Below are 243,793 nucleotides of genomic sequence, written 5' to 3' on the forward strand. Positions count from 1 at the left end.
TAAGCATAAAATCTGCAAGAATGTATGGAATATATGACTAAGAATCCAACTAGAACCTGTCAGCAAGGTGACCTAGCGTTGCCATGACAGTGGGGACTTGAAAGTCTGACGTCACCCTGCTGTCAGTCAGAAGTCAAGAGGTGGACCTGGGTGGAACTCTCCGGAAACCTCTCTGAGATCCCCAATAGAACTGGAGTACAGGAGAGGCACGCTATCCCTCTGCTCTCCGAGAAAACCCACTCTCTCCCTTGAGAGTGTCCCCTCTCCTTTTTCCTATCCCTTCTAGAAACTCCTGCCTATGACTCTGAGCAACATATCCGAGATCTTTCTGACTCTATCACAGGTATCAAGGCTTAGAGAGGGGGTCTTCACGCTGCCTCCAACTCTATAACAAAGGGACGGAGGCAAGTTGAGCTTTAAACTAAGAACTTCCAGTTTTCACAATGGCCTGAGGAATACATGCCCCTTACTATCCCCATTTCAGAGATAAGAAAACCAAGATTTAGAAACTGCAGATGTTAGTAAGTGGCATGGTGGGGATGAAAATCCAGGTATGTCTTGATTTTAAATTACACACTACTCAGACCTCCACTGAAGAGAAATGTCAAGAGGAGAGAAGGAAATCTCAGTACCCCCAGTCCTGCTGTGCAGCCCAGGCACAGATCTCTAAAGCACCTTTGGAGAACCAAGCTTTGTCCTGGATGTTAAGTGATAAGACTGAAAACAACGACTACCAACTCCTTTACCAAGCAAAATTTTAGTAAAGAGTAAGGGAGAGAGTCCAAGAGCCAGGGTGGGAGAGAGGGCCAGGTCCCCTGCCTCCCAGGAGGTCATCACACAGTCCTTGGCCTCAGGAAACTCTGGGACACCATTTTTAAAATTCAATTTTTAATTGACAAATAGAAATTTTATACACACACACACGCACACAGTACCACAGGCATATATTTAACATGAACAGTGATGCATATGTGTGTGTATAAAATGGAATGGCTGAATCAAGTTCACTAATATATATTACCCCACACACTTATCATTTTTTGTAATAGATTTCTTAAACTTCTCCCTCCTCTCTCATGAAAATGCTGTGTCTTTTGATCAACATCTCTCTGATTTCCCCTCCCCATTACTCCCTGGTAAATACCATTCTACTCTTTGCTTTTGTAAGTGCTACTTCTTTAGAATCCATATATGAGTGAGATGGCATCAGATTTCTTTCTGTGACTGGACTATTTCATGTAACATAATGTCCTCCAGGTTCATTTATGTTGTTATAAATTCATAAATGACATAATCTCCTTTTTAAAAGCCAAAAGGTATTCATATATGAATACTATTTGATATAGATGTATGTATATGAGTTATACACACACACACACACACACACACACACTATATTTTCTTCATAGTTTCATCCATTGGTAGACACTAGGTTGATTCTGTATCTTGGCCATTGTGTGGAAATGTAGATAGCTCTTTGACATGTTGATTTCCTTTCTTTTGGATACACACACTCAGTGGTGGGATTGCTGGATTTGGGGTGGTTCTATATTCAATCTTTTGAGGAACAACTCTATTTTTCATGATTTACATTCCCACCAATGTCACACAATGGTTCCCTTTTCTCCACATCCTCACCAGCTTCTGTCATTATACATCTTTTTTTATATTCTAATAGTATAGGTATATCTTGTGGTTTTGATTTGTATTTCCTTGATGATTAGTGGTATTAAGCACCTTTCCATTTATCTGTTTACCATTTGTAACTTTTTCTTTTTTTTAAAGAGATTTTTTTAAAAAAATCAGGTTATGTGTTTTCTAACCACTGAGTTATTCAAATGCTTCAGGTATTATGAATGTTTACCCTTTATGAGATATATGACTTGCAAATATCTTCTCTTATATCATAGGTCATCCCTGAATTATATGGATTGTTTCCTTCATTGTGCATCATTTTGATCTTAGGAGCAGGACATACCTCCTTTTAGAGAGTCTACCGAACTCACAATGACCCTTTTCCAAATGCCAAGCGCCTCCTTCCTCCCACCTAGCGAGAAAGGACCCTGGTTACTTTGCCTGCACAATACAACCTTGTTCTCTTAAGGCCAAATGACTGCATTAGGACTGGACACGTAATCCAGGCTGGATTAATTACTGCTTGGGTAGATCTGGCTGGTTCTCTAAAAAGAAGAGATAGAAACTCATAAGCTGTGAAATGACCACCTTCCAACCACCGTCTGCACAGTGCAATTCTGAGGATGGGTTGATAAAGAGAAACACAGGCAAGAATATACGTGGCTTTTGCAAGAGACAGAAAGGGAGTGGCTTCCAGCATTTCTGGCACTTTCTAGGTCTGGTTCTTACCTCTTTTGATATTCTGTTGTTCAATTCCATGTTAGTTTTAAAAGAACACACAATCCCCCCCTCCAATAAATTTCATCAGCTTCTGTCACTTTTGACCAAAAGGATCCCAAAAAATCCAGATGATGAAGATGTGTCCTTTGAAAATAGTAGATTTTTTCTCCTTGTGTGTCCTCTCCAAGAATCCCAGAGGGACTTCAAGAAAAGGGAACAGCCCTCTTACATGCCGATGAGGTTGAGATTCTCATTCTGACACAAGGTGTCTGCGATGGTTAACTTTGTGTGTCAACTCCCCTAGGTTAAGGAATGCCCAGATAGTTGGCAAAACATTATTTATGGGCAGTGTGCCTGTGAAGGTGTTTCTGGAAGAGATTCACTTTGGAATCAGTAGACTGAGTAAAGAAGATCCATCCTCCCCAATGTGGAGGGTATCATCCAAACTGTTAAGGGCCCAGATGAAACAAAAAGGGGGTATAAAGGTAGATTTTATTTCTATCCATAGGCTGGGACATCCATTCTCTCTTGTTCTGAGCATGAGACTTTCAGTTCTTAGGCATGCAGACTGTAGGACTTAAACCAAACTGTAGGACTTAAAAATCTACCTTTATACCCCCTTTTTGTTTCATCTGGACCCTTACAGTTTGGATGATACCCTCCACATTGGGGAGGATGGGTCTTCTTTACTCAGTCTACTGATTCCAAAGTGAATCTCTTCCAGAAACACCTTCACAGGCACACTGCCCATAAATAATGTTTTGCCTTTCCTCAGCCCTTGATTGTCAGAACCATAACCTCTGTGTGGGACTTCTTCCATCAGTTTCCATGGTCCTCAGACTGAATTCTACCACCAGCTTTCCTGGGTTTCCAGTTTGCAGATGGCAAATTGTGGAATTTTCGGACTTCCATAATAACCATGTAAAATACCTTCTTTCATATATCCCTATATGCCCTATTGATTCTGTTTTTCTGAAGAAACTTACTATACTGTTTCAGTCAGTTGAAGATCTTATACAAGATACCCCAGACGGTGTGCCTTAAACAACAAACATATCTCAGAGTTCTGGAGACGAAGATGCCCGAGATCCAGTGTTGGGGAAGAAGCAGCTTCCTGGTTTGCAGATGGCCATTTCTCACTGTATCCTCATGGGGTGGAGAAAGTTTGTCTCATTTTCTCTTCTTGTAAGGCACTTACCTTTTCATGGGGGCTCTGCCATCATGACTTCACCTAAACCTGATCATGTCCCAAAGGCTGTACCTCCTAATACCATTCCACTGACGGTTACAGATCAAACATATGGATTTGGGGAGCAGGGGTACAAACATGCAGCCTGGAACACTAGGTGCAATGAAAGAGTTAAACTCCAAGGACATTTATCACAATAATTAAGCCCTATCAAAATTAAGCAGGCATCACTCTCCCTATGATAACTGAACCTTTCAATGTCAACCCCAAGGACTCCTACACGGCTCTGGGTGTAATTCATCTGTCGAGACAGTTCTGTATTAACCTACTAATCTATGTATGGCTAATGACTCAGGACGGCACATTGACCTTGACTCCTCTTGAAGGTTTTCATCACGGCTGCCCTCCCAAATACAAGCAGAGATTGCAGGTGGGTGGCTTGTCATAACATTTATTTCCCTCCACAACTTGAGTATATAAAGCACTCCTGATTGTCTTTTGGTAGGTAATTTTACAACCCTTCTTTGGGTCTTTTCCATAAGTCAAGGAACCCACTCTGGCGCTAGCTATGTAGCTGTGGCCAGCCTTCGACTGCAACAACCACACAGCTCACCTTCCATTGCCTCCACCTGCCCCCACCTGCCGCCACCTATCGCCGTGGCTGAAGCACTCTCAGCACCATGTGCCCAGCACTGGGGCCAGACATAGCATCAGGGTGGGGGAGAGCCTTCTAACATCCCTGACTGCCTAATGTTGTCAGACCCTTGCTTGGCAAAGAAGGAAGACCTGAGGAAATCCATGATGACAAGAGGAGACAGTCACACACACCCCTCTTTTCTAGAGGGACAATCACGGGGGTACAACCATTGCCAGCTGCAGCAGGGAGCGGGGAGCTTGGCTCTTCCTGTTTTCTGCTAAAAGTCCCAGTCGTGGCTCTGGGATGGATGGTCCCTGGCAGCTGTGTGCACCCGGATTGCAAATCAAGGCACCAGGTCTGCTCATGCAGGGACCAAGCCAGAGGACCACCCTGGGTTCCATGCGCACAATCTCAAAGCAAAGACTTTGCCTTTTATTGGAAGCCCCAGGCAAATCACAAGCCTCCGGAGGCATTTATTAAGTGCCCGGTTTCTTCTTTGTCTACTTAGATGCTAGACCAAAGAGTTACATTTTTTAAATTCCACTGACTGATTTATACCCTGCCCGTTTCCAAAAAGGATGACAATAAAACCACAGGTACAGTGTGGCCAGGAACATTTAACCAAGACAAAGGAGGGGAACAAAGGCAGAGAATTATGCCCAGCCTCAGCCTTTCAGGAAAGCAAAATCTAAGATTTCATTTTCTGGATGACTTTAAACTTCCCCAAGATGTAAGGGCTACTTCCTTTATTTTTGTAGAGCTCCTCCAGCCCCGTCTGAAAGGCAGCCCCCCACCCCACCCCCACTCCCGCCGCCAACTCCCCTGGTGACTGAGCTGGGAGGGCTGGTTCCCCACTTACAGGACTTAACTGTGGCAAGCTGCCTGCTATGGCAGCTGGGCTGAGGCTTGCTTTTCAGCCTGTCACTTGACAGCCTTCTGCAAGCTGCCTCTGCCCGCAGAAAGCCGGGATAGGATTGTGTTTCTCAGCTGAGTCTGCACACTGGTGACACATCGTTCAAGCTGTGCTCTGGCCCTTGCTTGTGGAGCTTTCTCATCTCCCTTTTGGGAATAAAGGTGAAAACTCAGAGTCAGCCCCTTAGCAAAGGCCACTGTGCCTGGCACGGTGGGATGCCCACCCAGAGGAGGAAAGGCACTGGTCCTTAGAAGAGGCAGACAAGGCCCCAAATAGTGTCCTGAAGTGAAAGGGGAAGGGAAGGGGGTGAAAAGTGCTGAGTACGGGCTTTGCAGGAAGCCCTCTGTCTGCAAAATTTCCCCAGGGACGACTTCAGACAGGGCCCCAGTTCTGGCATATTGTACACAAGGGTGAAAGATCGGCGGCGGGGGGGGGGTGTTCTTGTTTAAACCCCATCCCATTCTATTCACTCTCATTCAACCTGAACAACAGAAGACACACACACACAAAAAACTCTCTTTCTTTTCTACCAATGGAGCATAAGGAAATCTGCAATCAGAAGATCCCTCGGCTGTGTCCTCTTCTTCCCCGGCCACTGCCTAAAGGCACAGAACACAGAGTTGGAACTGTGGCCTGCTTCTTGGTTTGGTTTCTCTGGATCTCTCTGAATTTAATTGTCCTTACTTATGACATGGGAACAAACATTATCCTCTGCGAGGATCCTGAGAAATAGAAAAAAAAATGTTAATATATAAATAAATCACGTAGGTATGAGCGTACACATGCATGTACACACACACACACACACACACACACACACACACACACACACACTGCACCCTGTGGGTCCCCTCCCTTGAGAAACTGGAGTGCCCCTGACCAAGGTTCTCTGGCCTTCCCGCAAGGACAGCTGCCCTGGGCCTGTCTCTCCACCCTCATCTGCCCCACCCCTGCCTGGCAGCAGCTGAGACCTCAGGAGGGGCCAGAGCTCCCTTGGGCTGCTGGTCTTAGACGGGAACTGGGAAGCCTGAAGGCAGGTCCCATGCTCCCTGTGCCAGCCCCACACTTGGAATGCCAGCTTATAAAACCCCAGTCCGCTGACCTTTGGGACAAGGTGTGAAGTGAAACCTGCCTTCCTTGGAGGCCGGGAATGAAGGGTGCTTGGAGTGGCGAGAAATGACAGGACAGGCCCTGGCTATGCCGTTTTGCCTGGTTTTTAAGCCATCTTCCTTCCAGTTGTTCTTCTCCCTTCTCTCCACACTCTCACCCCTAAGCATATTGCTATATAATCGTGGCCAGCCGTGAAATGACTGCAGCGGTGACATTCACTGAGCCCCCACTGTGTGCTGTATGCTCATTCTCCTGCTGCATCATCACTTTGCAGGTCCCTTCTGCCTTGCTGGCTGCACCTTCTCAGTCACCTGAGATGGACACCCTCTTCTTTCCAGCCTCATCTTAGCTCACTGGTGGCCCCATGGCTCTCTGGCTGTCACTCGGCTGGCACTCTATGGGCTTAGTATTGATTCACCTCTTTCTGGCATGCTGCAGAGGCGTGGGGGTTGTGTTCATCATGTGGTGCCTAGAATGTAAGAGTCACAGAGCAGCCTAGGCCTGAGGGAGTGCTCAGGAAGTGGATGTTGAAACAAACAAATGGAAGAGAAAAACAGAAGCTCAGAGAGGACAAGGAATGTGTCTGAAGACACAGAGATAGAAAGTGGTAGCAGGAGAGTTTAGACCCCGTGGCTTCTGACTCATGGAGATCCTAGAATCTGAACTGCCACCCTCGCACACTATCACCCACTGTTCAAAGGACCCCCCTTGCCTTGCCCTCACAGCTCCACAAGGAGTGCCTTACTTTTGCTTTATTCCCCCACCCAGGTAGCATCACCTAGCAGCGCCAGGGGGACTCAGAACCACCATCCGCCCATCATGTGGCCCTTCTTAAGCTCTCAGACTGGTGAGGGAGAAAACAACCATGCCACCCTTAAACAGAAACATCCAAGCAGGGGCACAAGGAAGCCTCCTCCTGCTGGTTCCTAGGAGCCCCATGCCTGGGCAGCCTTTTGAAGACAGGAGAGCCGGCTCTACCTGTCTTTTAGATTTGGAATCTAGGTCATTCCCTGCCTCTCCTCCTTCCTCCCTTAGAAGATAAGCAGGATTTCTCCTAGGGGCACAGAACAAGAAAGGGGGACGACAGGGGGAAAGTGCTTCACCAGAGCCCACACCCTGCCTGCTGCTGTCAGGAGCACTTGATTTTGGAGCCAATATAATTTATGAGATGCAAATGGATTTAGCATTAAAAAAGAAGAAAAAAAAACTTGGAAAAGGAACAAAGTGCACTTCACACTCTATGCTGAGGCGTGTTTGGGACTTCATTAATCATTTCAGACTAAAGAGATTTAATCTCAGGCTAGCCAGTCTGGATAGCGCCCGCATCTCTCACCAAGCCCAGGAGGCAGGCCCTGGAGCAGTGGGTGCTGGCTTCAGGCCTGGCCTCTGTGCAGCCTTTGGGCTTTGGGTGCACAGCACTTGTGCTTAGCTCTTGTCTGAGTCACGCAGTAGATGAAATTGCAGAGGTTCCTGCACATGATGAATCAGAAAGCAGGATCAAGCCAAATATTTGGACAAGCCTTACCCCGAGTGGAGAGGGATGAAGAATTAGCAGCCAGCAAGCAACCTGCCAGCAGCAAGCCCGGAGATCATTCCTGACAAAGCTGCTGTGGGGCAGGCTGCTGCTTAGGAGGTAATAAGCTCAGATCCATAAAGGCACCCAGATCTCCAGGCCAGCACCTGGAAGAAATAAACACATGAGCTCTGAGGGCTTGGAGCTGTGATTCAGTTTTGCTCTTGGAAGAGGGGGTGCTTGTTAGGGTGCAGTATGCAGAGTTAGGAGTGTGGATGGGAGAGGAGATGGTTCACTTTGAGTCACCTCATCTGATTTTTCTTTTTGGAAATCATCAAGGCAGACAACATTTCCTGCAGAGATGAAGAGACCAGGTGCCTTCCTACCACTCCCTCCTAGGCCTCTCCTGGGAAATACAGGCAGACAGGGTGGCCACAAAACAGGGAAGGAAGTGAAGCTCAGTCTCTTGGTAAGATTTTACTGCTTCAGTGACTTTCACTGGAGACCTAATAGCTACCCTTTGGAACTTCAAAGTTAGGAGTTTTCCAAAGCTGTTCAGAACAATAAAATCAGTAATCACAATGCTACCTTGGTTCGTCTGGAATCTTTTATTATTATTATTATTATTAACTGTTGAAAGAGCCCAACTGCTTGGGTTTATTTTAAGCAACTTTTCCTCTTTGCAGGGAAGCTTCCAGGCACTACAATTGTCTACATCCAAGAAAATGAATAAATCCTTACAAAGCAAACTGTTGATGCTGATGAATAGCAGTAGGAGCAAATAGGCTTTGTGGACTGACTGTGTGCTTGGATTAGTCCCTGCTTAATGCTTCACCTGAAAATGTTTTGACTGAACCTCATGAGAAGCTCTGGTGCTATTATTTTCTCATTTTGCAGATAAAAAAGCAGTTTCAGGGTTGACAGAGCGGGGAGGCGGGAGGTAGTTATATAACTTTTCATGGCCATGCAGCTAGCTAGGTGCACAGGCAGAATTTAAACCCAAATAATCAGACCCCAGTTTATAATCTGCCTCCCAGCAGCTCTAATATTATATGAACTCATTAGGAAAAGAACTACAGGCACAGGTTCAAGCAAAGCCTACCATTTCCAGTCCTTAACAGGTACTCAGCCCTGGATGATGCCAGGCTTGATGGCTGCCTTTGGGAGCCCTGTCTGTTCTCCAAACTTGAACAAGACTGCATGGAGCTGGCTTCCTCAGAAGGAAAGCAGTGCTTCTTATTCCCCGAGGTAAGACTCAGCAGAGATCATCCTACCCAGGCACCCTCTGAGACAACAATGGTGTGGAATTTGCACCGGGAGGTAAAGGACTACTACATTTCAGAGTTCTACAGCCTTGGCTCAGAACTGGGCTTTGGCCTTTGTCAGCTGTGAAACTCTTCTAGTTCTTGTTACTGCCTAAAGCCCCCAAACCTCATGGCCAAAGACACCTATTTATAATGTTCACAGATTTCGTGAGTCAGGAATTCAGATGGGGCACAGCAGGATCCACTTGCTTCATGATGTCTGGGAACATTTGAGGTGAGCAGGGGAAGGATTGGATAACTGGGCTGGAATAATACAGAGACATCTTGGCTCACATGTCTGGTGGTTGGTGCTTGCTGTCATCTGGGATCAAAGCCAGGGATGTTACACACACACAGCCTCCCAGTGTGGCCTGGGTTTCCTCCCATCATAGAGGCCACTAGGTAGTCAGATTTCTTACTTAACAACTGTATCTGTTTGCTAGAGCTGCTGTAACAAAGACTTGCAAAATAGGTGACTTGGAACAACAGAAATTTAGTGTTTCAGAGTTCTGGAAGCAAGAAATCCAAGATCAAGGTTTCAGCGGAGTTGGCTCTTTCTGAAGGCTGTGAGGGAAGGATCTTTTCTAGGTCTGTCTCCTTGACTTATAGATAGCAGTTTTTTCCCTGTGCTTTCTATGTCCAATTTTCCTCCTATGGAGTGGGCCTTTGCTGGACACTTATCCAAATCATATCAGGCAGTTCCTCTCCTCTTCCTTCTCTTCCCCTCTTCTTCTTCCTCCTCTTTCTCCTCAATATGTCACCAATCATATTGGATTAGGGCCCACCCTAATGATATCATTTTAACTGAATTACTTTTTTTTAAAATCTTTACACTTAAAGACTATGTTCAAGTAATGTCACATTCTGAGGTCCTGAGGATTAACATTCCAACACATGAATTTTAGATAGCGACATAATTCAATCCATAACAAAAACTCAGGGCTCTAAAAGCAACTGTCCCAAGAGGAACAAGCAGAATCACATGGCCTTTTCTGAGTAGCCTTTGAAGTTGAGTTTCATTCTGTTTGGTTACAAGCAAGTCACTAAGGTCAAGCCAGATTTAAGGGAAGAGTACAGAGATCCTGTCTATTAGTTGGAGGAAGATCAAAGGATCTATGAACTTTTTTTCTTTCTTTCTTTTTTTTTTTTTTAGATAGGTACTATTTTTATTCTCCTTTTATGGGCAGAAAAATCAAATCTTAAAGTGGTCAGTTAACTTGCCTAAGGTCTGACAGGTAATGAATGACAGGGCCAGTGTTGGATCTCAATTTGGATATGTTTTAAAATTTCCCCAAAGACCTTGTGCAAGTTACTTACCTCTGTAAGGCTTGACTGCTTCATGTATGAAGTAGTGATAATAATGATGTTCAATTCATAGCATTCTTTTAAGGATTGAATGGGTTCAGTTATGTAAAACATTAGGCACATTGTAGGAGCTCAGGTAATGGTAGTATGTTATTAGTCTTGGCTTTCTGTTACTGTAACAAATACCTGAGATAATCAACCTAAAAAGAGGAGAGGTTTATTTTAGCTCATGGGTTTGGAGGCTTTAGCCTGTGAGGAGGCAGCATATCAGAGATGGAGCATGTAGTGGGGCAAGCTGCTTACCTCAGGGTGATCAAGAAGCCAAAAGAAAGAAAGAGGAGAGGCCAGAGTCCCAATATTGCCTTTGAGGATATATCCCCGTGTGTCCAGGAGACTACTAAGTAGGTCCAGCTTCTTAGAGGTTCCACTGCCTCCCACTAGTACCAGGGGCTGGGGAACAAAATCTTTAATACATGGGCCTCTGGGGGACACTTATCCAAATCATGGCAGGTACTTCCTGTCCTCCTCCTCATCTTCTTCTTTCTTTTCTCATGACTATTAATAAATCATTATTAATTTGAGCAATGACAACATGATAACAAGGGACTTTGGGTGTAGAAGTGGTGGAAAAAGACCAGATCGGAAATTTAAATTCCTAGATCATAATTTGAGCTGTGGATGTTTACAGCTGCATTTCTTAGCCTCCCTGGTTTGCATTTATGTCCTTAATTGTGGCCAAATAGCTGGAGGGAGAGATCATGTATGTCATTTTCTTGTTTAGGCAGTGAGAAGCCCTCTGAGTAACCTTTTATTCCTCTTTTATTCTGCTGAGGCCACTGTAGAAGTTAAAACTAAAATGGAATAGATTGGATCCCTGAGTCATTGATTGGATTGAAGCTGGCAGGAGAAGTCTACAATTCTCCCTGTCCTGCCAATATAATACAGGCTGAGTCATTGCTTGGAAGAAGCATAGTCAGAAGACCCTGTGGACATGCAGAGTATTGGACCACAATGAAAAAGAAAAAATATTTTTCACATATGAAGAGACTATATTTGGGGGTTTGTTTGTTACTACAGCAGAGCCAATCCTGTCCTGACTATAACAAGAGCCATCCTATGCTGGCTCCCACTGTGATTCACAATGTTCCGCACTACCAACATTGATTTCCACTGGTATTTGTTGAAGCTCCCAGCACTTCCTTTCATCAGTGTCTATATGACTGGCCCAAATCCCCACATGTTCCCTGACTTGACAGCCACAAGGCCACTGACAACTGAATCTTCCTGTTACATGAGAATTAGCCACCAGTTCAGGCCACCACTTTCCATTCTCTGCTTACCACCATATCCATCCATAGATGGTTTTGATTCCTCTCCCAGGTTCCCTAGGACTGCAGGAAACTCCATCCAGGCTTTCTCACTCTGATTCCTCACACCCATGACTTCTCAACTGCTCCCCCATCACACACACCAAGAACCCCGGTCAAAGTCCCCTACATTTAGATTTCCCCAAATTCATCTAGAGATTTCTTTGTTTTCTCCTGAGCCTGAAGCCTGTGGGCCAGAGAAGAAGAACCGCTGACTTCTCCCTGCCAGTTTACTCTCCCTTGGCCTTGGCAACCTGGATCTTATCTGCATCACACTCTGGTTATTTGGCCTCGTTTGGCCTCTTCCCATTCTATTATTTGGGAAATAAACTTTAGGGGTCCAATTTATTTAGAGTTCCTCAGTGTCTCTTTGAGATGCAGAAAATCTTTTCTCTCTCAGGAAGCCTTGCTCTTGCATAACAAAAAGTTTTGGTTCACAAGATTAGTCTCTCTTCTATATGTTTTAAAAGTCAAATTTTGAAACTCATTTTTGAAACAAATTTTGAAAACTAATTTTTTAGGATTGGATTCTTTGGATTATGTATATTCTCTGCATTTTTATTTTTCCCAAGGAGGAGAGACCTCTGTAAGAATCAGGGCAAAATAAGGAAAAAAAACCAGGAGGGTAGACAGAGGAGCCTGGCCATTTGTCTCTGAATGTGACCGTGAGCAATGTGAAGGAACGTTTGCATCATGTTCAGGTGATTTTACCCACTTACAACTCACAACAGCCCTGACATGTAGAAAATTACCTGACAAGCCAGGAAGTTCACTTGTCTTACCCAGGATCAAGTGGCAGTGCCTAGGCCTGAAGAGGGTGGTCTTTCTCCAAGGTCATGTGTCAACACAGCTAGAAAAAGAAGATTTCACAAAGAAGAAACCAAAGCCAACTGCTGGAGCCAGGACAAGCTGGGGCAAGTTCCAGGAGTGTGATGATGCCCAGTGAAAACTCAAGAATGGTCAAGACCAGAATGTTTATAGACTTCTACTGCTACATGAGTCAAAGAGAAGCTCTCCGAGAGTACAAACTGTTCTGCTCAGGGCTGCATCCCTGGGATCTAGGATAGTGTCTGGCCCACGACAAGGGCTCAAATGATATTCATCAAATGAGTGAATAAAGTAAGAGAAACAGGATCCGCTCTCAGGAACCTCATCATTTAGCTGAGAAAAACAATTTCACAAAGAGGGAGAATAGGGGAGGGGATCAAGTGCTAAAAGTAACTAAGCAAATGTGGATTCAAGAGAGAGGGAACACTCAGACTTGTGCAAGTTACAGAACACTCAGCCCACCTTGATATCATTAGTGTTACATCGCGTTTCACATGTCCAAGGTAACTCGGGGGTCGCTTCTGAATGGCTCTGGAGAAGTCATGATGTCCTAGATGCTCGGTTTTCTGTTAGGGACTGATAGAGAACTGCTGCGGAAGGGAGACTGACTTTGTTGGGCGAATATGCCTTCAAGCAGATGAGGAAAATGAGGGGGACCAAAGGTGTGGTCAAGCCACGGAAGACAGCTGCCTCGGAAAGGGGGTTGGAAATTTCCACAAAAGAAACCCTCAGGTGGGGGAACCAGACCCTGAAGGAGACAGGAGGGGTGTGTCAGAGGTACTCTGGAGAATAGGCTTTTTCCAAGTGAAAATAATTGCAGTGTGTGTTGTCCCTTCACCAGACACCACTGGATCTTCCATGAGATGGCAACATGCTGGAGAAGGTGATTTCTTGCAACAAGAATGAAGGATGCAGGTCTGTCAGCTCCTGGTTAAAGTGAATTTGATATTGTTAAATGTTCATGACCTCAGTCTCTCCCTCTTTCTCTTTGTCTAGATTGACCTGACGGTTAACAATAAAGTTCTTAGTACCTGAAACTTATCGAGCTCTGAACACTTATGGCATCTGAACGTGTACTGGTTGGAATGGAGTGGGGTGGGGGCACTTGGTCAGATCCTGGAGGAATTGGAAGTGAACACTAGTTTATTCTGTTTAGCATCTGACCCAATCAGAGCAAGCTCCTGGAATGGACGTTTCCATTTTTCTAAAGTGGTAGCAAACATGGCAGCTGTCTGTATCACTGAGGCCTGACTCACACTCAGAATCCTTCCCAATATTTCTCTTGAGGTCACCACTACCAATGGAATGGAGTTGACCTTAAACCAATCTATCTTCTTAGGCCTGAGCCAGAAGGCCAAGGACAACCCATGAGCCGGACGTGGCCTGAGTTATGGTGTTTTGTTTCTTGTTTTCCTTACATAAGGTTTTTATTAGTGAGTGACATGTTTAAAGTGAGGATTTTACATAAAATATCCAGATTCCTGGCTTCTCTTGGAAAAAAAATAAATTGAAGTGCCTAACACACTGAGCTTGCTTTCCCACATGGCAAGACCTGCCTGCAGTTGAGTTGCTGCTGCTCAGTGAAGGATTTGGGGCTGTCCATAGGTCCTGCCTGGCCCCTGTGGGCATCTTGGATTAGCTCTCACCTGCCGCTCACTGCAGCCAGCTGAGCAAGGGCAAGAGAATGCTGTGAAGGCAGCCTGAGCTCACTGGTGTCCCCACCTCTGCTACTTATGTGCCATGTGACTTTGGCAAGTACCTGATCTTTCCTGGGCCTTGATTTTCTCTTCTGTGAACGGGAGGTACAGTGATTACTTACCTCACGAGGGGATGTGAAGATTAAATTAATTAGAACAGTGCTCAGACACAGGAATCATTAAAGGAAGTTGAGCTACCATTGTTTGAAGTTTCCATGTACCCTCAAGAGCCTATCCGGAATAGTACTACGATTCTTAACTCACAGGTGAAGAATGAGGCATGGGAGGGCTGGACAGTCTGCAAGGCTATAGATGGGCCCACTGCCTTGGTATCCTTGATAGTAAGGGTCTCTGTGGATTATCTTAGAATTGGACTTCTGTGAGTATCAACAGCCCTTAGGCACATATATACAGTGAGAGTGTAGATTTGATCTCAAGAAAAGGAAAGAAAATGCTTATACTTTGTGTTCACTCTTGCAAGGAGTTTAAAGATGAAGCTAATTAGATTAGAAATGTTGGTTGAAACACATACTCAAAGCAGGTAGCCTGGGTGGACATGATGGTCATAGAAAGAAATGGATATTTGGAGGGAAGTTGAAAATCTCCTCCCCCTATAGAGATTGAGCCCAGCCTTCATCTGAATTGCACCTGTTGTTCCCTCTCTCCTTTATATATAATATAAAAAAAAGGGCCATCAGTGGTCGTCAAGATTCAGCTAACCAGGTTCTCCAAACGCTCATTGAGTCTCTCCTTTCTCCAACTTTGCCAGTCTCTTCATAGTTTTGCCAGGATGAGTGGGTGTGGGTGTAGATATGCCAGTGCCTCAACAACCTCACGAGAGACAAGACTTCTGGTCTCTTGTCTGGAGCAAGTTCTGCAGCCTCTGAGGCCACTTCTAGCCTTGAGGATATGGGAGAGGCTGGAACTCCAGAGGTGAGAGGTCTAGCCATAAAGTCAATCTACAAGATGAAAAGCGCGGAGAGAGGGGCAGAAAAGAAAGCAAGGAGTCCTGGAAGGAAGGACTGGGGGAAGGAGAGGCGCCATTTTGTCCTCACCATTTCAAGGGCGGGAAGGGTAAGAAAGAGGAGAGAACACAAGTGTCACGGAGGCTGCGAAAGTTGTCATTGTCTAGGATCTCTGAGGGAAATGTGAGTGAAGAGTGGAACTTATTTCTTGACAATTTCAGAGGGTTGGGTTGTGCCTTTTTGAATTCAGCTCTGCTCCAGGCCTGAACCATGTGGACCTACAACTTCGACAGGACCTGTTGAGGGTGGGAGAGGTGTGGGAGAGACACTCGTGAAGAAGGAGTTGTCTGTCTACCAAGGACGGACAATATGGAAGCATCTGAATGACCATGCCCTGGCTGCAAGGAGCTGGGAGAGGTGAGAGAAATGCTGGGAAAACAGGTGTGAATTCTATAGATTCTCTGAGCTCTCAAGTCCTTGGCACCATCCCTGGAGGCCAGTTTATCCAGCCTGGCAACAGGCACGCAGCCCACGTCCCCAGGACTGGCTACGTGCAGACGAACTGCTCTGAGGTCACTTGGGCTCTCACAGACTCCGCCTTCGCCCTCTGTCCTCTGTATTTTGTGACAGGAGGGACCTGCAATGTCCAAATATTTTTCCTGGAGCAGGAGAGAGAGGTGCACTGGAGGGAGAAGTTGGGAGAGGGAGCAGGAGTTTGTAAGCGGCCTGAGCCGACTGGGAGGCCCAGTGGCTTGCCAGGGCACTGGGCAGGGCCATCGGCATAACTACAACATGTGCGTGTGGCACCCTGCCCAGGGGAGAAATCCGGAACAGTTTTCTACACGGAGCTGCTGCTCCTGCGTGCAGGCCCCACCCAGCTCTGAGCCAAACAGCTTAGGGAGCCAAGGAACTCTTGCTGGCCTTGAACCCCACAGGAGACAAGAAGGAATTTCGTAGGCCAGGGTATTTGTAGCTGTTATAAAATTTACAATTAAGACTCAAATGTGCAGAAATGTAACTTTTCTTCATTTCTACTCTAGAACTCGAGTTGCTAAAGAGTCAGTCCTCTTTCTATTCAGTAATAGAAAAAAGATCAACCTCATCCAACCAGGAGGAGGGGGCCACATCAAAGTTGCAAATGTGTTTGTTCTGGGTAAACTGGGACTTTTTGGAGGAATGATGTCTTTTCCATGTCACATGGCAGTATGGGGATCTTCAGGTATCATCCTGAGATAGGAGCATGCCAGCCCCTTCTGCTGCTGGGATGCACAGCAAGCGCCCTGCATTCTAGGATTCCCTAACTTGCTGGGGTCCTTAGGCTTCTTCCCTTTAGTGACAGGGGTACAGACACCACACACTCAAAACTTTTATTTTTTCCTCTGCTGCTTTCTTCACACTTTTCCTGAAGTCCATCAAAACAGTATTTATGCTCTCCAGTGTGGCAGGAAATTGCCCATGTTATACTTTCTGACTCTACCTTTGAAAAGCAAAACTCTGCACTCTTTTAGGGTCCCAGAGTCATCAAATTTATAGAGACAGAAAGGGGAATGATAGTTGCCAGGGAGTGGGGTCGGGGGAGGACAGGGAGTTAATGTTTAATGGGCCCAGGGTTTCAGTTTGGAAAAAAGTTCTGGAGATGGATGATGGCAATGGTTGCACAACAATGTGTACACACTTAATGCCACCAAATTGTACACTAAAAACAAATACTTAAATGGTAATTTATGGCAAATGGTAAATATGATGTTATGTGTATTTTAGCACAGTGAAACAAAACAAAACTCCATCTAAGTCTCTCTGACTTGGTTCTTGGTGGTGAAGGGATGCTTCTAGAATTTAATAGGCTTTTCTCTCTCAAGTCCTTGGTTCTTACAGTTGAAAGACACACTTTTGTTTCAGAAGTGAATTGCGGGAGCTTATCCTGGATTTCAAGAAACAAACATTATCACTTTCTCTTTTTAATCCAGCTGTGGTAATCTTAATCCTCCCCTAGTGATACTGAGAGAAGATCGCTAATAAGGAAGTGTAAAAAACGAAAAACTCATTAATTTGTTTTAGATGTTATCTTTTATTTCCAATAATTATGAGCTAGAAATGGTGGAGTTTGTCAAGAGATTTGAGTTTCATCTAAGATTGGCTGAAGTATCAAGGTTTGAATCAGATGATTGGCCGATGGGATTCCCAACTTTTAAGAAGGCAGAGAGAGCTGAGTGACCTGGTAATTATTCATTTAGGTGTGAGATAATAAATCATTTATGTACTTATAGTACCTTGCTCTTTATTTCATTTAGCACTGAAAGACAGCAATCCAGTCTGCTAACACCTACAGTGTATTAGTTTCTTTCTGCTGCTATAACAAATTACCACAAATTTAGTGGCTTAAAAGAACACAAACTTATCATACAGTTCTGGAGGTCAGAAATCTGAAGTAGGTCTTATTGGGTTATAATCAATGTATCTGCAGAACTGTATTCCTTTTGGGAGTTTTAGGGGACAATCTATTTCCTTGCCTTTTCAAATTTCTGGAGGCCACCCACATTCTTGGCCCATGGTCCCTTTCCAGAAAGTGCATTGCTCTGACCTCTTCTTCCATCATCCTATTTTTCTGACTGACTGTCCTGTATTCCCTTATAAGGACTCTTGTGATGACACTGAGCCACCTAGATAGTCCAGGAGAATTTATCTCAAGATTCTTAACTTAATCATATCTTCCAAGTCCCTTTTGTCATGGAGGATAATATATTCACAGGGGTGAATTACAGCCTAGACTTCATTGAAGGATCATTATCCTCCCCGCTGTGTATAGCTTCTGTTGAAATGTCAGTTATGTATCTTATGATTGCTTTTTTTGCAGGTAATGTGCCTTTTTCTAATATGTTGTTATAAGATTTTTTATTTTTGTTGTGGGTTTTTAGCAGTTTTACTAGTATGTGCATAAGTGTAGGGTTTTTTTTAATTTTTTTAAAAAATTTATCTTGGTTGGCATTTGCTGAGTTTTTCAAATAAGTGGGTTGATGATATTTTTTAAAAAATTGGTTTTAGAAAATTCAGTCACTATCTCTTTAGATATTGCACCTTGGCTGGGGTTGTGAGGCTCAGTAGTAGAATGCTTACCTAGCATGTGGGAAGCTCTGAGTTCAATTCCCAGCACCCCTAAATGTACGGCTTCTGTCCATTCTATTTCCTCTCCTTCTGGGTCTCCAATTATATTAGACATTTGATGGTGTAGACTTTTTCCACGTAACTTCCACATATAAGAAAAAAACCATATAAACCTTAAATTTCTGACTTTGGCTTATTTCACTTAACATAATATTCTCAAGTTCTATTCATTTTTTCCTGCAAATGACATAATTTTTCTTTATGACTGAACAAAACTCCATTTTATATATATCACATTTTCTTTACCTAGGCTTGTTCCGTAGTTTGGCTATTGTGAATTGTGCTGCTATAAACATGAGTATGCATGCTATAGTATGATGGCTTTGATTCTTTTGGATAAATACCATACACTGGTATAGCTGAGTCATATGGTGGTTCCATGCTTAGTATTTTCCTGCATCTTATTTAACATATTTCCCATAGTTAAACCCCTTAACTGCTAATTCTAAAGTCCACTTCTATAGTTTACTTTTAAGATTTTTAGGCACATTTTCCTACCTCTTAATGTCTCAAAAAATTTAATGTATGTTGGACATTGTGTATAAAATAATGCTAAAGGATGTAGAAGAAGGTTCATCCTTTCCTTCGCCCAGGCAGTGGGGTGAGGGCTGAGGTGAGGGCTGAGCACCTCAATCCATGAGGAATGGAGCTGGGTTGGAGGCAGGGCTGCAGGTTCAGTTAGACTCATTCCTGGTTTATTTCTGTTCTTTGAATAGTGTTCACCAAGATGTTTCACTGAATGTCTTGTAAAATTTATCTTACTCACATCTGCAAGGTCCCTTTTGTCATGGGAGATAATATATTCACAGGTTCTAGGAATTAGAGCCTGGACTTCATTGAAGGATCATTATCCTCCCCGCTGTGTATAGCTTCTGTTAAAATGTCAGTTATGTATCTCATGGTTGCTTTTTTGCAGTTAATGTGCCTTTTTCTAATATGTTGTCATAAGATTTTTATTCTTGTTTTGGGTTTTTAGCCCCCTGGAAGGGGTCTACCTCGTCTCATAGTTGAGCTTCCCCAGTCTTCATTGCATCCACAGCTCCTCAGGGTCTTTGCAATATGATTTTCCTAATGTATTTGTTTTTCTCTCCTTGTTGAAGCAGCAGTAGTGCATGATGCTCCCTCTCCTACTCCTTGGAAGTGAAGGTCCTTCCCCTCAGGGTTCCAAAACGACAGATGAAAATGCCAATAGACTGACTAGGTCACAAAGAAGACAACAAGGAAGTGAGGAAATGGGTGGTGGTCTCTCCAGGTAAGTGGAGAACCTCTATTTGGGGGGTATTTCCAAGGGTTTAACAAATAGCCCTCTCTTTTCCCACCCAGCTTCTGAATCAGGTAAGAAATAAGTAGCAAGACAAATGGAATCCCAAATTCCACCTTGACAATGGACAAGATGACTCAGTTTGAGCTATTGTAACTAAGGACCATAGATTGGGTATCATAGCATTACGACATTTATTTTTCACATTTCTGGAAGCTGAAAGTTCAAGGTAACAGCATGGCCAGGCTCTCGTAAGCACCTTCTGCTACACTGCAGACTGCTAACTTTTCATTGTATCCTCACATGGTAGAAAGAGATAAAGTAGCTCTGTGGCCACTTTTACAAGGACACTGACCTAATTGCCTTCCAAAGTTCCCACCTCCTAACACCATCACCTTGGAAGTTAGAATCTTAACATAGGAATTTTGGTGGGGGGTGGAAACTAAAATTCGTCCACAACAAAAAGCTGGAAGGGAGGATAAGGCTTTTAATTGTGGGCAATGGCCTTTATAATACTAGAGCTAAATTTTATACTTACAACTCAATTCCAGAGTTAGCAAACTGAGGATATGAGTAGGATCATCCAATAAGGGCAGCCCCTGGACAGCGCCATCAAGACAATGTACTTTTCTACAGGCAGCCACCCCTAGAGAGACCAGGAAGAGAGGGTGTGGTGTGTATTCAGTTTCCACTTCCAAAGCAGCCAATCAAAGGAGTTCTCGTGGGGGAAAGGATCCCCCAGGGGATTGGTAGGGGTTAGAGAGACCTAAAATATAAAGCCAGGAGAGTGGCCCCACTGAGGTGACTCTGGAGGGATTTTGGGAGAGACTATACAGAAGTGAGGCAGCAAGACCAGACATAAAGGAAAAGAGAAAAGGACAAGAAACCCAAAAGGGAAAGAAAACATGGAGCCTATAAGAATCTGAGAGCTAAGGCAAGGGCTGCAGTGACTATCAGCCTTCAGCCAGGCAGGAGGAGAGCTGGGAAGCAGACATGGCGCTGGGTAATAGGTCCTGAGTTTTCAATCCCGACCACCCCCGCACCATGGGGCCATGGTGTTAAGGATCTTTTAGAAACTCAGATCTGACCCACTCTCCAGTTGGGAACCTGGAGCATCTTTTCACCATCTTTAAGGAAGAGATAACATCTTTGGCATGACTTTCTGATCCCTCTGTATCATCCTGCCTGCTTTTCCAGCTTCATGTCCCATCAGTCCCCCTTGTCCCCATCCTGCCTTTGGCTTCATCACAGGCTCTCCTCTAACACCTGATGTTCCAGGGCCAAGGAGAGAGGGTCAGGCCAGGACCAGAAGTTCCTAGGAAGGCCAGGCTTGCCAAGGGAACTGACCGACAGAAGGTGGACTTGAGGCTGAGCCAGGCCACATTCCGAGCAATATTTAGAAGGGAAGACACAAACTTTAAGCCTAGTGATAAATTTCGGGGAGATGGCCAGACAGACAGAAGGAGCCAGGGAGGGACAGGTTGGGCAGTCATCAGCCCAGGACTGAGATCCACCATCGCATCCCACCCACTCTACACTGGACCACCTTGAGACTCCCTGCCTTGGAGGTCGCCATGTGTGGTATTCTGCTTGTGTGATATTCTGGAGCACCCTTCATTCACTCAGTGGGCCAGTGCATCCTCAGGAACCACCGTGATCACCATCACCTCAGCTCTTGTCATGTGCCTCCCCGATGCTGGCAGCTGAGGCTGTGTTCCCCACTGACTCAGAGAGCACAAGGTAGAATCCATCCCACACCCTGGAGGCTGCACCAGGGGCACAAGAGAACAGGGAAATGTATGATTGTTTCAGTTTGACTTTGGAAAGTACCCAAAGGCATGTTTGCTACTTTGCATCATAGTTGGCCTTTCATTCTGCTTCCACAGACTCAACCAACGGTGGAATAAAAATATTCAGACAAGAAGCACAGTGGATACATCAGACATTGTTTTCTGGTCACAATCCCTAAACAATACAGTGTAACTATTTACATAGCATTTACAGTGTATTAGGTATTATAAGCAATTTAGAGATGTTTTAAGTATACAGGAGAATTGTGTTAGTTATATGCAAAGATTACACCATTTTATATAAGAGATTAAAGCATCTGTGGATTTCGGTATCCTTAGAGGTTGAGAACAATCCTCATGGATACAGAGAATTAGCCTCCCCAGAGCAATTGCAATCATCTGGGCTCATGGCTGGACCTAGGGAGACAGAACCACCAGCCCCCTTGTACCCTACAGCTTCCAGAAGGAAATGCCCACCTCTTCTCCCCAGGAGACCCTCATCTGCCACTTAGAATCTGCTTTGGTGGCCCCCCTTACAGTTGCCACCAGTCCTACAAAAACCTATTGGTGTCACTCCTTTGCAGACACTGGCCCACCACCTCTTGACAAGGGGACAGGACATGAAGCACCATAGCAGGGCCCTTACAGGGGGTCACTTCATAGGGCTGATGTCTCAGGAGTTCATCCACTGGTCAACAGCTTCACCTGTGACCTCGCTAACAGGGGTTTCTCCCACTGGCTTCCTACAAGCTAACTCCTTCTCAGAGGTGGGGCCTCAATACAGCTGTCAGTAAAGTAGGACAAGCCTAGGGGGAGGCCACCTCACCAATAACCTGAGAAACCTTGGGGTGAATAGCACAAGGGTTGGGAATTTCAAGGACATGGGCTGAACTCTGACCCTCTCCTACTCCTTGGAAGTGAAGGTCCTTCCCCTCAGGCTTCTGTCACCAGCAGGAGAGAGCCTGAACACAGTGCTCTGCAGATGAATCAAAGATGCTATTTACTTCCCAAATAGGACCCAGAGGAGTCTCTGCAGGAAGGATGGGGAAAGCCTGACCTGCAGCCCAGGCAGACCCAGCCTCACTGAGGCTGTCGCAGAGTCAGCAATGGGGACAGAGCTGCAGAGGCCAGGGCCAGGCTTTATGGACTCTCAGCTTTGCCAACTGGGGAGCAACCTTTGGTTCTGACCAGTGTTGGATTGGTAAATATTTGAAGAGTATAAGCCTCAGAATTCCTGCAGTAAAGTAGGCAGTTATCTAAGTCAGAATGATTGAGACTTAGATACTGATGTTGGAATGCGTTTGCCCCCTTGAGCCTGGTGACACGTTGCATGCACAGACCCTGTGAAAAGAACTGCTCCTCAGGGAACCGTGTGCACAAAGAGACCTCCACACAGACACACAGGCTGGAGGGGGAGACCTGAGCAGCCACCCCCCCAAACCCCAGGGAACGGACATCATTTAAACAAAGTGCCAGAGTGCCAAGGAAGGCCACTGAGAAGCAGGGTGACCCCTTCGTCCCAGTAGCAAGGCAAGGATGGCTGCTAGCCAGATTTAAGAAACAAGGGAGGCACTCAAAGAGGGTAGGCTGATCCCTCAAAACAGAGAGAGAGAGAAGGAGGGGGAGGGAGAGAGAGATCCACATTTGTAATTGAGACAAGGGAGGGAGCTGCATAATTTATGAAAGGGCTCAGCCTGGAGTTAGCAAGGAAGGAGGAGGCCTTTAGAGGGGAAAGTGGTTTCAAAAGCATCCGTATTTCACTGAAAAAAAAAATACACACCAACTATGATTTAGAGTGTGCTGAGGTTTAGAACCGGAGATGACTGTAGCGCAGTTAGAGGCCACAGGAGGGAGGACGAGTGTGTGGGCCGGGTGGGCAGAGGGCAGGGTAGGGGGACACAGGTGTTCCTGCAGGCTGCATGAGGGCACACACAGGAGCGGGTGTGGGGGAGGAAATGTGTGTAAGAGTGCAGTGTGTGTGTTGAAGAGGGTGTGTGCACACTTGGAAAGGATCAAGGAGCAGAGGGAGGGTGTCCCTAAAGATGCCAGGGCCTTCTGGGGCTTGTGTGTCGATTCTGTTTGCCAGGCTGATTCTGCTGTGAGAACTTGAGCCCAAACTCTAAGAAGTTTTTATATAAAATGTTTGCTTTTTAAAATTGTCTTCAGTGTTCCGTTTGATGAGGTTTGACAATCTTTTGTGCTTATGTAACAACCATGAAAACAAGGTGGAGAACACAGTCATCACCCCGGAAAGTCTCCTCCTGCCACTGATCACATTTTTGAACTGTGTGGATAGAGATTGATTTTGTTTGTTCTGGAACTTCATAGAAATGGAGTCATATGGTCTATACTTTTCTGTGTCTAGCTTCTTTCACTCAGCATGATTTTTTGAGATGCATCCATGTTATGCATGTGATAGGAGATTTTTTTTTTTTGTATTGCTGAGGACTATTCCACTGAATGGGTGCACTGCAGCTTATCTATTTCTGTTGATGAGCATCTGGGTTGTTTTCGGAATGTGGTTCTTATGGGTATGACTACTACCAACCCTCTTGTACGAGTCTCCACGTATACACATTTTCATTTCTTTTGAGTTGATGACTGGAAGCAAATCAAAGAGAATACAGAAAGAAAAAGAAATGGAGACAGACCTCAACAGATCAGGGATGCCTTATTAAGCAGCAGAGGGGCACGTTTCTCAAGACAGAAAATAAGAGTGTTATGGGGTTTAGAGGGGCTAAGTCCTAGCAGGAAATGTGTCTGAGGAAAGCTGTTGATTACAGCTGAAGGGAGACCTTGGGCAGTCAGGGGAATGGTCATAGGTAAGGAAAATTGCCAACAAGTTCAGAGCCCACTATTCTCCCTTGCTCTGTGGGGGTTGTTATTTTCCATGTCCTTCAATAACAGTGCAGAATTGCTGGGTCATAGGGTAGCATTTACTACTCTAAGAAACTGCAGAAGAGTTCTTCATCCACAATGAGTCCACGTGTCATTTTCTCCATTCAACACTCCAGTTCCTCCGTAATACTTGCCAACATTCTTTGTATTTTATTTTATCCATTCTAGAGGATGTGCAAGGTATTTCATTATAGTTTTAATTTGCATTTCCCTGATAACTGAAATGTTGGGTACCTTTTCATATGCTTATTGACCATTTATATATCTTCCTGTTTTTAAAGTTAAGCTGTTCATCTTGTTGTTGATTTGTAGACATTCTTTATATTTTCTAGACCCAGAAAAGGAAGGTTTTTTTTTAGGGTAAAATGGTAATCCCTGGTCATACTGCCCCTTGTCCCCTAGGCCAAATAACTGCCACCTCTCCCATCCCACTTCCTATCATATCTGAGTGCTGTCTGGGTTTAAAATGCACCATGACCCAAATGGCTGAAATGTTAAATTCTACTTAATTGAACTGATGAGGTTCTATTTCCACTGAAAGCAGAAAATGGAACAAATGAACAAATAAAAACAACCAATCTTACTGCTTCAAGGTAAATTCTCTCTCATTTAAACACTTAATCTCCTCTGTGTAATTATGCAGGCAATCAAGGATTTAATTTAGTTGATCAAAGTGTTAAATCCCTTTCAGAGTTCTACCCTCTCAAAAGTCCTCTTATCCCCCCAAACTCTGGTCAGGAAGTTGTTTGTATTCTCCGTGGTGGCAAAGCAGACACTTGTGGTCTGTTCTCTGTTCTTCAGTTTCAAGTCAGACTGTGTGGGAGGCACTTGGGTCAACCTACTGGTATCTGAAGGTCAGCTTCATCAGTCAACTGTAATCTTCTCTTGGCCTGCAGTGTGGAGTCTTATCTCCTTCCAGGCTCCACCTCCTCCTCTCCCCCAACCCTATTAACACTCCACCTCTACAAAAAGTTCTAGAACTTACCCAAGCTACACAAGATCCAAGGGAACTGGACTGTGGTACCTCAGAATCCTGTTCTGTCTAGAGGTGCCATGCCTCTATCTCTGCTCTATACAGGGGTGTAGGTCACACTGCAAGGTGGACTCTGCCTGGAATAATCAGAAAGCAGAGATGAGCTTCCCTGAGCATCTAAAACTTCCATCATCTTCCCAGCACCTTAAGAATAATGTCTTAATCTTGTAATCTCCTTCACTGAAATTGCCCCTGCCCCCCCTATCCCAGCCCAAGAAGTGCGGCTCCCCTTCTTGAGGAGGAACACCCCGAGGTCATGTTGTGCCTCCTTCCCTATTCTGTGGTGTGGAGTTAACAAACCAATGCTCATCCTCCAGGACTTTTATGTTTTAAAGAATTCTCTCTGGATTTAGGTGAATCTTCTTCTCCCCAGGACCTGGATCCTGTGGTTGAAAGCTTGGCTTTCAATCCTGCTGCTCCGGTGCTGGTTTGGATGTCTGCCACTGAACATACTCAGCCTTCCCACCTCCCCTCCTCCTTCATTCCAGCTATTCCTCATGATGGTAATGGAAACGACGGCCAAGTGAGGGGAAATCACAAATAAAGACGAGTGAAAAAAGAAGGCACGTTAACATACTTTGAGATAGTAATCTGAACACGCATTCTTCAGAGTTACTAAGAAGAACTTATTCCCTCTTGAAAAATATCATATATTCTTGCATTCAGCTCCAGCTTTAAATTCCACTGGGCCCTCCTACAGTGGATGTCCCAGGCTTTAGACCCTTAGCTCCTCCTCTTGGCTCTGGCTCATCTACAAACTGGGCACCCAGCAAAGATTTCCTCTAGTTAGCTAGCTCCATAGAACCCATCATCCCTATCCAACAAAGGGACAGGGTATAGACTCTGAGTGCAGAACAAAAAAAGAAAACCCCTAATTTCTTGATAATATAGGTTAAGGTAACTCAATTTAGATTGGGAACTCTGTGACAGTCCACCTCTGAGATGACCATCATTGTGAGGACGCTCGGGCAGCCCCATGGTGAGCCAATGTGGCAAAGAACTGAAGTCTCCTTTCCAAAGCCGTGTGTGTGACCCAGTTTCAAGTCAGACTGTGTGAGAGGCACTTGGGTCAATCTACTGGTATCTGAAGGAGGGAAGGAGGCACAACATGACCTCAGGGGTGTTCCTCCTCAAGAAGGGGAGCAGCACTTCTTGGGCTGGGATATGGGGACAGGAGCATTTTCAGTGAAGCTTAGAATATGCCTAGAATCACAGAGGCCAGTTAGCATGGTGGACATGATTCATCCATACAACCTCATCAGCTCAAGGCTGAGAAAGCAGAGGCCCAGAGAGTTTGGACAATCTGTCATTGTCACACATCTGGTCAGTCCCAAACCATGTTGTGACTCACAGACCCATTTTAGATAATACTTACTGATCTTCACTTCACTGTGGTCTCTCAGGCTATGAAGATTATGAATGCTTCTTGTGCCTTAGCTTCTCCACTCTATGAAGACCTGGTCATCAGGAAAGGAAAGCCAAAGACATTCTATTGTGGCAAGCAGGGGAGCAGGGTGGGTAGTATGTCAGTCAGTTTTCCATTACGACAGCAAACACCTGAGCTAACCAACTTATGAAGAGAAAAGGTTTGTTTTGGCTCACAGTTTTGGAGGTTTCAGTCTCAGATCAGTTGGTCCCTTTGGGTCTGTGGTAAGGCAGTACATCAGGGCAACCCAAGTCCCTCCCACACTGTCCAAATAGACTTTTTAAAAATGTAAAAACATTAGTGGGGCCTGGTGGTGCAACCTGTAATCCTAGTAGCTCGGGAGGCTGAGGCATGTTCAAAGCCAGCCTCAGCAAGAGCAAGATGCTAATATGCCTAGAATCACAGAGTGATTCAGTGAGAACCTGTGAGAGCTCAGTGAGACCCTGTCTCTAAATAAAATACAAAATAGGGCTGGGGATGTGGCTCAGTGGTCGAGTGTCCCTGATTGCAATCCCTGGTACCCACCTCCCTCCAAAAAACTACATATCTATATATTGGAGGCAGCATAATAGAGAAAAGTCTATGGCCAGGGAGCAGAAAGTAAGGAAGAGAAAAAGGTTAGGGTTCCTTCTTCTCTTTAAAGGCATATTCCCCAATGACCTGAAGCACTAAAATTCACCTCTTAAAGGTCACACTATCTCCCAATAGCACCAAGCTGGAGATCAAGCCTTTAACATACAGGCCATTCCATATCCAAAGTATAGCATTTCATCCCTGGTCCCTAAAGGCTAATGTCCTTCTCACAATGCATAGTCCATCTCCAGGAGTTCCCCAAATTAACTGTTCCATCATTGCTCAAAGTCTCATCTGAGACTCGAGGCAAACTCAACTGTGAACCCCTGAAAGAATCAGAAACTAAGTTATATACTTCTAAAATGCAGTGTTGGGACCTGCTCAGGGTAAACATTCCTATTCTAAAAGAAAGGAATATGGAGATAATAAGAATGCATTTGACCAAAGAAAGATTAAAATCCAGCAGAACAAACAATAAATCCCATAGCTCTAGGTCTGGCATTCAGAGCACACTGTGGCAGGATGTGGACTCCCAAAGGTTTGGGCAGCCCTTCCCATAGAGCTTTGCTGGTTGTGGCCCAGATAGCCTCTCTCAGGAAGGTTTTGCATGCTGCCTGCAGCTTCCCTTGGCAGGTGGTCCATGTTGCTGGCACCTATTTCCTCCTGGGAGCTTTGGCTTTACTCTCACAGCTCCACATATTGCCCTGTCATAGGAGATATTTGCAGGGACTCCAACCCTGCAATACACTTCTTGGCCTCCCAGGCTTTCTGTAGAAATCTTGATTTAAGTCTACATGATCCCTTAACTCAGGTAGCAGTGGGGTAGGGGAAAGGCAGGCTGACAGTTTCGGAGTTGAGGAGACAATGTTGCTAAAGGCACAATGCTGTGAAAGTGTGTGTGTGTCATATTCTTGGAGAGAAGCAAGTTGCCCACTGCAAAGGAAGGCTGGGGCTGCCTGTGAAGAGTGACTTGAATGTGGTATAAATTGAGGTTTCCAGGAACATACTGAGAGTGCCCAGGGCAGGGGCAAAACCCCTGCCTCAAGTATGCAATAGGCAGGGTGTCTATCCTCAAGCAAGAAATGTGCACGAGAGGTCATGATATTTTTTAAGCAAGCGGCAAAACAAGGTCAATACATTCATTCATACTTGCTCAAAGAAGATGCTTCTAGAATAACATGAGGCTGAAAGGCACAGAGGAGGGGCCCTGCAATGGTGGGACTGGCACTCTGGGGCTAGCCCTGCTGACCCAGGAATGCTAATCTTTTTGGAAATGTCTTCTACAGGTTCTCCGCAACCTCTGAATCTGAACTTCCAAAAACAGGGGCTGAAGCAGCACAGGCTGTTGAAATATATTGATTCCTTTGGTTTTGTTTCACTTTGTTTACATCCACTGCAACATTTTTTTTTCTTCCCAGGAAAATGGAGAATTTTCCAGAACATTTCTTGTTTCTTTTGTATAACCTGCCAGTAGGCATCACTTTTCAAGACCAGTCTTCAGACATATGTTTCTTGTCAATAAGTTCATAGATGAAACCACAAGAAGTGGAATTTTGTGTGTGGAAGGGTGGTGTGAGGAAGTGTGTGTGTGTGTGTGTGTGTGTGTGTGTGTGTGTGTGTGTGTGTGTCTATGTTTTGTTGGCGATGGAACCCAAGGCCATATGCATGCTAAGCAAACCCTGTACTATGGAGCTATGCTCCCAGTCCCAAGCCAGGGATTTTTAAAAAGAAGAAAGCTGAGTTGGAAGATGATGGATTTTATTCCCAATCTCTTCCCTGTCCATGACCTAGTATATATTCAACTAGGGTAATCCCAGGAGGGAAGGAGAATGTAAATTTTATGCAAACAACTTCTTTAATTTTCCCATTGAATTATCTAGGTTCCCCCAAATCCTCATTTACATTCATTTTCCACTAGATTCTTTTCAATACCTTTGGGTAAAAATGGAATCAGATAAGATTTTTTTTCCATTCCTTTTTCCTCCTCTTGTCATCAGTATTATGTTTGAGTATGATGCATTACGTAGAGCCTTGTTTAAGGGCTCTAAGTAACTGTGACCAAGATTTTCAGTGCTCATTGGCCCCAGGACATTGGCTCCTACTCAATGGCACCCTTACCTATCTATGGCCTCTCCAGTAGCCAGATCTAATCAGGTTCTTCCGTGTCCTCTTTATCCTTTTATGAAAGTTCCTCAGTGTGTTCCCAGGCACATCTATGCTTCTTCAGTGGCATAGAAACATTGACTGTGTGACCCTAGGATGCTGGGGACTCTGAGATACCACCTGGAACCCATCTGCTGAGGTTCCCCCCATGGTCTGGTTGCTTCCAGTCTGGCACCATGGTATACATGGTTTCTCCAAGAGGCTTGTTTTGTCCTCTGTTTCTTCTGCTCCCCTTCAATTTACTTATTGAAGAAGCCAAAGCTTTGGCTTTTAAAAGAGGACTATTATTGCTACCTATTTTTACAAATCCATTCAGAAATTCAAATGACTTGCCTTTTCTGTGTGTAAAGGCTGCATATAGGTCCTCAAGAAAAACAAAGCAAAGAAACCTTATCTGTTAGGAATTGTGATACACTTTAAAGTTGGGGCAGATAGATACATTTTACAAACAAAGTTTTGAGTATCAAGCAACAGAAAACAATTTAGTCTAAATTAGGAGAAAGGGAGTCTCTTAAAAGAATAGCAGGTAGCTAACAGAGTTGTGAAGTCTAAAAGATAGTTCAAAGCTGATCTTTTGGAAACAATGAATCAAGCCACAGCTCAGACTCAGTGATGGAATAACCCCCACCACTTCCACTGGTCACCTTTGCATCTTCTGCCTCAGAAGTTGTCTGTGGCTGCCATTGTCATTGTGACCACCACCATCCCTTTCTTCCTGAGTTGCTTTCCACGAGTCCAGCACAGATGCATGGCAGGAAGGAGGACCCCACTCTGAGCTCCAGCTGGAAGAGAGTCTGGGAAAAGGAAGTCTCTGACCATCATAGGACTTTTTGGACTGGTGGTTTCCTCTTCACCCAGGATCCAAAAAAATGAGAATTCTCCAAATAAAGAACAAATTTCTCTTTTCACATAACATGCAAGAGGAGGTTGGATGAAAATATACTCTGATAATCTCAAAGATGCTCCACCCAAGAACCCAAATCAAGAAGCAAGTGGGAGGCCAAGGAGCCACAGAGATTTGGTCACAAGGAGAAACAACTGAGGTGTAACTAGGATCAAGGGGCTGTGAGGGGAGTTTACAGGATAGATGAGAACCACAGTGGAAGACTCTCACTGTTGAGGAGCCAAGGGTGAGGTACAGAGGAGAGAAGGTCCTCCCTGAGGACTGTTGGAAGAGGTGGCTACGCTGATGGGAAGGGCCACTATGACCAGCAGTGTTTGGCCAACAATATGGTTGTTCAATAACAGGCCACACCTGCCTCCCTCCTGTTCCCAGGAGTGCAACACTGAGATGAAAACAGATTCTCCTAGGTCATGGCAAGGAGGAGAGGGGAAGAACCTAATTTTTGTATGAGGACATTAGAATCCACATGTCATCCATCTGTGTTGGAGGTAGAGGGTAGGAAATCGAATGACTTCAAGTGGACAAGGAATTCAGCTTCCTGTTCTTCCACAGGGTGACCTTCTGCCTTTGGCCTCTTATCCACATGGATAGTATTTCTCCTTGAAGGTCACCTCCTCTGGGCAGCAGTTATTCCTACTCTGCAGTCTCTTGGGAAGGTCAGATGCAAGGCACCATATGACAAAGAAGAAACATGACAAGAAGAGAAACAAATATTTCAGGATGCTGTTGTTGCCATTTCTCACCCCGGGAATGCACTGATCAGCCTGGTTGGTGGAGTCTCCTCCTCCCCTTTGTTTAACTTATAAAGTCACCATGTTCTGGATTTGCCCTCCTAACTGATGCCACCAACTTCCTTTGCTGGAAACAAATCCATCACGTCCGTCCAGGCTATCCTAGGAGCTTTTCAAAGAGTCGTTGGTTGCACTTAACACACAGTTGGGACCAAGTGAGGGTTGGGTAAGTGCCCGGGCTATTCAGTTGGAAATTACATCCTGCACAGGAACATAAATGTCACACTCCCCAGACCCCAACACAGGCAAACTGCCTCACTATGTTCATTCCCCAGGACTCCAACATTTCCAACCAATGGCTCTGTCCTCGCCTTCAGACACAACCTGTCTGGGTCGGAAAGGCCAAGATGTTCAGGGACTATCGTATCAGCAAGCAAATAGGAAATTCAGGCGCGATTTCATCAACCAAATTTTTTTTTTTTTTGCCAAAACAATGCTAATTAAAATGCATCACTTCAGAAACCCTATGAAGGACTCACCCTGAATTATTTCAAAGGTCATCTTAATAATCCAAACCAGTTGCACAACCAGGAAAGAATTCCACTCTCATGTGGTTGAAATCACCCACAGGCAGGTGCTTATTGCTTTGGAAAATTAAGACTCACACATCAGTCCCAGAGACAGTGAGATGGGTAAGGGTTTGTCCCTTCATGGCATAGGACCCTTCTGTCTTCTATTGGCAAATTGAATCGATTATACAAACAAATCAAGAGAAATTTACAGATGAATTAGAAAGGTGTTTCATTGTGCTAGTGAATCAAAGCCAGAAATGCAGCAATCTGAGACAGGACAAATGGGCAGGAGGAAGGAAGATGAGTGTGGCCATTTATTTATTTATTTATTTATTTATTTATTTTAATACGAGGAATTGAACCCAGTGGTGCTTCCACTGAGCCACATCCCCAACCCTTTTTCATCTTTTATTCTGAGACAGCATCTTGCTACGTTGCTCAGGATCTCCCTAAGCTGCTGAGGCTGGCTTTGTACTTGTGATCCTCCTGCCTGAGCCCCCCAAGCCATTGGGATTACTTGGCCATTTCTTCCAAGGATAAAAGAATACTATTAAGTTTCTCCTGGCATTCTAAGCCTCTCCTTTACGATGATTTTCAATTTTGGGGTGTGTGGGGGGGTTTCCCTTGGCTTCCTCACTCCCACTACCACAGAGCAGAGGGTCCCAAGTCACTTTTCAGAATCACATTCAAGTGTGAGAAATCAGTACCAGCCAAATTGGGAACCAGAATTAAATTTAAAATTCAAAGGAAGAAGAAGAAACCTCAGAGATGCTTCCTGGGAGATTTGAGGGACTTCTCTAGATCTGGTCGTCATACTTCATGGTCACCATTTCCATGAAAGGAAATGGTTTCCACTCAGTCTGGGTAGAAATTCCAGCTGTGAACCTTCCTTCTTATATGGTGACCACCTGGAGGTGATTCTGAGCTTACGTATTACATGCATAAAAATTAGAGACCCGCCAGATGTGATGACACACACCTGTAATCCCAGCAGCGTGGGAGTCTAAGGCAGGAGGATCCCAAGTTCAAAGTCAGCCTCAGCAATTTAGCAAGGCCTGGTCTCAAAAAAATAAAATAAAACAGGCTGGGGATGTGGCTCAATGGTTAAGTGCTCCTGGGTTCAATACCTAGTACCAAAAAAAAAAAAAAAAAAAAAGACCCATGTAGACCTCTCAGACTGTGGAAAAATTGGGGTCTTACTTAGGAAGGGATCTGGCACAGGTGTTTATAGCAATAAGAACCTATGCAGAAACACCTGTGGCCAGGATACTCATTGCTCCTGTGGTCAGAGTAGATCAGATTCTAGTGGAAAACCTTGCCCCAGTCCAAGGCTATGCAGGAGTTGGTGCTCTGAGCAGAAATTCAGTCTTTCTGTGAGGGACCCTTACACAGCCTATAATGCTCCCAAAAGCCATCTCACAGGTGTCTCTGGCCTCCAGGGGTCCTGATCATTAGCTCTCTTAATGTAGTATTTATTTATTAACCTCCTGGAGTTCATCCCTGGAGGACTGGCTTCGGGATGAGTCACACTGCACGACACCAGGCTCTTTTGTTCAGAAGCAATACAGGACATGGAGTTCCCATGGAATTAGCCCAAAATTAATTTAGCCACAATAGCGTATTATTAGATTTAATTATAAACGAAACGATTCACCAGGGACATTTTACTTCGTAAACAAGCACCTCAGAGTCGACAGAGAATTCAGATTTTTTTCCCCTTATTATCTAGGTGCTATACAGGTTTTCATGAAATTGTGGCCAAGCAAAATAGCAATTTCCATAACACTTTGGAGGAGCATCTGTAGCTGCCTGCCACCCTTTCAGGTGTTCTGGCTTTCCATGGAAGAAAACATCGACTGCTAAAATTAAAGAGTCCAAAAAATAAAATCTAAGCAATCTAGGCTATGATTTCTCCCAGAATCCCTGAAAACAACATTTCTTAGGACATAATGATGCCACATCATTGGTAGAACATAAAATTACCATTGATATATATTTCCTATTTTAGTTCATTTTAAGGTGTGTTCAAACAAGAATCACTCATCAAAACTGTGATTCCATGGCAATATTCATATATTTAAGGTAAAAATTAGGTCAGTTTGAAGGAAAAGAATATAATTTTTTTTTTTAAAAAAAAAAGTAGCCCAGGCCTGGTGGTACACACCTGTAATTCCTGCAATTCAGATGTTTGAGGCCAGCCTCCGCAACTTAGCAAGACCCTGTCTCAAATCTAAAAAATTTTAAAAAGTGTTGGATGTGTAGCTCAGTGGTAGCGTAGCCCTGGGTTCAACCCTCAGTATTAAATAAATAAATAAATAAATAAATAAACGAACAAGAAGAAAATTTTAAAGTAAATAAAAACAAAATGACAATGTGGGGCAAAGACCATGACAAGAGTTTGCTTGTGTCTCAGATCCTGGCTCTTGAAAAGGTCGTCAGACTAATCAGGAGCATCCCCCACAAGCTTGTGAGAACTTTGGAATCTCTGTCCCACTCCAGACTTCCTCCATCAGAATCTACATTTTAACCAGTTTCCGAGGGGATTCTGAAGCACTTTTGAGTTTGAGAAACCCAGTCTAAGAAAACCCCGGCATAGAGTCCCACATCACGGCTAAGATTGCTAAATGGGTCAAAAACATCTAGCTGAGTTCATTCTGACAAAATTGGGTGGAATTGGACTATTTGTGGCCCCTCCTTCCCTCTCATCAGCAAGATGTTTTGTGTTCCTACTGTGTGCAGGGCTCACAGCCACCCCACTGACCTCCCTGTGCCTATATAAAATCGTGAGCTTGGCTAGCCCTAGAAATAGAACCCAGGGGTAGGGGTTGAAGTCTCCCTTGCAAGTGGGTGAAAGAGCCCAGGGTAGAGGACAGACTGGATGGCCCAGGATGGCTTCCCTGCGCATTCAGCTGAGCCTAAAGAAAATGTTGCAAGGACCTACAGGAAAGCTGCCAGCTGCAGGGGCCAGAAGATAAAGAGTGTTAATTTAGCTTGGCCGGCATCCAGAAAGCTGAGCAAAGCTAGGCCTCCGAGCTCAGAGTAAAAATAAATAAATAAATAAATAAAATAAAAATAAGTTGGCAGATGTTTACGCTCCCTTTGTAACACTAGCTGCATGTATCCGGCACATCCTGCGTGCCTGTTTGGCCCTGCCCCAGAAACTGCTTCGTTGTTCTCTGTTTCTTTCTAAAACCCCCTCAGGTCAGCACTGTCACCTCCATTTGCACTGAAGGTGATGTGGCTCCAGCAGTGTCTGGTCTGTGGTCACCCAACCCTCCGCTCACCCCTATTGCTTTCTGCTAAGAGCTGGCTCTAGACAGGAAATGGAAACATGATGGTCATTTTCAAGGCTGCAGCAGAACCAAAGCCTAGTGGACACAAGATTGAAATGACTCTCTGGTATCCTAATAAGGTTTCAAAAAGAGAAAAGTGTCTTCATCACTCTCAGCTTTGCCAACACCATCTCATCAACCCCCTCTGCACTTTGATGCAGACAAGATGCACTGTTAGCCACGTGGCAAACTTGAAAGCATCTTGGGAGTCTAAGCAACTTGCCAAGTTACTCGTCTGAAGGCTGGTGCATCTATGACAAATAGCCAGAGTGGCTGCCCTTCACTGAGGTGCCAGAGGATGGAACAGGGTCACTCTGAGAAAAGGCAAATGATGTCTTTGATACAGGAGTTCAGCACATGGGCACTTCCTTCCCTTTCCTCCATTCATTCTGAATATGGCTGACCATTTTGAACCATTTACTCCATTTAACCCATAGGAAACTAAAAAGACGAAATCAGTCTCTGTATAAATAGGAATGGATTTTACTATTGGCAAGACAGAGAAGGTCCCCTCTTCCAATACTGTTTCTCAAACATTTTTAATCTATGCCTCGTTTTAATAAATGTAAACACTGTGCACCCTTCTTCAATATTATTTGAAATTTCAAATGAAATTAAATATTGCAGTTCAAAGCAAAGCCAATGAATTATATAATTTAATATTTTTTATGCAACTGTGCCCACCCGCTGTGATCTTGATATGACCCTCCAACAAGGATAGCCTGGCTGCTCTCAGTTGAATCCTGATGAGCCACTGCCAGAACATGATGGAATGATGAAAACATGTGGATAGATCTTAACGGGTTTCATCTGCACAGAACCCCTGACTGCTCTGTACCTAGCAAGACTTTGCCTTTCCTCCCCAACATGGGAGTGGTCACATGGCCAAAGTTAGATTAAACTTAGTACCTCACTTGCCCCTGGATGCAGTAATTGGCCCAGGAGTTGGGCATACAACCACATCTGAGCTAATCATAGTATTTGTCTAGCTGCAGGGATTGATTCAGAGGGCTTATCACATGACATAACCACACCAGGACTTTCCAAATTGCATGGGTGGGAAGTGGTTAAGGAGGGTAGGGGTCTTCCATCTCTGGTCTGGAAGCTTGCGTGGGGCAGATCACTGATTCTCCTGCTTTGTGGAGGAGTGGTCTGAGACAATAAAATACACTCACAAAGAAAAGCCTAGATGAGAGGTAGAGAGCTGCAGAGAACAGGTCAGGGAAATGGTCTTCTCCAGATGTCAGGGTTTATCTGCCCCCATTGTGTGTGCTCACTAAGCTGCCTTCCTCATAGTTTGGCTACAGGAAGCAGTACACATCTCTTATTTTAGGTAAAAATTGTTCAGTTAAATATTCTCCCAACACACCCCTTACCAAGAATGGCCTGACTAAATTATGAGCATGAAAGAGGGTTCCAGAATACCCCGGTTATGGAGGCAGTTAACCCTCAATATCAATTAATTGGCAATGACCATTCCTTGCACAGATGTGATTTTCTTCCTCTGCCTTTTCATACCTTTCTCTCCCTTCCTCTTTCTGCATTTCCCTCTTGGTTTTTCCAACCCCCTATCACCCCTAGCTCTCTTCTTTCTCACTGCCTCCTTTTGTCCACACAGGTCTCAGAATCTATGTTCTTTTGGGTGCTGGTTCACACCCCATAACATTATTCCTCTGGGTAACCAAGGTTCCCACATACCCTGGCTATCTGAGGTCTGTGTTCTTGGGTTGTTGGTCTGGCTGGACCTGGTCTATCTGTTTGAGGCACACACTCTGGCCAGATGTGTCTGGGTGGGTGGATGAACTAAAGCCACAGCCAACTTGACAAATGCACACAGGAAGCAGCCCCATTTCCTTAGAAGCTGCCCATACTTCTGTGATATAATTTTAGCATCTGGCCAACCAAACAAGCAGGCCTGATACATTTATAAAATCATTTGATAGAGAAATCATATTCCAGAATCCCATCTGGGATATTTTTTTTTCTGTTTGGTGTTGCACATGTTTGAGGGAAGAAGAAGTCAATAAAAATCATCATATTTCATTTTAATCCACACAAAGACTCAACACATGCTGTAAATTCAAAAGGTTCAGGTAACAAATGCAAACTCATGTGATTGGCTATAATGTCAACTTTGGAGTCAATGAGCCAGGAATTCAAGTCCCATTGAGTTACATCAACTCAATAAGTCCCTTCACTTCTCTTAGCATCACTTTCTTCATCCATAACACAGGGGACAGTAGGTTTGTGGTGAGAATTCAAGATGAAGTTAGTCATTAATATCGTCACTGCTCTGGCCTTAGTCCAGCTTACAACTTGTGTATTTGTGGTGAGGGATAGGCCAGTGGGGAAGAACCACAGCCATATCTCAATTCCCAAATTTAAGCAGAGGTTAGGTTCAGTAAAATCATAACGTGTTAAAATCCCTATTAACCACATCGTGTTATATTATGTAATGCTTTTTAAAGCTTGGGGGAACAGTAATCTTGCTGCTATAACTGCAAAAACAACTACCGCATTTGAATTGGAGTCTTTCTAAACCACTTACCATCCAAGAAGAGTACAAGCTTCCCATTTGTGTGGGCACTTCAAAATTATGAATTCATCTTGACTTTCCATTTCATTTTTTTATTTTATTACTTTGCATTTTAATGAGAATGAGTTTTAAAAGGTTTCCAGTTGTCCAAGTAGCTAGAAATTTTAATTATTTTTCAATTTAATTATATTTCTATTTAAAATTTTTACTGTAATAAATGTACTTAGTAAGACAACATTTTTCACTATAGAGGAAATTTTAATTTTTTACTTTTCTACACCTTTTGTCTTAGAGATGTAAAAGGCTATTTTCAAATACCAAGTTTGAGAGTTAGTAAAAATACCCTTTTGGACACAATAAAGTTTTGTGGTAAAACAACCAAATAGTTTAGAAGGAGAAAAATATGACCTTATGAAGAAAATACTAGCCTTCTACTAACTTTTCTCTAAGCTACATTCAGATAACTGACCTTTTTATAAGATGTCAAATTCTAACCCACCCATGTACACCCAGACTATAAATTTACACACACCCAACATACTTTTAAAAGGAGTAGTAAATGTGTGCTAGGGAAAAATTGGAACAATGATGTTCTGAGAGAAACTTGTTTTTTCAAGTTACTAAAGGAAGATGGCAAGCATTCATGAGGATATGAAACTTAAATGTTGTCTGAAGGAAACTCTTGAATATGGTTAACACTACTGCCAAAAATCTCAGCTATGTTACGTCAGAATGTTCAATTGCAAGCTATGCTTTAATGAATGGCAAGATAGGTTAACAGCAGGAAGTTTCTGCAGCAACACACAGCAACCTTGAAAACCAAGTTCCCAAAGATGGCTGAGATCATTCGTTCAGGGACTACAGTATCTGGTTGCCTGATCTACCCATCAACAACCAAGCAGACCAGATGCCTATGCAAGGAGAAGGGGAAGGGCAAGAGCAGTGTGACCCTCTCCCACTCTCCCATTTAACCCTTAGATGAAACAGAATCTTACTTTGCTCTTTCTGAAAAGGTGGATGTTCTGAAAATGCAGTTCTGGACTCAGAAAAAAGAAATTGGTGCCACCCTGAATCAAATACTTGACTCCCCTTCTTTGCCATGCAACTCATTGCAGGGTGATGTTGCTATTTTTATCAGCTCTCTTCAACCCAGCTGTTGCTTCATGTTAACATGGCGAATGGTGTGAAAATCCCAGCAGAGGCGCGTGAATCCCAGAGGGACCTGTCTTCTGTCATTTCCAGAACAGATGAAATGTCACGAGTCTCAGCGGGGGATGGGACAAGAACATTTCTCCCATGGAGGCAATAAGAACACATCTGACATTTAAGGGACATGGAACCAGGGGCCAGACTTCCTCCTCATTGACCCCAGCCAAAAGCACACACATATCTAATGCCCAATAAAGTACCACACAAATCTTTGTAGAAATATTGGAAGCAGGAGTCTTCATATTTCAGGATTAGGCCAGGGCTGTCCCAGGTGCTGGACTTTGTGGAATCAGGTTGGGACAACTGTGCGGAATCCAGCCCAGAAGTTACCCCCAGAAAACCCACTTCCTTTTCCTGACTTAGAATATGACTTATAATTTTAAGCCCACTCTTTGTATTTCCTCTGTGAAAATAACAGCATTTTGGCAAGACTGTGTATAGGGGAAAGAAGTGCCACATAAAAATTTAGACGATTTAAAAATACAACTCTAATTGCAGGCTTGTTGTCCCATGGTTTAGCAAATTAGGGGGGCAAATTGGAGGAGTGCTTGGGACTTGCCCCAGGCATAAAAAGACTGCTCAGTTACACAGCTGACTCTGTAGTCTATGAACTCTTTCAAAACCTATGAAAATAGGATTCTAGAAGCTTCCTCCTAGAATAGTAACTATTTTCTGTGAGGTGGGTTATTTTGTGTCTGAGTGCTCAATTCAGAGCATGAACTTCCAGAGCTTGAACTTCTCTTTCTCCATTTGTTCATATGAGGACAAAAGATTTCCTGTCTCACTCCAAAATTCTCAGATTCTCTTAGGTCCAACTGAAATTCAGTAAAAAATCAATATCATACCGTACCCCTTCACTTTGGATTTTCAGGTTGTAGGATACTGAGGACAAGAGTTGAAGCTTCTATATTCCAATTCAAACTTTGATCCACTCTCACTTTATGATACTTTTAAGATTAAGGAAAGTCTAATGGGAAGTTAAAGTGAGAGCGATGCTGGGTATGGATCCCTAGTCCATTTTACCTAGCAGGTGGGCCTTTGTGTACTGCAAGACTGTAACGATAACAACTGCTTTTTCTGGGATCCCTTGCAGCTCAACTTTTGGATACAGTTCTTTTTGGCCCAACAAACGCTGTTGTACAAAGTTTGGAAGGCAGAGAAGTAAGGGTAGAGCATGGTTTTGTAATTTCTGTTGATGAATGCCACCAACGCTGTGTTGGATTGTGTTGCAATCTTAACTATGCCTTTTTTCATCTTTTCCTCCAGAGGTAGGACACAGAGCATTCAGTTTTTGCTAGTGTGGATCAAAAATCACTGGTTGGCTTGAAAGTCAATGTTTCCAGTCCCTGTGGTGCAACTCAGGAATGTGTCCTACAAGCAGCAGGTTCAGTGCAACTTCTGGGTTCCCCTTCCTCCTGCTAGTTGCAGCTCTTACACCCCAGTCATGTTCCTCATCCCTCAGTGGCCATCCTGAGGCCTGTGCCTGGAACTTTCCATATATGTATTTTTTAAAGTAAAGTGTTCCTTGTATTAAATTCCTTTCTGCTCAAAATAGCTAGGACCATTTTTGATGTCTATAGTGTATTCTGACCTAGAAAATAGGGATGAGCTTGGATCCTATCCTCAGCTCTATCTTCAACAATTGGGAGTGTTGCACTCTTTTAAATCCCTCCCTTGGCCCCTTTCCCTCTTTTTCCAATAACATCACAGCTTCTACCCCCACAGGGAAAACTGGAGATATTAACTCTTTCATCTTTTAATTTTTACCTCTCTACACCTTTATATGTTCTTTTACATTCTAAAAGAAAACACCAGAAAAATCCAACACTGCGAATCTTTATTAAGAATAGAGAGCTTTATTTTACGTATTGCTATACCGTGGGTCATTGGGGTCTTACCCAGCATTTGAACCTCCTCCCAGTGCCATTCAGACCTTTCTTCCCCAGCCAGCCCCAGGGAGCAATGTCTCCATGCCCTTCCATTTTGTTCACATGGTTCTTTCCCTCCATGAAGCTCTCCTTCCTCCTTCTCTCTATGGTACTCTGTCCCCCTAAGAGGTACCCCCAAGATGTCTGCTTTGTGTGCCCTTAAGGGCTGCGATGGGACCCCAAAGCACCAGACTCCCTACCCAGCCCTGGCCTCCTAGTCAGGAATGCTCAGAAAGGCCCTGGGCTTGAGAAGTGGAACTTCACCATCAGTCTGACTGCTTTTCTCATGAGAAAACATCAGACCAGTAACATGTTCTGCCCGGCCACGCACCTTTACACTAGAAGAAATATATAAACACATCAGGTCTTTTCCAAAGCAGATGAATGTAAACCTAAAAAGGCAAGAGGATGTATTTATCCATTTTTTTTAAAAAAAATTGTGAGGTACGATTGTTGAGTATAAAATCAACCATTTTAAAGTGAACAATGTGGTGGCATCTCACACACTAACAACATTGTGAGCTTCCACCTAGCTCCAAAACATTTCCATCATCCCAAGGTAAAGACCCCCCCTCACACACTAAACAGTTACCCTACCTCCTCAGTCCCTGGCACCTGATATCAAACTGTTTTTCCTTTCTGTGAATTTACCTGTTAGATATACATTTCATAAAAAAGAAAATCTCACAATATGTGATCTTTTGTGTGTGGCTTCTTTCACTTAGCATAATGTTCTTAAGCTGTACCTACCTGGTAATACACGGTAGCTCAAGACTATGATCCCAGCAGATCCAGAGGCTGAGGCAGGAGTCTCATGAGTTTGAGGCCAACCTGGGCAACTTAGCAAGATCGTGTCTCAAAATTTAAAAAACAAATGAAAAGATCTGGGATATAGCTCAGTGTTGGAGATTTCCTGGGTTCAATCCCCAGTATGGCAAAAAAAAAAAAAAATCCTGTAGCATATATCAAAACTTCATTCCTTTTTAAGGCCAGCAATATTCCATTGCTGTATTATACCACAACATGTTCATCCATTCCTCTGTTGCTGTATATTTGGGGCTTTTATACTTTTGACTATATTGAGAAAGGTGGCTGTGAACATTAATGAATAATGATTTGTTTGAGTGGCTGTCTTCAATTTCTTGCAGCATATGCCTAGAAGTGGAATTTCTGGGCCATATGTAATCCTATGTTTAACTTTTTGAGGAACTATCATACTGTATTCTACCATGGTTAAACCATTTTACAGTCCTACCAGCAATGGATAAGGGCCCCTATTTCTCCACATCTTTGCCCACACTTATTACTTTCCAAATTTTAAATTGTAGCCATTCTTATATGCAATTATATCTTTTTGTTACTTTGGTTTGCATTTCCTTAATGACTAATGATGTCGAACACCTTTTATTTTCGTTTTGGTATTTGTTTATCATCTTTGGGAAATTATCCATCCTTTTTTTTTTTTTCCTTTTTGGTACCAGGGGTTGAATCCAGGGGCACTTAATCACCAAGCCACAACTCCAGCCTTTTTTTGTATTTTATTTAGAGGCAAGGTCTTGCTGAGTTGCTTAGGGCCTTGCTAAATTTCTGAGGCTGGGTTTGAGCTCACCAACCTCCTGCCTCAGGCTCCCAAAACACTGGGATTACAGGCATGTACCACCACACCCGGTTTATCCATCCATTTTGTTTGCTTGTTTGTTTGTTTGTTTGGGGATTGAACTCAGTGACACCCGACCACTGAGCCACATCCCCAGCCCTATTTTGTATTTTATTTAGAGACAGGGTCTCATGAGTTGTTTAGCGCCTTGCTAAATTCCTGAGGCTGGCTTTGAACTGGTGATCCTCCTGCCTCAGCATCCCAAGCCACTGGGGGTTACAGGCATGCGCCACACGCCAGGCCTTCATCCATTTTTTATCTGAAAATTGATGGCCTCAGGAACTACAGAGACTTGAGCTGAAATAGGTCACTTGGTTAGCAGTGGTGTACCTGAACTCATCACTTCTTCTTTTGGGAAAAACAAAGAACTTCACCCAGCTTCCTCCTTGACATCCATCAGGTCTGAATTTAGACAGATTGACTCAGAGAGACTTTCTAATAGTCTTCTTTAGAATAGATTCAAGTGTTAGTAGCCAATTCTTTTATTTCTTTTATTTATTTCTTACCTATTTTTTTGTCTCTCTCCTCCATTAGATCATTTGATCTTTGTTAGTCAAGAACCATTGATGATCTTGTTCATAGCTGTGTATCCAGAGCATGGCCCCATGTCTGGTACTCTGTAGACTGAAAGTGTATAATAATATTTGTCAAATACAAAACGTTAGTACATTATGAAATGACATTTGTAGATAACTTAGTGCAGAGCCTGCCATAGATTAGTGGTTCACAGTGGGAGATTTTGGAAATCAGTGTGTAGGGAGAGGGTGTACGTGTGGATCTTCCCCAGTGGCAGAGAGTACTGGCAAGGAATCCTGAGGGTGTCTGTGAAGCAACCCTGCAATGCAAAGAGTGGTCCCACATCCACTCAACTTCAGAATGTCCTACCAGACTCTGATATGGGGTAGGGGATCTGTTTCCCATTATCTGCATTCATAACACTACTTATAAACAGAACAGAACATTTGCACAGTTATGCTGTGCACTGAATTTTCCAGGAATGCAACTTTCACATAAATTTAGAGAAGATTGTGTTGCAATTTTGTTTGAAACTCCACTGAGATTTGTTCACCTTTTCAGAAAAAATTACATCTTCATTAGCAACACTGCTTGTGGTATTTGAATCCTTAATATAACACTCCTGGATTGGGCTGTATTTGTAAGTGTGATTCTACATATTGGTGCAAAAAACTGATTAGCTCATTATATCTTCTAGTCCAGACATGCCTGAATATGTACATATCAAAATACTTATTATTTTACTGTAAATTAATTTCCTCTTGTTTTTTCTTCATATTATATTCAATGCATTATGTTAATTATTTCAAGATTTTATATATATGAATATGTTATCTATGTTTTGTTACTGGATCTTAGACAAAGTTTTTATTTTAAATGAAGATACTCACAGGGATTAAAAATTAAGTCTAATATGGATTAAAATGTCTCCCTTAATTATAATAAAAATAATAATGGCCTTTTACAATGAAATATACAGCAAAATATCTAATATAATAGTGAAATTTTACAGCTTATTTCCCAAGGAAATAACATCTTATTTGTATTCGAAGATCTTACTTTCTTATTCTTATTGCCAAAATATTTCTTTTCATACCTAAGGACACTTTTGATACTTTGTGAACTCAAGATATTAGTGGTTCAAAGTAAAAGGTATGTTACAGGACTAGTGAGTCAAACTTTTACAGAGTAACCTAAAGTGAGGTTTGTGCAGCAGTAATTATGCCCCAAGCCCGGCTAGTGTTTGAGAGATACAACAGTGTGTGTGTGCTGGACAGGCCTGGGTTGGGTCCTGGCTCCACTCCTTAGGAACTACATTATCTCAGTCTACTTGTTCAGCCCTCTGAGTCTCAGTTTCCTCAACTGGAAGATGAAGTCAAGGTCAACAGTCTACAGGGTGGCTTTGCCATGAAATGTGATCATGTGTATACAGGATCCAGAACAAAGTAGCTACTAGTGTTAATTTCCTTTTCCAAAATGATTCTCTTACTCTCCCAGATTATTCATATAATCCCCATCATGGGCAGATTCTAAATAGCAAATCACAAATACAAAATCATAAAATATCACATCACAGACATCACTGACTTGGGTTAAACAAAATATAGTTTTACACTACATTCAACACATTCTGCTCAATATAAGCCTTAGTCCAAGATTACTGAACCTACAACCTGTGGATATGCCTTTTCCAAAAGTTTTTTTTGCTTTCTCATTCTAAAAACTTAGTCTTCAAAAGATGAGAAGACACTACCTTAGATAAATCCAGTTTGTTTGTTTTGGTGCAATTATTAGATGGTTGAATTCTTTTTACTTTTCAAGCACTTTAGTGGCTGATCGCCACTAAGACTGATCCACTGTCTGTTGTACTAAATGTATAGTGGGAATTTGAAGAAACAAAAAACATTCTCTGTTCTCTAGGAGCTGTTGACTGAGTCTAGAAGAAAGAAACTTAAGGCAGCTTCAGAACCTTTAGAGCAAATGTAACTAGATGCAGTTTAGAGTAAAGACACCCAACAAAAAAGAGAAGTCATATAGAAAAGGTGAACTTGGAGAAGTTGGAGTGCTGGTGGCATCCACTTAGCACTGTCACTGCATATGGGTCTGAAACTAGCACATATTTTAAGATAAATATTACAAAGACCTCTTACTTGGGGCCAAATATCTTGTTGCATCACAGTCAACTCAATCTTACTAGTAGAAACCTTGGTTTAAAGTTCACACATTGTTTTAGATTAAAAATTTATGCATCCATTCAACAAATAGGCATTAATTTTTGGCATGTGCCAAACACTGAATAAGAAAGGATGCCCAGGTGAGCAGTCAGAGCCTCTGCCTTACTGGAACACACATTCCGGAAGGATAAATAGATACTATCAAGTTATAAATATGCAGCTGCTTCCTTTAACACTGCGAGGAACCTGATCTATAGAAACATAACTGGGCCAAATCCAGTCTTGGAAATCCAGAAAGACTTCCCTGAGGTAGTGAAGGTTCAGCTGAATTTTGAAGGATGGAAAGAAGTTATCCAAGTGAAGGGAAAAGAATATTCTTAGCAGGAAATATGTATATATGTAATATGTATAAAGATTAAGTTGCTTTTACCTTATTTTTTTAATCTTTAAAGATAACTCTCAAGATGTCTTGTTTAGATAATTCTGTGTATAGTACTGTTCACATCATAACTTTGCAGAATATTTTGTATTTTTTGGTTTTCAGTCAATTAAAAAAGATCACCAAAATATTTTAAAATACCATCCATCCCAGGACTCAAAATAAGACAACATATAAACTTTATAAACTTTTTATAAACTTTATAAAGTTTATAAAATTGCAGGGAAGGGACACTTACTGAAATGTCCCAGTAATAGACTGGCTCTTTATCCAAGAAAAAGACCGGGATCAGAGAGAGACAGGGTGAGGGCGCTTGGGGCAAGGAATGCAGGGCCATCAGGATTCACTGAGGTACGTGCCCTGCACTTCATTTTCTCTGAGTTGTAACTAACCACAGGGAATTATGCCACCTTAGATCAGAAAGGATCTTAGAAATAATTTTTTTCCTACTCTTTTTTACTCTCAAATCACCAGATTTTTGCTATACCATGCCATCTGTCTGAGAACTTTCTGTCACAACTTTTAAAAGAATAATAGAAATAATGTATTCTTTTTGGAAAAAAAATGAAAATTATGAAAAGGAATTAAGAATCAAAAAAAGCACACCTAATCCTATACCTACTTTAAATCCGTACTCCCAGACGGGAAATAGTTGTTCACCACAAACTTCATTGTTTGCACATTCCCTAAAGCCTCCAGGGAGTCATCTTATCAGTTCCAGAAGTAGTGATAACTCCCCAAATCCGGGTTCAACACACCAGCTGATGGCCAACCTTATAACAGAAGGCCTGTTTCAGGACAGTCGCTGGGTCATCTGTGTTAGCTCTTTTCTGCACACAGAGCACACTGTTTTCTACTCTTTTAATTTTAATATACATGTGACTTTGTATTTAAAGTGGGTTTTTTTGTAGGTAGCATATATTTGAATCTTGCTTTTTTACATAGCAATCTCTTTTTTTGACAGAATGTTTAAATAATTCATATTTAAGGTAATTACCAATATGGTTGAGTTGAAATCTATTCTTACTATTGATTTCTTCTCATTTTTTTTCTCCCTATTTCTCAATTAAAAGATATTTGAATACTTAGGGCAAAAATAAAAACACACTATATTGTGGGGTTTATAGCATATATAGAAGCTAAATGTATAACAACTGTAACACAAAGGTTCAGAGGTTAGGAATGTAATCATAGGGTTATAGGTTTTTACACTATACAAGTTATATAATATTATTTAAAATAAGATGAAGATATGTATATGCTTTTATATATACTTTTATAAAACACAAATTTATCTATATAGTGGGAATATACAAAATTCTACAGCAACCCCCCAGAAAATAAGAACAAGAGGTATAGCTGATAGGCCAATAGTAGAGATGTAATGGGATTATTTTTTTAAATGCTAAGTCAATCCGAAAGAAAGCAGGAAATGAAACGTTCCTAATTTGCTCTAATCATTAACAACATTCAAAATTCTGGAAAATAAGATATCTATGCCTGACCATAGCAATGCCAAACTTCAAAAACTCCTAGTCACTGTGATTGATCTATAAGCAAACTGCCAATCATTTAATCGAGCAATGTCCATGGTGAACAGTTAGTATTGGTAAACTATTTGTTACTCACCTCAGTCCTCTTTGTGTTCATTTTCCAAATATTTGTAGAAATTGTGGCAAGTATAGTCATATAAACATGTGTTTCCCACATAAAGGGATTTTTTCCAATTGCTTTTATCCTCCAATCTAGTACCATCTTTTCCCTCAGATTTTTTTACACCAAATTATAACCCACATACTACAAATACCCAACACTGAAAATTGGACCCTCATATTTTAATGGTTTCTCTGAAAATTCTCTAGTCTTTGTATATGCAATTAGAAAATTAAAACCTCTGAAATTATTTCTTACTAACCACAGCAGGAGCTATGTTGGGATTTTCTCCAAATGGTGCCAATCAGTTCTTTAAATTAATTAAATTATCTTTTTTATATTTCCATTGGCACCATGTTATTACACTTTTCTCTCTTTATGGATTGGTCATCAAAATGACACCTCATATTTCTTTTTACTATTAAGTTTTTGGCTTATGCAGGAAATTGAGAGTTATAAAGGAAGCTCTTTGCAAAGTAACAAAACAGAATAGGATTTCTGTTCAGGAGCTTTTCTATTACACTAATTATTATAAAATTATGCTATAATTTTGATGCTTTCCTTCTTTTTACAACACCCATCTTACTTATATAAACTGTTAACTCACCTCTAAGAATGTAGTCAGAGTGCTAAGTTACATGAATTAATTATTTTCCCTGTATGGATTATCAGTGATACGGTATTCATTAGTTTGTGTCCAGCATTCATTTTTTTCCTTTTTCTTTAAGTTAAATGTTCATTTTGAGCATATAAACATTTATATAGATCAAAGCCCAAAGCTATTAAAAAGGGGAGGGAATCTTGCCACTCATGTTCTCTCAAACATACTTCCATTCACCCCTCTTAGGCAACCATTTCATAACTTCTTTATTTCTATCTGCAAGGATCAGCAAATATATATGTGTGTAAATATATATATGTGTGTGTATATATATATATAATTTCCTTTTATCTTTTTACACTAAACATAGTATACATACTGTTCTGCATCTTGCTTTTTCCTATAGTTATTGAATTGTTGAGTTTCTTTGTCGGTAATATGGAGAGAACATTATATATGAAGATTAAACAGAAGGAGGGGTAGATGCATCTGATAAGAATCCAGCGCAATGGAACCCACTTTCACACTGTGCCAACAGTCTATTCTTGCTACCTCATGCAGAATCATGGTGGCCACAAATCCTCCCATTACTTCCTTTAGAAGTGGATTGAAATGTCCTTGGGGAAGTTGAGAGCATACAGCCGATCATACTACATGAATGGTTGAGAGTTTTCTACTTGCATCTACAACTAAGCCCACTGTAGTCTTTGAGGCAAATACTCAGAACCCAAGGTTGGCTCCTGACTGGTCTCTTATGGTGCCCAGTACTTGCTCTTCCACAAGTAGCCATGAATCCATCCAACCTACCTCATAGAGAGGATCAGAGTCATGACCGGTCTGCAGGCCACTTTTAAAGTATTTTCTATTTGTCCATGTGCTTATCATTTCCAATACTTTGCTTTACTTTGTGTAGACACATATTTCCATCTGGTATTATATTTTGCTTTTCCATGAAGAACTTGCTCTAACCTTTCTTATGGTGCAGGTTTATTGGAAATATATTCTCTTACCTTTTTGTCATTTTTCACTTTTACATTTTGAAAAATCTTTTTGTTGGGTATAAAATTCTACATGGACAGGATTTTTATTCAATACTGTTGCCCCATTTTCTTTTTCAATACCAACAACTCAACTCAGGGGCTTAACCACTGAGCCACATCCTCAGCTCTTATTTATATTTTATTTAGAGACAGGGTCTCATTAAGTTAGTGAGATCTTGCTAAGTTGAACTTGTGATCCTCCTGCCTCAGACTCCTGAGGTGCTAGGATTACACACATGCATCAACAGGCATTTTTTTAATAACTTGCAAAGTTTGTGACTGAAATTTTTCTTCCACTTTTCTTCCTGTTTTTCTTTTTGTATAAATTGTATCATTTTTTTTCCTAGGGGCTTTTGATATTTTTCTCTTTATCACTGATATTGAGTAATTGGATTATGATGTGTCATGGTGTGGTCATCTTTATGTTTATTTTGCTTGAGATTTGTTGAACTTCTTATATCATGGGTTTTTAGTCTTTATCAAATGTGGAAAATATTTGACCACTATTTTTGTTCATGTTTTTCTGTCTCCCTACTTTTTCTGGGACCCAACTATATGTTGATTAGACTACCAGTTTTATCCCACAGATCACTGATGATGTGCTCATTTTTACTCACATTTTTTCTCTCTGAGCCTCAGTTTGGATAATTTCTGTTGCTATGCCTCCAAGTCTACTGATCTCTTTTCTTGCAGCATCTAATTTGTTCTTAATCCCATCCCATGTTTGGGGAGGCTTTGTTTGTTTGTTTGTTTATTTCAAATATACCTTTTAACTTCTAGAAGTTCCATTGGGGTAATTTTAAGTTTTCTATTTCTTTCTCCTATGTTTTCTTCAATCTTCTTGAACATATGGAATGTATTTGCAGTAGCTGTTTTAATGCCCTTTTATAATAAATTCATCATCTCTATCATATCTAGGGGTTCTTTTATTAAATTTTCTTCAGGCTATGGAACATACTTTCCTTGCTCTTTTCATAATTCATATTTTTTTATTTTGATGATGAACATTGCAAATTTCATGTTGCTTGGTGCTGGATTTTGTTGTATTTTAAAAAGAGTGTTAACCTTTGTTTTGACAATGCAGTTAAATTCCTTGAGACCAGGTCTGCACTTACAGATTGTTATAGTAAGTGCAGCCTTTATAGTCTTGGAGGTAATTTAGCCCCACTACTATCCAATGCCATGTATTAACTGTATTTTCTATATGGTTGGTAAAAATATGATCTAGTCCCATCACTGTTATCTCCAGGAATCTGTTGCTGCCATGACAAAATACCTCTGACTGGATGGTTTCAACAATAGAAATGTATTTCTCAGAGTTCTGGAGGCTGAAAGTCCCAGATCAAGATCTGATAGGGTTCTGTTTCTGGTGAGGGCTCTCTTCCTGGCGTGCAGATGGCTTCCTACTTGCTATCTCCATACATGGCCTTTCCTTGATACGTACATAGAGATAGGTGGGGGGTGGGGAGGGCCCTCTTGTGGATCTTTTCACTGGTCTAATGACATCAGGGCTTCACCCTTATGACCTAATTTAATCTGAATTACTTACTCCAAATACAGCCATATTAGGAGTTAGGGTTTCATCATAAAAATTTTGGATGAACACTAATATTAAGTTCATAATAACTACCTTCTAATGATTCTTTTTCTGATTTTGAATGGTTTCTCTTCATATTTGTGCAGATGAATAGTCTGTCCAAAACTTGAAGGCACTCTCTATATCTCCAGTAACTTTTCTCTGTACATTTCCCTTCTCTCCAGTGTTTGTTTCCAGAAATTCTAACTGCATTGACCTTCCCAGCTCAGACGTCAGTCTCTTTTTATGGTTGTTGTTCTAATTAGTTATACATGAGAGTAGAATGCATTTTGACACATCATATGTAAATGGAGTATAACTTCTCATTCATCTGGTTGTACATGATATAGAGTTACACAGGTCATGTAATCATATTTGCACCTGGGTGATAATGTCCAATTCATTCTACTAGCATTCCTATCCCCATGCTCCCTACCCACCCTTCACTCACCTCTGTCTAGTCCAAAATACCTCTATTCTCCACCCACTCCACCCCCACCATTGTGAATTAACATCTGCATATCAGAGAAAACATTCAGCCTTTGGTTCTTTGTGTTTGGCATATTTCGCTTAGCATAATATTCTCTAGTTCCATCCACTTACCAGCCAATACCATTATTTCCTTCTTTATGGCTTAGTAATATTCCACTGTGTATATATACCACATTTTCTTTATCCATTTATCTGTTGAAGAGCTTCTAGGTTGGTTCCATAGTTAAGCTACTGTGAATTGAGCTGGTATAAACATTAATATGTCTTCATCACTGTAGCATGCTGATTTTAAGTTCTTTGGGTATAAACTATGGAGTGGGATAGCTGGGTCAAATGGTGATTCCATTCCAAGTTTTTTTAGGAGTTTCCATACTGCTTTCCATAGTGGTTACATGAATGTGCAGTCCCACCAGCAACATATGAGTATACTTTTTCACCCCACATTCTCATCAGCATTTATTGTTGCTTGTATTCTTGATGATTGTCATTCAAACTGGAGTAAGATGGAATCTCAGTGCAGTTTTGATTTGCATTTCTCTAATTACTAGAGATGTTGAACACTTCATATAGTTGTTGATTATTGTTGACCTCTGTCTCTAACTCACTAAATTAAGACTGATGGGCTCTACATGCACTGCAACCTTACAGTTAACATCTAGACTGCAAACTGGGGCAATCTTGGGGCTCATCTGATTGGTTTTCTTTCTCTTAAGAATCCCAGTCCTGTGCTGTTTGTGCCATTGTTTCAAGTATTTTGTCTGATTTGCTAGTTGTTTAGGTGCAAAGATAAAGACACTACCTGCACATCATCATGGCCAGATGTAGAACTATATGTTCAATAGAGATTCATTTAATTATTGACAATAAATGATTATTCAGTGAATGGAAAATTGGGCTCTTCAGCTTCCCTATCTTCTGTATAACTGAAAATAATTGAAGGTACTTTAAATTTTTTCAAAGAAAGTTAAAGAAGCCATGTCTTTCTCTGGACAGCGTAGAAAGCAAAACATAGAAAAGCCAGTGAGCTTTAGGGCCCTGAAGCTTCTGGTTCCTCACATTTTCACCCAACTAAAAATTATTTTTCTTTAGCAACATGCATTCCCTAATCACCACAAAACTACTACCCTTCAGAGTCAAGCTGTTTTATGTTGTTACTACAAAACTGTTTTAAAACCCTGTTAATATGCTATCACAGACAGTTGCACTACACAGATACTCCTTGACTTATGGAGGAGTTACGTCCTAATAAACTCATTGCAAAATAAAAACATCTTAAGTCAAAATGTATTTAATATGCCAAACCCACCAAATACCATCACTTAGCCCAGCATATCTTAACCAAGCCTAGAGCACTTATATTACCTACGATTGAGCAAAATCATCTAACACAAAGTCTATTTTATACTAAAGTATAATTTACTGAACCCCCTCAACACCCTCCCCCCACCAAAAGAACTGCTGGTAACTCAGCACACTGCAAAGCATTGGTTGTCTCCCTTGTGATTGCCTGGCTGACAGGGAGCTGCAGCTCCCCTCTGCTGCCCAGCATTGAGAGAGGATCCAACCAAGCTCATATGGCTAGTTCAGGAAAAGATCAAGAGTCAAAGTCAAAATGTGATTTCTACCAAAACTACACTTTCACACCATCACAAGCCAAAAAGTTATAAATTGAGCCATCACAAGTAGGGACCATCTTTTTTTTTTGTGATGTGGTCTATACCTTCCTCACTCAACCAGACTGGATAGGAAACTATCTGGAAAAGCAAGTTGGTATAATTGAAATAAAATGTGAATGTCAATTTTTATCTGAAACACACGTTCTCTCTCCTCTTGGGTTTCACTCCTCAGAAATTTGACTCTAGAGCAAAACAATATTCATGGATCAATACACCATGAAAAATTCTGTCCCCCTACTATTTCCAACTTCAGATGAGAATCTTTTTTATATTCTCAGCACTATAACAGTTAGGGTCTTTCAGGTCCTCCTTATTTTACTTGTAACTATGTAAGATTGGCTTTTCTCGCTTTTTTTCTGAAGTCTTTACCATTTACTCTGAGCTGTTCCTTATTTTCATTGTAGTCCACTTTGAATGAGTAGGCCAAGCATCTACTGTATATAAAAACCCTCAGGTTGGTGTTGAGGACGTTTGTAAATAAACAACTCAAGCCTATTCTCAGTCCACAGTAAGGAAGGTTGACATGCAAGCAGCTAGTGTGCAAAGCTGGAAGAAATGTTAGAGAAAATCCAGGTAAATGGAACGATGGTGGCCAAAGACCTCTTATGGCCATCTCCCTTTATCTTATCTGAAGTTTTGTCTTCTCAGTTTCCAGTTACTTACTGTCAACAAGAAGGAACACAGTACAGTAAGATATTTTCAGAGGGAAAGCAAGAGAACACATTCACATAACTTTTATTAGAGTATGTCATCATAATTGTCTAAACTTTATTCATAGTTATTATTGTGACTCTCTTACTGCACCTAATTTATAAATTAAACTTTTTCATAGGTATGTACAGACAGGAAAAACACACAGTTAATGTAGGAGATGCTCTGCTCTGTGGTTTTAGGCATCCAGTGGTTAAAGAGAGGAATACTGTTTCCCAGGGGAGATAGACAGAGGGAATGGCTGGAGCAGTCTCATAGAACAAGGGTTTTATATACAGAAACCAATGTCTAGTGTTTTGATGGGAGCTGAAAAATGGGGTCAACATTTGATGCTACAGGCACAGTTGGACCATTCATTAAGGGAACATCCTTGAATTCCTTAGAAGTAAAAGGAATATTAGAGAAGACTGGAATCAAACCCACTCAGCAGAAACGTGACCTTGAGGACTTAATTTCTCTGATTTTTATTTCCCTCCTCTATAAATGGGATTAATAACATCTACCTTCACGAGTTTTCATGAGGTTTAGTGACAGTACATTTAGAGCAGTTCCTGTTATGGGCTGATCTTGTTGAGAGGGTCCATTAAGCAGGAACACAAATGAAGAAACTGTTCTTATTAATAGAAACATGGATCTGACTATTTAGGAAAATTTGGACCTCTTTGGAGGAATTGCTTTGATTTGCTAACATTTTGTGAATCTTTCTGTTTATAAGGGATTTGTGTTTATAGATTCTTTCTAGTTAATGGTCTGTGTTGGTATGAGGGTATTGCTACCTCAAAGGGTTGGAATACATTCCTTTTCCTTCTTCCATTTTCTGCAATAATTTATAAAATTGGTGTAATATTTTTCTTAAATGGCTAGTAGAATATACCAGTGAAGCCATGTGGATCCTTAGGTATTTTTGTATGTGTAAAAATATATTTAATTTAATTTCTTTGACAATATAAAGCTCTTCAGGCTATCCATTTTTTTTTTCATGAGTGACTGGAGATAGTTTATGTCTTGCAAAACATTAGTCAAATGTCAAATTTATTGGCATAAACTTATTCTAATATTCTTGTTATCTCTTTAACATCTTTGGGATCTATCATGATATCAAATGTTGTTTGTAATTTGTGATATAGATCATTTATGTCTTCTCTCTTTTTCTCCTGATCAGTCCATTGAGAAATTTATTAACTTACTGGTTTTCTCAAAGAACTAGGTTTTTGTTTCAGCGATTGTCTTAATTGCCACATGTCTTCTAATGTTCATTATTTCTGTCCTTTCACTTACTTTGGGTTTTGTTTGTTCCTATTTTTCTGGTTTCTTAATGTGGAAGCTGAGGTGATTGCTCTTAGACATTTCATGTCTTTTAATATAAGTATTTTGCACAGTGAATTTTTCTTTAAACACTGGTTTAGCTTCACAAGTTTTAACATGGTGCGTTTTTAAAAATTCAGTCTAAAATACTTCCTAGTATCCCTTTTGGTTTCTCCTTTGGTTATACTAGAAGTGTGATGTTTAGTTTTTGTGTACTTGGGGGTTTTCCATATGTCTTCCAATTATTGGTTTCTAACTTAATTCCATATGGTTTATGCTCTATTTTATATGATTTGAATTCTCTTAAATCTATTGATATTCATTATGGCCCATGATACAGTCTGCTTTGGTAAATATTCTGCATGATTTTGAAAAGAGTTTATATCTTTACGTTTTCAGATAAAGTTCTATAAATGTTAATCAACTCAAAACGGTTGGTGATTGTATTAGTCAGCTGTCACTGTAACAGGATACCTGAAGTATATAATATAACTTGCAAGTAAAATGTGATAAACCTAAAACACATGTTGTAAATGAGGTAATTAACCTATAAAGAAAAAAAAAAGGCTTATTTCGGATTGTGGTTTTGGAGGAGCAGTGCAAGATTGGGCAGTTCCATTGCCGTGGACCTCTTGTGGGTGGGTGTGCTAATAGCAATGGTGGGGAGGGCACTGTGGAACACAAACTGCTCACCTCAAGGCCAGGAAACAAACACAAGAGAAAGAGAAAGGGGTCAGAGTCCCTTGGTCACTTTCAAGGGAATACCCACAGTGATCTAAAGACCTGCTGCAAGGCCCTACCTCCTCAGGGTCCCCAACAACTCCCAACATCTCCACCCTCTGACACATGGACCTGTGGGGGCATTCAGTGTTCAAACTACAGTAGTAGTGTTGTTCAGGTCTTCTATGGTTTTATTGATTTTTTATGTCTTATATCAATTATTGAGAAAGGATTGCTGAAATCTCAGGTGGTAATTTTTCATTTTCTCCCTTTGCTTCTCTCCAGTCTGCATGTTGAAGTTTATTAGATGATGTATGTTTGGCATTGCTATATCCTCTTGATGAATTGTCCTCTGCGTCATTATGAAACAAATCTTTTCCATTGTCATATTCTTAGCTTTGAAGTATACTTGGTATGAAATTAATATAATCATTCCATTTTTCTTTTAATTAGTGACAGTATAATATATTTCTTTCCGTCCTTTTACTTTTGTCGTATTTGGTTTTCACACTTAAAGTGTGTTTCTTATAGACAGTCTATACTTGCTTTTTTATCCAGGTCTGACAATCTCTATCTTGTATCTATGGCATTTAAGCCACTTACATTTAAGGTGAATTTTAATATTTTTAGGTTTAAATTTACATAGTACTATTTGCTTTCTTTGTCTCATTTGTTTTATATTCCTGTTTTCCTTTGTCATATTCTTGTGGACTGTTCTTGAATTTCTTGTTATTCCTGTTTATTTCCTTTATTGATTTTTTAATGCAAGCTCTTCTTGGATTATTTTGGGAGTGGCTGTGGAGTTTACAACATGGGTTTTAGGTTCATCACATTTTACTTGCAAGTTATATTATATACTTCAGGTGTCATGTAAGAACCTTACAACAGTACCCTTCATTGTTCCTTCCCTGCTTTGTCCTATTTTTGTGATACATTTTACTTCTATATATGATATAAGCCCCACAATACACTGTTTCGAATTTTGCTTTAAATAGTCACATCTTTTTTAAGAAAGAGATATGTAAGATAAAGATTTTGTATTTACACATGTAGTTACCATTTCCAGTGTTCTTAATTTTTTTTGTGTAGATCTTGGTTTTCACCTACTATGATTTTTCATATTTCTGAAGGACTTCCTACAATTTTTTGTTGTTGTTGTTAGTACAGGTCTTTCAGCATTTATATGTTTGAAAAAACAATTTCTATTTTGTCTTTAGTTTGGAACAACATTTTTTCTAAATAAAGAATTCTGGGCCTGGAATTGTAGCTCAGTGGTAGAGCGCTTGCTTGCCGGGTAGGTATAAGGCACTGGGTTGGATCCTCAGCACCACATAAAAATAAATAAATAAAAATATTCAAAAAAAAGATACAGTAAAGATTTTTAAAAAGGAATTCACACTAGAGTATAGCTTAGTTTTGAATCATATGCTTACCATGCATAAAGCTCTAGGTTCAGTTCTGAGCACAAAAAAGGAAAGAAAGGAAGGAAAAAATAAAGAAAAAATTATTTGTTTATTTACTTAAATCTTCTCTTTTTTCCAGTTAGTCTAGCTAAAAACTGTTAATTTTGTTTTACCTTCAAAAAAAAAAAGAAAGAAAAGAAGAAAGAAAGAAAGAAAACCACCAAGTCTAACTTTCATCAGTCTTTTGAATTCACAAATTATTTGCCTAGTCTGCTCTCATATTTATTATTTCTTTTCTTTTTCTATATTTGGTTTAGTTTTTTCTTCTTTTTCTAGTTCCCTGTAGTGTGAAGTTAGGTTGTTTATTTGAGATCTTTCTTTTTTTTCCTTCATCAGGTAGATGTTTATAAACTAACTACTGTTGCTGCATTTCATAATTTTTGATACAGTGTGTTTCCATTTTCATTGGTCTGATATTATTTGATTTTCCTTTTGATTTCTTCTTTGATCCATTGGTTGTCAGGAGTGTGCCATTTTATTTCTGCATATTTGTCAATGTTCCAATCTTCCTCCTCTTACTGGTTTCTAGTTTCATATCACTGTGGTCAGAAAAGATACTTGATGTGATTTCAATCTTCTTAATTTGTTACCATTTGTTTCATGGCCTAACAATTGATCCTGGAGACTGTTCCATGTGCACTTGAAAAGAATATGTATCTTTCTGGTCTTAGATGGAATGTTCTGTTTAAATCTGTTAGGTTCATTTGGCCTAAAGTGCTATTCCGGTCTGATGTTTCCTATCTGGTTGATCTCTTCATTGTTGAAAGTGAAGTACTGACGTTCCTTACTATTGTCATACTACTATTTCTCTCCTCAGTGCTCTTACTATTCGCTTTATATATTTAGGTGCATATATATTTACAATTATTATATTCTCTGGATGAAGTGACCCCATCATTATTATGTAATAACTTTCTTTGTCTCTCATGACCCTTTTTGCCTTAGAGTCTGTTTTGTCTGATATAAGTATAGCTCCTGCTTCTCTTGGCTTTAAAGAGGAGACATTACAACTGAGACCATAGAACTACAAAGGACCATAAGAGACTATTATGAACAATTTAATATGTCCACAAATTGGATAACTTAGAAGAAATGATAAGGCAATAAAGAATTCTGCATTGACAGGCTTTTTGCTTTGTGTTCTTTTGTGTTTTAGTACTTGAAGATATTGCTCTGTCTTCTTCCTTGCCCTGTTTCAGATAAGAAATTATTTATATCTTCATCTTTGTTTCTGGTACATAAGGTGTCTTTTTTTCTTTTTTTCTCTTCTTCCTTGAGTTTCTCTCTACAACTCAAATTAAGCAATTTATTTTTAATATGCCTTGGTTTTCTTCTTATTTCTTGTGCTTGGGTTTCACCATGTATTTTGAATTCATAAGCGGTATTATAGTTTTCATCAACTTGGAAGAATTAGGAGTACAATTTCATCAAATTTTCTCCTTCAAAGATTCTAATTCCATATAGATCAGACCACTTTAAGTTGTTCCACAGTTCACTGATTCTCTGTTCATTGATATCATCTCCTCCTCCTCCTCCTCCTCCTCCTCCTCCTCCTCCTCTTCTTCTTCTTCTGTCTCTCTGCATATATTTCTTTTGGATGTCTTCACGTTCACTAAAGCTTTCTTCTGCAGCTTTTAATCCACCTCATCTTCTTCAGTATTAACCCTATCCAGGGTAGTTTTAATCTCAAACATGGTAGTATTCATCTCTTCAATTTTAGATACATATTTATTTAATATCTACCACATATTTACATGACATGCTTAATATTTATCTTCTTGAACACATGAAATACTGTTATAATGGCCAACTTTATACGTGTGACTACTATTTATATCACCTGTGTCATTTTGGGGGTTGGTTTCTTTTGGATAATTTTTTTCTCAAGATGAGTCCTATTTTTCCTGTTTCTTTGCATGCCTAATAATTTTTCACAAGAAAGCAGCATTGTACATTTTAACCTTTTGGGGCGCTAGACATTTACTGTGTTTCTATTCCTAGTGTATTCTTGGTTTTGTTTTGAAGTTCACTTAAGGGACTTGGGACCACTTGGATTCAGATTTTACATTTAATTTGCTTTTTCTTTTGGGTACCAGAGATTGAACTCAGGGGCATTCGAACACTGAGCCGCATCCTCAGCCCAATTTTGCATTTCATTGAGAGGCAGGGTCTCCTAGCACCTTACTTTTGCTGAGGCTGGCTTTGAACTTGCAATGCCTCTGCCTCAGCCTCCTGAGCAGCTAGGATTACAGACATGTGCCACCACGCCCAGCACATTTAGATTTTAATGGGGGAGAATCAACACAGCATTTAGCTTACAACTAATTTGTTGTCCTACTGCTGAGGCAAAGCTGATGCCCAGTAGAACATGAGCTCTTTCCTGATAAAGGAGAGGTCCAGAGATTGTTCTCTCCAATCCTTTCAGGTACTTCTTTCCTTGGCTTTGGGTAGTTTCCTCTTACACATGTGCTGAACCGTCTTAGATGAAGACATATAGGAGATCCCTTGAAGATTTCCAGGGTTTGTTTTCTTTGGAACTCTTTCTTCTTTGATACTCTGCTCTGCGTACTCCAGCCAGAGTTTCTCAGGCTTCCAGCCTTATTTCCTCAATGCAGAAAGACCAACAGGCTCCTCCTGGGCCCCCTTCCTTCCACTGATACCAGAAAATTCCCTCTGGCAGTATGCTTAGGCAATTGCAGGGTTCACCTTGTTTATTACTCGTCTTGCAGGGATCCTTTGTTGTCTTGTGTGAAATGTCTTGAAAATGGTGGCTTCGTGGGCTGGGGATGTGGCTCAAGCGGTAGCGCGCTCGCCTGGCATGTGTGCGGCCTGGGTTCGATCCTCAGCACCACATACCAACAAAGATGTTGTGTCCGCCGAGAACTAAAAAAATAAATAAATAAATAAATCTCTCTCTCCTCTCTCACTCTCTCTTAAAAAAAAAAAAAAAAAGAAAATGGTGGCTTCATATGTTCTATGCAGGCTTTAAGTTACATTGGCCGAGAGACCCAGTCCCTTTTATTGCATTTTGCTTAGAAGCAGGAGTCTTCAACGATAAGAAATGTCTAATATTTAACCTCATGTTGAATGTGGTTGAAAAAGATCATACCATATTGTTTATTTTAATAGAGCATTCTTAAATGTTTTTATACTACAGACCCTCTGGCCATCTTATAAACCATACACATGGCATCTCAGAATACTTTGAAATGCACAAATTAAAATACAGAGGAAAACCTTATAATAAATATAGTTATCAGAATATTTTTCTAAGTAAATTTGAATTATAGTAATAAATGTGTTTCTTATTAGATGTAATAAATAAGAACTAGCTGAGACTCTGATAAATTGTATAGTTTTTCAAGTAGTAATGAGCAGGAACAACATACAGAAATATGTGTGTCAATGCTACTGTAATTTTAATATTTTTATTCATGACAATGTCAAGGTGCTGTTAATATTACTGTGATTTTTTTAGCCAATATATTTTATAGGAGAAAATGGTAAATTTCATTCAGAGGTTAATGAAAATAAATATGAAATTGCTCTTTCATCCAAGAATAGGATTCTTAATTAGGTCCATGGACACCTTGGCATGGATTCAGGATAAAAATCCCAATTTTACTAATGGAATGTGGGGGGGTACCTGGGAGTTGTGAATTTTACACAATTGGCTTGTGAACTGGCCATGATTAGATTTGAATCTACCAGAATAGTGATAAAGAGCTATGGGGATAGCTTTGGTGCACTGGAAGGAAAAGAGTGGAGACAGAATTGGGAATGTCCTTCATGCCAAGATGGGTCTCCTCTCTATCATTCCCAGGCCAAGGAAGTGTGCCCCCGATGCTGAGGAGGCCACCTGTCAGGTGGCTTCTTGCCCAACTCCCAATCTGAATCTCAAGACATCACTGAAAACTGACAAATCAGGATGTCTGCTGTTTATTTTTGCCCTCTGGTCCTTTGGCCAGGCCACACACTCTTGGATTTGTGAATACACAGTTCTGTTCCTATTTAGTGTATCACCACCAGAAAGTCACTGTAATTTTTGGTTTTGTTCCCATATTCCCTCCAAATGTCATTAGTCATATCCTCCTTCCCCTTGCTGCCTTGAATAGGCAGTCATTATGATGAAGCCAGGCTTGTTTCAGAATTCCATGAGAACCACAGTGTCAGGCCATCACAACTCTGGGGCTAGAAATGGAAAAGGCTGTGATCCGGGCCTGGCTGGCACCATCTCTGTGAGTCATTATGGAAACACTGTCCCCGGATGCTGCTGAGCAGGCCGGGTTGCTGGTGAGTCCATCTGTCAGATGAGATCCTGACCCCCTGACATCTTAAAACATTCCATAATATGTGGGACGTTGGCCCTTCCGTCTGGTATCCTGGTTACGTTAAAATTTGGGTGGTTTTATTCTATTTTGGGTTCTCTTGCAGTTTCCAATGTGTTAAAAAATACATTCTTTTCAGATTACAGAAATAATACATATTCATTGTACAGAAATTGGAAAAAGGCAGAAAAAAAATTCTACCACCCAGAGATACAGATTTTTTTTTAAAAAATGTGTTGCATTTCCCTACAGATGATATAGTGTATACAATACTTCTGTAAGGTGTGTTCTTTCTAAATGGTAACAGTATAACTAACACAGTTTGTATTGTCAAACACATAAATTCTATCATTTTTGCCCTAGAAGAGATTTTTATATAAGACCAGCTAGTCTAACACACTCTTTCTATAAATGAGGAAACTGAAATCCCAGGGGGTAAGTCCAAGACTCCCCTGCTCCAGAGCCAGAGTCAGGACTGGAAGCCTGGATTCGTGCCTCAGCATCCTGCTGCCTCGTGACCTACCCATGCTCCATCCGGGTTCATCTGCAGACAAGAGCTGAAAGGGCTCGGGCCTCTCTGCCTCCTGACCCCGAGGAAATGGAGATGCGTTCCCAGGCTTACTGGGCAGGAAATGTGCCCCTGCCTTACATCTTAAGTTATTTAACATCTTTGAAATGATTGTTCCCTACGGGGAGATTTAAAATGTGAGGAACAACAAAAGGCTCTTTCCCATGCAAGAATTACCTCTGATCGTCATTTGGAAATTTAAAAGAAAAATAGGCATTTCTTGAAACTGAACTCCATTAAGGCACCTGCCTTTAAACTTCATAATAGTTTATTCAGTAAAGTTGATGAAACTTTACAGTATGTAGGTTCTCAAGAAATGCGAATTCCCCCCAGACAATAAGGAAGCTGCACAGTATAGAACAGAATGGTGTAGTAGTATGGTATTATGCATGGTGTGATCTATACTATAATATGCTGCATAGGATAGTGCATACCATCGTGCGGTTAATAGTATAGTATCAGGGTACATAGTATTGATAGTATGGAGTATAGTATAGTAAAGTAAGTGTGGACTTCAAGGTTAAATTGTCTTGGTTTAAATCCTATCTCTGTACTTTCCTGGCTCTATAATCTGGCAACTGAATTGCTTCTAGCCAAGAATGTGAACATGCCAATCACAGAAGAAATACAAATGGCCAATAAACCTGCAAGAAACATGCAACTGCCTTTTTATTAATAAGGGAAATACAAAATTAAATGCAATAAGTTACCCGTCTTTGTGGCAGAGATTTCAGAGTGTGTTACTATTTGAGGTTGGTGATGGTGAAGGGAAATGATTACTCTTTTTCATCATTGGCAGAATTGTGTATTTTTGACACAACCTTTTCCACAAGCTTTTTAAAAAAAAACTTTAATTTTTTTCTAGTTAGACATAGAATAGAATGCATTTGAACATATCATATATGCATGGAGTATAACTTTCCATCTTTGTGTTTGTATCTGATGTGGAGTTACACTGATCGTGTATTCATATGTGAACATAGGAAAGTTATGTCCAATTCATTCTAATGTCTTTTCCATTCCCAACCCTGCCCCTTATCCCCACTCTGCCCTGTCCAACCAGTGAACCTACTCTGCCTTTTATGAGTCTGCATGCTCATATCAGAGAAAACATTCAACCTTTGGGTCTTTGGGATTGGCTTATTTCACTTAGCATAATATTCTTCTGTTCCATCCATTTACCAGCCAATGTCATCATTTCATCCTTCTTTAAGGCTGAGTAATATTCCATTGGGTATACATACCACATTTTATTTATTTTTATTTAAATTTATTTATTTTTAATTTGTTATATATGACAACAGAATGCATTATAATTCATATTATACATATAGAGCATGATTCTTCATATCTCTGGTTGTACACAAAGTAGAATCACATTCTTTGTGTCTTCTTACATGTACTTAGAGTAATGATGATCATTGCATTCCACCATCTTTTCTATCCCTATGGCTCCTGTCTTTCTCTCCTTCCCCTTTTCCCCTTTGCCCTATCTAGAGTTCATTTAATCCTCCCATCTGCCCCCCCAGCATATTATGAATCAGCATCCTTAAGTCAGAGAAATCATTTGGCATTTGGTTTTTGGGATTGGCTAATTTCACTTAGCATTATTTTCTTTAGCTTCATCCATTTACTTGCAAATGCCATGATTTTATTCTCTTTTAATGGTGAATAATATTCTATTGTGTATATATACCACATTTAATTTATCCATACATCTACTTAAGGGCATCTAGGTTAGTTCCACAGTTTAGCTATTGTGAATTATGCTGCTATAAACATTGATGTGGCTGTGTCTCTGTAGTATGCTGCTCTTAGTCCTTTGGGTATAGACCGAGGAGTGGTATAGCTGGGTCAAATAGTGGTTCCATTCCCAGTTTTCCAATTGGCTGCACCAGTTTACAGTCCACATTTTCTTTATCCATTCATCTGTTGAAGGGCTCCTAGGTTGGTTCCAGAGTTTAGCTATTGTGAATTGAGCTGCTAAAAACATTGACATTACCATCAATGCTGCATCACTGTAGTATGCTTATTTTAGTCCTTGGGTATAAATTTAGTAGTGGGTTGTCTGGGTCAAATGGTGGTTTCATTCAGAATTTTCTGAGGAATCTCCATACAGCTTTCCACAGTGATTGCATCAATTTGCAGTCCCACCAGCAATGTATGAGTTTACTTTCCCCCCACATCCTTGCCAACATTTATTGTTACTTGTATTCTTGATAAGTGTCATTCTGTCTGGAGTGAGATGAAATATCAGTGTGATTTTAATTTGCATTTCTCCAATTGCTAGAGATGTTATGTTCAACATTTTTTCATATATGTGTTGATTGATTGCATTTCTTCTGTGAAGTGTCTGTTCACTTCCTTAGCCCATTTATTGATTATTTGTTTTTTTAGTGTTAAGCCTTTTGAATTCTTTATATGTCCTGGAGATCAATGCTCTGAGGTGCATGTGGTAAAGATTTTCTCCATTCTGTAGGCTCTCTCTTCACATTATTGATTGTTTCCTTTGCTGAGAAGTTTTTAGTCTGATACCATCCCGTTTATTGATTCTTTATTTTACTTCTTGCACTTTAGGAATCTTGTTGAGGAATTTGGTTCCTAAGCCAACATGATGGAGAGTTGGGCCTATTTTTGATTCTATTAGGTGCAGGGTCTCTGGTCTAATGCCTAGGTCCTTGATCCATTTTGAGTTTAGTTTTGTGCAGGGGGAGAGATAGGGGGCCTAATTTCATTTTGTTATATATGGATTTCCAGTTTCCCTTGCACCATTTGTTGAAGAAGTTATCTTTTCTCCAATGTATGTTTATGACACCTTTGTCCAGTATGAGATAACTGCATTTATGTGTGTTTGTTTCTGTGTCTTCTATTCTTCATGTTTGTTTTGGTGCCAATATCATGCTGTTTTCTACAATATATTTTTTTTTTAAAGAGAGAGTGGGGGGGGGAGAGAGAGAGAGAGAGAGAGAGAGAGAGAGAGAGAGAGAGAATTTTTTAATACTTATTTTTTTTTAATTCTTGGTGGAAACAACATCTTTGTTTGTATGTGGTGCTGAGGATCGAACCTGGGCCGCACGCATGCCAGGCGAGCGCGCTACTGCTTGAGCCACATCCCCAGCCCCTGTTTTCTACAATATAATTTAAGTCTATTGATGCCTCCTGCTTCACTTTTCTCACTGAGGATTGCTTTGGCTATTCTGGGCCTCTTATTTTTCCAAATGAGTTTCATGACTACCTTTTTTTTTATTTTTATGAAGAACAACATTGGAATTTTAATAGGAATTGCATTAAATCTGTAGAGTACTTTTGGTAGTATGGTCATTTTGACAATATTAATTCTGCCTGTCCAAGAACATGGGAGATCTTTCCATCTTCTAAAGTCTTCTTCAATTTCTTTCTTTGGTGTTCTGAAGCTTTCAGTTGTAGAGGGCTTTCACCTCTTTGACGTAAACTTTTTGATATGCAATTTAGCAGTGTATATTAAAACTTTAGGGGCTGGGTTTGTGGCTCAGCGGTAGAGTGCTTGCTTAGCATGCATAAGGCCCTGGGTTCGATCCTCAGCATCACATAAAAATAAATAAGTAAAATAAAGGTATTGTGCCAAACTACAACTAAACAATAAATAAATATATTGCCTTGGGGAAAAAAAGAGAACTATTTTGATTTAACCAAAGAACATGAATTATAGAAAGTAAAAAAAAAACTTTAAATGCATATATGTAACTTTGATCTAACGATTACCATATTTTATGGAATTTAATAATTTCATTTTAAAACTCACCTAGAATACAAAATATGAGAAAAAGACAAAAAACTTTTTGAAAAACACTATATGAGGAGAAGGCTCTTGATCCCCAGCCCAGATTATTTTCCTTAAGGACCATACTAAAAATGAACATAGATGAATAGATTAAATAGTCATTAAAAGCCACACAAGACAAGTCCAAGTTTTGATAATGTTACTGTAAAATGTGGTCTCTCACTCACCACTCAGGGAAAGGGACTTTAGTACAACTTCTTTGGAAAATTGTTTTGCAGTATCTACCAAACCTAAACATATGTGTACCATAAGGATATATTAAACAGAACAACTTAGACATTTGTACCAAAAGAAATACACAAGATGCACGAGTCGCTGCGTTCAATCCCCAGCAGCAGTAAAAACAAAACCAAAAACCAATGACAAAATATACAAGAACATTCTTAGCAACAACATTCATAATAGCTTCAATTGGAAACTTCCCAAATGGCCATAAAGATTAAAAAATTATAATCTATTCATATAATGGAAAACTCTACAGTAATGAAAATGAGTGAACTATTAATAAATGCAATCACATAACCTCACAATATGTTAAATACAATGAGCAATACACAAGAATACATTTTTTTCTGATTATAATTTTTATTCTAAATTGTTATATATGACAGAAGAATGCATTACAATTCATATTACACATATAGAGCACATTTTTTCATATCTCTGGTAGTATACAAAGTATATTCATACCATTCGTGTCTTCATACATGTACTGAGGAAAATGATGTCCATCTCATTCCACCATCTTTTTTACATCCCTTGCCCCATCCTTTCCCCTCCCTTTTCTTTGCCCTATCTAGAGTTCATCTAATCCTCCCATGCTCCCCCTCCCAACCCCACTATGAATCAGCCTCCTTATATCAGAGAAAACATTTGGCATTTGTTTTTTTGGGGGGGAATTGGCTAACTTCATTTAGCATATATTCTCCAACTTCATCCATTTACCTGCAAATGCCATGATTTTATTCTCTTTTAATGCTGAGTAATGTTCCATTGTGTATATATACCAAAGTTTCCTTTTCCATTCATCTATTGACAGGCATCTAGGTTGGTTCCACAGTTTAGCTATTGTGAATTGTGCTGCAATAAATATACAATGGAGAAAAGACAGCCTCTTCAAGAAATGGTGCTGGGAGAACTGGAAATCCATATGCAACAAAATGAAATTAAACCCCTATCTCTCACCATGCACAAAACACAAGTCAAAGTGGATCAAGGACCTAGGAATTAAACCAGAGATTCTGCGTCTAATAGAAGAAAAAATAGGCCCCAACTCCATCATATCAGATTAGGTCCCTACTTCCTTAATAAGACTCCTATAGCGTAAGAATTAAAATCAAGAATTAATAAATGGCAAACTAAAAAGCTTCTTCTCAGCAAAAGAAACAATCAATGAGGTGAATAGAGAGCCTACATCTTGGGAGCAAATTTTATCTACTTGCACATCAGATAGAGCACTAATCTCTAGGGTATATGAAGAATTCAAAAAGCTAAACTCCAAAATAACAAATAAACCAATCAATAAATAGGCCAAGGAACTGAACAGACACTTCTCAGAAAGTGATATACAATTAATCAACAAATATATGAAAAATGTTCAACATCTCAGAAATGCAAATCAAAACTACTCTAAGATTTCATCTCACTCCAGTCAGAATGGTAGCTATTAAGAATACAAACAATAATAAGTGTTGGTGAGGATGTAGGGGAAAAGGCACACTCATATATTGCTGGTGGGACTGCAAAATGGTGCACCAATATGGAAAGCAGTATGGAGATTCCTTGGAAGACTTGGAATGGAACCACCATTTGACCCAGCTATCCCATTCCTTGGTCAATACCCCAAAGACTTAAAAACAGCATACTACAGGGACACAGCCATATCAAAGAATACATTCTTAATGATTCCATTTACATGAAGTTAATCTATAGTGTTAGGAGTCAGGATAATGGTTACCTTTAAGGGCAGGGAGAATGACTCTGATTGGCAGCTGTTCCAGCAGGGCTCATTCTCCAATGGTGTCGGGTCCTTGGACCCTTCCTGTAAGTTTGGTCTGTTTTGCACAGGTCCGTTTCACACTGAATGCTACATAGAAGTTGAGATTTAATTCTCCCTGACCCACCTACTCCTGAGACCCATGCATTAAGAAATGGGAGCTTAATCTTTTCTGGCTTGAGGCTTCCCTGCTTAATTTTACTTAGCAAGCCCAAGTTGGAAACACAAGCAACTGAAACCATTTTGTTGTCAGGTATATAAGTCTCCAAGTAGAGATTTGTTTTTGTGCCTGCCTAAGTGGGTTAATGAATAAAGTGTTTATAAATGTGAACATACTGAGCACATATGTGTTTTCTTTGTAACTTTTTATTATGTCTTACATATTTAAACTTGACATTCATGTTCCCTTTCTCATCTTCAGAGCAAAATGATCATAAGCAGAACTTTTTAAGAAATGCCAATATATACTGAAAAAGTTCCATAAAGTTTATTTCCTTTCTGTATCCCATCATTTTAGAAATGTTTATTTTTATTGTAATAGTTTCTAGGATTCAAAAGTACAGAAAATAAAATTACACGTTTATAGTGTTCATTTTCTACTATATTTTCTTTGATTGTTTTTTCTTTTTTTTTCTTTTTTTTTTTTTTTTGCAGTACTAGGGATTGAATTCAGGGACATGCCACATTCTAGACAAGTGGTCTACCATGAGCTGTACCCCCATCCCTCTTCAGATCTCTTTGTGTGTTTTTAAAAATAGAAACCACAGTGTACTTCCTCTCAGGTTGTCTTTTCTCCTCTTTTCTTATCACCCTGAGACATTTCACTGTCTTGAAGTTAATATGTGCCACCCTCACTTTTACTCTAAATGTATCTATTAAACAATATAATTTTTTTAAAAGAGAGAATGAGAGAGAGAGGGGGAGAGAGAGAGAGAGAATTTTTAATATTTATTTTTTAGTTTTCAGCAGACACAACATCTTTGTTTGTATCTGGTGCTGAGGATTGAACCCAGGCCGCACGCATGCCAGGTGAGCATGCTACCGCTTGAGCCACATCCCCAGCCCTTAAACAATATAATTTAATGTTTAAACTATTAATTTAAAATTGAAATAACATTCAAGCCTGATGATTGCCTTTTAAAAATGTCTTTAATAAGCCAAGAATAAAGACCATTTGAACCAAGGAAATGTCCATTCCATCGAGATTTGGTGGGAGCAAGGAGCATTATCCACATGTACAATAGTTTCTGCCTTGCACAGAAACCTACTTTCTGTATAAACAAATACCGGTGCCATAGCCCATCTATAAACTGACCTCAGATTTTTAAGCCCTATCATCATCCACCACTGCAACCCATGACATGTGTTTCACAGAATATCTAGCAGCTGAATGACTAAGGTATCAACTTCTGGGATACAGCACTTATGTATGGCACCTGCTAGGGACAACTGTGAACTGCAGGTGAGGCCCCTTTGGTTACCCAAACCATATGGCTGACCCTGGGCTATTATTGTGACATTCCCAGGAGTTCGTAGTAGCTGTGCTGGCAGGGGTTCCAGCACCCATTGGACCAACAATGGGCCATTTTATGTTACCTGATATTAGACATTATGAGTTGCCCTGGTCCTAAGCCTACTCTATATTGTGAATTCTGCTCCCACCTGGAGTGATTCAGCCTTTATCTCTGTCCCCTACAAAGAATGCTCAAGCATTTCTTGGGAGTTCCATTTGCAAACTTTGCCTAGTTGCTATGGGGGTTACATGAACCTTGCTATATAGAGGGAAAGAAACAGTGAAAACAGGTGCCTCTAGCACAATGGAATGGGGATATACTGAAGGAATTCAGACAAAAGAAACTTATTGATACTAGTCTAACAATGGCAACTTTAGAAATAACCCTTGGTGAGCTTCTTCTATTGTCCCCCATCTCCTATCAGCCATGTTCCCAAGATGACAAGATTTGGTGTCTACTCCATTGTCTCTGGAGTTCCCTTGGAGAACTCACATCAATGGCTTTGCTGGTGGTCTCTCCCTTCCAGTTGGCATACCATACCATGCATCAGGTAGTCCAGGGAGTTTTTCTGGCCTGGAACCTGACTCTAAGGTGCTCACTCAGGCTTCTCTGGATTGTCTTAGAAGCTGATCCCTTCCAAAGTGTTTCTTGTATACTCAGGGATCCCATTTGGGTGTGTCTTTCTCTACCCGTTACCTAAAATTTCCTGGATTATTATGTGAACAAGAAATTAATTTTTCTTATGTAAAGCCATTTACACATTTCGTTGTATCTGTTCCCCAAATCATGCTTGCTCTAAAAAGTACATTGACAACTTATGTCAGAGGGTGAAGAAAGAGTGGGAACTAATGGATCAGAGGGCCAAAGGGAGGTCTGTCTATAAACTGATCTCAGATTTTTAAGCCCTATCATCATCCCCCACTGCAAGAGACTCCTTTAGTTTAGCTCCCTGTTAGTTATGAAATGCTTGTCAACTCCCACTGGACAGAGATCTATATATCAGATTCTCTAGGTTTCCCTCCTGGTTTTGTGGTTCTCAACTTTGGTTGCACATTAGAATCAACTGGAGAGTTTGGGTTTGTTTTTATTTTTTTTCTTCTAACATGTCTGGATGTTACCTCATTTTTCATCCATATCTTTGGCTTCAGCCTGGGCATCATTTTTAAGAGTTCTCAGATGATTTTAATGTGCATCCAGGGGTGAGAAACCTGCCCAAGTTTCCTCTAGCCAAACTACTGGACTCTGCAGGGTGAGGCAACACTGCATCCTCATATGGGCAGACACCAACCAGGGGAAGTGAGTGAGCTTGACAATCAGAGTGAGCTGGGTGGGCATGATGGTGCATGCCTGTAATCCCAGCAGCTTGGGAGGCTGAGGCAGGAGGATCACAAGTTCAAAGCCAGCCTCAGTAAAAGTGAGGCGCTAAGCAACTCAGTGAGACCCTGTCTCTAAATAAAACACAAAATAGGGCTGGGGATGTGGCTCAGTGGTTGAGTGCCCCTGAGTTCAATCCCTGATACCCCCCACCCGCCACACACACATACAGACACAAAAGAATCAGGGTGAACTGTTGGGGAATGCCAATGGATATGGAGAATAACTCTGAACCAGTGTCCCTCTTGCTTCACTCTAATATAGGTCATCCTTAGAGAAAAAAGGGAGAGATTCCTTAACTGGATGAGATTCCAGTAGAAATAGCTCACTTTGTCCCCCACCCTCTGTTGATTTTTACATTATCTGCTGTCAGGAGGAATTAGAAAATGTTTTATTTTCTAAAAATCATTTTATTTTCTAATAAACTATTTTCTGGAATTGTGTACCTGCTAGAATGCATTTTCACAGTGAGCTTTTTATCTTAAAACAACCTGTTATCAACTCTAGGATTCACTGTAATGGAGACTTCAGGCCTGAGTCCATTTTTAAAAAATATTTTTTAGTTGTCAATGGACTTTTTTTGTGTGTGTGTAATTTATATGCGGTGCTAAGGATCAAACCTAGTGCCACATACAAGGCAAGCACTCTGCCGCTAAGCCACAACCCCAGCCCTTGAGTCCATTTATAAAGGAGAGACTTTGTAGCAATTGGATTTAAACCAGACTGGCCCACTTCATGTACCTGATTCTTATTAGAGAATTGCCCAAGTTCTTAACTCTAGTCAGCTAGCTTGCAGGAAGAACTCAGTGCCAAGCCATCACCTCAACTGGCAGGTAACTCAAGGGGTATCTGAGCATATCCATGTCTGAATCACTTTTACTTACTTCATAGAATTAACTACAATGCTTTTTGCTTATTATAGACACTAAAAATTAATATTAAAGGGTAATAATAAACATAATTATAATAATAAAAAGTCATGTTCTACTTATACTCTACATACATACAAAGTTGTTCTATAGAATAGTCTGCTACTGTTAAAAATGAGATGGGTCCATATCATTCATATAAGTTTTCTCCTGGGCTCTTTTCTTTCTTATTTTTTTAAAATATTTTTTTAGATATTGATGGATCTTCATCTTATTCATTTATTTATATGTGGTGCTGAGATCAAACTGAGTGCCTCACACACGCTAGGCAAGCATTCTGCCACTGAGCCACAAATCCAGCCCCTGCTCTTTTCTTTTTTAAATTTTTTCTCAGTTTTAGATGGACATAATAACTTTTTTTTTTTGTGTGTGGTGCTGAGGATCAAACTCACTGCTTCACACATGCTAGGCAAGCATTCTACCTCTGAGCTACAATCTTTCCTGGGCTCTTTTCTTATTTTCATATTCATGTCATTATAAACAATGCAGCAATGAACATCTTGTAGACTTTTTACCTCAGCCAACTTTGGGGAGTAAATTATTATATATAAACTCAAATTGGTGTTTAAAATATTTCAACAATTTTTTATTTGAATTACAAAAATTATACACTCAGAGAGTTATAGCCCTGAAATTATCTGTCTTATTAATAGTTACATGCAGGAAAGAACATTTTGCTATTCTAAATCTCCAGGTTCTAGAATCAACATGAACAGAAACAAGTGAAGAAAACTGCTCAATTTTCTTTTATAGTGAACATATCAATAATGTTTCTGGCCCCAGGTGACAAAAATGGTCCAGAAACTTGTGAATTCCAAGTAATTTTCTCAACCTTAAGCTCACTCATTATGTTTACTATTTGCTCTAAGCAAGGAGGGAATCTGAGGCAAAACAAAAACAAAAACAAAAACAAAACCACACAAACAAAAGTCTGCTATAGAACCTGCATGAGAGAGCCTGAGAATGCATGTTTAAAAACTGTCTGACACTGATGCTTTAAAAATAAATGTAGAAAATACACAATTTTCATCAGGAAAAGGGTTATACCCAGTCTTCCTGTTTTCCTTCTCAGAGGCAGCTACTGTTGCTACTTATGAAAACTTGCAGATTTATCTGGGAAAAGGATTTTTCAACCTCTGCACTATTGACAGTTTGCACTGGATAATTCTTTTCTGTCATTTGGGTGGGATACGTTAGGAAGTTTAACAACATCCCTGACCTCTACCCACTTGGGAGTGAGATGCCAGTAATACTCACTCCCAAGTTGTGTGTAGATGTTAACAGATGTCTCTCCTATTGAAAACCATTGGTTTAGGGAAAAACACATCCACACAACTGTCATATATAGCAGTCTCCCATCATCCAAGGTTTGGGTTTCTGTGGTTTTAGTTACCTGTGGTTCACAATGGCCTGAAAATATAAATGGAAAATTGGAGAACTAAGCAATCCATGAGTTTTAAATTGAGTGCCATTCTGAATGGCATGATAAAGTCTCTTGTAGTTCCACTCTGTCCTGCCCAGGATGTGAATCATTCCTTTGTCCAGCATATCCACACTGTATATGCTACACATCTGTTAGTCACTTAGTGGACTTCATGATTATCAGATTGACTGTTGTGGTATCTTGGTGCTTGGGTTCAGGTAATCCTTACTTTACGTAAATAATTCTCCCAAAGTGTGAGAGTAGTGAAACAAAGAAAGCACTATGGCATAAGACATAAGGACAAATTGACTCTGAAACTATGGCAATACTGCAGGGCATATGAAAAAAAAAACAGTATATAAAGGGTTCAATGCTATTCATGGTTTCCGACATCCACTGGGGTCTTAAATGTATACCTCTAGGATAAAAGTGAATCACTGTCTGTCTAATGGCTGAATGGTGTCACTTTTCTTGTATTAAAAGTTGTTTATCCAATCTTATTTTGATAAATACTGATTTATTTCTTGAATTATTTTGCTGCTATGAATAATTCTGCAATGACTATAAGTATCTCTATAGAGTTAATTCTTAGGTGCAGAATGACTGGGTCAAGGGCATTTTAAAATTATGATATATAAATTAAACAATTTGCCTTCCATCAAGCCTTTATTCTCTTTAACAATGTACAAGAATGCCTGTTTCTATATGTCTTTGCCAACTTGATGTGTTTTAAAAAATCTGTTTTGTCTGAAAGGTGAAAAATGGAGCCTTTCTATAAACCCTGCTCTACCACTGTGTTCAATTCTAGAACAGGTATTCTGAGAAGTTGCTCAAAAATGCAACCTGTTATAGTTCCAAAGACCAGGACCAAGGACTCTGGTGAAGAATTTTAATGAAGTTCTTGAGTTTTTAATTTTTTTCTTTCTGTAGGCTGAATCCAACCTATCCAAGTTGCTAGAAATTGCAAATGATTTGCAAAGAGAAGACCCAGCCCCTTGAAAGTGTGTGCTTATTCACACAACATGCCAGAACATGATTTCTGGAAAGACTTTTTACATTCCTGTAGATCTGTGTATGATAAATACTTTGTTATCATTTGCTGTGGTGTTCACCCCTTTTGGTGCTGAGAGGTGCTTTCTGTATTCATCTATGTGCTGAATTACAGATATACATGATCAAATAAAGTCAAGACAAGGATCAAGCCTCATAAAAATCTTGCCTACAGCATGTACCATAAAAAGTAAATCATGCCAAGTCTATGCAGGCCAAGCAAAGTCAAGAGTTGTGCAATTACCCAGCAAAGGTTCAAATTTTTGACAAAAACAGGGACCTCATTGAAAATCTAGGTATAAAATGAAGCCTCTTTTTAAAAGGGGGCATTTTGATACTTTGGTAATACCAACATTGAAAACCATGGTCTCTGATCTCCAACATTTACTTCCTCCTTAAAGTCCAGGATAGAAATAGATTTTCCATGTCTGGATTTTCTGGTCATTTCAGCTGTAATTTAAACCAAGTTTTTAACCAGACTAGAGTGTTACATAGTTTGCCTGTGCCTGAGTGAAGACAATGTTCTGTTCTTTCACCCAGGGGACATTCATTGGAAGTCTACTATGTGTCAGGTCCCCAGCTAAACTTTAGGAAAGGAATTGATGAGTGAAAAATACCAGGACTGCTGGCCAGACCTCACATTAGAGAAAATAATCTGTGAAGAGGGACTGGAGCCAATGTGTGCATCGGCCCCAGGCCCACCAGCAGAAGCCGCTGGTATTCAGCAGTGGTTTCCCTTTATCTGCAAAGGATACATCCCAAGATTCCCAGTGAATGCCTAAGACATGCAATAGCACCCAATCCTAAATAAACTATCCATACATAACTATGATAAGGCTTAATTTGCAAACTAGGTAAAGTAAGAAGATCAACAATCACTATATAATAAAACAATTATAACAATATATTCTAATAAAAGTTAAGAATGGGACTCTCATTCTCAATGTATCTTATTGTACTGTATTCATCCTTCTACTTATTGATTACTGATCATTGAAGTTACAAAAAACAAAGCTGTGGATAAAGGAAGGCAACTGTACTCTTGTATCTTTCAGGTAAATTAGACTTTTAATTCTCCCTCTTTTAATTTTTGGCTTAGGTTGGTTTGGCTTAGATTCATGTCATTTGCAACCAAAAAAGAAAATAGACTAATGGATTAATAGATGAATACACCAATCACTTGCCACTTTGTATAGGAAGGGATCAGTTCCAACCAATCTGCTGGTGATTTAATCTATTGCTTTATTCTAGTTATCCTACGTAGGTAATGGCAACTTACCAACCCACCAATGGCATAAAAAAAGTGCCCCATCCCTCCCCACTTTGCTTCAGCCAGGCTTACACTTGTTCTGTTCTTTAAGTAGACCACCTTGGTCCCAAATCAAGAACTTCATTTTTTCCTCTGCTTGAAACACTCCCAGCTCTTCATCTTGCCAGTTCCTGCAGCCACTCAGCTTCAATGTCATTATCTCAGAGAAGCCTCCTCTATACCCAAAGCCAAGGTAGCTGCTTGATTAATCTATCTCATGATCTTATGTTATCTTATCACCATTTGATGTTTTCTTGTTAATGTATATTTTTATTGCTTGTCTACTCCAATGACTAGAAGCTCCATGAGAACACAGATCTTTTATTTATTCCCAGTGCTCAGAATAAAGTCTGGCACATAGTAGGGGCTAAGTAGAAGTTTATGAAATGCATCAATGAACAATCACATGTGCAATTTTTACTTATGTAGATATGTGTTGCTGATGTAAGCACTTTATGTGAATGACTTAATCCTCAAAATATCCTCAAGTAAGGATTCCTGTTATCTAACATGTGAGAAATTGAGGTTTACAGAAGTCGAGCAACTTGCCCGATGTTACACACCTGGAAATGGTAGAGGTGTGATTTAAACAAAGGACTATTTGACTCCAAAGTTTGTGATCTCACTTTTTCAGTAACTCCCCCCCAATTTTTTTTTTCAAATCTCAATATTCTAAAACTCTAAGAGATAAAAATCCTAGCCATTCTCTTGGGGACAATAAGGCCCAGAATGGGTCTAAGTGGACATCCCAATAAACATGGCAGAGACTGGTCGTGCTTGGAATTCACTTTGAAAGAAATTGAGAGAGGAGTAAAGGGTGCTTGGTAGGATAGCTTTAGCCTTCAGGAGAAATGCTTGTGACAAAAATACACAGGCAAAGATCATATGCAAGGGGTTGATGTGGGTGGGCCATTGGGGGATGTGTGAAGTACAGTCCTTCTTTGAATGGATACAGAATCTGAAAAGAAAATAATCTCAAGGTTTGGAATTACTGTAATTGAAATGTGAATATATTGTTGGTTGTTGGAGAGAATCACAAAGTCTGAATAAACTCTGTACAGAAGAAAAAATACAATATAACAAAATGACAACATATAATAGAAATTGAAAGACTTATTTGAAGTTCAATTGAGTAAAACATCCAGCTGTCAAAGATTCAATTTCTTATATATTTAAAGTGTAGTTAATCTTTATGTAGACTTTTACATTTAAGAATATAAACTGAGCCAAGGAAAGCTCTTTTATTTCCTTCTATGAGGACCTGAATTCATCTTTTTCATCATTATGCACCCAAGAATAAAAGCCAAAGTGATATTAAAATAAGAAAAGTGAAAACTTTTCATGTCTGAAAAGGATGTTATATATTCTTTTATATGTTAGAAGTAATACATGTATACGTGTCAGTTTCTGATGTTTAGGGATAGCCATATGGCAGACATGAAATCTTACTGCTTTGTGTAGTAACTGAAAATAGTTTGTTATTTTCCATGTTTTTTCCTCCCTCAATTCAGAACATGGATCACCTTAAAATATTCATACTTTTAAACATTTTTACCAATGTTTTAATATTGCTCAAATTGAAGTTAAACTTACTGTTGTAAATTATTATAAAAATGCTTTAGATAACTGGTATACCAGTTATATTTACTCCACATAGAGGTTATAACTAAGGAGTCAGGTAAATTATAAAATACTTATTGCTAAAAATGGTTTTATCTTGAAATAATTTTAGGCTTGCTAAAAGTTTAAAAAATGGTACAGAGAGTGCATTGCATTCTTACTTGAATGTTATCATTTTACATAAGGATAACATGATTGATTATCAAAAAAGGGAAATTAATAATGTTATATAATTATGAACTATAGACCTATTCCAATTTTCCACTTATCTCTCCCTTTTATACTAGAATCCAATCCAGAATCACATTTTGCACTTGTTGTCATGTCTCCTTGGTTTCTTCCAATCTGTTGTGACTATTCCTTTGTCTTGCTCTATGAGGAATCTTTCTAAAATGCCAAATAGATCAATCTATTCACCTGCTTAATGTGTTGATGGCTCTTCATTACTTTCATAATAAAAGACAAACAGCCTTGCCTGCAAATGGCCAACATGTTAGGCTCTGTTTCATCTCCTAAACACTCTTCTAACCTTACTTCACTCCACTTTATCGCACACCATCCACATTCGGGGTATGCTCTGCTAGTGATGGGTTCTCTCTTGAGCCACACCCAGAGGCCCCTGTATGTAGCACTCCCTCTGCCAAAAGCCTGTTTCTAAATGTTTAGCAAACACTTATTTGATTGTACTCCATGCCAGGCTCCATTCTAGACACTGTAAATATAATATGAAGCACATCACAATTCTTGTTAAGGATCTGTCTCTGCAAGGGAGGAGACAGACATACATAAAGACATGCTTACACCAAAGCACTCTCTTAGAGAATGCCTTTTGAGAAATGTGCCTGTAAGTGGAGGCTTGATGGATACAAAGGAGTTTGGCCTGGAAACAAGAGGAAACATCTGATGTGCACAAAGAAGCTTCTCAGCATTCTGAATGAAGACAGTGAAGTGATGGACAGGAAGAGGTGAAGAAGAGGGTGACTGTGTAGTCAGGGATGTCTGCTTCCTAGGGAGCTTGGGTTTTATTCTTCACATCAAAACCTAATGAGAATAATCCTTTTGCATCCTACTAGGAGGTTTTCTAGACCAACTGTGAACATTGTTTCCTTTAGAAAGCCTTCCAAAATTCCCTTCCTTCTTTAGATATTCATAACCTGTGCTCTCTGGTACCTGAGGAAGACCCTCTGAAGTTGACTGTCAAGCTGGATTATATTTTAAGCTCTGTCTTCCTCCGTATCTGCACTTTTGAAGGAAAAATGGCTGTTCTTCCTCTTCTGTATCCTAGCATCTAGTGCAACATGGAGCTCTTGAGGTTCAGATACCAGTACCAGAGCACCTTTAAGGAGGCCAGACAGAGTGTAGGGAACTAACATGTGCTGCTCCTCAGAATTTCCTTCCAAGTCAATGGCACACAGAAGTGCTTAGCATATGGTCTGTGCCAAGCTGAGCACTGGAATTAGCTGGATACAATGGACTTCTGGAACAGGTTTTTGAATCTGAAAAGAGGATGTGATGACTTCCTAAAATTAGTTACTTTAACTATAAATAACTGTTGATTGGGTTCTGCTAATATATTTTATACTACAATGTATTTTACAATGTGCTCCAGAACTGTTAAACTTATTCCTCTTTCCTTTTTTTTCGTCTTCTTCCCTTTCTTCTTCTTTCCCACTTTTCCTAGCAATTCTTAGACAAGGGCTTTTTTATGAAGGAAGTGATGGGAAGAGAGCTTCTCCTTAAGGCATGCAATGCCTGGGCTGGACTCATGGCCAAGTTCCCTGTCTGGATTCTAGGATGACCAATAGCATTGGCATAGGTGGTGGGTGGGCAATCTGCGCTGAGTCTTTGGTGTCCCAGGAGGCTCAGTTTCTGGAAGGGCAGGACCTGGGTGGAGCAATGAGAGAGTGAAATCTCTTTTAGAACAGTCTGTCCTCATTGCCCTTCTTTCTCTACCAGGGTGAAGGGCAGGAGGGAAAGGAGGGAATTATTTCCCATTGTCTTTCATCTTAGACCCTTGGCTTTGAAGGCAAAGTATAACTCTTCCTATTTTCTTGGAGCAAAGGTGTTAAATGCAGTTGGCTTTGCAGCTTCTGGCAAGTTAAAAACAATGCCTATCCACATGACTTGTTGATTTACACCAAATTCTAATGTTTTTAAAAATCCTCCCTGCAATCCCTGTTACTGGCTCAAGTGAACACCCTTGTAGGGTTCCCATGTTGTGGGCCCTAGTGACCATCCTTGTGGGGTTCCCAAGAGAGCGTCAGGCTTATTTTCCAGTATCTGGTTTGTATGTGCTGCTTTTGTGTTGGGCTCTCCCCAGCACATTGCCTTGTAGTCCTTGAGGGAGGAAGCCAGCAGCCTCCAGCTTCCTTTGGAACTTCCCAGTTCCTCAACCCACAGCCTCTGCACATCTGTTCACTCACCTCAATCACTGTTTTCAAGTGCTGTATGCAGGATTGAATATCTCATCTTCAAATGAAAATAAGCACCTTGCTTTGTGTCTATTCCACCAGCACCTTTGGGTGCAGATGCAGAGGTGAGCAGCTTTCAGGGTGAGAGGACCAACGATGGCTTCTCTCCTAATTATCTCTCTCGACAAAAATCAACAATCTCACAAAATGAACAGCTCCCAAGCACATCTCCTTTGCCCCTCTCAGAAAAATCAGTACAGATTGGTTAGGTGCTCAAGTCCTCAGTGCCCTTCCCCTAAGTTCAGTGACCCTGCAGTTCACCTTGCCTTTTCAACTTCCCTTTCTTGATCTGTAAAGTGGGAACAGAAACTGAAATCTACTTCATGGGGGTGTTGTAAGGATTACATGAGATACATATGCAAAAATGTTCATCACTAAAGACGTAGTAGCTATTCTTAATAATCAAGACAAACAGTTTGCTTCTCTCCTTGGAAGACCTGAGCTTGGCTAGCCAGACTCAATGTGCCTTTAAGGCCCCTATAAGTTCTATTACTTTGGGGCCCAGGTTCGGCTCGAGGTGCCGCGTGCCAGGGGCCCTGATCCAATTGTACTTGCCCAGTAAGACTGACCACCCGCTGCTCCTGCAACAGCACAGGTGCGACCTTGACCACACTAAAGGCGTGCGTGGCGAGCACTCGTAAGAGAAGGCCAAGTGCGCCCCAAGGACTGGGAGTAGGCCTTGACCCCAGGTTTGTCACCGATGGGGGTGCTCTGAGCGGGTGGGGGTGCTCTGAGCGGTTCGGAAGAAAGCCGCGGGGCAGCAGGGTCTAAGGATGCAGACCTGCGCTCCGGGCCCCGCCCCGCCCTCAGGAACCCCGCCCCGCCCCCGACACCCCGGGTTGGCTGGAGCCGCGGGCCACGCGCGGCGATTCGCCACGCGTCGCGTCATTAGAACCGCTGCGGGTTAAGGCTCTTGCTGGCTGGTCAGGGAGGCTGCGGCGGGGGAGGCGGGGGTGGCCGGGCGCGACGCTGCCGGGCCGCCCCGCCCTGGGAGGCGCCCAGGCCCTCATCAAGTGACCAGTATCCCTTCCAGGAGAACACGGTCCTTCTGAGGGAAGCGAGCTCCAGCCTGTATCCCCGGCGCCAAACCGCCGTCATCTCCTTCCTGTGTCGGGTGATCTTTCTCCTCACCCACCCGGAAAAACATAGTCCGCCCCTCACGTCCTTGTGGAATAGTGATCATTCCTAAATAGTGGGACTCTTTTGCCCGCACCTCCGTATTCCCCATTCTATGTACTCTGGACGCACCAAGAGGAGAAATTACCACAGAAATATTAAGGGAGAAACGAGAGGGAGCCGAGGGGCAGTAAGGAAAAGGCCAGGCTGGCGGAGGGACACCGAGCTGGAAGGCGGAGTGCGCACGCGCGCAGCAAGGAACAAGTTCCGGTCTGGCCGAGGCCTGTCTCCTAAAAATAGCCCCGGTGTGGGGATCCGTGCGCCGATGTCCCGGCGAGTCCCGGGCTGAAGGAGGCGGCTCTGGGCGGCGCGGAGTGCAGTGGCGGGCCGGGGCTGCGGCGTGTGCACGCTCGCCAGCTGTGCCGGAGATACGGTGAGGGCCGCGGACTGCGGAGCCGGCAGTGCTGGAGGGGGCGGTGTCTTGGTGAGGGGGCCAGGTAGGGCTGGGGTGAGGGTTCTGGGGCGTGGGGCAGCGCGGACGAGGAGGGGCGCCCGCAGGGCTCCGGGGACCCCCAGACGAGCCTCTGTGCTACTGGGAGGGGATCGGGGTTGCGGGTGCGCGGCGGCTGGGTAGGTAAGGTACTGAGGGGAGGCGAGTGGTGTTTGGGTTGGGGGTCCTTGAGGAGTGGCTTGGCGCCCGGGGGCGAGGTGGGGGCGGGGTGTCCAGAGGGCGGGCCGGGGGGGGGTGTCTGAAGGAGCGCTGCGGGGCGGGCGCGGGTTCGACGCTTGCAGCCTCCCGGAGCGCGCACTGCCTCTGGGTCCGGGGAGCTGTGGTGGACGTAGCCTTCTTGAAAGTTGAAGGAGTTCCTTGGGAGCCTCGGAGCCTCTCGGTTTCTTTCTCTTATTCTTGGAGGCCGAGGATTTCTTCGAAGGGATTGACCCCCTTCGTGCGGGGCGCGTCCTACCCTGTTGTTGGACTTGGAAGAAGTTCCCCCGCTTCTGCTTTGGGAGGACATTGGTCTAACAGGGAGAAACATTTAGGTCTGAACTGTGCGTGCGTGCGTGTGTGTGTGTGTGTGTGTGCGCCACTGTCGGGGTCCTTATTTGGGGCGGGCCTGGGTTGAGGGCACCTGCGGGTGCGGAATTCGACAGCTTAGGGAGTCGCGTCGCGGAAACCGAGGGGGCATTCAAATATGTCCCAGCACGGGATCATGGTGTGTGGTAGAAACTTTGCCTTTTGATTCGGTATCATCTGTCTTTGAACATTGAGGGTTAAAAATAGAGGATAGTTCAAATAAGTTTGGGGAAGGTGAGCATTTCTGAATTAGGAAAAAATGCTTTTCCCCACCCAATAAATATAACTGTAAAATTGTTGCTCAGACCTGAAATAGATTTCGGAGCTGTGAAAGGAGCCTCCTGTCATGATTTAGTGGGAAACTGTGTGTAGATTGAGTACATCATAGTGTGAACCTGTATTTTAGGGAGATTGGGATTCAGTTTCTGCTTTTAGAAAGACCTGCTGTGATGTGTTAACAATGGTATACGTATTTTAAAACAAATGTTGTCTAACATTTTCCAAGTTTTTAGCACAGCATGTTTCCCTTGTGTCTTGTATCATCTGTTAGTATATAAAGCAGAGGTTCTCTAAAGCTGTAATTAGGTATATATTACACAAGAGTACTTTCCCTTTAAGAATCCAGCTGTGTTGTTTTGACAACTGCTAAGTATCTAGTTGTCAGTTTAAAAATCTTTGTTACCTTGGCAGTACTGAACAGTCTGTGGAAAAGGTAAACAAAATAGTTTTTTAAAAAACATACAAAAATGACATTTAGAAAAATAATGTGAACTTAGGAAGTGAGGATAAAAATAACTATTGTACTATTATGGCTTTTGTATGTATTTTTTTTTGTTTTGTTGTCTATCTTCATTCATTACTTCTGTAAACGGCAATTTTTAGAGAGTCAAGTGTTTTACTAATGCTTTATAGAATTTATAGTTTATATTAAATATTATGTTTATACAAATGTCATGTTTATAAACATGTCTGTATGTCACATGAAACAGATGAATATTTGTTGTATATGGTAGCGCATTCATAGACACTGGAATCACCTTTATTTTAATTTTATTAAACATAGTTGCAAAGTGGAGATAATAATGTTATAATATTGAAAGTCTTCTGAAAAGGTACAACTAGCAATTTGGAGGTAGATTCTTAATTCTAAGAGTGCTTCCAAGTGATATTTATTTACTAAAGCAGTCAATGCTTATGAAGTAATAGTGAACCTCTCTGAACACAATTTTTTTGCTTACCTATTTAATTCACACTATAGTTACATATAAAATTATGGCCCTTTTCATGTTAGGAAAAAGGTGTTAAAGTTAAACTTAACTTGTCGTGTTTTTTAAAATTACATTATTAGTGGGTGTTTAGAGGAAAGGAAATAGCTTATTGAGTCTCAAAGATAATAATTGTAATGTCACCATGTTAAATTAGTTCCAGAATAGTTTTCATCTGTGTAAAAGGTTTTTTGTTTGTGTTTTTACCCCCAGTAGGGGAATTAAACTTAGGGGCACTTAACCACTGAGCCACATCCCTAGCCCTTTTTTAATATTTTGAGACAGGGTCTTGCCAAGTTGTTTAGGGCCTTGCTAACTGTGTAGAATATTTTATGTGTCCATGTGGCTATGTGTGACAAAAATTATTTGGGGGCATGGGTAAGTGTAATTGGAAATGTCCTTTAAAAATTTGAGTTGTCTCAAATGGCAGTGCTATATTTTTCAGAGCAATTTCATTATAGCTTTGTATTTTCCATTTATAGTGCAATGCAGTTTATTGATATTCAGTTAATAGTAGTGTCGTTAATTATGACTACCAAAGAGAAATATTTAACTAATATTCTGAGGATGGTTAAGTAATTATAAAAATGTTTATTAGAACATAATTTTGAAGTTTGATGTAGTCTAGTCAAATCTTCTCACTAGATTTTATGTTTTGATTTAGGAAGAGGGAACCTATGTTTTTGATTTAGGAAATTTGTTAGTGGAAAGTAACATGCTTGTCAATTTTGGAAAGCCATTTTTTTCTTCTCCTTTTACTGCTTTTAGTTTGGCAAGAGGAATTTAATGTATACAGTGATGATGGCCATGGATCCTGGAGGCCTTTCAATTTCAAGTAGTCTGTCTTATATTCAGATCATATATCCCTTTTATTGGTTTGAAAGATATATTCATGGAACATGTGGATGTTTCAAAGTCTAGTGTAAGTTTTATCAGTGAAGGGGCAAGGAGAATACTGCTTTGTGGTTTGAAAATAATCACCATTACTTTTTTCCTAGATTAAAAAGAAAATCTGAGTGGTCTTGGTAAATTGAGAATTGAGTGCCTTCTCTTTTGCATTGTTGAAATAATAAGAGAAGTTTAAATATGGAAATCGAATCAGTTTTTCAGTTAGATAACCTCATGTTAGAGGTTCTTTAATATGTCATGCTGATTTGCAAGCCCTCATAATGGAAGACTATTCGATTTTGTAGTCAGATCTTGAATCAGATACTAGCTTCACTACTGACAGAGTTATGAAATACCTCTGTAAAATGGGAAGACAATACACTACTTGCTTTAGAATTTAAATGAGTTAATGGGTGTAAAAGTTTCTAGTTCCTAGCTCTGCCTAAGTCTTACTATACAAAAATGCATATTGCCTTATCTCCCTCCATCCTTCTTTGCTTTCATCTCTTCCTTCCTATGAAGATGGTCCCTGAATTCTTTGCCAAGTGTCCAGTATAGATGTTTAGTGTTTTATATATTAATACAGGAGAATGCTTATATATTTCTTTTGGATAAAATATCTCAATGTCTTAAATTTCTTGTTAGATAATACATAAAATGTTTAGATTTTGGATCTACAATCACAGTTTGTTTCTAATTTCCATAAGCTCCCCCTATTTTTTTTTTTTTTTTAGTTAGAGGTAAGAGGCTAGAAGAAGCACTGGGTTCGATCCTTAGCACCGCATTAAAATAAACAAACAAAATAAAGGCACACTGTCCATCTATACCCCCCCGCCCAACAAAACATGACTTGCAATATTGTTTGCCAGTCTGTGGCATGTCTTAAAAAAAATTAAAAAATTAAAAAAATTAGAGTTAAATATAAATAGTTGGCCTACTCTTTAGTAAATTATGTCGCTTAGAAGTTTTCTGAGAGCTGTCTTCAGATGTGGTATTTAAAGTTTGAAATTAGAAAAATGTTTTGATTAAGTATATTTAAAAATAATTTATTTTGTAGGTGATTTAGAATTTTTTTATACTTCATTTCATCTGGTCTATGAAACTAAATTGTTTGATTTATGTATAACTTCATCTGTGTATCCTTTAATAAATGGAGCCTTTGTCCATTTTTTTATAATTAAGACTATACACCCATTTTTTAATTAGTACTGTGCATAGTATAGGATATATGTTGGCTAGAGATGTTTTATTATAAATTTTGATGATTACTAATTTAATTGATATTTACTGAATTTAATATTATTTAATATTGTCTTAGTTGTTACTGAAGATGAAATCATAAGCACAGGCTAAAAAAGTTAACCTGGATGTGAGGTAGATTACCCCATTTGGACATTGATATATGATGATGGGTAATTTACTTCATCACTTTAATAACTGATGATGCAGAAAGCCAGAGGAATTGTTACTTTGGGTGAGAAACACTCATTAATTAATCAGACTTCTAATAAGACACCTTTCTATGGTTGTCTTGAGTTAATATTTTATTTTCTTACAAAAATAAAACTAGGAATTTAAAAAAATGCAATATGAACAAAGGTACACACAATGTTTTTAATAGTGGGTGGTGAATTTATTGGGCATGAGCTAGATCTTTTTACCTGGTCACTTTTGTTAACAGCAGCATGCAGGTTGACTTGGATTCATTTGAGGTATGATTTGTTTTCCTTGAAATAAAGAGCTGCTTCTTTTTTTGACCTGGTAGGATAACTTGTAACTTTGGGGCCTTATTAAAACAAGGTGCTCTTGCATTGAGTAATACTGAGTTTGCCTCTCTCACCTTTTACCATCACCCACCAGCAGTCCATCTATATAAGAGATTGAAATTGTTATTTCTAAAATTGATGTCTACATGTCATTTCTTCTTAAAACAAAACAACACAAAACAAAAAAAACTTTGAAGGCATGAGAGATCAACAGGCCCTAATGGAAGGGATAAGAGATTGGCCTCTAAAAATCAAACTGTTAAGTGAAAATAATCACTCTATTTATTCTCAGTTTTTTTGTCAGGTTCTTTGAGAATCAGTGTATAAAATAGTGATAACATTACCTAGTTCATAGAGTTCTTGAGAGGATTAAATGAGATGTATATTGCAAAGCACAGTGACCGTATAGCATGCAGTGATTTCCCTGCTATTGTAACTGTCACCATTACAGCCTTTGTAAATATTAGTCCATAGCTCATGTCATAATGTGAATCCAACCTGTCTTTCCATGTATTTTCATGCTGATGCCTTCAACTTTTATTTCCCTAGCCCTGAATTCTCTTGAGCTTAATATCCACTTGTACATATAGTTGGAATCTTAAACATATTAATCATATGGCTAAGATAGAGCTAATTTTTCCTCTTCTGCAGCCTTCCCATGCCAAACCCTTCTGCCTTTGCTGGCCTTCCCTATCTCAGTAAATGACAATATTCAAAACTAAAAACTCATGTTATTACTTATTCTTTCCTTTTTTCTCAAACTCAATCCCTCCTCAAGTCCTGTTATATCTTCCCAATTTATCCTGCTGCTCTTGGTCTTTACTGCCACTTCTTTGTTTTAAGCTATCATTATCTCTTGGGTGAATTACTGCAATAGCCTCCTAAGTGGGCTTCTTGGTTCTTATTTCACCCAAATTCTTTCTCACACAGTAGCTCTAGGGATTATTTTAAGAGCTTAAATTAGGTATTATTTCTCTCTTTAAAATCTTTCAGTGACTTGATATTCCTCTAAAAATAAAGCCTATACCCCTTTTTGTGGCTTAAGGCCTGAAAGATTTTTCTTCTTGTCATTCTTCCTGTCATTCATTGAATACCAACCACAAGCGCCTTTCTGTGCTCCTTCAGTTCTCTATGTCCTTTCCTCTTGTAGGACCTTTTGTACTTTTTTTTGTAATACCTGCTTGGGACAGCTTTCATATGATTGGTTCGGTCATACACATTGGATCTTGGCCCAAACTTGACTTCCTAGAAGCCTACTGTGACCCCATCCAGTCTGTTGTTATACTCCATTAGTTTACTTTCTTACACATTATTTCTTATATACTTTGTTTTTAAACTTACATAATTTGTACTTAACTGGTTTGTTTAGTTATTGCTTATTTATGATTTTTCTCATAATGTGAATGTAAACTCCATGAAGGCAGAAGCCTTGTCTGTCTTGTTCACAGCTGTATCCCTAGGCATTAACAGCACACTGTGGAAGACAGTAAATATTTGAATCTTTGCTCATGTCCTCCCCCCCCCCCCCCACTGATTGGAATGCTTCCTTGCTCATATACTTCCTGAACTACTTAACTTTAAGTCCTAGCTCAAATGGCATCCCATATGAGATTCTAGTTTTATCCTCTTCAAAGTTTTTCCTCTCTTGGGTGTTTCAAGAGCCCTAGATGTGTACATTATTTGGAGAATAAATCCCATTTTAGAGTATTTAGGGTATTAGAATTGATGTTGCTAGGTTAAGCTCCTATGTCAGGAACCAGCTTGCTGTTCTGATACACTAAGTACACACCAGCCAATCATAGTGCATGACACTAAGTGAATTCTCAGTAAATGTTAAAGTAAGTGAAAGTTATCAAATCAGTTGAAATAACTAGCAATTGACTAGTTTTCCCAGATCAGACTTTAAAAATCATATTTTTCTTGATTATAAGTCTTGCCTTCTACATTGTATATGAATTTTAATACCTTATCATCAGCATTATAAAGGAAGAAATCTGAGAGGATTGAGGATTTGAGGATCAATGGCAGTTCCTGAGATTTCATTTTGCCTTTTTGCTAGGCAGTGAGTAGCCATCCTGTCTGAGAGCTATATTTCCACTTTGAAATATATATTCCTATTGTACCTCACTGACCAAAACTCCCCACCCCCAGTCTTTATTTCCTCCTTATATTTATCCACCCAACTTATTATTAGTTATTTCAGAAAGATTACAAGTCAGGGGAAACTTGGTATGACTTAACACAGTGTGCACGAAATATGCTACTTATTCAGCTGTATTGCTAATGATGGTTTATTGAAGAGCTTCTGTGGCCGAATTAGGAACCTAACTATCATTTGTAATAGTAGAAAATCATTCTACATTCAAATAGTTAATTTACAAATGGACTTTTGGAGCATATCTCATTTGCGAGTTTGGGATTACTTTAGCAAAATATTCTGATACTGAAAACCTTTCTGTTTGCTGTTAAACCTAATTTGATGACATGGATTGTGATGGGAAGGGGAGAGAAGCTAGGAATTAAGATTGGTTTGTGTATTCTTTTCCTTTCAGAAATGGCTTAATTTTCCCATAGTAAAGTTTTAATATTGACAGAACACTTTTTTTTTAAGAAATTGAAATTTAGGGAAAATTACAGGAGTAGTATAATGAACTCCTGTATACTTGTTACCTAGACTCAATAACATTTGTTTTATTATTTTTTATATTTCAGAGTGACCTCAGAGTCTCGAGACAGATAATTTTATTTTATTTACTGTTTGAAGCTCCTTGATTACATCTTCTGGAGTATTCTAAAGATGTACATTTATTCAGTAAAAGTCAGATGCACATCATCTAAGGAGCAACATTACAGATGGCTGGAAATGCTGCATTAATGTACTGTGTATGTTGCTAACAAGGCAACAACATATTAAACATATAGGATCATTGAGTGTATCATTAAAATGTGGTATCAGGAGTCTACTATTTAGATCTCCTTTTTTCCCCTCCCTTTTTTCTTTTTCCTGTTGTAATCATCTTTATTACATTTTAGTTTCTTATTTTCTTTATAGTCATAATAGTATCTCATAAGAACAATGCCATATTCTTATATATTCCCAGTATGTGTATTCAAGAAACTCAATATTATTATTTTGTACAGTTTATATTGAAATTTATCCAGTTGTGCCAATAATAGTCTTTAGTATTTTTTTCCATTCTAATAGTATATGTTGCATTTTCATAGTCATAGTTCTTATATTCTTTAAATCTGAAACAGTTCTTCCAAACTTTTTTGTTTTTTTCCTGACATTAATAGTTTTGAAGAGTACAGGCCTTTTAAAAGTTTTGTAGAATGTCAGTTTGGATTTGTTCCTTTGCTGATTTATAATTACATTCAGGTTATGCCTTTTTGGCAGGAATCCCATGTAAATGATGATATATCTTTAGTTCATCACATCAGCAGGCAGTATGATGTCACTTTAACCATGTTGGTAGTATTTATTTGGATCACTCAAAGTTTTCCTTTCAGTTTTCTCCCTTATAATGGGTGTTATCATCTTGTTTGTTGTTATTGAATAATCTTTGGGAGACACTTTGAGACTGTGTAAATATTTATCCACCCTAAAATATTCACATAATGGGTTTAGCCTTCAATGGTGATTCTTACTTGAATCAGTTATTATTACAGTGGTTGCAGAATGGTGTTTTTCTGTCATTTCTTCTGTGTTATTTAGTTGGCATTCTCTTCTAATGGCATTCTCGTTTGCTTATTTTGTTACCAATATGAATTCATAGATTCTTTTTTTTAATAAGTAGGTTTTTCTCTACTACCTATCAATATTTTGATGTTCCACATTAATGTATGCTGTTGATACTGGAATTTCCTGGAATTGCATTGTTTCAAGGTCCTTTCAGTCTCTCACTTTAAGAAATTTTATGTTGATTCCTCAAATGGTAATTTGTAATTTCTCTTTAAGCTCCCAAAACTTGTTAGGAGAAAGTGTTTTTCTTTGAAAGTGTTAATAAACTTAATTAACTACTTTTACTTGATTCTGCACTCCTTGTGTCTTGTTTTCCAAAACATTTTAAGTTTCTAAGGAGTAGGAATCTTATTTTATAGTTCTTTACATACTTAGTTCCATAGTGCCTTGAATATGGTTGATAGTCATATCTTATTTATAATGTATAATAATAATAATAATAATGACTTTATGTTATCTTTATTGCTCTTATACCATAGTTAAGTATTGTTATGTTTGTTACAACATTTTAACTAATTTTGTGGAAACTTTTATGTTTAAATTGGCAGTTCCTGTACTCCATTTTTAGATGAAATAAAAAAGTTTTGCAGCTTTAAAATTTAAATAGCCTCATTCTTGAGATTAAAGTATGTAATTAAAGAACATCAAAATGTCTAATCTTGGCATTGCTGTTTTATAGTGTTTTGTTCTTTTGCAAATAATAAGCTTCTTGGGCATCACTTTAATTATAAAATGAGGTAATATCTAGATCCTTTTAAACTCTTTGTTACATTTGCTATACCTAATTTTCATTAAGTTTTTCAAATGAAAGTAAAGTGTTACAGTGTATAATAGAAAGAATATTTGTTTCTCAACTAGAAATCACTGGATTTGAATTGTTTGTAACCATTGTGTTAATTTGGTTATTTTGTTTTGGTCTTTATTACCTTATTAATTGGGTCCATTGGGCTGGGAAGTATACGTGAGCAAGGCTTGGCTTTCAATCAGATTGAGAGTATTGGACATATATATTTGTAATCCATTTTCATTTGGTTACTTGATTTTGATGTGTGCTTAACGTACAGAGTGCCATAAGGAGAACACAGAGGGGGCAATTAACCCAGTTTCAAAGAGCCTGGGAAAATTGATCCCAGAGGATATGATACCAAAATGGAAGCCTGCAGAGTGGATAGGACTTAACCTGGTGAAGAGAGAGAAGAGAGTTTACCAGACCTGTGTAAAGGTCAAGAACTTAGGTTGCTTTGGAGAAACTCAGAAATACAGTTTGACTGAATCAGGATGTGTAAGAGATGACAAACACCCCAAAGTAGTGAAAGATGAGGCTGAAGTGGTAAGTGGGGGCTAAATTATGAAGAACGCTTCAGCTGTGTTAAAAATTTGCACTTTATCCTAAGGAAAATTGAAGCATCTTTAGCCTGGGAGAAAATTAGTTGAAAAGATAATGTTAGCTGGGTTGAGGTTGTAGCTCAGTAGTAGAGTGCTTACCTATTGTGTGTGAGACCCTGGATTCAGTCCTCAGCACCACAAAAAGGGAAAAAAAATGCTGTTGGCATTGTGGAGAGAATTATTTGGAGAGAGTTTAGATTAGTTATCAGGGAGAATGATTAGGAGAGTGTTAAATTGTTTGAAAAGGGTTAATTAGGAGCTTTGAACTATGGTATTAAGAGGAGGACTGAAGAGATAGATGGATTTGAGAGAACGATAGGAAATAGAGCTAAAGAACTTAATGATGGAGGACATGTTGAAGGTGAAAGAGAAAGAGGAGTAATGGTTAGAGGATCATGGATTATGCATTTGGGGAATCAACAAGTTGTTTACTGAAATAAGAAGTATGGAAGGAAAATCAGATTTGAGAGATGACAGAAAGTTTACCTGGGAGAGTGCCCTGGAATGATGGAGTTAGAGTAGGATGTATGAATTTACTAGTAAAAGTGCAACAGATCCTGATAATGAAATGGTTTAGGGATTTGGCTATGGAAATGACATTTGAAGAAAGATGGAAGTGAAGTTATGAGGTGGTCAGGGAACTGAGAGAACTTAATCTTAAGGACTTGTCTGTGGTAAGGCAGGGGACCCTGTTTTAGATGACCTCAAGGTATTCAGTGTTTGGCCTTAGAAAATAGAAATTAAAAATTTCAAATATTTTATTCTCAATTAGATAGTCTTAAGCTAAAATGTTAATTTTTAAAGAAGAGAAAAAAATCTGAATTTGTTTTTCTTTTTCCCTAAGAGGAGACTGTTGCCCCCAGTATTAAAAATGTTCTTCAGTAGTGGCTAAATTGATGAAATATATCAGGCATACAAAATGATAAGAGTGAATAATGTTCGTGAAAACTATCAGGAAGAATGCAGTGGGAATCTTAGTCTCACTGTCCCTTTTCCTTCTTCAAAGTTAATCATTTTAAGTTAGGATTTATCCTTTCTCATTCATTTATTTTTAAATAACATATTAGTGAACAGTGTAGTGTTTCACTTATTTTGAAACTATGAAATGGTACTGAACTCTGTAGTATCTTCTGTAATTTATGGCTCAACAATCAAACTATAAATATTTACTCTGTTCTTTTCATTATAATAAGTTGGATATTACTATTGGAACAAAACAATGGGATACTATGTCTTTGATGAAATATCTTGAATTGTCATTATTTACTTAGTTTTTGTATAAACTAGACTAATACCATGAGTATTCCTTTTTAAAATATTCCCCTCAGTAAAAGATGTTAAAATTTTTTATTATGGAATAATGTTAGACTTAGAAAAAGATTGTAAAAATAGTGTACTGTTGGGGCTGGGGCTGGGGCTCAGCAGTAGAGTGCTTGCCTAGCATGTGCAAGGTCCTGGGTTCGATCCTCAGCACCACATAAAAATAAGTAAAATAAAGGTGTGTCAAATAAACTAAAAAATAAATATTAAAAAGTGTATTGTGTATATTCTTCACCCAACTTCTTCTAATGTTAGACAGCTTACATAACCATACTGTAATTATCAAAACCAGGAAAGTAATATTGGTATAGTGCCATTAACAAAACTTAAGTCTTTGTTTGAATTTCATAAATTTTTCTCTTAGCAGCACTTTCTTGTTTTAGAACCTAATCCATGATTAGATTTATTATGATTTATTTATTGTGATTAATTAATCCATAATTAGATTTATTCATTGTGTCTTTTATTCTCAAATATATGATCTTACCTTGTTTTTTCCTTGTCTTTTATGACCTTTGCTTTTGAGGAGTACTGGTCATTATTTTGTAGATTGTCTCTTTGGATTTCTCTGATTATTATGCTTTTTTACAGTAATACCACTGAAGGAATTTTATTTTGTCAGAAGATGTTTCATATTAGGGGTACATGATGTCAGTGTCTTATTCATGGTACTCTTAATCTTGTTCACTTAATTAAGGTGATGTCTACTGGTTTCTCCCCTGTAAAGTCAGTTTCTTTTGTAATTGATAAGTATATTCTTGGATGTATTTCTTGGCTATGCAGGTTTCCCATTTCTTTTAAGGCCATGCTAATATCCGATTACTTTTCACACTTTCATCCATTCTTTATGGCATCTATTGATAGAACTTATCTGCAATAGTTAGTAATGTAATTATTTTCCTAATGGTGGGTTTGTAGTTTCCTGTTCCTTTCTTATTTATCAATTGAAATTCTCCTGAAATGAAAAGATCCTTGCTGGGTGTGGTGGTACACGACTGTAATCCCAGCAGCTCAGAAGACCGGCCTGTAATCCCAGCAGCTCAGTAGGCTGAGGCAGGAGTATTGTCGGTTCAAAGCCTCAGTGAAAGTGAGACCCTGTCTCTAAATAAAATACAAACTAGGACTGGGGATATGGCTCAGTGATTGAGTGCTCCTGGGTTCAATCCCTCCCTCCAAAAAAAGATATTACTTCATAATTTCTTTCCATTTATATCAGTACAGACTCACAGATACTTATTTTATTTTGTAGGTTATAATTTGATGCTATCATTTATTTTATTACTTAAATTGTTCTGCTTTGGCCAATAAAAGAGCTCCATCCTGTTGATTCTTGGGTTTTTTTTTTTTTTTTTTACATTCCTCCATCCTTTTTCAGGCATTTTGTTACTTCCTACTATTATAAGAAACTTCAAGCTTATAGTTTACCCGCTCAAACCCTGGAATCATTCTCTTTTCTAAGGGGCCCTGGCTCCTTTTTGTAGAGGATGACATAAGAAACCAATATCTGGGTACTAAGATGGTTCATACAGTGGAGTCATTTTTCCCTCCTAATCATTCATTTCAGAAGTTAGAGCTAAGAAATATATGTGTGTATACTGACCCACACATCTACACTCAGTTTTGTAACACGGCATATCTATTACTAAAGGTTGCTGTGCTGTGCAGAATCCTATAGTGAAAACCATGTAGTTCATAAGATCAATGATGTTAGGTAAACAACACTCAGAAACCTTGTCATTGACACATTAAAAGAAAGGATAAGAACCTAATAAACCTAATTAAAAGAGTAGTGTGGTTTTAGACATGTTAAATTGTCATGTAATACATAGTACATGGTAAAGATGACGCTCTACCATGAAAAAGATATGAAGTTTGCTTGTGAGTTTCCCAAGTGTTGTGGCTTGTGAGTTATTGTGAAATGATAGAATGAGTTATCAGAAATCAGATGAAACAACTGGGCACAGTGGTACATGCCTGTAATCCCAGCAGCTTGGGAGACTGAGGCAGGAGGATCACAAGTTCAAAGCCAGCCTCAGTAAAAGTGAGGCGCTAAGCAACTCAGTGAGACCCTGTTTCTAAATAAAGTACAAAATAGGGCTGGGAATGTGGCTCAGTGATTGAGTGTCCCTCGAACCCCTGTCCCCACCAACCCCCCCCCCCAAAAAGAAATCAGATGAAGCATAACACCAGATGTGGATGAATGTGGCTCTTAACACATGCGGTGTGGAATGTGGTAGCACATTAGAGTCAGTTTGCCTAGAATATTTGGCAATTTATCCTTCATTTTTGTAATAATTTTGTATTCCCTCTCTCATTTCTCATCAGAATGCAGTCAGCTTCTTTAATTTTTCTTTGTATTTTTTGATATTCTGTTTTTAGTTTTTAGCTTTGTGATTCAAGGTTGTGGTTTTTTTAGTTTTTTTTTTTTTAGTTGTAGATGTACATAATACCTTTGTTTATTTTTATGTGGCCCTGAGGAGTATCCTAAGTGCCTCACGAATGCTAGGCAGGTGTTCTACCACTGACCATACTCCCAGGCCCTCAAAGTTGTTTTGGTGTCCTCAAATGCTTGTTTGTATATGTGTAATTCTGTTTGGAGTATTGGCTTATAGTTTTTTCCTGCTTTGAGATTGTTTTTTTCTGGGAGTTCCCCACTTACTATGTGTCAAATTTTGCTCCTGATTTCCTAGTCTTTCCTTTTCTTTTGCTCCTTTGATGTTTTGAGGGTATTTTTACAGTGTTACTAGATTAATAATTTCCTCTACTTTCATGTAGGACAGTCCTCTTCCATGGTTTTTGTCTCTTTTAATGGATGAAGATGGATTGGGAGAATTCCAATGTTATGATTCTCTCGTCTTTTAGGATTTGAAATCATCTTCTTCTTCTTCTTCTTCTTTTTTTTTTTTTGATTTACCATACAATTGCCAAAGGATATTTTTCTTTAACCTGTTCCCTTGTTGTCCCCTTACGAACTTTGTGTTTCAAAGAGTATCTCTTTATATGGTTTCCATCATCTTAAATTATGCCTTGTCCTTTAAATCACGAGAATATTGAAATTCCTTCCCTGTAGTCTGTGTTCTAGTGTACCCAGACACTTTTTCCAGCACTTTCAGATTTAGGGTGACTGAATATTTTTGATGGTCCGTCACAATAACTCTTAGACCCCCTTTGCTAGCCTCTTCGCCACAAGCCTTGTGATAGAGTGAGGGTGGGTGAGAGTTTGAGAGATCAAGTGCTGGGCTTAGGTTATTCTGTTTTCACTAGGAGTGTTTTGCAGCACATCATTTTTTTGTATTCAAGCTATGCTGAAAGCGTGGTTTTATGTAGAATTTCCTTTTCCTTCCTCTCATTCCCCCATGATTTAGGATTTTTTTTTTTTTTAGAGTGAATTAGATAGATACGCTATCACCATTGCCTCACTTTCTGAAATCTCTACTTTTTGAAGGAGGGAGGGGTAAGGAAGAATCCATTAACTTAGATTCTCAGTGCAGTAAAGCTTTTAGTTAGGACAAGACTTAGGCAGTCAACTTCTACTTAGGCAGTCAATTTACACTGGTGAACTAGAGATTCCGAAAAGTATCTTGGACTGGGAGAAATAAGTTAAATTTAAACGCGCTTCATTTTCATAGCATTCAAAGCTGGTTCTGGGATATTGTTAAGAGTTTTAATGCTTTTTTTCTGAAAAGTGAGGTTATTAATTTAAAATTTGGGGTCTGTTATGTAAATTGGGAATGGGTGGTTTTATTAATAACGTGAAGTTTTCTGAAGAGGTGACTTCTAAATTTGTGAATGGATTTATTGTTATGTTCTTTGGAAATCAAATTATATTACCCCTTCCCATTCTTTTTTCTGTTCTTTTTTTGATTTTCTCAGTTTTATTTTATGGTCTTGACAATTGTCCATCTCTTCCAAGAAATAATAGGTGTGATGCTGTTCTTTGACTCTGTATTAATTTTGTTTAATAAGATGTCCCTAAATCTATTTATGGTAGCTAGAGTTAATTGGTTCTGTCTTTTATGCTTTTTTCCCCTGTTTTATAAACATGAGGGATTATGCATAAAATTTCTTTATGATTGATTTTTAGAATTTAGTTACATAAAATATTTATTACCTTTGAACTCTTTCCCTAGATTTTATTTTAATAGCTTTGTTTATTTAGCTTTTTCTTTTTTATGTGGTACTGGGGAACGAACCCAGTGCCTCACGCATGAGAGGCAAGCACTCTATCACTATATACCAGTTGTTGATGGATCTTTATTTATTTCTATGTGGTGCTGAGAAGCGAACCCAGTGTGTCATGCATGCTAGACAGGCACACTACCAAAGAGCCACAACCCCAGCCCCCTTTCCCTAGATTTAACAAGGTTTTCTTCATTGTTTTTATGTTGGAGTAGAAATTGACTTGTTTCATTAGTCATTATACGTTTTTTTTTGAAAAAAATATCAACCAAAATTACAGGGCATATTGACTTTAAATATCAGAATTCTTTTGTAATATAAATTAAAACCTTTTGCTACTAATGATATATCTTTGGAATTATCCACATGGCTTTCTAATGGTGTTCAAATGTAGTCAGTTTCGATTTCCGTTTGTCTATCATTGGAACCTCACTTATGAGCTTTCATTTCTTTTGCATAGTTTACACAAGTCTTGAATAAGGACAGAGTTTTTAGACTTTCGTCTCCTCACTTTAATGAACATAATGATGGATTGGGGAGTTCAGGCAAGGAAGAGTTCAGAGGTAAACAGGGTATGCTCCTTGGAAGAATTCATATTTGAACTCAGATATCAGACGTGGAAAAAATACTACACATAGAACAATTGGAGCAAAATAACTAAAACAGGAAAATCAGATATGTGTATAGGCCATGGTTTGGCTAGATTTGAGGTTTTTGGAAATAGTCATTGGTAAGGTGATAAAGAGATCTTGATGCCAGATTGTAGATTTTCTTAATATTTTTTGCGGGGGAGGTGGGTACCAGGGATTGAACTTGGGCACTTGACCACTGAGCCACAGCCTCAGCCCTATTTTGTATTTTATTTAGACATAAGGTCTCAGTGAGTTGCTTAGTGCCTCGCTTTTGCTGAGTCTTGCTTTGAACTCTTGATCCTCCCTTCCTTAGCCTTCTAAGATTCTGGGATTACAGGCCTGCGTCATTGAACCCGGCTCAGATTATAGATTGTCTTGAACATTGAGCAGTTTGTACTTTGTTCTTCAGGTGAAGAAGAGCCATTGAAAGTTTTTAAGCTTGGAAGTGGCCACAGCCGTCTTTAGTCTGTCCACATAATATAATAATAATGTGTATGTCCTTTTTAAAAAATTAATAGATTTTGGTTCCTTAAAGAATAGTGCCTAGGACCACTTTTCACTAAGCAAGTGCTAAGCTTATTTTTTATTTGATAGTTTAAAGGGAATTGATGAGAATATATATGGATAAAGATATTAAGATTGTCTTTTTTTTCATTCTTCCTGTATCCCAGTTTTTTCTTGCTCACCTTTCCCAAGCCAGACCAAACACTGTTGTCTGTGATGAACTGATTCCTTCCAGAAAGTTTTTCTACTTTAAAATCCTATAGTATTTTGTTTTCTGTCTTACTATATTCATCAAGTTTGATCTTCGACCAAGGTAGTAGATGTATACTACTCACATTGCATTTATAAAATGTCTTATTTCTTGGATTTTTTTCATGTAGATTCCCAGTAAATTTATAGTAATTTAATCAAATTGCTGACTTACAAATGACTGTGATTTTTGCATTTTATAAAGTTGTTACTGATGTAGGATTTGGACTCAGTTAAGATTTTGAAATGATGACTTTTAAAGTCATTTCTGTTCTACTGATGTAAATCAGTAGTTTTCAAACATTTTTCTTCCTAATATGGGATTCTCTAAGGTGTAATGTTGACTCACATGAACTTTTATAATAGGGAAGTAAAGCAATACAGTAATTTATAATTACCACAACTATCCTAGGACATGTGGTAGATGTAACAGGTAGAAAATAATGTGGTATTCTGTGGGCAAGTACTTATACATCTCAGTTTTCTTTCACTGAAGGAAGCATATCGGAATATAAGCAAAGAGGATGCTATAAAGATAATCTTCACAGCCACATCAGTGTTTATATCAGCTCAATTCACAGTAGATAAGCTGTAAAGCCAACCAAGTGCCCTTCAACAGATGAATGGATAAAGAAAATGTAGTGTATATACACAAAGGAGTATTACTCAGCCATTAAGAAGAATGACTTTATGATATTTTCCAGTAAATGGGATGGACTGGAGACTATCATACCGTGTTATCATGCTAAGTGAAATAAGTCAGTCCCCAAAAGCCAAAGGTTGAATGTTTTTGTTGATCTGTGGAAGCTAACCTACAATAAGGGAGGAAAGGGGAAGAATAGAAATTCAGTAGATTAGACAAAGGGGAATGAAGGGAAAGGAGGTACGATAGGAGTAGGATAGGGATAGGAAAGACAGTGGAATAAATCTGAAATAATTTCTCTATGTACATATATGAATTCATCAGTGAATCCCACCATCATGTACACCCACAAGAATAGGGTCCTAATTAGAATAAGATATATTCCATGCTTTTATAATTACATCAGAATGGATTCTACTGTTATATATACCAATAAAATAAGATAATCTGAAGTCACTATCTTTTAAGATTCAAATCTATAACTTCAGAGATCCCAGATTTCTTGAGAGAACTCCCAAGTTGTTATGATGTGCATCTTTCAAGATAGCTTTAAGAACTTTCACAATTGTTATTTTCCACCAGTTAAGTGTTTTCGTTATTTGTTTTAAATTGGTAATTTGTAGTTCAGATTTTACTCCTGATCTGAGGTTTTTTCCAGTTCTAAATTTTAGGAAATTGGTGAATGTTGTGAATAGTGTAGCCAAACTTTTTCTAGATTCTGGCTAAAAGCCATGTTAACATAGAAGTCTGTCTGATAGACTTTGACAGTTTACCATATTGTTTAACTTAAGTGATGTGTGTTTGGCCCTTATGTTAAGTCTATAGTGTTACATTTCAAAGTGTACCAATTTTTAAACTATGTGTGTGTGTGTGTGGGGTGGTAGTTGGGGGCACTAAAGGGGATAGATTTCTCTAATGTTAGCTCAGAAGGTTGCACCCATAAGGTTGCTTTGAATGACAGACCAAATGGAATTTTAGCATCTGAGAAGGCATATCTTTCACTTAAAGGATCAGAGCATCATCAACATGCAGTAAATTTGTGAAAACTTTAAGTATGGTTGCTGATTATAGATTTGGGGTAGGAATGATAAATTATTTGGGAGAATAAAGTAAGTATTATTAATTTACCCAAAGTGCCTAGTTAACCTGTGGCATAACAGGGGGGAGGTGTTAGATATCATAAGGAAATGTTAATATAGAAAAGAAAATCTAAATACTTTCTGAGGTTTTAATTTAGATAATAGCTCGAAATGAATATATCTGTAAAAACTTGTGTACCAGTGATTTTAGCAGCATTTTTTATAATAGGCAAAAAGTAGAAACGATCCAGATGTCCCTTGATTGCTGAAGGAAAAAGTGAAATGTTTTACTCCCATATTATTTGGCAATACAAGGAAGTTAAGTATGGATACATCTGCAACATGGTCGAATGTTAAAAACATGATGTTAAGTGAAAGAAGTGAGTCACAAAAAGAACCACTATTGTGTAATTCCAGTTGTATGAATGCTGGGAATAGGCAAATCTATACAGACAGAAAGTTGGTGCCCCACTGCATAGGGCTGAGGAGTAAGGGCTTTTAGGGTAGAGGTGGGATATGAAGAGTGACTGTTAATGGGTACTTGAGTTTCTTTATATGAGTATGGAAATGTACTGGAATTGGGTGGTGGGGATGGTGGCATATTCTGAGAAAATAAAAAAATAACATGTAAGTGTATACTTTGGGTGAGTTGTATGGTATATGAATTATATCTCTTACTTTTGGGGAGGCTCTTGGATAGTTTGGGTAGTATAGATGGAAGTAGAAGGGGATGGGGGAAAATGGGCATTTCTTGGCATTATATCATAATATCACATTATGACATAAATGCTATTCTACACTACTTTCTCTGTCCATTAGCTAAGAATATAATAGGTTGTGTTTTAGTGGAGATTTTATTTTTTATTCATTTAAAATTTTTTCCGTTGTAAATGGCTCTATTATTTATTTTTTAAATTAATTAATTAATTAATTAATTAATTAATTAATTAATTAATTAATTTATGGTGCTGAGGATAGAACTCAGAACCTCACACATGCCAGATAAGTGCTCTACCACTGAACCACAACTCCAGCCCTTAGTTGAGATTTTATAAGGACCCATCTTTTATTTTACCTAGCATTGGGGCTAGAATTATATATTATTCTAGTTGATAGAATTAACCTTGCCTGTTCTCTTAACCTTTGTATTTTTTTGTTTTAAATTAAAGTGTTTTCCTCTTTCCAAGGTTGTGCGTAATTTTGTTTTATTCATCTGCCCATTCTGTACCCTGCTTTGCTTTTTGCTCACACCTATTGAAATTTGTGTTTTTTTTTGTTTTTTTTTTTACTTCCTGCATTGGAACAATTCCTAGTTTAATGTGTATGTCCAGTCATAGTTTCTTAAATGCTTGCTTCTGTGAAACTTTATTGACTTAGAGATATTTCTTTTTATGGACCTTGGTGTTATTATTTTTTTTTAAATTCTAGCATCAGATATTTAATGATTCCAAATATATTGGCAAATGTCTAGTTTGGCTTTTGTTGTAATACTTGTCTTTCCAATATTTTGAACAAAATGATGACTTTTTATAGGGATGCTGTTAAGAAATAGACTTCCAGTAGCATTCTATATCTTTGTATTTGTCCATTTTCTGTTTACTTATGGGAGTGCCTATTCTTCACAGGTAATTAGAATGGTAACTATGATTAAAAAAACAGCCACAGTGATTAGCAGGCACTTAAGAGTTTTTACCATATACAAGTCACTATACTAAAGACATTACATCCTTATTTAATCCTCACTACTAAACTTATGAGTTATAGAAACCATTACCGTACTACTTTTTAGATGAGGAAACAACTCAAAAGATAGTGTTGGTTGTTCTTAGTCTTTGTGAGATCAGAAAAACCCTTTAATTAGACACAGCTTTTCAGCACAATGTTGCTGCAGTTTATCCATGTTTGTATTTATAAGTAATTTGTTTCATTTTACTATTGATCTGTGTTTCATATGTTTGTATTGCATTTTTCTTTGATGGATATTTTGATTGTCTTCAGTTTGAAGCTGTTGTGAATAAAACTAGAAACATTTGAGTAAAACCTTTGTGTGGACATATATTCTCATTTTTCTTTGGTAAATACCAAAAAGTAAGATTGCTGGGTCACATGGTAAGCGTGTTTTACTTTGTAAGAAACTATGTGATTGTTTTCCAAAGTAGTTGTATGATTTTACAGTCTCACCAACAATGAATAAGAGTTCTGGTTTCTCCATAGCTTTGCCAACACTTTGTATTGTCAGCTTTTTCAGTTTAGCCACTTTAGTGGGCAGATAGTTGCATCTTATTATAGTTTCAATTTACAGTTCTTTTTTTTAATACCTTTATTTTGATTATTTATTTTTATGTGGTTCTGCGTATCGAACCCAGGGCCTCGCCTGTGCTAGACAAGCGCTTTACCCCTGAGCCACAATTCCGCCCTCAATTTACAATTCTTTAATGAGTAATGGTATTAAACATTTTTCGTTTACTTATACATCTCCATGTTTTCTTTGGTGAATTGTCTTTTCATATCTTTTGCCCATTTTTAATTGAATTGTTTACCCTTCTTCTTGTACTGTGATCTTTATAGTCTGGATAGAAGTCTTTTTTATTCTCTTCATTGTGTTGTGGATATTTTAATCACCTGATGGTATCTTTCAAAGTGGAATGTTTCAGTTTTCAGTGTCGTTTGTTGTTTTTTCGTATACACTTGCATATTTATTCTCATGTGGTTGGTTGTAGTGTTCAGGTATGAAGAATCAGTTTATAGTGTTGTTTAGGGCTTATGTTTTCACTGATTTTTCTGTCTACTCATTTTATCAGTTATTGTGAAGGAATGTTGAATGTTACGGCTGTTGTAGATTTGTGTATTTCTTCTTTAGTTCTGCTAATGTTTGTTTCATGTATTCTGAAACTCTAGTATTGACTGCATACACTTGTAGAATTATTTTGTGATTTTAGTAAATTGAAACTGTAAGCATTATAAAATGTCTTTTTACTCCTGATGATATTCCTTCTTCTGAAATCTACTTTTTCTATTATTAATAAAGGTACCCCATTTCTCTTAACATCAATATTTGAAGACATGTCCTTTTCTATTTTATTTTCAACCTAATTGTATTTCTATGTTTATAGTGGATATTGTGTGGACAACACTCAATTGGGTCTTGCTTTTTAAAATCCAGTCTGAGAATCTCTGCTTTTAATCTTATTTGACAGTCTGTACCTTTTAATTGAGATGTTTAGACCATGTATAGTTATACTAATTATTGATATAGTTGGGTTTAAGTATTGCCACTATTGTTTTCTATAGGTTCCACCTACTTTGTGTTTCCTTTTTCTTTTTATTTAAAAAATATGCATTCCACTTTGTTTTTCTTTATTAGTCTTTTAATTTTTTTAATTTTAATTAATAATTAATAATTTAATTTTAATTTGTTATATATGACAATATAATTCTTTATTCATATTATACATATAAAGCACAATTTTTCATCTTTCTGGTTGTACACAAAGTGGAGTCATATCCTTCGTGTCTTTATACTTGTACTTAGGGTAATGATGGCCATCTCATTCCACTGTCTTGTCCTATTTTGTCTTTTTAGTGGTTGCTACAGCCTTTTATAGCATACTTGTTGAATTTGTCACATTTTACACCTCTGACCACTGTCTCCTATTAGTAACATCTTACAGTGATATAGTACTCTGATAACAATTGGTGAACATTATTACTAATTTCTACTGTAGGGTTCAGTCTATATTGTACAGCTCTGCTATTGGGTTTTTTTTTTTTTTTTGTTGTTGTTGTTGTTGTTTTTATTCCTGAAGAACTTCCATTTTCCTGTAGGGCAGGCCTGGTTGTGATAGTTCATCTCTGCTTTTGACTGTTTAAAATATTCTTATTTCCCTTTCATCAGTAAAGGATATTTTTGCTTTATGTAGATTTTAGTTGACAGTTTTTTTTCTTTGTAGTACTTTACCAATGTTATTCATTTGTTTAAACTTGTTAGCATTATTTATTTATTTAATTGTTCTAATCAATTATATGTGACAGCAGAATGCTCTTAAATTCATTGTACACATATGGAGCAGAATTTTTCACTTCTCTGGTTGTACCCAAAGTAGGGTCACACCATTTGTGCAATCATACATGTACCAAGGATAATAATGACCATCTCATTCCACCACCTTTTCTACCCCATGCCCCTTACCCCCACCCTTTGCCCCATCCAAAGGTCCTCCACTCATCCCAATCCCCCCCTTCCCCATATGGATTAGCATCCACTTATCAGAGAAAACGTTCATTCGGCCTTTGGTTTTTTGGGATTGGCTTACTTTGCTTTGGCATTACTTTTTACAAGAAGTCTGTGATAATTTTTAACTGTGTTTTAGGTGTTATATATTCTCGTACCACCTGTTAGCTGCTTTAAAATTTTTCTCCATATCTATTTTATCAGTTCATTTTGTGCCTTATTGTAGTTTCTTTGTGCTTAATCTACTTTACATTCATTGAGTTTCTTGAATAAGTGGATTCAATTTTCCCTCAGCTTCAGAAATCCTTTTGTCACTATATCTTCAGATATAGTTTTCTGTCTCTCCTTCCTTCTGGGACCACAGTTATACCTCTTTAATTTTTATTTTTTAACTGCCCTTGGTATTTTCAGTTTTTTTGATACTCTTCTTTCTTCTTCTCTTTGCTTCCTATTTTTAAATCTTCAATTTAGTGATCTTTTCCCCTATATTGTTTAACCTGCTGTTAAGTCCATCCAGTTTATTTTTAAATTTGAGATATTGCCCTCTCATCTTTAGAAAAATCCATTTGATTCTTCTCAAAATCATGTCTATCTTTTTGTTCCTGTTTGTTTTTAAATCTTTTAATATACTTGTGATATTTTCAGCTTTATGTCTTTAAAGATATCACTTTCTTCCTGGGTTTCTTGTCAAATATTTACCCAGGTATGAGTTACACATTTCTTCATTATGTTCAGTAAGTTTTGATTAACTTCTAGATATTCAGTATATGATTGTCTGAATTTTATTGATTTTTGTCTTAAGAGATTTTAATTTTGCTTTTGGAGACTGTTAAATTTAAAATATTGAGCCAGTTAGACTTGTTTTCAAATGTTATTCTGTGAGGTCTAGTGTAACTTTTACCATAGGACCAGTAATTCACCCTAATAAGGAATGATTTTGCTTCAGTTTCCATGGGGACTTTCTCCCTTCTGGTCAGAACTTGAACATATCCCCCATTCTTAATGTAATCATTGAGAATATTTGAGCCTGCTGCTCTTTGGTCAGTGTTCTTTGCTTAGCCTTGTAGAGTTTCATTTTATTCATGCATAGCTTCACATTCAGTGAAAAACTGTAAAACTGTGTTGTCAGGTATGGTAGCCATTAGGTATATGTGGCTCAGTGCTTGAATTACAGTATTTCTGGATTTAAATGTTATTTAAGTGTGATGTGCAATTTCAACCTTAGGGACTTAGTATAGGAAGAAAAAAATCTCATTTTTTAAACTTATCAATTATATCTGAAATGATATTATTAGTATATTGGATTGAATACATTATATTAAAGTTAATTTCACCTGCTGCATTTTGCTTTTCAAATGTGATTTCTAGGACATTTCAGATTACATTTTTGGCTTGTTTTATTTACTTTTTGGGCAGTGATATCCTCTGCAGATTTCAGGAGCACTTTATCTCCTGAGCTCTGTCGTCTTTGTTATTCCGTCCTGCATTTTCCTATTATATCAGTGTCCCTAAATTTTCATCTCTATATCTTCTACTCCAAGAGCCGTCCATGTTCTCCCCAGTTTCTGTTCTCTGCACCACCATCCTGATGGTGCATCCCAAGCATTTGTAGGGGACACTTTTTCTTTTCCCAGGTATTACAGTGCTGAGCTATTCATTGTTCAGTGTTTTAACATTATAATTTTATATGTGGCTCAGTTTTCTAGTTGAGTTCAGTGGGAGAATATGTCTGCTACCAATTAGTACATTATGGCTGGTAGTTTAAGTCTTTCTAAGACATGAGTTAGTTGGGTGTCCATATAAACTGACTCATATTTGAATAAAATATACTATTGCTCTTAAGCATGTTCTGATTACAAATGAAATTCATAATTAAGCAAATGTATATTATTTTGTGTATGAATTATGCATGTGTCTTTTTACTTATTTTTTTTTTACCCAGTTTTATTTTTGACTTTTGAATTGTTTTAATTTGGACTGACTTTTCTTCATGTTTTCGTATGGAAATTTGTTTTCTTTTGCATTGCATTATGCCCAGGACAGTGGTGTCCAGTGAAATTTTGATAATTACCAACTATGAGATAGTTTTGAGTGTTTAAAGTACCATAGGCTGATGTGGTTGTTTTATTTAACCTTTCTTACTAATTTGAACAATTGGAAGCCAACTAACTTGTACCACAGTATAAAACATTTAACTATTTTTGCAATGATAATGCATTCAGAGGTCTCATTTCTTTCATAGTATCTTCTATTTAAACACATTTTAAGTGACTTTTTGTTTAAGGTAGGGAAAAATGTGTTTTTCTTGCTCTTATTACCTTATTACATTATTACTATTATTATTATTATTATTGTTATTATTATTATTATTACCTCATTACTCACCACGTAGTACTTAAACTCTGGTCACCAAAATGTTTGTGAGAATTTTTTAACCCCACACACTGTGCAAATCTCCAGTGGAAACCATGTGCTGTCCTTTAATTCTTTTTTTTTTTAATATCTTAGTTGTATTTGACACAATACCTGTATTTATTTATTAATTTTTATGTGGTGCTGAGGATCGAACCCAGGGCCTTGCATGTGCTAGGTGAACGCTTCACTGCTGAGCCACAACCACGACCCTAGTTTAATTCTTATACTATCTCGAGAGGGCATCAGCACCACAGTTTGTGGGCTCAGTCCCATAAGACTTCTGATACTAGTTGCAAGTCCCAGGTTGTAATCTATACTTCTGACCAACTGATTATAAATCAGAGGTTCCCACAACCCTTTCTCTGGGTTTAATTAATTTGCTAGAACAGCTCACAGAAGGCAGGGAAACACATGTTTACTCATTTATCATAAAGATTGAATACTCCTTATCTGTTAAACTTGAAACCAAGATTGTTTCAAATTTGAGATTCTTTTTTTCAAATTTTGAAATATTTGCATTTACATAATGAGATCTTAGGAATGGAATCAAAGTCTAAGTTCAGAATTCATTTTTGTTTCATGTACACCTCATACACATGGCCTGAAGGTGATTTTATCCAGTATTTTGTGTGTGCTTGTGTTTTGATTTTCATCCATCACAAGAGATGAGGTATGGAATTTTCTACTTGTAGGGTAATGGCTGGTTCTAAAAATGTTTCTGATTTTGGATTTTCGAATTAGGGATGCTCAGCCTATAAAGGATGTTGTTAAGGATTTTACAAAGGATACAGATTAACAGCCAGATAGAAGAGATGCATAGGGCAATGAATGTGGGAAGGAGTTTAGCACTTTGTTCTGACATGCTACCTATGGAGCATTCCCATGTGTTTATTATGTCCTCCAAATCTTTTCCTTTTGGTTTTTAAGGGTGCCTCCATTACCATAATTGACGACATCTTTGACCATAGTGATCAACTTAACCTCTAGCACTTCTTCCTAGCCCAGAGAGTTTGCAGCTGAAAGTCTAAACCTTAGTCTTTCTTGTGACCAGTGCATATCCTGAAGCTATCTAGGAACCCTAGTCAAAATAATTTCAGTAGCATACAAAAGACATGATTATTACTTCAGAGATTCCAAGGGATTTATGGATCCTGTACCAGAAACCAGGGGCAGAGACCACATACATATATTTCTTGTGTATCACAATATCCCACTTATCCATGGTATTGTCTTTGTTTTTAGTCCTGGTAATTGTCTCATAGAAACAAAATATATTTTAAAAGGTATTGAGAAATTTGCAGTATTTATAAATATTTTTGTTGATAGCAGTTACCTATTTGTCATGGTATCTGTCATCTATAATTTTTGATGTGCAGTATGTATCTGAAGCTACTAAAATTGGTTTTCTGAGACAGATTTGTTTGGCTATTTTTAAAATTTATTGCTGTAGTAGGTATTCATTTTTACTTGTTTGGTTTATTCAACAAAAGTATTAACTGAATTGTGATTATATATCAGTTAATGCCTAAATTTTAACCCTGGCTTTGCCACTTCACTAGTTGAGTGACTTGCAAAGTCATTTCATTATTTCAGTTTCTGTTTGAAGATAATAATGCAACAGTAGATTTGGTTTTGGACTTATATCAGTTAATATATGTAAAACAATTAGTATACTGATTTATCATAACATAATACCTACATATTACTGATGCTTTTGCAGTTGTTATTGCATTAGGCCTTCCCTGGATACTTTTCTATAATTTTAATTTCCTTCCTCTGTCAGTTCTTCCTTTTCTGCTTTTTTATTTTTATTTTTTGATATTTATTAAGAACTACATGTATGTGTGTGTGTGTGTGTATTCGTATTCTATATTTGTTATTTACCTTGTATTACAGTGCTCCCCCACTAGAGTGTAAACTTAATGAGGTCAGCTATAGGGGTAGGAATGTCTTCCTAGCAACTAGAAAAATGCCTGGAGGGGCTGGGGATGTGGCTCAAGCAGTAGTGCACATGCCTGGTATGCGCGGGCACTGGGTTCGATCCTCAGCACCACATTAAAGAAATAAAATGAAGATGTTATGTCCACCGAAAACTAAAAAGTAAATATTAAAAAATTCTTTCTCTCTCTCTCTCTCTCTTAATCTAACAGATTCCAGCTGGAATCTGTTAGATTATCAGTAAATATAGTCTGAATGAATTACAGTGAAATGTGTACTACATATTAAGGACATAAAAATGAACAAAATACAAAGTTACCTTTTTTAATAAAAAAAAAGCATATATAGTATAATAGAGAAAGCTCACACTTGCAAAACTAACTGTAAAAATTTTGCCCCCTGGAATTGATGATGACAATAAATGTTTCCTGGGGTTGGCTTCATAGAAGATGCCATTGAACTGGACCTTTGACCCATTTTAGAGATAAAGGGGAAGTTAGTTTCCAGGTAGAGATAAAAATGTAAAGTCTGGCTTCTAGTCCAGGTTAAGGACAGTTTAAATTAATAGATAGTAGAGGGTGAGAAGGGATAGCAACTAGAAGCCTCATGCTTTTAGATAGACAGAAGCAATGATATTTTTCAGTTATCTGAAATTTTATGATAATTGGCTACAGCATTAATATTTTAGTTTGGTGTTAGTTTTTGAAAGTGGCAGTGTGTTTCATTATTATAAAAGAACCTTTAAAACTTGATTTTTAATATTTTCCTTTTAGAAAGTATTGGAGAACTTTGTATAAAGCACAAATAATAACAGTACATTTATTAAGGAAGGAAAAAATTTTGATGTAAGAATGTGTACCATAATGTTTCAACATTAAATTTGCATTAATAATAGAAGAAATTACTCAACTTTAATTTCCATGGTGATATTCAAAGCTGGTTACAAAGCTCATAGATGTTAAAATAATAATTTAATTTTATAGATTGAGAACTCATGAATAGTAGTATCACCTTGATACTATTGGACTTGAAATTATTGGACTTAGAAGTTAGTTAATAATGCAACTAAGTTTGAGGAATTTTTCATTTTCTGCATTTCAGTATAACATTGGCTCTTTGAAGTGAGCTCCTTTTACCTTGGGAAAAATAAAAGGGAGACTTATTTTGGTACCTTTTAAATTTTGAGTTTATATTACTTAATTTGTTAATATAAAAAGAATACTTGGCAATTTTTTTCCCTCTGGAGGACATGTTGCTTTTCAAATAAAAACAAAATTGAAGTATTGTAATAGTTAAAACTGTTGAAACATTTTTAATACTGGTGTTTCTGTGCAGAAATTATCCATTTTCATTTTATAAAGCAGATTTACTTGAGGTTGCTTGAATTATCCAATCATGTAATTCTTCATTATTGCATTAGCATCATAATAATGATCCTGGTCAACCAGGGTGAAAAGAAAAGGTGTTTTCTACCATTGTTTTCTTTTCTACCCAAATGCCTTGCTACTCTCTCCAAGTAAGAATGTAGCAGGACTGGGTTATTCTTTATGCATCTTGCTTCACAGCTGTTACTTTATTGAGCATTGAACTGAGTTATTGAGAGAGCAGTTTTCTACTTTCATCACATTTTTGTTTATTATTTTAAATTCATTTTGCCCTTTGAAAGATAGGTAGTCAAAAGTAAAAGTATACACTTTGTGCTAGAATCGGAGACATTTACGGTGATACAAATCACTGATTTAGTGATAGTTTTCTAAATGAAAATATAACACAGTCAACATTTTTAACTAAAACTAGTTTAAAATTTTTATCACAACTGATAAGTGCAGTAGGCTTTACACACACAGAATATATAATAAAAGCCTATCATATGTTATGATGGATAGGAGAATGGGAACTAAGGAGCTAATTTTTGAATATTGCAATACAGATAATATTACTAAACATTTGAGTATTACTTCCTTAAAAATGGATTAGTGACATTAGAAGCACTCATTTGGCTAGCATTTTATTGTATTAGCCAAATAAAACAAATGACTTTGTCATTCAGCATGGATTTGTGTATCTGCCTGGAGTGGTGTTGTGTGCTAGAATTTTATCATAATGAAACATATATTTAATTATTTTTTAGAGTCAAGAGTAATAATCCCTATTTTTTTTTTTTTTTAAGGAACTGCATTTTGTGAAAAAGGAACAAAGAATTTTCTGCAAGGATCATATTTAAGAGGACCGTTTGTTGACACTTCATTTCTAGTAAGACAGTTTTCCTTTTTCTATGTTATGAAATAAACACAATGGAAACTTTTAAAAAAAATCAGGCTGTTTTTGTGAGGTTGGATGGATGTCATTTTAGAGGTTATTTTGGGGATTAATGTAGATCAATTAAGGAAATTGGTAAAGTCCAGTGGAAACATATAATCTCAACTTTGCATAATGGCTGTTTCTTGTGTGCTTTGTCTGACACAACTAATCCCAATCTGTATTTTTAAAAAAATCTTTTATGCTTCCATATTCTATGTTAATCTTTATTTTATAAAAAACAGGAAGAAAATCTGAAGTAGGTCATCCATATTTACTCTGACAATAAATAGGAGGAAGGGAGGATTAGAGCATGTGAGTTATATAATCTAAGGAAAGATTTTCAAGTGAAAGATGGAAGTGGACAACACAACCTTATCAGAAGTGGTGGGAGGAAGGGTCGAAGTTGAAAACAAGTTTTAGGGACTCTTTTGAAAATGTGGACATTTTATATAATTTTGAATTTGTTGCCTTAAATCCTGACCCATATTGCTCTGGAGTAGGTTATTTTGATTAAAAAGACTATGTTGACCTAGGTTAATGTTCACAGTATGTCCATAAGATGGGTACTTTTCCAGAATTTTCTGAGTGAAACTTCATCTGAATTCTGCCTTTTATTTAAAAAGGAAAAGAAATGAATTATATTACTACTAGATTATTTTAAAACAGGTAATTTTGAAATATGTTAGGGGGATATTCTTCAGTGTGTTAAGATATGTTAACATTAACATTTTAAATATTAGATAAGATTGATTGAACATATGATATGTCAGTAAAAAATTTGGGACAGGTATCAGACTTTTTGTTTTTCATTTCAAGATGCTTTTGCTATTTAATGATCTGTGTGTGTATATATATATATATATATATATACACACACACACACACATATATAGACATACTGTATATACACACACATATATGTATGCATACATGCTATGTCTGCATGTATAAATATGAATGACTATATATACAGTCAAATATAGATGTGTATGAGGTCGTACATATATTTAAAAATTGAATCATATATACTAAATGTGTAGATAATCCTATATGTATGCAAATATCAAACTAAGATTACATGGACATTATAGTAATGTTCCATTTGCTAGGATACAATAGCCTCTGTAGAGAAAATTTAGCCAATCCCCATGTTTCTAGTTCCAACAGTTGATTCTTTAGCCTTGCTTCAGTATTTTTCCATTTTCCCACAGGACCTTTCTCTGGCCTCCAGTTATAGTGAATGAAACATAAAGGACAAAGACCCAACTAGACGTTAATTAACATCTGAGGCTAACTTTTACTTCGATAATGTAGAAATCTTGTTCCTGATTCAGCCAAGCCAAATATGCTCCATAATTTTCAACTTCTGACATTTCACTCTTGATTTATCTTCTTCCTGGAATGCCTTCCACATCCATTTTTCTTGTGTTAAAATTCTACCTGTTTTTCCAAGTCTATCTCAAGTTGCCGTAGTTGGAGGTGTCCATGGTTTCTCAGTTTGCTTTACCTTCTTTTCCACAACCTTGGTAAGAGCACCTCGGTTGCTACAGCATCATCAGCTTAACTGAGGGGAGAACACAGCCACCATATTCCAGGGATGGATGTTTTTATGTGCAATTATTACTTGTTGTGTTGAGTCTTTAGATGAAAAAATCAGATTAGGAAAAATAATTACCAAGGAGGAAGATAGAAAGAGTTTCAAGATCCAGATGAGATAAGACCTGCCTGAAGATGGTACCAGAGGCAATACATGATTTTTTTTTTTTTAAATTTTGGTATGTAAAAAAGTGGAAACAGCAGAGGGGGTGACTAGCAGGAAATAGATGAACAGGGGCTTATTAGCTTCTGAAAAACCATAAAGGAGAAAGAGATGCATCATTTGAAATACCAATTTAACAAGCACTTATGACAGTGCTTATTCTTCATGGCAGACTTTCTGTGTGTGTTTTACTTGAAATATTAAGTACTTGTTTAGGAGCTGCTCAAGTATTTCTTGGATGGAAAATGCTTATTTCTTTGAAAGAAATTCATATTGACTAGAGAGCTGCAGATTAGGGAAGTTCCCTATAATTCTTTCCCAATTTGGAGTAGAAATTGGAGGTTTGTTACAGGGATTGGATAATCTTTGTTTTCTTTCCTTCCTTTGTATCTATTATATTTAGATCTGTTGGACTATTACTTTGGGCTGTTACGTTTAGGTTTATAATCCATTTTTTAGTTGCTTTTTGAATATAGTGTAAGGTAAAGATTGACTTTACTTTTTTGAATATGAGTATCAGACAGTTCCAGCACCCTTCTTTAAAAGACCATATTTTCCTGTTTAATTACTTTGCCACCTTTTTGAAATCAGTTGACCATTATATGTGGATCTATTTCTGGACTCTGTTCTTCTAGTAGAACATAAGGATGTTCTCTTTATGACAACCCTATACTTTCTTGCTCACTGCAGCTTTATAGTAAATGTTATTTATTTATTTATTGGTTTTATAGTAAATCTTAAAATTAGGTAATGTAAATCATCCATCTTTATTCTTCAAAGTTGTTTTGTCTGTTATCTTTACAGTTTTCTCCTATGTAATTATAAAATTAATTAGCTTGTCAATTTCTACAAAGAAGCCTAATAGGATTTTGATTATGAATGCTTTTATGCCCTAGGAATTAATGTGGGGAGAATTGACTTAAGGATATTAAATCTTCCAGTGAAGAACTTGGTATTTCTTTCAGTTTAGTCTTCTTTACTTTTTCTCATCAGTATTCTTGAAAAGGTTTACATTGAAAAGGTCTTAACACCTGTTTTTTTTAAAAACTCATCTCTAATTTGTTTTATATTTTGTTATTGTAAGTGATAATTTTAAAATATTGGTTTCTGAGCATTTTTTTTGCTAGTATACAGAAAGATAATTGATTCTTGTTTAGAACTTTGTAATTTCTGATTCTGCTAAATCATTATTAATGCTAGTGGCCTTTTTGTGGATTCCTTCAGATATTCTGTATAGTTCTTCTCTACTATAAATAAAGACTACTTCACTTTCTCCTTTTTAATGTATGTCCCTTTTGTTTCTTTTGCTTGCTTTATTACACTGGCTAGTATTCTCAGTGCAGTTTTGAGAAGTAGTAGTAAAAGGTCATATGCTTCTCTTAGTCCTTGTCTTATGTGGAAAACTTCATTTTTCTAAAAATCAGCTTTTGCTGAGTTCTTTTTCCTTTTTTTGTGAACAGGTGTAGGTGTTGGATTTTTAAAAAATATTTGTTCTGCATCTATTGAGAGGATCATATGTTTTATTTAGTTGTCTGTTAATGTGGTCCATTACATTGATTGATTGATTGATTTGGAATATTGAGCCAACTAATCATTTCTGAGAGAATTACTACTTGGTCGTGATGTCTTACCTTCTAGGTTCATTTGCTAAAATTTGGTTAACCTTTTTTTTCATTTGTTGTTTATAGAAAATATTGGCATTAGTTTGTAGTTTTTTGTAATGTTTGTGTATAGTTTTTATATTGGCATTGTTGATCTTATAAAAGTGATTTGGAAGGACTTCTTTTTTTGGAACTATTCTCATGAAACTATTTCTTCTTTAAGTGCTGAGGGCCATTACCAAGTAGGAATGACGCATTGAAATTTCCTTGCCAAGCGTACCCCATGCTGCTTAGAGGACATTCGATGGGACATTGCATGCATGCTTTCATAAGGTGACCTTGCTCAAGGACCAAGGCGGATCCGGGTTTAGAGCTGATCAGGTTTGAGGAAGTAACCGGCTCCTTGAGTTTAAGGTGTTGCCAGTTTAAGATAATGGGTTTTAGGGAAGTTGGAAGTTGAAGATTATTGCTGGGATTAGGGTGTTCCTGCTGCTTGTTCCCATTGAGTTCTCGTGAGATTAAAATGGGATTTGGAGATAGCCTCGTGGAGTAGGTGAATTGTGGGGGCAGATGGCAGAACGAGATTGCCCCTGGACCTGTGTGGAGGCGGTGTGAGAGCGGGAATAAAGAATTGCTGTTTGAACCTACAAAGCTGTGTGGTGGCTCGTGATTCTGGTGCCAAGCCGAGACATTGGCTTTGGCATTTAAGTATTTGGTAGAATTCACCATTGAAGATCTCTGGTCCTGGAGTTTATTTGTTGAGAAGTTATAAATTATGTGTTCATTTCCTTAATTGATAGAGGACTATTCATATATATATATATATATTATTTCTTCTTGAATAAGCTTTTGCTGTTTATGTCTTTCAAGGAAGGAATTTGCCCATTTTATGTCAGTTGTTTAAATTATTGACATAAAATTGTATATTATAATTCCTGGTCTTTTAATGTTTAAAAGATCTGTGCTTATAGCCCTTATTTTTTTTTTTCCTGAAATTTAGGAGTAAATAAATGCTTTTTCTAAAGGAGCACTTAGTTTTGGATTGTCCTTTGTCTACATTCTATTTGGTTTATGTTCATTTATGTCAAGTTAAAAGAGTTTTAAAATTTCCAATGTGAATTTTTTATTTGACTTATTTAATTTCCAAATATTTGCTTTATGTTTTAAATATATTTCCTTTATAGGTTTCTTTTAATTCTGTTGTGGTCCAGGAACATACTTTGTATGATGTAAATTCTTGTGAACTTCTTGAAATTTATTAGAAGGCATAGAAAAACATGGTTGGATTTAGAGAATGTTTTATATGCACTTAAGAAAAATGTATTGAATGGCAGTTTCTAAAAATTTAGGTCAAATTGATAGTACTCTTTTAAGACTTCTACATGTGTTTTGATTTTCTAGTTGTTCTCAATAATTGCTAAGAAGTGTTGAAGTTTTCAGCATTAATTAAGGATATATCTATTTTCTTTCTTTGTTCATGTATTTTGAAGTTCCATTATTAGGTGCTTGCATATTTAGTGCTTTTATGTTTTAATTCATTGGGTCCTCTATCATGAAATGCCTTTTTAAAAAAATCTCTAGTATGTTGTGAAATAGTTTCTGAAATAATTTACATAATTAACAGAAAATCTGATAATTTTTGTTACATAAATGTAAATTTTCTATTTTCTTTGGTTGTTCTTAATACTTTTTTATATTATTGGGTTTTACTCATTTAATTATGATGTACCTTGAATGGTTTTCTTTGAAATAATCCTGCTTAGATTTTTTGTGTCAATTTTTTAAACTAAACTTGGAAATATGTTGGCTACTTTTTCTTAAATGTTCCACTTATTCTTGGTTTTTGTTTTATTTTCCCTATATTTCCAGATGTTAATACATTTCATGTTGTCCTTTTTGGCACTGACATTCTACCCTCTCTGCCTCTCTTTTTTTTCTCTCTATGCTTTATTTGAATTGTTAATAATACTGTCATGTCTCCAAGATTACTATTTTTTTTCTGCAATGTATTATCTGTTTAAATCCCATCCAATTATTACAGAAAATCATTTTTCTTCTTTGTAGGTTTTATTTCTTTCATTTCCTCTGATGTTCTTATTTTCTTTTACCTTCTTAATCATACTAAATTTCTTCATAATTGTTGTTTTAATGGCTTTGTATTAATTCCACTAAATTTTTGTTATTTCTGCATCTTATAATGATTGGCTTGTTGTGGGTCACATTTTCTTGCTTCTTTTGATTTCCTGTATCTTTTGTTTGGATGCTGGATATTGTAGTTTGACATTGTGAAGGATTTGTGTATGTATGGAGGTGGTGTGTTTATTATAGTGTTGGACTTTTGCTTTTTACAAATATGTTGTATCAAGTGAATTGTTTTGAGGTATTTTTGTTTAAGCATCAACAGTAATTAATTCCATGAGATAGTGTCTCAAGGATGAACAAAAGGAAAAAGACGTGGAAAAAGGGTCCATGGAGACGCGAATACTTGTTATGACAAAAATTATGCTTTAGAGTATTGGGGGAAGAATTATTCAATAAATGAAACAAAAAATTTGATTACCTATTATGAAAATATATGATTTATGTTCCATACCATATGCAAAAAAATCAATGAAAGATTGGTTTGTTCATTTCAACACAAAAGACAAAACTATAGAATTGTTAAAAGCTAATATATGAGAACATGTTCATGATCTTTGCACAAAAATTGTTTTTAAATTTTTTTATTTGTTCCTTTTAGTTGTACATGACAACAAAGTCAATTTTGACATTTATACAAACATGCAATATATCTTATTCTAATTAGGATCTCAGTCTTGTGGATGTACATGATGTAGAGATTCTCTGTAGTGTATTTATATATGTATATAGGAAAGTTATGTCCAATTCATTCTTCTTTATTATTCCTGTCTCCCTTCCCTTCCTTTCCCTTTGTCTAATCCACTGAACATCTACTCTCCCCTCATTGTGTGTTAGCATTCACATATCAGAAATTCCACCTTTGGTTTGTTTGGGATTGGCTTATTTCACTTAGCATGATAGTCTCCATATCCATCTATTTACCTGCAAATGCCACAATTGCATTCTTCTTTATGGCTGAGTAATATTCCACTGTGTGTACTTGCCACATTTTCTTTATCCATTCGTCTGTTGAAGGGCACCTAGGTTGGTTCTATAGTTTATAGCTATTGAGAATTGAGGTATGATAAGCACTGATGTTGCTGTGTCACTATAGTATTCCGATTTTAAGTCCTCTGGGTATAAACTGAGGACTGGGATAACTCCCTCAAATGGTGGTTTCATTCCAGGTTTTCCTAGGAATCTCCATACCGCTTTCCATAATGGTTGTACCAATTTGCAGTCCCACCTGCAATATATGAGGGTTCCCTTTTCCCACACACCCTCATCAACATTTATTGTTACCTGTATCCTTGATTGTTGCCATTCTGACTGCATTGGCTTGAAATCTAAGTGTAGCTTAATTTATATTTCTCTAGTTGCTAGAGATGTTGAGCATTTTTTCATACCTTGCTGACTGTTTGTATTTCTTCTTATGAGATGTGTCTGTTTAGTTCTTTAGCTTTTTTATTTTTGTTTTTTGGTGTTAAGCTTTCTAAGTTCTTTGTATATTCTGGAAATTAACACTTTATGGTGTGGGTGGCAGATTTCCCTCCTTTTCTGTAGGCTATCTCTTCATACCCTTGATTGTTTCCTTAAGCAAGATATCTTAAGAAATCAAATTGATAATATTAAAATTTCTTAAATTTGACTGCCTTAAAATAAATAAATTTTGTTCTTGCAAAGTCATCATTAAGAATAAAGAGGCAGGGCTGGCGCTGTAGCTTAGTGGCAGAGTATTTATCTGGCATGTATGAGGCACTGGTTCGATCCTTAGCACCACATTAAAAACAATAATAATAAAATAAAGACATTCTGTGTCTACAACTATAAAAAATAAAAAAAAATAGGAATCGAATTAGAGTGAAGATATTTTCATTTAATGGACAAGAAGAAACTATCAGAAGACTCAGAGAACTTCTGCAGATCAATGTGACAAAAACAAATAAGTAGAAAAATGAGCAAGAGACATGATAAAAGGTGCATGATCATAAAAGAAATCTGAATATTTAAGGGACATTTAAAAAGGTGCTTTAACTTTACTAATAATCTGAGAAATAAAACTGTAAAGAGACTCCACCAGAAGCCCACCAAAGTGGCTAAAATTTAGATGTAATTGGTAGTACAGTTTTGGAAAGGACATCAAGTTGTGGGAACTCATCAAACACTGCTGGAATGTGTATTATTATACCCTCTTTAGGTAATAATTTGACATTTACATACTTTCTGACCAGTAATTTCTTTCCATGGGTGTACATATACTAAGAGATATGTTAAGTAATATTGTTAACAGCACTGTTTTTCTAACAGCCTCAAACTCAGTAGTGTTAATCAGCAGTTGATTGCATAAATAAAATTATAATATATTCATTTATTAGAATATATTATACCCATAAAATGGATAAACTGTAACTACACACACAGCAGATGAATGCCACAGATATAAAGTTTCTTAAAAGAAACCAGAAACACAGAATTTATGTGTGATTCCACTGATATAAAGTAAAAATAAAACAAAAATAAGAGGGGCTGGGGATGTAGCTCAATTGGTAACATGCTCGCCTGGCATGCGCGGGGCACTGGGTTCGATCCTCAGCACCACATAAAAATAAAATAAAGATGTTATGTCCACCAAAAACTGAAATAAATATTAAAAAAACAAAAAACAAAAATAAGATAGGCAAAATAAGCTATAATGTTTAGGTATCTGTGCTTATGTCAAGAAAACAACAAAATGCAAGAGTTACTACCAAAGTAATCAGAAAAATAGTCATCTCTTGAGTGAGGTAGAGGAGGGATTAATGATTGTGAAGGGTACTGGGTGATTCAAGAATGCTGATCTGAATAGTAGAAACTAGGTTTTGTAATACATCCTTGAGCTGTGCACTTTTGCTTTTTATATCTATCTTTATTATAATTTATGATGTAGAAAATGAAAATATACCACACTCTTAAATCTGTGTTTATAGTCATTATATGATAATACTAAATAACCCATTCCAAATTCCATTGCATGCCCACTTACATTACTATGCTTTTCCATATTTATTTAGCTGCCTTTTGATTCTGGTTATAATGGTATACACTAACATGTTTATCTAAACAGATACAGATAAGGTTACACCTAGAGCAACACTTATATACAGATTTGATTCAAATGATATGAAAAAGTTAAAAAGATTTAATATATTTAATATTTGAGTCATACTGTAAAGAACTAAGATTATTTCTAGTAATGATTTATCTTTATGTAGAATTTAATTATTTGTAAAACATTTTTTTCCAGAAACCATTATGTTATCGTAAAAAGTGTTTGGGATAAGCATACATATGTGCATTTTATAAGTGAGGAAATGTTAGTTTTCTAAGCAAATTGTTGGTGGTAGAAGACTAGAATCTTCATTTCCACATCTTGCCTGAGTGTACTTTATTCTCTTGTGTGTCTCATGTGAACGCAGGACATTGCTCTTTATGTAGGTATAATTAATCTGGGAATGAAAGGCCATGAGTGGATTGGCTTTAGTCTTAACAGGGGCAGTTGACAAAGTCTCCTTTCTAATGACTTTAATAATATTATGCCCCTCTCTAAGGAGCTCAAGATTCCCTGTAGTTATATCCTCAATTCTTATAATTTCCGGTAGGAGTTTTGAGCTATATTCTTGTTCCACTTTGTAGAACTGAATTGAGGGAGTAAAAAAAGTGAGTCACTAAAAATCACATGACATTTTCATTGCTATATCTGAAAAATATAAACTTTATAGACTAGTTATTTTAATAAGTTTTGTGACTGGTGATGCAACTCAGTGGTAGAGTCCTTGAATGGCTTGCGTGAGGCCCTAGGTTTGATCCTCATAGCTGAAAAAAAATTTTTTTAAAGTGGTATCTTTTTAGTCAGTGTTTTGAATGATTTACCATGACTACTAATTCACATAGTTTTAAATAATTATATGTCTCAGATTAAGGAAGCAATTGGAAAAACTCTTTGAGCCCAGTGTAGAGGCACATGCCTATAATCCCAAGTACTTGGATTCTGAGGCAGGAGGATTGCAAATTTGAGGTCAGCCTGGACAACTTAGTGAAACCCTGTCTCAAAATAAAAAATAAAAAGGGCTAGTGATTTGGCTCAGTGGTGAAGCACCCCTGGCTTCAATTCCTAGTTCTTTGAATCCCCTTTAAAGGGAGTGATTATAATAAGTTACTTTCAACTTCTATCAAATAAACTTTTAATTTCTCTAAGATGCTTTCTGGCCAATATTTTTGAAACTGTATCTGTTATCTGTCGTGTAAAATATGGTGTGTATTTCTCTAACAGAATTAGAATCTAATAAGAATAGGCTCTTAACATTTTACCCTTCTACCTTTCTAATTTTTCAGGATTCAAGTTCAGATATCTCTAGCCTGAAAACACAATGTTGATGCTAACAAAAATATATAACCTATTATTAATCAAAGAAATTCAAATTAAAATAGAAAGATACTATATTTCAAACCAATTTTTAGATTTTTAGATGATTTTGCCCCTTCTTCCCAACTGTTTGTTTTTGTTTTCGCATATTGACTCCTTTACCTAAAACATAATACGTACATTATAAGAAGCAGCATTTTTGTGTTTGATTTCAGGCAAAGGCACTAATATTCAGGATTTCAGTTTTCCTGACTTTTCTAACATGTAGCAACTTTGGGATTTTCATAGCCAGGTCACAGCTGGTTAGAAAAGACTCTTTCACTAATTTTAGTGAATACTGCCTTCTGGTAGGGTTCAGGACTTAGATAACGAAGGACAAGTTGGATTTCAGTCCCCCTTCCTCCTTCTTGACTCCATTTCCATGTGCAGGGTGCCTCCACCATTGTATTATTTTGTGTTTTTGTGGGGTTTTTTGTTCGTTTTGGTTTTGGTATGGTGAGGGGTTTGAACCCAGGTATATTTACCCACCAAGGCACATCCCTTGTCCTTTAAATTTTTTATTTTGGGATAGGTTCTCAATTAGTTGCTTAGGGCCTCACTAAATTGCTGAGGCTAATTTTGAATTTGGGATCTTTCTGCCTCAGCCTCCTGAGCCACTGGGATTACAGGTGTACACCACATTGCCCACTGTTTATACTGGTCTTGAGTCATAACAATTTCTTATCTTTCTTTTAGTAGATTTATAATGCTTGAATTGTTTAGCAGGCAGAATGTCCATCACAAGACCATCTAGAATCACTAGTAACTAGAAAATTTTTCTTTTGTATATGTTTTCATATTATTAAAATATTTATTCTACATTGTTATACATGACAGAATGCATTTCAATTCATAGTACACATATAGAGCAAAATTTTTCATGTCTCTGGTTGTACACAAGGTAGAATAACCATTTCTGTCTTCAAACATGTACTTAGGATAATGATGTCCATCTCATTTCACTGTCTTTATTTTTGTATTTTTTGTTGGTCTTATTTATTGAAATAGTAGTTAGTATTTTTGAATTTTATATATTATATAATAATCCAATTTAAGTAATGAAATTAAGTGTAAATGTTTGTAGGACATGTTCTGCCTTTTTGAAAATTATATAGACCAAACTGCATTTTTCAACTAATGGTCATTTTGTTTGAGCTTTATATTGAAAGTACAGTTTATGTTTTTCTTATTGAATCATTTCTGACTGATAGTTGACACTAGTTCACTCAGTATATCATTGTATTTTAAAATGGGTAATTATACACATTTCATAATATAATTTAGAATAAAGTGGTGTGCTTTAGTTGTTTTCTATAAACAATAGCTTATGATAGTCCTAAATTAATTTAGAACTTAAATTTCTGCCTGGATTTAATGGTAAATATTAATGAAAACGTTTTATTTTAGAGGAAACAAAAATATTAAATTAACTGGAGGGTAATTTTATAAGGGTAAAGAACCTTTGGTAGTATTACAGATCACAGTAGGATAAGTAAGTTTGTTGGAAAAAGAGTATATGAGTATGTTTTGTTTATTTTGTAAGAGAATTAGAGCATCATTTTTGTTTGACATGGAATGTAGTAATGTGGTCTTGTATTGAAATTGGAATTGAACTTATTTGGAATCTGTTTGATTCTGATTTTTAAAGATCTCTTAGCGGAGTGGACAAACACTGTGATTTCTTACTTTTTAGACCACCCCTCTCTCACACTATGAGAAAATACAGATGGTTCCCAATTTGTGATAGTTCAATTTAAAAGTTTTAGACTTTATGGATGGTGTGAAAGCAAACCCATACAACCATTTTGTTTCTCACTTTGTAGTATTCAGTAAATTGCATAATACATTCAGCACTTTATTTTTAAAATAAGTTTTGTGTTGTGATATTGTCTAGGTGCAGGCTAATGTAAATGTTTGAGCACATCTAAGCTAGGTTGTTCCAGGCTATGCTGTGACGTTCAACGGGTTAAATGTATTATATACATTTTTGACCTAGAATATTTTCAATTTCAAGGAGTATCTGTATTTAGAGGACCCCAATGTATTTATACTTAAATGCAGTACAATTTCTAATTGGTGCCCTCAAACATTACTGGTAGGAATGTGAAATGATTCAAATGCCTTGGAGTCTGGCAGTTCCTTAAAAAAGTTAACATAGTTAAAATATGATCCAACAATTTTAGGACCCAGCCATATGTTTTTAGTTACATATTCAAGATAATTGAGAATATATGTCCACACAAAATGTATGCACAATTGTTCAGAGCTGCATTATTCATAATAGTCAAAAAGTGGAAATAACTCAGATGTCCATTGACATATGAATGGGCAATATAAAACGTGATATATCCAAGAAAGGATGAAGTAATGTTCTATGTTGTAACACAGATAAACATTGAAAACATCATGCCAAGTGAAGGAAGCCAGCCACCAAAAGCTATGTACTGTGTAATCCCACTTATGTAAAATGTCCAGAATGGGCAAATTCCATGGAGACAAAATGAATCACTACTTTCTTAGAGATTAGTGAGAAGAGAGAAAATTATTAATCTAGCAAACTGTAAAAATACTCTCAGAACATCAACAGGAGCAAAAGAAAAGCAAAGACTAGAAAATCAGGAGCAGAATTTGACACATAACAAGTGGGGAACTCCCAGATAAAAACAACCATAAAGCAGGAAAAAAAACTACAAGCCAATACTTCAAACAGAATTAAACATGCAAACAAGCTTTTGAGGATTTCAAAACAGTCTTGAGGGGTTGGAAGTGTAGAACACTTGCCAAGTACACTGAGGCACTGAGGTCAATCCTCAGAACCACATTAAAAAAAAAAAAACAACCTATTTTTAAGGGAGAAACTGAAAAAAAAAAAAAGCAGGGGGAGGACCAGGTGTAGTGGCACATACTTGTAATCCCGCGGACTTGGGAAATTTGAGGCAAGAGGAGACCATTGCAAGTTTGAGACCAGCCTCAGCAAATTAGCAAGGGCCCAGGCAACTTAGTGAGACCCTATCTCAAAATAAAAAAATAAAAAGGTCTGGGGATGTGGTTCAGTAGTAAAGTACCCTGGGTTCAATCCTCAGTACCAAATATAAATAATTAAATAAAGAAGCAGTGAGGACATATGTTCTGATTTTAACAAAACCCAGGTTATGTCTATCATGCAAGTGTAATTATCAAGTGAGACAATACCCCTCACTCTCAAAAACATCCTGCCTTGATAATAAATTAGGTTAAAAGTTTGTGTTGATATAATATAGACAGGACTTGACTTATTTGTATGATTTTGCCATTTTGCTCTTGCAGCACAGCCAGTTGGTGTTTGAATGAATAGGGAGTTTGATCTTTGTAATATAATAAAACAATACCTTTATATGAAAAATGTGCATCTGTATAATCCATGAAGCTTTTAAACATATTGGGTATTGCTGATATAAACATACTGGTATTACCTGGGCATTACTCTCTAAATTATGATTTGATAGTTTTATTGTAGGTCTAGGGAAGTTCATGCATGCAGAATATGTTTTAGTTCCATAATTAAATCTGATATCCTTTTACATTGTATTAAATCAGAATTTTATTGAACTTTATTACTGTTTTGAACAAAAACAGTAAACAGCAACAGAAAACCTCAATCTGACTATACCCTCTTAACAGTTTTTACTTTTGTTTTTGTTTGCCACTGTTGATAGTCCAGCCATTAGAATTAGAATTAGAATCTTCTAATTAGAATCTTCTAATTCTCCAAGAATTGAGATTGAAAGGATTTTTTGTTTTTAAGATACCTTGAGGCAAGAATAGTGGTGATAAGTAGGAACTCAAGTTCTTTTGCAAATGCTTAAAACTATATTCTTGTATGGCAGGAAATTGTATCAGTATTGATGTATAGAATAGAATGGTTTGAGATGGTGGTTGGAACTCTTTTTAATTCATTTTTAAAAATTTATATATGCCAGCAGAATGCATTACAATTGTTATTACACATATAGAGCACAGTTTTTCATCTCTCTAGTTGATGCACAGTATATGCACACCAATTTGTGTCTTCATAGCTGTACTTTGGATAATAATGATCATCACATTCCACCGTCATTAATAACCCAATGCCCCTCCCTTTCCCTCCAACCCCTCTGCCCTAACTAGAGTTTGTCTATTCCTCCCATGCTCCCTCTCCCTGTCCCACTATGAATCAGCCTCCTTATTATCAAAGGAAAGATTCAGCATTTGTTTTTTTTGGGATTGGCTAACTTCACTTAGCATTATCTTCTCTAACTGCATCCATTTACCTGCAAATGCCATGATTTTATTTTATTTTATTTTATTGCTAAGTAATAGGAGGTTGGAACTCTTTTAAGGTATATGGTAAATACCCATGACCTTTGTATTTTGATGGCCCTTTTTTAATCTTTCAAAACATTTTTAATTGATTTTTTTATATATGATAGTGGAATGCATTATAATTCATATAGAGCACAATTTTTCATATTTGGTTGTATATAAAGTATATTCACACCAATTTGTGTCTTCATACATGTACTTTGGATAATGATGTTCATCACATTCCACCATCATTTCTAACCCCATGCCCCCTCCCTGATATCCCATTTTTGTGGCATCATAAATTGCTTACCAAAATTGGAGCTGGGGAAGAACATAGTGTAATGTAATGCAGTGTTAATTTCTCTTGTGTTGCTATGCACACCTTAGTAGGAATTATCTTAATATTTTGCTACAGAAAAGTAGCATTAACTCACAAAAATGGAGTTAGATAGCTCCTTGAAGATTTTGTAGTGAAGCCTATATTTAGTGATGGCTCATACTAATGACATTTTTTGACTGGTAGCCTTTTTTTTTTTTCTGGTTGCTTTTCATTAGCCTCTAATTGAATATTTCAGTGGTGATACTGTACTATTAAGAAACAGACATGATGGTTAAAGTAAAAATTTCAGCTCTCCCTCCCTGTGTGACTTTGGGTATTAATTTTAGTTCTCAGGTGCTTCATTCAGAAAATAGAACAGTTAGTATCTAACTCAGAGTATCTTTTTGACTATTAAACGAAATAACATGTTAAGTTCTGCATAGCTATTGATAGATATTTGCTAATAGTTAAATTGCCTTCTCTCTGCCTTTCAGTGAAGAATAACTTCTGTGTCCAAAAGTTTGGTTGTTAGAGAATTTTCAAAGCCCAAATCTTAATGAAAAAGCAGCTATTTATTGATTGTTATATACTAGGCACTGTAGTAGGTGCTAGGATCATAGGAGCAAGTGCAACCGACTCAGTCCTCTTCCTTACTAAGCTTACAATTTGGCAGGGGAAGAAAAGAGAAATTAAATATCTAATTATATAAGTAATTAATTACAGTTGCAGGGAAAGGCATGACAAAAGTACAATATTTGAAAAGTGTATTAGAAATCCTAGCATAGTTTAGAAATAGAACATTTTCTTGAGGAAGTAATGTAATGCTGAGACATAAATTTATGGATGAATAATACTCTTGCTAAAGAGAAGTACTGGGTAGGAGACATAGCAAGAGATTGCAGGATTGTAGTGTGTGCAAAAAAAAACTGGGAGCTAAATGTAGAAGGATTTGTGTCTGGAATCTTGCTGGTCAAGAGGAAAAGTGGCACAGAATGAGGATTGAGTAGATGAAGGGTGAGATTAGGCGAGGCCTCTGGACCACGTTAAAGGCTTGGATTTTAAGAATAGGGATTAATGACATGATTATATTTGCATTTTAAAAAATTGTGCTAATGAAAATTAGGAAATTGAACTGGAAGTAAATAAAAATGCCTGCTGAGACCAGTCAGGGGCTTTTGCAAAGCCTAGGTTAAGGGTAGCATTGGCTGTTACAGAAAAGGAACAGACTGCATATATTTAGTTTATAGAATTGTTGAATCTTAACAAACCTGTGGAACACCTAGCTTGAATAGGTGAAACTATGGTTGGAAATAGAAGGCTAATTTTAGGTTAGTGATGTAGATCTGGTGTTTTCACAGTGTAACATTGGTGGCCAAGGCCTTAACCCAGGTTTCTGATATTTGGTTTTTCAGTACATTTCACAACCATTGAGTGCATGTGTTATAATTTTCATAGTATTTCCAAATTTATTTTACTGCCACATAAGCTCTTAAGGAGATGTTACTTTTAAAAATGTTCTATTTTCATATTAAATAATAGTAATAACCAACATTAAGTGCTTATGTTTGCAGGGTATTAGTCTGAATATTTTCTTAATCTTTACAAGTTTAAGAGCATTATTATTATTATTCCAGTATTTTAAAGATTTGCCACCTGAAGTTTAGAGAAGCTGAATAACTTCCTTAGGCTGTACTTGTAGCAAGTGGTGGAGCTAAGGTTTAAAATCCAGACACATTTGCTGACGAGCCTACCCTCTTAACCACTAACATATGCCTTATCTTCGTGATATTTGGACCAACCAAACAAAAATGAGAATAACTGACTGAGAAGCAATTTTTTGAATTTTTATGGGAGACTTGTGTATACTATAATATACCATGTTTTAATATATTTCTTATATACATTATGGTTCACCTGGCTGGAGAGGAATATGGTATCTGCTTTATTTTAACGAATTAGAAACAGTGGCTGAGAGATTAAATAACTTGGTCAGAATCACTAATAGCTAGTTTGCGGAAGAGCTAGAATTTAAAACTGGTTCAGTTGACTCCAAGGCACGTAGCTTTTCTTTTATTCTATTTAACAACAAGAACTGTGTTGACTAAAATAAGAAAATTTCCTTTGGGAACATTACTAGATTTAATGATTAACTCATACCAATCTACAGTCTAGTTCTTTTTAAATTTTTTTTTTTTAATGTTATTTTGGGAATTGAACCTAAGAGCTCTATCACTGAGCTATGTCTCTAGCCCCTGTTTCTTCTTTTGAGAAGTTTCTGTTTGTTCTTCTGCCCAGTTATTGGGTTATTTGGGTTTTTTGGTGTTAAATATTTTGAGTTCTTTGTATGTTCAGAATATTAATCCCCTACTGGAGGAGTAGCTGGCCAAGATTTTCTCCCATTCTATAGGTTCTCTCTTCATGCCCTTTAATCATTTCCTTTGCTTTGTAGAAGCTTTTTTAGTTTGATGGCATCCTATTTATTGATTCTTGGTTTTATTTCTTGTGCTTTTGGGGCTTTGTTAAGAAGCCAATGATGGAGTGTTTTCTTCTAGCAGTTATACAGTTTTTTTTTTTTGTCTGATTCCTGAGTCTTTGACCCATTTCAGTTGAGTCTTGTGCAGGTAAGAGTTAGGGGTCTAGTTTTATTTTTTCTACATATAGCTATCTAGTTTTTCCAACACCATTTGTTAAAAAGGCTGTCTTTTCTCCAAAATACATTTTTTGGGCACATTTGTCAAATGTCAGATGGCTGTAGATATATGAATTTGTCCCTGTGTCTATTCTGTTCTATTTTTCTTCATGTCTCTTTTGATGCCAACACCATGCTGTTTTTATTACTGTAGTTTTGTAGTATCATTTCAGATCTGGTATTGTGATGCCTCCTGCTTTGCTTTTCTTGCTTAGTATTGCTTTGACTATTCCAGGTCTCTTATTCTGCAAATGAATTTTTAAAAAAATGTTTTTTTAATTGTGTGGAGAATGTCATTGGTATTTTGATGGGTATAGCATTGAAACTCCTGACTAGTTCTTAAAAATAAAATCTAGATCTCAATATATAGGTTAAATTTAGAGGACAGACAGCTGAAAAAATTGAAATATTTTAACAGCTTTTGCATAAACATGAAGTAAAATTTTCTGTATTAAAATTATTTTAGAAGAGACAAAATGGGAAAATATTTTCTAATAAATTCATATCCATTTCATAGTATCTCTGAAGATATTAGACACAATTGCAATATTGACATCTTAACCAGATTTTTATAGTTAGTAGATAAGCATTTGTGTAGTATTATATTTTGATTTTGCTCAATTCAGTCTTGTAACATTTCTTTTTTTTTCCTGTTCTTCCATAGTTTGTAGAAGACAAATGAAAATTAAGGTAATGAGATCAGACAGTGTAATGCATCTTAAATATTGGCTTCTGTTAGCACCAGAGTTAAAGACTTCTATCTTACCAGTACTTGCTACTGCTTACTAAAAACCAGTGAGAGGCAATTCAGCTTTTTATTAAAAGGCCAGCTCCTCCTTTAGAATATGGCTTTTAAACAATCTTTTTCAATAAGTCTTTTGCAGAGAGACTTAATCTAAGGCAATGTAGTTAAAAAACAAAACAAAAACCAAACACTGATCTTCTACCTTCACTTTAACTCTGTCAGTTGTTGATGTAAGATGTATTTTGAGTGCTGGATGCCTGTAAATTAATGCTATTAATTGACTTCCTTTTGGTTGATGGATAGATATATCATTGAAAGCTGTGACCATGGGGCTTCTTATTATACTAAGAAAAAGCCTGCCTCACTATGCTAGTAGACCCTTTCAAAAACAGATATTGGATTTTGATTGATTAGAAGTGAGAGAATTTTGAAGCAGTCTTATAAGGTACTTTTTGTTTTTGGAAGAAATAAGTAGGAGCAAGGTTACTGCAAGTACAACAAGATTACTATTCCACTGTCTACTGTTTTGTCTTTGTTAAAGTGATTTTATTAGTCTTTTTTGGGTATATGATTATGATCTGTGTATATTATAGAAATTGATTTTTGAGTTTCAGCTTCTATCACCCAATACTGTTGCTGCTCAACAGTTTTTAATTGAGAACTTAATTCATACATTACATTTTTTTGTAAAGACTATTCTATACTGAATACCTAGTAGGATATTAGAAATAGTCAATTTTCCTTAGAACTGCATAGTAAAATAATTTTTAAGGCTATATATATGTATTCATTATATGGTCTTTGCTTTCTTTTTCGTGTTTTCTAGCCTTATCTGATATTTTGACTTAGAAGATTTTGATCTTATCAGCACTTTGAGCATATTAATTAATACAGTATTTTTATGGGTAAAGTAAAAATTGTGACAGGCCAAGAGAAGATTATTTATGACTTGATATGAAAATGGCCTATCAGAAACACTTTGAAATAGCTTTTTTTCTTTTTTGTAGTTTTAGGATCAAATTGTAATCAACTCTTGAATTGTTTGCATGTGTGTGTCAGGCTGCTTTTTGCTGCAGGTAACAGGCTAATAAAACAGTAAAGATTTTATCATCTCATGTAATGAGAGGTACAGTCAGAAGTTAGAATTCCAAAATTGGCTAACTTTGAAGACCTCTTCTGTCTTTTCTTTGTCACTTTCATGTTTTACTGTTTCATTCTAACTTTATTTGGTTGCCTTCAATACCGGTATAATCCCTAAGCAATGTGTAGTTGACCCAGACTGTGCTTATGTCCAGGGAGAGAAGAAAAAAAAATTATTCATAGGTTTCTTTGTTCTGGATTGCCTCTGAAGATCCTAGTTTATTTTCCATTTCATCTTTTATTTTCATAGTTCGATACAATGCTCATTTTAAATTACAAATATACATTAAATGAAATGAATATTTAAAAAAGCATAGAAACTGTTTTTTCTCTGCCAGAAGCCTCTGAGATAGTAAAGAATCTTGTCACTAATCCACTTGTTCTGATTTCCTTTGAATTGCAATACATATTAATCTTTGTTTAATAGAGATCATAGTCTTCAAATGATATATATTACATTTTACAGTGCTTTAAATGCAAAACTTATGGAACATTAGAGATGAAATACTAGCATTTATGGAGTACATTATATGTAATACTCAGTTTAATATACAATGATGTATAATGTGAATGATGTATGTTATTTCCTTATTTGACAATTAGTCATATAGAAGTCAAATGATATTTCCAAGGTCACAACAGTAATGTCAGAATAAAACTAATAATGACTTCCAAATTAAACTAAAGTCCATGTCTTTTGGAATCTGACCCCTGCATTTAAAAAAAAAAAATTGGAACTTCCCTGTTTTCTTTCTTTTCTTTTTCTTTTTTTAGTTGTAGATGGATACAATACCTTTATTTTATGTATTTATTTTTGTGTGGTGCTAAGGATCAAACCCAGTGCCTCACACATGTTAGGCAAGCACTCTACCACTGAGCCACAACCCTAGCCTGATCCCTGCTTTTTTTAAACATCTCCCCCACCCCCGCCCAATTTTCCTACAAATTTCTGGACCCCAGCTATTCCAACTCCTAAGCTGAGGAATGTTCTATAAAAAACTGACTTATAATCTTTAAAATGTCAGTGTCATGAAAGGAAAAGGCTGAAGGATCACAGAGGTTCACGGATACTGACAATTATGTGTAATATGTGATCTTAGGTAGATCTCATTATAAAGGGGGGGGGGAATGCCCTAAAGAATATTATTGGAACAATTGACAAAAGTGAACTTATGACTTAGATTTAAAAGTATTGCAGCAATATTATATTTTCTGAATTTGATTACTCTGGTTTTGTAAAAGAATATTCTTGTACTTAGCAAATTCACACTTTTAAGTATTAAGGTATAAAAGGCATCCTGTATGCAACTTACCCTCAAATGGTTCAGAATAATAAATTTTATCTATATGAAGATATGTAGCCCATAAACATTCTTCATGAGTAAGAAGAGAGAAAGAATGAAAAAGTACACATGGTTACATGTTAAAATGGGTCAGTGTGGATAGTAATAATACAGGAATTCTCTATACTTTTCTTGGAAGTTTTCAGTAATATATTAAAAGTATACTTGCTAAAGACATGCTTTTTATTTTCTTCTAAGATGTGTGTAAATTTCAAATTGTCAAAGCACAGATAATAAGAAAGATCTATATCCCAAAGTTTGGGCAAGTAGGAGAAAGCCACAGCTGCAGCTTAAAGGCTTGTGGTGTCCCTGGCATAGCCACTGAGAAAGGAAGGAACCAGGCTATGGAAGTGGTGGTGGGATTCCTTTATATGGGTGGTGTTGGTAATCTCTGGCTTCTTCCTTCTCTACCATAGTGTTCTGTTACTGGTAGCAAGATTAAAGGATTTCTGTGATAGTGCTGGATAAGCAATGGCCATATTATTGGCATGGGGTACCCCTGGTTCCAGTCCCTGGTCAAGGTGGTACAGGACATCCAAAATCAGCCTGTTAGGGAAAACATGCAAACCGTTAGCTTTTCATCCTCTTTTATGAAAACAGCTTTGTATAACTATTAGAATACTTTCCTGGGTTGAGTCTTGACTCCTGATTTTAGCATCTCTGACCTTGGGGAAGTGATATTTACTGCTAAACCTTCAGTTTTCTCATATTAAAATGGAAATAATAATGACTTATTTCATAAAGAGATTGTCGGTATTTTAAAAATAATTATGTAAAGTATATATTGTTGACATTATACACAGGGGTTCTTGAAATATTTCATTTCTCCATTCAGTCAGTACTTAGAAGAAAATTTACTCTTTGAGTCATTTGGTTATGGACTTATCTGATAATGGCATTGAGCATAGTATAAAAACATACTAAAAAGGCCCAATGAAATATTTTTTAAAAAGTTTTTAAAAAATCAAACTGAGGGACTGGGGTTATGGCTCAGCAGTAGAGAGCTCGCTTCACACAAGGGAGGCCCTGGGTTTGATCCTCAGCACCACATAAAAATAAATAAAATAAAGGTATTGTGTCCAACTACAAATAAAAAATAATTATTTAAAAAAATCAAACTGAGGGGCTGGGGTTGTAACTCAGTGGTAGAGTACTTGCTTAGCATGTGTGAGGCACTGGGTTTGATCTTCAGCACCATATAAAAATAAGTAAATAAGTAAAATAAAGATATTGTGTCTATCAACAACTAAAAATGTTTTTTAAATAATCAAACTGAGTGGCAGAAATGAGTGGAAATAATAAGTATTTCCCATTTTTAATTTTAAAATTGAAAAGTGCATTTTTCACATTTAGGAAGAATGCTTCAGAAGTCATCTTGAGATGAAAGTTTATTGAGCACAAGCTATTTTTTATTAGGAATTGATTTTCAGTATTCTAACCCTATTAAAAAGTTGCCCAAACTGTTCCCTTTTCTGATTAAGTACACATGTGAGACATGTGAGATAGTCTTTGATCAGGCTTACATTAAAACTAAAAATTGGAGTGATCTTACTTTAACCATGAAATATATACATCATGGAAATCATAATGATACCATGATAATATACATACATAAATACACGTAAATTGCTTCTATATTGCTTTATATTTAATTATGTTTTTAAGGGTATTGTTCACTGTGGCAAGTTTGCTAGCTTTTCTTTAATAGCAGTAATTGAGTTTTGTACTTAAATACATTATTCTTAGAGTAAAAAAGGGAATTGATTAAAAGAGTAAAATAGGTAAATACTCTAGTGCACAGTGGTATCTAATTCAAGCAAAAATTGAGAGGTTTATATACAAATGACTAAAGTTCAGGAATACCTACTATGTTAATAGTAAAAAAAGTTCCTGTTTTAACCAAGACTTTGGACAATTCATTTATCCTCCTTGCATTTCAATTTCTTTGCTGAAGGGATGAGGTTATAAACTTATCTCATGAAGTGGCTGTGAATATATTATGAAAACATACTTGAAAGGCCTGTTGAAAGATTTTTTAAAAAGATCTTTTACCAAATTGAATAGCAGATGATTTCTAAGGTAGTTTGAAAATCATAGGGTACTTTTTTAGACAGCTTGATTGACATTTTGTAAAGAAAAGTGTTCAGATTAAAATGGGTACTGGAACACTATTGACTTGGTAACACCCCCCCACACACCTTTTTTTTTCCTTTCTTTTCATTTTAATAAACTACAGTAAATGAGTGTGTGGGGGGGGAATCACATGGAGACAGCTGCCATGCTTTTTGGAAAAATAATTTCTTAAATATATTACTAATTTTATTTCATATTTAGTTTGATTTTTTTTGTGTAAAGACAAATTTATTAGACAAATTTAATAACCGCCTATTGGAAATTAATTATAAGATAGTTTTCCAAATATCCATCGTGCATGCAGAAGGTATCAGTGCATGAAGGAAAATAATGTACAAAATAGCAGGCACAGAATTAATACTTTTTATTGCATCATGATTTTTTTCCCATCATAATATTAATAACATGTTATACTGTGCTTAGAAATATACTTCTTTACCCTTGGACTACTTTCTCTCAAATATTTGCAAACATTTGATGTTTTTTCTTGCCTCCTGTGGTACATATAATGCATATAAATTTAAATTTTCATGTAATAAAACATTTTACTTAGAGAAATTGTCAGTTACCAAAAATAGTTATACAACTAGTTTAATGATGTTTTAGGGGCTAGGATCCAAGTTTTCTTAGTCAGATAATGCTTTGAAATTCTAAGTATGTTGTGAAGAAAGAGTAACTGGAAAATTGCACAAGATGCCAAAGTAAAAGGAACATTTCAGTAATGTTAACAGTTCATTCTTGAATGCTTTCTGGCTTTCATGATTTTTATTTTTCTGTTTTAAAAGCATCTATAAGTTTTTGTTGTTTATAATAACTTTTTTAAAAAAAAATCACAACAATGGTATTGTTATAAGAGAAAGTGAAATAGTGAAAAAATTACCCCAAAGTTCATTACTTTCAGTTACATGAATATAAGCCATTTATCTTTTATCTGTACCCTCAATATCTACAAAATTTTAAAAGCAAAACTAGAATTCTGTGTTTCTGCCTGCAACAATATAATGTAAATGTTTGTTGTAATGGCTACAGTATTTTATTATATGGACAGGGCATTCTTATATTATTGCCTATACCCCTTCACTGTTTTGATTACATTGGGATGAATATCCTTGTACATATATCTTTGTCATTGTCTTCTTATTTCCTTAGAGTAAATTCTTGAAAAAGGAATGGAGTTTTCAAGGAAAGCTGAAAGAAATTTATTTTTTTCTTTTTGAAATGTTTAATTTTTAAATGTTAGCCAAATTGTTAACAAACTTCATGGCTAAGGATTGGTTGGGGACATGTATTTGCAACAGAAATAAATGATTGTGTTCCTTGTTAGTGATCTTTGATCTCTTTTCATTTTACATTTCTGTCATGTTAATATTGTCCATATTCTGAAGATTCCTAGATACATATTTTTAGCCCTGAAGTGTGAGTCTTATTTTATAGTGTTCAATTTAACATTTCCACTTGTCCATGACGGTCTCAAGTAATATGTCCAAAATTAAATCATTATATTCCTCTTTTAAAGAAGTAATGAATCATTATTTGATGTATTTTCTCTTATTAGATACCTTTTTTTTTAAAGGGTTCAGTTTTTTTAATAGTACTTAGTTTTATTTTAGTAGTTTTTGAAAATTTTAATGTGTGATTGTTTCACCAGAATTTTGAAAGTAGGAAGTTCTGGTAAGTAAAGTTTACCTTCTGTTTAAAGTCCATGCTTTTAAAATATTTGTTTACTTAATCAACAAGTTTTTTTTTATAGAAAGTAAACAGAATTGATTTTAAATGATGATGAATATCTGTTGTAAGTATCAACTGTAGGATTGTTAGGAATCTTGAGTGCTAGTTTTTGTGGTGGCTCTCAAAGGAATTGTTCATACTGGAAATTCTTTCAGAAATTTAGCTCCTGAGTTTTAAAACAATGACATACAGAAAAATTTCAGTTACCTGAAAATTCAATTTAAGTTATTTTTTTCCCTGTGTTAATGTTGTCTGAATACAGATATATACCTTGGGATTTAATTAGTGAGATTCCTATCCCATCCTCTCGCCCAGGAAAAGATATGTTAATTCCTTGATGTTCTAAACACCCATCTGTGTTTTCTGGAGGCAAGTTTTAATGGAGTTTTAGTAAAACACCATTAACTTTACCATGTAGAAAAAACAGTGCTAATGTAAACTAAATGATAAGCTAGAATTAATGAAATTTTACTCCTGCAATTATTTTATAGGTACACACATACTATTTTGCTTTAGTATTAGTATGGTTTGAAATGGTGGTAAAATGTACATAATAGAAAATTTATCGTTTTTAAATATATAGTGGTGACATTAAGCACATTTGAATTTTTGTACATCCGTTATGACCACCCATCTCCAGAACTTTTTCATCAACCCATATTGAAACACTATACCCACTTAACAATAACACCCCATTTCTCCCTCCTCTTTAGTGCCTGGTAACTATAATTCTACTATTTCTATGAATGAGATACTCCAGAATATTTCATATAAGTAGAATCGTAATAATGCACTAATAAGAAATGTGGGGAAAAGAAAAAACATAAGTAGAATCATAACAATACTTTGTCCTTTTGTGACTGAATTATTACATGTAACCTAAAAAAGTCTTTAAGGTTCCTTTATGTTATGAGGCAGGGTGATATCCTTTTCTTTTTTTTCTTTCTTGGTAGTGGATGGGCGGGCTGGTTATTTATTTATTGGCACCAGAGGTTCTCTACAACTGAGCTACATCTCCAGCACTTTTTATTTTTTAGTTTGAGCCAGACTCTCCCTAAATTGCTGAGGCTCATCTCGAACTTGCAGTGTTCCTTACCTGTACCTCCTGAGTTGCTGGGATTATAGTATGTGTTACTGCGCCTGTGATGTCCTTTTTTTTTTTTAAGTTATTTTTTAAATAAATTGTAGTTGGACACAATACCTTTATTTTATTTTTATGTGGTACTGAGAATCGATCCCAGTGTGTCATGCATACTAGACAAGCACTTTACCACTTGAGCCACAACCCCAGTCCCAGAAGTCTTTTTTTTTTAAACTTTGGTAGAAATTTTATTTTTTTTAATTTTTTTCATTGTTGGTTGTTCAAAACATTACATATTTCTTGATATACCATATTTCACACTTTGATTCAAGTGGGTTATGAACTCCCATTTTTACCCCATATACAGATTGCAGAATCACATCAGTTACAGTTCCATTGATTTACATATTGACATACTCATGTCTGTTCTATTCTGCTGCCTTTCCTCTCCTCTACTATCCCCCCTCCCCTCCCCTCCCCTCCCCTCCCCTCCCCTCCCCCTACCCCCTCTACTGTAATTCATTCCTCCCCCTTGTATTATTTTTCCCTTTCCCCTCACTTCCTCTTGTATGTAATTTTGTATAACCCTGAGGGTCTCCTTCCATTTCCATGCAATTTCCCTTCTCTCTCCCTTTCCCTCCCACCTCTCATCCTTGTTTAATGTTGGTCTTCTTCTTGTGCTCTTCTTCCCTAGTCTGTTCTTAGTTACTCTCCTTATATCAAAGAAGACATTTGGCATTTGTTTTTTAGGGCTTGGCTAGCTTCACTTAGCATAATCTGCTCTAATGCCATCCATTTCCCTCCAAATTCTATGATTTTGTCATTTTTTAATGCAGAGTAATACTCCATTGTGTATTAATGTCACATTTTTTATCCATTCGTCTATTGAAGGGCATCTAGGTTGCTTCCACAGTCTTGCTATTGTGAATTGTGCTGCTATGAACATCGATGTAGCAGTGTCCCTGTAGCATGTTCTTTTTAGGTCTTTAGGGAATAGACCAAGAAGGGGAATAGCTGGGTCAAATGGTGGTTCCATTCCCAGCTTTCCAAGAAATCTCCATACTGCTTTCCAAATTGGCTGCACCAATTTGCCGTTCTACCAACAATGTACAAGTGTACCCTTTTCCCCACATCCTCGCCAGGACTTGTTGTTGTTTGACTTCATAATGGCTGCCAATCTTACTGGAGTGAGATGGTATCTTAGGGTGGTTTTGCAACAAAATGAAACTGAATCCCTTTCTCTCGCCATGCACAAAAGTCAACTCAAAATGGATCAAGGAGCTTGATATCAAATCAGAGACACGGCATCTGATAGAAGAAAAAGTTGGCTACGACCTACATACTGTGGGGTCGGGCTCCAAATTCCTCAATAGAACACCCATAGCACAAGAGTTAATATCTAGAATCAACAAATGGGACTTACTCAAACTAAAAAGTTTTTTCTCAGCAAAAGAAACAATAAGAGAGGTAAATAAGGAGCCTACATCATGGGAACAAATCTTTACTCCTCACACTTCAGATAGAGCCCTAATATCCAGAGTATATAAAGAACTCAAAAAATTAGACAATAAGATAACAAATAACCCAATCAACAAATGGGCCAAGGACCTGAACAGACACTTCTCAGAGGAGGACATACAATCAATCAACAAGTATATGAAAAAATGCTCACCATCTCTAGCACCTAGAAGTCTTTTTAAAAAAGGTTCTAAAGGTTCAGTTGTAATTGTATACTACAATTTACTTATCCATTCAATTACTGATGGACATTTGTATTGTTTTCTTTTACCTTTGGATTATTGTGAATAAAGCTCCTGGGGGCATTGGTGCACAAATATCTGTTTGAGTCCTTGATTTTAGTTCTTTTATTTATATATCCAAAACTGGAATCATTGGATAAAATGGTAATTCTTTGTTTAATTTTTTTAAAGCAAGTACCATACTGTTTTCCACAGCAAAATATATTCCCCAAAACAATGCACAAAGTTCTGTTTTTTTCATGCCCTTGCTAATACTTATGTTTTCTTTTCCTCCTTTTTTTTTTTTTTTAAAATAATGACCATCTGAATGGAAGTGGCCTGGTATCTCATTATAATTTTTATTTGCATTTGCCTAGTGATTAGTGATGTTGGTTGTGAGCATCTTTTCATGTGCTTATTGACCACTCCTTTATCTTCTTTGGAGAAATATCTATGTCCTTTGCTCATCTTAATTTTTTTTTGCTATTCAGTTTATATATTCTGAATGTTATTCCATATCATATAAGTGATTTGCAGTTCTTTTTTTTTTTTCCTTTTGGTGGGTTGCTGTTTTAGTATCTTTTGATACACAATAGTTTTAAAATTCTTCTTGATTTTTTTTCAACACAATACTTTTATTTTATTTTATTTTTATGTGGTGCTGAGGATTAAACCCAATGCCTCACATGTGCTAGCTAGGCAACCACTTTACCACTGAGCTACAACCCCAGCTCTAGTTTTTTATTTTGATGACGTAGAGTTTATTTTTTCTTCTGTTGATGGAGTTTAATGGAAACTTTTCTTTTGTTTTCTTCTAAGAGTTTTATAGTATTAGAAATTGGGTTAAGATCTTTGATCCATTTTTAGTTAATTTTTATGTATAATGCTAGTAAGCATCCTACTTCTTTCTTTCCATGCTAGTAAGCATTCTACTTCTTTCTTTCTTTTCCAGGACAATTTATAGAAAAGACTGTCCTTTTCTGTTGAATTGTCCTGTTGAAGCCACTTCAAAGCTAAAAAATTTCCTTGTATGGGTGGCTTTAATTGTATTTCATATTTTATACATTTTGTTAGAAAGTGTTTTAATAGCACTCCATTTAAAAATATTTTCTAATTTTCATTGTCATCTTTTTTTGGCACATGGATTAATTAGAAGTGTATTGCTTAGGTTTCTCATAAATAAGGATTTCCAACTTAATTTTATTTATTTATTTATTTATTTTTTACTAATTTCTAGCTTAGTTCCTCTGAGATCAGAGATGCCTGTCTTTTGAAATTTGTTAAGACTTAATATCTGGGCTTCTATGTAATTACCTTTGGTAGATGTTTTGTAATGTAGTTATAAAATATTTTCTGCAGTTGTTAGATGTAGTGTTCTTAAGTGAGTGAGGTTGTTAACTGTCAAATCTTTATGTTTATTTTGGTCTGCTTGTTTTTTTATTCTGATCTGCTTATTCCATCAGGTACTTTGTTAAAATCAAGTTGGTATAATTGTGGATTAGAGATAGTTCTTTTGGGATTGGCTTAATGTACAGGCATACCCTTAATTCTTAGCTGAAGTTTATTTAGGTAAAGTATATTTTTAAATCTGCAAAATTCAATATAGTATTAAACTGGTATATGGGAAAAGTCACAATTACATCCCAAATACAGTAGGGAGAATGTTAAAATCATATGTAGATTTTTAAAAACAGTGTATTGAGTGCCAGAAAAAGGAATGTGCATGATTTGCTGGCAATAAGGCCATTACTATATTAAAATTTGAACTATTGTTTGCCATGTGTGTTTGTTTTGAACACATTTCTAATTGCTTTTCGTATTTAACTCTTATTTTTGCTTAGATTTATAGCATGTACAAAGAAGTTGGGAAAGTGTTAAGTTGTGGAGAAAGAAATAAGCCAGTGAGAAAGTTACTATGCAGTCTATGAAGTCATGTAGTAAGCATTTTACATCCTAACCATGATAATTTACTACTATAAATGGACATTTTCTGTGTTTTAACTTTAAAAGAGAAATAAATCGAATTGTGAGTTAATGTATGACATTGTAATTTTTTTCTACTTAAAATATAGTAAATCGTGTTCTGGCTAAAGTTTTTGCACAGAATATTTGATTTTCAGAAATACATTTCTGATTACATGTGTTATTAGGTGCACTCAATTTTAGAATTGTTATATCTTCCTGGTGAGTAGAACTTGTATTGATTTAAAGCATCTTTTTGTTTGTCTCTATCCCTATACACACATCTGTATCCTGCATTGAAGTTCAGTATGGTAAAGCATAATCATACAACTTTCCTTTGGTTTGTCTTTTACCTGGTGTATTTTTCTCCCTACTTTTACTTTCATTCTTTCTGTATCCTATATGTAAGATAATATCCTCTCTAATCATTCCACAATTGGATTTTGTTTTTAAATAGTTCTAAATTATCTTAAAAATTTGGGTGTTTTACATAATTATATTTTTTGTGAATAATCATATGGTTGGATTAAATGTTTTATTCTCTTTATTTGTCTCTCATTCTGTGCCTTCTTCATTTGCTAATTCATTTTTCTCTTTTCTGGATGTTATACTTTTATTGTTCTTGTAGTGGTTCACTCAGAGATTGCCATATGCATCCTTGATTTATGAAAGTCTAAAGTAAATGAGCATTCTATTTCCTAGTCAATTAAAGATTTTAAAATCCTTTAACTTCATTTGGTACCCTCCTCAGTTATATACTATTATTGTTGTGTATTATAATATTTTAAGCCCTACAAGTTTTATTATTAGTGTTTTATTTAGTTAACATTCATTTAGAGTTGCTCATTAATATTTGTTTGCTGAACTTCAGTTTTTGTGCATACTGAAGCTGTAATCTGGTATTATTTTTTTCTTCTAAAGAAACGTTGAAGAGGTCCCTTCAGTCTTTCCTGGTTACAAATTCTGTTTGTTTGCCTAAAAGTGTTTTTGGTTTGCCTTCATTTTGAGTGATATTTTTTTCTCAAATACAAAGTTCTAGTTTGTCATTCTCCCTCTTAACCTCAGAACTTCGAAGATACCATTTCATTATCTTCTGACTTCATTGTTTATGTGAAAATGTCAGTTCAGCTGTGAATCTAAACTATTGTTTCTTGAAGTGAATATTTTTCAACAGTTTTCTGGCTGCTTGTAAGATCCTTCCATCTGTGGGGGAAACATACCCCCCCGCCCATTCTTCCTTTGATCTGCCTAAGTGTGTGTATTGTACTTGAGGGGTCTGTAGAGCTTCTAGAATCTATGGGTTGATGTCTCATTAGTTTTGAAAATTCTTAGCTATTGTGTCTTCACATATTTCTTTACCACCATATGTTTTTTCCTTCTGTTATGGAACTCTATTTACTTATATTTTTGGATAATTTCCCCATGTTCCATAACTTTTCAAACTCTTTTCTGTATTACATATTGTCAGGTCTTTTTGTATTTCAGCATAGATATTATCTTCTTTCCTGTTTTCTGGGTTGTTAATTACATTTTCAGCTGCATATAACTAATTATTAAATCAATCCATAAATTGGTTTTCAAAATTGTATTTTTTGTTGTTTTTCCTCTTGTTTATTATTGCCTGCTAAAATTCATTTTTAAAAAAATTCCTTGAGCATATTAATTAGTTACTTAGTTGATCTGTTTCTGTAGACATTCTTAAATCTTGGGTTTTGACTGGATACTTTTTTATTGCTATGTGTTTTATGTGAAAAAAACAGAGAAAATAATTTGAATTTCTGGATAATGTTATCTTTCTACTGAGAAAATTCACTTTTGCTACTAGCATGCAGCGAGGCTAATGATCTTCACTAGACCAGATTGCCTTCATCTAACTAGGGATTGTGATGATTTTAAGCTGTACTTCCTTTCCTATTTGACTTATTCTGTTTTTGATTTACCTTTGTGCCTGGGGTATAGTTCTTTGGAGTCTCTCCAGATGGCTGGTGTGTTCATTAGTGTGATATTCCTCTTTGGCAAGCTGAATCTAATTTTTGAACTCCAAACTCTTTCTTAGTCTCCCAGCCAGTGGTTTTGAAGCCTGCAGGCAAAAATGTCCAAAGACAGATTTCACCTGTTTCTTCTAGATCTCTGCCTTGCAAATTATCACTATCTTGAATGTTGCAGTGTTTTAAAACAAATTACCTTTGTTTTACTTTTCTAGTTGTTCTCTGAAGATTAGTTTGAAACAGCCTATTTCATGTTGTCAACAGCAAAGTGTCCAGATATATTCTAGAATCTGTATTTTTCAGATTATAGAAGATAATATAGTATAAATGTCTTATAAGCATCAGCAGATCTTGCATACTTGAGCAATAATATCTTCACAATGAAATGTATAACTGTTTATATAGTGCAAGGTTTTATAATGAGAATTAGAATGTGATCTGTTAGGGAACATGATTTAGAGTAAATGAACCTCTGTTGTTTGTAATGCAGTCTGTTGTAGAAACAAATATTCTACAGCACAGCTGCTTGTTTGATTGGGTTCCATCGTCTTTCAGTTCCTCTAATGTTTTCTATTCTCTTGTGTCATGGCCATTTGTGCTTGCTATTTTCTCTGCCTGGCATGTCTACCCTCATTTTCAGATTTAAATGTGAGGCACTTCTTCAGGGAAGCATTTCCTGACCCACAAATTTAGATTAGATAAATAAATATTTTAGTTTTGAAGTATACAAATATATTAATTTGATAATTTGAGATTTATGTCTTTTTTTTCCTTGACCATTTTATTCTCTGTGCCTAGTTTAGAGTTTGGAAGTATATTTATTATATAAATGGTCATTAATGGGTTATCAGTTGTTTAATAGATGATCAATTAATGTATGAATGAAGAAATAAATGAGAGGAGATGAATAAATGAGTTTATTATTTTGAGTTTATTAGCATTTCACATTACTTTAAAAATATTTCTATTTATTTTGTAAGTTTTGAAAGCACTAGGTTTTGAAGTGACTAAAACCATCATTCATATCATCCAGAACATAACAACTTGTTCTGTTACAGAGAAATGGAACACAAAACCCTGCAAGATTTTTAAAATCTTTAAAGATTGATATATCAAAGAAAAGCTAACTTGGAATTTATATATGTACACACATACTCACCACACTCATAGGCATTGTAGTTTGTTCTGCCAGGAGGAATTGGTGTTGGCTTCTTTAGGGAGGTGACATTTGAACTAAATCTTAACTGATGAAGAGGCGTTCATTAAGTGAGCAATAAGACCAACAAGAAATATTATTTCATTTAAATGTTTATTAGTATGAAAGTAGTATACTAGTGTCTTTGTGGATTTATAGATAGTAATTTGGCCAGAGGCTAGGGTGATTTGCCTGGAGAATTCATAAAGGTAGACTGGGGTCATCTACATTATTTATCCTTTGGCAGGAAGGCTATCAGACTTTTAAGGATATTCTGTAATGTTTAAGAGGATAAATCCTGGAACCAGATCCTGAATTCATATCCTAAATTCTGCCCTTTACTATTTGACCTTGAGCACATGACTTAATTTTTCTGTTTCTCAGTATCTTTATTTATAAAATGAAGATTATAATTACAATTAACTTAGTAGGTTGTAGTTAGGATTGAATAAGTTAAGACTTGTTCATACTTAGAAAAATGCCCGCTTGGGGCTGGGGTTGTGGCTCAGTGGCAGAGCACTTGCCTGGCATGTGTGGCATCACGTATAAATAAATAAAAGTAAATCAACAACTAAAAAAATTTTTTTAAAAATGCCCACTCATAGAAAATGTGCCTACTCTCAGTAAATGTTGGCTCTTGTTGGTATTATTGTAGGCATTGAGAAAACCTCAAATGCTATAATTGCTTTAGTTTGACCAGAGCCAGAGGCACAGAGATTCAAGAGATATTTTAAGGGTAAAATCAATAAGACTTCAGCTTATTTAATACTTCTGTGTAATCAGAAATTTCTATTAATAATGTTATATGGTGCATAAAAGCAGATTTGAAATTCATATAACTTATGATTTGCAAATGTATAGAACTTAAATCTAATTTGTGTGTTTATTTTTATTTTTATTTTTTAGATCTTATCAAAAATTTCAGCTGTAGCACTTGGACTAGAAGCTGAAACAATAGCAGCTGTGTACGATGCATTAGGGTATCGAAGAAAATTAATTTTTGAATTAAATATTTGGAACATAAGGAAAGGTGACTGAAAATGGGGCGGAAGAAAATACAAATCACACGCATAATGGATGAAAGAAACCGACAGGTAAATGAAAAATTTAATTTAATTCAACTATGTGATATGATTAAATTTTTAATTTACTTGATCTATATACTTAAAAAGAACATAATAGAATGGTTGAAAATACTTAATAATTTTGAGTATTTTTAGTTCCAGTCTGAATGAAAATTTTTACAATCATAAAATTATGTTTTCATGCACATTAAAGAAAATCTTTATTACAGAAATCCTGTATCTTATAGATGGATAACAGGTATGCTGAAAGAAAAGTAAAATCACTGGAGTCTCATTTCTTTTTGTTGTGTAGTGTTTTAAAGATATTTAGTCTTCAGTATATTTGGTTGGTAGTCTTCTAATTATTTTTCAAATTATCACCTATTTTCATAATTAGTCAATATCTAAGAGAACTGCAATTGATCAGTTAGACTTTCTGGTTTACTAATAATGAGAATAGTTTTACCCTCATTATTCACAAGTATTTCTAAAATATTTATGTAAAATACCTCAGCTTTAATTGATAAATTTACAGTACCAGTGTGTCAGTAAACCCTTATAAGTTCAGAATAATTATAGTGATGCTGATACATGAAGAAACCCTAAGTTGTGTTTACAGCTGATCGGCAAACTATGGCCCATAGGCTAGATGCTTGTTTTTCTACATAAAACTTATTACAATCCTGCCTTGCCCTTTCATATCTGATTGTCTATGGCTGCTTTTGCATTAACACAGATTTGATTTGTTAGTGTGACTAGATGCATTAATATAAATAGATGCCACGGAAACTATATGGCCCATAGGCCTAAAAAATCTTTGCTTTCTGGCCCTTTAAGAAGTTTTCGAACTCCATGGTTTATAGTACAGAGGGAAAATAGTTTCAGAGAATATTGTAAATTAACCACTATTCAAATCATGTTCAGGAGGGAGAGGTGTGCTGACTGTGAGAGGGTTACAAATCAGAAGTTTCAAGAACAGTTTCTTGAACATTGAAGATTTGTTCTGCAAAGTCAGAGTAGTCATTTAACTGAATATAGATATAATTGAAATCAAAACTCAACTGAGCAGCTGAGGGAAGTTAGTGAGAGTGATTAGGGTTGCCCATAGTCTAAAGTAAAGCAGACCCTTGTTTCAATTCATGAAGATTGCTTAGTAAAGATGGAAGGCTCACATAGTGTGATACATTAAGAAGGCTGATAAAATAGGGAAAATTGATATTCCATCAATCCAAAGGAATGATTCCAAGCAGGGTTGTAAGTAAATTTCCTTTATACATCTGAAGGTTATGACAGGTAGAGGAAGAAGACCTGCAGTATGAATGTTAAATAGAATTTATTAGAGAATACCATGTAAGCAGAGTAGAAGCAGAGATCATAAAATGCCTAAGCTGTCATACCCATGTTTAAATTGGGCATAGTTAGAATGGAAACCTATGAAACAGACTGTATATGGGAGCTGGGAATATGTAGGTGACTGGGTAATGGAACTTTCTAGTTGAGGAAATGACACTGTTAAAAAGATGGAGCCTGCAGCTATATTTTAGCAACCAGAGATTTAGCCACTTCCTTCATTGGATTTGTCTGTTAAGTCAGCTTTTTGCTAAACTGCCAGATGGGACAAGGGCTGTTTGAATTGCTCTTTCTGAAAATTTCACTAAAGAATGAAGAAAAAACATAGTAGGTGTAGTTGGGAAGTATATTTTTCAGATTAGATAAGATCTGAACACAATTTGTCACAAGCTAAAATGGTATCTTAATTTTATTGATTTTTGGATGTATAGATTGAACTAAAATTTTTCTTGTAAAAAGGGGGAAATGATTTTGTATACCATTTATTCATTCAAATTCAAGTATGTACTATATCTAAGTGACTGCATTAAGTCTTGGAACTCATTAAAAATACATAGCTTACCTAAGACATCCAAGTATGTGGCAGATAAAAACTCAGGTACTGGGAAAGTTTATGGAAGAAACCACTATTGTTTGAAGGGGAATTCAGGGAGCAGTTATTGGAGCAGGTAATAACAAACTGAGTTTTGAATTATAAGTATGAGCTAGCCACATGAAAATCATGCTTTACATTATTGGAATAGTGCATGAAAATTCTGGAACGTGATAGTATAATGCCCTTAAAAGGCTGGTGCACTTTATTTATTTCTACTTGGTAGGTTCTGGGGAAACCTTGTGTTTTTCTTCTTTGTTTAATAAGCTGCTTTGTAAAAAGGAAACTTTGTATTAAACTATAACATAAGAAAAGTTCACAGATTTTAAGTGTGCAGTTCAGTGAATTTTGGGAAAAAGAACTTGACCATGTAGCAGCATACCCCAGTACACCACCCCAGAAGTACTCTCCTGTCCCCTAGTTGTTATCTCCTTGCCCCTAGGAAAAGTCACTAACCTGACCTCTAACTTTGTTTTCAAGTTTCTTTTTTTTTTTTTTATGAAACTCACCAGTTATTGTTGCCATAGATAAATGTTAATGTATGTATACATTTTATTTGGTGTACAATATCCCCTCTTGACTAGAAAATAATGTATTTTTTTTTCTGTTGTAAATAGACATTTGGGTTGTTCTCTATTTTGTTAGTATTATGAAGAGTGCTGTTCACAATTTTGAACATTCTTATTTTGTATACATGAACACTTTGGTCGATACCTAGGAGTACAGTTAACTTGAGTTATAGGGTGTACATGTTATTGGCTTTAGTACTGTTAACAGAAGTTTTCCAAAGTGGTTATACTTTAATTTATACTCTTCTAGCAGAATGTGAGAGTTACAGCTGTTCCATATCCTCGTCAGTATTGTCCTTTTCATTTTAGTCATTCTGGTAGGTGAGCAATAGTAACATTTTTAATCTTAAAATTCCATGATGTCTAATGTAATTGTTCACTTTTGTATATTTTTACTGGCTATACCAGTTCGGCCCCCAAGTAACCTGTCGTGTACTACCATGCTTGGTTCATTTTACCTTTTTGTATTTTCTTTTATGGCTAATTCTTTTATGTCACATTTAAGAAATCTTTACTTACTGCAGGGCTGTGAAGATAATTCTTCTATGCTTCTAGAAATTTTATTGTTTTCTCTTTTATGAAATTTAGATGTTATCTATTTGGAACTTATTTTCAAATAGTTATTGAAGTATAGGGGTCAGGTTTGTTATTTCTTTAAATGGATATTCGTTGACTTGAGTACAGTTTATTGTCAAAAACATCCTTTCCACACCAGATGCTATGACACATGCTTGTAATCCCAGCAATTTGGGAGACTGAGGCAGAAGAATCATAAGTTCAAAGTCATCCTCAGCAAAAGCAAGGTTTTAAGCAACTCAGTGAGACCCTGTCTGTAAGTAAAATACAAAATAGAGCTGGGGATCTGGCTCAGTAGTAGAGTGCCCTTGAGTTCAGTCCCTGGTACTCTCCAAAACAACAACAAAAACAAAATACATCCTTCCTCACTGCCTTTTTCATGAGTCAGACAATAATATATGTGTGGGACTGTTTTTGGACTCTCTGTTGTTCCATTAGACTGTATGCATAGCCCTGCTCAATTCTGCACTCTTATAATTACTATAGTTTTATATATGATAATATAGCTCCCTCTCTTTTTATTTAATTGATTTTATTTTTTAAATACACGATAGTGGAGTGCATTACAATTCTTATTACACATATAGAGCACAATTTTTCATATCTCTGTTTGTATATGAAGTATGTTCACACCAATTCATGTTTTCATACATGTACTTTGGATAATGATATCTATCATGTTCCACCATCATTGCTAACCCCCTGTCCCTCCCTTCCCCTCCCACCCCAATAATATAGTTTTCTACTATTATATTTCTGCAGAAGTGGCTGACTCTTAACCTTTTCAGTTCATAAACGAAATCAAGTCAGTGTTTACCAAAGAACAAACAACCCAAATTCTTATTGGAATTTAATTTTTTTTACTGAATATATGGATTTAGGGAGAATTGAAATCTTTACAATATTAATTTTATTTGGTTTTCATTAATTCTCTCCTTAATGTTTGATAGTTTTCAGCATACAGGTCTTACACATATTGTGTTATGTTTATTTTCCTAGGTATTTGATTTGTTAGCATTAATACATTTTTCTCTAAATTCTATTTTGTATTTATTTGTTGCTATGTTAGTGGTCTTTACCCAACAACTCTGCTTAAAAGTACTCAACTATTTCTAATACTTTATTTGTACATTTATGTACAAGTTTTTGTGTAAATATATTTTCATTTTTCTTGGATATATACCTAAATGTGGAATTGTTGGGTTGTAAGGTAATTCTTAAGTTTGACTAATTTTGAGGAACTGCCATACTGTTTGCCAGAGTAGCTGTACCATTTTACATTCCACTAACAATGTGTAAGGATCCCAGTTTTTCCACATTCTAGCCAATATTTGCAGTTGTTTGCCTTTTTGATTATTCTAATTATTCTAAAAGGTTGAACTATTATCTTGTGATTTTTAGTTTTCATTTCTTTGATGGCTGATGATGGTCAACATATTTTCATGTGCTTAATTGGACTTTTTTTTTTTAATCTCTCTGAAGAAGTCTGTACCAATGCCTATGCCTAATTTTAAATTAACTTTTTGGTTATATCTGCATTTTGAAAATCGTTTTTATTGATTCTAGAATTATAGATTGGCAGTAATATTCTCTTAGTATTTTGAAGCAGTTTTCTTCTAACTTCCATGATTCTATGGGAGCTAGCTTTTAATCTCCTTTTAAAAACAATAATTTGCTCGTTTGGGGATATAGGGTATCAGGGATTGAACCCAGGAGTGCTTAATCACTGAGCTACATCCTTACCCCTTTTTAAAAAATATTGTTTTGAGACAGGGTCTGGCTAAGTAGTTTAGGGCCTCTCTAAGTTGCTGAGGCTGGCTTTGAATTTGCGATCCTCCTGCCTCAGTCTCCCAAGTCATTGGGATTACAGGTGAGTACCACTGTACCTGTTAAGACTTCTTTTTCTTTGTTAGCTTTTTATTCCCCATGATGGACTACTAGGGATGTGTATCTTCAAATACTGTGCATGCCTCTTTTTTTTTCTCCTCAAATTTCAATTATGTGGAACCTGTTAGACCTTTTATATATGTTCCATCTATTTTTTGATATTTATTTTTTAATTATAGGTGGACACATATCTTTATTTTATTTTTATGTGGTGCTGAGGATCGAATCCAGTGCCTCACTCATGCTAGTTGAGTGCTCTACCTCTGAGCCACAACCCCCGATCCCCCATTAATTTCTTACTTTTTTTTTTGTCCACCTGTATATTTTTTGTGTGTTCAGTTTGTATTTTTCTAGTAACCTGTGTCCTAGTAATCCATATTGTCCTTTTCTAATAATCCTTTCTCCTACTTTTTAAAATTCGGCTTAAGTTCTTAAATTCTGGTATTATCTTTTGAAACCTAGAATTAATAGTTTTTTCTTTTTTATAAATTTCAGTTCCACTTTTTCACATTTTCTTCATATATTTCACTATTTTTTTAAAAAATACTAACCATAGATATTTTAAAGTCTTTGGTAAATTTGTGGGTCTATATATGATCCCCTTTTCTCTTTGCTTTTGATTACATAGTTTTGTCTTTTGATATATCTTATGTTTTTGTGTCAAACATTGCATATTAAAGATTCTATAAATGTACCTTACTGTGTTACCTTCCTTCAGGTATGGTTTTATCCTTTTCTCTTTTCAGCCATTGAACTTGTGTACCAAATATTTTAGACCATTTAAGGATTGACATGAGCCAGGGCTAGGTTGCTGTTTTGATGAAGCCCCCTCCTGCTCCCTTTGGCTCTGTTTTCTAGGAGCCTACCAAGGCTGTCCACTGGGCTAAGTTCTTTGGTGATTTCTTGAATTTAGAACTTTGTCTTCTAATGTATAAATAGTATAGAAAATTTTTCCTCTGCTTTTTTGAGGCTTTTTGTTTGTCTTTTTATTTTATTTTAATTTTTACCTCCTACCCCATACAGGCTGAGAAAATTGGCCTGTGTGTTTTGAGGAAACATCTGTCAATACCAGCACTTTAATTTCTACTTCTCTTCTCTCATTGTATATAGGCTGTGGAGTCCTTAATTTTTTTCTTTAACTTCTGGGTCAAAGGTGCTTAGCAGCAACCCACTACCCAAAGACTATCCAGAATCAGTAAATACCAACAAGGAAAATCGTTTGTGAAAGATTGTTTCACATGTTTAAGATTCTTACCATGCCAGAATCTTGGGCATCTCTAGTCTTCCTTGCTTCAGCAGCTTTCTGATATTTTTGTTTGTTTAAATTTTGAAATAGGGTCTTACTAAGTTGCTTAAGCCTTGCTAAGTTGCTGAGGCTGGCTTTGAACTTGTGATCCTTCTACCTTAGCTTCCTGAGGCACTGGGAAACCAGGTATGAGCCACCATGCTCAGCTCTGATTTCTTTAAGTATATACTTGTTGTATTTCATTCTTCTTTTCCAGTTGAATTTTATTGGGGTTTTTGATCTTCCATCAACTATTCCCACTCACCTAGAGGAAATATCTTCAAATACTTTACAAGAAAAAGAGAAAAAAAATTATAGATAAAAATATCTGTAGCAAATGTACCAGAATTGATATGCTACTTCTGGTAATACTATTCTCTGTATTCAACATTTAGGGGAAAAAAATAGAGTTTTTGTTCTTTATGTGATTTTTTTTTTTTTTTTTTTTTTTTTTTTTTTTTTAGAGAGAGTGAGAGAGGAGAGAGAGAGAGATAGAGAGAATTTTTTTTTTAAATATTTATTTTTTAGTTCTCGGCAGACACAACATCTTTGTTGGTATGTGGTGCTGAGGATCGAACCCGGGCCCGCATGCACGCCAGACGAGCGCGCTACCGCTTGAGCCACATCCCCAGCCCATGTGATTTTTTTTCTAGTTTCATGTGCCTTTCCTTCCCAAAGGTAATCACTGTCATGAATTTACTTTGATTCTTTGAACATGGTTTTAAAATTTTACATAATTGCATTGTCATTTTGCATTTGCTTTTTCACTCAGTGTCATGTTTTTGAGATCTGTCTTATTCACTACAATTAGTTGTAGGAATGAATATTCTTTAATTCATTCATTAGTACTTCTATCAAAAAACATTTATATTGTTCATAATTTTTTACTGGTATAAATGGTGTTATAGAACACATCTGTGAACATGTCTCCTTACATGTGGATGAAAGTTTCTACATAGTAAACACTATTTACAGAAGAAGTTGCTGGGCTGAGTACATCCATCATCTTTACTGTGTTTTCAAGTTGTTTTCCACATATACACTATACTGATTCCCAATTCCTTGTGTACTTTGCTTGACTGCTTGCCTCCTTGTCCGTTTCTCTATTTATTCTGTTTGGATCTTTTCTGTTTTTTTTCTGTCGTCTTTCTTTTATTCAATTTATTTTATACATTTCCTGATCCTGTAAAGGTGAAATGTAACCTGTATTGTGTGTGTGTGTGTGTGTGTAATTTGCCCATTTCTTACTGGGGAGTTGATCTTCTCCTAGGAATTCTTTATGTATTCTGAATATTAATGCTATATGTGTTTATCTGTTTCAGAAAATTACATTTTAATCTTTGCCAAAACACTTTGTAAATTATTTTATGCCAGGATTTATTATGGTGTTTTATAAGGCTTACATTGCCTTTATCGATAGATTGTTAACACCTCAAAATGCATTAAGATTTGTTTATTTCCTAAATTATAATTGTTTTTTGCAATGTTCCTAGTGGACTTTTGATAAATGTCTGTTTTTGATGCATGACTCCACATTTTAGATTAATCTCATTGGTGTTCACAACTGTTACCTGTATCTTTTGAGGCTTGTTTGTGTTTGGTTCATCAAGACCTATCACTAATTGCACTAACCACAATGGTGGATTTCACTTTACATTTTATTAGTTTAATAGATATTGTTTTGTATGTTTTGGGACTATTTTGTTAGGCTCATATACATTTAGAATTGTTACATCTGCTTGGTGAATTTTGCAATACATATTGATCTTCTGTCTTCAAGCATGATTGTCTTAAACCTATTCTGCCCGCCTTTAGCTATACCTTTCTTTTGGTTAGTATTTTGAGAGATTTAGTTCTCTACATGTACCTTTCAACCATACTGTATTCTTCTGCTTACAAATAGCACCTGGCTGGATTTTTTTATATTTATTTTTTAGTTATAGTTGGACACAATATTTTTATTTTATTTATTTTTATGTGGTGCTGAAGATCAAACCCAGGGCCTCACACATACTAGGCTAGTGCTCTACTGCTGAGCCGTAGCCCCAGCATCTGGCTGGATTTTGTTGTTGTTGTTTTGTTTATGTCTTAATAATATCTCTTGATAGCCTAGATGATTTTTTTTCTGATCCTTTATGTATTTGAACTAGTTTTTATACCATCTCAGTTGATCTTTTCAGTTTTTTATAGGGCCCGAGCATTTTTAAAAAATCAGTTAATCATATCATTCCTCACATCCTCAAAGAACTCATATTGCAACTTCACACTGAGCCTCTAGGAAAAAGAACATTGGAAGAAGAAGATACGTTGTTTAGCTAGTAATCCACCAGTCTTAGAGGTTTTGTTGGGAAGCTGCCACCTTTTTTTGTTCCACCCCATGCTCAGCAGTGCTTCTGTGCTGACTCAGTTTTGTTCTGAAGGACATCTACATCAGCACTGCTGCCCAGTCCCTATTGTGAGGTGGCAGATATTGATATCACAGGCAGTGGAGGTACAGAAGTATAAGTTGAACCCCAACTGCTGTTTCAAAAATATATCTTCTAGTAGCTCCACTGGCTGTTAATTTTTCCAAGCTGTGAGCCTACATCATGCCTCTCCCTTACTGTCATACATATTCAAGCATAAGAACTGGGGTTTGTCATACTATTTTATCTTAGTCCTTTGGATTCATAATACCTGTAGTTCTCCATAGATTGATTTTGGGGTATATAGAGATCTACATTCCATGTTAATTTTAGCATTTTTTCAGGAACCCAGACTTGTTAATATTTTCATATTATTCTAATGAATCCTTCCTGTTTAATGATCACAATTTCCACTTACATAATTGTAATTCTGAATTTGAAGGATTCTTTATTACCAGTCCTTTACTGTGGTCTTTGTTGTTTTAATATTTCTCCTGGCCTATGAATTCAGCAAAGTTTTTTGCATCTACTGAATGCCATGTAATTTGTTTTAGTAGCTGAGGATGCAGCACCAAACAACACAGAAAAATCCCCCCAGCCTTCTTTAGTTTATGTATTTAGATGTCTGGATTTGTTTAGAAAGTGTTTGTTGTGGCCTGCTGCCCCCAGGAATGGGTGATAAGTGCTGTATTTCCTGAGTGTCTTTATGTTTGAGATTTTTTTTGCCTTTGTAATTGAAGCATAATTTGAATAATCCTAACAGTCTAGGATTCCATTCTTTTCCCCAGAACATATTACAAATCTGTCTTCTGGCTTTGAATGTTGTCAGAATTCTAACACCAGACTGATTTTAGACTTGCTTTTGTTGCTTGGCTGTCCATAGTATTATTTCTTTAACCTTGATATTCAGTAAATTTGCCAGAGTTTTGTCATGAGTTTGGTTATTATTTATATTTTTTCAAGAGAAGGTGTGGTCTTTCAATATTTTTGTTTAACTTTTTAACAAATATTTTTCCAAATACTAATTTAGTATCTTCATTTTTTTGCCACTCTACCCAATAACTTTATTCATTTTAGCTAATTTTCTGTTTTGATTCTTTGAATTTTGTTATTGTAGCTCTAAATCTCTGTTACAGTCTGATTTCTTCTTTTTCCCTCTTGTGATTGTTTTCAGAGCTATACCAGCTCATGTTTTAGGTCTTTCTGTTATCTCATATCTTTGACAATGATATTAGGTATAAATTAACAAAAATGACTTATCTATAAAATTCTCTTCCTCACCTTTCTTCCTACCACTCTTTCTTCTGCCTCTTAACTCCCCTCATCCGTCCTGGGACTATGAAGTCCTTAGTTTTGTGAAGAACTTCATATGAATTATCTGAATCTACCTTTATTTTCATCTAAATTTCATCTAATATGGCACATGAAAATTCATTGTTTGGGATTTTGACTTTTTTCCTAGAAGAATACTCTTGAGCTGTGTATCCTTTCATTCCTTTTGTTGCTTCCCTCGTTGTATTTCATTTTTCCTTTGATTGTCCCAAAAATGTATTTATAAAAATAAATATTTGAATAGATGTTAGAATTTTTTACTTGTGTTTTATATTTAAAATTTTAAGGGTTGGAGGTATAACTCAGTGGTAGAACATTTGCCACAACAACAAAACCTAAATTCCCCCCAAAACAAAAAAATTAAAGTATCAGGTATAGGCCAGTATTCAAAGATACTTCATAAGAGGTGATTTGAGTTTGTGGCACAATTTCTATATGAACATATACCATAAACAGAGTTCATTACATAGGCTGATTTTTTCATTGAAGTTTAAATAAAAACTTTTTCTTAGACTTTTCTTATAATCACTTTACTAACCAACTGGATGTTTGGTCATATATGGAGTATTGTGCTTTGTGTACTTGAAACAGAAACATAAGGCTTTGGGAATATTAGATTTTTGTGAAATAGAATATTTAAATGCTGAGATGTATAGATATTAAATGCATTTCGTGTTACCAAAATTAAGAAAACAGATACCTTGCCTCAATTAAGTGAAAATGATTAAACTGCTTTATTACCTGTTTGATTTTTATCATGCTACCTAAGAAACAAAACAGATTGAAGAAACACAGAAACATCTTTAAATTATACATGTTAAATGCATTTTCTTTGTTGCTTTTGTATGTACATAGTACATCTGTAAGAGGATATAGCATTAATTTTCTGCCTTTGAATAGCAATTGTAGTGGAAATAATTACTTTACGAATTAGAAATTCTCTGCTTTTTGTAGAGGATTTGCAATGATTGTAGCTACTGCAATGTTAAGTCTAGACCAACATTTAGACAGTCATCATAGGAAGAAAAGCATATGGTAGATATTGATGGGAAAGACATTGCTGAACTTTGTTGGTGTTCTACAATTTAAAGATTATTCAAATGTTTATTCTAAAGGACTTTAAAAAATACTTTTTAGAATATTTTAGATTCACAGCAAAATTAAACAGAAAATAGAATCCAGTGTACTTTTCTTTCCCACTCTCAGCTTCTCCCACTGCCTACATCCTGCATCAGAAAGGTGCAGTTGTTACCATCAAGGAACCTACATTAGAGTAGTTTTGATTTGTAGAGAATGGCAGCTATTAAGAATACAAACAATAATAAGTTTTGGCTAAGATGTGGGGGAAAAGGCACACTCATACATTGTTGGTGGAATTGCAGATTGCTACAGTCACTCTGGAAAGAGTACAGAGATTCCTTGGGAAACTGGGAATGGAACCACCATTTGACCCAGCCATCCCATTCCTCAGTTTATACCCAAAGGATTTAAAAACAGCATACTACATGTAGGGACACAGCCATATCAATGTTTGTAGCAGCACAATTCACAATAGCAACTGTGTAACCAACCTGATGTCCTTCAGTAGAGAAACTTATACACAATGAACATTACTCAGCATTAAAAGAGAATAAAATCATGGCATTTGCAGGTAAATGGATGAAGTTGAGAATATAATGCTAAGTGAAGCTGAATGTTTTCTTTGATATAAGAATGCAGATGCATAATGGTGATTGGGGGGCAGGGAGCATGGGAGGAATGGAGGAACTTTAGATAGGGCAAAGAGGAGGGGAGGGGAAAGGAGGGGGCAAGGGGGTAGGAATGATGGTGGAATGAGTTAGACATCATTATCCTAAGTACATGTATAAGACACGAATTGTATGAAAATACTTTGTATATAACCAGTGTCTTGAAAAATTGTGCTCTATGTGTGTAATATGAAATGAATTGCATTCTGCCATCATGTATTACAAATCAGAATTTTTAAAAAAAGAACCTACATTTACACATCAGTATCCAAAGTTCATGCTTTACATTGGGGTTCACTTTTGGTGTTATATAATCAGTCTGTGGGGTTTTGGAAAATGCAATATGGTAGTGTCTGCATAATAGTTTTACTGCTCTAAAAATCCTGTGTCCTCTGTCTATTGATCCCTCATTTTTTTCCCTTCAACTTCTGGTCACCACTGATATTTATCCTGTCTCCATAGTTTTTCAGAAAATTATGCAATTGTAATCATATAGTATATCTTTTTCAGATTGTCGTTTTTCACTTAGTAATCTGTACTTAAAGTTTCTACATGATTTGATGGCTTGAAGCCTCATTTCTTTCTAAGCACTGAAAATCATTATTTAGACGGACCAGTTTATCTATTCACCTACTGAAGACATCTTGTTTACTTCCAACTTTGGGCAATTGTGAAGAAAGTTGATACTAAGCATCCTTGTGCATGTTTTGAGTGTACCTAGTTTTTCATCTCCTTTGGGTAAATAGCAAGGACTATAATTGTTGGATGAAATGGTAAGAGTAGATTTATTTTTGTTTTTGTAAGAAAATGCTGAACTTCCTTCAAAGTGACTAACATTTTGCATTACCACCAGCAGTGAATGAGAGTTCCTGTTTCCGCATAGCCTCAGCAGCATTTGTTGTGTTTTAGGTTTTCACCATTCTAAAAGGTGTGTAACATTATCTCAATGTTGCTTTAGTTTATAGTTCTCTAATGACATATGATGTAAAAACTTTTTTTTCTCTTATTACAACATTTTTAGTGATAATAGTTGGGTTCATTTTGACGTAATCATACATTCATGGAGTTTAATATACTCCATTTCAGTCCCTGGTGCCCCTCTTTTCCCTCCCTCCCTCTGTTCTCCTTCCTCTACTGGGCTCTCTTTTCTTTTCCATGTATCTTTATGTTCTGCCAATTCTATACTGCCTTGACTACTGTAGCTTTATAGTAAGATTTGCGGTCATCCCATTTTGCTCATTTCCTCCTACATTCTGTTAATTGTTTTGGAGTTTTTATTTAAAATTTATTTATTTTAATTAGGTATATATCACAGCAGAATGCATTTTGATTCAGTGTACACAATTGCAGCACAACTTTTCATTTCTCTGGTTGTACACGATGTAGCGTTGCACTATATGTGCTCATACATGTTCCTAGAATAATGATATCCATCTCATTCCATCATCTTTCTTGCTGTTTTGAAGTTTATAACTTTCAGAGCTATCCACACTAGCCTCCAGGAATTTGTCAATCACAGTTCTTAGTGCCTTTGGGACTTCTCTTTTAAAAAAAAAATTTTTTTTTTTTTAGTTGTAATTGGACACAATACCTTTATTTTTTTAAAAAATGTTTTTGCAGCCATTATGAACTCAAACAACAAGTGCTGGCAAGGATGTGGGGAAAAGGGTACTCTTGTACATTGCTGGTGGGACTGCAAACTAGTGCAGCCAATTTGGAAAGCAGTATGGAGATTCCTGGGAAAGCTGGGAATGGAACCACCATTTGACCCAGCTATTGCCCTTCTCGGACTATTCCCTGAAGACCTTAAAAGAGCTTACTACAGGGATACTGCCACATCGATGTTCATAGGGGCACAATTCACAATTGCTAGACTGTGGAACCAACCCAGATGCCCTTCAATAGATGAATGGATAAAAAAAAGTGGCATTTATACACCATGGAATATCATGCAGCACTAAAAAATGACAAAATCATGGATTTTGCAGGGAAATGGATGGCACTAGAGCAGATTATGCTTAGTGAAGCTAGCCAATCCCTAAAAAACAAATACCAAATGTCTTCTTTGATATAATGAGAATAACCAGGATCAGAGCAGGGAGGAAGAGCAGGAAGGAAAGATCAACATTAAACAGATACAATAGGTGGGAGGGAAAGAGAGAGAAAAGGGAAATTGCATGGGCATGGAGGGAGACACTCATTGTTATACTAAATCACACATAAGAGGTTGCGAGGGGAATGGGTAAATAAACAAGGAGAGAAGTGAAATACAGTAGATGGGGTAGAGAGACAAGATGGGAGGGGAGGGGAGGGGGGATAGTAGAGGATAGGAAAGGGAGCAGAATACAACAGTTACTAATAGGGCATTATGTAAAAATGTGGATATGTAACAGATGTGATTCTGCAATCTGTATTTGGGGTATAAATGGGAGTTCATAACCAACTTGAATCTAATGTATGAAACATGATATGTCAAAAACTTTGTAATGTTTTGAACAACCAATAAAAAAAAACAAAAATAAAAATAAAAAATGTTTTAGTTGTAGATGGACATAATACCTTTAATTAATTAATTAATTAATTAATTGATTATGTGTTGCTGAGGATTAAACCCAGTGCCTCATGTGCTAGGCAAGTGTTTTATCACTGAGCTACAACCCGAGCCTCCCACCCCCAACCTACTCTTAACATACAGATCCAGCAATTGTACTTCTTGGTATTTAGCCAAAAGAGTGGAAAAGTTATGGCCTCTCAAAACTTGCACAACTTTATTTGTAATTGCCAAGAGTTGGAAATAACCAAGATGTCCTTCAGCATGTGAGTGGATAAATAAACTGTGTACATCCAGACAATATTATTCAGGAGTTTAAGGGCAGGGAAAATGCTCAATGTGGTACTATAATTGTATCATACATGTCATTCATTTGTCCAGATTGGAGATAAACCATGGCTTTTGCTTAGTAATGATGTATCATTATAGGTTCATCAGTTTTAGCAAATGTACTACCCTGATGATGGGTGTTTATAATGAGGGAGACACTGCATGTTTGGGGACAGAATTTATAAGAAATTTTTTTAGCTTTCTCTTAATCTTATTGTTAGTGTAAAACGAATCTAAAAAATAAAGTCTTTAAAAATAGGCAGAATGCTAAGGATAAAATGAAGCTTTCAGTTAGGAAGTTTGGAAGTGCTATATTTTAATTTTACAATTTTCAATTTATAGATTCTGGTGCCATCATTGAAGCATGTGTGTATTTTTGTGCAAATTGCTGAAAAAGCTTTTTCTGACTTTACTCTAGTTGGAGTAACTTGGAGGAATGGAGAGGAGATGTTATAAGTTTTTTTCTCTATTAACCCCTTCAAACTTCTGACTGATAATCCATCTTCACCTTCTGACTGATAACTTTAGACATGGTTTTGAATATGGAAAGGACAGAAGAGTCTATATTCTTTTCACTGATAAGGAGCTATTATTTTCAGAATTTTCTGTAATCATGCTTAATGCGTATTCTAAAGAGCCATTTTTAGTGTTAATTTTAACTCTTGTTAATATCTCACTAATTTTGAAAATATCTGTCTAGAGTAACAATTGTTCTTGAGGTACATTACATTGTTGATTGTAATTTTCTTCAATATTAAAAGAATAAATAAACATTCTAAATTACTGTATCTTTGCTAGATTTAGAATTTTAATGTAGCAAGTACATATAGGTGCATACCAAGTCATCAGTGATTTAGATTACACTGGTTGAAGGTAGTATATTTTGATAGTGGTATAATTCCAGATTCTGAAAAGTAGTATTGTAGTCTAGAATAAAAATTAAAAATTTTGTAATGACAAATGATACATAAAGTTAATATATAAAGGGAAAATTTCAAAAGATATTTGAAACACACATATATGTATTTTAAAACATAAAATATATCTGTATGAGAATCTCTTACTCAGACAAGTAAAAGACATTACATAATAGGAAAACAATCAAAAGATAAGCAGTTTAGAGAAAGCAGATTCTAAAGATAACAAATATAAGGAAAAAATCACTACAAATTAGAAAAAATGCATATTAAATTACATTTTTATTTTATACTATATATTTGCAAAGATTAAAAAGTGTAATAAGGGCTGGGGTTGTGGCTCAGTGCTAGTGCCCTTGGCCTGGCACATGTGAGTCACTGGGTTTGATTCTCAACACCACATATAAATAAATAAAAAATAAAGTCTATCAAAACTAAAAAAAAAAAAATTAAAAAAGAGTAATAACACTTATGAAAATATTATGAAAATGTTAGAAGTAAGTATCCATGGGGTTTGGTGAAATGAGTAAAACATTTTTGTCAAATCAAAATTCCTTGTATATATATATACAAACCATATTATCATGATTATATGATAATCTTGTATAAAAATCAGAAATACTGTGCTGAAAATATAGGTTAAGGGATTAGTGTAGCTGCAAGAGAAAGTAGGGAAATAAGCAAAAGATGTTAATATATTCCATATTTGGATTTATATAAAATTATATATTTGTGTATTTATATAATTAAGATTTTTTAAAAAAAGATTAAATTATAAGAGATTTATTTTTACAAGATGAAGAAAGGAACCATTAAGAAGCTTTGATTTGCAGAGTATTCCACATAGAGGGAACATAGCATGGTTTATAAATCAGAAAGTAGCTGGTGTCTTAAGGAACACAAATTAACTCTCCCCACTCCCCCCACACAACCTGCATATTTATGCACATACTCATGCTAGTGTAGATTAAAGGATATATGGGAGTTTGGTGGACAATAAATTCAGACAGGGAAATGGAGGATAAATATTTTTTTTGTGTGTTCAATGAGTTTTAATGTTACTTTCGGTGCAGTGAAACCCTAATCTTTCACTTACAGAATTTGATCTGTGTTTCAGAATATCACTCTTTCAGTTACTTGGCAGATACAGAATGTTATAGATAAATCTGAAAGTCCAATAAGATCATTCATTATGTAAGCAAGATGATGAGAAATGATGTAACCTAGCTTGGGTAGTAGTCATAGAGGTAGACAGAAGTAAATAGATTTGAGATAAATATGTTTTAGTGGTAAAGTTGGCAGAATTTGCTGATGGATTGGATAGGATAGATAATTAAGAGGGATCTAAGGTTAATTCTCACATATTTGTTTTTGTTTTTTGAATGGATGGTGGTACCTTTGCTGAAATGGAGAAAGCTGGAAAAAAATTTATTTGTTGCTTTTAAACAGTGAAGCTAGATACACTCACCAAACAAAAACTGAGAGGATAAAAACAGGGAGCCCAGGTTCAATACTTGCAGGCATTTGAATGTATGGAGGCTGAGCAGAAGAGGAGGTAGCTATAAAGACCGAGAGGAGCATCCAGTGAAGTAAGAGAATGTTGCATCATGAACATCTGGAAAGGAAGTGAGAATACTGTTAGTTCTGTTAAATGCTGAAGTATAAAGTCAGATAGAACCAACATGTCTGTTGACTTTGATCACATAAATTACAGGTCACTGATGATGATATTAACAAGAGCAGTCTTGGTGGAATATGGGGAATGGAAGTCTGATTGAAACAATAAAAGGAGAGAATAAGTGATAAGAAATCACAGACAACTAAAACAAACGTTAAAACATTTCTTTTAAACACTTTACTCTGAAGTAGAGAGCAAAGAGATTGATTACTGCAGGAGCAATGTAGAGTGGAAGGAAATGCTAGGGCATGTTTATGTACTTCTGGTATTTGATCTAGTAGAGTGCAAGAAAGCCACGGTGGACCGTAATGTGCAGACATGTCAATAACTGCAAAGAAGTGAGTGGGGAAAGGTACAGATGAAATAGTTAAACTGATAGATTTAGTGATGAAAAGATGAGGTGATTCTTTTGTTTCTAATGATTTCAAGAAAGATTATGAGAGTGAAGTTGGAGAAGATGGGGAACAGTTGACTTGAAGAATGAATTAATGAATCAAATGATGTTAGGAATGTCAGGCAACGTTGAATGTTAATTGAGATTTAATGGTCATCAGTTCAGTCACACCAGGTATGTGTATATATGGTGTGTTGCCAGAAATTGTCAACTATTTGCTTAAAGACATAGGGATATTTTGGTATATATTTAGGAAGTCAGTTTCTTTTTGGTGAATGTGTCAGAAAAGTGTGCTAATGAGAGAAGAGGACACATTAGAAGTGTTTGAAAGGGAGTGAAAGTAGTGTTGGGTCATCAAATCTAAAAAGAGTTGAAAATACATGAGAATAAATAAAGGTTGAGCATCCCTTACCTGAAAATCAGAAGTACAAAATTTTAAGCTTTTTCAGCACTGACATGATACCGCAGTGGAAAATTCAACACCTGGCCATGTAAGATAAGTCACAATGAAAAGAAAGATTGACTAAAGTGTTGTAAAAATTAACCTTCAGATTGTGTGTATAAAAACAAATGAATTATGTGTCTAGACTGAGGTCCCATGTACAAAAGTTCCAAAAATCTCAAAAAAGCCCAAATTCAAAACACCTTTGGTCCCAAGCATTTTGGGTAAAGGTTACTCAATCTGTAGTAACAAAGTGGTAAGGTAAATCAGTTGGAGGACTTGATGAGGTGAAAAAATATCTGGAGAGGTAACAGAAAATAGAGCAGAAGAGGAGACTGTCAAAATAGATTTCATGAATTTGAAATTTTGGAAGTAATGTGGATTATTGGTGGTGGTGTAGTTGAGGGTGTGACAAAGGGAATAGGTGATGAACATGTATTAGAGGTAAAATCACTGGAGATTTTCAAGTAAAGGAACTGAGAGGCCAAGGTGCCAGGGATAGAAGCAGAGCAGAACTGGAAAGAAAAGTAAAGTGTGTGGGTGGGGAGTAATCAGGTAATACTGCATGAGAAAGAGGTGGTGGTGGGTATTGCTTTGTGCTCACCAAAAGGAGGATTATAAGCTGGTATGATTTCATGGCATAGGCTTAAAAATATCTGAGGGCTTTGAAGGGGAAGGAAGGACAAATAATTTGGAAGAAAGTATAGGAAGGTAAAAGGATTTATCTTCTAGGGCAAGTAATATTTTGAAACAAACTGAAAAAAGTTGTGGTTTGAGAGTCTTCAGGCAGCAGATTTTAATTAGAGAAATAAATTTTAAAAGAAGAATTTGAAAACATCAGAGAACTTGCTGATCCTAGACTGAATTTTAGTGGGTGCTATAGATAGATTTGGGAATGAGGGAAAGCATGAGTTAGTGTGTATTTACTTAGTTGTTTAGACATTAAAGCCTGGATGATGATTGATTTACCTGGATGATGATTGATACCTAGATGGAGGGATTAGGGGTTTTGGTGATAATAATTTTAAGATGAGGGATAAGGGACCACTGGTCAGCTATTTCCTTCTCTGTTTCTTTGCCTTCTATGGTGTAGTCATAGCCAAAAAAAAAGATAAGGAATACCTTCTATTACGAGAGGAGACTTCCCTTTTAGAGCTGTTAGACATATAAGATAAATATGTAAGACTGTAGTTTTGTGGCAGAATGGGGAAGGAGAAGGCCCATATGAAGTGTGAGAGTAGAATACTTTTCCATCTTTGAAATCTGGCTCAGTATTATAAGAAGATTCATCTTCAAATAGTTTGTATTTCGAGTTATACTAATGCTTTTAATAAAATATACTTTTTTTCTTTGATTGTCTAGGTCACTTTTACAAAGAGAAAGTTTGGGTTGATGAAGAAAGCCTATGAACTTAGTGTGCTCTGTGACTGTGAAATAGCACTCATCATTTTCAACAGCTCTAACAAACTGTTTCAGTATGCCAGCACTGATATGGACAAAGTTCTTCTCAAGTATACAGAATATAATGAGCCTCATGAAAGCAGAACCAACTCGGATATTGTTGAGGTAACACATATATCTAGTAATGTGTGAATTGCAAATAATAATTGAATCTTGCATTTAATAAGAGTAACTCTCATTACTTTGTACATACAGAGCATAAATCAGTTAGAGGTATCTTTTCTCTGAATTATTTCTTAGAAGGATTGAAAATGGATATATGAACACTCACTTATGCCATAAACATATCCTATTTGTTCAAACAAAATAAGGTGGGCTGTTTTACCTTATATATCTAATATTTAACTAGTATAATCTAACATTTCATCTGTGATTACATATTTTATAGGAGTTTTTAAATTATTATAAGAAACCATTACTTTTGGTTAGGATGAAGTTATAATTTCAAAAATCTTAGTCATTTCATTTTGTCAGTGGTAACTTACAACTTTAAATACTAATGAAAAGGGCTGGGGCTGTAGCTCAGTGGCAGAGTGCCCACCTCACACATGTGAGGCATTGGGTTTGATTCTCAACACTACATAAAAATAAATAACCAAAGTAAAGATATTGTGTCCATCTATAACTAAAAAATATTTAAAAAAAGAAATAACACTCTACCTTTAAAAAATAAATAAATACTAATGAAAAGAAAGAAAATTATATAAACAATATTTATTTCATTAATACTACCTTTTTGGGAGGGAGGGAAAATCCTTGTCCCTTTTTTGTTTATCCACTGCCCTTTTTAGTGTTTCTTAGGGTTTTGCCAACCTAATTAAGTGAAAAAGAAAAGGAATTCTTTTTAGGATGAATTTTCATCTACTTTAAAATAAAGCCTTCAAAAAGAAAAACCACTGTACTTTCCCCTTTAATTCTTTTCTGCTTCAAATTTTATAAAAAATAACTTTTCCATGTACTATATTTCTAATAACATTTTAATTTAGCTTCTTGGTTACTTTTGCCTTTTTGCTTGCATTTAGAAGAGTGTTTCATTTTTATTTTTTAAAAAGGACTTTTTCATTACTTGAGAGATACATTGGGGCTGGGGTGTGACTCAGTGGTAAGCACTTGCCTAGCATGCACAGGGCCCTGGATTAAGTCCCCATTTCTGCCAAAAATCAACCAACCAACCAACAAAAACCTTTGGCTTAGTTTTGCAATATTAGAAAATAATTTTTTAAATTAGACATTTCCTTAGAGAAAGTAGAGAAGCCATGTGATGATGCAAAAACTAAGTATAAGAGAACATATGGAAACCCAATCTAGATTTTATATCAAATGATTGAAATTAAGCTAGAGAAAAATACTTAAATATTTTATTGTATGGGAATCTAAATTATTTGTCCTCATAGATTATGCTACAGTTTAAAAAAATGAATTTTAAAATTTCTCAGCCTTAGCAGTCCCTTTCCGGAGAGTAACTGATTTAGTTTGTTATTGAAAAAAAGAATTCTGTTACTTACATTAAAAATCGAACTTTTTAGTCAGTAATCAGTTGTTTCAAATGAGAAGTAAAAGTATAGTATAAGTACAGCTAGGACTCATCTCTGTAGCTTGATTTACCCATAATTTTATGATGGATTTTCTTCTACTAAAAAATAGTATTTTAAAATAAAACCTTCAAAAAGGAGAACCAGCATACTTTCTCCTTTAATTCCTTTCTGTTTCAAATTTATAAAAGATAACTTTTATAAGTTAATACTGTGAACCTCCCTGAAATCTGTTGGGAGTTTTTTATTTTGTTTTTGTTGATCACTTTGATTAAACTATATGGTTTTATCTTGAGCCATATTCCCTTAATATAATTATGTTTGTCATTTGTGAATTATTTTGTCACATTAGTTTTTATGGCACATCTTATCACTTATTTGCAACATGAACTATGTAGTAGATTCGCTCTTGTATTTCATGAGCATATGTTATATTTTTATAAGCTAAGGAATCATTTAGGTAAGGGTTGTAGGAGAATTTATAACTGGATTTCCTTGAAATGGAGAGTATTCCTACTGTGTTTAAAATGAGTTACTTATTTTAAACATCTTATCAAAAGTTTCACAGCCTTAAGTAAAACAAAGAAATAGAGTTGACTTTGTTGACATCAGCAAGTAGATATTTTAGCTAGTTTCATTATAGAAGGGGATACCTCCTAACCCTAACTACTCTGCTCTTTCATTGCAGCAGTTGTTCTTGGCCCCTGGAAGTTGAGGGTACTTCGCACAGCCTAAAGCTTATTTCTTTTAGAGAATTAAAGAATATAGTCTGGTTTAATCCTCACAGAATTTTAAAACCACCTCATTCTTCATCTCTGTTGTGGTCAACAGTCAAATTTTAAGAGAGTAAATCCCAAACATTTAACACTTTTCTGAGTGCTACAATCTGTTTCAATATGAAAGAAAACTTTTGCAGTTTGATTATCAATTGGGATTTTGATATTTTCTTTTTAGTTGTATTTTTTAGATACAAGCTAACAGGACTCTTACCAAAAGATCTCTATGAAATTCTGAATTTATATAAAATACATTGAATAGGATATACTTAGGATAATAAGCAATAAATTTGTTGTGCTCAGATAAGTTACAAGACTTTATTCTTATTACTTATAAAAATCTTACTAAGTCTTAATTATAAAACAGTGACTATTAAACTTGTAAGATAAGAGATTGGAAATTTAGCTCTGTGGCAGGGTGTTTCTTAGCATGCCCAAGGACCTGAGTTTGGTCCTCAGCCCTGTGGGTTTTCTTTCACATATGAAGATGACGCAAGCAAGTGCATCCTCACAAGTTTTTATGTAAGTGTCTGAGTTCTTTTTTATCAGTAGTAATAGCTCATAACTGGTGCATCTACTAGGACTTTTGTGGAGGACCAAACTGAATTTACAGAATAACATTATTGAAAATGGGTCAGGTACTCTCTAAGTATCTTACAGGTATCTCATATATAAGGATATTTTTAGAATACCATTACAGTTATTTTCTTTTCTTTTCTGTTTTATATAGTTTCCTTTCCAAAAGTTGTAATTGGAAGCAACTTTTTTTATATTCATCTATACATTTGACAAAAATATTCGTAGGACTTCTGTGTGCTGTGAGTTCTACAAGGGGATGTTATTTAGAGATTTCTAATTCAAGCTGAAAGAATATTCTTTCTACCCATGGTTTCACAAATCCCTGAAATACACTTTTACCAACAGAAGATTTTATATAAATAAACTTATAGTTGTTTATGTAAATAAACTTATACTTGTTAGTGGGATTCTAGACAGGAGCATCACATGTGGCTGAGGAAATCAGGAGTTAAAGAGGCACAAACATTTAAGAAGTGATCTGCTTTAGGGTATTTCCTTATGTAATATGATCAGTAGTGACATTAACAAACTTCTTTAACAACTTTCATAAGGCTTCTAATGACTTTGCCTATTTCTTGTTGCATATATGTTAGCTTTTAAAATGAGTAGAACTTTACTTTTCCTGAGTTGCCAAAATACCCTCTCATAGTCTTGATTATATTAAAATGTAGTTTTCTGCAGATGTATTCTGTTCTATTGTATCCTACACACGAGCCCTTTGGGGATGTACTGTAAAAAGAAGGATGGGTGCACTGAGCTGTTAACCATGTCTACAGGGTTTGTAGCATAAGGATGCACACATGTTATGTCAGTGGGGTTTAGATCAAATATATTTTCTGGGAGCATGGTAAACTTAATATGAGTATCCCTAATGCAAAAGTACAAAGTCTGAAACGCTTCAAAATCTGAAACTTGTTGAATGCTGACATGACACTCAAAAAAATTTCAGATTTCAGATTTTCAGAATAGGGCTGTTAAGCCAGTAAATTTCATAAAAATATTCCAAAATCTAAAAAGCTCTGAAATTTGAAACATTTTCTTGTTCCAAGCATTTTGGATTTGGGTAGTTGGTAGCTAATTAAATTGTGATTATAAATAGTGGTAGCTGTGGTGTTTATATTTATCTGTTTCAATTTCATGTATAAATACACATATTAGAAACCCACCTACAGAATAGTGTTCTTTGCTCTTTCTTATTTTATATTATCTGTGTTTTAAAACTAGTTCAACATTTTAATTTCAAATTTTAGAATTTTCACTAGAGTTGATGAAATTTTAAAAACTATACAACTTTGTTTTTTTCAAATTAATAGCATTGACATATTAAATTTATTGGGGTATTGTAAATTAAGGTCTTCAATATTTTGGGGATGTATATACTTCCTGCATTAGTAAGTTGAATTACAGATGTCTTTTAACCTCATGATGGGATTATGTCCTAGGAGACCCATAAATTACCTGCAAATTGTGCCAAGCTTTTATTTTCCAATATCCTGAGAGTTTTGCACCAACATATCACTAGCCTGAGAAAAGTTAAAAATTAAAAATATAGTTTCTATGGAATGCCTATTATTTTTGCACCACCATAAAGTTGAAAAATTGTAAGTCAAATCAATTAGGGACTGTCTGTGAAAATGAAAACTTACACATTAGTAAATTAAGGGATTGCCATTAGAATGAGCCTTATAAGGCTAAAATATTTGAAATGAAGAGTATCACTGCTGTCTTTAAAATGAAATTTATTTGAAAATCTTTACACACTACTTTTCCAGAATATTATATTTCCTATAGAAAATGAGTTTTACTCCCTTATGTCCTATGTTTCATCAACAGCTGATAATTTATACATGTATTTTTTTAAAAAAATGATGCTAGATATCATATAGCTGTGACATTTAAATTCCATTGGATGCATTTAAAAAAGTTATGTCATCGTTTCTGTGGGTCAGAAATTGGGGGGAAGCTTAGCTTAATCCTCTGCTTCAGGGACTGTCACAAGGCTACAGTGAAAATATTGCCATTGGTAACATCTGAAAATGATTCAAAGCTCAACTAGGGAAGTATCTGCTTCTAAGCTTACATTGATTTTGTAGGAGTCATACCTTTAAGGGTTGTTGCACTAAGGGTCTCAGTTCTTATTGACTGTTGTCCAGTGTCCAACCTCTCTCAGTTTCTTACCAGGTGGACCTCTCCAATATAGCACCTTCAGCCATCAAAGCCAGCAATAGATTTCCAGCAAGCCAAACGTCACATCTTTTATAACTTATTTTCAGAAGTGACATTCTATAATTTTTGCCATATTCTGCTTGATAGAAACAAGTCACTAGGTCCAATTCAACTTACACTAAGTAATAGGATTACACTAAGGCATGAATATTAGGAGATGGGATTACTGACAACCATTTTAGAAAGTTGCCTACTGTATGCAGCATAAGGCTAAACGTCTGTTATAAATAACACTATTTAGATCCCAGGGAAATAACCTCTCCATACCTCTTGTCCTGTCATTGAAATAAAGAGCAACTAAATGTCTGTTGTAATAAACACTGTTTAGATCCCAGGGAAATAATGTCTCGTCTCCATACCTCTTGTCCTGTCATTGAAATAAAGAGCAACAGTGAGCAAAATACTGATTTTTATGGGTGGTGCTACTCTTGATTCTAGAGAGACCATTGTTTAGAATATAGAGAGAATTTGAACAGTGAAAGTACTAGGGAAGATGAAAGAAAGATTGATTACCTTCTCAATTCCTTCCTCTCAGTGTGCATGTAATATTTTCTTATATAAAAATGTATCAGTTTAAAGTAGAACACAGTTGCACCTGGTGCTGGGAAACATTTTCCTATGCTAAACACTTCACATTGCTCTTAGATTTACATATATGTCTCTGGCATAGCAGTATAGCAGTCATGACACATGAAATACACTGATATTGAGATAGGCATTGAACATTTAAATTACTGATAGTTTTATTTTTATCAATATTTAATAAATGTCACCTTTCTATAAATTTAAATACTTGGAATTTGTTTTACACTTTAATTTTAATAGATTGTTTAAGCCTTAGAAAAATAGCATTTGAATGCTTGAAAATAATTTTTTAATTTTACACTATGAATATGGTTACATTTAACTTTTTAAGTTTAGCTCGTTAGCATCAAGAGTGCAGATTATGTGAAAGTCTTGATTATAACAATTGGTGACTTTGCTGAAGTCAAGAAAACTTTATGGTGTTATGTATGTATTTATAGATAACACTTGTCTTTATTCTCACCCAACCATTTCTGGTCTGCAAATAAAATACCTAAATATATACAGTAATAATAAATAGTCATTTGATATTATTTTGATTGTGTAGCTCTGAGAGAGAACACAAACTTTACCCCTATACTTCTACACTCAACACTCAAAATTTGGTAACCAGATATTTGTGGGGTTTTTCTCCATACACCAAACAGCTTATCAGTGGACACTGAGTATCTTCTAAATCAGTAAAGTTCTGACACTCTATCAGTAGAGTTAGTGTGCGAGCCCATAGGATGAGGGGTGAAGTCCATGCTAGGTACCAACTAGGGTTTCCACAAGCCCTTCGTTTGTTTTGATGAATTCATTAGAGTGGCTCACAGAACTTGAGAAACACTGGTTGACTTTTAACCTGTTTATTATAAATCATTTTATAATATAGATGAACAGCCAGATGGAAAGGAGGTTTGAAAGGGTCTCTAGAGCAGGAGCTTCTCTCCTTGTGGAGTTGAGGTACACTGCTTTCCCCTCAAGTGGATATATTTAAAATCTGAAAGCTCTATTTCCTATATTTCATTAGGTAACAATTCACAAAGAATGTCATCAAAGATGTTCATATCTTTTCATGTTATTAAGCATTAATGCAAAAAGAGGTGGCAGACTTTTTTGGTGTGTGGAGTTGGAGATTGAACTCAAGAGTCTTGCACAGAGTGCTAGGCAAGCACTCTACCACTGAGTTATACCCACAGCCCTAGGTAGGTGGTACACATCTGTTTAGTCCTATAAAAAGTAGTATTTAATGTAAACATACAAAGAAAATGTTATGACCTCTGTATTTTCTTCTCAATACATTATGATAAATTTATGAATTATTATATTAGACATGGTATTATTTTTGTTACTAAGTTTTTTCTCATTTTGCAGAAATATTTTTGTTTGGTTGATTGGTTGGTTGTTTTTTTGGTACTGGGTGTTGAACCCAGGTGCACCTTATCACTGCGCTACATCCCCAGCCCTTTTATTTTTTATTTTGAGACAGGGTCTAGCTAAGTTGCTGGAGGGACTCACTAAGTTGCTGAGACTGGCCTTAAACTTGCAATCCTCCTGTCTCTGCCCCTTGAGTTGCTGGCATTGCTGTCATGTGCTACCATGTCCGCCATTTTGTAGAAATAGTTGAAGCATTAAATTTTACAGCTCATACTATTTTTTAAAAAAGATGACTTGGTGGCATTGGAGAACATTCATAAATAACTCGTGTGGCAGTTGAAACCATTGTGCTATCATTTGAGGACAAAATACAGGGGCCATGACCATTTCTCTCTCTTACTAATGTCTTTTGAAGTGTTACCAAATAGAGGTATTTCTTTTTCATCACAGGAATACCATAACACTTTAAAAAAAATTCCATTTGCAGAATCTCTTCACATCTAAGGTAAGCTTTTTTAGAAATAGAAATTGGGACTCAAATGACCTACCCAGAGTCCTGTAAAAGAAATTGGCAGGGTCAGACCAGAACCCAGGTCTCTGACATTATCCTCTTTCTTTGCTTCCCAGTTTACTGGATTCAGTGAAGCTCTGAAACATATCGCTATAAATAAGTTAGAGTTTATACACATATCAATCATATATAACATTTAGGAACTATAAATGAGTTTTCCTTAATAATGAATAGAAAATTAATGAGGGTAGTTGCAACAAGAAAAATAGCATTTATTAAGCGTTTCATATACTCTGCTACTCTTCTAATGAATTAATTTTTATAACATTGTAGAATCCTTATTTCATAGTTGATGAAATTGAGTCACAGATATAAGTGAAACAGAATGATGATAACTTGGATTCTGAAGAAAGTCTACCTTCTTGAATCTTAATAATCTTCACCTGCCTTCAAATTGCAAAGGAATTTGAAAATAAGATCTTAAAGAACACTAGGGAATCAACATAAGATGTACCTATCAAATAGGTAACAAAAACAGGTAATAGTAAAAGTGTGCCAAGAGTATATTAAATACAATTAATGATTCTCAAAAATGTGGTACCCTGTCCAGCAACATCAGTATTTTCAGAGAATTGTTTAGAAATGCAAGTTCTTGGGCCCTATCCAAGACCTACTGTATCAGAAACTCATTTTGATATGAAGTCTAAGCAATTTTATATTAACTTGTCCTAAGTGCATTTATAAACTAAAAGCTTCAAGTTAATACACAATATCTTGGCAATGATTATTCAGCTTTTTAAATATTTTTATCCCCAAGAATATCTCCTGAAATGATTACACGTGGGGAGCAAGCATAAATTGTAACTATTTAAACCTTTTAAAAAGCCATTCAAAATAGTATACCAGTTGTCACTAGGGTATGTATTTCTAATAGGTTACATTTCAGTTCAGTTCTACATAGTTATAAGAGCTTCTTCAAATGTAGCTCCTTTAATGGTTGCTTCTTGAAAGGTGTGGGAGCATTGTAAGAGATGGAATCTGGTTGAAAGTTAACTGACTTATCTAGTGTTGACCCGGTAGAACTGGAAGGCATGATTCTGCTTCAGTTTTCTGACAGGTTTAAAATACCCTCAGAGAGGCTTTTGGAGCCAATCACTTTCCCCCCTATATTATAGATAAGGATTGGAACAGACAGGGAGTGTTTTAAGAGGCTTGCCTAATGTTTTACAGGGCTGCAGTGGAGCGGCAGGGAAAGGGAAAAAATAATGAGGCATCTGAAGACAAGACAAAGCTTTCCTCCACCTCCAGCCCCCTGCCCTGCTCTTTTATTCCTAACAGAGCCTGAAGCAGCAGGATGATGACTCACAGGGTGAGGCACACAATCCTCATGGCCCTCCTCCTCTTCCCACATGTCGCTGCACCATCACTTCACACAGCAGTCACCATAGCTCTTGCAATTTCAGTTTTACTATTTTTATTTTGCTCTGTATTTGAATATTATTATTTTTTCATACAATTATTGGTCTTCATTTATGTGCTTTTTATAAGAAACTATGCATCTCCAGGTGTGTTTTTTCTTGTTGAGGTCATATTTTTCTCCATCAGAGATTGGTTGTTTTGATAAATAAATGAGTTTGGGGGTGGGGGAAGGATGATATATATCACTTTGTAATGTAAGTTTCTGTAAGACATTTCTTGTGATCATTCACCAATATCTGTGCCCTTTTTATGTCCATATGTTCAGGAATTATTTTAATACTCATCAGTAGATATAAAGTGTTCTTTTTTTTATTCTGGAAGGCCTTTATTGCACTGGTCAGATTTTTGACCAAAGAGAAAAAGGAGATGGAGAGTGGTTAGAGTGAACTTCCTCTAGAGGTGACCCTATCACCAGTTTTTAACAGGAAATGGTTGAAGAAGGGAATGGGATAGAGGGAAGGTATTTTAGGTCCAAAGGACAACTTAGGTGGAAATTAAGACAATTTCTGCACTCTCCAGTTTATGAAGACAGATCAGCTAAGTATAGCTGTAGTGTAATGTTAATAATAAGATTAACTAATACCCGAGAAGTAAACCACCATCTCATGATGTATTTAGGCGCTTGACTTTAACCTGGTGGTTTGCCTAGTCACTGAAAGAATTTAATAAAATAGCTTCCTAGGTTTCATTGTCTTACATTCTCAGGCAAGAAAGTGTGTTAGAACTGCATGGCAATTTTTGAAAGGGGTTGCAGAGAAAGGAACAGAAAAGAGAGAAGCAGTAAAGATATTGAATTATCTCTACATATTTTATTTATTTCACTAATATTTATCATGACTATGTACCAGACCCAGGAAGATAATGGTAAATGACCATCCTGCTTCTTTTTTCTTAACAAGATGATGTGTTAGGTATATTATTGTTTTACTGCAGAAGTCCTTTTCTTGGGTACACTTTAGTAAGGCTTTGAAGGCCCTTAGAATCCCAATATTATGTTTCCTACCAAACAGTAATCATTCAGTATATAAATTTTTATACTGTAATAAGAACTAGAAGATTATTTAAAGCAAATGGTGGTGCTGGGTATTTAACATGTTTATCAGTGTTCTGTGTATGCTTTAATAAAGTGAAATATATAGATATTTTTAAATGGTGAAATAGTTCTCTTTTATAAAGATCCAATGGAAACATGTAATTTTTGAAAACTGGCACTTTGAACAGATATGTTAAAACTCAGGTGACACCCAGTTTTCAGTATTTATTAAGTTATTTTATTTCTGAAAAAGACTACTTAAGGATATAATATCTCTATAGAAGGTATCTTCTTTGCTTAGATTAGCCAGAACTCTGCTTTTTAATTTATAATTATGTAATTAGGGCCGTGCCTGTGAAGTTTCAAATGGTAGTATTTTAAGAAAGTAAGTATATACATAAGGATTTTTCACATTTTTTTGTTTAATTGACTCACAATTGTTAACATGTACTTTGATAATTGTGTATCCTAAGGATGTTCTTTGAAGAATGTTACTATATGTTTAGGAGAAATGAGATTATGTTTATTTATTTAAAGAATGGTTGTTGTAGTTTTTATTTTAATTCATTAGCAGTAAAACATTAGCAGGTAAATCTTTTATATATTTTTATAAATGTTAGCAATTTTTAAGACTTGGTAAATAGACTGTGCTTTAGCTTTCTAGAATAGACTACAGCTTAATTGTGTGTGTTAGAATTTACTTCTTGTAATTCAGTGGAGAATGTTTTTCTGTCATGCTTTGCTTTCGTAGAAATTTTCTTTTCCTATAATAGTTTGTTGTTTTGTGTAATTTCTGGCCTTAAGTTATTTACAGAATCTAGCTTGAAAATCTTAAAAATGTTGATGTTTTGAAGAAGAAACAAATAACAAGTAATATTTGTGCAGGAATTTTATAAAAATCAGCTTGCTTTTTATGTTTCCATTCATATAGGATTATTGCATAAAACATAATTAAAAGATGTTATTGCCATTTTCTGCATTTGTATAGATGAATTAAGTATTTAAAATTTGTTATTACTTTGAAGTAATAAAAAACCTACCTATGTTAAGTTTGAGGTATTAAACATTTTGAGGGTCGGAGTTGTGACTCGGTGGTAAAGTGCTTACCTCCAATGTGTAGGGCACTGGGTTCTATCTTCAGCACCCCATTAAAAGAAGAAGAAGAAGAAGAAGAAGAAGAAGAAGGTGTTGTGTCCATCTGCAACTGAAAAAAAATTTTAAAAAAATTTTGAAGGATGGTAGAAAATAGCTTTAGATAAGCATTTAGGCATTTTGTAAAAGGTGTTTTTTGATATTAAGAGCTCAAACTCTTTTTGACATTTTGTTAGTAATTCAAAGTAAATTTCTGTGATTATTCTAACTCGAATATCTTTACTATAATATTTATTTACTGAATGCTTGTTGTACCACTAGGTGTTTTAATAGGACAGAGAAAATATTAAAGTTGTAAATCTCAGGGATTGTAACAGTCAACTATACAGTTGTTTGAAAACTATGCCATATTGGTTAGGTTGAAAGCATCAGAAGACCTGACTGAAACTAGTCTTGAAAACAAGGGTGTTTTGGTTCCATAGTTTAGCTATTGTGAATTGAGCTGCTATAAACATTGATGTTGCTGCGCCACTGTAGTATGCTGACTTTAAGTCCTTTGGTATAAACCGAGGATTGGGGTAGTTGGGTCAAATGGTGGTTTCATTCCAAGTTTTTTGAGGAATCTCCACACTGCTTTCTGTTGTAGTCACACCAATTTGCAGTCCCACCAGCAATGTATGATTATACCTTTTTCTCACATCTCACCAACATTTATTGTTGCTTGTATTCTTGATAATTGCCATTGTGACTAGAGTGAGATTTGCATTTCTCTAATTGTTTGGGATGTTAAACAGGTTTTCATATATTTGTTGATCAGTTGTATTTCTTTTTCTGTGAAGTGTCTATTCAGTTCCTTAGCCCATTTATTGATTGGGTTATTTACTTTTTGGTGTTAAGTTTTTTGAGTTCTTTATATATCCTGGAGATTAAGAGGGGAGGCTAGAGAAGAATAGAGTTACTTTGGATTAGGTAGAGGGGGAGTGAAGGGAGGGGAGGGAATATGAGGGTAGGAAGGAAGTATAGTAGAATGAATTAGACATTATTACCCTATATACATATACAACTACACAACCAGTGTTATTCTTCAACAGAAGAATGTGTCAAAGTGCATGTATAATTAGAACAAGTTTTTAAAAAGTGGGGGCGGGATTGGGAGAAAGGACAGGTGTGTGTTATATCACATAACAAAATTCTATCAGTGTGCTGAAGAGGCTGTGTTGAAGTGGGCTCTATCTTCCACTTGCATTGGTTTTGTTCTCATACCTACCTTTTCATGTTGGCAGAAACAGCTTCAGGCCTTGTATCTGCACATAATATCATTGAAACAGCACTGTCTAATAGAACTTTTAGTGATAATAGAAATGTTGTATATTTGGGTTGTCCAACATGCTGACCAATATCCATGAGTAGCTGTTGAACCTTTGAAATATAGCTAGTGCACCTGATAAACTGTTAGGGTTTTTTTTTTTTTTTAAATTCAGTTTAAGTAACCACATGTGGCTATTGACTATTTAAGCATCAATAAAAAATATTAGATCAGTTGTATCCCAGAATGTCCAGTAGATATTCTAAAATTAGTTTGTATGCTTTAGGCTGCATTCCTTCCCACATCCTATGCCCAGAAAAACTAATGATAGTAGTGGAGAGAGAATGGAATATGCTAACTGGCTTATTCTTGCCGGATGTTTTACCTTTAGGACTTGCTCTATCAGTCGTCTGGATAGTGTGATTTTTGCATATACTTTACATATACATATATATCTCAGTAGAACAGTTAATAGAGAGTTCAGAAATGAGCTGATATGTATATGATTAATTGATTGACAAAAATGCAAATAAATTAATGAGAAAATGAAAGTTTTAATACGCTGTGCTGGAAAAAATGGATATCTGTTGGGGAGGGAAAAATCCTAGTATTATCTCATATCATATGCAAAATTGTGTTCTAGAGGGTTTGTATAGGAGATTAATATGAGGTGATAAAGAAATTGGATATAGTTAATAGAGTGACTTAGTACCAAGCTGTGTCATTTGACACTTGTGAGATATATGTGTGTGTGTGGGGGGGTGTATTGGGCAGCCTTTGGAGGTGTTTAAAAGTTTAGGTAGTCAAATCATTATTGCACAGATATTAATCTGGCAGCAGATAATCAACATTGTAAAGAAGTTTATAACTTTTAAAAATATAATTTATCCCATCTTGTAATCGTGATAGTTTTTTTAAGTAATGGTGAGACTTGAAAGAAGAGGAATGTTATTCCATTTGGTTTGAATGGAGAGGGGAGATTATAAAGTGGAAGTTTAGGATGTATTCCAAAGACTGTAATGTATTGACACTTTATTCTTTTTCTTAATTGATCTGTAGAAAATTCGAGTGAATCATTTGTTTTAAAAAAAGGAAATTTTTAGAGTTGAGCATCGTGTTAACATTCCCAAATATTATAAATAAATAACCTTTGTAATAAAACCTTCAGTTTTAAATTCTTTTAAAAATCACTTCATTGATATTTTCTATGCACAAATGACCACATGATCAAAACTATTGTGAAAAGAGGTTGGTATAAAAAGTTTAGGAAACTAAAATATAATTACTTCATTTAATTGATAAGGAAGCCGGGTCAAAATTGTCCAGATCATATTAGTACATAATGACAAAACCTACACTTACATAATGTCTTTTGAAAGATTGTAGATCTTTTGAGGCAAGACTTTACAAAAGAATATTAGTATTTTTACAGTGTTCAGTAAATATCCAACACACAGTTTACTGAAGATTTGAACTAAAGGGAGCATTGCTTACTTCATTGTTAACCCATTTATGATACTCTTAAATTAAAACTCCATCAAATATTACAAAAACTAGTAGGGACAAAAATATTAAGTTTGTTTTATAAGTGGAAGGAAGTCAATAGTGAAGGAAATGTGATTCTTTTTACTCTGTAACATTGGAAATGATTGACTTTTTTAATTCATCCTTACCCCTTGCGTCTACTCATTCTATATATTATTCCCAGCCTTCAGAGAAGTAAACCTACTTTTAAAATCTCTGATGTATTGAGATTTATGTATTCCTGAAAACCTCACAAACTGCAAAACCCATATATCTGTGTATTCTGAGAACTAACACAAGTAATAATTGGGGAGATAACTTGAACTGTTCAATTAGGCAACTTAGTGTAGTTACTGACTACCATGATGAGATTATAAATGTACAAAATTACTTGAATAGAAATGCTGGTAAGCCCTTCATTGGGATGGAATTGGTGGATCTTAGGACAATACAGATGGAAGTATAGTGGTGAGCCAGTGGAGGCTGCCATTAAAGAGGGCATGGGAAAAAGTACAATCTATAAGACTAGGAGTACTCATCTAAAGCCTTCTTTTAAAAATTTCTGGTAATACAGATTAATACTTACATTGTCGGTACAGTAGCCAAGTTGAGGGATTTTTCCTTTCCTGCTAAAGTTCTAATACTATTCCCACTTTTCTGGTTCCGCTTTCCTAGGAAAAAAATCACCAGCAAACCAAAGTGACTTCTTTATTATACTGATATCATTTCCTAGTGCCATTTGCATCTGAGCTAGTTTGCATTACAAAAACATATCATAGTAGAGCAGACTATTGTTTAAGTTCACAGAGGTTTTTTTCTCTCTTTTTTTTAAATAAGATAATGTGTCCTAGTTTACATTCATCTGGATTAAAGATTGCTATTTTATTTAAAAGAAAATTATACAGAGTAGGAAAGTTATTTTTCTGAGATTTGTTTTTTTTGTTTTGTTTTTTTGGTTATAAAGAAAGTTATTTTCAGAAGTTTTATTGGGCTTTGTTTTTTATGTTTCTGTTCACTGGCAGTCTTATCATACTAGGATATAGTAATCAATAGGTATGAATTCCGTATGATAATTATTCATGATCATAGTAAATATTTTCAAAACTTTCAGTAACCTGCATGAAGTACTATATAAATCATTACCCAAATATCCTTCACTATTATGACATTGAGTGCATATTTTAGTTATTTATTGAAGTATGTGGACATAACTGAGATTAACCCTTTAATCTACTTTATATGTCAATGAACTTGTCCTGGACATTTCATATAAGTAGAGTCATATAATATGTGGTCTTCTGTGACTTTTTTCACTCAAGGTGATATTTTTAAAGCTAATCCACATTGTAGCATATCTTAGAACTTCATTCTTTGGCCAAATGAGATCCATTTGCTACTTTGAAGTTTATGCACAACTTTTTACAGGATAGTGGTGCTAGGGATCAAACCCAGGGCCTTAAGTATGCTAGGAAAGTGTTCTACCACTGAGTTATACCCCTAGACCTGTGAACACTTTTTTGTATGGGCATATGTTTTCATTTTCCTAGGTATTTAGCTAGGAATAGAATTTCCTGGATTGAATAGTAAATTCTTTTGTTTAACCTTGATGAGCGGCCTAAATCTTCCACATCTAACTTAAAATAATAATAATAAAGCAAAAACATCAACAAAAATAGCTTATTTGGATATCATTAGAAAAGCTTAGTTCATTATTTTTCTAAAAATACTTACTTACAAAAAAAAGTTCAGTATTCTTGGGCCAGGTTTTCTAGATTAATTCACTTGCTAAAAGACAACTAAAAACAGAAGGTGAACTGTAAAAAATATTTCATAATATCAAAGAGCTTCAAGGACTATGCTAGGCCAAAATCTAAGAGAACAGAACACAAAAGTCAAGAATTCTTTAAAGCTGTAGCTGCCCTAAGTAATTTGCCAGGATTAAATAGCTGAAAAACTGAGAGCATCCCACTAGTTAGTTTCACTTTCTTATTGATAAAATAGGCATGCGTTTGGCTGGGATTATGGCTCACCGGTAGAGCACTCACCCAGCACGGTTGGACCCGTGTTTGATTCTCAGAACCACATAAAAAGCATTGTGTTGTGTCCATCTACAAAAAAGATTAATTATTTCTCTCTGTCTCTGTCTTTCAAAAAAAAAAAAAAAAGAAAAGAAAAGACCTGAGTCACTGTCCCAATAAATTCCATGCAGAATAAATCTAAAACAAAAATGAAACAAACTACACAAAGACATGGTGAAAATGCAGAAAACAAAAGACAAGTAAGGGGCTGGGGATGTGGCTCAAGCGGTAGCGCGCTCGCCTGGCATGTGTGCGGCCCGGGTTCGATCCTCAGCACCACATACCAACAAAGATGTTGTGTCCGCCGAGAACTAAAAAAAATAAATATTAAAAATTCTCTATCTCTCTCTCTCTCCTCTCTCTCTCCTCTCTCACTCTCTCTTTAAAAAAAAAACAAAACAAACAAAAAAAAAGACAGGTAAAACAGATTTATCCTCAAAACAGTGCTGATTCTAAATACCAGCAAATTAAACCTGGAGTCCAGTGATAAATGTGCTAGGGTAATAGAGTAGGAACCCAACCTTGAGTTTTATATACAGAGAAAATATCTTCAAGAATGAAGGGAAACACTTGTATATCAGCTTTGCAATTGAACTACTTTATGCTTTGGAAAAGGGCCAAGACCAACTCAAGCTGCCATGCTAAGAAAGCAGGGACTACTGCAAGTAAGTATGTGAAACTAACTAGTAGGATGCTTTCAATGAATTTTTTTGGATGAAAAAGGCAAATTAAAGTACCTAGTAAACAAACAAAGGGGTAGTGAAGAATCAAAGCCAGGACTTTGGATGATACACTTTCCTGACTTTTCAGGAAAATCAGCATTGACACTGAAAATCAGCATTATCAAAGAATTTATTTAAGTAGCAACATCTAAAACATTCTCCCTGGTGACTAGTTGAGACCAGACTACCTGGTGGCTTAGTATCCAGCTCCTGGAAAACCAGGGCCCCAAAATTGTAGAAATTGAGGGAAGCAGTGGAGGAGGTATTACCATACTTTAGGATCTTTACAGTCAAACCTAGGATCATAGAACTGAGTAAGATCTTAGAATTTACAGAAGCCAGAGCCTAAACAATATATTTCTCACTGAAGAAGATGTGGTTAGGATCATGGAAAAACTGGGAGAAAAATACGAAGACATGCTTTTGACCAAAGACATAATAAATGTTAACTCTTCTCAGTGGTTAAAGTGGTACTAGATCACAGTGCTCTTATCTATTCTCCTTTTGGTTTGTTAACTGTTTGAAGCAATCTGTTGATTGGCTAAACTAACACAGCATAGTGGAAAGAGTTTAAACATAAGAAGACTCAGATTCTAATTCCAGTTATGCTACTTTATAGCTATATGATGAGGTAGGATATGGCATGAGTACTTGAATCTCTCCTGACTTTAATATTCTATTAAGATAGGAGATGAACTACGGAATCAGAAAGGTGTCCATTTTCTATTCAATAGGTATTTTAACCTAAAAAAAATTTTTTTATACTAGGGATTAAATCTAAGGCCTTGCACATGCTAGGCAAATAGTCTTCAGCACTATATCCTCAGCCTTAAAAAAACAAAACAAAACAAAAAAAAACTTACCTTGAGATAGGTTTTCACTAAATTACCCAGCCTGGCCTTGAACTTGATATTCTCCTGCCATAGCCTTCTGAGTAGCTGGAATTAGAAGTGTGCACCATTATACTCAGCTTTAACATACTTTTTTCAGCATATATAATTTTTTTTCCCTACAGTGCCAGAAGATTGAACCCAGGGCCTTGTGCATGCAAGGCAAGCATTCTACCAACTGAGCTATACCCAGCCAGCATATATAATTTCATTATTCTCCTATTCCTCAAAATTTTTGTTCAGTGGACCGGTTGCCAGGAAAATATAATTTTAGCAAAACAATCAGAAAAAAGTAATCTTATTTTCAGAGAGAATAATTCTTATTGTCAGATTTACAACTCCAAGTCCAGATGGCCTCGAAGTAATTACTAGTATATTTTTAAAGAGGAAGTAATGCATGTATTTCACAACTCTTCCAGAGAATAGCAAAAGAAGAACCTCTCCCTTTTTCATTTTTTGAAACTAGCCTAACTTTGGTAGCAGAACCAATTAAGAGAATGCTAAAGAAAACTAGAATTTATGTTCTGTCTCACTGAACATAAATGGAAAAATCCCTAAGCAAAATATTAGTTCACTTTTTTGTGTTCGCATCTTTTTTATTGGAGACATTTTCGTTTTCACAATGAAAACTGTCTCTACTGCCTGGACACTTGTCTAGACTCTGTATCAGCTTCCTTTACAGTTAGAATGGACATGTGACTGAGTTCTAGCTAAATAAATATGGATGGATATGATGCAAGCTGCTTCTAGGCCTGACCTATGAGCTATTTCCCACATGATCTTCACCCTCTCTTTTATTTGACAGCCGGGTGTAAAGAATCCAGAAGGGGACTCAAAGGTCCTATATGCAGAGCCACAAGATAAATGACTCTGGACAGGGTTGGGAGTGTGTATCTGCTTGGGAGAGAGTATGCTTAGCATTTATGAGGCTCGGGGTTCCATCTTTACGAGCTCCCTTTCCCCCCTAAAACAGAAAAAGACTCTGGGCCCTGAGTCTTACATAAGTTTCTCTGAGACTAAGAAATACCCTCCTTGGGCTTTGTATAAACAATAAATAAACTTTCATTATGTAAAGCCAGTGGGATTTGTGGATTTTTGTGTTAAAGCCTCTATTTATGCTAATACAGAAATTTAATCCCAGATTATACAGAAGGGAAAATAGATCATAACTAATTTGGCTTTATGCCAGGAATGTAGCATTATTCCATATTCATGAATTGGAAGTCTTAATATTGTATATAACCATGCTACATAAAATCTGTATAAGTCAGTGAGTTGCCACTCAGAATTCTAAGGCATTAAAAATAAAAACCTTACTGATTCTGCAGTTCAAAGGGAAAAGAGACATGAAGAAAGATTAAGGTGAGAAGATTTGCAATAAGTATATTAGAGTAATTTTAAAGCTATAGTAACTAAGATACTGTGGCATTAACACAATTACCAATGACCAAACATGCTGGTAGAATAATAGCACAGAACTAGATCCATACAAAGATAATTAATATATAATGACGTGCTATCACAGATCAAAGAGGAAAGAACAAACTCTTAAAGTTAGTCTAAGATTGAATATATCTCAAATCCTACACTAAATAATCTCCAGCAAGACTACAGACCTAAATATGAAAGACAAACCTTTAAAGCTGGTTAGAGGATAATATAGAAGAATACCTTCATAATTTTGGGGTGGGGGAAAATTTCTTATATAAGACCTAAAAATCACTATTGTAAGGATAATGAAAAGAAAACAATGATATGTTTGATTATATTAAATAAAATTAATCTCCCTTCATACAAAGATTAAAATTTTTAAATGCCATAAAATGGGAAAAGATTTTTATGATACATAAAATTAACCTAGGACCTATACTGACTGCATTTGAAAGAACTATGTACCAGTAAGAAAAAAGCAATTCGTAGAAAACTTGGCAAAGTTCTTGAATAGCTGCTTCACAAAAGAGAAAATCTAAATGGCCATAGATATGAAATGTGTTGAATTTCATTAGTAATTGGGGGAATGCAAATTCAGTATTCATTAAAGATAGAAATGTACACATTGGTAGAACTGCTTTAGTAACAGTTTGGTGTTGTCTATTACAGAATTCATGTATTTTGTGGACTACAGTTCTATTCCTGAGAATTCACTGTAATCACTCATGAATGGTGTGTAATGAAAGATCACATACAATATATTATTCTCTGTGGTTCTGTTTGCATATAGTCAGAGTGGGCAAAGCTAAATTCTAATTATAGGATATGTATCTATGTGCTAAACCTATAAGGAAAATCCAGGAAATTATCATCACAGAGTTAGTATAGTATTGTCCTATATGGGGAAAGGAAAAGTTGGTTGTAAAGGACATATATAGCATTCTGGCTTGGGACTATTTTAATTGAAATGACCTTTTCACTTTATAATTATTTTTTAAATTTTCATGTACCTTTCTTTATGTATGTTTCAAATTTTTAAGTAATTGTTTTGAGTATTTTCAGATGACTACAAAGAATAGTATCTACTTCAGAATGGAAATACTTATTAAAATCGGGTCAAAAGAGAACTTTTTCACATTTAAAAACTTCTTATAGTCCAATTTGAATTCCTTGGAACTTAAAACAAGTTATTCCTTTATTTACAAGTAATTATGTTGTGTGCACTTGTATTATATTAGATAGATAGATGATAAATAAATAAATAAAATTTAGTGCATATTGAGAATTTTGTAATTCTTTCTACATAGCAGTTAAAACTTCAGTCCTGTCAGAGGTTCTGGCAAGTAGCATAGATTCTCGAATCAAAAATTTAATATAGACTCAAAATTTCAGAAGTGCCAATTCCTTGAGATACCTATTCATTTTTCTCTAAGTCCCTACATGATTTAAATGTGGTTTGTACATGTTTAAAATGAAAGGTAACCTGTTTTCCTTAACTCTGTAAACAAACATTAGACATTATAGTAATACATATATTTGTGTGTATGTGCATGTGTGCATATATAAAATATATATACTTAGAATGGAAAATGTCCTGATTTAACTCTAAACAAACACCAGAGATTGTTGTAACTCATGTATTTTTGTGTATATGCCATATGTGCACTTATAAAATATAGGTATAACTTTTGTGGAACGTGTACATGTCTAAAATTTTAACTATGTAACTATTTGCTGAATATTTAGCATGAGATTTTAAACTAAAAGAACCCCATTTAAAATGAACTGCCTCTGCTCAATGAGTAATCTGTTTTTATATATGCTTGTTTAAGGTTATTATGTAAAAGAAAAACATGGGTATACTTAGAAAAAGTCTGAACGGCATTATTCTTGCGTCCTTGAGTCTCTTTCCTTTCTCTTTTTTACCCTTCTCTTATTCTTTCCATCTTAGTTTCACCAAGAGGTTTAGTATGTAGACTGAAAAATGAGAGGCAGATGTATAGGGTCTGTCAAGCAATACCATATACCCAGAATTCTGTCAATGTTTCCTTGAATTTGGAAGGTAAGGTTACTCATTCATTATAAGTAGAATAGAAGAACACATGCCTTTAATCTGGCAAGTATCTTTGTATCAATTGTCTTTGGCCAAAAATGGTAAATAATTTCACTTTCAGGTTTAGGACACTTGTGGATTCTAGGGTTTGGAGGCACAAGCCAGACTTTTTTGGGAAATACATAATTTGGATGAGGATACTATTAATTTGTGACCTAAAGAGTCACTGACAGTTTTCTTCATTAAGTTTCTTTGGGGCTGGGATTGTGGCTCAGAGGTGGAGTGCTCGCCTAGCATGCGTGAGGCATTGGGTTTGATCCTCAGCACCACATTAAAAAAAAAAATAAAGATATTGTGTCCACTTATAACTAAAAAACAATAAATTTTTTAAAAGTTTCTTTAATTATAAGTGGTGGAAACTCATTTGAAGTAGCTCAAGATAAAGGAGACATATGGCACTCAAAGACAGGAAAGAATATTTGAATTACTGAAGACCTGACACCAGGAAATCCATCTTTGATGATATCCGTGGTCTCTGCTACCAAGACTAGTTTGCAAGGTGACTCTCTTAAAGGCATAACTGATGGTCTTCGTGTAAAATGAATCAAATTTATAATTTAAAAATATTGGAATGAATTTATGGAGATAAGTTTGGTCAGTTTCCACAGGGTGATTGATAATCCATGATATTTCACAGGAAACAATTTCTATGGACAAAAATTATTTGCACAAACTATCCATTTTCTTGCAAGCTAACTAATGCCTATGTTTAAAAAGTTGTAAAATAGCCTAGTCAAAGAAACAAAGGTGGCTATAATCTGAATGGGAGTGGGGAGTCTAGCCAGAATACTCACTAAATTTCAGGGTTTTACTGTTTTTCCTTAAATTTGTATGGAAAATTTAAACTCAAGAGCCTATATATATATATATATATATATATATACACACACACACACACACACACACACACACACACACACACATACACATACTTATTAGTTACAAGAGCCTTTATATATATATATATATATATAAAGGCTCTTGAGTTTAAATATCACTCTGTAACTAATAAGTATGTATGATTACTATGTATTCTTAAAAAAATGAGTATTTTTTTTTAATTACTAGTGTTTCAAAGAGTCTCCCAACTTTAGAGGTATTTGATCAACAAACCAGGGCTTTATCCCTCTTCATTTGGTAAAACTGGTTTGTTCGATACAAAATAAACAAAAACCCTCTTTTTAAAGTTTAATTTGGACATTTCTAGCACAGAACAGTTGAAGATGTGGTGTAGGATTCCTACTTCCCTGAATATGGTTAAGGCAGAACCTGACCCACTCTTCTCCCACCAACTTCATTTCACTTTAGGTCATGTTGGCTTCAGATGGAAAGGAACCCAGGAGATTGTAGGTTTTTCTGTTTCGGACAGTCCCAGTCTTTTTTATTTTAATTTTTATCTTTTTAGTTGTAGATGGATACCTTTGTTTAATTTATTTTTATGTGGTGCTGAGGATCGAACCCAGTGACTCACACATGCCAGGCAAGCACTCTGTCACTGACCCACAACCCCAGCCCCAGACAGTTCCACTCTTAATGCTGTTATCCCAAACACATTTAATTGCAAATTATCACAAGAATTAAGGATCACTCTATAATTTCTTAAAGACAAATACTGAAAAGTCAGAAACCTTCTCTAATCATACTTCCTTAATATTTTAATATTGTGTTAATGTATTAATATTATTGTGATATAATAATACAAATCATTAATCAACTATTTTCAAGCTATTTTTTAAAATAACACATTACTTTTTTATTTTAAAAACCAGTGCTCAATCTAATTGTGAGTCATATCAAGGGCTTTTGAACTCTTAATCTGCTGTCAGCTATGAGTGAAGGGTAGTTTTATACTTGTCTCAGACAGATTGAAAGTCAATAGGCCACAAAGATTTTTAATTTGTTAACTATTGTAGGAACCTAAAAAAAAAAGTCACAGCTGGTTAATAGGTAAATCCAAAGATCAAATATACAAACCCATCAAGAAAGCCAAATAAGTTGGCTTCATAGATTAAAAACAAACAAACAAAAAAAACTAGCTTTTCCACAATGGGGGAAAGAAATGCATTGAACTTCTATGGTACAAAAATCATTTGCATATCATTATACACAAATTATTTGCATTCTATCTGAATAGAGTTGTAAAATAGTTTAATGACAAAGGCAAGAACTCCATAGAGTCAGATAACTTTAAAGTTTATGTGCTAGACAATACATAGTTTTTCTTTAAAGATACCATAATTTTTATAAATTTTTTTTGGTCCATTTAAAAATATTTTACATTTTATCTTTACATAACTAATGTTGAAAGGTAAATGTTAACTAAGGACATATACTTATTTAAATCTTACATTTTGTACCATAAATGACAACATGCAGAAAGTACCTGCATTGGCACAAATCACTAAAAAGAAAAACCATTATTAAAATCCCAGTTCAATTTAACTTTATTGGTGATAGAGCTTTGTAATGTTGTGAACAACCAATTAAAAAAAAAAATTTTTTTTTAAAGTGCTTAATTGAGCCTCCAAAAATAAGATTTGTCTTCTGTGGAAAAAGATTGAAGAAAAATATAGGTGCATTAGTTTTCAGATTCCATTTAACCTTGCCAATTAGAACCTTTAAAAGTATTTGAAACACTCATATGAAGGATTTAAAACAGATTGTATCAAGTCAGCTTGAACTGATTAATTACAATTGCTTATCAAATGTTCACTTTAGCAGTTTGTAATATAGATTTCAGAATACAGTTAGTAAAGGAAATCCAGGATAAGTCGGCTTAAATACACACCACTGAAATTTAAAGTTATTTTGGCACAATTGAGTTTTTCCCTTAGAGTTGCCATTGATGGCACTGAAATACTGTCACATTTACAAGAAATAGTTCCTTAGGCTGGGAATGTAGTGTGTGTGTGTGTGTGTGTGTGTGTGCGCGCGCACACACACACACACACACAAATAGTTCTTTGAAGTTATGTTTACTTCAGGGTGAAAGACAATAATTTTCAGCAACAGCCAAAGACAGTGCATAGTGCTGGTATTCTTAATGATTTTTTTTCCCCCAGAGTCCCCATAGTGAGAGCCTTTCAGACTGAGTTTTCATTGAGCAAATGTTTTTATTGTGGGTAACTTGAAGTATATGAGAAAACTGAAGCTGGTCTGTTTCTTGTGTGCCTCACCTGGCCTTGTTAATAGATTACAGAATTCCACTTGTTAGTACCAGTGACACAGGAGAAATTTTTACTATTATGCTATTTGGTAATGATAAAGAAGACAGAAAAAGTCTTTTTATGGTAGTTAGGTCCTCAAAACAACTCTTCATGTTTGGTGATAAGGAGACACAACTTGGCTGTTGAACAGAGGTACAATAGCTTGTTATCTACAGAGTTGATACTGCCTCCTAAATTCCCTGGCTGTGACAGGAACTCATCTGAAGTGAAGGCTTGCAGAGCCAGTGATACTGGAGTACTTTCTTTCCCCATAATTAAGTTAGACTTTCTCTTGCAGAAAAAAAAAAAAATTCACATTTGTTTTAAACAAAGGCTGTATTCTTTTTTCCTCTGTAGATTAAAAAAAATGTTTAAAGAGATATATACTTGGTGATTGCTGTTTGTGAAGAGTTCAGTGATAACATTGTAGTATACCAAGAGGGACAAAACTGAGTTAACTAGTCTTTTATGATATGTGAAAATTAAGAAACAAGCATCCAGTGATTAAAGACTAGAATGAATCGTTCTTTTCATTATAATATCTGTGTATAGGTACTTGTTATATTTGGTCTGTTTCTCAGTTATAAGAGTTCAATGTGTTGTTCATTATTCCAAGTGTTAACATTTTCAGTGCTGATAGGAGCTTGCAGAAATTTGGCAAGTAGAACGTGCTACCATGGATAGGGTGGGTAAAGGTCTCCATCCCTTAGTGTGCAACACCTTTTATGGCTAAGTAAACATAATGTCCACGCAATTAGATTCATAGAGCTTGGTGTCATGGGACAGATGTTAGGGAAATAGATGTAGTGTTCACTATATGTTGTTGTTTAGTAATTATGTTTCAGTAAGAGCTTCAGGCATTGAGTGGCACATTCCAAGAAAGTTGAGAAGCTAACATACCTATAGTAATGTTGCTTATGATTTTCTTCAAGCATACATAAATTTAAAAAAAAACAATAAAATCAAATTTTGAAAGAATTTTGCTTTGCTGAGCATGGTGGCACAAGCCTATAATTCCAGTGGCTTGGGAGACTCAGGCAGGAGGATTGCGAGTTCAGAGCCAGCCTCATCAAAAGTTAGGTGTTAAGCAACTCAGAAAGACTATGTCTCTAAATAAAATACAAAATAGGGCTAGGGATGTGGCTCAGTGGTTGAGTGCCCCTGAGTTCAATCCCTGGTAACCCCCCACCCCCACCAAAGAATCTGCCTTTGGAAAAACTTAAGAAAAAGTTCTTAAATCTTGATGTACTGTGTTTGCATTCTACTTTCTTAAGACTAAAAAGGGGCAAAATAAACAAAATGTTTGTAAGTCAAGTTTTAAAGGATACTAATATGTATTATGAATTTAAAATATATATTAAATCTAATTTAAATAATTTGTGACGAACTCATCTAGAACTAGTTTATCAAACTTTCTAATTAGGTAGGCCTCAGTAGAAAATTTTAACTTCTTAATACTTTTGTGGAGTTGGTTGGAAAATCAACAGTCTCAAAACTATTTAAGTTGTTGAACCCAGTAATTCTACTTTAAAATAATACCCAAGAGTATTTTTTAATTTGACATTATAAATGTAAATGAACATTTGAGAAGCTAACATATCTATAGTAATTGTTGCTTACGATTTTCTTTAAGCATGTACAGATTAAAAAAACAATAAAATCAAATGTAAATGAACATTTACATTTATAAATCTTCAAATTCTTGATATTTTGTTTTATTTTATTGGTACAAGGGATTGAACTCTGGGTTACTCTACCACTGAGCCACATTCCCAACCCTATTTTGAATTTTATTTAGAGACAGGGTCTCACTGAGTTGCTTAGCGCCTCACAGTTGCTGGAGCTGGCTTTGAACTGGAAATTCTCCTGTCTCAGCCTCCCAAGCCTCTGGGATTACAGGCGTGTACCACTGTGCCCAGCTCCAAATCCTTGATTTTTAATTCTTTTAACTTTAGACAAGTTGTTTTATGGTGATTTTAAAGTTAAAGAAATAGAAAACTAACCATCTGCTATATTTTTACAACCCAGTGTAAAAAAATGTCAGTATGCTCCAGGGGGAAGCTTTAACAACACTCAAGAAAATTCTGAAGAAAGTCAGTTCAGTGGATTAAAGCAATCCATGAAGCAGCTCTGTAGATTGAGCTAATAAAAGGGAAAGGGGTGCATTCCATATAACCCTAGAATGCAAATTGTAAAAATATGTAGTCAGTAATATATACATTCTTCATACAAAAGAATCATAAGTCACATATAAATATTAGATTTGAGCTTTTATATTTTAGAATTTTGTGGGAAACTGTTAACATTCAAGAAGAAATTAGAAATGAAATTTTTGAGATTCTGGACTAATTTCTAGTGACTGAAATAAATTCTCATAGGCAGAAAGGAAGTCAGTAAATAAAGTTGCTGAAATGCTCAGTGCACTATAACTTCTCAAAGCATCATTTTGGTAAATTCTAATTTATTTCTTTATAAATTGGCTCTAGCACTTAAGTTGATCAGGTTGTAATCACATTCTAATTGTTAACCGTTAGAACATTGTGAAATTTATATTTTTTAAGAAGTTCTAAAAGGAAGAATCCAAACAAGTCAATATTCCGTTTATTTTAATGTACAATTGAATTAATTTTATGTAGGTCTTAGGTTTACCTTACTTGAACAATTAGTACTTCTTTGATCATTTGAAAACCATTTCAGTGGCTCTTAAATAATTCAGTTCATTCAATCTGTGCTCTCTTAATAATACAAAAAACTCATGGAAAGTTAGCATTATTTGTGTGTGAATTTTCCAATTGTATTTCAGACTTTAAGAAAAAAAGGCCTTAATGGTTGTGAGAGCCCTGATGCTGACGATTACTTTGAGCACAGTCCACTCTCGGAGGACAGATTCAGCAAACTAAATGAAGATAGTGATTTTATTTTCAAACGAGGCCCTGTAAGTACTTTCATTTTACCTCTACTTTTTATTTGTTGATCCTTTTTGTTAACTTCATTATTTAGGCTCTGAACAAGAAGGAACACAGAGGGTGCGACAGCCCAGACCCTGATACTTCATATGTGCTAACTCCACATACAGAAGAAAAATATAAAAAAATTAATGAGGAATTTGATAATATGATGCGGAATCATAAAATCGCAGTGAGTACTAAAGTATGGTTTGTGCTTATCTTATGCATGAAGAGATTGATCTGACATCTTAGTTATTTTTACAGTGAGTTATGATAATAAATAGAAGGGGAAAAGAAGGTATTTGATTAACTTTTTTGCTCTATATAAATTTAAAATTACTGAAATCTTATAATAGTTTATGTTCAGCATCTTTAATGTAGAAGTGAGAACATTCTAATTCAGGCTTTGCTACATACACACCCTTATATCTTTAGATGGGGCACCTAAACATCCTGAATTCTACTTTCTTAATCTATACAGTGAGTGGCTTTGCTCATAATTTTAAGATCCCTTCCACTTCTAAAATACCATGTTTTTTAATAAAGGAAATGAATAAGACTTTCTCTCTTTCCTATGAGTTAAAACATATATAAAACATATATATATATATATATATATATATAAGACATAAGACATGTGGGATTAAATAAATCTTGAGAATGCCAAATATTTCTAAATTTTTCGAAATTGTTTCATATAGTTGCTTTAACATAAGTAGAGCTGAGTTTACTGTCTGGCATTTTGTAAAAATCTCAGAAGCACTTGGCATTGATACCTTCAAATTCCTGTCATAACTGATTCTGATAATAAGGAAGAAAGGCTTGGATTAATTTTAAGTTAAGGAAGCAATGTTCATAAACTGGTTGTAAAATAAATAGTCACTTTAAATTTTTTTCTGTGCTCATATAACTAACCATAGTGAAACAGTACTTTTTTGAGCTCATACTCCTGGACTTAATAGATTTTCAGAGTTCTTCTCACTGAAAGTTCCATAGTGAGAGCTGCTTAAGATTGTTATTCTCGATTTGATTTTCTAATTCTATATATGAAAGTATAGCCTTCGTAAGACAAATGGTTCCAATGCTGATATTTATTTCATTGTCAGAGCTAATTCTCTTAAAACAATGCCCTAAAGTGTACCTTATAGATAATTTTTCTTCAAAGTAGTCCTATAAGAATAAGCTCAAGAAGAATAACTTTGAGGAGGTATGCCATTAGTCTTAAAACAACACCAAAGAAAAACCCCTCTGATCTCACAGGGGTGATGATATTCTTGCAGTTAGCATTAAACTGAAAATTGTTCTATTTTTGAAAAATAGTTCTCGTTGTTTTATATTTGTTGATGAATTACAGGTGGTGCACCCCTATAATCCCACCTGAAATTATTGAATACAGTACATAAGTTATTTGTAGTCTTCCAACTTTGAATTAGCAGTATTACTTTATTATGCAAATCACTGTTTTAAAATGAAAGGAGAGGAAACTGCCCCTCCACGCACTTTAAATTATAAAGAGGACTTATTTATTGTGGTCAACAGTATATTGTAAATGGTTTATGGAAGAAATGGAAGAGGAAACTAGAAAATATCCTTTTAAAGGGGTATGAAATAATTTGGTGGAATAGAAGATGGCATTTTTAATATTGTAATTTAATCTTCATACAATTTAAGGAAAATACCAGAAAACTCATTAATATCTTATCAGTAATTAATTTTGTTATTTAGATTGTTTCTATGCATTTTCATTACACTCAGATTTCATTGTGTTATAATTATTTGTTTTTTCTTTAATTTTGCCCATTATGAATGTCCATCAGTCAAATCAGATTGGGGCCTCATTATAATGTCCGTTGCTGTATTAAGTTAATAATTATGTGTACACTCTTGCTCCCTTTTGATATATTTGAGATCTCTCAATAGGAATGTAATGATATTAAACTGGTTTGCATCAAAGTGATAATTAATGCTTACTTGGTAATGACAGTGATAAATTTTATAATGTCTAAATTCAGCAGTAATACTTTAATATCAGGTTTTGACTTCTAATTTTCATCTCTATGAATATTTGAAATATAGAATATATACATTGTAGTATGCATTAAATATAAAATTGAAAATGTTCATGTCAAACATATTCACATTCAAATATAATTCTAAAGAAGACAGCTTTAAATCTGCAAATTGATTAAGACTGTTCCCATTCTCCATTTGTAATAATTTGAGTTACCCTGTCAAATTAAAGTTCATAAGTTACTTAATGTAGGTGAAAATAAAACTAACAGTTTTCTCTTTCTTGTTTTTTATTTACAGCCTGGTTTGCCACCTCAGAACTTTTCAATGTCTGTCACAGTCCCTGTGACCAGTCCTAATGCTTTATCCTACTCTAATCCAGGGAGTTCACTTGTGTCACCATCTTTGGCAGCCAGCTCAACATTAGCAGATTCAAGCATGCTATCTCCACCTCCAGCTACATTACATAGAAATGTATCCCCAGGAGCTCCTCAGAGACCACCAAGTACTGGCAATGCAAGTATGTAGTGACATCTGTACTGCTAGTTCTTTAACAAAGAAGATAAAAAAAAACTAGTTGCTAACATAGTAAGTTTCTTATTCTGTTAGTCTTAATTTTATTATCTGAATGAGCAGGAGTCACTGCTGCATAACTGAATGGCTATCATGGGACTAATCTACTATGAGACTATTTTGGCAGGCAAAGCAGAACAACATAGAGAACCTACCATGTATCACAGTAGGTTCCTTATCATGAGAATATTTAACAGGCAGAACATTTAATTAGTATATCATGAATAGAGATTTAAAGTTGATTTTGTGTGAGCCATCCTGCTAGAAATGTGGAAATAAACTCATCTGATGAGAGTTAGTGGATTTTTTTTTTTTTTTTTTTTTTTTGCGTTTCTTTCTGCCTGATTTGGTTAAGTAAGCAGAAATTTGCAGTGTATTTGCTGCATTAGCCTGTGAGATTCAGTATTTCCTTTCTCTTAAATCCTAGATTTGGTGATATCCAATATGTACTATCTCCATTCTTATTTATATATATCATTTGGTATTAATAACACAGAAAAGCAAAACCATTCCAGAGCTTACTAGGTAAATTCCTGTGTGTGGGTGTACACACACATACACACACACACACCATGTATAGTAATGTATATTACATGTATAGTTTACAAATATATATATATGTGTGTGTGGTACAGAATATATCAAATCACACATTAATGTGAACTTCAGACTGGGCTAGTTTTTATTTTGATGTTTTTTAGGAGTGGAGTGAAGGTTAACCTCTGTTCAGTTCATACTCAAATAAGGAGAGTTCATTTGTATTCATTCTCTGCCCTTCTCACCTCTTCATAATGTTGTTAGGTGGGATGTTAAGCACTACAGACCTCACAGTGCCAAATGGAGCTGGAAGCAGCCCAGTGGGTGAGTGAATTCCTACTGTTTAATTTTGTAGGCATCTGTCTCGTTTGAAATATAAGGAATATTGTCCCTGAAACTAGGCCCCTCTACCTTCTGAGGGATAATTTAACATTTTCTTGGACTATTCCTTTTATTGATCTTAAATTCAGTTACTCTTTATTCAGTAAATATTTATTGAGTGCTTCCTCCATAGCAAATATTGGGTTTTTACTAAAGACTAGATGGCCTTACTGTACTATGATGATTTTGAGTCCTTTGGGTATAAACCAAGGAGTGGGATAATTGAGTCAGATGGTGGTTCCATTCCAAATTTTCTAAGAAATCTCCATACTGCTTTCCAGAGTGGTTGTACCAATTTGCAGTCCCACTAGCAATGTATGAGTCTACCTTTTCCCCCACATCCTCGCCAACATTTATTGTTACTTGTATTCTTGATAATTGCCATTCTGACTGGAGTGAGATGGAATCTCAGTATAGTTTTGATTTACATTTTTCTTATTGTTAGAGATGTTGAACTTTTTTCATGTTTTTTGTCTGTTCATGTATCTTCTTTTGTGAAGTGCCTGTTTAGTTCCTTAGTCCATTTATTGATTAGTTATTTGGGGGTTTTTGGTGTTAAGTTTTTGAGATCTATGTATATTCTGAAGATTAAGGCTCTATCTGAGGTGCTGGTGGTAAAGATTTTCTCCCATTCTACAAGCTCTTTATTCATGTTTTGATGGTTCCCTTTGCTGTGAAGAAGCTTTTTAAAAAGTTTGATACCATCCCATTTGTTGATTCTTGATTTTACTTCTTGCTGGGCATGGTGGTGCACCCCTGTAATACCAGTGGGTTGGCCCTAAGCAAATCAGTGAGACCCTGTCTCTAAGTAAAATACTAAAAGGGCTAGGGATATGGCTCAGTGGTTAAGTGCCCCTGGGTTCAATCCCCAGTCCCGTCCCCCCCCAAAAAAAAAAAATTTACTTCTTGCACTTTAGGAGTCTTATTGAGGAAGTTGGTTCCTGAGCTGACATGCTGGAGAGTTGGGTCTACTTTTTCTTCTTGTAGGCACAGGGTCTCTAGTCTAATGCCTAGGTCCTTGATCCACTTTGAGTTGAGTTTTGTGCAAGGGGGGAGGTATGGGTTCAATTTCATTCTATGACATATGGATTTTGAATGGATAAAGAAAATGTGATGTACACACATACAAACACACACGTACACACACAATGGATTATTAGTCATAAATAATGAAATTATGGCATTTGCCAGTAAATGGATGAAACTGGAGAATATCATGCTAAATGAAATAAGCCAGTCCCAAAAAATCAAAGGCAGAATGTTCTCTCTGATATGTGGATGCTAACCCACAAGAAGGAAGGGGAAGAATAGAAGCTTGTTGGGTTAGACAAAGGGGAACAAAGGGAAGGGATGGGGCATGAGAATAGGAAAGACAGTAGGATAAATTGGACATAATCTTCCTGTCCTTACATGAATATACAACCAGTGTAATGCCACATCATGTACAACCACAATAATGGGATCCTAACTGGAACAAATTGTATTTATTCTATGCATGTATAGTATGTCCAAATACACTTTACTGTCATTTATATCTAGAAAGAACAAATTAAAAACAAAACAGATTAGATTGCCTTAGTGTGACATCTACATTGAGATAGTTTCTTAAGAAGAAGCTTTCAATTGCCAAGATTCCTCTGCCAATATTCCATGTGACCCTGAAAACTTAGTTTATTTTTGAAACTTGGTAGCAAAATTTAATAATTAGTGTGATTTTTCTTCTTTCTAGTTAATTTTATAATTGGACACATCATTTTTAGAACTTTTAGCCAAATTTTTATTCTTTAGTTCTTATATTTTTGTTTTATATATGTCAAATGTGATATACAATTCATGTGGTACATTAAAGTCATAATAATAATTGCTTCTGGTCATCCTAATTTCTCACATGCTATTTTGAATAGTTTTACATTTTTAAATCAAATCTCATGGTGGATTAATTCTAAGTTAATATATCTAATTATTTATTGTGAGCAATCATAGTAAGTTATCATTTCCTTAAAATGAGTTTTTATGTTATATTCTCTCTACTTCTAGGCATTTAAATTTTTTTCTTTTGCCAATTACTCAAATGGCACATCAGGGTATTTTATTTCTACCAATCACCAAAAATTCTGAAACAAAATTGTCATTAGACAAGTTCATTTTCATGAATTGACTGTAGAAAAAAATAAATTTTAGTGAAATGTTCTAAAAAAAAAAAAAAGAAAAAGAAGCAGCTTTCAATATCTTCTGTCCTCACCAAAGTTAGACTGTTAGTGACCTGCTTTTTTCTTACAACAGATTAAAATGGTTTTAGAAAGATTGGAATGCAAAGAAATGGTGGGCCTACTTACAGAGATGGAAGGAGAACTGAGAGATCTGTCTCAAGGATTTGCTTTGGTGGTCACATGTAGAACATTGACCTTAGCATAGTTGCAGCTGAATAGATTATTTTACTTGTGGGGCTCCACCTAAGATCACTAGCAATTTAAACACATGTCATAAATGTGTCTGCCCACCCCTGACATGCTGGTAAAAATATGATCTTAATATCATAAAAACATAGTATATATGTCAGAAAGTTACAAGAATAAGTGTAGCCCTTTGGATTTTCTTTATACTAAGTCTTCTTGTTAATATGTGCTAGTGACATTTGTCATTGTTATCTGAAAGCAAGGTAGGAATTTACTCCCTCCATAGATATTGTGTGTCCTGGAAACATCTGAAAACAGATCACTTATAGGAAATACTGTCAAATATTTATTCCACAAGAATATGAGGAGCCTCTACCTTAAGAAAATTAGGTGGGTGACTAAATTACTTTTAAAATAAGAGAGAAATAAACACACATTATTGAGTGAGACAAGTTACAAAATGTATAATGACTTTAATGTAGGAATTAATGCCTAATTATACCTGTACTGTTTTAAATTGTCTTAATGGAATTTAAACAGATAAAACCTGTTGTAGGTCTTATCTCTTATATGAGAACATACATGAAAGTCTAATCCATTATACATTAAGACTGCAATGTGGCTTTTTTCTTTTGGACACAATTTTAATTGTTTGTATCCCATATCTCTTTTGTGTACATTTTCCCTTATGACCCTCCCCACAGCAAAACTATAAGTTCAGTGCCTACCAAAATTGGTAGAACCTAATATCTTCCTCCTTGCAGCAGTATCTGATATTTGCACCATCCCACTTCTTCAATTCATTTGTGGTAGTTTACTGTTAGGAGCCCCAAAAATGCCTGAGAAGGCAAATAAGCTATAGAAGAATAAAGCCACTATCCCAGGCCTTATTATTTCTCTTGGCACATAAGCAAAACTAACTAGGCACACTCAGAAGTATAAAACATAAATGAAAACCTGTAGGGAAAAAGAACAGTAGAATCAGGCTCCTGAATTTGGAGTTATTAGGCGAAGATAAAGAAAATATTGAGAATTTAGACAGAGAGCTGGGAACTTATTTTTAAAAATGGAAATTTTAGAACAAAAAATACCATGTTTTAAGAACTGAACAGACCAGTCTTGTAACATATTGAACAAAGCAAATAGTAGAGTTAATAAACTAAAAGAAAAAACAGGAAATAATTAGAATTTTTGAGACATGAAAAGATGAAAAATCGAGGAGAATAAGACTGAGAGGATACAATGAAAAAGCCCAATATACATTAAGTTGTAGTTCTAGGAAGTGAAAAACCAGAGAAACTTGGGCAAAAGTAGTATTTGAAATAGTGATTAGTATTATCCAAAACCAGTCCTCCCCCCACTAAAAAAAACTCAGATTCAGAAAGTTCTACAGAATTCACATGCAATACAAATGATATACTTATGAGAAATTTTAGAATAGAAATTTGGGTATGTACCTCAGTGGGAGAGTGTTGCACGAATTCTCTGAATGAGAAAGATAAAGTCGCTTTATCTATCTATCTACTTATTTATTCGTTTATTTACTTTTATTTTTATGTGGTGCTGAGGATCGAACCCAGGGCCTCGCACATGCTAGGCGAATGCTCTATAGCTGAGCCACAATCCCAGCCCGTAATGTCGCTTCTTTAGGGCTACTTCCCAAGAGAGGTGAAGAGGGAGACGATAGTATTCAAGTAGGATTCCATGAGCATTGTATGTTTTCTATTACAAATTTCTAATGGATAGAGAGTCGTGTTGACCATCATATAGGACTTTTCATCAAATTAAGTGAATGGGTCATCAATTATTTCAAAACCTGTGGTCTTTTTTTTAGTTCCAGAAACCTCAAGCAATTCTTTATACGAATAATACAATTTGAAAACTTTAAAAATACGTCTTTGCTGATTTGTTGAATAATCTGATGCATGTTTGTCAAATTTTATGGAATGTTCATCACGTATGATAAAATCAAGTTTTGCACGTTGCATTTTTCAGAATGCTTCGAAGTTTTGCTTGTCAATTAATGTATTCACAGCAAAACATTAATGACATTACTGTCTAGAGGTTAGCCTTGAATGAGTAGTAAGTATTAAGGACACAGAATATTTTCCAGCCACTTGAATATGCATTATTTAAGCTGACATGAATATTTACATTCTGAAATATGAGCCAGATTGATAATTGGATAACCTACCTAACATCTGGAAACTATAATTGAAATTAGATCTGTTGGGGCTGGGTTTGTGGCTTAGTGGTAGAGCACTTGCCTAGCATGTGTGAGGCATTGGGTTTAATCCTCAGCACCACATATAAATAAATGAATAAAATAAAGGTCCATTAACAACTACAAAATATATTTAAAAAAAGAAAATAGATCTGTTAAGTTTCTGGAGCATAGGTATGCAGCTTGTTCAAGAGCATTTTTTTTCCACATTTTTATTAGAGTAGTAAATTACCATGATAACTTAAAACACATTTTAACAACAATCACATTAAATTAGGCTTATAGTAGTGTCAATTGTAGTAGACACTTTAATTCCTAAATTTATAAGTTGTAGCAGGATGAGTTATTTACTGAAAGTATCTGCTGCACAAGTCTATCTCAACAGTATATTCATTTTTTCATAAAATTGGAGGTAAGAAGGCATATAAGTTAGTATACCACTCTACAAAATAACAAATAGTACATATGAAATTATCTTAGCTTTAGCCTGGCAAGTTACCAAAAACTTACATCATCTTGCAGTCATTATCTGCTGCAAACTCCTGACTTCACACTTAGATCCCCTTTCCTTCTTATAACTCAATTCTTATGAGTTACTATGGTACCATATAAAAAACATCATAGCCAGGTGTGGTGGCAGGAGGATCCCATGTGTGAGACCAGCCTGGGCAATTTGGCAAGACACTGTCTCAAAATTCTTAAAATTTGAGGAAAAAAAGTTCTGCACATACATCTCAGAGGCAAAAGTCTCCCAGGTTTAAAACCCTCCAAAAGCATTTTAGACTCTACAATGGAAAATAGTATTCATGCTTCTTGATGATATGTTCTTTTAAATTCTGTATTTACATCATATAATGTCTTTGAGAGGAAATACTGCTTTTACTCTTCATATTTGAAGAATATGCAAATCATATATTCTAGATATCAGATACAGAAAATATGCCATTATATATTAAGAGAAACTGTTAATTCTTGTATTACTGTGCAATACCACTTCTATTAAAACGTCTCATTTTGAATAAAATTATTTGAAAAACATTTGTGTTCTCCAGATGTCTGACTTAGCAGTTACTTCTGCTCAACTCAGCTTTCTGAAGGATGCAGGAAATTGCTCTGTGGGTTGTGGAAAAGAGATTCAGCCCAGATTTTATACAAACCCTTTCAAGATAATGGAAACAATTCATGAAGTAGGCTCATAGGGTTGACTGAAATACCAGTTCTCACAGAAAAATTAAATCAGACATATGAATTAAAACTTGTAGGTCACTTTGTAAGAAGTTTCAGAAAAAACAAAAGGAATTAGGTGAAAGGGAGGAAAAGAACTAAATAACATCTGGAACCCTGAAATTCGGAATCAATGACACCTGCTAGAGAGAAGCAACCGTTCCTAGGTGCCCTACTTAGCATTTCTTTTCTTTGTCCCCAGGCTTTCAGAACTAAAGTATGAAATATAGTGATTAGGATTCAACAAAGTTGATTATATCACATTAGCAAAATGTTAAATTTTTAATTCTCAAATAACTCACCTAAATAGTGTATCTTTTTCAAACTAAATATAAGAAGAGCCAGGTGTGGTAGCGTCTGGCCTCAACAACTTATCGAGGCTCTAAGCAACTTAGTGAGACCCTGTCTCAAGTTAAAAAATAAAAAGGGCTTGGGTGGTAAAGCACTCCTGGGTTTAATTCCCAATATCCCCTGCCCCCCAAAAAAAGTACATTAAAGCCTTCATTTTCTTCAGAAAGTTATATTTATAAACTCTCTTAATCCATCTCTTTCTAGTAATAGTTTTCCAAATTTTAGAATTCATATGTCTGTTTATCAGTTGACCTCTTTATTATTATTGTCTTTGAAATTTTATAATCTGCCAAGTACAGTATATTTTGATTTATTTATTTATTTTTTTGGGGGGGTACCAAGGATTGAACCCAGAGGCATTTAACCACTGAGCCACATCTCCAGCCCATTTTATTTTTTATTTTGAGAGAGGGTCTCACTAAGTTGCTTAAGGTCTTGCTAAGTTGTTGAGGCTAGCTTTGAATTTATAATCCTCCTGCCTTAGCCTCTTAAGCCACTGGGATTATATGCATGTGCTACCCCACATGGTTTACAGTGTGAATTTTAAGTTGTTTGTTTGCTTCTTTGTTTATTCATTTGTTTATTTATTCCAATAAACAAATGAATAATTGAACCCAGGGTGCTTAACCACTAAGCCACCCTTTTTTAATATTTTATTTAGAGACAGGGTCTCACTGAGTTGTTACATACTTCACTAATCTCCTGAGGCTGCCTTTGAACTTTTGATCCTTCTGCCTCAACCTCCCGAGTTGCTGGGATTTCAGGTGTGCACCATTGCACATGGCTTAAGTGGTTTTAAATTATCGTGCTTCTTTTCTATTTAAGAAATATCGGGAGAATCAAAATTATCTAAGTATCATTTCATTTCTCTAGAGTTCAATCTTCTCAGGATAGAGTATTAGGAAGAATTTTAGATCAGTGTTAAGTACATAGCAGACATTCAGTTTTGGTTAGTCCTTCCATATATATTAGTAAAAGAGGTGTGTGTGTAACATATCTATTATGTACTTATTTTTAGTGAATTTTCAAGTTTTCTCTTTTTCTTTATAATGGCTAGAAAGCAGAACAAATATAGCTACCCTTTCCTTTTGATTGTCCCTGGAGCCATGGGTTTTCTAGGCTGTCTTACCTGCGATTGCTTACACCTATTCATTTATGCCTTGAGCCTATCATTTTTTTTTCACATTTATTCATTAGGCTTCCCTTCTGTTTTCTTCTCTCATTCTTCTGTCTTTTCAAACTACTCAGAGGTTAGTCCTACAAAGGCTTTCCTAATTATGCCTACATACTGGAGACCAGTGCATACTTCCTGTTTTCTTGTAAGTTTTATGTGGTTACCCTTAGTTGCATTACTTTTGCCCATACTTTAAATATAAATTTGATATATTCATACCTCTGCAGTGTGTTCTTGCTAACTAGAGGAAAAGTTACTTGAAGACCATGAAGGCTTTTTTGTTTTGCTTCTTTTGCCCTCCCAACAGTACTTTACATACAATAGAGGTTGAACCATTTTTACATGGTTGCAGATATTAATAACCTGTGAATTCTGAGCTCTATCCAGAGAGCTTAAATCTTCTTCAGCCCTTTAGAATTCTAGTTAAGAATTCTGAATATTTTGTTCTTGGTCAGCTCTGTAATACACACTAGGAATAAAATTGTTAATTATAAATTTATTTTGTACCGTGCTTTTAAGTTAACCTCTATGTGCCAAAATAGAAAAGGCTTACTCAGAATTTTTCAAATTAGAATAATATTACCGTATTTATAAATAAACTTCTTTTATTACTAAAAACAAATGCTATATGTGGTAAACCTATAGTTTTTACGTTTTGTTTTTTAAAATTGCTGGTCTTTAAAAAATTGAAACAAAATTAATTTTGTATGAACAGTTAACACTATTTTATGTCTAGTAATTCAGTTTTCATAAGATATTTTTACAAATTCATTGTATAATGTTTTCTATTCTTCACTGGTTTATTTGCAATAAACTTAGAAATCTAAATATCATATGATACATAGTTTCTTTTATAAACGAACATTCATTACATGTTTTTATATACTTGTTTCTTAGCTGATGAATAGTAGATAATTCTAATAGTATAGTCTCAGTTGCAACTCATAGAAAGCTACCCTTAGGCTTAAATGGCATTGGTATCTGTTATTAACTTCTAAGTGGTACAAACTGCAAACATAGTTTAATTTTAAAGAGCTTTTACTTCCTTTCTTTGGTATTCTCTTTTCTTTATCAAGTTTTTTTCTCATTTTGTCTTTCTTCTAAGTCTCAAAATGACTTAAGAATAATATGCTTCCTTGGAAATATTTTTTGGAATATTCCTGAACTCAGTCACTGTGGTGGGCAAGAATGTTTTATATTCATTGCCTTGGACCCAAGTCAGATGTCTTGTCATCCAGCCAATTTGTGGCAAGGGGATGAGGCTTAAGTTGTGGAGTCATCCCCACCCAATCCATAGACTACTACACACAGAAGGGACTAGAATATCTAGAATGTTTATGAAACCAAATACATTTATATCTCAATTGGTGACCAAAAGTTCTGTGTGCACAGAACATGTACCACAATGTACCTTATTTCACCTAAGGGAGATTGACACTTCTATTAGGGAATGTTAAAAGATAGGAATAAGATGATTAAAATTAGATAAATCATAATTATTTAGTACGGACATTAATGTAAGCTGAAGAAACAGAACAGGGAAAAGTAGAGCTACTAAAAGAAGTTCTTGTTGGAAATGAGGCATTAAAGCTGAGTGTTAAGTAATGCCTGAAACCTAGTGTAGTACCTAGAACCTAGTATAGGGGTACTTTTGTGTCATAAGAATGAAAGCACAGTCATTTTTTAAAACACTGTCTCCATTATTGTAGTCCCCAATATGAGATGACGTATTAGGAATGTGTGTTGTATTTTAAGTACTTCTCATAGATGGCATTAGTGTTCAGTTTTATAATATAAGTGTTTGAGACTTTGGTTGACTAACTTGTTTACTCATTTTTAAAATATTCAAAGTTACCTGGTTAGTTACCCTAGTGAGTTTTATTAATTCCATTTGCAACTCAGACTGGGGAAATGTGCTTTGTATTTATGACAAAGTATTTTAATGACTCTTTTCACATTAATAAATTTTCCAGGGAATGGATTTCTAAACTCAAGAGCTTCTCCAAATATGATTGGAAATACTGGTGCAAATAGTTTAGGCAAAGTCATGCCTACAAAGTCTCCCCCTCCACCAGGTGGTGGCAATCTTGGAATGAATAGTCGGAAACCAGATCTTCGAGTTGTCATCCCACCTTCAAGCAAGGGCATGATGCCTCCCCTGGTAAGTTGAACTTCTCTTCAGCTTTATTCTTTACAACACACATTTTATACATAGTCAGTCTGTATCTGCCTTTAGAATTTTCTGTATGTCTTTACAGCCCACAAAACTTTTTTGATATATATTTGTATTCAAAATTAGTATTTGAAGAGACAATTCTATTTGAAATGCACAAAAATTACATTATGGAAAAATAAGAAACAAATTTTCTTAGTGTTTATTTGAAATTAAAGCTAAATATGGAGAAGTAATTATGTTAGTTCTAATTTTACCAGGCTAAAATCTTTGCTTAGAGATCTCATTCCCAAATTCATAAGTTAATTATGATTTATTTCTTCTCTGTACTTTGAATCTTTCGGTAATTTATTATATTCTTTTCTGAGAAAGAAACATTAAATTATTTGTTAGAAATTCTACATACCAGAGAGAACTATTACAGAATAGTTTATTCATACAAACTTTAGATGAGCTACTCTCCAAATAATTTTTTGCTTATTCCTTCTCAAATAACCTTTCTATTTAACTCTGTAAAGAATGCAATACCCCTGCCCCCAACTTCTTGACAGTGTCTTTAGAACTTTAGAGTTCTAGCCTCATTTGCTTTTTAATCCCATGTCTGTGTTTGTAATGGAGCAAAAGAATATGTTTATCCCCATTAGCTTCTTGTAGAAAAAAATTAGAAAACATATGCCAGGTTTAAAGCAATTTTTAGTGTAACAACTGCTTGAATATTAGCATACTAAGTAATGTGCCAAGTGTTCTTTACCAGGTGCAGCTGGTAAACATGCCTTTTATGTTTTTGCTAAGTGAAAGTGAGGCTATCAGGCTTAGATAATAATTCTATATTTGTTTTTGTAGATTACAAAACATTATATATGCATTCTCTCATCTGATTCTCAATTAGACTTTGTGAATAAGGAAAGATGAGAAAACTGAGCTAAAAATGCCAGGACCTTTGAGACTTAGTCTTGTACTCTACCCAAGTCAAAAAACAAAGAAGTACTTTTTCATTTGGGTGTACAGAAAGCTGAAAGCTGTAATACTCCGAACTTTATAATGAAAAAACAAACAAAAAACTTGAACTTACAGCAGATTCACAGTTTTCCTTGAATCCATTATAGTGCAAAGATTTCAGGGCAGTCAGCTGGCCTGAAGCTTAGGGAAAGACAGATGCTATGGGAAGAGAGGATATTGGGACACTGGGCAGGTCACAATGACAGGAGTTAAACTAGGGTGGTTAGTGAATTACTAGAGACCAGGTGTGCACTGGCAGGGCTATTTGAAACATTTGGGTTCACAAAGTAGGGTGAATCTGTCTTGTCTTATAGTCTTTTCCATCATGAGCCCCATTGAATACTCCATATGAAAAATCAGGAATGTCCTTGGAAAGCCTCCCTTGAAGGAGAGAAGGGGGAGAGTGGCTACTATATTAGGAGCCAAAACATTTGTTTGAATCTTTTTATCCTTTTTCTTCCATGAAACAAAAACCTCTGTGAGGACGTAAACAACCGTGTGACTCTTAGGGCACTGGAGAAATCCCATTGTATCTGGGGAAATAGAAAAGGAAAGCTATCTCAGTCTATGATGGAGGAGCAGGAAGACAGGTTAGGTGCACAGCAGTGCCATGAGAGTGGCTATATGACTGAGAAGGCCACAACCTGTAGCACATTAGAGAGGTGATAGATTAAAACATAATGGGACAATCAGGGTAATAAACTGGGTAAGCCAGGACCCACCTGCAGAGGGATTTGAGCCTGTGGTAGAAACACTTGAGAGTATTGATAGCAACAGTAAAGATCAAACATTGTTCAATTTCTAAGAAAATTAATTAATACCTATTACTACAGGCCCATTTGAAGGAATTGCATTGTCTATAAGTCAATAGGAATTATCTATACTGAAATTTAAAAAAAAAATCAAAACCAAACACAGAACAAAGTATCCTAGAACTGTGGAATTTGTAATTGGAATTCCCCCTCAAAAAAAAAAGAACAGCAGGAATAATAACAAAGTAGGGTGAATGCTATCAATACCCACACATATACACATATATATTTAGATTGCTAAAAGCAAAAGGCAAGAAAAATCAAAGACAGCCAGAGAAAAGAGACATATTATACACAGAACAAAGAAAAACTCTTAACCCAGAATTCTATACCTAGCAAAATTGTTTTACAAAAATACGATTAAAATACTTTCTTAAACAAAAATCATGAGAATTTATTGCCAGCAAATCTACTCTACAAGAAATGTTAAAGTCCTTCTGTAGAAAGAATGTTATGTCAGCAAAAACTTGAATCTACACAAAGAAATGAAGAACAGTGGAAATGGAATAAGCAAAGATAAATCACTTTTCCCTTATTTCTTATATAAATCTTCTATTTTCAGTTTTAGATTTATAGAAAGATTATAAAGATAGTATAGAACATTTACTCATACTGTGTCAAATTTCTTCTTAATATATATTAGTATGGTACATTTATTAAAACTAATGAACTAATATTGATATAGTATTATTATCTAATGTTTTTGAGGAACACTGGTTACATATTTTGTAGGATGTGTCTCAGTTGAGATTTGTCTGATGTTTTTATCATGATTAGACAGGGATTATTGGTTTTAGGAAAGAATGCCATGTAATTAAGGTGCCATTGTCATCATACTGTGTCCAGGGTGAATACTATGTACTGACTAATTGCTACTGTTAACTTGGTTACCAGGCTAATGTAAGTGTTTAACAAGTTTTCTGTTTTACTTCCTTGTTTTCCCCTTTCCATACTGTAGTTTTTGGAAGGAGATCACTATATGCAGCCCAGCTTAAGGAATGGGAATTAAGACTATCTACCTCCTTGAAGGAGGAGTATCTACATACATTATTTAGGTTCTTAGGTATAGACTTAGCTGATCTTTCTCATTTGTTTAAATACTTATTTATCTAAATATGACTTGACTCATAAACATTTGTTTTAAATTTTGGGTTATAATGGAATACCACTTTTTTTTTTTTTTCCCTAAACTGTTCTAGCTTTAACTTTTGGGAGCTGTTCACTTCTTTCCTTTGTCCCTTTGATATACACTTATCCTTGTGGAATTTTTTGCTTGTTTTGTTTTGGTTTTGACGGCGGGTGGAGGGAGGGTACATTTTTACTTTCTAGATCTACTAGGCTCATCTCATGTATTTCCTGGGCTAGTCTTAAAGTCAGGCATTTCTCCAAGGAACCCTGGTTCATTTTACTGGACAATTATTATTAGTGTTTCCTTCTTTTTAATTGCTCTAAGAGGCAGCTGATTTTATAAAGTAAATATGTTGGCAGTATATTTTCTGTGTATAGCATATGTAAAAATAAAATATATAACAACAAAGGATGGGAGGGAGGAATTGGATATACACTGTTGTAGGTCCTTATTCTACACATAACATACAAAATGTTATTTGAAGATGAACTCTGATTAACTATGTATATTGCAAACCTTAGAGTATCTACAGAAAAAGAAATTTAAAGAAGTTAAATAATAAGTAAATAGAGGAGAGTAAGTATAATTATGAAAAATCCTCTGATAGTTAAAGAACAGCACAAAATTTTAAAAAGCATGATGGTAGATTTTAATCCAACCATTCAGTGTGGTCAGAATACATCAAAGACAGACTGTCAGATTTATTTTTTAAAAAAGGCAAGGCCAAACAATATATAAGAAACCCATTTTAAAGACATAAATGGATGGAGAAAAATATACTATGCAAATAATGACCAAAAGAAAGCTGAAGTAGTCATAGTGATTTCTGACAGTGTAGATTTACAACAACAAATATTGTCAGGGAAAGGGAAACATTACATAGTTCATTTTTCAAGAAATAACACCTCAGACCTCCAAAATATGTAAAGTGAAAACTGACAGGGATTATTGGTTTTAGGAAAGAATGCCATGTAATTAAGGTGCCATTGTCATCATACAAAACATGAAATGGAAAAATGCACAATGGCAGTTGTAGTCTTCAAAATTCTTCTCTCAGTATCACTCATCCAGCATCGCTGAACATCACTCAGCCAGCCTGGCCTAAAACAGTGTTTTGTTTATAAAACACTCAACAGCAGCAGGACACATGCTTTTCTCATGTATATGTAAAACATTCACCAAGATAGATCATCCTGTGTCATAAAACCTACCTTAGCAATTTTGAAGAATTGAATTCATACCTATTATATTTTCTGGCTCTAATGAAATAAAACAGGAAACCAGTAACAAAAAGACAATAGGAAAATATCCACATACTTAAAAAATATACTCCCCCATACTCCCCCTGCCCTGCTGTGCTGGGGATTGAACACTTGACCTTTTGCATGCTACGTAAGTACTCTGCCTGTTTGGAGCTATATCCTTGGCACCAGTTAATACACTTTTAAGTAACCTGCGGGCCACAGGTAATCTCTAGGGAATTTTACAATTGTATATGCTGAATGAAAGTATAACATATATCAAAATTTTGAGGATTAAATAGAATAATACGGGCAGAAAATTTATAGTGTTAAATGCATATGTTAGAAAAGAAGAAAGGTCCCAAGTCAGCAATCTAAGCTTTTAACTTTAAGAATATTGAGAAAGAAGAACAAACCTAATCCAAAGCAAGCTGAATGGAAAAAAAATAGAGTGGAAATCAATAAAATTTAAGCCAAGAAAGCAGTAGAGGAAAGTAATCAAACCAAAAAATGGTAGGTTTTTTTTTTCATTCAAAATTTCAATTGGTAAGTCTTAAGTGATGCTGATCAAAGGAAAAAAGACCTGGTTATCAATGTTGAGAATGAAAAAGGGTACCTCACCCCAAAGATACTAGTAGATAAGAAAATACTACAAACAACTGTGTTCTGATTAATTTGATAGTTTGGCAAATTGCTTGAAAAATACAAACTATCAAGGAATTACTAAGTGCAACTGTAAAGAAATAGTTAACCTGAATGCTAAATATTTGTAAAGCAATTGAAGTGCTAATTTTAAAGCCTTATAAAGGAGAAAATTTTCAAACCAATTCAGTTTTGCTAGCAAATTCTACCACACTTTTGAGGAAGACATAATACCAATCCCAAACAATCTCTTTCAGAAAAAACAGAAGAGGCAGACATACTTCCCAACTCATTTTAAAGCCAGCATTACCTTAATAAAAAACCAGAATTAAGGTAATATAAGAAAAGGTAACTACAGACCAGTTTCCCTCATGAACTCTAGACGTAAGTCAAAAAGACATTAGTTAGTAAATAAATTCAGCAATATATAAAAGGGTAATATATCAAGATTAAGTGGGTTTCATCTCATGAATGCAAGGGTGATTTCTATATTTGAAAGTTCATCAGTATAACCCACCATGTTACAGGATATGACATTTATTCATGATATTAAATGAACACAACTCGGCAAACTAGAAGGGACCTTAACCTAATAAAGAGCATCTGCTGAAATCTTAACAAGTAACACTAGTAGGGGGAAGGTGGTTAGTCTTTTATTAGTATTAAAGATATAGGCAGTTTTTTTTTTATCACCACTGAAGTCTTAGCTAGTATAGTTAAGCAAGAAAATTAAATACAGTGCATACATACTAGGAAAGAAGAAATTGAATCATCTGAAGATACAGTTTTTGATATAGAAAAGCATGAAAATCATACAGAAAAAATCTGAGACCAGTCAATGAGTTCAGCAAGGGTACAAAGGGTACAGTAAAGTTCAGCATAGGGTACAAAGCCAGTATACAGAAGTCTATTGTATTCTTAAACCACCAGTGAAAAATTGAAATTCAAAGTTTAAAATAGCACCCCACTCCCCCAAAAGGGAAGGAAATGGGTAAGTACAAATGTAACAAAATATATGCAGTCTGAAAACTAAAAAACACAACCTAAATTAATAAATCATATTAATGGATTAGAAAACTCAGTATTGTTAAGATGTCAATTCTTCCCATATTGTCTATTAATTAAACACAATCCCAATCAAGATCACAAGAAATTTTTTTTCTTTTTTTTCTTTTTTTTTTTTTTTTTAGAAATCAGTGAGCTAGTTCTGAAATATTTTTGGAAAGGCAACAGAACTATAACAGCCAAAACAATTTTTAAAAAGAAGAAAATAAGACACTTCGTGGTTTTAAGACCATCTGTAAAGCTGTAGTAATTCAGAATGTGTGGTGTTGGCAAAAAACTAGGTACATAGATAAGTGGACAGTAGAGACCTGTATGAATATACATTCAGCTGTTTTATGGCAAAGATAGTAAGACAGTTCGGTGGAGAAAAAATAGTCATTACAGCTAATGGCATTGGAATACTTCAATATCCAGATGCAAAGAAAAAAAACTTGGCACATGCCTATTAAAAAAAAGATTCGAAATGGATCATTGACCCAAATTTAATGCATGAAACTAAAAATTATGGGACAAACCCATAAACAGCAAAAGTGATCCATAAAGTAAAAAATGGATATATCAGAATTTGTGAGAATTTAAGTTTTGCTCTGTGAATGGCACTGTTCAAAAAATAAAAGCACAACCTACAAATTAAGAGAAAATATTTATAAATCACATGTCCAAATAAAGGGCTTGTGTATAATGCACTCTTAAAACTCAGCAATGGAAAATATACAACCCAGTTTTTTAAATGGGCACAAGATCTCTTTCCACAGTGCTGGTGATCAAACCCAGACTTGTGCTTGCTAAGCAAACTCAGTTCCACTAAGCTACACCCCCATCAACAAAATCTTAACAGATATTTCAAAAGAAGGTATATAGATGGCAAATAAACATGTGCTTAATACCATTAGGCATTATGGAAACAAAAATTAAAACCACTTGTTAAAATGGCTAAAATTATAAAACTAAAAATGCTTCTGGAAATGCAGAGTGATAAGAACTCTCCTAAATTCCTTCTTGGAGTGCAAAATGATAGAACCACTTTGGAAAAGAATTTGGTAGTTCTTTATGAAGTTAAATATATATTTGCTATATAACCCAGCAATCCCACTCCATAGGTAAATCCAAGTGAACTTAAAACTATGCTTATGTAATAACCTGTATTTTTTTTCATAATTGAGAAAAACTGAGAATAACCCATATTTCCTTCAACAGATGAGTGGATATACACACTTTGGTTTCATCCAGACAAAGGACTACTACTCAGCAATAAAAAGGAAGGCACAACAATAGATAAATCTTAAATGAGTTTTGTTAACTGAAAGAAGCCAGATCCAAAAGGATACCTAGGGTGTGATTCCACTTACATTCATTCCAAAAAATGCAAAACAGCTCAGTAGTTGGGAGTGTGAGAGAGGCTGACTACAAAGGAATAGTATGGAATATTTGAGATGATAGAACTACTTTATATGAGATTGTGGTGTTAGCTATGAGTCTGCATTTGTTAAAACATAAAACTTGTGCATTACAAGAGTGATTTTTATCAAATGGAATCAAATAAATCAGGACTAATGGAATGCAAACTGTGACACATGAAAATAAGTATATTACAAATTAATGACTGTGTGATAACAAAGGAACTGAGGAAGAAAGCTGGTTTAAGTAACTTTAGAAGTGTTTTGATTGGATACTGTAAGGATAGAAACAAAAACAGTGTAGTAAATCATAGTAGAAAGTAAATCTGAGACACACACAGATAGTGAATATAGCAGATATGTGGAATCAGGTTTCTCTGACTGGACAAAAAGTTACATATAAGCAAGAGGGGTAAGAGTTGAGGAAGCGAGAAATAAACCCTCTTTCTGGGGTGTAGTTGAAAGTTTCAGTATGAGCTTACCTTTTTAAACATATAGATAGATATAGAAATACAGATGTTACATACATACACATTAATATGTATCATATATGTTCTAGTTCTGTCTACCGATAAGTCCTTGAAATATGGTACCCAGTAAATAAGTATAACTAGCACTCAGATTTTACTTTCTAAACACCATTTCTTTAATTCAGGGAATTTAGTTTAATTCCTTAAAGAAGTGGTTGAGATACCATCTCACTCCAGTAAGATTGGCAGCCACTATGAAGTCAAACAACAACAAGTGCTGGCGAGGATGTGGAGAAAAGGGTACTCTTGTACATTGCTGGTGGGACTGCAAATTGGTGCGGCCAATTTGGAAAGCAGTTTGGAGATTCCTGGGAAAGCTGGGAATGGAACCACCATTTGACCCTGCTATTGCCCTTCTCGGACTATTCCCTGAAGACCTTAAAAGAGCATGCTACAGGGATGCTGCCATATCGATGTTCATAGCAGCACAATTCACAATAGCTAGACTGTGGAACCAACCCAGATGCCCTTCAATAGATGAATGGATAAAAAAAATGTGGCATCTATACACAATGGAGTACTATGCAGCAATAAAAAATGACAAAATCATAGAATTTGCAGGGAAATGGATGGCACTAGAGCAGATTATGCTTAGTGAAGCTAGTCAATCCCTAAAAAACAAATACCAAATGTCTTCTTTGATATAATGAGAGCAACTATGAACAGAGCAAGGAGGAAGAGCAGGAAGAAAAGACTAACATTAAACAGAGTCATGAGATGGGAGGGAAAGGAAGAGTAAAGGGAAATTGCATGGAAATGAAGGGAGACCCTCATTGCTATACAAAATTACATATAAGAGGTTGTGAGGGGAATGGGAAAATAAACAAGGAGAGTAATGAATTACAGTAGATGGGGTAGAGAGAGAAGATGTGAGGGGAGGGGAGGGGGGATAGTAGGGGATAGGAAAGGTAGCAGAATACAACAATTACTAATTGGGCATTATGTAAAATTGTGGATGTGTAACCGACGTGATTCTGCAATCTGCATTTGGGGTAAAATTGGGAGTTCATAACCCACTTGAATCTAATGTATGAAATATGATATGTCAAGAGCTTTGTAATGTTGAACAACCAATAAAAAAAAAAAAAGAAGTGGTTGATTGGTAGACCTGGTATGTGAACTACAAGATGAGCAAAAGGCACTAAAGAATAAGTGCATGTCAAAAGGTCACAGGAGGGCTAGAGATAGAATGCTTGCCTCTTATACACAAGGCCCTGGGTTCAACCCCCAGCACCACAAAAAAAAGAGGGGCGGTGTCACAGGAGACACCTTTCCAAAAGAACTCCCAAAGCCTCAAAACTAGAACACTTGAGTAACAAAATAACAAATTACAAAATTACCAGTCATCTATGTATTTATATTCCAAGGGATGACAAATATTGAGTTCATTATTGATATAAGTGAATGATTGAATAAATAAATAGTGAAGTGACAACTCTTCCTTAGAGAGAAATTAGTATAAGTAGAAAGAATAAGACAAATAATAAATCACTTTTACAACATCACAGTGCAATGATAATTGTTTCAGGCAAGGTCAGTCAATAAGAGCTGCAATTAGTGGGCAAAAGTTAAGATGAAACACAGTATTTACATGGCTTCAAAATGTCTCTTCCCCAATAATTATTTGTTTCTTACAAAGGAAAAATAGTGATTTAATACTGGAGAATCCTGAAAGAAGCTATCATGTTAAATAGAGGATCAATGCTAACTTCCCTGGTAATGAGACAAAAAGACACATGCTTTCCAGTATGGTGTGCTAAGAATAAGAAGGTCATATATCTCCGTGGTATTCTTCTATTAGTCTGTTTCTTCTAACAATGAATAAGTATAAGACAAACCTTGTTCAGAGACATTCTACAAGATAACTGAATAGTATTCTCCAGAAGTTCAAGGTCATGAAAAAAAAACAAAACAAGGAAATACTAAGGAACTATTACAGAACAGATCGAGACTAAGAATACATGATAACTAAAAGCATGTGGGATCCAAGGTCTGATCCTGGGTCAGAAAAAGGTCATAGGTTTAAAAAAATAAAAAAATGGTGAAATCCAAGTAAAATTCAAAGCTTTAAATAGTGCTGTCTTTTTAACATTAGTTTCAACAATTGCATTATTTCTTTGGAATATTAACCTTGGAAGATGTTGAGTGAGGTGTCTGAAGGGAACTCTCTTTGCTCCCTAATTCTAAAATTATTTTAGAATAAAATATTCAACATACATATAGACATAACAAATAAATAAGTCCACAAAAGGAGCCACTGGGGGCAAGGAATGGCATTTAGGATGGCCATTTGGCTCACCTTTCAGAAGAAACTGGTCATGCAGTACCTACTACTTACTATCTTTCAGAAATACAAAATTTTAAAAAAGGTTTCACTTAAGGCACAGAAATGTGTTTACAAGAATTATTAGTAAACTGAAAAGTTTAAAGATGAAACTACATTTAGACTTTGAGAAACTGCTTAATAAAATTATTTCTGGGTTTTGTTTGTTATTTTTCCCTATTAGGCATTAAACTCAGAGGCACTTAATCACTGAGCCATATCGGCAGCTTGTTTATTTTTTATTTTGAGACTGCATCTCTCTAAGCTGCTTAGTGCCTCACTAAGTTGCTGAGGCTGGCTTTGAACTTGTGATCCTCTTGCCTCAGCCTTCTGAGCTCTGGGATTATAGGCATGCGCCACAGCAGCTGTTTCAGTGAAAAAGAAATTAGGAAGCATTTCTACAGAGAACAACAAAACTTACCACAAAACTATTTACCCCTTTATCCCTGAAGGTTAAAGTGAAAACTACATATTTTACACACACACACACACACACACACACACACACACACACAGCCATAGTGTTTGATAGTGTTTTGATCTGTATCTTGTAGTTGGAGATGTAATAATGATTATGTATGACAAAGTAGCTGAAAAGTATTTTACTCACATTTGAAGTAGTAATTACAGGCCACATGATTGTTTTGCAGAGTAAATAATCAGCCTCTTTCCTATTTCATCCCATTCATTTGCAGAGAAACCTGCTTCAAGATTAGGGTTTCATGTATTAGTAATGCTCAAGGACACATTTTTACAGATTGAGAGAGAATTGGTTGACAATTCAAGTAAAATGAGAAGAAAATAATGAGTAAACTGCTTCAAGCATATTAATATTTTATAAATGTTTAGAAGGAACAAATATGTTTCATTTGTTTCTTTCCTATTCATAGCTTATATCAGTTCATTTCTTCTCCAGCCTGATTTTCATACACACACACACACACACACACACACACACACACACAGAGTTTTTCTCTACTACAATTATTTTGTTCACATGTACACTATTATTTGCAAATAATAAGCATAAAAATCTGTTAAATTTATTAACAAATATTTGAGATCCTGTTGTTTCATAACATCATGTTAGCTACTATGGAAAGTAAAGCACACCATAATTTCTGCCTACCAGGGTGCACAGAATCTAGCAGGAGATAGACATGTGTGACCAGGTGGGGTAGTAATAGGAGGATTCAGATGTAAGTATATTCTTTAGAGTTCCAAATGTAGACTGCTGTCACAATTAGCAACCTTTTTAAATGTCACAGGAGTGTGGTCATTTGTAAGAGAGGCCAACATAAGAGCAGACTGAGATGGCAGTGGGGTGGGGGTGCTTTAAATCCGGGCCCTAGAGAATTTAAAAGAATTTTCTAGTCTTGAAAAATGAACTCAAGTATAGAGACAGCAAGTAATTGTATTTCTATTTGTTGTGTATGTAATCATCTCTGGAGAATTACAGACAACTTCTAGTGTCTGTTTTTCTAAAGTAATTCTTTGTTTTGAGTGCCACTGGTCTTAGTTAACTCTCTTATCCCTCTTATGTGCTGAGTACAGTCGGAGGAAGAGGAATTGGAGTTGGTGAGTGCGGGTTTCTGCTTGAAGGGAGTTGAAAAAAATGTAGAAAGTACTAATTCTCTTAAATGTTTTTTATCTAACCAATGTTCCTTTGTTACACAGATATTTTTCTTTTTATTAAAATACTATTCAAACACTTTGACCCACAAAAGCAATCTGCTAGTACTGTAGACTCTGGTTTTTTCTATTTAAAATTGTATATGTTGACTCATTTTATTGGTTCGAGGGAACATTGAATAGAGCTTTTAAAAAACAGCTGTCCATGAGTACAGGACAGTGTTAAACATTTTAAAAGGAAAGATACAAAATGCCTTATATAGCTCTCCAAATTATTAAAAATATTTTTAGAAAATGACCTCACCCTCAAAGTTCCTCAGATTGTAACACACAGTCTTGTGTTATTTCTCTTTCTTTCAAAAAGATTACATCATTTTTGGTGAGGTCACCTTTTTCAGAGTTGGAATTATTTCATCCTGCGTGAGAGGATCTGAACCACAAGGGGGTTCCCTGTTTACTAAAAGGAATATCTGTAATTGAACATACACAAATTTACTTTTCTATCAGAAGATACTCTATTCTTAAAAGCGGCTATTATCTTACCTCCCCACCCCACCCCCCCAAAAAAAAACAAACGTTTTATCTTGGCTTTTCCTCTAGATAATAAACTTAAATAAAAATAACTTGCAGTTGATTTGTTTCTTCTTTGGGATCTAAATCCCAAACTACACACAAGTAATCATATGCATTCAAAGTCAGCTGCTGATTAGTTGTCTCTGATTAAAGGGAAATAAAAACTTGAAAGTGTTCAATTCTTAGCATGGATAGGGGTTAAGAGTGCATGAGAGCATGGGGTAAAGGCATCATTTGGTTTTGTTTGCATTTGTTATTACATGTTTATGCATGCTCTTGTGTTTTGCAGTTTGTTTTCTTTTTAAATAAGGTTGTCTATGCTTAGTCCTTAAAATGAGATCGTTCTTTATTTAGCATTGTGATCACTCAGTTTTGGATTTGTTTTTGTGTCGGTTAAGTGAAACCCAAGTTTGTTGTGAATGTGATGTTAGGTTATATTATGAATATCTTTGGGTGAAATACTTATTGATTTAAAACTTATTAGCAAGTAAAAGTTATAATTCAAACATAAATGATTCATCTTAAATTAGACCTGTTTACACTTATGACAGTGTCCTAAATGCTTCCATGAATTATCTAGCACTATGTTGCCCTCTAGTGGTTGTGAAGGTCATTTACTCAGAATCAAATCCCATTGAGATAAAGAGCTTTGATGGATAGAAACAATATATGGCAAGGTTATTGTTATCCCCTGCCTTTGAAATCATGCCAGGAGATTGCCATAGAGATGAAACCATAGAGTGATTAGGTAGTCCATACCATACCCCTCATGCTGTATTCTTTCATCTCATTTGGCTTACAGACCAAATATTAGAGAAAAATTAAGTCCAAAGTATGTCCCTGTCTCAAAAACTTAAAATACTAATTTGATGCCAAGACTAAAATATATTCCCAATTGTCATACATTAACTTTCCACCTTCCTTAAATAAGTGCACATATAATTACAGAATTTCAGAGATGAACTTCCAAAGGCTTTAAAATATAGAAATCATGAAATGTAAGACAAAAAGACATGACCAAAAAATGTCAATAGCCATTTATGTTCTTTAAAACTTAAGCAAATTCAGACTCTTAAAACTTAATTCAAAATTTAGAGTTTTATATGTCAAAGTCAAAACAGTCAGAAATGCAATCTGTTAGAATTAGAAAGTTGTTCAAATTGGTTTGAGCTCTATAATATTATCATGGGTGACTTTGACTCTGGGACCTGTACTAAGGACTTTAGCTGGTGAGAACCAGGCTACAGAGGTCCTTTAGAAGCCTTGCAATTCTAGAACAGCTTTACCTCATAACAGCTCTAGTAGAATAGCTGGACGGGAGAAATAAATATATTCGTCCTTTTTGAAAAATCAACACCGTGTAGAAGATTGATTATAGGGGATTTCTGGGATAATTTAAAGATACTGTCTAACATGTCTGTAGTACTTCAGTTCCCAAAGCACTTCTAACATTGCTTCATTTGATTGTCACAATAGCATTTGCAAGGCAGAGTCGGACAAAGATTGCTTTACTCCTGTGTGACAAAGTTAGAGGTTCAAAGTATTTAAATGATTAATCCAGTCTTACGATGTGGTAAATGTAGGACCAACACTCAGACAGTACATCCACACACAGTGTGGCCATCCTGATATCTTCTAACTTAGGATAAAAACTATGAACTAAAAAGAGATTAACTGAGATCTAGAGCTTTATCAAATGATCATTTTTTCACATACCTAGATTTAGCCAAAGGCCTGCAACTTATGTGTCTTTCTGAAAATAGTGATAGACAAAACCAAATAACATTCTGATCCTTTAGAATCTAAAGACACTGAATCATACTTTTGCTGGTATGGTTTAGACCCTAAGTAACAAATGCCATATTATAACTTCATTTATAAAAAACATAAGTTGAAGTTGTGCTTTGGCCTCCTGCATAGTAACAATGTGGAGTCTAAATTCTGTTCCTCTCATCCTTGATTTCAGAAAAATATTACTTTAAGTCACAGTGGGGAGAAGCTAATGCTATCATACTCCTACCCATAGAAGACAATAACCTTAAACTAACTTGATTATTTAATAGTTAATTTTTTTGTTCATTCCCAATGTAGATAAAATACTATGTAGAAGCAGTCAGCAATCATTTAATATTGCTCCATTCACAACCCTTTTAGCAGTTCTTTAAAAACTTTCTACTCAGAGCATCTCCTTTTAGCAAACTGAAGAGATAAATATCTGAATCTGCTGTTAAAAAATAGATCATCTGCAGGATCAGTTGGAAGGAAAGATGCACTTAGAAAGCCATGTCTTCAAACCATACATCAAATGTAAATGCTACAAAGAAAAGTATTTTTGATCCCTGTATTCATGAACTTATAATTTTTAATATACAAATGACTTTTGCTATCATCAGCTGCTTAAAATCAACACATTTCACTTTGGGTACCCTGACAGTGTCTGTAATGACATCAGGTTCTCATTATGCTAACATATTAATGTGTTATCACCCATAAGGTAAGTTTCTATTTTAAGGATATGCCTCTGGCATTAATAAACTGGAGAGAGAAGGTGAATAATTAATGTAAAAATAGGTCATTTAAAATTAAATATATAGTTACTCCCATTAGTATCCTTAAGGTTTTCATATCATCACTGCTTTAGAAAATAACATTCAGATAAAACTGTGAAAAGTGTCACATTTAAATTGAAAGTTATTTTTAAAATATGAAGTATGAACATAAATACCACGTAATAACACTTTTTTTTTTCTCATCTCTCACAGAATACCCAGAGGATAAGCAGTTCTCAAGCCACTCAACCTCTTGCTACCCCAGTCGTGTCTGTGACAACCCCAAGCTTGCCTCCGCAGGGACTTGTGTACTCAGCAATGCCAACAGCCTACAACACTGGTGAGTTTCTGTGCCTTTTCTTTGCTTTTATTTCTTTGTTTTGTGATCCACGTGTGCTTGTGATTTTTTAAAAAGTATATTTGCTGAAATAAATTTATTTCTCTGCTTTTTTAGATTCAGATTTTGATATTGTTTTAAAAATGCTAGTCTTGAAAAAGTCACAGAAAATACATTGATAGTAAAATGAGCTGAATAAATTATTTTATTTCTCCAATGTGAATTTTTACTTGCCTCTGACCAAAAAAAAAAAACCAAAGAGCTATTATGAAAATGTGGTAAGCATCCAGCCAAGGAGCAGGTAATAGCCACCTGTTGCCCAGATATTTTTTTATGTAGTTTCTTGCTACAGAATCTCTCACTTCCAGGCTTTTAAAATTAGATGTTTGCCTTCATGCTGTTAAACTGCTTTGGGAAGACCATCAATCCCTTTGGGGATGTGGCAGGTGCTTAGCTGTGGCCTGCAAGCCTGTAACCACTAGTTTGGTCTGTGTCATTTGTGCCTAAGGGGCAAAACAAGGTCATTTATCATTTCTCCTTACAGCCACTGAGAGGAGCTTTTTACTCATTTGTGTTTATTTGGACATTTCCATCTTAAAATACCCTAATTTGGGAGTCTGTTAGAAAAGTTCAAGAATATCACAGTGATGGGAAGGGTGCTTTTAGCCAGGCAAGCTATATGGAAAACCTGGTCTGCAGCAGATTTCATTTAGATTTGCTATTTTAAGGAGGGGAGAAAGTGCATGTAGTGTTACTTTCTCCCCAGCTGAGCCAAACACCTGTTGTTTAGAAGGAAGGCAGGCAGTAAATTATACCTTGCCCCCTTATCCAGAGACTGCAATGCATGAAAGTTATTCTTTTATGATTTTCATAAGTAGACTGTGGTAAAGATCATCTAATTTTAGACTTCAGGGTAAAACACTTTGGTGCTCTGCTTTCATCCTGCTTTCTGGAGGAAGAACAATTGATACATTTAAATGCTGCTTTAATTTGCAGTACTAGTTTTATTAAAATAAACATCTTTTAGAGGTTTTGTTAAAAAGCTTTGTAGAAATGTCCATTACCTTTCAACAGTCAGTATGGGGTTGGGGGGTGGAAGGAAATCTGTCAACTAAAAACCAACCTAGTGTCTGTAAATTACAGCAAATTATTTATGTCTTGCACAGAACAGGTTCCAGATTAAAGCCAGGGATTGAGCATTCATAGAAATTATGTTTCATTACATTAATCACTTGTTACTTGAGAGATGCCATGTGACAAATTCTATATCTTCTCTCTCAAGTTTATTCTAGATAAGGAAAGGGGACAACCTAAGCTGATAACCATGAAGGGGAAGTCCCGAGTTTTTGTGGTTTCTAGTTAATACTCCAAGGTTGAGAAGATACAGGAAGAGAGAGCTCAAGAGGCTAGATGCCCAGGGGAGTGTTAGCTGAGAAGGTGAAACTTGGACTGGGACTGGGTGTCAAAGTTAGATTGCAGTTTATTGAGCATTTCATTACAGGTTTTTTAGTATACTTAGAGATTCCACTGTACTTATTTTTAGAAATGCCAATAAGTTAGAAAGAATTCATATACATATATATTTTACATATAATAAATATTCTTAAATATTGAATATATATTCACACATACACACACACTCTAAAGTCTCACAGGGATTAACAGTGTATGAAAATGAGTCATTTCTCCTTAAAACCATCTGTCACTCTGCTTCAGTCTCATTCCATCTTTTGACTGACTTTATCTTTGCTCTCTTTCTCAGAATAATTATCCTAACATTACTGTATTATCTTTAACTTATATATCTATTTGCCTTTTTAAACACTTATTCATATTTTATCTTGTTTATTCTATCTTGTATCTTTTTATACATATTTAATGTCAAACCCAAGTCATACAGTAGGTTAAGGGAAAATAAATGAGCAATTTTTTGAAATAAATGCAAAAACAGTTCTGTGCAAAGGAATTCTACAGAGACATCCTCATACCCATCAATAATATCACTCTCAGCTTCAAGACTTACACTTTGCAAACACTCTGTGGGTACTTATTGTTTGTTGTGTAGTATATACTTTGTCAGGTACTGAAAATACCAGAGTCAACTATGGAATTTAGGGTCTGTCAGCATAGAAAGACACAAGGCAAGCAGCTCTAGGAAAGATCTGTTCTAGTTGTGTGAGTGGCCACCTTTTAACTAGAACATGAAAAAATATGCAGGACTCAGCCAAGCAGGCCAAGGAGAATGATCTCAGGAGAAGGGAGTAGAGGGCTAGCTGACAAGAGTAGAGCCTAGAGGGGTAAGTAGGGATTTGTTGGCTATGTTGTAGGTTTTGGACATTGTCTTAATGAGTGTTGGGAAACTATAATTTTTTTTTTTTAAGAGAGAGAGAGGGAATTTTTTTTAATATTTTTTTTTAGTTATTGGTGGACACAACATCTTTGTTTGTGGTGCTGAGGATCGAACCCAGGCCGCACGCATGCCAGGCGAGCATGCTACCGCTTGAGCCACATCCCCAGCCCATAAAATTTTTTAAGTAAAGGCATGTCATGATCATATTTGTTGTTTTAAAAAAATCACTTTGTCTACAGTGTCCATCGTGGCAAAATGAATGCCAGGTAACCACACAAGAATAGTAGAGTGATCCAGGAATGGTTACTGGGGATTTGGACTAGAGTGGTGACAGTAAAGACAGTGAAATCTGGACAGGCTTTAGATACAGTAGACAGCAATTGACCAGACTTGGTGGTTGATGGTGGGTTTAAGAGAGAAGAGAAGCAGCAAGGATAACACCCACAGGTTTCCGGCATAAAGCCATTTAACAAGGTATGGAACATAGAAGAAAGAGAAGGTATTAGAGAAAAACTTGAGCCATGTTAAATTTGAGGTGTTTGAAGAAGCATCCAAGAAGACAAGTCAAGTGGGTCATTGGAAGGGCTGGCAGTTCAAAAGAGAACTGTGGACTAGAGGGTCACTGGGGCAGGCATCAGTGTGCCAAGCTCCCTTCCCTGCAGCCTCTGTGGGGATGGCTGAGACAGTCTGAGAGCATATAGAACAAGTATTGGTTCTACCATAAACCTGAGCACCTCAGCTCAGTTCCTTTTTAAAAAATGTTAATTCACTAGAAAGACCATCTTCTTAAAATCCCTCTCTTGAGACATAAGAAAGAAGTTAAAAGTAGAAGTGTTTGCTACCGCTCTGTAGAACCAAATGGAAAAAACAAGTGTTTATAATGGACTGAAATAACTCTTCATGTGAGTAATAACTCATGTCCTAAGTTTTGGTCACAGTAATTATGATGGAAACATTCATATAAAATGAGCTATATATTATATTCTTGTAACAAGAAAAGTTGTTTTTTTTATGAATTTGAGATGATTTTGCATGTAGTGAGGGAACTGTGACATTCCTGGTACTTTAAACAAATGCACTAATTATATGATGATGCATTTAATGTCTGTGACACTAAGCTTGACAACCATGAGCAGGGATTCTATGTCTTTCCTGTTATTTGTCCTTCATCAAGAGTTGGTGATCCAGATTCAATATGGGAGAGCTCAGAGTTTCTCTTTGTTCCGAAGGGTAGTGGCAGGTATATTTATTTTAAATAACAGTTATATAGGAATAGTCCAGCATAGCAATCTTGTCTTCCTTTATAGATTACTCACTGACCAGCGCAGATCTGTCAGCCCTGCAAGGTTTCAACTCCCCTGGAATGCTGTCTTTGGGGCAGGTGTCAGCCTGGCAGCAGCACCATCTAGGACAAGCAGCCCTCAGCTCTCTTGTGTGAGTACTGGAAATCTTCCCTGAACTTTTACACCTGGCCTGCAAACACTCTTTTTGTGTCAGTTAGAGTCTTTTACTCTGTAGACTCTCTTGTGAGTAATCCTACAGTGGTTCTTTTTTATGTGGACAGAAATGTTGGGAGAAAATATTTTCTTAACATGCTCTAGACAATAGCTTGGATATGAAGCAAAGCACAGGCATTCCTTGAAAGGATTCAGGGAGCAAGGCTTTTCCTTTCAGACACTCTGAGGTAAATCAGCTGGTACCCAAGGGGATTTCAAGGCACAGATGCCACTACATGTACCCCTTTCTACCTGCTGATTGATGAGTCAGCTGCCTACTCCCATCCTGCTTCCCATCTGCCTCTGATTCCACTGCTTAAGGAAGGCAGCTTGAAGGCATTTGAGCTTACATAATTCCTTTCCCTCTTTTTGCTTTGATGGCTGGAGAAAAGGAAGATGAGTTGTGTCTTTTGCTTTCTTCCTGAATCTTGGGGGAAGAAAAACAGGGCTGGGTAGCCTGTATATGCAATAGACTCCATAGGATTTATGTGTGAGTGATCTCCCAATGTACATACCCTATCTCATTCACAAAGAGAACATTTCTTACGAACTGAATGTGAAGATAAATGTGAAGAAGCGTCAGTCTCATGCCCAGAAGAGATGAGACTCCTTGAGTAGTAGGGAGAAGGAACAGGGCTTGGTAGATTTAGCATGACAAGTATGCCCATTAAGCAGGTGGAGGAGAACAGTAGACCCTCTTGGCTACCTCACACCTGTTCAGAGCAGTAGAGACTATACATACCCTAGCCTACTAACCTCCTTTCAGAAAGTGCCCAGAGGACCTGAGCCCAGGAAACCCATTCCTCCTGAGATCCGAAAGAAGTCCACAAACATATTGTTATCGGTAATCATCTTGAGAACTAAATCACAGGAAAAGGAGTGGAGTATCTTAGGGAATTTTTTTTCCCCTCCACAACTGGCCCTCAGACCTAATCCTAAACTAAAACACTAAAAACAGCCCTGAAGCTGGGTGTGGCAGTACACACCTGTAGTCCTAACTACAAAGGAAGATGAGGCAGGAGGATTACTTGAGCCCAGGGGTTTGGGGCCAGCCTGAGCAACACAGAAAGACACCATCTCAAAAAACAAAAATCAAAACAAACAAAAAAAGCCAGGGAAAGCAAATAGAAAAGAAACACAGATGTGAGGAAAAGTCTCTATACACCCTCTTGTACCAATCTTAGTGAGTTCATCAGCCTTTCTAAGACTGTTTTCTTTTCTGGAAAATAAAAATGATATGATTTACATCTCAGAGTTGTGGAAGAGATGAGATGTTGTGCTATCACAGGGCCAAAGTAGAAAAGATACCAAGGAGGCATCGAATAGAATTTAGTGTGCCATATTCCTCTATCTTTTTGGACCACATACAACATTAGACACTGAAATTGTTTTGCAAACTTCAGCTGCAAAAATACCACAGTGGTAGATAGTAGAAGTGAGAAACGTTAAGAACCCAATGTACTATTTCTTTCTTCCTGGAGAGATGTGATTTCTTTTTGTACCATATACTAAAGGAGATGACCAAAACCAGCCTTGAATTCTGACAGGATTTCAGACCTTGGGTTGTTTCATTCAGTCATTGTCTTCAGTATCATTTTGTGAGTTATGCTGATACACTCACAAACCATCTCACTTCTCTTTTTTTTTTTTTCCCCCCTCAGTGCTGGAGGGCAGTTAACTCAGGGTTCAAATTTATCCATTAATACCAACCAAAACATCAACATTAAATCAGAACCGATTTCACCTCCCCGGGACCGAATGACCCCATCAGGCTTCCAGCAGCAGCAGCCACCACAGCAGCAGCCACCACAACCCCCACAGCCCCAGCCCCGGCAGGAAATGGGGCGCTCCCCTGTGGACAGTCTGAGCAGCTCAAGCAGCTCTTATGATGGCAGTGACCGAGAAGATCCACGGGGTGACTTCCATTCTCCAATTGTGCTTGGCCGACCCCCAAACACTGAGGACAGAGAAAGCCCTTCTGTAAAGCGCATGAGAATGGATGCTTGGGTGACCTAAGGCTTCCAGGCTCATGCTTGTACTTTGTGTTACTGCAGTGAACTGCCCTACATATCTAAATTGGTAAATAAGGACATGAGTTAAATATATTTATATGTACATACATACATATATATTCCTTTGCATATATATGTATGTGGGTGTGAGTGTGTGTATGTGTGGGTGTGTGTTGCATACACAGAATCAGGCACTTAACCTGCAAACTCTTGTAGGTCTGCAGATGTGTGTCCCATGGCAGACAAAGCACCCTGTAGGCACAGACCAGTCTGGCATTTCCTTGGACTACTTGTTTCGTAAGATAACCAGTTTTTGCAAAGAAATGTGTACCCATATATAATTCTCCCACACTAGCTTGCAGAAACCTAGAGGGCCCCCTACTTGTTTTATTTAACTGTGCGGTGACTGTAGTTACTTCAGAAAAAAATGCTTTGTAGAACAGAGCAGTAGAAAAGCAGGAACCAAGAAAGCAATACTGTACATAAAATGTCATTTATATTAATTACCCAACCTGGCATGGGTCTCTGTTGCAAATGGGTGCATGGGAAAGGGCTGTTGATATTAAAAAACAAACAAAAACAAAAAACAAAAAAGCCCCCACACATAACTGTTTTGCACGCGCAAAAATGTATCGGGTCAAAGAAGTGATCTTTAGGTAATAAAAAAGAGAGGGTAGAAAATACGCATGAGATATTCAGAAAATACTAGCCTAGAAATATAGAACATTAACAAAATAAAATTAATATATTAAGTTATAATTGGAATACATCAGAAGTTTCTTTTTACATTCATATCTTTAAAAATAAACTGATTTTAGCTCATGTATATTTTATATGAAAGAAAACACCCTTATGAATTGATGACTATATATAAAATTATATTCACTACTTTTGAACACATTCTGCTATGAATTATTTATATAAGCCAAAGCTGTATGTTGTAACTTTCTTTTTTGTTCTTTTTTGTTTGTTTGTTTTTAGAAAATAGCTTTATCTTGTTTTAACTTTTTAGATTTATTTTAAGAGGGGAAAAAAAACAAACAAAAATATCTTGCAAGCAGAACCTTGGAAAAAAAAAGCCATGAACACTTATTATCTATATGTAAATTAAAAGTTGAGCCAAACTCTTTGTGTATATAGCATCTTAAATATATTATCACATTTGATGTAAGTACCTATGTATTGTATGGTCACCAGATTAAAAAGTATATTTTTGTGGATTGCCGCCAATTTGGGGGGGAAAGGCGAAGTCCTTATTAAGTAGAGTATTCACTGTTTAATATTTACTATTTTGTTAAATATACTGTACTTTGGATTTTAATTATTAGCCCAGTTTTTTCAGAGGATTGTATAAAGGGGTTTATCCCCTCACTGGTGGTGAATGTGTGATGTTACATTGTAATCTTTGTGCTGTATGGGGTGAGCATCATTATATATTTTATATGTGTATATAAATAGCAAAGTGGCAAAAAAAATGGTGTTAAGTTCATCCTGCATAAATATAAAATGTGCTGTAACAGATTTTATAAGGCATTATTTAAAACTTGCCTTTTGTGAGGAAAAAAGTACAGTAGACAAGATGACCTAATTTAACTAATATTAGAGAAAATGGCAAAATAGTAGATGAGCACAGAGGTTTTATAAGTGGTAAATGATTAGAGAAAAATATTTGTGAGGAAAGGGATCTTTTATCCTTGACCCTCTAAAAATAGAATGATGCAGCTAGTTACAAAATATACTACCATTATCAACTGTTCTGTGCATTGAAATGACACTCTGGTGTGGGGGAGCAGTTCTCTTATGGTGCAGATCCTTGGCATGACTCTTGCTGTCCTGATTGAAATTAGTGCCACCCTCAGCTTGAATTTTCAACAAGGCCTTATTCTTACAAGAAGACAACTCATTAGTGATAGCAAGTTCATCCGTTTACTGGGCTCGTGCCATGAACAAAATTCAAAGTCCTGTATATCTTTTATTATAAATTTTTAGATACTCCTTGTTCTGAGAAACTCAACAGAAGGGTTTTAAAATCGCTGCTATTTTATATTTTAATACTGAGCAGCTACCTACAATTTTTACTTATATTTTGTTTTTCCCCCCAATTAAATTCCTTTTGACATTTCCCTCATCAGCTATTTGTGACAAATCATCAGCCAGATTTCCTGACTGACACATAGGTATTAGGTACAGGATAAGCCTGTGGCATTGTCATTCACAGGCGAGGAATGGAGATTCTACTTTAATGGCAGTTTGGTAGTAAATTTGGGTAGAAGCCAAAAAGGGAGGATGATGTGCTGTCTCCTCTTTTCATTTCAGTTAGGCATTTGGCTCTTATTCAGAAAGGATTAGTTTTTCTTTTAAAGTGTACTTAATTTCCCGAACGACATACAGGCACATTTCTTCATAAGGTTACACCTGATAGAAACAAGACAGTCCCCCAATACTGAATTTCCAAGATAATCCTTACCACTTTGTAAACCATTTATAGCTTTGAAAGTGTTAAGTGATCCTTTTGTTATTATTTATGCATGTTCATGAACTTCTGCTGTATATTGGAATAGGAGTTAACACATTCACATTTACTGTCTATTTTCTTGTGTGCCTTATGAGATGGCTTTTCTGACTGTATCTCAATAGTCTTTCTTTCTATGCAGGTTTATAATCAGTACAACTACTGTTTTCTAAAATAATATTACACAAGGCTCGGAGTTTGTATTTAAATTACATTGACCAAGTAACAATGTATTCTGTTTTCAGGAACTGAATATTTGACTGTTAATATTTTTCCCATACGCCCAGTGTGATATGGAGCATATATATGGACTTAACAGACATGCCTCACCCAGACACCCATGTGTGAACACATCACATCCACATCTCTTGGCAGAAAACAACTAGAGTCGGGAAGACACTAATGGTGTTGTTTTGAAACCAACTTTTCTTACCCTTTTAAACTCACGTGTTTTGTATAAGACACTGTCACAGGACGATTTTGTCCCTTCAGAAGACATATTTTATTACTAAAAAACAAAAACAAAAAAAGCTTAAATTGCACTGGTTAAAGGAAGTTCCCAACAGCTGTACTTCCTTCAGTACTCTAACTGGTACTGCACTGAGACTGAAAGTCACCATTGTATTTACACAGATGGTCCCAACCAAAACTCCATCTTTTGAGCCCTAATTATGTCCATTGTGTTATAGACTAAATCAGGGGTTTGTTCTAAAAGAACAATACATATTTTGCCATTTTAACTGTAAGGACAATTAATAATGCATTAACATAATTTCTGTATTAACCATCATGCGCACAAGAAATACATAGTAAATAAGGAACCTGAAAACTCCTGGCATTGGATCATAAAAAGCTAGATGATTAGAATGTGAAAAAGATTTTACAAATGTAAAACTTTTATTTCTCTGTAGAAACTCTTCACTTTGCTGTGCAAGAAGACACTGCTTTGCTATATTTAAAATGGCTTTTTTAAAAGAGATTTATGTATTTGGTAAATGTTTGTAGTCAACAGTTCACACAAGAAGCTGTACACGGTTTGATCATGTAAAACCGTTTGGCGGCACAAGCTGGACTTTGTTGCCATCCTTGAGATGAACCTTTTAAGAAAAATAAGTTAATCTCAATTTCCCTGAATGTGTTGTTTTTCTTCATTATACAATAAATATTATAGTGAACTTTTTATCAAATGGTTAAGACATTGATAGAGGTTGTTGTAAACTATTTGTCTCCTGAACTCACTCCAGTAAAGATGGACTGGCTCTTACTGTACATCTAGACTCTGTCATGTTTGCCTGGGGAACAATAAGGCGCTGGCTTTGCCACCAGGCATCCCCTTCCTCAAAAGCTCTTTCATTTGCCTTACTTTCATAGGATCTTTTTCACCTGCAGGTCCCTTTGCCTTACGTTGAGACATGGTCAAGAAAACTGTCCCAGGACTCACTAGAGGCTTAGGAAGCAGCCAGCCATCTGGTCCCTCCTTTGCATCAGCTTAGCTGTTCTGATATGGCTGTTCATTGATGCAAACCAATGAAATCCATTCTAGCTCCAATAACTATTCACAGAAAATATCCCAAGTGTGTTGAGGGAATGGATATTGTTAGCACTTCAATCTTAGGCCCCATTTATCTTTAAAGGTTGGGGTGAGGGGTTGAAATGATTTGTCCAAAATATGTACACCATACTGACTGAGAGGCAACAGAAGTCAGGTTAACTTTGGAGTTTCATTTTTAAAAGTGATGCTGTTTATTCCATTATGCTGTTAGGTATTCATCAGTGGTCATCTTTCATGGTCATGATTCAGCTAGAAAATGGAAAAATTATCTAAGTTTGCAGTAGAAAGTGTCTTTTTCTCTTGTGTCTTCTCAGCTGGCTCCTTGTAGCTGAACAGAGTCGTGGTGTTGAATTAAGTTAAAAGCTAAATTTTTGTGCTGGTTTTATTTGCTGGCTATAGTGGAGTTCTTGTTAGCAGGTTTTGAAAGCTGGTTGAGTCCTGTGACTAAAAATAATCACAGCTGCAGCTACTTAAAATCAATTCACTGTGAGCTCCTAGTCAGCTCCCATGGGGGCCTTGCTCTATGCTATATTCTGTTTTCAAGCTGATCCTGTGCCTAAGTGGCACCATCTAAGAAAGTAATTTTCATTTGCAGCCCTGCACCAGCTGGAGGACAACAGCCTGCCCTGTCTGTCTTGTCCAATGGCTCACAAGAGTCCAGAGTATCACTGTACGAATTAGTTGTGAACTTGTCTGATGTCTTCTCATGATCAGAATAAGGTTGTGGATTTGGGCAAGCATATCACAGAAATGATAGAATAATTTTGATATGTCTTATTACAGGCAGTGATGACCTTCATTGTCTGGGTAGGTGCTTTCTACCAGGTTTCTCCACTGTAAAGTTACTGTCTTTCCCTTTGTTATTGCTAAATACCTCAGAAATACTTTGAGACTATGCAAGCTTTCCTCAGATTTTCACCCACTTAAACATTTTGTCTACAATTGTTGTTAATATGGTAGTTGCCTGTTTTCTTTTACATTTATTAATTGGGATTCTTTTAAGGAACAGCTATCCTTTCTCCCTGCTTATTTAATTTGATTATATAGGGACTCATGGATATTTATTATATGGGTTATAATCTTGTACTGTCATTTTTTGTTCCTCAGATTGCTTCAGCTTTGGCCATTCATAGCTCCATCAGGTAACTCCTGTATTCTTTGGACACACCTGCCTCCCACCCCTTTGACACCATAAGATGTTCCTCATGTTCCTCACTCATCTTGTATTTCCCCTCTCCCAGTGCTGTGTCAACCACTTCTTCAAGGACTCCTGATTTCTTTAATTAGAGAACAATATTTAGAAACCAAGATCTGGGCTCTAAATATGCTCATTGTTTTATTAAGATCTTACTGCTTTTAGGCCCTCTCTGCAAACACAGCCTGGAAATGAATATGGTATGCTCACTCACAGAGAGATACATTAGCATTTCATGAGTCTCTTCAGATTCCCATTCACTACAGGGTTAGTGTACCCTCCTTGCCTTTCCTTATTTATAATGCCTTTCTTTTATGGTAAGAAACCCAGCTCTAGTTACCAACAATCTATTTATTTGTTGAGTTCTAGTATACACATAAAGTCCTTTCAGAATCGCCAACCCATACCTTTGTGAGGAACACACATTTATTAACTACAGAACATGTTGGTGTTTTGTTTACTTTTGGCCTTACACTATCCAGGCAAGAGAATGTTTTCCATGGTTACTTTTCATTCCCAATTTCCTTCAGTGTGGTGGTTATTTATTTGTAATACAGGTAAGCTCATCTGTTGGTGTTTTTATTTTGTTAAACTCTCCTTATCATAGTTGGTTTCAGTTATTTGCAGGTGTGGGTATATGAATGATATCTGAAACATTTCTAAGAGAGCTGTGCAGAGCTTCTCAAAGAAATGTCACTCTTCTCACCATTCCATTTTCAACCCCATTTCTCCCACCAACCCTACATTGACAAACAGTCTTTGTAGTTTCTGGTATAATCCTTCCTATTTGTCTTTTGCACAAATCATCAGCTTTGCTGTTTTCACTTGACAGCATATCTGGAAATGACTCTGCAAAGCATTCAGTTTACAGAAATCCTTGCCATTCTTTCTTATACCCTGCATAGTACTCTGTGATGCAGACATACTGTGGTTTACTAAACCATGAACAGGCACTTCTTCTTATTTCTAGTATTTTGCTGCTATCATTGACTAGCCTTGTACATATGTATTTTTGTACTGTTAGAAATTTATCTTCAGGGTAGATTCCTAATTGGGATGACTGAGTGAGTGCACATGTGGTTTTGTACATTTGCATGTTTTTCTTTCTTTTTTTTTTTTTTTATTTTGGTTTCCTCTTTGAAAGTTTATTTTTTAAAAAAAGAAAAAAAAACTAGACGTTTTACATTCACTTCTCAGAACATTTAATGGTACCAGCTAATAATGTTATATAAAAAGCCCACCAGCTGCTTGAAATGGCTGCAATTTTACCATGTTCTAGTATTAAAAATAGTTTGAACCCTTTGGGGAAAAAATGTATAACACAAAGTACCAAGATGTCAAATCTCAACAAAAATTTTAAATAAAGAGAAAATTATTTAGTAAAAATGCAAAGCTAAAAGAAAAAAATATTGTAAAATAGAGGATTTCCCCTGTACCCAGAGTTAGGTAAAAAATGCAATCAACCCCACCCAGCCCCCTCTATTTCCCTTAGAAAAACTCCCAATCCTGAATACAGATCAGCCCCTGGGATCTCACACTGGTCCTAGTTGGAAGTTAAGAACTAAGCTGGGCCGGCAGACACCCACAGACACCGGCACCCGCAGGAACGCAGCCACTTGGCTTTGGCATGTCTATAGAAATCTCTCTGGGAACTGTGTAAGAGGACATGAGCATGTCCTCTTAACATTTGCATTTTCTCCAGCAGTGTGTGAGAATGCCTGTTTTCCTACAACCTCACCAAAAAATTTGTTATATTTTTGACTTTTACAAGTCTGATATGATAAATTGTATCTCAATGTTTTAATTGCCTTTCTCTATTATGAATGATTTTTAAAATTTTTTTCACATGTTCAGGGGCCATTTAAATCTCTTCCGTCTGTGAATTGTCTCTTCATGTCTTTTTCCCACTTGTCTATTTGGTCTTTATTTCTCATTTTTTTAGTTCTTTTTATATCAAGGATATTAGTCTTTTTATTTCCTTTAAGTTTGTCAGTTGTCTTTTGATTGGGAGGCATATTTTGTCTTGTAAAATTTTATTGTTTTTATATAGTCATATTTTTTTGATACTGTGAAGCTTGAGCATTTTTAATCAATGAAAAATAAATGTGCTTTTTGTTTCCACGTAAAAAGTAACACAAGTAATAGGTATTAAATAAACATCACAATCATTATAGAAAATTATCAGTATTAAATAGTGGCATAAATTTACAAATAGTTAAAACCGTTGTATTTCTTGGTTTTTATTCCTTTGTGTGTGTGTGTGTGTGTGTGTGTGCTTCTTTTTAGTTATACATGACAGTAGAATGTATTTCGACATATTATACATATATAGGGTACAACTTCCCATTCTCTGGTTGTACATGATGTGGAATTGGTCGAGTATTCATATAAATATAGGAAAGTTTTGTTTGATTCATTCTCTTTCCTATTCCTATCCTCCCTCCCTTCCCTTCATTCCCCTTTGTCTAATCCAAAGTACTTTTATTCTTCCCTCCCCAGCCCCCCCTTATTGTGAGTTAGCATCCTTATATCAGAGAAAACATTCAGCTTTTGGTTTTTTGGAATTGGCTTATTTCACTTAGAATGGTAGTCTCCAGCTCCATCCATTTACTGGCAAATGTCATCACTTCATCTATTATGACTGAGTAATATTCCACTGTGTATATATACTACAGTTTCTTCATCCATTCATCTGTTGAAGGGCCACTAGGTTGGTTCCATAGTTTAGCTATTGTGAATTGAGCCGCTATAAATATTGATGTGGTAATGTCACTATATTATGCTGATTTTAAGTCCTTTGGGTATAAGCTGAGGAGTCGGATAACTGGATCTAATGGTGGTTTCATTGCAAGTTTTCTGAGGAATCTCCATACTGCTTTCCAGAGTGGTTGCACCAATTCGCAGTCCCACCAGCAATGTATGAGTGTACATCCCTTTCCCCCCACATCCTCACCAACATTTATTTGTAGTCATTTTAAAACTTTTTATTGCCTGTGGATTTTGAGTTATAGTTATAAATCCTTTTCATACACCAAAGTTAGGACTTTACCTATGTTTCCCTGTACTTATATGGTTTCACCTTGTACAGTTAGCTCTCTAATCTATTTGGGATTTTATCCTTAAATATAGATCTAGTTTAATTTTTTTTTAACCAATGGTTGTCTAGATGTCCTGTTTACTTAAAAGTCCATATTTATCCCACTGATTTGAGTATCCCAGTACCTGTATCTTAGACTGTCTCCACATAAATTGGGTCTAATGCTAAACTTTATTTTTATTCTACTATGACCAGAAATTTGAAATGGCTCTCAACACTGCCCAGAAATGCAACTAAAACTCCTTATTATGTTAGTTGGCTCAATTAAGGACATACCTGTTTTACTTTATGTCCTCTCCATTCAAAACTCCATTACTATTTCCTCTTATTCCCAGCTAATTTCTTTCTCCCATACTGAGAAGAGTTTCCATCTAAAGAGCTCTAATTTTCTCACCATGAAATGTGAGCATGTGCACACAAGCTCTGCCTTCCAGCAATCTAGCACTATAGTTGAACTGTCTGTGCCCTTATCTAAAGCCAAGCCTTTGATTTTGTATTCTGGAGCCCATTGTGTCTCTTCTTCTCAAGGTCTTCACTTAAGCAACTAACTGTCCCTTCTGTCTGACAGCAGCAATTTCTCCTTCTCTTCTAGATCTAGCACACCTTTCTATCACTTATTTCTAAAACAAATCAAAACAATGAACCTTGCAACTACTACCCTGCATCTGTCTGCAACACTAGGGCTCACCTAAGGATTATCACATCCTCTCCATTTTGTTTCAGGATGCTGTATATATTATTTTCAATGTTATAAGATGAAAAAGATGGGGAATCACCAACCTACAGAGATATCAAGAATGAGAAGTTCTGAGAACTTCATTGGAAGACGGGGAGACCAGAAGGTCTGTTGGTTATGTAGCAAGAAAGTATGTTCCATAAGAGCGGGAGGACTTATGAGGAGGAAGGAGCAATGATGTCAAAGTGGCACTAAGGAACAAGAATAACCATTACCTTCTGGACTACTGGCCCATGGGCTGTCCTTCCTTTCCAACTACTTGGTTGAATATTACTTAGCATAAATGGAATTGTGGGAAACTGCTACCTTAATAACTTGGGATCAGGTTCTGAATAACACTGAATTATTTGATGGGCAGTGGGAACTGCTGAAAGTGTGAGTGGTATAATGGGTGAGCCCTGGACTTGAACAGCAATCTTTACACTTTGGAAGAGGCTCACTTGTTGGAGGGGAGACTTAAGCAATTGTCTCAATTTGTACCCATGGGATTTTATAGAGTTGACAGTAATGACATGAAGAGGTTGCCACCTCTCCATTCAAAGATTTACTTATCATGCTGCCTTACCCTTTCCTGATTCTTCTGTTTGGAGTTAAATTTCGTGGATCTGTGGGCTTATATAGTTACATTTAACTGGAAAAAATCCCAATCATTATTTCTTTAACTTCCCAATTATTCCTTTTCAATTATACATATATTGGGCCATTTGATGCCTCAAAGCTCATTGAGGTTTAATTTATTTTCTTATTCAGTCTTTGTTTAGTTTTGGGTAGTTTCCATCACTGTTTTTTTTCCCCCCAATGTCTAATCTACCACTAATCCCATTAAATGCATGTTTCATTATAGGTATTTCAATCTCTAGAACTTTATTTGGATCTTATAACTTTAATTTCTTCCATCATTGTGTTCATATATTCTCAAACATATAGGGCTTATATGTAATAGCTGTTTTATATCCTTATCTGCAAATTCTGTTATTCATGTCACTGAAATCTATTTGGTGATTCTTTCCCCACCCAGTTGTCATTTCTTATTTTTCAGCATACCTGGTAACTTTTGGTTGGATGCTAGACATGGTGAATTTTATGGTTTGGGGTACTAGGTTTTATTTTTTTCCTTTAAATATTTTTATGCTTTGTTCTGGGCATAGTTACTTAGAATCACATTGGTCCTTTTGAGGCTCACTTTGAATCTCAGTCACCTCTAAAATCCCATTGAAACAATCATTTCTTGAGGTTCCCTTCCTCCAAACAAACCTTTCCAAAACTGAGATTACTGTTAAATGCTTATTAGCTCTGCTGCTCAGACTTACAGTAGTATTCCATTCATCAAATAATGCCAAATCACTTCATCACAGATTTCAGTTTCCCAGAACCTGGCCTCAAATTGTTCCTATTGCATTTCCCCACAATTCTATGTACATTTTCTTCAACACCAGGCTACTCATGGTTCCTATCTACATTTCCCCCATATTTCTTTCCTCTACACCTTTGCTGACACTGAGGAGCATTTTTTGAAAACAGTTATCCACTACCATATCACTTTAAAACCTTTCTGGTGTCAAATAAGAAAATGTCAGCCTCTCTAGAAAACCTGTCTTGTTTTTTCAACCATTGACCATCATGGGCCAGAGTTTTTTTTTGTTTTGTTTTATCATCTCACCACTCTTCAATAGGTCTTATCTTTCTCGTTAAATTATAAGCATCTTGATAAAGACCATGTCTTGCTACTACATCACCTCTTGGCATAATTGGTATTCTGGAAGTTAGTAAATGAATTCTGGAAGGTTATATATACATGGATAGATGGATTGATGGGTAGTGAGGTAGGAGGATACATGAGAAGAGCACATGTTTCTTATTAGGGCAGTGAAATGGTGATTTAAAAATAACCAAATGCTTTGGGAAATTTGGGGAACGATCTGGGAAAGTCTCCGAGATAAGGACTCCACTGCCAGCACCACCACTACCACTGCTTCAGCAATCTCTTTAAGCCCCCTATGGTTTTTCCGGGGGTAATGGGACCTGATTGGTTACAGGAGACAAAGTGGCCTCACTTCTCGTCAGCAGCTCCACTGTACCCAGATGGCTCTGACAGACCTAGCAAAAATGGATGCTGTCCACACTCTACCCTACCCAAGTGCCCCTGTTGAGCCAGGTGACGCCAGCTGGCCCTCCTCTCTGGACATAAGCTTGGAGAAACCCTGTCCAGGGCATTAAGCACTGGAAGGAAAGTGGTTAAGGGAGGTTTTACTGCTAACGCAAATGAAATTTATTTCATACAGTCAAGTGAGACACTTGGCTCTCTGGCTCAGGGGCTAAATTCAGTAGATTTTACACCAGCAAGAAACTTGATATACAAATGCTGATTCTATAGTTCTTGGAATTCAGACAATGGGTCAGACTTTTGTCACTACACAGTCAGTGTCCCAGGTGGACCAGTAGAAACTGTCTTAATTATTCTGCCACTTTCTCTGAAGCCCTGCTTTGGGAGGTTACAACCAGCCCAGTGCAGCCAGAGAGGCTGGAGTGGCCCCCCCATGTTCTAAGCATAGCTCAGGCCATCAGTACCTTCCCCGAGGCACAGAGAAGAAAATCAGAAGGTGGCAGTGCAGCAATGCCCAGAGCAAGGGGATTAAGAAAACAAGACTTCCAACCCTGTCAGTCTGGACTAGATTCTCAACAGCCCCACTTACCACCTGTGATTTAGCTTATTTTTCCATTTGTAACATGGGGATAAGTACCTACCTTACAAAGAGATTGTGAGGACAAGATGAGGTCGTGTGTAAAGTTTTTAGAACATTAGACAGCAGCCATACACACAGGTTATGGATGATGCCTTTGCTTCCAGGGCTACAGTCCAGTCTTTCCCAAAGATAAATCTTCATGACTCTTTGAGCCTTTGCTATACAGAACAGCTCAGCTGTCAGCCCTTGCCAGTGCCAAGTGGCTCTTCTCTCAATTCCATGACCTTCAACATACATCCTCCCTTTCTGCCTTCCCAACTGCAGTCTAGAAGACCTTGCACAACAAAGCCTGCCATTGTGTCTCTCCAGAAGAAACCTGGAGCAGTTTGCCTGACAAGGGAGATTGCTTAGGTTTCAACATTCAGTACTGTTGTTCAAACAAAAAGATAAATTATTTCTTTAAAACATTAACTCCCCAAAGACACTGAAAATGCAGTAAATTATGTAGAAAATATAATTGTGGTTATTTCTTACCTATACCTAACAATCCTGAAGCTTCTTACACAGGTCAACCAGCCAAAGTGTCCCATACCTTTCCGTGTCACCATGAACACAACAGCAGCTGCTGGGTCCAGGCACAGACATCATCCTGGACCTTCCCAACATTGTTCCACATCTTTCAATTCTAAATTAGCAATCCCCAAATCTTTAAAAAGGGGGAATCATGTTTCCTTCTGAGAAGAATTTATTTTATTCCATTTGAGAAAAGTAAAGGACACAGATATTCATTTTTTGCCTGGCAAGAGTGATTTCCCAATGGGACTCTTCTGGTGAAGTTAATGGTAACAAATATTAAGGAAATCTGTCTTTCATCAAAACATTTATATGATAACAAGTTTCCTGTATCAAGCCTCACAAGTTAATTTTGTCCTTAAATTATTTTGGTCTATTAAGAAAATATTTAATTTTGAAGCTACTTTAAATGTGCTAAGTGAACACATTGTTTCTTCACACAAACTGAGAGGAAAGAAATTGGAAACCTATTTGGTGAGTTCTCTTCTGCCACCCTCTCCTCCTCTTACACATGAGATTTCCTAAGCTTATCTCTAGGCCTAAGGTGTCAAGTGCCATGACTAGCTCTGAAGCTCAGTGTTGGTGCAGTGTTTTCCTTCCTCTCCACAGACCTTTCAGAGACTAAGCCACCAGCCACCTCGGCCCCCTCCCTACTGTGATACAGCCGACTGACTCCCAGGCAGCAGCATGCTCTCACCACCTATCCCTGCTGCCTTGATCAGCAAACCTGAGGCCCCTTCCTCCCTCAGGTATCAAGCCTCCTCTTTATGGACTTTCACAGCCAGAACTACTTACTGTGGTTTTGTATAAACCCCCTAAAGGACCACATGTTAAAAGGTGTGGTCCTTGGCTTGACACTGGTGGACCAAGCTGGTTTGGGAGGTGATGGACTCTTTACCAGGTAGGGCCTACTGGGGGGAAGTTAACTCACTTGGGATGTGCCCTTGAAGGGGTAGTGGGACCCTGAACCTTCCTCTCTCTTTGCTTCCCAGCTGTCATGAGGTGAAGTTTTCTCTACTAAGAAATAGCAGATTAACCAAACTGAAACCTCTGAAACCATGAGTCAAAATAAACCATTCCTCCTCAGAAGATGTTTACCTCATGTATTCTGTTACAGCAAAGAAAACCTTACTAACACACACCTCCAGCCCTGCCATATGTGTCTGTCTTTAACATTATGAGCCACATGGTACACAGAAGGTTACTCTAGGGACATCACCCAAAGAAAAGAGGACAACGGCCTTCTCATGCTGTGGCTCTAGTATTCCTAAGAATGGAGTCAGGAAGTAGCAGAAAGAATCATGTTTCAGGTGTGCACAGAGACTTAGCAGTGCTAGCCTAATGACTGCTGAGCCTCAGAAGTACATGTGCTAGAACTTTGGTGACTAGCATGCTGCCTTTTTGCCACATGCAAGCCAGCAAGAGCTCCTTCCAAGAATGCTGACTGGAGACCCCACATAGCCATCACCAGGTGGATGCTCATGACTGAAACTGGGCAATGGCTCCTATGTGTTTGGCTTAAGTCATGCCTGTGTCAGACAAAACAATTCTAGAAGTATGAAGAACAGAATGGCTGTTTACCCAATAGCATGGCATTTAGGACTTGGAATTTTTTTCAATTCTACAAGTGGCACTGCTAACTGAAGAGGCAAACACGAAGCACAGCTTGTTATAATTGTTCATTATCACTCTAACACAGGGTGACATGTGCATACTATTCCATAGCACCTTCGCCAGGGAAACATGAAACAAACTTAGAGCCAGGCCTACTCCCCCCTTCATAGCAGGTGGGAACACAATAGTAAGGCAACCCAAACCAATTGTGGGGCATGCACTGAATGGGTCCCTTGGCCAGGCCATTCCTGCCACTCTGAGCATATCCATGCAGAGACCCATGCAGAACTACTGTGAAAGCACACACAGTCCACTAAATGCCTTCAAGAAGTGGCCATCAGTCACATGTAAATGTCTCTCTTACACACCTCTCTGGATATGGAGGCTGACGGTGGTGGTATTTGGGATCCTGCAGCCTTAGGTTAGATGAGGCCATTGCTTAGGATCAGTGCAATAGAGAATACTGTGGTGACTTCTGAAATGCATCCATATATCCCAGGAACCAAAATGTAGCACCTTTAGGATATGGCCAGTGACAGCTGATACATCAAGTCCAACTGCTAAAGCTGGGCTGATTATCCATAAACAACAACCTACTTCTTTGCCTGAGTGTTCTGACTGGACTGGCTGGCTGAAGAGTTGATGGTGGCCTTTGGAATTTGAAAATCTGGGGCTTAACCTGGAACCATTGAGCCATTATGAACAGCAGTTGTGTTCAGGCTATTAGGGATGTCCTCAGGAGCCTGTATTTTAAAATAGACCAAATAAAACACTGGCAACACAATCCCAATTAGAAGCATGATGAAAACAGCATTCCACCACTGAATCCCACAGTCTGCTCCATCTGTCAGTGTCTTCGGAGGAGCTGGGAGCAGTGGCTGATCAGAGGTCTCTGTGCAGTAGCTCTCACTTAGGAAGATCTCTGACTGCACTGCACGCTCAATATTCTGATCAATCCCTTTAAAGAAATCTGTCAGTTGGCTGGCCTGGGCATCAGCGGCTGTGGTAGCTCTGTCTACATCTGGTAATTCCACAAAGGTCACTGTGGTCTCTGTGGATGGTTCTGGAAGAGGTTTCAGTTCTTTGTGGGTCTCTGTTAGGATCCCATGGTTTTTCACTGGAATCTTAATAGATTTCAAAGCATATAAATCTTGTTCTCTGATGAAGTTGTTGACTTTCTTGATATCTGCAACCTAGGGATGCCATGAAGAGACACATTATAAAATCTATATACCTCCTTAAATCTAATAACCAACCCTTCACCTTTTGGGGTGATGAGCCAAGTCCATCCCAGTTAAGCTGAGGAAGGCTGGGAAACTACACTGCATGCTGAATTAGTTTAGGTAACTTGGGTTGTTCTATTGTTGGGAGTTTTGTTTGTTTTCTGGTTTTTACTCAGCCTTCATGAATAGCTTAGTAAATCAAATATGCCTATAGATATACAAGTCTGAACAACCTTAAGACAAGTTTTGGAAACAAAGTGTGATTAAACAAAATGCTTTTAGGTGAAACACAGTCATGACACTAAAATGAACACTGGTGCTCTTTGTATTTCCTTTAACTTTTGAGGCAACAGTGCCCCCATCTGGAAATCTACTCACAGCAGAAGCCAATTAAGTAACTGCCAGACATTAGCAAGCCAAAGCCTCTGCCACCTCTAAGGACACATTCAGAATCTAGTTTATCTGTAATACCTTTTAACTGATGTGCCCTCAAGGACTTTCACAGGATTACTATAGGGTATATGAACTTATTTTTCAAATAATAAAATTACAGGGCATCTAAACTTATTTTTCAAATATATATTGAAGAGATCTCAATACTTCTTATCATTTGAAATATAGAAAATCAATCTAGTTGGAAGTTATAAACTGATTTCCTATTTCAAACTTAGATGAAAGAACTATGGCTGAGAGTTTTATTAAGTAACACAAAGTTCATAATAAACTCCTCTTGTAATTAAAACCTTAACATTTAAGAAGGGGGAAATGGGAGCTGGGGTTGTAGCTCAGTGGTAGAGTGCTTGCCTAGCATGCAATGAGGCACTGTTTCCATACCCGGCACCACATATAAATAAATAAATAAATAAATAAATAAATAAATAAATAAATAAATAAATAAAAATAAAGGTGTTAAAAAGACCAATTTGGGGGGAAAGCAGAGGAATGTAAGTGAAAAAGTAAATTCCCCCACAAGCTAATGTCTGAAAAATTTCCAAAAGCATGTGAAATGGACTCAAAAGCCCATTTTAACTAGAAGTTTTAACTCAAAAGCCCATTTTAACTAGAATGTAAATATAGTCCCCAGACCTTTAGTCACAAACTCATTCAAATCAATCATGTCAGTGACTGAAATTTTTTAACAACTGCTTTTGGCATTTCATTGAATCAGATGGGGGAAATTTTTTATTTTGAAATTAATGAAAGTAGGAAATACTTGAGACTTTTTTATTTTTGTTCTCTATTAAACTAACAGCAAATTTATTTACTAAAAATAGTAAAACTGATTAGTTACTAGAGGCATTATATATTATTTATGGATTTATTAGTCATCACTATTCCAACAGGCCTGAACTATGTAGGCCTTTGTAGAGTAGGATTTATTTTTCAGTCCATGTTCTATAAACATACATTATGCCTATACAAGCTGAAGATAAGAGTCAAACAAAAGTCAGTGCAATTGAAAGATGCTATGTGTCCCTGGAGACCAGCCTATAGTTCTTTGGAAAAGATCCAAACACCACACACAATCTTTTTAATCATGTGAATCATGTTAGATAAATGACAGATATTTTAAGAGAGAATTTTTTTGTTTTTTACTAAATAGCTTATATAGCCTTAGAGAAGGTCACAGAAATCTGTAGTACAGTGGTAGCAAAATGAAATGAACAGTTTCAATCTAAGAGAAAATGCCATGATTCTATAAATACTTTTCCTACTTACTTTGCCATTGTTAATCACTCTGAATGCTAAAAACATAATTAAAGAGAAAAACAAGGTTATACAGAATACAAAGCATAGAGGCTAAACCATGCAGTTCTAAAATAGAGAAGGGAAAATTTTACTAGTCAAATAAATTACTGTCAAGAAAAAAAATCAAAGTAGCAATAAAAGCAAGCATGCTAAAAAAATCTTAGATAACTTCTGCCTGGCGTCTCCAGCCCCCTTAGGTCTTAAATAAGATATGCTCAAAAGAAAAAATAAAGTCTCAGAATTTTAATGGGAAGAGATAGGGCAGAGTCAAACTACTCTGAGAGGCAAATGCACTATGGCCTGAGGTTCCTAACTAACCTCATTTCTGAGCCCAGGGTACAGAACTAAAGATACTTCTACCAACCTTCCAAATCTGGCTAAAATGGGAGTCCTTGGCTGCTACAATAAGCCTCTGGCCACTTATTAGGGGTCAGCAAGGGTAACAAATAAGTTACTCTATGTTCCTCTAAATACAAGGAGACAAAGTATTTGGCGGGTATCTTACTTTGCAGCCATACTGAAGAGCCAGCTTGTTGAGGTTGTCCTCCTGGGCCAGCTCCCGTTGGAGCAGCACCATGTCACCTGCTCCAGGCTTGTGAGGGTGGTGAACACTGTTCTTCTGGCGTTCCTTGCCCCGTGGCCGTACAACAACATGTTGAGACTCTTCCTCAGAGGAGTCCCCAGAATCCCCACTGCCATTCTTGAACACATAAATGTGGCTGCTTGGAGTTGTACACACAACAGCTGGGCCTTGTGTCCTGGTTAACATTCCCTTTTGCCTCATCTTAACTGAAAACCAAATCCCAGGGTTAATCCCATATAAGGTATATTCATTCTTCCTTGGTTTCATTAAAGAGAAGTGTCTCATAGCAATGATCCCTTTCCCTGATTATTGCAAATACTGAATAAATACCATCAGCCCAAAACAAGAATGTCCTTATGCTGGCTGAGATGGAAGGACATGGGCAGAATAAAAACATTTTTTCCCCTAATTTCATACTTTTCGTGCAGAAAACAAGAGATTCCCCACACTTCTGCCTTATTGCTTACTGATAACTATATCCTCCCTCATCCCCCAATCATCCCACATCTATACACAACATCAATTTTTGGTCTCACAGTGGTAAAGTGACTGGGATCCTTGCAATGACAGGTAAGATTGTTCTGTTTCCTTGTACTAAGAATCTTAAATTCGGAACCTTGGTACAAAGAATTTTTACTCAATACTTTATACATTCCAAGGTATCTTTACTATAATCAATACAACTAAAGTGCTCTTAACTTGATATTTGGTTAACTTATCTCGTATGTGACTAAGTTACACGGGAAGAGCCTGTCAAACTGAGAGATTCCTCCCATTTCCACAGGTCACTTTGTATTCATTACCTCCCCTGGTCTGCTTGTATTTCCACTTTGAGCCAAGTACCAAAGCCATAATACCCCCTTTTCCTTCTTCAAATCGTTCTAATGAAATTCCAGAAATTATAAATCAAACTCGGAGAATGACGGCCTGCACAGGCGCTGGCATGAAGCCCTAAGAAGTCATACGGATGTAGTCCATTCACGGACTGCCCGGGGCCCAGCGTTACCCCCACCGGGTCGAGGCCCTCCGGTAGGCACCGCCCCAACTCCTTGATGCCACGGCCACGGGAGGAGAAGGGAGGCTGCTCGAGGACCGGGCCTTCTCGTCCAAGCACAGGAGCTACAAGAGGGCTCCCACGGCTCTCAGAGCCCAGTTTCCCTTACAGCACCTTCTGAGAAAGGAGGGGACCAAAACAAAACACCAGCCACACAAAAAAAGGGAGTGCCCTGACCCTGGCTTATAAGGGCGGGACCCCAACATTCTACAAAAGCACAACCTCCAACCTCTGACCTCTCACTCCCGCAATCTGGGACCAGCTCTCTACAGTCACCGCCCCTCCACCTGCCGGAGCTTCCCCTCAGGAAGCCATGGAGTGGCTGCCCGCGCCGGAGCCGACAAGTTAGGCCAGACCACCGCGCCGCTACAAGCTCGCGAGGACTGCATTCAAGACCGCGGCCCCCTCCTCCAGGAACCGGTACCTCGGCTCCCAGCCCCGCCGCGACCCTCCGCGGCCGCCGCGCCCGTCGATTGGCTGCTAGAATCGAGTCTTCCGGGGGCGGGGCCGGAGGAACAACCAATGAAACCAGTGGTGGGCGGGCACTGGCAGGAGCCCAGCCGAGCAGAGAAGTCCTCAGGAGACCTGGTCTGGGGGCGGGCTTAGGGGCGGGTCCCTGGGCCGGGGGCGGGACTCCAGCTTCAGTTTCCCCCGCCCGCCCGATTCAGCTGTGCCCAAAGATTGTAAAAAACTTTTAATTCTTCCGTCGCCATGGTGACAGCCCTCTGCTGAGCCTCAGCTATCTCACTGGTAGGAAGGGGCTTTGACCCACCTGCGTGGATATCACCTCTGGAGACCTCTCGCGGAAAAGACACGGGCAAGGGGTCTTTCTTTCGCTGCCTTATCTGCAATCTTGAGCTTTTAATGCCAGGGCAAAGAAGGGTTTTGCCCCGCCTCGTTCCTGAGAATAAAAAAGAAAAGTCCATGAGTGTGAAACATTGATTGTAACAACACAGAC

At 36.4% G+C, this 243,793-nt stretch overlaps 2 protein-coding genes and 2 long non-coding RNA genes across 15 annotated transcripts; 1 reads left to right on the forward strand and 3 right to left on the reverse strand.

Annotated features, from left to right (window-relative positions):
• Positions 1-78,284: 78,284 nt before the first annotated feature.
• LOC144378028 (uncharacterized) lies at positions 78,285-79,920 on the reverse strand. Its single transcript, XR_013439484.1, has 2 exons — positions 79,079-79,920; positions 78,285-78,539 (listed from the first exon to the last, which is right to left on the reverse strand). It is a non-coding gene; the product is annotated as an uncharacterized LOC144378028 (long non-coding RNA).
• Positions 79,921-80,538: 618 nt separating this feature from the next.
• Mef2a (myocyte enhancer factor 2A) lies at positions 80,539-228,044 on the forward strand. Of its 8 annotated transcripts, none has more exons than XM_078051255.1 (12): positions 80,539-80,675; positions 109,725-109,807; positions 143,069-143,256; positions 162,645-162,848; positions 189,989-190,120; positions 190,186-190,323; positions 192,444-192,663; positions 193,518-193,577; positions 202,977-203,164; positions 218,282-218,408; positions 222,063-222,189; positions 223,913-228,044. In XM_078051255.1, exons 3-12 carry the CDS (start codon positions 143,203-143,205, stop codon positions 224,265-224,267), a joined length of 1,605 nt encoding a protein of 534 aa, XP_077907381.1. In that variant the 5' UTR covers positions 80,539-80,675; positions 109,725-109,807; positions 143,069-143,202; the 3' UTR covers positions 224,268-228,044. The 8 variants fall into 8 exon arrangements, with proteins under 8 accessions (XP_077907381.1, XP_040131903.1, XP_005320146.1 ...); XM_040275969.2 differs by lacking the exon at positions 190,186-190,323 and adding an exon at positions 214,869-214,892; XM_005320089.5 differs by lacking the exon at positions 189,989-190,120 and adding an exon at positions 214,869-214,892.
• Positions 158,939-177,602, reverse strand: LOC144378029 (uncharacterized). The gene is made up of 3 exons (XR_013439485.1): positions 177,332-177,602; positions 173,931-174,027; positions 158,939-160,383 (listed from the first exon to the last, which is right to left on the reverse strand). It is a non-coding gene; the product is annotated as an uncharacterized LOC144378029 (long non-coding RNA).
• A 10,232-nt stretch (positions 228,045-238,276) lies between the features above and the next one.
• Lysmd4 (LysM domain containing 4) lies at positions 238,277-243,362 on the reverse strand. Of its 5 annotated transcripts, none has more exons than XM_021722863.3 (3): positions 243,260-243,362; positions 241,704-241,987; positions 238,277-239,419 (listed from the first exon to the last, which is right to left on the reverse strand). In XM_021722863.3, exons 2-3 carry the CDS (start codon positions 241,980-241,982, stop codon positions 238,901-238,903), a joined length of 798 nt encoding a protein of 265 aa, XP_021578538.2. In that variant the 5' UTR covers positions 241,983-241,987; positions 243,260-243,362; the 3' UTR covers positions 238,277-238,900. The 5 variants fall into 5 exon arrangements, with proteins under 5 accessions (XP_021578538.2, XP_013211734.2, XP_021578536.2 ...); XM_013356280.4 differs by lacking the exon at positions 243,260-243,362 and adding an exon at positions 243,072-243,253; XM_021722861.3 differs by lacking the exon at positions 243,260-243,362 and adding an exon at positions 242,585-243,253.
• Between the last annotated feature and the right edge of the window lie 431 nt (positions 243,363-243,793).

Source organism: Ictidomys tridecemlineatus, chromosome 5 (genome assembly GCF_052094955.1).
Source record: "Ictidomys tridecemlineatus isolate mIctTri1 chromosome 5, mIctTri1.hap1, whole genome shotgun sequence".
Classification (NCBI taxonomy): domain Eukaryota; kingdom Metazoa; phylum Chordata; class Mammalia; order Rodentia; family Sciuridae; genus Ictidomys; species Ictidomys tridecemlineatus.

Bases quoted from the DNA above. Each gene is read 5' to 3' on its own strand.
- Mef2a (XM_078051255.1), top strand. From the start codon at position 143,203: ATGGGGCGGAAGAAAATACAAATCACACGCATAATGGATGAAAGAAAC. The intron at 143,257-162,644 runs GTAAATGAAAAA...TTGATTGTCTAG, and splicing joins TGGATGAAAGAAACCGACAG to GTCACTTTTACAAAGAGAAA. The intron at 190,121-190,185 runs GTAAGTACTTTC...TTCATTATTTAG, and splicing joins TTATTTTCAAACGAGGCCCT to GCTCTGAACAAGAAGGAACA.
- Lysmd4 (XM_078051256.1), bottom strand. From the start codon at position 242,066: ATGAGACACTTCTCTTTAATGAAACCAAGGAAGAATGAATATACCTTA. The intron at 239,420-241,703 runs GTAAGATACCCG...TGGCATCCCTAG, and splicing joins CTCTTCAGTATGGCTGCAAA to GTTGCAGATATCAAGAAAGT.